The sequence below is a fragment of the Mobula birostris genome, chromosome 32 (genome assembly GCF_030028105.1).
Source record: "Mobula birostris isolate sMobBir1 chromosome 32, sMobBir1.hap1, whole genome shotgun sequence".
Lineage (NCBI taxonomy): Eukaryota > Metazoa > Chordata > Chondrichthyes > Myliobatiformes > Myliobatidae > Mobula > Mobula birostris.
The window spans coordinates 26,421,268-26,692,549 of record NC_092401.1 but is presented as its reverse complement, the minus strand read 5'-3'; the positions used below and the strand labels follow the sequence as shown (position 1 = coordinate 26,692,549).

The 271,282-nt window shown below is 43.3% G+C and overlaps 2 protein-coding genes across 5 annotated transcripts; both read left to right on the top strand.

Annotated features, from left to right (window-relative positions):
* The first annotated feature begins 25,180 nt into the window (after positions 1–25,180).
* Positions 25,181–43,811, top strand: c32h19orf53 (chromosome 32 C19orf53 homolog). Its single transcript, XM_072248321.1, has 3 exons — positions 25,181–25,352; positions 39,499–39,554; positions 43,570–43,811. The coding sequence occupies exons 1-3, from the start codon at positions 25,268–25,270 to the stop codon at positions 43,690–43,692; spliced, it is 264 nt and encodes an 87-aa protein (XP_072104422.1). The 5' UTR covers positions 25,181–25,267; the 3' UTR covers positions 43,693–43,811.
* Positions 43,812–51,470: 7,659 nt separating this feature from the next.
* Positions 51,471–223,221, top strand: LOC140191055 (zinc finger SWIM domain-containing protein 5-like). 4 transcript variants are annotated; one of them, XM_072248130.1, is made up of 16 exons: positions 51,471–51,489; positions 74,707–74,856; positions 124,500–124,701; positions 177,938–178,294; positions 182,617–182,765; positions 184,213–184,363; positions 192,808–192,996; positions 196,193–196,354; positions 197,779–197,925; positions 198,624–198,761; positions 200,955–201,215; positions 206,080–206,215; positions 211,241–211,398; positions 216,894–217,057; positions 217,705–217,786; positions 220,861–223,221. In XM_072248130.1, the coding sequence occupies exons 3-16, from the start codon at positions 124,587–124,589 to the stop codon at positions 221,721–221,723; spliced, it is 3,072 nt and encodes a 1,023-aa protein (XP_072104231.1). In that variant the 5' UTR covers positions 51,471–51,489; positions 74,707–74,856; positions 124,500–124,586; the 3' UTR covers positions 221,724–223,221. The 4 variants fall into 4 exon arrangements, with proteins under 4 accessions (XP_072104231.1, XP_072104228.1, XP_072104227.1 ...); XM_072248127.1 differs by lacking the exons at positions 51,471–51,489; positions 74,707–74,856 and adding an exon at positions 119,652–119,842 and having other exon boundaries at positions 192,808–192,921; XM_072248126.1 differs by lacking the exons at positions 51,471–51,489; positions 74,707–74,856 and adding an exon at positions 119,652–119,842.
* Positions 223,222–271,282: the final 48,061 nt, after the last annotated feature.

Here is a 271,282-nt window from a genome sequence, read left to right as displayed (position 1 = left end):
TCGAGACGGTTGATGTCCCGTCGGCAGTTAGCGATAAAGAGATCCAGAGCAGGCAGAAGACCAGAGCGGGGTGTCCATGAAGAAGAGGAGGGTTGAAGACGGGAGAAGGGGTCATCGGTGGGGGTGGAAGAGTCCTTGCCGAAGAAGTAGGCTCGGAGACGGCTGAAGAAAAGTTCCGCATCGTGGAGAACACGGAACTCGCTGAGGTGTGGGTGAAGGGGGACAAACGTGAGGCCCTTACTGAGAACAGAGTGTTCTGCCTCTGACAGTTGAAGGTCAGAGGGGATGGTAAAGACCCGGCACGGATGAGAGCTGGGATCAGAGGAGGGAGGGGGGAGGCTGGGGGTGTCAATGGAGAGGGGAGGGTTGGGGGTGAGAGGAAGATGGAGCCTCTGAGGGCCCAGGAGTTGACGGTGGGATCTGAGGGAGACGGAGTTGCAGAGTGGTGGTGGGGGAAGGGGAGACAGGAGTCACAATAGCAGCACATAAAGACCCGGCCTGGAGTTCAAGGCTGGAGTCGCAGTTGGTGGTTGCGCAATCGCTGTGAAGGTGTCCATGGTCGTTGCTGAAGTCCGGGTTTTGAATCTGCCCTGAGGTGTTGGAGCCGGCGAGATCAATGGCAGAGGCCGCAATCTGAAGTTCATGCCTGCTAGTTTCATGGCCAGCAGGCTCTGGAGTCCGTAGATGTAGGATCTTGCGATCTTTGCCTCACATGACAAAGTCAAAAAAACGGCGACTGCAGGTGTGAATCTGACGGAGGATGAAATAACGGGCAGGACCATTACAGACGGCGAAGAAAGTGTCCCGAAGGTGTGGAAGGGTCTGGGATAGGGACACCAAGTACCTCCTCATGGCGGAGAGAGTCGCCTTCAGAGCTTGACGGGAGAAGCGGCGGGAGGCAGAGTCAATAAAATGTGAGTACCTGGGATCCTCAGAAGGTCCAAATTGAGAGGCTTGGAAACGAATCCTAAAGCCAACTGGAGTAAGTTGGCAACGGAGGCACGTTCCAAGAAAGGATATATGGCTGTGATAGCGAGTCTGAGTCAAAGTGTGGTCGAAAAGTTGAAGAGCCGAAGAAATTACAATGGGCATCCTCGCTTCCCGTCCAAACATCAGATAGTAGGGCGAGTACCCTGTAGCGTCATTGCGAGTACAATTGTAACAGTGAACCAAATGGGCGATGTGCTGACTCCACTTACTCTTCTGTCCAATCTCCAAAGTGCTGAAAGTGTCCAGCAGGGTCCGGTTAAACCTCTCGGGCTGAGGATCACCCTGTGGGTGATAGGGGGAGGTTCTGGATTTCTCAACCCCAAGCATACCCAGTAATTCATGGATAAGCCTGCTCTCGAAGTCCCGTCCCTGAACACTATGGATCCGCCGGGGGAGGCCATAATGAACAAAGTACTTCTCCCATAACACCTTCGCCACTGTAGTCGCTTTTTGGTCCTTAGTAGGAAAAGCCTGCGCATATCTAGTGTAGTAATCTGTGATGACCAAGACATTGGCGATGTTGCTGGTGTTTGGCTCAATAGACAGGAAATCCATACACACCAGGTCCTTGGGTCCCGCACTCTGCAAGTGGGATAACGGAGCCGCCTGCGCAGGCAAGGTCTTCCTCCTGACGCAACGGCTACAGGTCTTACAGTATTCTTCCACCTCCCACTGCATCCGGGGCCAGTAAAACCGGTCCTTGACTAATCCATAGGTCTTCTCTACCCCTAAGTGCCCGGAATCATCATGTAGTGCCTGGAGCACAGTCTTTCGATACTTCTCAGGCATGACCAGCTGCCAGCGCCGGGGGTGGTCCGGAGGCGACGTGACCCGGTACAGGACGTGGTTCTTCAGCTTCAACCGAGGCCACCCCTTCAGTAGTAGGGGAACGGAGGCATGTTTCGCCTTCTCCACCTGCTCCATATCAGCCTGTCTAACTGCGTACCAGATAGTGCCAATGCTCGGGTCATCACGCTGAGCCGCCTCTACTTCCTGGGGGCTCAACTCCGGCAGCTGCCTGTTCCTCAGAGCAGTCAAATTACAGTAAACAGTGGGCAGCATGTCATCGTCAGCCCCCAGTTGATCTACTGCCCGATCCGTTCCCATCTGTGCTCCTACTTCCCAGTCACTCCCAACTTGACACATGGCCTTTACTCCCTGGGCGGGGACACTCTTCCACTCCTCAGCCGTGCCCGACTCGTCATGCGCCCGACGAGACAGGGCATCTGCATCGATGTTCCCACTCCCCGGGCGGTACTTCAGGCTGAACTCATAGGCAGGCAAGGCCGCTAACCACCGGTGCCCAGTAGCGTCCAGCTTTGCCGAGGCCAGGATATAAGTGAGGGGGTTGTTGTCAGTTCTCACCTCAAACTGGGCCCCGTGTAGATAGTCACTCAACTTGTCCACCACCGCCCATTTCAACGCCAAGAACTCCAGCTTGTGAGTGGGATAGTTTCTGTCAGATGGCGACAAGCTCCGGCTGACAAACGCCATCGGCCTCAATCCGTTGCCCTGTTCCTGGTACAGGACAGCCCCCAGACCCTCGTGACTGGCATCAGTGTGTAGAACATACGGCTTCCGGGGATCAGCAAAAGCCAACACCGGGCCTGTGTCAGCGCCCTTTTCAGAGATTGGAACGCCTCCTCACATTGAGCATCCCACCTCAATCCAAAAGACTCCGCCGGGTTCAAGTATCCCCTGTTACGTACCCCGTAACTGGGTTGCCAAACCAGCAGAAATGGATCACTCAGTTGGGGTCTGGATTACTAGAACTAAGAAAGTTTTATTAAAGAAACAAGCAACACAGTACTCTGATCAAAAGGATAATAAATGCAACAGTTCGGCAATGATAAACATACATGTACGCACAATTAAGATAACAGGATCAATCAAGCTCTATCGTTGTCTAGGGGTAAGTGACCAGTTTCAAAGTGACGCAAAGTTCAGTTCAATTTAGTTCAGTTCATTTCGCAGTGATCGCTGCCGTGGCGATGGACAGTGGGGGGAAGGAGAGAGAGAGCAAAATGAATGAATATTCAACACAGCTTCCACACAGACCTTCGCAGCCAGCTTTCAGGCGAGTCCTTTGTGATGTCATCTGAGGTCACCGACCGTGACCCCCTCCATTTTCAGATACGATCTTTTCTCTGCGGTGAACCTGGCACCCAGGCAAGGGTGGACACACACCAGGTTCCCGCCGATCGTGCCCTTCCACCCTGAGCGTCTATGGCTTGATCCCGCGACCAGCCGTCCAAAAGCTTCCCACCGACTTGTGAGAGGTGCACCGCTTCCAGGGTCTCGTTACCTCGGGTGTCGTGTGTGTCTTGCCTTAGCGAACCTGTCCCTTTTTATCACCCTGCTGGGGTATCGCCTGTCCATCACTTCAAACAGTTCAGGGTTCAAAGGGGGAGCCGATCTTGACAGCTCTCTCCTTCTGTTACTCTCTCCCGTCCCTTCATTACACATCTCCAAATGCTGCTCCATTGTTTTCCTTAACTCTCTCTCCTGAAGCCAGATGGCAGACCAACTGCTGATCCCACTGGTGCCAGCACAGGACAGCTACATCTTAATCTATGTGTATTCTTGTCACACCTCCTACCTCCGACCCTCGGTCTCCCTTCCTCTTCCTCCCCACAGGTGGATAACCACACAACAGCTGGTTCAATGGGTGACTCATTTTCGCATATCCTTTCACGAATCGCCGGTAATACCCACAAAACCTCCAAAACGAGCGTAAGGCGCTCACCTTCTGCGGTCTCGGCCAGGTGGTTACTGCGGCTATATTACCCGGATCGGTGGCCACTCCATTTTGCGAGATTATGTGCCCGACATAGCTGGCCGACATCTTACAGAACTGACATTTATCCAGGGAAAGTTTTAACCCTTCCTCCTTCAGCCGACTCAGCACCTTCAGCAGCCGCTCCTCATGTTCTCCAACGTAGATCCAAACACTATCAGGTCGTCCAGGTACACCAATACCTCCAGCAGGTTCATGTCCCCCACTGTCCGCTCCATGAGCCGCTGGAAGGTGGCTGGGGCCCCCGAGATGCCTTGGGGCATCCGTTCGAACTGGAAAAATCCCAGGGGACAGATAAAGGCCGTCTTCTCTTTATCGGTCTCACTCATCGGAATCTGGTAATACCCATTCCGCTAATCCAATACACTAAACCACTGCGCCCCACTTAAACAGGCCAATGCGTCTTCCACCCTCGGGACCGTATACTGGTCGGGAACAGTGCGCCGGTTCAGGGTCCTGTAGTCCACGCACATGCGTACCTTCCCATTTTTCTTCCTTGCCACCACTATGGGGGACGCATAGGGGCTCTGGGGCTCCGCGATAATCCCTGCATCCTTCAACTGCCGCACATCTTCCACATCTGCTGGGGCCAGTCGCCACAACCTTTCTCTAATTGGGGTGTCATTTGTCACCCGGATAGTGTGCCTAGTGCTCTTGGAACATCCCACATCAAACTCGCCCTGAGAAAAGACATCCCCTAACTTCAGCATCTTCTCTACCAGCCTGCTCTTATACTCCGGCGGTACAGGGGACTCTTCAAAATTAAAGGCCTCCTCGGTCCGTCCCCCGTTCTCCAATAGCTTTCCTCCAGTGGGCTTCACGGGAGTGCTGGACATCACCGTCACCGGGAACAAGTGCGCGAGGGGCATCCCGCGCTTAAAGGTGATCTCCCTCTCCGTTATGTTCCGTATCATCACCCCCATCCACCGTGCCTGTACAGCTGAGGGCCTCTGCAATTCAGGTCTCACCAGCGCCCCAGCCGGGAACCGGGACTCCCTTTCCAGGTCGTCGGGGGCGTCTACTAGCAGGGCCTCGCCCGCCGGTACTCCGGGGAATCTGGGGGTCCCCATCACTAATGCCGCCTCCCCTGGCTGTATCGCCTTAGGCCTCGCCTGAGTGCACCACACCGTCCCTCGTTTGCACTCAGGATCCAGCCCCTGGGGGTCACCCACTCCTTCGTACACCGCTCGAAACACGGGGTGTACCGAGAGGGTCTCCAGAAAGTTCTCCCCCGCCTTCTTCTTACAGGCTCCCAAGAGCCGTCGCTCCATAAGGGAGTTAGTCCCCACTAGCAGGGCAGCGCCACCGGTTTCCACCGTGTCCGGACAGACCAACACCAGCGTCTCAAGGGCTTCCGACACTCCCACATCGCCCTCCGAGAATTCCGATCTCACTGACAAGTACCCATCGTACAGGTAATCGCCATCACTTATACCCCAAATCTCCAGTGCATTAAACGGGGTTACTGGCAAATGCTTCAGATATTTGTTGTAGAACGACCGGTACAGTAAGGTAACCTGCGATCCGGTGTCAAGGATGGCTTTCGCAAAGATTCCCTCTATCCGTAGGGACACGCTGGAACGGGGTCCCACCAGTCCATCCGGAATAAGGGCTTGTACTTTCTGGGGTTCCATGGCTGCTTTCTCGGAACGTGTTCCTCCCGAGACTCCAGTCCGTTCCCTCACTGAGCCTCTCCTAAATTTCCCGACACCTCTCCCTTCTTAGTGGCCCGGGGGCCCTCCCCCCTCGGAGCATCTCATCTCTCACGATCCCTCCGCAAGTGACCCGCTCCCCATAGCTGTAGCACACCCCCGGCCACTCACATTCCCGCCGGAAATGCCCCTCCCTCCCACAGTTATAGCACCCGCTACCCGCCGCCTCTCTCCTCCCGGTACGCCCCCCCCCCCCCGGGACCCCTTGGATTTCTCTGATCTCAACCCGGCTACCACCTCCTGAACCGCTGAAGACCGTCCCCGGGGGTCCGAGCCCCCTGGTCGGCCCCCGAAGCACTCTCCTCCGCCCGCACCTCTCTAATCAGCTGCCTGAATGCTGGAGGGGGGCTCCTCTTCTATGACTGCCGGATACTCCAAGCCACCCTGTCATCCTCCTGGGAACCTCTACATATCTGGCTCATCCTCAACTTCGCCACTTCGTCTGCCCTCACTACCCCTCGGCGCCGCAGCCCCGTAATCTTCCCTTCCAGCCGGAAAATGTATTCTGAGAGCTTTTCCCCTCTTCCCTGCCCCATTTGTTGAAACTCCGCTAAATGTTGCCAGGGATCTCCTGGCAGTCCAAACACTTCCTCCAAAGCGTCCAAACACTCCGATAGGGAAGCCGAAGGGCGTTCCGCTCTCAACTCGCGGACCACACGGGCCGCCCCGCCCCTTAAGCGGTCTCTTTTCCTCATCCGAAACTGGCCCCACACGAACAACTGGGACGTATTCTCAATCCATGCCTCACAGTCATCCTCCCCTTCTGGGGTGGGCCTGGCTCCTGAGAAAATTCTCAGCTTCGGGAGGGGCCCCTCAACCCTTCTCGCCAGGAAGGTAATGGCAGCCGCTAACTCGGAGGTCTCACCCCCTAACTGGGGGACGGGGCCTGGCCAAGCCTTCCCTCTCCACGCCTCCACCCCTGGCTACTGGCACCTCCCCTGGGGTCTCCTCTAGCTCCTCCTCCGGCACCTCCTCACTTTCGTCCTCTGGGAGGGTGTGGAGACCTCACGGCCCCGCCTCCCCTGGACGTGGACTGTCGCTGGTAGTTCCAGCGTCATGACGTCAGCACTCGTCCGCACCAACATCCAGCTGGACTCCAGTTCTCCCTCACACCTTCTAGTTACAAGTTCTACCTGCCCGATACCTTTAATCAAACTCAACCCTCGCACCAGTACCTCTGCCGGAATGCGATAATCAACCCCACTTAACACACACGCATGATTCACCGGTACCTCCTCCAATTCACACCAACTTACAATCCTATCTCGATCCATCTTCGCACCACTTAATGCGACGACTATTCAGCTTTACTGAAAACCCAAATCCGGGACGGTAGCCCCCACTTGTAACATTCCGTTATATTGGCTTGTGTATGTCTAGGGGAAATCCCGCCCAGCACCTGCCTCAACACTCCCCACAGGGTCGGTCGCAGCCCGAATCAATCCCAAACATCAATCATCAGCCAGCACACCCAGTACGTTTTACCAAGTACACTTTATAGATATTACTAATTCTGTGACATTAATATAAATTCGATACAGAAAAGGAAGTAATGAAAAAAAGGCGCCAAGACTTATCAAAGTCCAAGTTCTTCGCGCGCTACCGTTGGAGCTCAATCGATTCCTGACGACCACCCGGATCCTGTCGACTCACGGCTCGGGACCACCTGGAGTGATCAACCGGAGCCTCTCCGCACGTCCACCGTCCTCCCCGTCTCTCCTCCGACTCCTCGTCTCTCCTCCGACTCCCTGTCTCTCCACCGTCCTCCCCGTCTCTCCTCCGACTCCCCGTCTCTCCACCGTCCTCCCCGTCTCTCCTCCGAATCCCCGTCTCTCCTCCGAATCCCCGTCTCTCCTCCGACTCCCCGTCTCTCCTCTGTCTCCCCTTCTCTCCTCTGACTCCCTGTCTCTCCCCCATCCTCCCCGTCTATCCTCCGACTCCCCGCCAAAAACCCCCGCACGTCCACCGTCCTCCCCGTCTCTCCTCCGACTCCCCGCCAAAAACCCCCGCACGTCCACCAACCTCCTCGTCTCTCCTCCGACTCCCCGTCTCTCCTCCGTCCTCTCCGTCTCTCCTCCGACTCCCCGTCTCTCTTCCATTCTCCCTGTCTCTCCTCCGACTCCCCGTCTCTCCACCGTCCTCCCCGTCTCTCCTCCGACTCCCCGTCACTCCTCTGACTCCCTGTCTCTCCTCCGACTCCCCCCCCAAAAACCCCGTCGCTCCTCTGACTCCCCGTCTCTCCTCTGACTCCCCGTCTCTCCTCCGTCCTCCCCATCTCTCCTCCATCCTCCCCGTCTCTCCTCCGACTCCCCGTCTCTCCTCCGTCCTTCCCGTCTCTCCTCCGACTCCCCGTCTCTCCACCGTCCTCCCCGTCTCTCCTCCGACTCCCCGTCTCTCCTCCGACTCCCTGTCTCTCCTCTGACTCCCCATCTCTCCCCGGACTCGCCGTCTCTCCTCCAACTCCCCGTCCCTCCACCGACTCCCCGTCTCTCCCCTGACTCGCCGTGTCTCCTTCGACTCCCCGTCCCTCCACCAACTCCCCGTCTCTCCTCCGACTCCCCGTCTCTCCACCGTCCTCCCCGTCTCTCCTCCGACTCCCCATCTCTCCTCTGACTCCCCCCCAAAAACCCCGTCTCTCCTCTGACTCCCCGTCTCTTCTCCGACTCCCCGTCTCTCCTCCGTCCTCCCCGTCTCTCCTCCGTCCACCCCGTCTCTCCTCCGACTCCCCGTCTCTCCACCGTCCTCCCCGTCTCTCCTCCGACTCCCCGTCTCTCCTCCGACTCCCCGTCTCTCCACCGTCCTCCCCGTCTCTCCTCCGACTCCCCGTCTCTCCTCCGACTCCCCGTCTCTCCACCGTCCTCCCCGTCTCTCCTCCGACTCCCCGTCTCTCCTCTGACTCCCCCCCAAAAACCCCGTCTCTCCTCTGACTCCCCATCTCTTCTCCGACTCCCCGTCTCTCCTCCGTCCTCCCCGTCTCTCCTCCGACTCCCCGTCTCTCCTCCGTCCTCCCCGTCTCTCCTCCGACTCCCCGTCTCTCCGCCGTCCTCCCCATCTCTCCTCCGACTCCCCGTCTCTCCTCCGACTCCCTGTCTCTCCTCCGTCCTCCCCGTCTCTCCACCCTTCCCGTCTCTCCTCCGACTCCCCGTCCCTCCTCCGACTCCCCGCCTCTCCCCTGACTCGCCGTCTCTCCACCGTCCTCCCCGTCTCTCCTCTGTCTCCCCGTCTCTCCTCCGACCCCCCCCGTCTCTCCACCATCCTCCCCGTCTCTCCTCCGACTCCCCGTCTCTCCACCGTCCTCCCAGTCTCTCCTGCGACTTCCCGTCTCTCCTCCATCTCCCCATCTCTCCTCCGACTCCCCGCCAAAAACCCCGTCCCCATCATATGATACAGCTTTATCATCCGAAAACAAAACGATACATGACCACCCACTGGCTAATAGCATCCTGCTATCTGTATTAACACAAGCAACTGTCTAGCTACAGACTCTCTCAGCATTTAACATAACAAAGAAGCATTCCCAAGTATAACATAACAAAGAAGCCATTTTAAATTTGACACAAAAAAAAGAAAGACCCCATACAGAATAAAGACCCAACTTGTTCAACCTTCCTCTGTAACTCAGGTGATGAAACCCAGGTAACATTCTAGTAAACCTTCTCTGTACTCTCTCAATTTTGTTGACATCTTTCCTATAATTTGGTGACCAGAACTATACACAATACTCCAAATTTGGCCTCACCAATGCCTTGTACAATTTCAACATTACATCCCAACTCCTATACTCAATGCTCTGATTTATAAAGGCCAGCATACCAAAAGCTCTCTTCACCACCCTATCCACATGAGATTCCACCTTCAGGGAACTATGCACCATTATTCCTAGATCCCTCTGTTCTACTGCATTCTTCAATGCCCTACCATTTACCATGTATGTCCTATTTTGATTAGTCCTACCAAAATGTTGCACCTCACATTTATCAGCATTAAACTCCAGCATCTTCTGCACTCCTTCTGGTTTAAGAACATCTGTGTGATTATTTGAGTCAACTCTGACATTCTAAGGGGTTGTCTATGGTAAATTTCTTAATGGAGAATGCCTGTGTGTGCCTTTGTTTAATGTGGGGAGACTGATGCATGGGCAGCCACCTCACAGTCCTTGACAGATCGGGGTCAGAGTCCAATGGATGAATGCTGCAGCCTTCCTCCGCCTTCATTGCCGTAGTGATGTGTTGTCATCTTCTGCCAGCTCCACCACTGGGGTCTTAGTTGTGTTGCTCTTTGACTGGAACTCCCCCTTGATCTTACCGCCATGGGTGACCGTACCAGGAGCTAATCTCCAGACGACATCACTCTTGGGTTCTCAGAAACTTACAAGCCTCATCACCTTGACAAAGTGATGATCCTTAGAGAAGAGCATTTGTCCTTTAACAGAACTGTACACAACAATCCAAGGGCAGCCTCAGCAACATTGCCGATAACTATAATATTGTCATGGTCCGGATTGGGTTCCCTTTAAATTTACCTTGTTTATGTTACGATCTGGACCGTTGATTCCCTGTTTTCCCGTGTCCCTCGACTTTGGTGATTAGAGGCAATTAACGCTCGGCTGAACCGGTAGTTTATAGTCTCTGGCTTTCAGCCGTTCGGCGTGGAGCGTCTGCAAAGTCATGGCGTGCCAATGTCATCTGGCCGGAGCAAGCCTTGTCTCCGCCCAAAGCGAGTGTCGGTAATTTGCCTTTCCTCACCGGAGCAACACTGTCCAGTTAGCTTGCTGAAGTGAGCCTGCAAAGTTTCCTCATCAAGGTGGGTCCTTCAGTTAACCCACCGGAGAGAAACAAGAGTCGCTGTCTACTGTTCCCGGGCCGAGTCGAGAGCTCGGCAGTACCCGGAGGTTCCAAGTTCCACGTCCTGGCTCTGGCGGCGTCCAAGTACCATGTCAAGTCCTGGCCCTGGCAGTGTTCAAGTACCATGCCAAGTCCTGGTCCTGGTGGCTTCCCAGTTCTGAGTCATGTCCTGGCCCTGGCGGTCTGTGATTCCTGTCCTACCTCCTTGTCTGAAACCCTCCTCTGCCCCTCTTGCCTCTAGCCCTCGTCTGCAGCCCCCGCCTGCACTTCGGTCTAGTTCCATCACCAGAGCTAGATAGGTACTGTCTGGTGTCCATTTGTGTTGATCTTGTCTTGTCCTTGCCTCTGTGGGGTAAGTCAGGCTGTCTTGCTATTGCCCCACGGGGGGGAGGTCATGTCTTGTCCTGTCCTCGCCTCTGTGGGGTAAGTCAGGCCGTCTTGCTGTTGCCCCGCAGAGGGTCATGAGTCCCGGCCCTATGTCCTGTACCCAAGGAGGGGTCCCGGCTCTCTGTTCTGTGTGTGAGTCCTGGCCCTATGTCCTGTACCCAAGGAGGGGTCCCAACTCTGTGTTCTGTGTATGTGTCCATGGTTCCATGTACCTGCTCCCCGAGACCGAAGCTCTGTTTTCCATGTTCCTCCTCTCCCTAGCCCATGTCATGTCCATGCCTGGTTCTGGGGTCCGAGCCCGAGGCAAGACCCAGGTACTGGGTCCTTCCCAGTCTCGGACTCGGAGTCCATACCCTAGCCTCTTCACATTTCCTCTAGTTCTGGGAGCCGATTCCAAGTCCTAGCCCAGGCCCTTGGTCCCAGCCTGGTCGTAGTCCTCAGTCCTTGTCCAGTTCGCTACTCCTGCTCCTGCCTAGCTCTCCTGATATCGAACAATAAACTAAATCTAAGTAACCTCACAAGATGTGTCTTGCATTTGGGTCCACCCTTGCTCCCAATGCCCCACCATTGTGACAAATATAACTTCCCAACAGATGAAAGAAAGCTCTTTTTTTAAAAAAAAAGGTGATGGAGTGTGGTTATAGGCAATTCTGGTCCAATGAGCCTGCATCACCTGATTACACCAAATTAACCTACTAACTCTTAAGTCTTTGAAACGTGGAAGGAAACTGGAACACCCAGAGGAAATCCACATGGTTATGGGACGAATGTACAACTTCTTTATAGATGTCTTTGGAAATTGAACCTGGGTTGCCGGCACTGTAAAGCGTACTGCTGACTGCTATGCCCACTGTGCCACCAATGGCTTTTTTATCAATTCCTCAACTTTATTGATGTCAGCACTTTCTCAATGACTGAACACCCACTCATTCTGAGGTAAAGAATGCCCAGGGCTCACAGCGCTGTGTGAAGAAATATCTCAGCAAGCAGCCAGCCTATTATTCTGAGGCTGCGTCACCCATTGGTTCAGCTCTCTTCAATGACAGGCACATCACTCGCAGGTCATGTTTGTCCCAATGAAATGACCGCATGTTCTTCTAAGCTTACTTCTGTATTCTCCCTTTAGGAGAACTGTTCTGTCCAGTAGTCTGGTGAATCTATACTGCACCAGGGCTTACAGAAGAGCCATCGTAAGTACAAAAGATTCTGCAGAACCTGGAAGTCCAGAGCACCATGTCAAAATGCTGGAGGAACTCAGCAGGTCAGGCAGCATCTATGGAGGAGAATAAATAGTCAGCGTCTTAGGCCAAGACTCTTCATCAGGACTAGGAAGGAAGCAGGCAAGAGGCAGAATAAGAAGGTGGAGGGAGGGGGAGAAAGAGTACATATTGGCAGGTGATAGGTGAGGGCGAAAGTGGATGGGTGGTGGTAGAGGGGGATGCAGTAGAAGCTGGGAGAAGAGAAGTAAAGAACTGAAGAAGGGATCTGATAGGAGAAAACCGTGGAAGAAAGAGAGAACCAGAGAGACAAGAAGATAGAGAAATTTACTGTTCATGCCATCAGGTTGGAGACTGCTCAGATGGAATCTAAGGTGTTGTTCCTCCAATCTGAGTATGGCTCATTGAGGAGGCCTAGGATCGATATATTGGAATGGAAATGGAAAACTGAATTAAGATAGGTAGCCACTGGGAGATCCCACATATTTTGGTGGATGCAATGAAAGTGAAGCAGTCTCCCAATCTGTGTGGGGTCTCAACACATTAAACAAGCACTCGATGTATTGGATGCTGCCATCAGCCTACCTCCAACACCTTTCAAACCATTTGAAAGAGACTTCAGTCAGGCTTGTTTGAAGAAATCTGCTCCCAGTTATCATCAACATATCGCTTGCAGCACCAGGGGGTCCCAATACACTTGACCATAGTTATACTACAATGACAAATGCCTACCATTCCATGCGTAGACCACCTTTCCGGGAATCTGATCATTTGGCTCTCCCTCTCCTACCTGCGTACAGGCGGAGGCTAAAGAACAAACTCCAGCGGTAAGGACGATAAAGAGGTGGTCACGGGAGGCGGAGGAGCAGCTACAGGATTGCTTTGAGTTGGTGGACCAGGCCGTGTTCAAGGGTTCATCAGAAGATCTGGACCAATACAGCATAGTTGTCATGAACTTATAAAGACATTTGTAGATGAGTGTCCCCCATAATATCATTCACAGTCTTCCCAAACCAAAAGCCCTGGATGAACCATGAGATCCACAGTCTGCTGAGGGCCAGGTGTAAAATAAATCCAGCAACTAAGTAAAATACAAGAGGTCCAGGTATGATCTCCAGAAAGTCATCTCACATGAATCACTGAAGGACGCTCAAAACTGTGTCAAGGCTTGAATGCTATCACCTCTTACAAAGTGAAACCAAGCGACATAGGTGACAAGGCTTTGCTCCCAGATGAACTCAATGCCTTTTGTGATCGCTTTCAGCATCAAGACATGGAAGCTCCTTCAAAAATGTCCTCAGTCCGCGACAACCCTGTGATTTCAGTCTCTAAGCCTGACGTGAGAGCATAGTTCATGAGGGTTAACACACAGAAAGCATCTGGCCCCGACGGGGTACCCGGCCAAGTACTAAAGACCTGTGCTGATCAACTGGCTGGAGTGTTAACTGGTACCTTCAACCTCTTGCTTCAGCAGTCTGAGGTACCCACCTGCTTCAGGCAGGCTTCAATTGTACCGGTGCCTAAGAAGAAGGTGATAGCCTGCCTCAATGACTAATGTCCAGTAGTGATTACATCGACTGTGATGAAGTACTTTGGGAGGTTGCTGATGAAACATATCAACTGCCTGAGAAGAATTTTGGATCCACTCCAGTTCGTCTACAGTCACAATGGGTAAACAATAGATGCCATTTCATTGGATCTTCGCTCAACCCTGGAACATCTGGACAGTGAATATGCATACATCGGGACGTTCTTTATTGACTAAAGCTTGGCATTCAATACTATCATTCCCTCAATAAGCTTCAAGACCTTGGCCTCAATCGCTCCTTTTGCAATTGGATCCTCAATTTCCTCACTTGCAGACCCCAGTTATTTGGGTTTGGCAGCAGCATCTCCTCCACAATCTCCCATCAGCAGAGGTCCAATGCCATATTTTAAGTTTGCTCATCACTGTTGTTGGCTGAATCAAAGCTGGTGACAAATTAACACATAGGAGGGAGATTGAAAATCTGGCCGAGTGGCGCCACAACAACAACCTCTCACTCAATGCCAGCAAGACTGAAGAGCTGATTATTGATTTCAGGAGGAGGAACTCAGAGGCCCATGAGCCAGTTCGCTTTGGGAGATCAGAGGTGGACAGGGTCAGCAACTTTAAATTCCTCAGAGTTATAATTTCAGAGGATCTGTCCTGGGTCCAACACATAAGTGCCATTATGAAGAAAGCACAGAAGCACCTTTACCTCCTTAGAAGTTTGCGAAGATTTAGCATGACATCTGAAGCTTCGACAAATTTATATTATGTGTGTGGAGTGAATATTGACTGGTTGTATCATGGCCTGCTATGGAAACACCAAAGTCCTTGAACAGAAAATTCTACAAAAAGTAGTTGATATAGCCCACTCTATCACGGGTAAAGCCCTCCTCGCCATTCAGCACATCTACACAGAGTGCTGTGGCAGGAAAGCAGCATCCGTCATCAAGGACCCCCACCATCCAGGCCATGATCTTTATTCACTGTTGCCATCAGGAAGGAGATACAGGAGCCTCAGAACTCACATTCACCGGTTTCAAGAACAGTTATTACCCCTCAACCATCAGGCTCTTGAACCAAAGGGGATAACTTCACTTGCCCCATCATTGAAATTTTTCCACAATCTATGGACTTGCTTTCAGGGACTCTTCATCTCATGTTCTCGATATTTATTGATTATTTATGTATTATTATTCTTTCTTTTGTCTTTTTGTATTTGCATTTTGCCATTTGCACATTTGTTGTTTGCCAGTTCTGTTGTGTGTGGATTTTCACTGATTTATTGTGTTTCTTGTAATTACTGTGAACTCCTGCAACAAAATGTCTCAGGGTCATCCATGGTGACATTTATGTACTTTGGTAATAAATTTACTCAGAACTTTGAACATAACATTCCTTAGTCATAATACTGCAGGTGTTGGAAATTAGGATTTAGAATAGGAAATACTTGGCAGGTCGTGGAGAAGCAGAAAGGTGATGCACTTGAAGTGTTAACTGTTTCTCCCACCACGTGTCTGACTGGCTGATTGTTTCTTGCATTTTCATTCATGTGGAGATTGGAATCACACGAGAGAAGAATTGGAAAGCTACCAGATGTGGAGAATTTCTTTCTAGAGTTGTGTCTGAAATCTAAGAGCTGCCTAACCTGGACCCTCTGGTTTACTTTGATTTTTATTTATGACATTGTCTAAGAAGTTGATGAGGCCAAATTCAGTTCTGGTTGCCTACCTACAGGAAAGATATCAATAAGATTGAACGAGTACAGAGAACATCTATACAGATGTTGCTGGGACTGGAGTTATTGGCAAATGTTGAATAGATTAGGATATAATTATCTGGAATGTAGAAGATTGAGGGGAGATTTGATAGAGGTATACAAAATTATGAGGGGCATGCATTGGGTAGATGCAAGATGGTATTTTCCATTGAGGTTGGCTGAGACTGGAACTAGAGGTCATAGTTTAAGAGTGAGCAGTGAAATGTTTAAGGCGAACATGAGATTCTTCACTCAGAAGGTAGTGCAAGTGTGGAAGGAGCTGCCAGCAAAAATGGTGACATTGAGTTTGATTGCAACATCTAAGAGAAGTCTGGACAAGTAGATGGATGGGAGGGGTGTGGAGACTAGCCAGGAAAACAGGTTTGGATGGTCTGGATGTGCGAAATGGGCTGGTTCTGTGCTGCAGTGTTCTCTGACTATGACTCAGAAGGTGCTATTTAGCCCTTTGGATCCAAGTTGTCCTCGTTACTGACCTGGAAATAAGATTATTCCCTCTTACACAAAGAACACTGCAGCGCAGTACAGGCCCTTCGGCCCACAGTGTTGTACTGACCTTTTAACCTACTCTAAGATCAATCGAACTCTTCCCTCCTACGTACCACGCCCTCCATTTTTCTTTCATCCATGCGCCTGTCTAAGAGAGGCTTAAATGCCCCTAACATATTTGCCTCTACTGTCACCCATGGTAATGCGTTTCATGCACCCAGCACTCTGTATAAAACAACGTATATCCTCCTTTGATCCTTTTTGCCTTTAACCAATACCAGGGGTAGTTTACAGCAGCCAGTGAACCAATCAGCATGTCTGTGTGTGTGGGAGGAAACCCATGTAGGGTAACGAAATATCTTAACATCGATTCCATGATCTTTCCTGATTCAGCATCAAGAAGTATCCACATCAAGAGATAAATATGAAACATTTTTGAATATTTGGCACCCTTATTTACAAAAGATAGGATGGCATATTTAGTTGGTCCGATGATAAGGATCTTGGTCCCTTGGGGAAAGTAATAAATAAATATACTAAATTTATTTTGAATCCCATGGAGCATGTGGAAACCTTCCAATATCCAGGCAGTTCTTTTTTTTCTTCTTTCCTTCTTTCTTTTCTTTTTAGGTAGAAGTCTATATCGGGGGGGAAGGGTTAAGGGGAGGGGGGAGGGTAGACATTACCTTTTCATGTATTCACTTTGAAAACTCAATAAAAATTATACTAGAAAAAAAATAAGTACCACAAACACAGGAAGCACTGTACACATATTAAAGGTTATAAGAAATCACTTTATTGGAATTATATAACAATTATGGATTAACTACATCATTAAAACATATTGAAGGAAGTAAAATACTTATCTGTTGACAGACGTCAACTCACTCAGAACGCTGCTGCTAGACTTTTATCTAAAACCAGCAAGAGGGAGCACATCACTCCCGTCCTAACTGCTCTGCATTGGCTTCCTCTAACACTTAGAAGTGATTTAAAGTTCTTACTTGTTTTGAAGCTCAGTGATCTGGGACCAGGTGCATCCTTCTCAAGCTCTCAGGTTTTCCTCCACTCGCTTCTTAAAATTTAAACAATCTCACTCAAATTGGCAGGTCAGCTTTTTAAAACTATACTTCTAAACTGTTGAATTCAGTACCTAAAACTATCCCGGGATGCAGACTCCGTTGACACTTTTAAATGCCACCTCAAAACCTATTTATTTGATCTTGCTTTTAACAGTATTTTGTATTTTCACATTTGTACTTTATCCCCTTGTAAAGCACTTGGAACTACACTGCTTGTATGAAAAGACCACCATAAGTAGTAAGTTAATAATGTTATCAACAAATCAACACACAAAATACTGGAGAAACTCAGCAGGTCAGGCAGCATCTATGGAGATGAATAAACAGTCGACGTTTCAGGCCGAGACCTTTCTTCAGGACAGAGAAAACTCCAGGATGGAAAGATGGGGGAAAGAGAAGGGAGGTAGCTAGAAGGTGACACGGTAGGTGAAGCCATGTGGGTAGGAATGGTAATGTGCTGGAGAGGAAGGAATCTGATAGGAAAGGAGAGTGGACCATAGGAGAAAAGTTGAGAGGACCTGGGGGAGGTGATAGGCAGGTGAGGAGAGGTCAGAGGCCAGAGTGAGGCCAGCTTGTTCAAGGCTGGAAAGGAAGGGGGAGGATACTGAATAAAAAGGTGGGGGAGAGGAAGGAGGCTAGCTTGAAGGTGATAGGTGAAGCCAGGTGACACAGTGCCGGAAAGAACCCCAGGAACCTGCAGACTTTCTTCGGCTTTGAGTCTTTTGGTCCTTTAGCAGTGGTTGCAACTGCAATTCCATGCCTGCCACTTGTAGAATGGAGTAACCTTATTTTTACATCTCTGAATATCTATCCTCAGCGCAACATCTTGATGCAATTATGACAAAGATACACTGCTGGCTATATTTCATTAGGAGTTTGAGGTGATCTGGTCTGTCGACAAGGGCTTTAGCAAGTATCTACAGATGTACCGTGCATCACCATCTATGAAGGCTCCAATTCAAAGATCAGGAAAAAGCTGCAGTGGGTTGTAAAGTCAACCAGAATCAAGAAGGTGCATCCAGCATTAAGGACTGTCACCATCTGGGACAGGCCCTCTTCTCATTCTTGCCGTCAGGGAGGAGGTACAGGAGCCTGAAGACCCACACTCAACAACTTAGGAGCAGCTTCTTCCCCTCCGCCGTCAGATTTATGAATGGTCCCTAAACACTACCTCATTATTCCTCTTTTGCACTATTTATCTATTTATTTTAACTTACAGTAATTTTTTTGTCTTGCACTGCTGCCATAAAACAACAAATTTTACAACACACATCAGTGATGTTAAACCTGATTCTGATTTTGATTCAGCTGTTTAGAGGGGATCAACTTTCCCATCTGTGGCCTTACAACTGTTTAAACGTTCGCGCTGTGTGTCAGATTTCTGAACGGTCCATGAACCAATGAACATTCCCCCACTGTTTTGTAATTTACAGTGATGTTATGCCTTTTCACCACTGCAAAACAATAAATTTTTACATCATATAAGTCCATGATAATATTTCTGAGTCAGATTTTATACTACAATGACTTTAAAACTAACTCTGCAACAATATAATTTAATAACTACAACTTTATGAAATACAACCACAGTTTTATAACAATAAGGACAAAAGATATCGGAGCAGGAGTAGGCCATCCGGCCCATCCAGCCTGCTCTGCCACTCAATAAGATCATGGCTGATCTGGCTATGGACTCATCTCCACCTACCTGCCTTTTCCCAATAACCCTTAATTCCCCAACTGTGCCAAAATCTATCCAACCTTGCCTTAAATATATTTACTGAGCTAGCCTCCACTGCTTCATTGGGCAGAGAATTCCACAGATTCACCACTCTCTGGGAAAAGCAGTTCCTCCTCATCTCCATCCAAAATCTACTTCCCCTGAATCTTGAGGCTATGTCCCCTAATTCTAGCCTCACCTACCAGCAGAAACAACTTTCCTGCCTCTATCTTATCTATCCATTTCATAATTTTATATGTTTCTATAAGATCTCCTCTCATCCTTCTGAATTCCAGCAAGTACAGTCCCAGACGACTTAATCCCTCCTCGTAGTTTTAACTCCCTTATCTCTGGAATTAACCTGGTGAACCTCCTCCTCACTGCCTCCAAAGCCAGTATATCCTTCCTCAGGTAAGGAGACCAGAGCTGCACACAGTACTCCAGATGCAGCCTCACCAGTACCCTGTACAGTTGCAGCATAACCCCCCTTCTCTTAAATTCAATCCCTCTAGCAATGAAGGCCAACATTCCATTTACCTTCTTGATAGCCTGCTGCACCTGCAAACCAACCTTTTGTGATTCATGCAGAAGCACTCCCAAGTCCCTCTGCACAGCAGCATGCTGTAATTTTTTACCATTTAAATATTAATCTGCTCTTTCATTTTTCCTTACAAATGACCTCGTATTTACCAACATTGTACTCCATCTGCCCACTCACTTATCTCTCTGCAGACTCTCTGTATCCTTTGCACAATTTGCTTTTTCACTCAATTTAGTATCATCAGCAAACTTAGATACACTTCATTCAGTCCCCTCTTCCAGACCACTGATTGCCAACCAGAGTAACACCTATGTATCCCAACTCTCTGTTTTCTATTAGTTAACCAATCCTCTATTCAGGCTAATACATCACCCCCAACTCTATGCATCCTAAACTTATGGATGTCTTTTATGTGGCACCTTATCGAAAGCCTTCTGGAAATCCAAGTAAATAGTGTCCATCTGTTCCCTCTGTCCACTGCGCTCATTTTATCCTCAAAGAACTCCAGTAATTTTGTCAAACAGGACCTGCCTTTGCTGAATCCATGCTGCGTCTGCCTGATGGATCCATTTCTTTCCAGACGCTTTGCTATTTCTTCTTAAATGATAGCGTCAAGCATTTTCCCAACTACAGATGTTAAACTAACCTGCCTTTTGTCTACTTCCTTTTTTTCAACAGTGGCGTGACACTCACTGTTTTCCTATATGTCGGACCCGTCCAGAGTCCAGAGAATTTTGGTAAATTATCACCAAAGCCTCTATTATAACTTCTGCCATTTCTTTCTGTACCCTGGGATGCTTTCCGTCAGGACCAGGGGACTTACCTATCTTCAGGCCCACAAGTTTACTCAGCACTGCCTCTTCAGTGATATCTATTGTATCAAGGTCCTCACTTCCCATCGCATCTATAACATCTCTCTTTGGCATGCTGGACGTGAAGACTGACACAAAATAGTCATTCAAAGCCTCTGCCATTTCCTCATTACCCAATATTGACTCCCCCTTCCCGTCCTCCAAGGGACCTACATTCACTTTAGCCACCCCTTTCCACTTTACAGAATTATAAAGACTTTTACTATCTGTTTTTATATTTTGTGCTAGTTTATTTTCATAATCTAGTTTCCCTTTCTTTATTGCCCACTTTGTGGTTCTTGGTTGATTTTTGAAGTTTTCCCATTCTTACAGTTTCCCACTATTCTTGGCGAGCTCTTAGATGATGTCTTCTTTTGTTTCCCTAGTTATCCAAGGCTGCCTCTCCCCAACTTTACTGTCCTTGCTCTTAACTGGAATATATCTTTGTTGAGCACCATGAAAAATCTCTTTGAAAGTGTTCCGTATTGTTGCAGGACAAGATATCAAGTTGAAGACATCAGATTTACATATTTTGGCCTTTAGCTCTCTTATAGCTGAGAGGGAGCTTTTGTTTAAATGGAAAGATGTTTTTCCTCCTACTCATGCTCAATGGTTATGCGATATTATGTCATGCTTAGATTTAGAGAAGATTTGTTGTTCAATTTCTGAATCTAGTCAAGACTTTCAAACATTGTGGGGACCCTTTCTGAATTATTTTCAAAACTTTCAAAACCCTCAATTCGTTGTTTAAATTTAGATGTTGGCTATTATTAATTTTTATTATATGAGAAGGTATTTTACCTTTTTTTCTCCTTAATAAACAGCTTTGGCCTTGGTAGGGGTTAGACTCTTCTTTTTTGTAATAAATTAGTATATTTGAATATAACTTTGACTAACCTACATGAATACGGGGTAATGAGATTGTTATTACGAGTAGATATAATGTAATTGGTAGTTGTTTTCTCAACCTTTATATATACTTTCTTGTACTCTGTATTCTTCTATGTAGAAACTAATAAAAATATTGAAAGAGAAAGTGTTCCACTGTTCCTCAACCGTCCCAGAATCAGAATCAGGTTTATTATCACTGGAATGTTTTGTGAAATTTGTTACCTTAGCAGCAGCAGTTCAATGCAATACATAATCTAGAAGAGGAATAAAATAAAATAAATAAGTAAATCAATTACAGTATACATATATTGAAGAGATTAAAATTGTGCAAAAAACAGAAATAATATATATTAAATTATATACAGAATATATATAATATACCTCCTACCTGATGGTAACAGTGAGAAAAGGGCATGCCCTGGGTGTTGGAGGAACTTAATAATGGACGCTGCCTTTCTGAGACACCGCTCCTTGAAGATGTCCTGGGTACTTTGTAGGCTAGTACCCAAGATGGAGCTGACTAAATTTACAACCCTCTGCAGCTTCTTTTCGTCCTGTGCAGTAGTTCCCCCCCACCCCCAATACCAGTCAGAATACTCTCCACGGTACATCTATAGAAGTTTTTGAGTGTATTTGTTAACATGATAAATTTCTTCAAACTCCTAATGAACTATACTGTAGTCGCTGTCTTGCCTTCTTTATAACTGCATCGATATGTTGGAACCAGGTTAGATCCTCAGAGATCTTGACGCCCAAGAACATGAAACTGCTCACTCTCTCCACTTCTGATCCCTCTATGAGGATTGATATGTGTTCCTTTGTCTTACCCTTCCTGAAGTCCACAATCAGCTCTTTTGTCTTACTGACATTGAGTGCCAGGTTGTTGCTGCAGCACTACTCCACTATACTTTATACTTTATAGTCGCCAAACAATTGGTAGTAGAATGTACAATCATCGCAGCAATATTTGATTCTGCGCTTCGCACTCCCTGGATTACAAATATTAAATATTAAAAAGTTTAAATTAGTAAATACTAAAAATTTAAATTATAGATCATAAATAGAAAATAGAAAAATGTGAAGTAAGGTAGTGCAAAAAAACCGAGAGGCGTATAGTTGGCGTATCTCACTGCTGTATGCCCTCTCTTCTCCATCTGTGATTCCACTGACAATGGTTGTATCATCAGTAAATTTATAGATGATATTTGAGCTAAGCCTAGCTATGCAGTCATGGGTATAGAGAGAGTACATGGATAGGGGTGACCATAACCCAGTAGTATGTCATGTAAAATTAAAACTTAAAAAACTAAAGAAGCAAATACCTGAACAATCCATTGACTGCTTGCAATTAATTAAAGAAGAAAACTTCAGACAAAAATTTACAATTGAAGTAAGGAATAGATTTCAAAGTCTAGAAATAGAATCTGTTGAAGATGATAGCAATCATGTAGAAATGAAATTTAACTCTCTAAAGGATGCCTTGGGAGAATCAGCAAAATCAGTGATTCCTAAAAAAAAGAAAAAAGCACAAAGAATAAATGGATGGCAGATCAAATCAAAAATCTAATGGAAGAAAGGAGACGGAAGAAAGCAAATCCTATAGAATACAAGTCCTTAGATAAAAAAGTTAAAAGCTTATGACAAAAAGCCAAAGCAGAATGGTTAAACCAGGAATGTGAGCAAATAGAAAGAATCTCTATTACTGATCCAAAAAGGTTACATCAACAAATCAAGAATATCACTGGTAAAAAGCTCCTCTGTTCTTCAGGTGGATGTTTGAAAGCAAAGGACGGTACCATTATCATGAAAAAAGATGAGATTATGAACAGATGGACTGAGTATATTCAGGAATTGTTTGAAGACGATCGAGGTGAAAAACCAGAAATTAAGAAAAACATTGAAGGTCCAAGTATTTTAAAATTTGAAGTTCGTAATGCAATAAATTAGATGAAAAAAGGAAAGGCAGCAAGTCCTGATGAATTAGTGATAGAACAAATTGCCGCTGTAAGAATAGACGGAGAAGTGAGTCAGTTTACGAAAATCAAGAGTGTCGTTAGAGTGTGTTTTCTCCCCTGATTTATTTAATGTGTACAGTGTGTTATGGCATCAGCAACAATTAATATAGAATTGAGTCGAGTTTTATAAACAAACATTAACACTTATTAAACTCTGCTCAACAATAGCGAAAAGCATTCAAACGACTAACTTAACTGGAAGTTAACTGCTACACGGCAACTCTGGAACAGTTCTTAAAAGGGTAAATTCGAAAACAATTTTTAAAGTGGTAAATTCGAACACAGTCTTAAAGTGGTAAATTTGAAAGTCCAAGTGATTTACAGAGTCAATAAGGAGAGACTTCTCTGGAAACAGATTTATTTGAAGACGTGACGTTACTGCTGATTCTCGAAAGGATTCACGACGAAGGATTAAAGGAACTGACCTTTTTCTGACGAGTGAACACTGCACTAACTTCCCTGCTCTTGCAAGAGTTATCTCAGATACAGGTCACCATTTCAGAATGAATATTCAATAAGGTCAATCCTTTATTAAACCGCCGAACGACTCCAACTTTATTCGATCCTTCAGGTTCTCGTATTTTAGTAAGGTCTTCACTCTCCAATACTACTGTAAAGGAAAAATCCTAGGTGCAATGCCCAAAACTGGCAGCGATTGGCAAAACTGCCAGCACCAATCTTTGCACCTTAAAATAGAAAGTAAAACTCCATTTTAAAACTAAACTGCGCCATGAGACGAATACGCAGCATAACGGAGTAACTGATGAACTAAACTAAAACTAAACTGAAACTAGCTGCGTCACAACAGGGTTTCCCTTTGTACCTGTTGGGAACATGTCATCACATGCTTCACACTGGCGGGAGAATTACATCACCCCGCCATCACAAGACCATTACTTCATGCTCACAAGATACTCAATTACATCATGGTCATAAGACAGTCACAAGATACTCACAAGGTATGTAACAAGTGAAGCAATATTACAAAAAATACGAGACATCTTGGGAGTCAAAGTTGGTGAAAACATCAATAATTTCAGATATGTGGAAGACACTATGTTAATTGCAAGTACGGAGGAAGAACCACAAAACTTAATTGATATAATTGTTGAAGGAAGTGCAAAAATGAGTTTATCTATCAATTGCAAAAAGACAAAATGTATGGTGATATCCAAAAAGCAGAATCCTATCTGCAGGCTGAGAATAAATGGGGAAGACATAAAACAAGTAAAGAACTTTTGCTACTTAGGAAGCTGGGTGACATCAGATGGCAGGTGCGACTTGGACATCAAAAGAAGAATAGGGAGAAGACACCTTTATGAGAATGAAGAGTATACTGACCAATACTAAAAAGGCATGACAACCCGCCTCAGAGTACTGAAATGTTATGTTTATCCAGTTATGTTATATGGCACAGAATGTTGGACAATATCTACTAACATGAGGAAACGAATTGTAGCAGCAGAGATGTGGTTTTTGAGGAGGATGCAAAGAATATCATGGATGAAAGGAATATCTAATGAGGATGTCATGAACAGAGCAAACACAAAAAGAGAAATAATGTATGAGATCATGAAAAGGCAACGTAACGTCATTGGACATGTGATTAGGAAAGAGGAGTTAGAATGCACGGTAATTACGGGAAAGATTGAAGGGAAGAAAGCAAGAGGATGACAAAGACAAATGATGATGGAGACAGCAGCCAGAGAATTGGAAATGAATACCAATGAATTGATCCACTTGACCCAAAACAGGAGTGTGTGGGCCATGGCAGTCAAAGCTCAAACTGGGCACGGCACCTGATGATGATAACATGGATAAGGAGAGAGAGTATAGAAAGCCTGTGTTGTCTACGCTAGCCAAATCCTCCCTCATCCCATTGAAGTCTCCATTGTTCAGGCATAATATACTGATTTTAGATCAACTATTGCACTCTATTTGTATGAGATGTAAATGTTATACAACTTCACAATAAAACAACATTATACCAATGCAGCGCTCTATAACAATACAAGAACTCTTTAACAATACAGTCAGTCTATAACATTACAACAAACGATAACTTTATAGATCTGTAAACTTCGCGTGACCAGTCGTTGGTGTGTAGGATTTCAGTGGCCTCTGGAGGGCGCCCTCATCTCATCCAGCTCTTCGCCTGTCCCGGAATTCATTCCGTGACCTACATAATCCCAAAAGGCATTGCTCGGCGACCTTCTTTCTCCCATAATCCTCCCGTTCACAGTCGACATTGCCGAACCTCACAATAGCTTTATTTGGTCACTCATCCCAACGAACTTTCCGCCGCATTCCGCATCCACACGTTTCCATTTCACGATCAGTACCATTTACACCTGAATCCGCCTCGCCCCGCCCCGCCCCGCGGTCTTCCAGTATCCCGCCGTGCCCCGCTCCCAAGGTGCTTTGCCATGGCGCAGGGTCGCTTCAAACTGGCGGCGCGGAAACCGGCCACGGGAAAGACTCGGAGCGGAGCCCGGGGCCCGAGGAAGGGAGGTGAGGGGAATAGGGACCGGGGAGAGGGAGATGACGGGGGTGGGTAACCGGGGAGAGGGAGGTGACGACGGGGTGGGTAACGGGGAGAGGGAGGTGACGGGGGTGGGTAGCGGGGGAGAGGGAGGTGACGGGGGTGGGTAACGGGGAGAGGGAGGTGACGGGGTGGGTAACGGGGAGAGGGAGGTGACGGGGTGGGTAACGGGGGAGAGGGAGGTGACGGGGGTGGGTAACGGGGGAGAGGGAGGTGACGGGGTGGGTAACGGGGAGAGGGAGGTGACGGGGGTGGGTAACCGGGGAGAGGGAGGTGACGACGGGGTGGGTAACGGGGAGAGGGAGGTGACGGGGGTGGGTAGCGGGGGAGAGGGAGGTGACGGGGTGGGTAACGGGGAGAGGGAGGTGACGGGGGTGGGTAACGGGGGAGAGGGAGGTGACGGGGGTGGGTAACCGGGGGAGAGGGAGGTGACTGGGGTGGGTAACGGGGGAGAGGGAGGTGACGGGGGTGGGTAACGGGGAGAGGGAGGTGACGGGGTGGGTAACGGGGAGAGGGAGGTGACGGGGTGGGTAACGGGGGAGAGGGAGGTGACGGGGTGGGTAACGGGGAGAGGGAGATGACGGGGGAGAGAGAGGTGACGGGGGTGGGTAACGGGGGAGAAGGAGGTGACGGGGGTGGGTAACGGGGGAGAAGGAGGTGACGGGGGTGGGTAACGGGGGTGGGTAACGGGGAGAGGGAGGTGACGGGGTGGGTAACGGGGAGAGGGAGGTGACGGGGGTGGGTAACGGGGGAGAGGGAGGTGACGGGGGAGAGAGAGGTGACGGGGGTGGGTAACGGGGGAGAGGGAGGTGACGGGGGAGAGAGAGGTGACGGGGGTGGGTAACGGGGAGAGGGAGGTGACGGGGTGGGTAACGGGGGAGAGGGAGGTGACGGGGGTGGGTAACGGGGGAGAGGGAGGTGACGGGGGTGGGTAACGGGGGAGAGGGAGGTGACGGGGGTGGGTAACGGGGGAGAGGGAGGTGACGGGGGTGGGTAACGGGGAGAGGGAGGTGACGGGGGTGGGTAACCGGGGAGAGGGAGGTGACGGGGGTGGGTAACCGGGGGAGAGGGAGGTGACGGGGTGGGTAACGGGGAGAGGGAGGTGACGGGGGTGGGTAACGGGGAGAGGGAGGTGACGGGGGTGGGTAACGGGGAGAGGGAGGTGACGGGGGTGGGTAACGGGGAGAGGGAGGTGACGGGGTGGGTAACGGGGAGAGGGAGGTGACGACGGGGTGGGTAACGGGGAGAGGGAGGTGACGGGGGTGGGTAACGGGGAGAGGGAGGTGACGGGGTGGGTAACGGGGAGAGGGAGGTGACGGGGGTGGGTAACGGGGGAGAGGGAGATGACGGGGGTGGGTAACCAGGGAGAGGGAGGTGACGGGGGTGGGTAACGGGTAGAGGGAGGTGACGGGGGTGGGTAACGGGGAGAGGGAGGTGACGGGGTGGGTAACGGGGAGAGGGAGGTGACGGGGTGGGTAACGGGGCAGAGGGAGGTGACGGGGGTGGGTAACGGGGAGAGGGAGGTGACGGGGGTGGGTAACCGGGGAGAGGGAGGTGACGGGGGTGGGTAACCGGGGAGAGGGAGGTGACGGGGGTGGGTAACGGGGAGAGGGAGGTGACGGGGGTGGGTAACCGGGGAGAGGGAGGTGACGGGGGTGGGTAACGGGGGAGAGGGAGGTGACGGGGTGGGTAACGGGGAGAGGGAGGTGACGGGGGTGGGTAACGGGGGAGAGGGAGGTGACGGGGTGGGTAACGGGGGAGAGGGAGGTGACGACGGGGTGGGTAACGGGGGAGAGGGAGGTGACGACGGGGTGGGTAACGGGGGAGAGGGAGGTGACGACGGGGTGGGTAACGGGGGAGAGGGAGGTGACGACGGGGTGGGTAACGGGGGAGAGGGAGGTGACGACGGGGTGGGTAACGGGGGAGAGGGAGGTGACGGGGGTGGGTAACCGGGGAGAGGGAGGTGACGGGGGAGAGAGAGGTGACGGGGGTGGGTAACGGGGAGAGGGAGGTGACGGGGGTGGGTAACGGGGAGAGGGAGGTGACGGGGGTGGGTAACGGGGAGAGGGAGGTGACGGGGGAGAGAGAGGTGACGGGGGTGGGTAACGGGGGAGAGGGAGGTGACGGGGTGGGTAACGGGGAGAGGGAGGTGACGGGGGTGGGTAACGGGGGAGAGGGAGGTGACGGGGTGGGTAACGGGGGAGAGGGAGGTGACGGGGGTGGGTAACGGGGGAGAGGGAGGTGACGACGGGGTGGGTAACGGGGGAGAGGGAGGTGACGACGGGGTGGGTAACGGGGGAGAGGGAGGTGACGACGGGGTGGGTAACGGGGGAGAGGGAGGTGACGGGGGTGGGTAACGGGGAGAGGGAGGTGACGGGGTGGGTAACGGGGAGAGGGAGGTGACGGGGTGGGTAACGGGGAGAGGGAGGTGACGGGGGTGGGTAACGGGGAGAGGGAGGTGACGGGGTGGGTAACGGGGAGAGGGAGGTGACGGGGGTGGGTAACCGGGGAGAGGGAGGTGACGGGGGTGGGTAACCGGGGGAGAGGGAGGTGACGGGGTGGGTAACGGGGAGAGGGAGGTGACGGGGGTGGGTAACGGGGAGAGGGAGGTGACGGGGGTGGGTAACGGGGAGAGGGAGGTGACGGGGGAGAGAGAGGTGACGGGGGTGGGTAACGGGGAGAGGGAGGTGACGACGGGGTGGGTAACCGGGGAGAGGGAGGTGACGGGGTGGGTAACCGGGGAGAGGGAGGTGACGGGGGTGGGTAACGGGGAGAGGGAGGTGACGGGGGTGGGTAACGGGGTAGAGGGAGGTGACGGGGGTGGGTAACCGGGGGAGAGGGAGGTGACGGGGTGGGTAACGGGGGAGAGGGAGGTGACGGGGGTGGGTAACGGGGAGAGGGAGGTGACGGGGGTGGGTAACGGGGAGAGGGAGGTGCCGGGGTGGGTAACGGGGAGAGGGAGGTGACGACGGGGTGGGTAACCGGGGGTAGAGGGAGGTGACGGGGGTGGGTAACGGGGAGAGGGAGGTGACGGGGGTGGGTAACGGGGAGAGGGAGGTGACGGGGTGGGTAACGGGGAGAGGGAGGTGACGACGGGGTGGGTAACGGGGAGAGGGAGGTGACGACGGGGTGGGTAACCGGGGGTAGAGGGAGGTGACGGGGGTGGGTAACGGGGAGAGGGAGGTGACGGGGGTGGGGAACGGGGAGAGGGAGGTGACGGGGGAGAGAGAGGTGACGGGGGTGGGTAACGGGGAGAGGGAGGTGACGGGGGTGGGTAACGGGGGAGAGAGAGGTGACGGGGTGGGAAACGGGGAGAGGGAGGTGACGGGGTGGGTAACGGGGCAGAGGGAGGTGACGAGGGTGGGTAACGGGGTAGAGGGAGGTGACGGGGGTGGGTAACGGGGAGAGGGAGGTGACGGGGGTGGGTAACGGGGGAGAGGGAGGTGACGGGGGTGGGTAACCGGGGGAGAGGGAGGTGACTGGGGTGGGTAACCGGGGAGAGGGAGGTGACGGGGGTGGGTAACGGGGAGAGGGAGGTGACGGGGGTGGGTAACGGGGGGAGGGAGGTGACGGGGGTGGGTAACGGGGAGAGGGAGGTGACGGGGGTGGGTAACGGGGAGAGGGAGGTGACGGGGTGGGTAACGGGGAGAGGGAGGTGACGACGGGGTGGGTAACCGGGGGGAGAGGGAGGTGAAGGGGTGGGTAACGGGGGAGAGGGAGGTGACGGGGGTGGGTAACGGGGAGAGGGAGGTGACGGTGTGGGTAACGGGGAGAGGGAGGTGACGACGGGGTGGGTAACGGGGGAGAGGGAGGTGACGGGGGTGGGTAACGGGGGAGAGAGAGGTGACGGGGGAGAGAGAGGTGACGGGGGTGGGTAACGGGGAGAGGGAGGTGACGGGGGTGGGTAACGGGGAGAGGGAGGTGACGGGGGTGGGTAACCGGGGAGAGGGAGGTGACGGGGGTGGGTAACCGGGGTAGAGGGAGGTGACGGGGGTGGGTAGCGGGGGAGAGGGAGGTGACGGGGGTGGGTAACCGGGGAGAGGGAGGTGACGGGGGTGGGTAACCGGGGAGAGGGAGGTGACGGGGGTGGGTAACGGGGAGAGGGAGGTGACGGGGGAGAGGGAGGTGACGGGGGTGGGTAACGGGGAGAGGGAGGTGACGGGGGTGGGTAACGGGGGAGAGGGAGGTGACGACGGGGTGGGTAACGGGGGAGAGGGAGGTGACGACGGGGTGGGTAACGGGGGAGAGGGAGGTGACGGGGTGGGTAACGGGGAGAGGGAGGTGACGGGGTGGGTAACCGGGGAGAGGGAGGTGACGGGGGTGGGTAGCGGGGGAGAGGGAGGTGACGGGAGTGGGTAACGGGGGAGAGGGAGGTGACGGGGGTGGGTAACGGGGGAGAGGGAGGTGACGGGGGTGGGTAACCGGGGAGAGGGAGGTGACGGGGTGGGTAACGGGGGAGAGGGAGGTGACGGCGGGGTGGGTAACGGGGAGAGGGTGGTGACGGGGGTGGGTAGCGGGGTAGAGGGAGGTGACGGGGGTGGGTAACGGGGAGAGGGAGGTGACGGGGGAGAGAGAGGTGACGGGGGTGGGTAACGGGGGAGAGGGAGGTGACAGGGGTGGGTAACGGGGAGAGGGAGGTGACGGGGGTGGGTAACGGGGAGAGGGAGGTGACGGGGGTGGGTAACCGGGGAGAGGGAGGTGACGGGGGTGGGTAACGGGGGAGAAGGAGGTGACGGGGGAGAGAGAGGTGACGGGGTGGGTAACCGGGGAGAGGGAGGTGACGGGGTGGGTAACGGGGAGAGGGAGGTGACGGGGGTGGGTAACGGGGAGAGGGAGGTGACGGGGGTGGGTAACCGGGGGAGAGGGAGGTGACGGGGGTGGGTAACCGGGGAGAGGGAGGTGACGGGGGTAGGTAACCGGGGAGAGGGAGGTGACGGGGTGGGTAACGGGGGAGAGGGAGGTGACGGGGGTGGGTAACGGGGGAGAGGGAGGTGACGGGGGAGAGAGAGGTGACGGGGGTGGGTAACGGGGAGAGGGAGGTGACGGGGGTGGGTAACGGGGAGAGGGAGGTGACGGGGGTGGGTAACCGGGGAGAGGGAGGTGACGGGGGTGGGTAACGGGGGAGAGGGAGGTGACGGGGGAGAGAGAGGTGACGGGGTGGGTAACCGGGGAGAGGGAGGTGACGGGGTGGGTAACGGGGAGAGGGAGGTGACGGCGGGGTGGGTAACGGGGAGAGGGAGGTGACGGGGGTGGGTAGCGGGGTAGAGGGAGGTGACGGGGGTGGGTAGCGTGGTAGAGGGAGGTGACAGGGTGGGTAGCGGGGTAGAGGGACGTGACGGGGGAGAGGGAGGTGACGGGGTGGGTAGCGGGGGAGAGGGAGGTGACGGGGGTGGGTAAAGGGGTAGAGGGATGTGATGGGGGAGAGGGAGGTGATGGGGGTGGGTAAAGGGGGAGAGGGAGGTGACGGGGGTGGGTAATGGGGGAGAGGGAGGTGACAGGGTGGGTAACCGGGGAGTGGGAGGTGACGGGGGTGGGTAATGGGGTGGGTAACGGGGTAGAGGGAGGTGAAGGGGGTGGGTAACGGGGTAGAGGGACGTGACGGGGGAGAGGGAGGTGACGGGGTGGGTAGCGGGGGAGAGGGAGCTGATGGGAGTGCGTAACCTGGGAGAGGGAGGTGACGGGGTGGGTAACGGGGTAGAGGGAGGTGACGGGGGTGGGTAACCGGGGAGAGGGAGGTGACGGGGGTGGGTAACCGGGGAGAGGGAGGTGACGGGAGTGGGTAATGGGGGAGACAGAGGTGACGGCGGGGTGGGTAACGGGGGAGACGGAGGTGACGGGGGGGTGGGTAACCGGGTAGAGGGAGGTGACGGGGTGGGTAACGGGGGAGAGGGAGGTGACGGGGTGGGAAAAGGGCAGGGAGCTGACGGGGTGGGTAACCAGGAGAGGGAGGTGACGGGGGTGAGAGAGGAGATCAGTGAGAGTGGGGGACTATGGTGAAGGATGTGGGAGGGGTGTGAGAGTCGCGTGGGGGGAACCCCGAAAAGTTGAAACTGAGGAGGTAACGGTTCAGGACAGATGAGAAGAGATGGTCACGCAGAGATGGTGAATCTTTGCAAGTATTTTCCTTAAATAATACTGGAATATCGAATGATACCTAACGTTCTGTTCAAGAAAGGCTCAAGAATAAGCTGGGAAGTTATAGGCTGGTGAGCCTGACATCAGTAGAGCGGGAGTTATTGGAAGGTATTCTAAGGGACTGGATATAGAGTGGATTCTGCTTAATTGGGACACATTGGAAGCACATCAGACCAGTACATTTTGGCTTAATTAAGCAGCTGCCCCAGGTCACCAAAGTTTAATGAAAATAATTAAAAAGCTATTAAAAAAGAGAAACTACTTTATAATTGAGTAATCATTTATGTATTTAAATGAAATTCAGAACAAATTATAACACTACTGATACCTCTGCAGTACTATAAAACTATATTAGTTCCTAATAATTATCAGCAGAGTAATTTATTTGTGTTCTTTAAATTGTAAATTAATAAAATCAATGCAGGCAACTACTGCAATAATGCACTGCCTTCATACAAAGCTTGTGACTATTGCATTCTCCAAATCCCCATTTGTATTTTAACATACAAGATGATTGTCAATACCTTCATATTCTTTGTAATTCCTAACTTGTTGAAGTAGTGAAATCGTTTCATTTTCATTCCCGGCCATTTCTAGCATCTCCGAGCCTGAATGCTTGTAACACTGGTGAGCAAAACAGATCAAATTTGTCTTGCTGCTTAATTCTCGCAAACTATCAGTGACAAAAATCACTACTTCTTGAACATGCTATTTAAAATCTGTTTGCTCTGAGCATGGTGTAGTGTTAACCGACTGATACTAATTTGAAGCTTTGCCAGCAGTCTCCTGTCCCGATTAAGTGGCAGTGTCCCAAATGAACAAAAGGAAAGAATCCCGACTGTTTTCTTGGAATTAGTTTTTTATTTTTTAAGAGTTGTCCCAAATAAGTGGCTGTCATGATTAATTGATGGCCCAACTAACCGGAATCCACATATAAGAATTTGGGTAGACAGGGACTATCAACATAGCTTTAGTGGATATTGTCAAAATGGACTTTGACAAGGCCCTGGATGGGGGTCCTTGTCGAAGAGTTTCACTCACTTGCCATTTGGGATGAGGTAGTCGATTAGATTAGACATTGGCTTTGTGGGAGAAGCCACAGAGTGGTAGTAAATGGATGCCTCCCTGACTGGAGACCTGTGACTAGTGGAATTGGTGCTGGGGCTGTTTGTCATCTATATCAATGATCTGGATGGTGATGTGGTTAACCGTACCAGCAGATTTGTATATGATGGCAAGATTGTGAACAGTGAGAAAGGCTAGGAAAGCTTGCAGCAGTATCTGGACCAGTTTGAAAAATGAATTGGAAAACGGCAGGTGGAATTTAATGCAGACAAGTGTGAGATGTTGCACCTTGGGAGGACCAAACAGGATAGAAGTTGCACAATGAGCTGTAGAACACTGAGAAGTGCGGAAGAACGGAGGCATTTGGGAACACGGATCCATAAAGATCCACGTTGAAAATGGCATCACAAATAGATAGGGTTGTACAGGGTGCTTTTCGCATATTGGTCTTTATACTTTAAAGAATTGAGTACAGGAGTTGTGATGTTATGTTGAAATTATATAAGATGTTGGTGAGGCCTAATTTGGAGTATTGTGTACAGTTCTGGTCACTTGTGTTCCTACAGGAAAGATATCAACAACATTGAAAGAGTACAGAGAAAATTTTCCAGGATGGGGCTGGGACTTGAGTACCTGAGAGGTTGAATAGGCTACGACTTTTATTCCCTGGAACATAGGAGAATGAGGGGAGAATTCATAGAGGTATACAAAATTATGAAGAATATAGATAGGCTTTTCTCACTGAGATCGAGACTAGAACTAGAGGCCATGGGTTCAGGGTGAAAGGTGAAGTGCTTAAGGAGGATGTAGGGGAAGTTTTCACTCAGGATGGTGAGAGTGAAAATTGCCAGCATAAGTGGTGGTTGCTGATTTGATTTCCACATTTCAAAGAAGTTTGGATAAATACATTCGTGGGTCAAGTATTGAAGGCTGTGGTCCTGGTGTGGGTCGATGGAACTAGACAGAATAGTAATTGAGTTTGAATCTTCAGACCGTTGTGGATATTGGATATGGTCCAGTCCATCACAGGTATAGCCCTCCCCATCATTGAGCACATTTACAAGGAGTGCTGCCACAAGAAAGCAACATCCATCATCTTGGACCCCCACCATCCAGGCCGTGCTCTCATGCGACTGCCAGGAAGCAGAGGGAAGCCTTCCGTCCCAGAGCATCAATTTCAGGAACAGTTATTACTCTATGATCGTTAGGCTCTTGCTCTATGTGGATAGCTTCACTGACTGGACTGATTCTATGACCTATGGGCTCAGTTTCAAGGACTCTTTACAACTCATATTCTCAGTATTCATTTTTTATTTGCACATTTGCTTTTTCTGTCTTTTTCATATACATTTCTTCATAAATTCGATTGTATTTCTTTATTTTCCTGTGAATGCCAGCAAGAAAATGAATCAAAGTAGAATATAGTAACATATACAGATACTATTTTGATAACAAATTTACTTTAAAATTTGAATTTTGAAGTAGTTCATAAATGAATTCTCTGTTAATCCTGATGGGCAATTAGAAAGTGATCTTTGGGCATTTTTCAAAGCTATTGGAAATCTTTGCAGTTGGACACCTGTACAAAATGTCACCAGGTATCCCACCATGAGCCTTTCATGAACTTTGTTGGCACACATTGGAATTTGGCTGAGCAAACGATCAATTTTAAAATCTTCATCTTGCTTTCAAGTATTCTCATGGACTTCCTTATTTCTCTAACCTCAGGTTTTATCATTGTCAAAGATGCTGATTTCTCTAACAAAAGACTATTGTCCATATCTGAATGTTATCATTCCAGTCTTGGTAAGATGTGTTTAGCCTCCAAGGCCCTCTGGAATTTCACCATCAACCTCCCCCAAAACCCCTCAATTACGCTCCCAAAGTTGGTTTTAACACACTCCATGTAGCCTCACACCCTTATGGCTAATCCACAATTAGCCAATTGGTTTTAATTTGTAAATTAATTTGGAAGTTTGTTTGAAGCATTAAAGATGCAACATTATTGAAACTACTGTCAGTTCAAAAATGGTTATTGCTCTTCAGCCATCAGGCTCCAGAACCAGTGTGAATAACTTCACTCGCCTCAGCACTGAACTGATCCACAACCTACAGGATCACTTTCAAGGGCTGTCTAACTCTTGTTCTCAGTACATTTCTGTTTTATTTGTAGACTTTGCCTTCTTTTGCACTTCGGTTGCGTATAGTTTTTCATAAATTCTATTGAGCGTAGATCACTACAGCACAGTGTAGGCTCTCCAGCCCACAATTTTATGCTGAGTTTATAACTTACTCTGAGGTCAATCTATTCCTTCCCTCTTACATTGCCCTCCATTTTTTTTATCACCCATGTGCCTGTCTGAGTGTTTTAACTGTCCTTAATATATCTGCCTCTACCATCACCCGACCATACACTTAACTCTGATAGCCTTCCCCCCCCCCCGCCCCCATACTTTCCTCCAGTCGCCTTAAAATCATATCCTCTCCTATTAGCCATTTCTGCCCTAGGAAAAAACTGCTGGCTAACTTCTCAATCTGTTTATTTTTCTGTAAATGCTGCAAGAAAATGAATTTCAATGTAGTATATAATAAATATTAGCCGGCTGATGGCGTAGTGACTTCGGAGCGAAGGCTCCCGAGTTCAAATCCAGCCGGCTCCCTTGCACGCTTTCCATCCGTGCTGGGTTGAGCGTCGAACTAGCAACTCAGCCTCGTAAAAATAAGAAAGTCTGCTAAAAAAAAAAAAACGCCATCATGACGGCGTACCGATGACTCTACTCTGAGTTAAGGGCTTTCTTCTTCTTCATATGATAAATATAAGCACTTTGATAATAAATTTGCTTTGACTTTAAAATTTCTGGTATAGTTTTTGCTCAGTTGATTGTTCTTGTGCCACTGTTGTTCATTTGTACTCAACTCTGTTGTGGGGAGGGCAGTTTTTCAAATTTTCTAAACAAACAAATAGAAGATGCTAGAAATACTCAGGTTAGACTGCATCAGTGGGATGAGAAACAGCACTAACATTTCAGTTTGATGACCTTTCAACTTTGTTATGTACAGAGCAAAAACAACAACAGAGCCACAGGTTTAAATGTTTTAGACCATAAGATATAGGAGCAGGATTAGACCATTTGGCCCATCGAGTCTGCTCCAATTTTCCTCTAGGTCCTAATCTGCCTTCTCCCTATATCCCTTCATGTCCTGACTAATTAAGAATCTATTAACCTCTACCTTAAATACATACATACATACATACATACACACACACACACACACACACACACACACACACACACACACACACACACACACACACACACACACACACACACACCCATCCACCCTAGCAGCCTGTGGCAACGAATTCCACTGATTCACCACTCTGCCGAAAGAAATCCCTCCTCATCTTCGTTCTAAAATGTTACCCCTGTATTGTGAGGCTGTATCCTCTGGTGTTAGACTGGCCCACCAGAGGAAACATCCTCTCCACATCTTCCTTGCTGATGGTCAACACTGGTGCACCACAGGGTGTGTGTGCTCTACTCTCTCTATTCCCATGACTGTGTGGCTAGGCATAGCTGAAATACCATCTATAAATTTGCTGATTGTTGGTAGAGTCTCAGATGTAGATGAGAAGGTGTACAGGAGTGAGATGTACCAACTAGTGGAGTGGTGTCGTAGCAACAACCTTGCACTCAACGTCAGTAAGACCAACAAGCTGATTGTGGACTTCAGGAAGGGTAAAACGAAGGAACACATACTAATCCTCATAGAGGGATCAGCAGTAGAGAAAGTGAACGGTTTCAAGTTCCTGGGTGTCAAGATCTCTGAGGACCTAACCTGGTCCCAACATATCGATGCAGCTATAAAGAAGGCAAGACAGCAACTATACTTCATTAGGAGTTTGAAGTGATTTAGTATGTCAACAAAAACACTCAAACTTCTATAGATGTACTGTGGCGAGCATTCTGACAGGCTGCATCACTGTCTGATATGGGGTTGGGGGGAAGCTACTGCACAGGATCGAAAGAAGCTGCAGAGGGTCGTAAATTTAGTCAGCTCCATCTTGGCACTAGCCTAAAAAGTACCCAGGACAGCTAGGGAGCGGTGTCTCAGAAAGGCAGCATGCATTATTAAGGACTCTCAGCACCGAGGGCATGCCCTTTTCTCATTGTTACCATCAGGTCGGAGATACAGAAACCTGAAGGCTCACACTCAGCGATTCAGGAATAGCTTCTTCTCAACTGCCATCCAATTCCTAAATAAATGAACATTGAAATTATGAACACTACCTCACTTCTTAAATATATACTATTTCTGTTTTTGCACTATTTTATCTATTCAATATACATATATGGTATATGATCTACTTGCTTATTTTTATTTTTTCTTCTATATTATTGCATTGAACTGTTACTGTTAAGTTAACAAATTTCACAACACGTCAGTGATAATAAAGCTGATTCTGATTCTCTATCAGGGCCTTTCACCTTTTGATAGGTTTCAATGACGTCACCACACATTCTTCTCAATTATAGTGAATACAAACCCCGAGTCATCAAATGCTCTTCATTTGACAAGCCGTTCAATTCTGGAACCATTTTTGTGAATCTTTTTTGAACCATCTTCTGTTTCAGCACATCTTTTCTAAGATAAGGGGCCCAAACCTGTTCACAATACTTCAAGTGAGACCTCACCAATGCTTTATAAAGCTTCAACATTACATCCTTGTGTTTATTTTCTAGTCCTCTTGAAATGAATGCTAACATTGCATTTGCCTTCCTCACCACAGACTCGACCTGTAAATTAGTCTTCAGGGAATCCTGCACAAGGACTCCCATACACTTCACAACACTATATTCCATCTCCCATTTCTTTGCCCTTTCTCCTAATCTAAGTCCTTCTGTAGCCTCTCTACTTCCTCAGAACTACTTCTCCTCCTCTGCAAATGTTTCAATAAAGTCATCAACTCTATCATCCAGATCATTGACATATAATGTAAAAAAGAATCTGTCCCAACACAGACCCCTGTGGAACACCACTGGTCACCAGCGGCCAGCCTGAAAAGGCTCCCTTTATTCCCGCTCTGCCTCCTGTCAATCAGCTACTGCTTTATCCATGCTAGAATCTTTCCTGTAATACCATGGGCTCATAGCTTGTGAAGCAGCTTCGTGTGGCACCTTGTCAAAGACTTGAAAATCCGACCACACAACATCAATCAATCTCCTTTGTCTATCCTGTTTGTTATTTTTTCAAAGATTTCTAACAGATTTGTCAGGCAAGATTTTCCCTGAGGAAACCATATTGACTATAACCTATTTTATCATGTGTCTTCAAGTATCCTGAGACTTCATCCTTAGTAATCAACTCCAACACTTTTCCAACAACTGTCAGACTAACTGGCCTATAGTTTCCTTTCTTCTGCCTCTCTCCTTTCTTGAAGAGCGGAGTGACATTTGCCCTCTTCCGGGACCATTCCAAAATCTAGTGATTTTTGAAAGATCATTACTACTGCCTCCACAATCTCTTCAGTTCCATCCTTCAGAACTCTGGGTGTATATCATCTGGTCCTGGTGACTTACTGTATCTACCTTCAGACCTTTAAGATTCTTCTCTAGTTACGGTAACTTCACATGCTTCATGCTTCCTGATAACCTGGAACTTCCACCATATTGCAAGTGTCTTCAACAGTGAATGCATTTTTCTCGCTTGAGTCATGTTAGCCACGGTACACACTGGGAAACTTGTGGGAGTACCGAGACCAAAACATACACACTCGAAAGTCCATGTAAAGCGAAAGGGCCTTCTATGCATAGGATGCCCAGTCGAATGACTGCGTGATCAATCGGCTATATGTGCACTAGCCACATTCTGATGCAGATCAATCTGAACTTGCGATGGGACAGATCTTCGATCTGAGCCACTAAATCTGTTTCTTTTCCCCACAGTCACTGCCTCTCTCTGCCTTCCATCTGTTCCAAATCGGTATGGGAACATAGATACTGTAGATATGTTCTGCATTTGTGCATATCAGGAATGTATATATGAAATTGTTTATGGATGGCATGGGACTTTTATTTTTAAAAATGAAAACAACAGTGTTTCCATTTATCATGTCCTGTCCTCAGGCATTTCACACCTCATAAAGTTCTGTGTATGATCCCCTCACTTTTCACATGAGATAAATGTGTAGCCAATTTATAGACCGGTCATGCGGAAAGCAATGATGTCAGTAAGCGCTGTTTTAATATTGATGAATGAAAGTCCAGTGTAAACCATGTGGGAATTTTAGTGTTAGCCAGAGGAGGAAGATACGGCCATAGTTTAACAATATCTGAATGACTGCACTTCCAACAATTGAGTGCCCCTTCAACTGAAATATCAGCTTTGATTAATTTATTTTACTGAACTGGTCTCAGATCCATGACCTTATGACTCTTCCAGCCAAACATGCTTCTACTGAACTTTGGTTGATACCTACATGGCAACGGTTTGCATTCTGGTGAGGGAATGGCTGTGTTTGATACACGAGTAGAGTTTGTGATAAACCTATAAAGCTATAAGGTTAAGAGACTTCCTTTATCGAAACGTACTGTGTAATGTATTGTTTGTGTTGACAGCCAACACATTCCAAGGATGTGCTGAAGGCAACCTGCAAGTGCCACTGTGCTTCTGGTGCCAACGTAGCATGTCCGTAACTTACTAACTGTAACCTGTATAGCTCTGGAATGTGGGAGGACATCCACACTCCTTTGCAGACAGCAGCAGGAGTTGAACCCTTTTTGCTAGTACTGTTAAGCGATGTGCTCAAGTGTGGCTTAATAAACTTTTTTCAGTTCAATAAAATGGGTTGCACAAATCATCTATATAGTTGATATTTCCCTTGTGTGACAATGTTGTTTTTAACCCCATTAGGTCGAATAATTGCTCCCAAAAAGAAGCAAGTGATTCAGCAACAGAAACTAAAGAAGGTATTTAATTTGGGAATTATTAATTTTTTTTTATCACAGAAGGGTGTTGTCTAGAAATCCCAGTGATCAGTGGGAAACATTGCCAAGCAGGGTAACATCTGTCACAGAATAAACAGCATTATCAACACAAACTCTTTGTGCTTTGAAACAAGAGAGCCAGCCTGTCATTTCCTAATGTGGCTAAGTTTTGCATTTAATAGTGAACTTCTATTTTCTTCTTTTCTCTGATGATGCTTCTGAGCAGAGCTGTATAACCTGCTCTGTGGCCTAACCAGTCTTTTGTAAACTTTGAGCCTGACCCGCTACTCTTTTTTTCCATTCCTCATTCTGGCTCCCCTCTTACCTCTTCACTTCACTTGCCCATCACCTCCCTCTGGTGCCCCTCCTTCCCTTTGTCCCATAATCCACTCTCTCTCAGAATCCTCCTTCAGCCCTTTAACTTTTTCACCAGTCACCTCCCAGCTTCTCACTTCACCCCCTTCCCCCATCCATCCATCCACCTTCCACCTCCTTGGTCTCACCTTACACTTGCCAGCTTGTACTCCTTCCTCTTTATCTTCTTATAATGGCTTTTCTCCCTTCCTTTCCAGTCCTGATGAAGAGTCTTGGCCTGAAATGTCGATTGTTTATTTCCCTTCAAAGATGCTGCCTGACCCGCTGAGTTCCTCCAGCATTTTGTGTGTTACAGTGCATTTTCTGCATCTGTAGAATCTTGTTTCTAAGATCATTCCATTCCATATTGTAGAGATAGAATATGATGCTCAAAGGTGGGACACCTCTCCAACTCACTGTTGCTGTAAGACTCAGTGCATGTTCCTGTTGAATGGGCAAGTTAAGGCTGAATCATAAGCATTTGGGTGAGACTGATGGGTGGATACTGATGGCTTCCTTTCTCGCTGGAGGAGGATAGAGTCAGTCATTTACACATTTTGTTGAGTAAGTGAGGTAAGAAGCAGGTCCTTTGGTACAGACAGTGCATGCTCTACTCAAGTTCACCGATCTTTGGAGACAAGACTGCAGATGCTGGAATCCGGAGCAACAAAAATCTGCTGGATGAATTCTCAGGAGGAATGACCAATATTTCCAGTCAAATCCCTGCATCAGGATAGTATATGTTTGTGTTCTGTGTTGTTCTGCCAAGCATTCTAAGCAAGCTATATTGGTGTTGGAATATGTGACGACACTTGCAGGCTGCCCCCAGTACATCCTTAGATTGTGTTGTTAATGCAAACATAGCATTTTCTCTTGACCTTTGCATGTTTGTGTAGCCTTCCCTTGTATGTATGTATTAAAGATTTGCTTTATTTGTCACATGTACATCAAAACATACAGCGGAATGTGTCGATTGTGTCAACAACCAACACAGTCCAAGAGTGTGCTGAGCACAGCCTGCAGCTGTTGCCATGTTTCTGGCAGCAACATGAAATGCCCAAACTCACCAAGCCTAACCTGCAAGTCTGTAACTGAAGTACTTTACTCTGCATTCTGTTCCTGATTTTTCTTGTTCTGCCTTGTGGATAACTTCACTCACCGCAACTCTGAACTCCTTATTTTAGCTATTTCTGCCCTGGAAAAGGTCTCTGGTTGTCCACTCTATCTACCTGTATGCCTCTTGTACATCCCTATCAAGTCACCACTCATTCTCATTCACTCCAAAGGGAAAAAAACCACTAGCTTGCTCATCCTCTCCTCATAAGACATGCTCTCTAATTCAGGCAACATCCTTGTAAATCTCCTTTGCACCCAGTCTAAAGCTTTAACAGTTTTCCTATAATGCTCTGTTCAATGACACTCATCCAAGTTTAGGACGGGATGTGTACAGCTGCAGTGCTCTGCTCTGCCAGTAGGGGCTGCAAGTGAGCAACAAATGGCAGGAAGTGGAGTATGAGCAGTGTTTTGAAACTTGGACAGTTTAAGTACCCCTTACCAGAAATGCTTGGGGCCAGAAGTGCTTCAGAGGTTTTCCAGATTTTGAAATGTATAATATAACTTGGGATTGCAGTCATTTCCGATGCTGAACTTATGTGCTACCAGTAAGCAGTCTGTCTAATATTTGTTCATCACACATGTATTGATGTAGCTGTTCAGTGTGTTAGATTTTCATCAGCAATGATCTTGGCAAACTTGCCAATGAATTTCTCTACTGCTTTGTGATCAGCAGAAGCCGTATCACCACAAATCTTTAAAAATTTATTACTGTGCCTTAAGTTTCAGTAAAGTACATGCTGAATATTCACAATCACCTTCAATTTTCAGTTCATCATGATAGATCTTCTGCTTGTTTCATGATCAGTATACTATTAAACAACATAATCACTCTTACCCTGACGAATGTACTCTTTCAATACATAATTGAGATCTTCATTTTTCACTTTATTCCATTTTTCATTAACTTCTGTTCATTGCACACGTGAGATTACTTTTCAGAACTGTCTGTGGTGTGTACAGACTTGCACATTGTATGGGAACCTTCCCAGCACCTTGTGTAATTTTCCATTGTGACATCATGTTAGCACTCAAAATTTTGTATTTTGGAGGTTTTCGGATCTTGGAATTTCGGATAAGGGGTACTGAACCTGTACTGGATTTTGCCCCATGACGTGGAGCAACTTCCAGCCACTATTCATCCATCATTGACTTTTCTCCATGTGCATGAATTCTAGGCTCCTGCCAGGTGCAGCCTGTGGTTGACTCTAGGAGGAGGTGGGAAAGAGTTGCTCCAGTATGCAAATTCACATTCTTTGCCAGGGACTTAGTAAATTCATGTAACAGGAGCTGTACTGATGGGGAGTTTCCAAATGTAGACCATCTCCTGTGCATCCGTGAATAGATCAGATGTCAATTATAAGATTGTACCAGTAACCTTAGAATCCAATTTTTACCCCTAATTTAGATCCCTGATAAGCTTTTATCAGCCCCATCACTGGGGTGTGGGGTCCTGAGGTAAGGAGACTGGGGGCATTTTTGAGCAAAACCCTCCTACCCCTTCTCCCCATCTTGTTGCCGTAGTCACAGAGCACCACAGCAGAGAAATAGGGACTTCAGCCCATCTAATTTGTGCTGATCTATTACTCTGCCTAGCCAGTTGATGGTGTGGTAGCATCCACGCTGGACTCCGAGGCACGCTGCTGGCACACTTTCCATTGTGTTGGATTGAGTGTCGAGCTAGCAACTCTGCCTAGTAAAAAACAGACAAATGCTAAAGAAACAGCAGGGTTGCTGCCTGATGTGCCAAAAGGCACAGAGAAGAACAACAAAACAACAATACTCTGCCAAGTCCCATCTGGACCATTGCTCTCCAAACCCTTGCAATCCATGTCCTTCTCCAAACTTGTTTTAAATGTTGAAATCAAATCCACTTCTACCACTTCCTTTGGCAGCCTGTTCCAAATTGCAACACCCTCCCCCTAAACCCTTGACCTCTAGTTCTTGTCTCACCCAGCTTCAATGGAAAAAGCCTGCATGCATTCATACCATCTATACCTTCATAAGAAATTATCCTTCTTGTGCTTAGAAATTGCCCTCCTCTCTTGCATTCTTACCCACTCCCATAAGTACTCACTGTGATCCCTGATCCCCTCGACCTGAATCCATCATAGTTTGCCGCCTTCCACATAAATTTCCTTAAACTAAGTTATGAATCAGGTTTATTATCACTGACTTATGACATGAAATTCATTTTGTGGAGGCAGTACAGTGCAAAGGCATAAAAGTGACTATAAATTGCAAATTAAATAAAGAAAAGGTAGTGTTCATGGACTGTACAGAAATCTGATGGAGGAGGAGAATATGCTGTTTCTGAATCTTTGAGTATGGGTCTTCAGCTCCTGTACATTCTCCCCATTGGTAGTACAGTAAAGAGAAGAGGACATGTCTGGGTGGTGAGAGTGCTTAATGGTGCAGAATAAAGTTTACAGTTCATGGACTGTTCAGCAATGTGATGACAGGGGAAGATGCTGTTCGTGGGTGAACTCTGACAGCTGGTTGACTCCTGGCTTTTAACCTTGTTCTGCAGAACCTGGAAGTAGCTATAAGGAACAAAATCGAACATGATGTCACCATGAAAGCCAGCTCCAACATGCCTAAGAAACTCAACATTGTGAAAGCACCGCAGAAAAAACGTACGGTAGACAAATAGGAATGCAACTGGGAAAAGCTTGGAGAATTCGGAAAAACAGAAGGGATCCTGGCAGCAGTTGCTAAATGAGACCTTTTTAATAGCCCTGACAATTTGAATATTAAAAATAGTTGGTTTAATATTGTTCAATGTTGTCATTTCAGAATCAGATTTATTATCATTCATATGACACGAAATTTGTTTTGCAGCAGCAGTACAGTGCAAAGATGTAAATCTACTGTAAATTAAAAAAGTGGAAAAACAAGGAATAATGAGGGAATATTCATGAACCATTCATTATTCTGATGGCGGAGGGAAAAAAGCTTTTCCTGAATCATTGAGTGTGGGTCTTTAGGCTCCTGTACCACTAGTCCAACAGTGGAAACAAGAAGAGGGTATGTCCTGGACAGTGAAGGTCCATAGTGATGGATGCTGTCTTTTTTGTGGTTCCGCTTCTTGAAGATGTCCTCAATGGTGGGGAGAGTTGTGTCCATGATGGAGCTGGCTGAATCTACAACCTTTCTGCAGCCTCTTGCAATCCTGTGCATTGGAGCCTCCATTACGACCTGTGATGCAACCAGTCAGAATGCTGTGCACCCTAGGTACAGAGAAATTTGCAGGTCTTTGGTGACGTACTAAATCTCAAACTTGGCATTTGATATCAATATTCTCATGTTGATACCAAATGCCAAAGTAGAATCACTCAGCAATCACTGTATTCTGGTTATGGGAAGCTTTTGAATTCTTTTCCTGCTATTGCTAAAATCTTCATTCACCCTTTGTGTGAACTTTAGCCCTGTGGAATTCCAGCCAGTACTGTCCACATTCATTCACCACCTAACATTCGAGATTCTAATTATTTGTTATCATTCTTCAGTGCACCTGTAAAGGAGAATGAAATGATTGTTACTCTCGAGCCAATGCAACATGAAACACAGTATGCATAAAGAACACAAAAAACATAAATATGAAAGCAATCCTGTAAAACAATGTATAAATAACTATTCTATACATAGACTGTTTGTATGCACATGAGGTGACACTAGGTGATGTATATGTAGTGGTGCGGGTGGATGGTGGTGGTGATCAGCCAGGCAGCTTGGAGGAAGTAACAGTTTCTGAGTCTCATGGTACCAGCATGGTTGCTACATAGCCTCATCCCTGATGGGAGTGGGTCAAGCAGTCCATAAGCAGGGTAGTTGGGATCCTGTGCAAGCTCCAGTTTTACCCGCAGTATGTAGTCCATTTCCCTGCTATTGCTGTCAATGGTGAGGGCCCTTGGCTGTCTAACTTCATTAAACATCCCCATGGTTTTGTTCCTTTGTGCACTCTCTAACCTTCATCTGTATCTTCCTGGCTCTGCCTTCCTTGCTGAAATCAGGAACTGTAAGCTGTCTGCTGCAGGAACTTCGCAGCTCGAGCAGCACCTGTGGGAATTACTGGTGTTTCAGGTCAAAACCCTGATGTGTCCTTTTGCAGAGTTTCAAACCAAATCATTGACAATTCCTTTCCCCCAGATTCTGCTCGACTCATTGAGTTCCTCCAGCAAGATTTTGTTTGCTTGATTAACTTTGTGTGAGATGTACATTGAAGCATACAAAAGTCTAAACAAAAGTCTTGGGCATATGTAAAAAAAAATTCTGTTGATGCTTTCAAAAATAATGGTGAAGTTACTAAATATTAAAAAAACTATAAAAAGCAGTAAACTGAAAAAAATCAATATTTGGTGTGAGCACGCTTTGTCTTTAAAACTACATCTATTCCTTTAGCACCACATACAAATGCTAGAGGAGCTCAGCAGGCCAGGCAGCATCTACGGAAAAGAATAAACACTCAACGTTTCAGGGCCAAAACCCTCCCAGTTCTGATGAAGGCTCTTGGCCTGAAAAGTTGAGTATTTTTCTCCTTTTCATGGATTCTGCCTGGCCTGTTGAGTTCCTCCAGCATTGTGTGAGTGTTGCTTTGCATTTGCAACTCCTACAGATTTTCTCGTGTTTGTGATCCTATTCCCTTAGGTACACTGCCATCTAGTTTTATAAGAAAATCGGCTCAAAAGTTGTTCCAAGCATCTTGGGGAACTTGCCACAATTTTTTTGCAGATATTGACTGCCTTGCTTGCTTCTGTCTCTCCATGTAATCCCAGACACCCTTAACGATGTTGAGATCAGGGCTCTGTGGAAGCCATACCATCTGAAACTATATATAAAAATATTTTTAAAAATCCAGGGTGCCTGAAGTCTTTTGCACAGTACTGTTCAAGAAATGCAACAGTTAAGTCAAATCAAATCAGTGGAGACAGTGCTGGCAGCCTACAAGTGTCTCTTTGCTTCTGGCACCAACATAGCATGCTCATAACTCACTAACCCTAGCTGTATAAGACCATAAAGTACAGGAGCAGAAGTAGGCCATTTGGCCCATCGAGTCTGCTCCACCATTCAATCATGGGCTGATCCAGTTCTTCCAGTCATCCCCACTCCCCTGCCTTCTCCCCATACCCTTTGATGCCCTGGCTGATCAAGAACCTAAATGCACCCTATGACTTGGCTTCCACAGGTGCTTGTGGCAACAAATTCCACAGATTTACCACCCTCTGGCTAAAGTAATTTCTCCGCATCTCAGTTCTAAAAGGACGTCCTTCAATCCTGAAGTCGTGCCCTCTTGTCCTAGAATCCTCTACCATGGGAAACGACTTTGCCATATCTAATCTGTTCAGGCCTTTTAACGTTCAGAATGTTTCTTTGAGATTCCCCCTCATTCTCCTGAACTCCAGGGAATACAGCCCAAGAGCTGCCAGATGTTCCTCATACGGTAACCCTTTCATTCGTGGAATCATTCTCATGAATCTTCTTTGAACCCTCTCCTATGTCAGTATATCCTTTCTAAAATAAGGAGCCCAAAGCTGCATACAATACTCCAAGTGTGGTCTCACTAGTGCCTTATAGAGCCTCAACATCACATCCCTGCTCTTACATTCTATACCTCTGGAAATGAATGCCAAAATTGCATTCGCCTTCAACACCGACTCAACCTGGAGGTTAACTTTTAAGGTATTCTGCATAAAGACTCCGAAGTCCCTTAGCACCTCTGCATTTTGAATTCTCTCCCCATCTAAATAATAGTCTGCCCATTTATTTCTTCCACCAAGTGCATGACCATACACTTTCCAACTTTGTATTTCATTTGCCACTTATTTGCCCATTCCCCTAAACTATCTAGGTCTCTCTGCAGGCTCTCTGTTTCCTCAACACTACGCACTCCTCCATCTATCTTTGTATTATCGGTAAATTTAGCGAGAATCCATTAATCCCATAGTCCAAATCATTGGCATACATTGTAACGAGTAACGGTCACAACACTGAACCCTGTGGAACTCCACTGGTAACTGGCAGGCAGCCAGAATAGGATCCCTTTATTCCCACTCTCTGTTTTCTGTCGATCAGCCAATGCTCCAGCCATGCTAGTAACTCCCCTGTAATTCCCTGGGCTCTTATCTTGCTAAGCAGCCTCATGTGCTGCATCTTGACAAAGGTCTTCTGAAAATCCAAGTACATCACATCTACTGCATCTCCTTTGTCTACCCTGCTTGTGATTTCCTCAAAAAATTACAGTAGATTAGTCAGGCAGGATTTTCCTTTCAGGAAACCACGCTGGCCTTGGCATATCTTGTCATGTGCCTCCAGGTACACCATAATCTCATCCCTAACAATCGATTCCAACAACTTCCCAACCACTGATGTCAGTCTATAGTTTCCTTTCTGCTGCCTCCCAGCCTTCTTAAATAGCAGAGTAACATTTGCAATTTTTCAGTCATCCGGTACAATGCCAGAATCTATCAATTCGTGAAAGATCATTGTTAATGCCTCCACAATCTCTCCATCTACTTCCTTCAGAACCCGAGGGTGCATTCCATCAGGTCCAGGAGAGTTATCCACCCTCAGACCATTAAGCTCCTGAGCACCTTCTCAGTCTTAATTTTCACTGCACATACATCACTTCCCTGATACTCTTGAATGTCCGGTATACTGCAGATGTCTTCCACTGTGAAGACTGATACAAAATACACATTCGGTTTCTCTGCCATCTCGGCGTCTCTCATTACAATATCTCTAGCGTCATCTTCTTTGATATTAGTCGCCAGCTTCCTTTCATAATTCATCTTTTCCTTCCTAGTGACCTTCTTAGTTTCCTTCTGCAAGTTTTTAAAAGCTTCCCACTAGCTTTGGATTCCTTGTATTCCCTCTCTTGCTTTTACTTTGGCTCTGACTTCACTTGTTAGCCACGGTAGTGTCCTTCTTGCATTCGAAAATTTCTTCTTATTTGGAATATATCTGTCTTGCACATCGCTCATTTTTTGCAGAAAATCCAGCCACTTCTGCTCTACTGTCTTTCCTGTTAGTATCTCTTTCCAGTCAACCTTGGCCAGTTCCCCTCATGCCATTGTAATTTCCTTTATTCCACTGAAATACTGACACATTGGAATTTTGTTTCTCCTTCTCAAATTTCAAAGTGAACTCGATCATATTGTGGTCACTGTTCTCTCTTATCACCTCCGGATCATTGCACAGCACCCAATCCAGCACAGCTGGTCCCCTAGTGGGCTCAACAACAAGCTGTTCTAAAAAGCCATCCCTTAGACATTCTACAAATTCTCTCTCTTGAGCTCCAGTACTGGCCTGGTTTTCCCAATCCACTTTCATGTTAAAATCCCCAACGATTATCACAACGGTGCCCTTCTGACACACCTTTTCTATCTCTTGTTGTAATTTGTAATCCACATTCCGGCTGCTGTTTGGAGGCCTGTAGACAACTGCCATTAGGGTCCTTTTACCCTTGCCATTTCTTAACTCAGCTCATAGAGACCCTACACCTTCTGATCCTATGTCATCCCTTTCTAATGATTTAATATTATTTCTTATACATAGGGCCACACCACCCCCTCTGCCTACTAACCTATCTTTCCGATACACTGTATATCCTTGGACGTTCAACTCCCAATGGCAGCCATCCTTTAGCCAAGTTTCAGAGATGGCCGCAACGTCATACTTGCCAATCTGTAGCTGAAGTTCAAGATCGTCCATTTTATTCCTTATGCTGCATGCATTCAAATATAACACTTTCAGTCCAGTATCTGTTGCTTTCTGTTTTAACTGCACCACGCCTTTATTACCCTGTAACTCATCCCACTGGCTGTGATTGTGCCTCATGTCCTGCCTTTCTTTTCTATAATCTTTGTTACATGCTATCATTGATTTATTTCTGTTTTACCCTTCCTCAGCTCTATCGCTCTGGTTCCTATCCCCCTGCCAAATTAGTTTAACACTCCCTAACAGCTCTATTAAACCCACCTGCTAGGATATTGGGTTCAGGTGTAACCCATCCTTTTTGTACAGGTCGTACTTCCTATATGTCTTTGGGAAGAGAAGGAAACCCGTGTGGTCACAACGTACAAACTCCTTACGGGAAGTGGCAAGGATCAAACCCCGATCTTGCAGCTGGTGCTGTAAAGTGATGTGCTAAGTGCTACACCACCATGCCCCCTCCCCCCATTGTAAGGTTTTGATTGCTCTGAGGCACCTCCATATCTAAGAAAGGATGTGCTGGCAATGGAGAGGGTTCAACAGAATGATTCTGCAAATGATTAACATATGAGGAGGGTTTGGTGGCTCTTGCTGGAGTTTAGGTTTCAATGAGATCCCTCATTTTTCTATCAAATATTGAAAGACCAAGAGAGAGTGGATGTGGAGAGGATGTTTGCTGTTGTGGGGAGTCTAGGATCAGAGGGCACAGCCTCAGAATACAAGGCATTCTTTTGGCAGAGCGTGGTGAATCTGTGGAATTACTTGCCATAGATGGCTGTGGAGGTCAAGTTATTGGGTATATTTCAAGCAGAGGCTGACGTGTTCTTGATTAGTTGATTAGTTTAAAGGTTGAGGGGGAAAATAGGTCAGCTATGATTGAATGACAGAGCAGACTCAATGGGCTGAATGGCCTAATTCTGCTCCCACTGTATGTCTTCTGGTCTAACCTGCTTTGCGTATTTCCCTTATTTCGACTGGTTTTGTTGATGCCTTGTCTCATTCCATATGATGGAGTTTCAGATTAAGATAAGATTAGCTTTATTTGTCACATGTACATTAAAACATACAGTGAAATTTTCACGAAATCAGATGTGCTGGGGGCAGTCCACAAATGTGGCCACACTTCCCTGGGAGATCAATTAGGGAATTGTTAATAATTTTGAATGGGGGTGGGTTTTGCGGATAGCATACCCACAACCTACTAACCTTAACCCTAACTGTACATCTTTGGAATGTGGAAGGAAACTAGAGCACTTGGAGGAAATCCACATGGTCATGGGGTGAATGTGCAAACTCCTTACAGTCACTGACCAGAATCAAACCCAACCGATGATCACTGGCACTGTAAAGTGACTATGCTAACTGCCGCACTATCGTGCCTCTAGGAACAGTGACGTTTGGAATATTTATTTGAATTTGAACTTGTGTAATTACAGCTAATTTTTTTTTTTCAGCTGCCTATTGCTAGGCTTTATCCAACGATTATTCCAAATACCTGGTTCAAAATTACCTTCCAGTTTAGGATACGGTCAATAACTTGTGGGTTACATAGTAAGTGATAGACCATAATGGGGCCTTCAAAATGGAGTAATTAATCACACCCAGGATATAACCTATGTGTATTGTTTCTATATAATTAGAAAGTATTTTATTTTGAATACAGAATTAGTAGCCACTCTATTAGGTACACCTGTATACCTGCTTGTTAATGCAAATATTTAATCAGCCAATCATGTGGCAGCAACTCAATGCATAAAAGCATGCAGACATGGTGAAAAGGTTCATTTGTTGTTCAGACCAAACATCAGAATGCAGGAAAAAATGTGCTGTAAATGATTTCATCCATGATTGTTGGTGCCAGACTGGGTAGTTTGAGTATCTCAGTAACAGCTGACCTGGGATTTTCACACATTAACTATAGTCTCCAGAGATTAGAGAATGGTGTCAAGAACAAAAACCATCCAGTGAGCAGCAGTTCTGTAGGCAAAAGTACCTTGTTAATGAGCGAGGTCAAAGGAGAATGACCAGACTGGTGCAAACTGACTGGAATGTGACAGTAACTCAAATAACTACCTGTTACAACAGTGATCTGCACAAGATCCATGAAGGGGATGAGCTCCAGCAGCGGAAGACCACAAACATACACTCAGTGGCATCTTCATTAGGCACAGAAGGTACCCAAAAAAGTTGCCACTAAGTCCATAAGTGAGTTTTAAGGGCAGATAATTTGTTAGGAGGGATAACAACTACTATTTATTTTACAGAACACACTTTTCTCAAAGTCACCAAGGCCTTGCTTGGCTGGTGGGGAAGGGGTCTTCCCATTGAGATGTTTCCTGTATGCCCAGTCCATCACTCAAGCAGTACACTACTGAGGGAAAACCGTAATGGGGATAGGCATTTTCTTACCACTTTGCGTAGTGTGAGTTTGTGAAGAGGCAACTTTCACCATTTGTTTTAATGACTATAATAAAACTCAACTTCACACATTGACTGTGAATATAAGAATGAAAAGGCATTGCTCAATTTTTCTTGTACAATTTTATTATGAGTATTTATTTTGATATAAAAATACACACTTTTCTCAGATATTTCTATTCCAGTGGAAGGGCTGCCTTCCTCTACTGATGTAATATTTTGGTCTCCATCTCTTCCAGCGTATGGAGCTTGTTTAATATCCCACCCAATTTCCCGCAGTGCATCACTCCCTCAGAACTGCACTGAAATGTTGATACAGATGGTACGTCCAAGACTTTCCTGGATGCCAGGACCTCTGTCTTCAAGGCTAAAATACCAACTGGATCAAGCACATTGTATGAGTAATTGTCAAAGGAGCATCTTAGAAATCTAGAAACTTATAAAGGTGTCTTAGAGTCATATAAAATCATGAACAATAGAGATTGGGTAAATGCACACAGTCTTTTAAGTTTTTTTTTACACAGAGAATGGTGGGTACACGGAATGCACTGCTGGAGATGGTGTTAAAGACAGTACATTAGGGACATTAAGAAATTTCCCTCTTCCTTCAGTACATCCTTCCCTCAGAACTACACTGAAGTGTTCATACAGATGGGGATCACTTTTTTCTCTCACTCCCAACATCTGATTGACTGCGGTTCAAATGCCCAAGTGACTCACAGAAGTCGGCGAGTGCATTAAAAAGCAGCGATTTGCAGTAGTTTCGGTGTTTGAACAGCAGCCAATCAGAAATTGGGATTCATTAGCAAGGGCAAATAAATATAAGAAGGGGCAAGCGGAGTGGCTTTTGTTGGAGTGGGCGGTGATAGAGTGGGGATCTTGAGGCTTTAGCTCCTCAAGGCTTCAAAGAGGAGAGGCTTGAGTGAGAAAAGGTGAAAAACTGCCAGTAGATTTTTGTTTATTGTTTCCTTCTTTCTAATTGCACAGTTAGAGCAGTAGGGATGCCAAGCAAGATAGTTAAATGTTTTTCTTGTGGGATGTGGGAAGGCAGGGAGACTCCAGTTTACCTGATGACTTCACCTGCAAGAAGTGCATTCAACTGCAGCTTCCAACAGACTAAGTTAAGGAGTTGGAGCTGGAACTGGATGAACTCTGGATTATTCAGAAGACTGAGGGGATGGTAGTCAAGACATAGAGGTGTTATGTCATCAGCAACAATGAATATAGAATTGAGTCAGGTTTTATAAACAAACATAAACATTTATTAAACTCTGCTCAACAATAGTGAAAAGTATTCAAACGACTAACTTAACCGGAAGTTAAGTGCCTTACGGCAACTCTGGAACAGTTCTTAAAGTGGTAAATTCGAACACAGTCTTAAAGTGGTAAATTTGAAAGTCCAAGTGATTTATACAGTCAGTAAGGAGGGACTTCTCTGGAAATGGATTTCTTCAAAGACGTGATGTTACTGCTGATCCCGTCCAAAGGATTCACGACAAAGGAAATAAAACGGCTTAAAGGAACTGACCTTTTTCCTGGATGGTGGACACTGCACAAACCTTCCTGATCTTGCAGGGGCTATCTCAGATGCAGGCCACTATTCCTGAATGAAGATTCAATAAGGTAGATCCTTTATGAAACTGCCGAACAACACCAACTTTACTCAATCCTCCGGGTTCCCGTACTTTGGTAAGGTCTTCACTTTCCAATACTAGACTGTAAAGGTAAATCAAAGGTGTAACACACAAAAACTGGCAGTGATTGGCGAAACTGCCGGCACAGGGATTTTACCTTACAATAGAAAGTACAACTCCACTTTAAAACGAAACTGCTTGATGAGGCGAATATGCAGCATAGTGACGTAACTGACGAACTAAAACTGCGTAACAACAGGGTTTCCCTTTTATATACCTGTAGGGAACATGTCATCACGTGACCTCACACTGGCGGGAAAATTACATCACCCCACCATCACAAGACCATTACAATATGCTGACAAGATACTCAATTATATCATGGTCATAAGACAGTCACAAGAATCCCATGAGATATGTAACAGAGGTTATGCCCAAGGTGCAGGACACAAGTAAGTGGGTGACAATCAGGAGGGTCAAAGGGGTGCAGTGTAGATACCCCTGTATCCATTCCCCTCAGCAACAGGTATACCACTTTGGATACTGTTTGGGGAGATGACCTAGCAGAGGAAAGTCATAGAGGTCAGGTCTGGCTCTATGGCTCAGAAGGGAAGGCGGGGGTAGCAGGCGGGCTGTGGTGATAGGGGTTCAATAGCTAGTGGAAAAGAAAGGAGATTCTGTGCACAAGAACAAAATTCCTGGATGGTATGTTGCCTCCCGGGTGCCAGGGTCTGGGATTTCTCGGATCGAGTCCTCAGCATTCTTAAGTGGGAGGATGAGCAGCCAGAGGTCATAGTCCTCAATGGCATAAGTAGGAAGAGAGATGAAGTTCTACAAAGTGAGTTCAGGGCATTAGGTGCTAAGTTGAAGAGCAGGACCTCCAGGGTTATGATCTCAGGATTGCTCCCCATGCCACATGCTAGTGAGACCAGAAATAGGAAGATCATACAATTTAACACATGGCTAATGAGTTGGTGTAGAAGGGAGAGCATTTGATTTTTGGATCATTGGGCTCACTTCCAGGAAAGTTGAGGCCTGTACAAAAGAGATTGTTTGCACCTCAAATGGAGGGGGAACTAATATCCTAGCAGGAAGGTTTGCTAGTACTGCGGGTGGCGATGGGGGTGAGGAACCAGAGTGTCAGAACAGATAGAGGAGTGGTTATAGAGACATGTTGTTAAGTCAGGAATCAAAAAGTTGAGCATGGTGGAGCTAACATTCTGAATTGTGTATATTTCAGTGCAAGATGTAGGTAAGGCAAATGAGCTGAGTCCATGGAATTATGATATTGTAGCTACTAGAGAGACTTGGTTGCAGGAGGGACAGGACTGGCAGCTCAATATTCAGCGGTTCTTTTGTTATAGATGTAATAGAGCATGAGGCATTAAAGGGGAGTGGTGGTGTTACTAGTCAGGAAAAAATGTCGCGGCGGTGCTCAGTCAGGACAGACTTGGAGAACTCGTCTAGTGAGGCTTTATGGGAGGAACTGAGGAATAAGAAAGGTATGACCACGTTAATGGGGCTATATTATAGTACACCTAACAGTCCACGTGATTTAGTGGAACAAATTTGTAGAAAGATTGCAGACTGTTGTAAGAAACAGAGGTTGTGATAGTAGGTAATTTTAACTTTCCACTTATTGACTGGGACTCCCATTGTAAAAGGATTAGATGGGATATTTTGTCAAATGTGTTCAGGAAAGTTTCCTTAATCTATACATTGAAGTACCAACGAGAGAGTGTGCAATTTGCCATCTCCTATTACAAAATGAGGGTTAGGGTTACCCTAACCCTAATGCGAGGGCAAATGACAGAAGTTTGTTTGGGGAACCACTTTGCATCTAGTGATCATAATACCATTAGTTTCAAGGTAATTTTGGAAAAGGATATATCTAGTCCTCAGGCATTAAGAAGATTGGTCAAGAACATTTCATTGCTTGGCATTTAAGATTAGGTAGTAAATTGGGTTAGACATTGGCTGTGTGAGAGAAGCCAGAGAATGTTTGTAGATGGTTGCCTCTCTGACTGGAGGCCTGTGATTGGTCGAGTGCCACAAGGAATACAGGTCCATAATTCCTTGAAAGTGGTATCACAGGTAGATAGGGTGATGAGAAAGTTTCTGGCCCATTGGCCTTCATAAATCAAAATATTGAGTACAGGATTTGGGATGTTGTGTTGAAGTTGTAAAAGACGTTCCTTCCTTGCTTCCTTGCGCCCTTAACATCTGGTGGAGTCATCGGGGCGCCGTCATGACAAGCTTTACACCAGTTTTCCATCTGTCGTGGTTGTGTGCCAGAGCCTGGGTTACCCAAAGTGTTTTCCCTGTCCATTCTTTAATGTTGTCTGTCCATCTTTTCCTCTGTCTACCTCTCCTTCTTTTTCCCTCCACAGTTCCTTGTAGAATGGTCTTTGCAAGGCCACTGGATCTTGTTACGTGGCCATACCATCTCAGCTTTCTTTTCTTCACCGTTGTGAGAAGGTTTTCATGGGGGCCAATGTGGTGCTGGATGGTCTTGTGGGCCTGCTCGTTTGTGATGTGGTCCAAGTATGAGATGCCCAATATGTTGCGATAGCATCTCATTTCCAATGCCTGTAGCTCTGCTGCGAGGGTCCATGTCTCACATGCGTACAGGAAGATGGAGAATACCAATGCACGCAGGAGTCTGATCTTGTACTTCATGGTGATGTTGCTGAGGCCTAATATGTAGTATTGTGTGCAGTTTTCCTGTGTACAGGAAAGATGTAAATAAGATTAAAAGAGTACAGGGAAACTTTACTAGGATGTTGCTGGGATTGAAGGACATGAGATTGAATAGATTAGAACTTCGTTCCCTAGAACGTAGAAGATTGAGGGGAGATTTGATAGAGGTATACAAAATTATGAGTGGTGTAGATTGGGTAAATGGAAGCAGGCTTTTTCCACTGAGATTGGGTGGGACTAGAACTAGTGGTCATGGGGTGGAAGGTGAAGTGTTTAGGGGGAACATGAGAGGAAGTTTCTTCACTCAGAGGGTAGTGAGAGTGTAGCATAAGCTGCCAGCGATTTTGATTTAAATTTCAACATTTAAGAGGAGTTTGGGAGGGGCATGGAGGAATTTGGTCTAGGTGCAGGTTGATGGGACCAGGTAGTTTAAATGTTTCAGCATGGATTAGATGGGCCAAAGGGCCTGTTTCTGTGCTGTAGTTTTCTATGACTATTCTTAGATAGGCTCCTATTTGAAAGAAAAATAGAGGGCTATGTGGAAGGGAAGATTTGATCGATCTTAGAGTAGTTTAAAAGGTCAGCACAACTTTGTGGGCCAAAAAGTAAAAAGAAAAACTGAGGAATGTCTGGCTATCCACACAATAAATTAATCCACTGTTTGTATATTTTTTCTGGATGTGAATATTGTTCTAAATGAGAAATTTTAAAGTGATGAAAGCCCACACCACAGCAAATTCCAATTACATGCAAATGTATATGGCAACTAAAGTTGTCCTTGATACCCGTCTATCCCCTGCCTATCTAAATGCATCTTACATGTTGCTATCGTATCCGTTTCCACCATCTCCCCTGTGTTATGCACCTACCACTCTCTGTGTGTGAAAATAAATGACACCTCTTTGTGTTGGTGAAGAAACAGAGCAGGTGTTTTATCATTGGGTTTAGAATGAGTCGGCTTTGAGCTGATGACTAGTCTGCACTGAAAAGCAAGATGTTCAGCAAGATGAACATCTGGAAATACTTATTGCTGATTAAACATTTTTGGAGTATCTGGTCTGCAGATTCTGGGAAAACGTTCCAGCAAATAGATAATGAAAATAAATTGTGTAGGAAGATGGGCAGACATGGCAGAATTTGAACAATGTTGTAGCCACATGCTGGACACAATTGGTTTACTGACTAGGCTCATAATCCAGATGTCTGGGCTGATGCTCCCCACCCTGCCATAGCAATGTGAGAATCTTATTTAAAGTTTTCTTTAAATCTTTGAAAGGAAAAGCTGGCATTCATACAGGTGGCATGGTAGCACAGCAGTTCGTGCAACACCAGTATAGTGTCAGCGACCCTGGTTCAACTCCAACTGCAGTCTGTAAGAAATTTTTACACTCTCCGCGTGACAGCATAGGTTTCCTCTGAGTGCTCTGGTTTCCTCACATATTTCAAAGATGTCTAGGTTAATAGGTTAATTGGTCACATGGGTATAATCAGAATCAGGTTTAATATCACTGGCATATGTTGAGAAATTTGTTGGTTTGCGGCAGCAATTGAGTCCCTCCGTTGGTCAGGGTTGACCATGGATGTTGCAAACCAGCTGTCTACGTGATATGAAAGCCAGTGCGTAAGGCACGGCAGTACAATATGGGGAGCAAGCTGCTGCACGTTAAGCAGGCTCACCCTCTCCACCCAGCAGATTAATCCAAAGGTACTGCAGAAACCGATACAATATAGCACCAACGGTATCGCAGCAATTGCCAATCAATGTTGAACTCAATGTGTGACTGCCTTAGGAACTCCAGTTCTGGGTTTTCCCTTGGGGTTTACTCTTGAAGCCTTCCCCACGATTGGGTATAACCACAAGGCAGTGGAGGTTTGAGAACACAGTTTTCCTTCTCCTAGAGGAGCTGCCAATCACGGCCTCATCTGCCCAAAGCAACTTGTTTAAAGGTGCTAGTAATCCGCTTTTGCCCCTTCGCCTGTCAGTAGAGATAGTTCCACAGGGCTTTGTATGTCCTGGCCACACATGAAGGCCAGGAGCTGCACTTGGTTGTTAGAAGCTCTTTGAGATGCACAATATTGGGAGCATTTAATAGGTAGTGGGAACCTATCCCCACTACCTCCCCTGGCTATAACAACCCACATGGCAATGCATTCTAATATAAAAATTATAAATTACAGTAATAACAATATATGCAAATATTAAATAAGTGCAAAAAGAAAGCAAAGAAATATCTAATGAAGTAGTATATATGGGTTCAGTGTCCATTCAGAAATCTGATAATGGAGAGGAAGAAGCTATTTCTGAAACATTCTATGTGTCTTTATGCTCCTCTGCCTCCTCCCTGTTGGCAGCAATGAGAAGAGGGCATGTCCTGAGTGTTGGAGGTCCTGAAGAGATTTGAGACGTCGCCTTTTGAGGGTGTTCTTGATACTGGGGAGGCTTGTCCCCATGATGAAGCTGGATGAGTTTACAACTTTGCACCTTTCTCTGATCCTGTGTAGTGAGACCCTTCCATACCTGATGGCGATGCAACCAGTTGGAATGCTCTGCATGGTACATCTGTAGAAATTTGTGAGCTTCTTTGGTGATATACTAATTCTGCTCAAACTCCTAATGAAATATCACCGCTGTTGTATATTCTTTGTAACTGCATCAATATGTTGAGTACAGGATAGACTTTCAGAGATGTTGGCTCCCAGGAACTTGAAAATGCTCACCGTTTCCCCTGTTGGTCCCTCAATGCAGACTGGTGTGTGTTCCCTCGATTTCCCTGTCCTGAAGTCCAAAATCAATTCCCTGGTCGATCTGAGACTGAGTTTAAGGTTGATCTATCTCACTCCTGTACACCTCATCATCACCACCATCTGAAATTCTGCCAACAGTTGTGTCCTTGGCAGTTTATAGATGACATTTTAACAGTGCCTAGCCACACAGTCACGGTTGTAGAGAGAGTAGAGCAGTGGACTTAGCATGTATCCTTGAGGTGTGCCAGTGTTCATCGTTATCGAGGAGGAGATGTTATTCCCAATTCCTATTGACTGACTATGATCTCTCAATAAGCAAGGATCCAGTTGCAGAGGGAGCTATAGAAGCCTGGGTTTTGGAGCTTGATGATTAGAACTGGGGTCTGATGAGCTGTAATCAATAAACAGCAGCCAGATGTAGGTATGGCTGTTGTCCAGATAATCCATGGCCAGGTGGAGAGCCAGTGAGATTAAATCTGGTGTAGATCTGTTGTGGTGATAAGCAATCCTCCATACTCCATATCCTCCAGTGCCTGCCTGACGTTGCCCAGAGGAGGATTGGGCACTGCTACAGGATGATAGTGGAGAACACCCGTGGTAAATAAGATGGATAACACTTGACCACTAGATGTTCCAAGTTGGATGACCAGGATTGTGACAGAACTGCCATGCCTGTGCACCACAAAGAGTTAATCACAATACATATGTACTCCACCTCTTTTACCTTTAAAAGACCTAGTTGTCCTGTCTTTTCAGTTGGACAGTGTGGGGTTGTTGGGCTGGTAGGGCCTGTTGCCATTTTTTATATCTAAAATAAATAAAAATAAAATATAACTGACTGGTGATTAAGGATCAACTTTATTCACCATATACATTTACATGTATTAGTAAGGGCCTGACATGCAACAAGGACAACAGCATTCAACAATAATAAAGAATTATATAAAAAGTATAGAGGTTAAAGTATGCATATGGAATAAAAAGTGCATAAATAGCAGTTTAAGTTTGTAAACTTTTTGGTAGGAAAGTTGCCATCTGTGCCTGTCCCAAAAGGCTCACCTCATGTAGGTTACTGGTAGCTTAAACTGCAGCTTCTTCTATGACCTACTTCAGTAAGTCATTAATACATTCCACTAATTTCCATTTTATATGTTCATGATCTGGATGATGGAATTTTTGGCTTTGTGGCCAAGTTTACAGACTATACAAAGATGTATAGAGGGGCAGGTAGTATTGAGGAAGCAAGGAATCTGCAGAAGGGCTTGGACAGATTAGGAGAATGGACAAAGGAGTGGCAGATGGAATGCAGTGTAGGGAAGGTTATGGTCGTGCAAATTGGTAGAAGGAATAAAGATGAAGGCTAGTTTCTAAATGGGGCATAAGTTCAGAAATTGAAGTTACAAATGAATTTGCGAGTCTTAATGCAGGATTCCCTAAAGGTTAACTTGCAGTTTGAGTGGTAGTAAGGAAGGCAAATGCTTTCATTTTGAGAGAACTAAAATGTAAAATCAAGGATACAATGCTGAGCCATTGGTCAGACCAATTTTAGAGTATTGTGCCTGCTCTGGATCTCTTTATCGCTTCTTCTGCCTGCTCTGGATCTCCTTATCGCTAACTGCCGACGGGACACCAACCGTCTCGACTTCACCGCATCTTGTCCCCATTCCAACCTCACTCCTTCGGAACGCTCTGCTCTCCACTCCCTCCGCACTAATCCTAACCTTATTATTAAACCCGCCGATAAGGGGGGGTGCTGTTGTAGTCTGGCGTACTGACCTCTACCTTGCCGAGGCACAGCGACAACTCGCAGATACCTCTTATTTACCCCTCGATCGTGACCCCACTAAGGAGCACCAGGCCATTGTCTCCCACACCATCACCGACTTTATCCGCTCAGGGGATCTCCCATCCACTGCTACCAACCTTATAGTTCACACACCTCGCACTTCCCGTTTCTACCTCCTACCCAAGATCCACAAACCTGCCTGTCCTGGCCGACCTATTGCCTCAGCTTGCTCCTGCCCCACCGAACTCATTTCTGTATACCTCGACACGGTTTTATCCCCCCTTGTTCAATCCCTTCCTATCTATGTTCATGACACTTCTCACGCTCTTGAACTTTTCGAGGATTTTAAGTTCCCTGGCCCCCACCGCTTTATTTTCACCATGGATGTCCAGTCCCTATATACTTCCATCCCCCATCAGGAAGGTCTCAAAGCTGTACGCTTCTTTTTGGATTCCAGACCTAATCAGTTCCCCTCTACCACCACTCTGCTCCGTCTAGCGGAATTAGTCTTTACTCTTAATAATTTCTCCTTTGGCTCCTCCCACTTCCTCCAAACTAAAGGTGTAGCTGTGGGCACCCGTATGGGTCCTAGCTATGCCTGCCTTTTTGTTGGCTTTGTGGAACAATCTATGTTCTGTGCCTATTCTGGTGTCTGTCCCCCACTTTTCCTTCGCTACATCGACGACTGCATTGGCGCTGCTCCCTGCACGCATGCAGAGCTCGTTGACTTTATTAACTTTGCCTCCAACTTTCACCCTGCCCTCAAGTTTACCTAGTCCATTTCCGACACCTCCCTCCCCTTTCCAGATCTTTCTGTCTCTGTCTCTGGAGACAGCTTATCCACTGATGTCTACTATAAACCTACTGACTCTCACAGCTATCTGGACTATTCCTCTTCTCACCCTGTCTCTTGCAAAAACGCCATCCCCTTCTCGCAATTCCTCCGTCTCCGCTGCATCTGCTCTCAGGATGAGGCTTTTCATTCTAGGACGAGGGAGATGTCTTCCTTTTTTAAAGAAAGGGGCTTCCCTTCCTCCACTATCAACTCTGCTCTTAAACGCATCTCCCCCATTTTACGTACATCTGCTCTCACTCCATCCTCCCGCCACCCCACTAGGAATAGGGTTTCCCTGGTCCTCACCTACCACCCCACCAGCCTCCGGGTCCAACATATTATTCTCCGTAACTTCCACCACCTCCAACGGGATCCCACCACTAAGCACATCTTTCCCTCCCTCCCCCCTGCATTCCGCAGGGATCGCTCCCTACGCAACTCCCTTGTCCATTCGTCCCCCCCATCCCTCCTCACTGATCCCTTACACTTCCTCCCTTACCACCATTCAGGGCCCCAAACAGTCCTTCCAGGTGAGGCAACACTTCACCTGTGAGTCGGCTGGGGTGATATACTGCGTCCGGTGCTCCTGATGTGGCCTTTTATATATTGGCGAGACCCGACGCAGACTGGGAGACCGCTTTGCTGAGCACCTACGCTCTGTCTGCCAGAGAAAGCAGGATCTCCCAGTGGCCACACATTTTAATTCCACATCCCATTCCCATTCTGACATGTCTATCCACGGCCTCCTCTACTGTAAAGATGAAGCCACACTCAGGTTGGAGGAACAACACCTCATATTCCATCTGGGTAGCCTCCAACCTGATGGCATGAACATCGACTTCTCTAACATCCGCTAATGCCCCACCTCCCCCTCGTACCCCATCTGTTACTTATTTTTATACACACATTCTTTCTCTCACTCTCCTTTTTCTCCCTCTGTCCCTCTGAATATACCTCTTGCCCATCCTCTGGGTCCCCCCCCCTTGTCTTTCTTCCCAGACCTCCTGTCCCATGATCCTCTCGTATCCCTTTTGCCTATCACCTGTCCAGCTCTTGGCTCCATCCCTCCCCCTCCTGTCTTCTCCTATCATTTTGGATCTCCCCCTCCCCCTCCAACTTTCAAATCCCTTACCCACTCTTCCTTCAGTTAGTCCTGACGAAGGGTCTCGGCCTGAAACGTCGACTGTACCTCTTCCTACAGATGCTGCCTGGCCTGCTGCGTTCACCAGCAACTTTTATGTGTGTTGCTTGAATTTCCGGCATCTGCAGAATTCCTGTTGTTAGAGTATTGTGAGCAGTTTTGAGCCCCATATGTAAGAAAGGACTGGGGAGAGTCCAGAGGAGTTTTATGAGGAGAATGGAAGGGGTAATGTATGAGAATCATTTTAATAGCTCTGGGCCTGTACTTGCTGGAGTTGAAAATTACTGAATATTGAACAGCATAGATAGATTGGATGTGCAGAGAATGTTTTCAGTACTGGGAGAGTCTAGGACCAGAAAGCACAGCTTCAGAACAAAAGATGTCTCTTTATAAAAGAGATGAAGAGGAATTCTTTTAGCTGGAGGGTGGTGAATCTGTGGAATTCATTACCACAAGGGGCTGTAGAGGCCAAGTGAATTTGTATATTTATAGTGGATGTTGATAGGTTCTTGATTAGTAAAGACTTCAAAGGTTATGGGATGAAGGCAGGAAAATGGGGTTGAGAAGAAAAATAAATCAACCATGATCAAATGGTGGAGTAGTTTTGATGGGCTGAATTGCCTAATTCTTTTCCTATACCTTACGTTCTTATCTGTAATGTGATCTTGGTCAACTTCCTTGGTCACAGAAGCAGAAGTGACTGGATAGTTTCCTGCATTACTAAAACATTCCCAATTTGCTGTTTGAAAAGCTTGCTCAAGATACTTGAATACATGTGTACACAGATCAGTCTTCCATTGAGGAGTCTGCTGAGGGTTGCGGACTCACCGAGGTCAATCATGGGTACTAGCCTCCTCATAATTGAGGACCTGCAAAAGGCGGCATCCCTCATTAAGGATCCCCACCACGCAGGACATGCCCTCTTCTTACTGCTACTATCAGGGAGAGAAGTACGAGAGCCTGAAGACACACTCAGCATTTTAGGAACAACTTCTCCCCCTCTGGCATTAGATTTTTGAATGGTCAATGAACCCATGGCCACTACCTCACTATGTTTGCTCTCCTTCTGCACTAGCACTACTTACTTATATTGAGAGATATTATGTTGTACGAGGGATGATTGATAAGTTCATGGCCTAAGGTAGAAGGAGTCAATTTTAGAAAACCTAGCACATTTATTTTTCAACATAGTCCCCTCCTACATTTACACACTTAGTCCAGCAGTCATGGAGCATACGGATCCCTTCTTTGTAGAAGTCGGCGTCTTGGACCTCCAGAAGTGGGCCACAGCAGGGGTGATTTTTAAGTTCGTGGCCTACAGTAGGAGATGAGTTATTAACTTCAACTTTCTGCATAGTCACTCAAAGAGTTGAACTGCACGTGCATGTAATGAGAGCTGTATAACTCATCTCCTTCTACCTTAGGCCATGAACCTATCAATCACCCCTGCTGTGGACCACTTTTGGAAGTCCAAGACGCCGATTTCTACGAAGAAGGGATCCGTATGCTCCATGACTGCTGGACTAAGTGTGTAAATGTAGGAGGGGACTATGTTGAAAAATAAATGTGCTAGGTTTTCTAAAATTGACTCCTTCTACCTTAGGCCACAAACTTATTAATCACCCCTCATAATTTATAGTATATTTAATGTACGTATGGCACTGAACTGCTGCTGCAAAACAATAAATTTCACAACATATGCCAGTGATAATAAACCTGATTCGGATTCTGCAGTTTATCTTGCTTTCCTCTTGTGCTCAGTTCTCTTCAGTCTCAGAGAGACCAACTGCGATGTACAGTATAAGATCACAAAACGTAAGATCATAATTAGCCCGTTCAGTGTCTGCTCCACCATTCCAGCATGACTGATTTATTTTCTTATCAACTCCATTCTCCTACCTTCTCCCTGTAACCTTTGTTGCCCCAAGTAATCAAGAACCTATCAACCTCTGCTTTAAATATACCCAATGATTTGGCCTTCAGACCTATCCCTGGCATTGAATTTCACAGATTCACCACTCTGGTTAAAGAAATTTCTCCTTACGTCCAGTATAACTGTACTAGAAAACCTGTCAGTTTTCTGAGAAAAGGTCAGATGCAATCTATACAAGGATTCTGGAGATGCGTCTGCTGTGTTTGACTTTTCCTACTAGATGTACAATCCAAATGTCATGAACATCAAAAGGTCAAGCCGATTTCAGACTTGACCCCTTTCTACCCCACTGACTTCAGTGCCTTGTCCTGTATTTAATCCCTCCGCCATTGTCAATCATGCCTTCAACTGCCATTTACTCTGTAAATTATTTCCATAACCTCTCCATAGTCTACACAGGCAGAGTGTACCACCTGTGGGGGGGGGGCACATGAGTGTCAACAGCCCTTTTGGTTTTAAGGTAACACGCAAAGTGCTGGAGGAACTCAGAAGGTCTGGCAGCATCTGTGGAAAGGAATAAAGAGTTGATATTATGAGCTGAGATTCTTCATCAGGACTGGAAAGGTAGGGGGAAGGAACCAGAGTAAGGTCATCGGTTTATTTGTTTTAAGGAATGTAATGCAGTTCTACTTAAAATGTTGACAATCAGTGTAAGATTGAAAAGGCATTTCATAGTTTATTCTTGTGAATATCTTTTTTAAATTATGAAGAGTTTATTTTTTACATGGTAAAGAATTTAAGCAGGCAGAACAGACAGCAGAGCCCCATTGAATCACTGTCTGTCAATGCATAATTGAGACAAAAGGCAGGAAACTTCACAGATAAACACAAAGAACAAAAGCCTTACAGGAGTGCCGTAGATGGCAGTCACTTCTTCCCCTGTTTGTCAGTCTTGTTCTTTGGAATAAGTGACTGGTTTTACCCACTGTTGTCCCTTGATAATGTGAATCTATGAAGTTGTATTGAGTTGCACTTGCCAGTACGTGAATTAAACACAACAGATCCCCCCCCAAACACAATTTGAAATCTACAACATAGATACTCAGCATACAAACATTGAATCAGAATCAGCTTTATCGTCACTAATGTATATTGTGAAATTTGTTGTTTGGCCTCCACAGACGTCTGTGGCAATGATTTCTACAGAATCACCATCCTCTAAAGGAAATTCGTCGTCTTCTCTGCTGTAAAGGGATTGCCTTGTATTTTGAAGCTGTGTCGTCTAGTCCTAGACTCCCCACTATAAGAAGCATTGTCTCCGTATCCCCTCTATCTGGGCCTTTCAATATTTGAAAGGTTTCAATGAGATCCACTCTTGTTCTTTCTAAACTCCAGCAACTGCAGACCCAGAGCCATCAAATACTCCTTGTATGTTAACCCTTTCATTCCCATGATCATTCTTGTGTTAGAGTAAAATCATGAGGTAGTGTTCATGGGCCATTCGGAAATATGATGGTGGAGGAGAAGATGCTGTCCTAAAATGTTACTTGTGTGTCTTCAGGCAGCTGTACCTCCTCTCTGATGGTAGTAATTAGAAGGGGGGATGTCCTGGGTGGTGGGCTTCCCTTATGCTGGATGCTGCCGTGAGGCATTTGAAGATGTCCTCAGTGGTGGGCAGGCTAATCCCCATGATGAACTTGGCTGCGTTTCCAACTCTACAGCTTTTTCCTATCGTATGTATTGGCCCCTCTATATCAGTCAGAATGCTCTCTACAGTACATCTCTTCAAACCGCTAATGAAATGTAACCACTAGAATCCCAATGATCAGTCAGTACACACAAGAAACAGCCTCTCTTCCATGGACTTTGTATGTACTTCTCACTGCTTCAGTAAAGACCCCACCCAGCCCTGACATTCTCTCTTCTTCCCTCTCCCATGAGGCAGAAAGTAGAAAAGTCTGAAAGCACTTCCCACCAGACTTAAGGGAAGCTTCTATTCCACCTTCAAAAGGCTCTTGACAGACCTCTTGTCCAATAAGATGGACTCTTGAACTCACAATGTACCTCGTTACCATTTAGCATTTTATCACTTTCACTTTCGAGGACTCACTTTCAAGACACTACAGCACAACTCGTTCTCAATTTTATTTATTTATTTATTGTGGGTTTTTTGTAATTGGACAGCTTGTCTTAAGCAAATTGATTGTTTATATATCTTTACTTGTGTGTGGTATTTCATTGATTGTAGTGTCTCTGTTCTACTGTGAATGCAAGCAAGAAAATTAATCGCAGGTTTGTATATGGTGACAAATACATACTTCGATAATAAATTCACTTAGAACCTTATAATTTACCTGCACTGCACATTCTCTGTTGCTGTTATATTTTGTTATTGTTTTACCTCAATACCCTGTGTAATGACTTTGATCTGTATGAACAGTATGCAAGACAAGGTTTTTATTGTATCTTGGACAATGTGACAATAGTAAACCAATTTCAATACTTTCAGTATTATTCAATACTTTTTGACTGGATAGTTAACAGAAAGGGTCTCCTCAAAAGCTGCCAATCATTCAGGTGGACGGAAGCCAGAGAATCAACCTATGCTTCATAATTCTTAAAGAAACTATTGAATACTGTGATCTCATAATTGAAGGGAGCCGCAAACCGATCTCTCAGCTTTCGTTTATTTTGAGAATTGAACCAAATTGTGGGCCTCCACAGATTTTATGTTTTAATTGCTGTTTCATGTTCCTGCTAACCTGCAATTACCCCATTAAATGCACTTAAACGTTATCTACAAATTTAATTCCATACATGTTTTATTGCCACAAAGCCAAAAGAATTGAAAGCAGAGTGAAATTAAAGGATTATTCTGTGCGTGGACGTGCACAAAAAGAAAAGGCCTTGAGAGATGTATTTAGATTAGGAAACCAACACTGGTGTATGGTGCCATAAAATGTGCAGGGAAAGAATTTAAGACACTTCAGGCCAACAACAAATATCAGAGAACCACAACTGAGAGCTCATTATTCTGACAGTACAGTAATGACATTGCGGGCTATACCGAGCACAGTAGAACATAAAACTTAGAACATTACATCATAGTACAGACCGTTCGACCCACAATGTCGTGCCAATCTTTTAATATACTCCAAAATCAATCCAAGTCTTCCCTCCCACTTAACCCTTCATTTTTCTATCATCCATGTGCCTATCTAAGAGTATCTTAAATGCCCCTAATGTATTTGTCTCTACTGTCACCCTGGCAGCACATCCCATGCACCAACAACTCTTTCTTTTAAAAAATACTTAGCTCTATAATTTCCTCCAATTACCTTAAAATTCAGCCTCATAACAGCCATTTTCATCCTGGGAAAAAGTGTGGCAGTCCACTCGATCTATACCTCTTATCATCTTTTATTTCTTATTGAGTCACCTCTCGACCTCCTTTGCTCCAAAGAGAAAAGTCCTAACTTGCTTAACCTATCCTGATAAGGTGTGCTCTCCAATCCAGTTAGTAACTTGGTAAATTTCCTCTGCACCCCTCTCTAAAGCTTTCTATAATGAGGAGATCAGAAGTGAACACAATATTCTGTGTGGTCTAATCAGATTTATAGAGCTGCAACATTACCTCAATTCTCTTGAATTCAATCTGCCAGCAGGTAAAACAAACCATACGCCTCCTTAACAACCCTATCAATTTCTGCAGCAACTTTGACCCCAGGATCCCTCTGTTCCTCCACACTGCTAAGAATCCTGCCATTATCCCTGTACTTTGCCTTCAAATTTGACTGTCCAATGTGAATCGTTTCACACTTGGCTCTTTTGTACCTGTGATCGGCTCATAATTTTTATCCCTTCTTTCATAGCTATAATGCTTCAATTCAGTATAAAATCAATACTGAGAGAGTGCTGCTGTGTCAGAAATTTTGTCTTTTCAGATCAGATGCTTTTTGTCTAATTGTTCTGTAACTGCAACACTCTGTTTTCTTATTACAATGTATGGGGGGGGGGGGCGGGTAAAGATAAGTATTCCTGCTCCTATGTCTTATGTTGATATAGTAGAATGGGGTTGAGGGAGATAATAAATCTTGCCATGATGGAATGGCCTTATTCTGCTCCTGTAGCTTATGGATGTCAGAGGTAGTTTTTTTCACACAGACAGTGGTGGGTTCATGGAATGCAGCGACATTTAAGAGACTCTTAGATCTCCTCGAGATGCAGCACAGAACGTGATAGGAAGTCATTCCTGCCTGTGGCCATCAAACTTTACACCTCCTCCCCTGGAGGGTCAGACACCTTGAGCCAATAGGCTGGTCCTGGACCTATTTCATAATTTGCATATTACTATTTAACTATTTATTACTATTTTCTACTACTATTCTATTACTATTTATTATTTCTATGACTATTACTATTTACTATTTACTAATAGTAATATTACTATTACTATTTCTATTACTTCTTATTATTTATGGTGCAACTGTAACGAAAACCAATTTCTCCCGGGATCAATAAAGTATGACGATGACATGGATGATAGACAAATGGAGGGCTATGTGGGAGGGAAGGGTTAGATAGATCCTGGTGTAGATTAGAGGGACGGCATAACATTGTGGGCCGAAGAGCCTGTGTTCTCCTGTTCTATGTTCTATGTACCTCTGTATAATAATGTATGGAGTGAAGTGTCTGGATGACACATAAAACAAAAGCTCTTCACTCTATCTTGGTACATCTGATAATAATAAAACTAATCAATGATAACTCAAAGCCCTGTCTGACACTCAAGCAAAAAGTATTTTTGAGGATATTATCTACATGATATGTTTTTCAGCATCAATCCCTAAAATAACATCACCAAAACACTGTGTTTGGATAACCAATTTTTATTAATGCAGCACAGAAATCACCCTTTCCTATCCAGATGCATCCCGATCTGGCAACTGTTCTGCCTGAGATAACAAGAAACTGCAGAAAGTTGTGGACACATCACAGAACTAACTTCCCTTGTATGGACTCTATCCACACCTCTTAAAGATAAGATTAGCTTTATTTGTCACATGTACATCATAACATCAAGGTATAATACGTCATTTGCGTAAATGACCAACTTCGATAGCTTGAGGATGTGCTGGGGGCAGGCCACAAGTGTAGCCATGATTCTGATGCCAACATAGCATGCCCACAATATACTAACCCTTATTAATCCATTGTGTTTCGGATGTGGGAGGAAACCAGAGTATCCGGAGGAAGCTCACATGGTCATGGGGGGAATGTACAAACTTCTTACAGAAAGCGTTGGGTTTGTACAGGGGTCACTGCAGTGTAAAGCACTATGCTACCGTGTCGCATTTAGTGCTGCCTCTAATGCAACCAGCATAATCAAAGACCCTATCTACCCCAGACGTTCTCTCTTCTCCCCTCTCCCATCAGCCTGAAAGCACATATGCCATACTCAAACATAACTACTATCCTGCTGTTAGAAGACTATTGAGCAGTCCCCTTCAATAAGAAGATGGACTCTCGACCTCAGCCCACCTCTTCATGGCCTTGTACATTGTCTGCCTGCACTGCGCTTTCTCTATAGCTGTTACATTTTATTCTGTGTTCTGTTACTGTATTCTCTCGTACTACCTCAATGCCCTGATGTGATGAAATGATCTGCATGCAACACAAAGATTTTCGATGTTTGTTGTGACATGTGACATGATCAAACAATTTCAAAGTCAAAGTTCAAAGTAAATTTATTATCAAAGTATATGTATGTCACCATACATTACCTTGAGGTTCATTTTCTTGTGGACATTCACAGTAGATACAGAAAAAATACAATGGAATCAATGGAAAAAATACATACAGAAAGACTGGCAAGCAACCAATGTACAAAAGAAGACAAACTACAAATACAAACAATAAGCAAATAATAATAATAAATAAATAAATACTATTGAGAACATGAGTTGTACAGTTCTTGAAAGTGAGTCCATAGATTGTGAAATTTGCCTTCACGTTTGTGAAAACTTATTCTGTGAAAACGATCTGCTGTGTTGCCTCCATAAGTGCATCTTATTGTCTGCAGTGTATCCTGAGATTGTGACGGGCACCATGCAATGTATGTCATTCTCTTGTTCATTTGCCAGTGTTAAATTATAGGTTCATAGTGAGTTTGGTACACTCCCATCAGAGAGGAGTTTATATAGCATCCACACCAGGGCCACCAGACTCAAAAACGGTTACTTTCCCTATGCAGTGAGGATGATCACCTCCACTCACTAACCCACTTTATCATTGCCTGTCAGAATCATCTATGTACAGACACTCCTGTGCCTACTGTCACTTTATGGACAGCAATCAATTTATGAATATAAACTGTCTTATGTATTTATATTTATTGTGTTCTTTATTTTCTTGTATTTTTAAGCTGCATCAGATCCGGGCTAACAATTATTTCACTCCACTTCACACTTGTGTAGTGTAAATGACATTAAACAATCTTGAATCTTGAGAGATGCATGCGGCTCTGCCCTGAAGTACATTGCACAGAATGGTTACTAATCAGAGGAAATTTCATGGCAGTCAATATCAGTCTTTTATTATAGCCCATGTGTAATTATTATCCATCATTAGTTAATGCACAGTAGTAATTAATGACACAGTTTACACTGTTTGTTTGGATGCAAGCTACTGCCTCAAATGTCTAATTATTCAGTGGCAATCTTCTAACAGGCCAGATTTCTACTGGGAAAGGAGAGGGAGGGGGTACGAGCTCGTTGCAGATGGCGCTAGAATTGAGGAGTTTATACGTTCTCTCTGTGATCATGTGGATTTCAGTATTCTCCTACATTCCGAAGATGGTTAGGAGGTTAATTGGTCATTATAAATTGTCCTGTGATTAGGTTAGCATTAAGTAGGTGGGTTGCTGGGGTGGGGGCATGGCTCATTGAGCCGGTGGGGCCTGTTCCACACAGTACCTCTCAATAAAAATAAACTTCATTGAGAGCGTCTCACTGACGATAGCACCCTGCACTTACATAACTTCTTGAACATCGCTGATGGGAATTCAAAAGATTAGGACCCGCTTTGATGAAAGAATTACCAGTTGTAGGGAGAATATTTATAGAACTGCTTGTTTTATTATAACAGTGCCAGCAACATTATATTATCTTACATAAACATGCACCTCGCACTTTATGCCAACCAGTCAATGTTCAGACCATGCCACTCAGAGATTTGTACTAATATTGTTTTGTGACCATATGTGCTGGATTGTAACTATAAGTGCTATGTGTGATTATTTGTACTGTGTTTTGCACCTTGGCCCTAGAACAGTGGTTCCCAAAATGGTTGATATCACCCCCACCTGCCCCGCCTGGGCAGGTGAGAGTTTCTAAGTAGGCAATAAAAATAAAGGTGGTGGTGGACAGCTGAGGAATTACAGACTAATTTAAGAAAAGAATTACTTATTGTAAGTATTGATTCTCAGTGCCTCATAGTTGATTACAATGATCTCGTAATCACCTCATCTCTTGCTAACCCACCATTCTGTTAGTCTTTCCTTAAAGCACCTTCTAGACGTTGAAAAGTAATGTGACATTTCTATATTTGGCATATCATGAGAAATGTAGACTGAAGAAATCGTAAACACAACAAATTCTTCAGATGTTCGACATCCAAAGAAACATGCGCAACCTGCTGGAGGAACTTTGCAGGTCAGGCAACATCTATGGAAGTGAACAAACAACTGACATTTTGAGCCAAGACTCTTCTTTTGGCCTAGAAAGGAAAGGGAAGATGCCAGAATAAAAAGTGGGGGGAGGGTAAGAAAGATAGCTAGAAGGTAATAGGTGAAGCCAGATAAATAAAATCAAATCCCAAGCTCTCAATTCTTGACTATTTTGAGAACTTTGTATTGAGAATGGTGAACAGTTTGAGCACTTGCTGTTGCACACAGAAGACAGATGGCTCTCAAAAGGAAACTGACGAGATGCTTTTATGCACTTTTTGAAACGGATAAAATTCTTTCAAGATGCAAATTCTTCATTCAGTATTCAATAGAAGAATATTAGGCATGACATTGCTTATTTGTCAGAGTTATTCACAAAGTTTAATGAAATCAATCTTCAATTGCAAGGAAATGATGTGAATGTTACCAAAGTCAAATCAGTCATCTCCACATTTCTGTCCAAGTTAACCCTATTTACTGTCAGTGCAACATTGGCTGTCTCGAGCTTTTCCCATTTCCAAGCCTCCCTGAGTTGGAAGAGAAAGAAAGAATACGAGGTGATGATCTTCAAGTCTACTGTGCGCGCCTGGGTGTGCTGCATAAGGACATTTCAAAGAGAATTCAAGCTCTTCTCTGGATGCAAATTCCGGATTGGATAATAAATCCTTTCCTGAACACTTGTAGTGAGGAATTAACAGGAAGGATGGAGGAGGAACTGAATTTGCTACAAAATGACTTCGAACCAAAGCCAATGTTCCAAAAAATTCATATCAAGACTTTTGGTTGCAGAAAGAAATCTCTGAATGCTATTGTGCACTGTGGAAAAAGGTCAAGATGCTCTTTACTGCCTTTCTAACATCCTATTAATTGGAGCATGGTTTCAGTGCAGTCACTCAATTTCTTTCAAAGTGATGAAAATAGACTGCAAATTACATAACGTGGGAATCTGAGACTCCTGAGTGACATTCAGCCTGATGTTGAGAAGCTGATATCACTGCACCAAGCCCATCCATCTCATTGAAAGTTGAAAAAGCAATGAAGTAGTGAATAGTTGGACTACTAATTTCTGCTCTAAAATTGTTGTTGAAAATTGTTTTCATTTGTAATTAAATAAAGAAACTATTTTATTTATAGCTTTAAGTAGATTTGGATATTTTTGCAATTATTTGTCACTGCTTTGAATTTGCAGTTTCTATTTTCTTTCACTATGCATCATAAATCAAAATCTTTTTACAGTTTTTATATAATGGCAGGAAAAGGACAGGGGTGAGCTAGGGATGTGGTCTGTGAGCCAAGGGGGCAGTTTCCCAAAAAAAGTTTGGGGATCACTGTCCTAGAGGAACACTATTTCATTTAGCTGTATACACACGTATGTTTGAATGACAATAAACTTGAACTTGAAGTGGACATGAATAGTAATATCTGAATTAGAAGCATGTGAAGAGGGTTATAGAATATTTGACAGCTCTAGGCCCATACTTGCTGGAGTTCAGAGAATGCAGGTGGATCTTATTAAAACCTGTTGAATATTGAAAGGTCTAGATAAGGTTGATGTGGAGAAGATGTGTCCAATAGTAGCATTGGGTGAAGGATTTGTCAACAAAGCCATGCAACCAGAATTGAAACCCTGCTCAACCCATTGAACTGTCATGAATCCATGAACACTGCCTCATTATTTTGATTTTTTTTTACATACTTATTTATTTTGAACTTTAATGTAACTTTGTCTTTGTGCAGTACTGCTTTTGCAAATCAACAACTTTCACATCATTTGGAGTATTCTAGAATTCTGGCCACCTAGCTACAGGAAAGCTTGAAAGAGTACAGAAACAAATTACAAGGATATTGTCTGGACTTGAGAACCTGAGTTACAGGAATAGGTTGAATAGGTTAGAACTTTATTCATTGAGACAAATTTTTATAGAGGGTATAGATAGGGTCAATGCTTGTAGGTTTTTTTCCCCTCAAGTTGGTGAGACTAGAGCTAGAGGTCATAGGTTTAGGGTGAAAGATGAAATAGTTGAAGGGAACTTGAGGGAAATCTTTTTCACTCAGAGGGTAAACACAAGTGGGTTCTACAGATGCTAGAAATCCACAGCAACGCAGACAAAATGCTGGCGAAGTCAGCAGGTCAGACATGTCATCACTCAGCATGTCAACTAAGAAGAGGAATATGTAGTCAACTGTTTATTTCTCTCCATAGATGCTGCCTGAGCTGTTCCACCAGCATTTTATGTGTCACTTATACAAGGTGCAAGCGTGGAACAAATTGTCAGCAGACGTGGTAGATGGGGAGCAATTGTAACATTTAAGAGAAGTTTTGATAGATACATGGATGAGAGGGGTATGGAAGGCTATGGTTCTATTGCATGTAGATGGGACTAGGCAAAAGATCAAACAGCATGGACTAGGTGGGTAGAAGGGCCTGTAGCTGTACTATCATACTCTATAACTATATAGATAATAGTGCTCCAAATAGTTATTGTTACACTACAGTTATAGAGAATTCTATAACTTTAACTACTAAAGCAATCTATTAAGAAACTTCAACTCATTCAGAATGCTGCTGTTAGACTTTTAACTAAATCCAGGATGAGGGAGCACATCATTCCCATCCTACCACTCTACATTGTTGACTTTGATCTTTTAGAATTGATTTTCAAGTTATTTCACTTGTTTTTAAAGCTCTCAATGATCTGCGACCAGAGTACATCACAGAGTCGCTTTAGATTTGTAATCCTACTGGAGCTCTCCCATCTCTTCTGCCAGACTCTTAAATTTAAACAATATCGCTCAAAAGATAATTGGCAGATCAGCTTTATTTTAACTACATTTCTAAACTGTGGAACTCAATGCCTAAAACAATAAGGGATGCAGACTTTTAAATGCCAGCTCAAAACCTGTTTATTTAATCTTGCTTTTAACTAAAATCTTTTTGTTTTTTCCATTTTTTAATTTAACTACACTTTGAACTACATCGTTTGTATAAAAAGTGCTCCATAAATACTGTAAGGTATTATTATGTAGGTCTATATAGGACCGTGATAATGAACTTGATTCTGAGCTCCTCTGGCATACTGTTTGTTGTTTCCTTTCTAGAGCCCTGAAGTAGTCAATACAGAATAAATAATCACCTAGGGTCCAATAGCAGTTGCCATAGAGTGGCCAAGTGCTGTGTGACAGGACCTGACTTAGCTCTGAGGACCTCTGCTTCAAGGAGCCTGGTGGTTCTCAATATCGGATTCCAATGTGAGTAATGATCATTCTAAGAGAATTGGTAGAGCACTTAGATTGTATTGATGTGCAGAATTGTTGTTCCCTTTGTATTTTTCTTGTAGTTTGAATTTACAATGCTTTCTTGAATGCTTACATAATCACCTATTTAGTGTGAAGTTAGGCATCTGGATGATATGACCTATCCATTGGCATTGCTATTGCTGTGATGATGCTGTTCATGTTGGCCTCCTCCAGTACGCTGGTGTTAGTGCATCTTTCCTCTATCTGATCCTCAAACTATTTTGTGAGGAAATTTGCTGGTATTGTTCCAGGGCCTTCAGGTGCAGACTGTAGGTGATCCGTGAGTTACCTCCTTCCATTAATAACTGTACCACTATCTTGCACCAATTATTATTTCCTTGATCGATATTGAAAGGGAAACTTTACTCAGTGGGATTAGGTTCTTCTTTGGCTCAGCAGTCTCCCCAGAGTTGGGAGGGCTCATCCACAGTGTGAATAGTTTACACAGACTGATTCACTGTAAACATGGGTGTGGGAACCAATAATAGGCAAATAATGGTTAGCCCTTTACTGTCTCGTTAGGTCTGTGGCAGTCAGAGATGGCAATAAACGCCAATGTAGGACATAGAACATGGAAGAGTACAGCATGGTACAGGCCCTCTGGCCCACAATGTTGTACTGACCTTTTAACGTACTCCAAGATCAATTTAACTCTTCCCTCCCGCAAGGCCTTTCATTTTTCTTTCATCCATACAGCACATACTGGCATGACCAGTGACATCCCACCCTATGAATTAATTTTTAAAATGTGCAGTTCAGATCATTAATAACAAAGAAAGTGGGGAATCCTAGAGGATTTATTTGTCACTTGTGTACCAAAACATCAAAACACACAGTGAAATGCATTGTTTGTGTCAAATCAAATCAGTGCCGATTGTGCTGGGGCAGCCCACAAGTGTCACCACACTTTGGCACCAAATAGCATGCCACTCACTCACTGTTTTTGGACTGTGGGAGAAAGCCAGAGGAAGCCCATGCTGTAACAGGGAGAAAGCAAAAACTCCTTACAGATGGTGGTGGGAATTGAACCCAGATCGGTAACCACCGGCACTGCAAAACAATGTGCTAACCACCATTTGGCCATATCGCCCCTTCCTATGTCATTTATTACAACCTCGTTATCTCATTTGAGGAAAATTGGTGCCTCTACAGCTTTCATTTTTTCCTAATTTGTTTTGTAGTATATGCCAAATATTTTCTAAAAGATCAGAGCAGGCAGAAATTAGCCTGCAGTTGAAATTCGTATGGGCTATGCTTAAGACCAGTGGAACACTTCCTTTTAATTTCCAAAGCTGAGTTATCGCCAGACTGTAAGGAAAAAGTAGTTCACATATTGAGCAAGAAAGGTATCCAGGCAGGGGTTGGTGTCCGGTAGTTGGGTCTTTGTACTCTAGCCAAGTACGCACTTTATACTCTCCTCATCCATCCTCCAAATCCCTGCCCCGACAATCAGTCCCCTCCCCCCTTCCAAAGATCATTCTATTCTAATTATCTTTTATGAAGGATTTGAAGGGCTTTGATTTTAAATGGGCTTTTTCCTGTCACTTGCGCTTGTTTAGAAAGATTAAAGTCTTGTGTCAAAGATCACTGCTGTGGTCAAGCTAAGTGGAGGCACAAAGCAAAGGTAATGAATAGAGCAAAACGAGAGACATTCAGGATCAAAGGCTGGATCCTGTGAAGTGTGACAGGATCGGATTAGGGATTTGAAAATCACAGCTTTGCAAAATGGGGAGGGCATGATTCTGACTCCCTCCCAGCCCCCCGCAGAAGAAAAAGGAAACGCCATGAGATAATTATTTTGAACTCCCCACCTGTCACTGGATTAACAGGCAAGCACATGTGGGAGCCCAACAGAGAGCAAGAGGCAGAAGGGTTGACTGGAAGCTCGAATCTGCCAGCAATCTTTACTGCTGATGTGGCAAAGATCTTGCCACACTTCCATAAGCCTGAGTATGACACAAACGCAAATCTGATTGCCACTCGCTGCCATTTCTTTCTCAACACCTGCCAAGTGCAGGATGTTCTATCTCTGTAACTAATTTATTTAATAGAACTTGGATAAGGGAATCTAGACCATGGAGAATTGTTTCAAAATAAGGAGTTAACACAAAAAAGAATCCTGGAGGAACTTAGCAGGTCGGACAGTAACTTTGGAGGGAAATAAACTGTCCACTTTTCTTTATACTTTATATTTTATTGTCGCCAAACAATTGATACTAGAACGTACAATCATCACAGCGATATTTGATTCTGCGCTTCCCACTCCCTGAATTACAAGTCGATAGTAAATATTAAAAATTTAAATTATAAATCATAAATAGAAAATAGAACGTGGAAAGTAAGGTAGTGCAAAAAACCGAGAGGCAGGTCCGGACATTTGGAGGGTACGGCCCAGATCCGGGTCAGGATCCGTTCAGCAGCCTTATCACAGTTGGAAAGAAGCTGTTCCCAAATCTGGCTGTACGAATCTTCAAGCTCCTGAGCCTTCTCCCAGAGGGAAGAGGGTCAAAAAGTGTGTTGGCTGGGTGGGTCACATCCTTGATTATCCTGGCAGCACTGCTCCGACAGCGTGCAGTGTAAAGTGAGTCCAAGGACGGAAGATTGGTTTGTGTGATGTGCTGCGCTGTGTTCACGATCTACTGCAGCTTCTTCTGGTCTTGGACAGGACAACTTCCATACCAGGTTGCGATGCACCCTAGAAGAATGCTTTCTACGGTGCATCTATAAAAATTAGTGAGGGTTTTAGGGGACAGGCCAAATTTCTTTAGCTTTCTCAGGAAGTAAAGGCGCTGGTGGGCCTTCTTGGCAGTGGACTCTGCTTGGTTAGACCAAGTCAGGTCATTTGTGATATTGACCCCAAGGAACTTAAAGCTTTTGACCTGTTCCACTTGCGCACCACCAATGTAAATGGGGTTGTGCGGTCCGCTACTCCTTCTGAAGTCAACAATCAATTCCTTCGTCTTGCTGACATTGAAGGATAGGTTTTTCAGTCCTGATCATAAGACGTAAGAGCAGAATTGCCACAATAACTGGTCGTCTATGGCATTGTATTCCACAGATTCACCACCCTGTAACTAAAGAAATTTCTCCTCATCTCTGTTCTAAAGGGATGTCCTTGTATTCTGAGGCTGTGCCCTCTGGGTCTGGGCTCTCCTACTTTAGGAAACATCCTCTGCATGTCCACTTTATCTAGACCTCCCTGATGAACTGTCTCAGCCCAAAAAAGAGAGCTTTGCAGGCATTTGTCCATTGTACAGGGTCTATCAGCAGCATCAACAGAACTCTATGAAGAGGTGCTCCTCACAGGTCAGCAACGATGATTTAAAAAGAGAGCTTCGCAGGCGTTTGTCCATTGTGCGAGGCCTATCAGCAATGTGCACAGAGCTCTGTGAACTAGATAAAAGCACAGGGAGGCTAAGCGGAGTGGCCAGTGGCGAGAGTAGAAGTGACATGCTTTGGCTCAAAAGAGGTGTCGGCTCTGTTTAAAGCATCTGTTTCCTTTTTGTTTTTTCTCTCTCTTACTATATTATTTAAATGGCTCTGCTGTGTTCTTCGTGCTGGATGTTGGAAAACTGGGAGACCCATAGTCTCCTGGGGAACTACATCTCTGTGAAGTGCATCTGGCTGCGGCTCCTTGAAGACCGTGTCAGGTATCTGGAGCAGAATCTGGATGATCTTCGGCTTGTACGGGAGAGTGAGGAGGTACTTGATCAAAGTTACAGGGAGGTAGTCACCCTGAAGTTGCAGGAGGTGAGTAGCTGGGTGACTGTCAGGAGAAATGGAAATAGGCAGTTAGAGCAGAGCACCCCTGTGGCCATTCCCCTCAAAAACAAGTATACTGCTTTGGAAACTTTGTGGAGGATGACATCCGAAGAGAATGCCACAGTGAGTGTGTTACAGGTACTGAGCAAAGGTCTGTGGTGCAGAAGGGAAAGAGAGAGAAGAAGGGAGCATAGTGATAGGGGACTCAATAGTGAGGGGAATCTACAGGAGATTCTTTAGATGTGAATGGGACAACCGGCTGTTATGTTGCCTCCCAGGTGCCAGGGTTAGGGATGTCTCAGATCACGTCCACAATATTTTGGAGAGGGAGGAGGAGCAGCCAGATGTCTTGGTACATATTGGTACCAATGACATAGGAAGGGAAAGCAAAGAGGTCCTGAAAAGAGAATTTAGAGAGCTAGGTAGAAAGCTGAGAAGCAGGACCTTCCGGGTAGTAATTTCTGGATTGCAGCCTGTGCTACGCGCCAGTGAGGGTAGAAACAAGATGATCTGGCAGATAAATGTGTGGCTGAGAAGTCGGTGCAGGGGGCAGGGCTTCAGGTTCTTGGATTATTGGGATCTGTTCTGGGGGTGGTATGACCTGTTCAAAAGTGACAGGTTGCACCTGAACCTGAGGGGGACTAATATTCTCGCGGGCAGGTTTGTTAGAGTTGTTGGAGAGGGTTTAAACTAATTTGGCAGGGGGGTGGGAACCAGAGTCAAGGGACTCAGGACAGGACGGATGGTAAAAAAGTAAAGATAGCATGCAGTCAGACTGTCAGGAAAGGTAGGCAGGTGATGGGACTTAGTTCCAGCCAACATGCTGAGTATCAAAACATTAGGGGTGCAGACTCAGAAAGAATAGCAATTGCGGTACTCAAGGTGTTGTATCTAAATGTGCATAGTATAAGAAATAAGGAGGATGATCTTGTATTATTACAGGTTGCCAGGTATGATGTTGTAGCCATCACTGAATCATGGCTGAAGGATGGTTGTACTTGGGAGCTGAAATCCAAGGTTACACGTTACATCGGAGGGATAGGCAGAGGGGATGGTGTGGCTGTACTGGTAAAGAATAGCATCAAATCAGTAGAAAGACGTGATTAAGGATCGGAAGATGTTGAATCCATGTGGGTTGAGTTAAGAAACTGCAATAGTAAAAGGATGTTTTACTATTAATAAACTATTAAAATGACGTTGCTGGCATTTATATACAGGCCTCCCAACAGTGGCTGGGAGGTGGACCACAGATTACAACAGGTAATAGAAAAGGCATGTCAAAAGGGCAATGTTATGGTAGTCATGGGAAATTTTAACATGCAGGTCAATGGGAAAATCAGGTTGGTAATGGATCTCAAGGGAGTGAGTTTGTTGAATGCCTAAGAAATAGCTTTTCGGAGCAGTTTGTCATTGAGCCTACTAGGGGGCTAGCTATACTGGATTGTGTGTTATGTAGTGAACCGGTGAACCTTAGGAACCAGTGATCAAAATATGATTGAGTTCAACTTGAAATTTGATAGGGAGAAAGTAAAGTCTGATGTAGCAGTATTTTAGTGGAGTAAGGGAAATGACAGTGGTATGAGAGAAGTGTTGGCCAAAGTAAATTGGAAGGAGCTGCTGGCAGGGATGTCAACAGAGCAGCAATGGCATGTGTTTCTAGGAACAATGAGGAAGGTGCAGTACATATGTATTCCAAGAGTGAAGAAATACTCAAATGGTAAAATAGCATAACCTTGGCTGACAAGGGAAGCCAAAGCTATTGTAAAAGCAAAAGAAAGAGCATATAACAAATCAAAAATTAGTGGGAAGATGGAGGATTGGGAAGTTTTTAAAAACCTACAGAGAGCAACTAAAAAATTCATTAGCAGGGAAAAGATAAAATATGAAAGGAAGCTAGCAAATAATATCAAAGTGGATAGTAAAAGTTAAAAATAAAAGAAAAAAGAGAGTGGATATAGAACCTCTAGATAATGAGTCAGAAATAATAACGGGGGACAAGGAAATGGCTGATGAACTAAATGAGTATTTTGCTTCAATCTTCACTGTGGAAGACACTAGCAGTATGCCTGATGTTGTATTCTCTTCCTTATGAAGAGAATACTCACCTTGAGTATTGTGAACAGTTTTGGGCCCCTCATCTAAGAAAAGATGTGCTGACATTGGAGAGGGTCCAGAAGAGGTTCACAAGGATAATTTCAGGAACGAAAGGGTTATCATACAAGGAACATTTGCTGGCTCTGGGTCTGTACTTGCTGGAATTCAGAAGGATAGTGGGGTGGTGGGGGGGGGAATCTCATTGAAACCTTTCGAATGTTGAAAGGCCTAGGCAGAGTAGATGTGGAAAGGATGTTTCCCATGGTGGGAGAGTCTAGGACAAGAGGGCACAGCCTCAGGATAGAGGGGCGCTCTTTCAAACAGATGTGGAGAAATTTCTTTAGCCAAAAGGTGGTGAATTTGTGGAATTTGTTGCCATATGCAGCTGTGGAGGCCCGGTCGTTGGATGTATTTAAGGCAGCAATGGATAGGTTCTTCATTGGACATGGCACCAAAGGTTACGGAGGGAGAAGGCCAGGAACTGGGGTTGAGGAGGAGAAGAAAAGAGGATCAACCATGATTGCATGGGCCAGATGGCCTAATTCTGCTCCCAAGTCTTATGGTCTTATGGTCTAAAACATTGACTGTTTATTCCCCTCCATAGATGCTGCCTGACCTGCTGATTTCCTCCAATTATCAGCATCTGCAGAATCCTTTATGTTTAGAATAAGTGGTTCCTCATTTCAGAAATAGATAAGGAGGAATTTATTTTTTGGAGGGTTGTGAATCTCTACCCTAGAATGCTGTAGAGGTGAAGTAATTGAATGTCGTGCCTTGAAAAATACTCAGTTCTGACACTATTTTCACATTTCACTGTCTCATTTTCTAAATTTAAAATTTATTGAAGGTGGATTTTTGAGCTTATCTACAAAACATTGTGCATCATGTCAAATCAAAATAAACATTCCGAATCAATAATTTACTAAAAATTAAAATAAAATTGAGAGGCTGAAAATGTTTACAGCCCCTTTATAATCACTATGCTAACTTTCCTCAGGTGCAGTATACTGTACCTTATCAATTCATTGATGTAGAAAATTGGAGGACCACCTGAATAAATACCCTCTTTCTCTGTAAGATCCAACAGTATGGTAGATTTTCAACAGATCAAAGCAAAATGAAGACAAAAGAGCAGGAAAATGATATTACAAAAGCACAAATCTGGGGAAGGGCTCAAGAGCATTACAAAGGCACTTAACAGTACAGTCCATCATGAAAAAAAATGAAACTACAAGCATACTGCCTAGATCAGGCCGTCCCTCTAAACTTAGTCGCTGGAGAAGAGCGGCACTTGTACGAGAGGCTACTGTGATACCAACAGTCACTCTAAGTGAACTACAGAAGTCAGTAGCTGCAACTGGAGATGAAGTTCATGGCTCCACAATCTCTAAGGCCTTGCACAAAAAGGCTATTTATGGAAGAATGGTGAGGAAGAAGCTCTGGCAAAAATAAAGCATATCCTTGCCCATAAAAGCTTTTGCAAAGCATTGCTCAGAAGATACTGTAAAGCTGTGGAGGAAGGTCTTGTGATAGGATGAGAATAAAGTGGAGACCTTTGGCATCAACACTAAGTGGTTTGTATGGTGTGAATCGACGACTGTACATCAGCCAGGTAAAATATGTTGGAGATAGCATGCTATGGGGATGCTTTTCAGCAGCAGGGACTGGAAATCTGGTCAGAACTGATGTGAAGATGAATGGTTCAAGCAGCCCCTGTGGAAGGAAAATGGGCAGTCGATGGTGCATGTCAAGACTATTCTTCTGGGCTCGATATTTGAAATTTCAGGTCCAGACCCTTCATCTGAGTCAAGATGAAGGGTCTCAACCCAAACTGCTGACTGCCTGCCTCCCTCCATAGTTGTTGTTCCTCCAGCATCTCATGTTGCTTTATGGGAAACAGGTATTAAATGGACCAGAGATCAAGGTCAAATTGTCCATGATCTTATTTGACTAGGATTCTTAATGGGATGTGAGATTTGTCTCCTTGTTGGGCTATTTAGCTCCTGTCCTAGTACTGCCTAGTCCTCAGTGTGCTTAATTAAAATGGTAAGTTGTATTTTTTTATTACTACATGTAACAAGGGATAGTGTTTGAAGTGGTCATAATTTGCTAAGTGATAAAGGTTCAAGTTGTACCGATTCTTTCGGACGTACATCCTGCACGATGGTGGTTGTGAAAAAATAGCATGGTCTAGATGGTGGGGATCTCTGGTGATAGACCGTGCCTCCTCTAGACACTCCGAATCAGAATCAGGATTAATATAAGACCATAAGACCACAAGACATAGATGCAGAATAAGGGCATTTGGCCCATTGAGTCTCCTCCAACATTCCATCATGACAGATTTAGTATCCTTCTCCACTCCATTCTCCTGCCTTCTTCCTGAAACTTTAGACTCCTTTACAACTCAAGAACGTGATGGGAGGAAGATTTTCTTATTCCTCCTTGCAAAATTGCTCAAACTGGATAAATGTGAGGTTATCCACTTTGGTGCAAAAACAGAAAAACAGATTATTATCTGAATGGTGGCCGATTAGGAAAAGGGGAGGTGCAAAGAGACCTAGGTGTCATTATACACCAGTCTTTGAAAGTGGGCATGCAGGTACAGCAGGCGGTGAAAAAGGCGAATGGTATGCTGGCATTCATAGCAAGAGGATTCGAGTACAGGAGCAGGGAGATACTACTGCAGTTGTAGAAGGCCTTGGTGAGACCACACCTGGAGTATTGTGTGCAGTTTTGGTCCCCTAATCTGAGGAAAGACATTCTTGCCATAGAGGGAGTACAAAGAAGGTTCACCAGATTGATTCCTGGGATGGCAGGACTTTCATATGATGAAAGACTAGATCGACTAGGCTTATACTCGTTGGAATTTAGAAGATTGAGGGGGGATCTTATTGAAACGTATAAAATCCTAAAGGGATTGGACAGGCTAGATGCTGGAAGATTGTTCCCGATGTTGGGGAAGTCCAGAACGAGGGGTCACAGTTTGAGGATAAAGGGGAAGCCTTTTAGGACCGAGATTAGGAAAAACTTCTTCACACAGAGAGTGGTGAATCTGTGGAATTCTCTGCCACAGGAAACAGTTGAGGCCAGTTCATTGGCTATATTTAAGAGGGAGTTAGATTTGACCCTTGTGGCTAAAGGGATCGGGGGTATGGAGGGAAGGCTGGTACATGGTTCTGAGTTGGATGATCAGCCATGATCATACTAAATGGCGGTGCAGGCTCGAAGGGCCAAATGGCCTACTCCTGCACCTATTTTCTATGTTCCTATGTTTCCAAACTGTGCTAGGTTAGTCGAACGCAATGGACAGCAATCTGAGGTCAGCAGGTGAAGGTCAGGACTCTGACTGGGCCACTCAAGAACATCATTTTTTTCATTTGACATCCTCAATGTTCATTTCATCCCTCAATGAAGACCGGTGTTTGTTCCCTCAAATTCTTTGGTCTTACTGATGTTGGGTGCAAGGTTGTTGTTGCAACGCCACTCAACTATCTCGGTCCTTTGTGCCATCTTGTCATCATCTGAGATTCAGCCAACAACAGTTGTATCATCAACAAATTTATAAATGGCATTTGAGCTGTGCCGAGTCACGCTGTCATGGGTGTAGAGAGAATAAGGCAAGGATTCTTTGGGTGCGCCGGTATTGATTATCCGCGATGGCGTACTCTGATGACCTATCCTATCTATGCCTCTCATGATTTTATAAATCTCATAATCTGGCAATCTGTCACTTCAGTCATTCTCAAGATATTTTAACCGATTAACATGCAAACAATGCATACAATATATCCATGAAAGAAGCCAAGAGTTCACAAAACCAGTCTATCAACTGGCAGTTTCCTGGTGTTCAGTGAAGTGTTGTTATACATTTCTGTGTGATCTGTAAGATTTGAAGCTACAAGTCACCATGCCTAATTTTAGAACAGACATTGTTTTGTTCCCTTATGGTAATATCAGCTTTCGAGCTGTGCTAAATAATATGGCATCTTATTCTATTTCAAACATGCAAGAGCTGGACATGGGTTTTGGTGGATTGGTCTGAGGGCATTGTGCTTATTGTTAACAGGGCAGGAATGGAGACTGACATTCCTGGAGAAAAAAAGTAAATAGTTTGACATTGCTCTGTGATTACTATAGTAGTATTAACCCAGATAATTTGATGTGTAATATAACTACATGAGTTAATGTTATCTATAGTAATGTCATACACTGTAGTTACAAACTTGTGGTTCAGCATCCACTGAGCCCATGGAACGTTGGCCTTTATCTTAAAGAGGCTTCAAAGCTTAAGTTGAAAAAGCTGCAGATAAGTTTGTAAAATACAGGAGAAGACTTAGGCCATTTGGCCCATTGAGTCTGCTGCGCCATTGAATCATGGTTAATTTTTTTCATCTCCATTTTCCTGTCGTCTTCCCAGAACCCTTACCCCTATTACCAATCAAAAACTATCATCTTCTCTCTTCAATACATCTAGTGGGCCGTAGGGCCTGACTGTGCTGTAATGCTGTATGTTGTATGTTCTATAAAGCAGCTGTGATCGAACGGTGGAGCCTACTTGATGGGCCAAATGGCCTACTTCTGCTCCTATAGTCTTATGATCTAAAACATGCTTGATGTAGGATCAAAAGGTTAATCCTCTTCCTGTTTGTTACTTTAACCTGAGATTTCCATGTACATTCTGGAAATAAGTTCATCTTATTGTGTAATTGTGTGACAGGGAATAGTATAGCACATGAAAAGGCCCTTCAAGCTCACTATGTCTGTGCCAAATGCAATGTTGTATTAAACTAAATCCTTTTCCCTGCACACAATCCATTTCCTGTATATTCATGCATCGATCCAAAAGCCTCTTAAACACCACTGTTGTATCTGCTTCCACCGCCACCGTGGCAGCCCATCTCAGGTACCCACCACACTCTGTGTAAAAACTTGACCTGCACATCTCTCTTCAACTTTCCTTTCTCACCTTAACTTTGTGTTCTCTAATGTTCAACATTTCTACTTTGGGGGGAAAATGAAGCAAGTAGATGCTTATTTCCATTGCACCCTTCTGGCATGGAGGGGCACACAACCGAAAAAAAGCTACAGTGAGATGTAAACACAGCCATCTCCATCATGGACACTAGCCTCCCCACTATCAAGAACATCCTTAAAAGGCAAAGCCTCAAAAATGCAGTGTCCATCATTAAGGACCCCCCAGCACCCAGATATGCTCTCTTTTCATTACTACCATCAGGGAGAAAGTACAGGAGCCTGAAGACAATAACTCAACATTTTCTTCCCCTCTGCCATCGGATTTCTGAATGGTCCATGATCCCTTTGATGCTGCCTCACGACTTTTGCTCTCATTTTGCAATTTTTAAAAATGTACATTTATAACATTACTTATTGTAATTTATAGTAATTTTTATATCACATAACAGCCAATTTCATGACATATCGGTAATAATAAACCTGATTCTTATTCTGATTTTGATTCCAAGCCTCTCAGGTTGCTCTAGATAACAAATGGAGCAGTGCTGCATGGGATGTGAGACATATTTTCTCGTTAACTGTGTGGGCTTCTGCTCCGCTTTCCTCTCACATTCTGTAGATATATGGATTTGGGTTGCTGAGTTCTGGGTACACTGTCTGGGTACCTGAAACATGGTGACACTTGCAGTTGCCCAACACAATCCTCAGACAGTGTTAGTCATTGATGCAAGATGATACATTTCACTGTATGTTTGGATATACATGTGACAAATAAAGCTAATCTTTCTCCTTTCTTTTTATTTTTCTTTTCATCTGTCAGGAGAGGCAGTCAAATTTAACATCATGTCGAAACATCAGCACCTGAGACAATGAGACGCTGTATTATTATGGTATTGAAATATCAGGAAGATTTTGGTGAATTATTGTGCCTTTGTTCTCTTGTCTATCCTTGCAATTTAAAGTATTTTTCTGGATTAACCTGTTCATTTGTCTCCTTTTATATCACAATCGGATCTCAAATCCCTCTGTTGCTGCTGGAGAGATCAGGTTCCCCCAGTCTTTCCTTATAACTCACATCAATGTCATGAAGTCCTCTCCAGTTCCAGAGTCATGCAGCATGGAAACAAGCCCTTCTAACACACCCTCCCCCCACCCCCAGTGTGTCTGTATCAACCATCCACTGACACTCAATTCTGCAGAGCAACACTCACAAAATGTTGGAGGAACTCAGCAGGTCAGGCAGCATCTGTGGAGGGGAATAAACAGTCGCTGTCTTGGGCCAAGACCTACGTAGCACATCACTGGTGCCAGCCCTGGATTATTATGCTCGTCTCCAGTTGGGATTATTTAGCACAACCTACAGATTCATAAAAAGAAAGGACAATCAACTAAAGCACAGAGGGAATTTAAGAAAGATTCAAATTATTCTTGGATTCATTTAGATAATTGTCGAGAAACTATTTGGGAAAGCAAATTCAGAGCAAATTTGAACCAACTTTCAATGACTTTATGTATGTACTTGTTTATTTGTTTTTCGTACATTTTGTCCTTTTGCACATTGAATGGCAGTCTTTGTGTGTTGTTTTTCATTGATTCAATTGTATTTCTTTGTTCTACTGTGATTGCCCACAAGAAAATGAACCTCAGGGCAGTATGTCATGACATATATATACATATATATATATATTGATAATAAACTTACTTTGAACTTTGAAATTTGAGTTATGTCACTTAGGAATGAAATTCAGAAGCCTTATCACAAAGCTGTAATATTCTTTTCCAAATCATATGGTGGGGTTTGATTTCCGTTTTTAAAGCTCAGAGATAGATGGTTTAGTTGAGATTGGTATCAAAGGACACTGAGCAAAGGAGTATAAATTGAACCAGGATGCTCAAGTCTTTGATGGTATTATATCAATGATCTGTCCTGGGATTGGCATGTAATTACCATCACAAAGTAGGCACACCAGCACCTCTACCTTCTAAAAAATTTGTGTAGATTCAGCATGTCACCTAAAACTTTGACAAACTACTATAGATACACAGTGAAGAGTATCCTGACTGGTTGCATCACGACAAGTATGGAAATACCAGTGGCTGTGAACTGAAAAGCCTACAAAAAGAGGTGGATACATCCCAGTTCATCACAAGAAAAGCCTTCCCCACCATTGAGCTTATCTACAAGGAACTCTGCCACAAGAAAGCAGCATCCATCATCAAAGACCCCCACCATCTAGACAATGCTCTCTCCTTACTACTACCAACATTGAACAGTTGATACAGGAGCTTTAGATCTCACACCACCAAATTCAAAAACAGTTTTACCCTACAACCATCAGGCTCCTGAACCAGCATAGATAACTTCACTCACCACAACTCTGAACTGATTCCACAACTTACAGACTCACCTTTATTGACTCTAAAACTTTTGTTCTCAATATTTTTTTGATTTGCTCAGTTTGTCTTCTTTAGCACATTGATTATTTGTCAGACTTTGTGTATAGTTCATCAAAACTTTTATTGCTTTTCCTTACTTTCCTGTAAATGCCTGAAAGAAAATGAATTTCAGGATAGTATATGGTAACATCTACGTAATTTGGTAATAAATTTACTTAGGCATTGACTTTGATCCAACAGTTGAAGGAAGAGTGATGAATGGTTCCCTTTCTGTGACTAAGACAGTACCTAAAACATTTTCCACCTAACAGAGACTGAAATGAAAACAATCCAAATGAGCCATTTGTGCAGTGCAAGTGACCTTGGATAAATGGAATATAACAAGTAGGTACCAGTCAGTCCTTTCAGATAACTTTCGGACTGCATGGGATCTGAAGAATCTGGCTGGTTGTACCAGAGAAGTCCTGCCAGAAACGTTGACTATCATTTTTCCATAGATGCTGCCTGGTCTGCTGAGCTCCTCCAGCATTTTGTGTGTGTTGCTTGGTTGTACCTAAATATTGGATTACATATAATTCAAGTTGAGGTGAATTATACAACACTGGATCTGTCTTGACTGATTGAAATTAATCCATGTGGATTTTGGCCAAATTCGGATCAATTTGGGGTTGACAGGAGCAGTAATTCGGAAGATTGAGTTCAAGAGCCAAGGGGTAATGTTACAGCTCTATAATACCCAAGTTAGACCACACTTGGAATATTGTGCTCAGTTTAAATAAGATATTCCCCCCCCCCCCCCCCATTCTTCTAAACTCCGGCTAGTACAGGCCCAGAGCCATCAAACACGCCTCATACAATAACCTTTTCATTCCTGGGATGACTTTTATAAATCTCCTCTGGACCCTCTCCAGTGCCAGCGCATCTTTTCTTAGATATGGGGCCCAAATTTGCTCACAATACTCCAAGAGAGTGTCTGTTTTGTTTGTCTTTCTACTCCAATGTCGAACAGGGAACATAGAACAGAAAGCATTACAGCACAGGAGCATATTAAACTGAATTTCTTCTGCCTGTACATGATTCATATCCCTCTAGCTGACAGCCTACCATTCAGATACCTCAGATACACCACTTTGAGACTGAGAAGCACTGTTTATTTATTTACTTATTTTTGAGATACAGCACGGAATAGGCCCTTCTGGCCCTTTGAGCTGTGCCGTCCAGCAATCCCCCAATTTAATTCTGGCCTAATTACATGTCAATTTACAATGTCCACTCAACCTACCAACCTGTAAAAAGCTTTAAGTTCCTCGGGGTCAATATCACAAATGATCTGACTTGGTCCTACCAAGCAGAGTCCACTGCCAAGAAGGCCCACCAGCGCCTTTACTTCCTGAGGAAGCTAAGGAAATTTGGCCTGTCCCCTAAAACCCTCACTAATTTTTATAGATGCACCGTAGAAAGCATTCTTCTGGGGCGCATCACAACCTGGTATGGAAGTTGTCCTGTCCAAGACCGGAAGAAGCTGCAAAAGATCATGAACACAGCCCAGCACATCACACAAACCAATCTTCCATCCTTCGACTCACTTTACACCGCACGCTGTCGGAGCAGTGCTGCCAAGATAATCAAGGACACGACCCACCCAGCCAACACACTTTTTGTCCCTCTTCCCTCCGGGAGAAGGCTCAGGAGCTTGGAGACTCATACAGCCAGATTTGGGAACAACTTCTTTCCAACTGTGATAAGACTTTGAACGGATCCTGACCCGGATCTGGGCCGTACCCTCCAAATATCCGGACCTGCCTCTCGGTTTTTTTCGCACTACCTTACTTTCCATTTTCTATTTTCTATTTGTGATTTATAATTTAAATTTAAATTTTTAATATTTACTATCTATTTGTACTCCAGGGAGCATGAAGAGCAGAATCAAATATCCCTGTGATGATTGTACGCTCTAGTATCAATTGTTTGGTGTCAATAAGGTATGAAGTATGTCTTTGGACTATGGGAGGAAACCAGAGCACCTGGAGAAAACCCACATGGTCACGGGGAGAACATATAAACTACCTACAGGCAGTGGTGGGAACTGAACCTGGGTTGTTGATACTGTAACGTGTTGTGCTAGCCTCTACGCTATTGTGCCACCCTCTAAATGCAAAGTCTTTCCCTCTAACCATGGAGGAGTAAGACTCTGATCCCTTTATTTGAACCCTGGTGTTATTCGGAGAGTTCCACACTGTACCCTCTCCAAGCCACGTTGAGATGTGGTGCCCAGAAGTGAATGCAGTGTTCCAGATGGGGCCCAATCAACTTCCTCCGCTTTGTAATCCAGCCTCTATGAGATAAAAGCCAACATTCCTTTCGGCTTTTTGATTACCGCTGCTGAAGTCAATAGATTGTATGGGTTTTTAGATGTATGAATTGTTAAATCTGTGGGTACTTCCTTGCCATCTGTTGTCAATTGCAGACTATTTTTGATCATTTGTGCAGTCTCCGCTTCAATTCTGTTGTATGTTTATTTTTTATCATCGCATCACATATGAAATTATTTGGTCCATGTGACGTGCCTGCCTGTCTAAGGGTAAAGTATAGAACAAAAAATTATTATCTGAAACACTGGGTTTTCTCTTTTGAGGCACAATATTTATTATTATTGTTTTTTGACATTATATGAAGCAAATGTTTGCATTGTTAGATGCTGTTTGGTGGTTATTTGGAACTCCCCAGAGCCCTTGTAAAGTGAAGTAGAGCTTTTAATGTTTTGGAAATGTTTCCTCACCAAAAATATTTGAAATGGTGTATCGAGGACAAAGGTTTATGCATGCAGAGGAGCATGTGTGTAACGTGCTGGGTTCCTTGCCTCTTGCTGCCTACAATTCACACCAATCAACTGTTATGATCATATTTTTAAAGGCACTCTCGGTCAAGAACAACCCACATCTGAAATCTGCTGAGAGCCAGATGAGAGGCATTCATCTGGTGACCAAGAAAATTACAAGAGATCCACGTACAATCTCTGGAAAGCCGTTTCACAAGCGAAGTGGCAATTCCGGACCATACTTGAATCAACGAAGGATGCTTGACAGTTATGGCAGGGCTTGAATACTGTCACTTCTTAGAAAGTTAAATCAAGCAACACAGGCAGCAGCTTACTTCCAGATGAGCTCAATGCCTTCTTTGCTCGGTTTGATCATCAAAACAGGGAGGAACCATCACAACCTCCCATGTTCCCGGATGATCAAATCTTTTCAGTCAACATGTGAGCAGTCTTCAGGAGGGTGAAACCATGGCAAGCATCCAGCCCAAATGGAGTACCTGGCCAAGTACTAAAGATCTGTGCTGATCAACTGGCCGGAGTGTTCATGGAGATTTTCAACCTCTCACTTCAGCATTGTGTGGTATCTTTCTGCCTCAAGCAGGCTTCAATTGTACTTGTGTCCAAGAAGAGGGTGGTGACCTGCCTCAGTGACTTGCATCCACAGTGATGAAGCGTTTTGAGAGATTGATGATGAAACATATCAACTACTGCCTGAGAAGCAACTTAGATCCACTCCATTTTACGTACTGGTGCAACAGGTCCCCAGCAGATGCCATATCTTTGGCTCTTCACTGAACTCTGGAACATCTGGACAGCAAAGATGCATACTTCAAAATGCTCTTTATCGACTACAGTTCAGCAGTCAATATCACCATCCCCTCAAAAGTAATCAGTAAACTCCAAGACCTTAGTCTCAATACACCCTTGTGCAATTGGATCCTGGATTTCTTCACTTGCGGACCACATTTGTTCAGATTAGCAACAACATCTCCTCCACAATCTCCATCAGGTTGTGTGTGTGGTCCTCTGCTCTACTCACTTTACTCTTGTGCCTGTGCGGCTAAGCACAGCTCCAATGCCAGTTTGCGGATGACACCACTGTCATAGACCAAATCAAAGGTGGTGATGAATCAGCATATAGGTGGGAGATTACAAACCTGGCTGAGTGGTGTCATAACAACAACCTTTTGCCCAATGTCAGCAGGACCAAAGATCTGATTATAGGTTTCAGGAGAAGAAAACCAGAGGTCCATGATCCAGTCCTCATCAGAGGATCCAAGGTGGAGAGGGTTAGCAAGTTTAAATTCCTTGGTATTTAGAAGGACCTGTCCTGGGCCCAGTATGTAAGTGCAATTAGGAAGAAAGCACAGCAGCACCTCTACTTCCTTAGAAGTTTGCAGAGATTCGGCATAACATCTAAAGCTTTCATAAACTTCATAAGGTGTGCAGTAGAGTATATATTGACTGGCTGCATCACAGCCTGGTATGGAATCATCAATTTCTTTGAACGGAAAATCCTACATGAAATGATGGATATGGTCCAGTCCATTGGGGGTAAAGCCCTCCCCACCTCTTAGTACAGCTACATGAAACACTGTGGCAAGAAAGCAGTATCTATCATCAGGGACCCCCACCACCCAGGACATGCTCTCTTCCCACTGCTGCCAATAGGAAGAAAGTACAGGTGGCTCAGGACTCACACCACCAGTTTTAGGAACAATTATCAGGCTCTTGAACCAAAGGAGATAATTTCATTTAACTGCACTTGCCCCACTTTTGAAATGCTCCCACAACCAATGGACTCACTTTCAAGGACTCTTCACCTCACGTTCTCGATATTCATTGCTTATTTATTTATTATATTTATTTCTTCTTTTTGTATTTGCACAGTGGGTTATTCTTTGGCGTTCTGGTTGAACACCGTAGTTGGATGGTCTTTCATTGATTTTGTTATGGTTATTATTATTCATATATATCAAGTATGCCTGCAAGAAAATTAATCTCAGGATCATACATGGTGACATATATGTACTTTGATAATAAAATTTACTTTGAACTTTGAACAACTGCTTAGGGCTGATCGTTTAATGTTGGCCAGTCCCCAGTCACCCAATATCTGTAACCTTCCTCTCATGGTCATCCTAAACTGCTACTGCTACACAACAGCTACACTGTCATCCTAAATCACCCAGCCATGGCTCTTGTGTTTGCTGACTTGCATTAGAACATAGAAAAATACAGATCCTTCAGCCCACGATTTCGTGCCAACTGTTCAACGTATACCAAGTAAGGGTCTTACTCAATCCATCACAGGCAAAGCCCTCCTCACCATTGAGCACACTTAATTGGAGCACTGCCACAAAAAAGCAGCATCCATCATCGAGGACTCCCAAGCCATGCTCTCTTCACTCTATGGTCATCTGACAGGAGGTACAGAAGTCTTAGCCCCACACCATCGGGTTCAGGAGTAGTTATTATCCTACAACCAGCAGGCTGTTGAATAATAGTGGATAACTTCACTGACCTCAACACTGAACTGATTCCACAACTTATAGAACCACCTTGATGTTGGTGATATCAGCTTTTTATTTGCACTATTTGTGTTCTTTTGCACATTTGTCAGTCTTTGTTTATGAATACTTTTTCATAGATTCTATACTATTTCTTTATTTTTTCCTGTAAATGCCTGCAAGAAAATGAATCTCAGGGTAGCATGTGGTACTTTGGTAATAAACTTCGTTTGAGCTTTAAGGGATGGAGCTCCCCGTTCCCATTTCTGTCTCATTTCATTGTTTTTTTGATGGGAATTAACTGACCTTTTACCAATGGAGAGGGTCATAGTTGAGCGAAATGTATTGTCCAAGTGACAGGGAGACAGTCAGTGTTGGGAACACTGGTTAACTCTGTTTCCATCTTAGAAATCTAGAGCAACACTCAAAATGCTGGAGGAATTCAGCAGGTCAGACAGCAGCTTGGAGAGGAGGCTCCTCCTCCCTCCCTTTTCCCCATGATCCACTGTCCTCTCCTTCTTCAGTCTTTTACCTCTTCCACCTTCCAGCTTCTCACTTCATCCTCCCCTCTCCTACCTGCCCACCTTCCTCCCTCACCTGCTTTCACCTATCACCTGCCAACTTGTACACTCCCTCCCCCACATTCTTATTCTGGCTTCTGCCCTCTTTCTTTCCGGTCCACTGAAGGATCTTGGCCTGAAGCACTGACTGTTTATTCCCCTCCATAGTTGCTGCCTAACTTGTTGGGTCATTTTGTGTGTATTTCTCTGGATTTCCAGCATATGTAATATGTTTTGAGTTTAAGATCTGCTCCTCCTGATGAAGGGTCTCAGCCCAAAATAATGACTGTTTTTTCCCTCCATAGATGCTGCCTGACCTGCTGAGTCCTTCCAACATTTTGTGTCTGTTGCTCTGTTTCCCTCTCTGCAGGCTTTACTTGACCAGCTGTATTTTCTTCCAGCAATTCTGTTGTTCTTTTATTTTCAGTTCTGCACTCTATATAATGTAGTATTTTCATTGCATTTCTCCTCCTTCACCATTTGAGCTCAAATTTTTTGCTGAACCAATAAGATGAGCCAAAACAGTAACGGATTAAATTCTTAATGTACAATGCTCTACGTGGGACTTGCTCTGTGATGTAAGGTCATAGTAGCCCACATATAATGTACGTATCACTGCTTCATTCACAATGTGGTATTGACCATTGCGCAATCATCAACGAACATCTTCACTTATGATCCTACGATGGAAAACCCCGAAAAAAAAAGATACTGGCTGTCTACTCTATCTATACCACTCATAATCTTATCAGTTTCTCTTGGGTCTCCCCTGGGCTTCCACCATTCCACAGAAAACAACCAAAGTTTGTCCATTCCATACATAGGTGCTTCAAAGAGGTAAATACGAAACTGAATGCGGAATATCGTGTCACAAGTACAGAGGTATAGGTAGATAAGTAAAGTGCAGGACTGACAGATCAAGAGTTCATCTGTGGTGTGCAAGACAACAGCTGAATAGAAACTGTCTTTGAGTCAGGTGGTACATGTTCTCAAGCTTTTCTATCTTCAGCCTAATGGGAGGGGGTAGAAAATGTCCAGGGTGGGAGGGCTGCTTTGATTATGTTGACTGCATGATGGGTGTGCTATGTTTGGCGCCAGAATGTGTGGTGACACTTGCAGGTTTCCCCCAGCACATACTTGCGTTTTGTTGGCTGTTAACACAAATGACGTATTTCACTGTATATTTCGATATACATGTGATATATAAATTCAAATAAATGAGTAATGCAAAATGAGTGCAAAATACTGAGATAGCGTTCATGGTTTATGGACCGTTCAGAAACTTGATGGCGGAAGAGCAGAATCTGTTCCTCAGATGTTGAGTTTGGATCTTCAGGCTCCTGTACTTCCCCCCTAATGGTGGTAATGAGAAGAGGGCATGTCCTGGATGGTGAAGGTCCTTAGTGATGGATGCTTTTATATTCTATTCCCTTTAAAATGAATGCCAACATTGCATTTTCCTTCTTTACCACAAACTCAACCAGTAAATTAATATTCTGGGAGTCTTGCATGAGGACGTGCGTAGTCCTTTGCACCTTTGAAGTTTGAATTTTCTCTCCATTTAGATAATAGTCTGCACCTTTGTTCCTTTTACCAAAATGTATTATCATATATTTCCCACTTTTTTGCCCATTCTTCCAATTTTTGTAAATCCTTCTGCAATCGTGTTGCTTCCTCGGCACTACCTACCCCTCCACTTATCTTCGTATCATCCGCAAGCTTTGCAACAGAGCCATCAAATCCATTATCCAAATCACTGACAAACAATGTGAGAAGTAGTGGTTCTAATACTGACCACTAGTCACTAACAGCCAAATAGAAAAGGCCCCTTTTATTCCCACTCGCTGCCTCCTGCCTGTTGGCATTCCTCTATCCATGCCAGTTTCTTTCCTGTAATGCCATGGGATTTTATCTTGTTAAGCAGCCTCTTATGTGGCACCTTATGAAATGTCTTCTGAAAATCCAAGTAAGTGACATCCACTGTCTCTCCTTTGTCCACGCCGCCTGTTACTTCCACAAAAAACTCCCAACAGTTTGTCAGGCAAGATTTCCCTTTACAGAAGCCATGCTGACTTTGACTTATTTTATCATTGGTCTCCAAGTACCCCGAAACCTCATTCTTAATAATGGACTCCAACACTTTCCCAACCACTGGAAGTTAGGCTAACTGGCCTATAATTTCCTTTCTTTACCTTCCCCCCTTCTGTAAGAGTGAAGTGACTTTTGCAGTTTTCCAGTCCTATTATTTAGCAGCCTATATATGATTACCATCATTTTTTTTTACCCTTGCAGTTTCTTAATCCCACCCACAAAGATTCAACATTCTCTGACCCTATGTCATTTCTTTCAAAAGATGTAATTCCATCTTTTACCAACAGAGCCATGGTGGAGAAGGCAGAAGAGCTATGACCTTGGAAGACAATGGTTGCTTTGCAAGCAGTTGATCTACCAAGAAGAGAGGTGGTGATCTCTTTAAACTCACCTGGCAGAAGGCAAAGGCAAACCATTGCTGTAACCTGCCAAGTACATGATTTCCCAATATGTCAATAAAGGATCAAAACAACGACGTTAACGACAAGTGTCGGGACAGAGCGGCATGGAGGGAAATTGTCCGCCAACTGGAAATTCCAGATGCGACCTAACGATGACCAACAGAGCCACACCACCACCTTTGCCTTTCTACCTGTCCTTTTGATACAAAGTATATCCTTCGATATTAAGATATAGTTACAGTGTGTTGTGAAATTTTGAGGAAGGACAGGCAGATGATAGGGAAAATTACAGTCAGTTAGGTAAGTTGAAGTGTAACAGGGGGCCAAAATCAAAAAGGGTGATGAATACAGGACTGAAGGTGTTATATTTGAATGCACACAGTATACGTAATAATATGGATGATTTTGTAGTGCAGTTAGATATTGGCGGGTATGATGTCGTAGCTGAAAGAAGATCATAGTTGGGAGCTTAACATCTAAGGATATACATTCTATCGAAAGTACAGGCAGGTAGGCAAAGAGTGTGGTGTGACTGTTTTGGTAAAAAATGAAATCAAATCCTTAGGAAGAAGTGACTTAGGTTCAGAAGATGGAGAATCTTTGTGGGTAGAGTTAAGAAACTGCAATGGTAAAATGGTAAAAAAGACCCTGATGGACACAGCAATCAGGATGTGGGCTATAAATTACTATGGGAGATAGAAAAAGCATGTAAAAAGGGCATTGTTGTGATAATATGGGGAATCTCAATATGCAGCTAAATTGGCAATATCTGGTTGTTTCTAGATCCTAAGAGAGGGAACTTGTAAAATGTCTACGAGATAGCTTTGTAGAGCAGCTTGTGGTTGAGTCCACAAGGGGAACGGCAATTCTGGATTGGGTGTAATGTAATGACCAAGATTTGATTAGGAAGGTAAAGGACCCCTTAGGAGGCAGTGATCATAATATGAAAGAATTCACCCTGCAGTTTGAGGAGGAGCCACTAAAATTGCCTGTGTCCGTATTCTAGAGGCATGAGAGAGAAGTTTTAGATTAGATTAGATTCAACTTTATTGTCATTGTACCGAGTACAGATACAAAGCCAATGAAATGCATTTAGCATCTGACCAGAAATGCAAAGAATAACTGCGAATAAAAAAAGTGCTACAGCACACAAATACAAAAGTACTGAGACAGTACAATATGGATGCAATACTACTTAGCACTGTGATGTGAGGTTCAGCAGTGTCACAGCCTCAGGGAAGAAACTCTTCCTGTGCCTGCTGGTGCAGGAGCGGAGGCTCCTGTAGTGCCTACCAGATGGGAGGAGAGTAAAAAGCCCATGGTTAGGGTGAGATGCATCCCTGATAATGCTTTTCGCCCTGCCTAGGCAGCGTTTATGGTAGATATTCTCAATGGTGCGCAATTGGGTGCTGATAATCCGCTGGGCAGTTGTTTGGAAAGGGACGCTAGCAGGAATGACAACAGAACAGCAATGGCTTATATTTCATGAAGAAATTCGGAGAGGGAAGAAAGATACATCCCAAAGATAAAGTATTCTAAAGGGTAGATGAGGCAACCGTGCCTGACAAGGGAAGTCAAAGACAGCACAAAAGTAAAGGGAGTGCATAATATTATTGCAAAATTCGTGGGAAGGTAGAGGATTAGGAAGCTTTTAAAACCAACAGAAGGGAACTAAAAAAGCTGTAAAGACAGAAAAGGTGAAATATGAAGGTAAGCAAGCCAATAATATAAAAGTGGATATAGAAAGATTTTTACAGATATATAATGAGTAAAGGAGAGATGGGAGTGGATATCGGACCACTGGAAAATGACGCTGGAGAGATAGTAATGGAGGGCAAAGGAATGGCTGAGGAATGTATTAAGTGTTTTGCCTAAGTTTTCGTAGTGGAAGACAGAGCAGAATGACAGAAGTGTGAGAATATCAGAGGGCAGAAATCAGTGTCATTGCTATCACTAAGGGGAAGGTGCTTGGGAAACTGAAAAGTCTGAACGTAGGTAAGTCACTTGGACCAGATGGACTGCACCCAGGGTTCTGAAAGAAGTAACTGAAGAGGTTGTGGAAGCAAGCAGTAATGATCTTTCAAGAATCACCAAAATCTAGAATGGCTTGGAGGACTGGAAAATTGCAAATGTCACTCTGCTCTTTAAGAAGGGAGGGAGACAGAAGAAAGAAAAATATAGACCAGTTAGCCCAATTCAGTGGTTGGAAAGATGTTGGAGTCTATTATTAAGGATGTGGTTTTGGGGTACTTGGATAAAATACGCCAGAATCAGCATGGTTTTCTAAAGGGGAGATCTTGCCTGACAGATCATTTGGAATTCTTTGAGGAAATAACAGACAGGATAGAAAGGGAGAGTCAGTGGATGTTGTTTATTTAGATTTTCAGAAGGCCTTAGACGAAGTGTCACACATGAGACTGCTTAATGAAATAAGAGCCCATGGTATTACGGGAAAGGTACTAGAAGGGATAGAAGATTGGCTGACTGGCAGGATGCAAAGAGTGGGAATAAAGGGGGCCTTTTCTGGTTGACTGCCGGTGACTCGTGGTGTACTGCCAGGGTTGGTATTGGAACCACTTCTTCTCACGTTGTTTGTCAATAATTTAGATGAAGGAATTGATGGCTTTATGGCCAAGTTTGTGGACAGTACAAAGATAAGTGGAAGCAGGGTAAGGAATATGGTGTAGGGAAGTGTATGGCCATGCACTTCGGCAGAAGGACATGGGGGAAAATTTTCAAAAATCAGAAGTGCAGAGGAACTTGGAGGTCCTTGTGCAGGATTCCATAAAGGTAAACCTGCAGATTGAGTCAGTGGTAAGGAAGTAAGTTTTTAGTATTCATTTTGAGAGGACTAGAATACAAAAGTAAAGATTTAATGCTGAAGCTTTATAAGGCATTGGTCAGATTGCACTTGGAGTATTGGAGCAATTTTGGGCCCCTTATCTAAGAAGGGATGTACTGATGTTGGAGAGGGTCCAGAGGAGGTTCACGAGAATGTTCCCAGGAATGAAAAAAACATTTGATGTTTCTGGGCCTGTACTCACTGGAGTTCTCATTGAAAACTGTAGAATATTGAAAGGTCTGGATAGAGTCTGAAGAGGATGTTTCCGATAGTGGGTGAGTCTTGGACCAGTGGACCACAGCCTCAGAATTGAGGGATGTCCATTTAGACCAGAGAAGCAGAGGGTGGTGAATCTGTGGAATTCCTTGCCATAGATGGCTGTGCGCTCCAAGTCATTGGGTATATTTAAGACGGACATTGATAAAGGTTATGGGGGAAAGCAGGAGAATGGAGTTGAGAGGGATAATAAATCAGCCATGATGGAATGATGGAACAGAGATGATGGGCCAAATGGCCTAATTCTGTTCCTAGATGGTATTGTCTTATATTAACCAGGTTGCAGAGAAATTCCTTGTTCGCCTGAAGTTCACAGAATAAACAGTATACATGGTAAAGACAAAGTCAAAGTGTGTATATGCCACCAGATGCCACCCTGAGATTCAATTTCTTGCAGGCATTTAGAGCAAAGTAAAGAAATATAATAGAATTTATGAAAAACCATACATAAACTCAGACTAACAAACAACCAACGTGCAAAAGAAGACAAATAGAACAAATAAAAGTAAATAATACTGAGAACATGACTCATAAAGAGTTCTTAAAAGTGAATCTGTAGGTTGTGGAATCAATTCAGAGATGTGGAGAGTGAAGTTATCCACACTGGTTCAGGAGCCTGATGGTTGAAGGGTAATAACTGTTCCTGAACCTGGTTGTGTGGGACCTAAGGCTTTTTCTGTATCTCCTGCCTGATGATAGTAGTGAGAAGAGAACATGGCCTGGATGGTGGGGTCCTTGATAAAGGGTCATGCTTTCTTGTTGCTGCCATCCTTGTAGATGTGCTCAATGGTGAGGAGAGCTTTGTCTATCATCGACTGGGGTGCATCCTCCACTCTCTGTAGACTTTTCCATTCCTGGCTATTTTGGTGTTTCCATACCAGGCTGTGATGTGTCCAATCAGGATGCTCTCCACTGTGCATTTATAGAAATTGTCAAAATTTTAATAAATATAGCAACAAATACAGTAACGAGAACAAAAACAGCAGTGGAAAGGATTTCAGTGCAAACTGAAGTAGTGCAAAAAAAGTGCTAAAGTGAAATTAACAGAAGAGGTAGCATTAAGCATCAGAGAACATGGTAGCACCACCTGGAAGAGGATGTGAAAGAGGTGATGGGTTCAGGAGTCTGACAGCAGTGGGGAAGAAGCTGTGCTTCTGGTCTGGTCATCCATGTTTTCAAGCTCTGGTATCGACTCCCAGAAGGTAGAAGAGAGAAAATGGAATGGCCGGGGTGGCAGACACACTTGATGATACTGTTAGCCTTCCTGAAGCAACACACCAGGAAAACGGACTGGATGGAAGAAAGTGATGAACCTATGACGGACAGGGCACTGTTTACATTCTCTGCAGCCCTTGTCAGTCCAGAGCAGAGCAGAGCAGATCCCATCACTCTCTGAGATGCAACCTGTCACAATGCTGTAGTCCATCTGTAAAAGTTCAAAGTAAATTTATTATCAAAGTACATATATGTCACCATGTACTACTCAGACATTCATTTTCATGCAGGCATTCTCAGATGTAAAGAATTGCAATAGAATCAATAAAAAACATTAGACACAAACAAAAACGTACAACAAATGTACAAAGAAGTCTTGTGTATTCATGAATATGTAGCCCCCCTGCCCACCCTCAGGGTTGCTCGGCTCGCTGTTGTCTAGGGAAATAGTCCTCAGCCCCGCCAAACTGGGCAATCAGTTTGTGTGGATGCTGTGTGATGTACCCCACCCCGCCCAAATAACAGACAATACACCAGATACGATTAAATGATTTACAGTTTATAGATATTACTGGAACTATATAATTAATAGAGAATAAGATATGAAAGGAAAATAAAAGGCGCACACTTATCAAAGTTAAATCTCTTCATGCAGAAACAGTTGGAGCTCAGGACCCTTCTTCTTCACCCTGTGACCCCTCGGACCACTTCGACCAGCCACCTGGGACCAACAATGGTGGTTGACCAGACGCTCCACACGAGTCCGTCTCCGTCTCCTCTCCTCGCCGAACGCTCTGCTCGGGGTCCAACCCCATTAGCGGACATCACAGCACCTGGTCCATCCTCTGTCTCTCCCGCTTTCTCCCCCAAAACCCCGCGCATACAATCTCTTACAGACACCCACAGACATAACAACTAACCCAATTGGTTCATTTGTCCTCTTATCAGTAGATAATCCAAAACAAACTGCCAGCACAAGAACTTTCTCAGCGTTTAACATAACAAAGAAGCATTCCCAAGTATAACATAACAAAGAAGCCATTTTAATTAGCCTACGCAGTAACATAAAAGATGAAACCCCTTACATATATTTTTAACCTTACAGGTTGCTAATCAGACTTCCCTATATGTTACATACTGAGCGTAATGTGAGGAGGCATTCTGAGCAGATGACTTACAAGCCAAAAAAACCACTGCACATTTGTTCCTCATCTCTCTGTCTCTTCAGTGCGCTAGTCATGGCTACCTGTCTTCCCAGTACCACAAACATAATATCTGGTGATGAAGTGACAAATCTTTATGTGATATTTATTGTTCTGTTCCCTTTGGCAAGAAAAATCCACATGAAACGCTGGTGGTGTACTGCTGTGTAATGTGGATGAGTAAGAAGAAGGTGCAGCATGCCATGAGGAAATGGCTGCAGGAAAGGTGATGAGTGAAGAATCCGAGGGGAGAATAGGGAAATTAAATAAAACAAGTAAGAGCGGGAAAGAGAGAAATGGGTAAGATTAGTTAACTTTTCTGGAACGTGATTGTGTTTGAGAATGACAACAATGTTCGGAAGTATGGGGCTGTATGACAAAACAGCAAAGCAACAGAGTTCATATACTGAAAGATTTGAATTTTTTGCATTGGTAAATCAAATTTCAGATGATTTTTTGACTGTGATGGGTGTAAAAACTTTTACTTTATTATGCAGTCTGCTGCAACCTGTAAGCTTTATGAGGACATAGTTAAAGTCTTAAAGGACACTAACCTTTGATTACTGCTGAGAGCTTTAGATTTCATAAAAGGAATCAAGAGGAAGGTAAGCTATTTCACAGTTTGTAGCAGTGCTGAAGCAATTGTCTGAACACTGTAATTTTGGGCAGTCACTGAATAACACATTGCTTGATAGACTTGTATGTGGTCTGCGTACTGAGGCAATTCAGAAGCGTTTGCTTGCTGAAGACAGACTAACATTACAGAAGGCAATTGAGATTAGTACATCTCTGGAGATGGCAGCTAAAGAAGCACAGCTATTTAAGCACATCTTCCCAAGTTCATAAAGTTTCTACTGACTTTACAAATAAGACACCTATTGGCAACCAATGTTACCATTTTAGCAAGACTGTGAATTCAGCAAAAGAATGCTGGTGTAAGAACTTAGATTGCCAAATCTATGGCAAAAGGGGACATATTGAACGCTCCTGTGAAATAAAAAGAAAGATGTGAACAAGATGGAGCATACTGAGAACAGACTGAGTGACTCTCACTCTATGGTTGAAGAAGCTTTGCGTGTTTTATCTGTTTCGGGACACAAAGATGGCTGTTGGGTGACCCAGCGGTTGGACGGAATCACTGTGAGGATGCAGGTGGACATAAGTGTTGCAATATCGCTGGTGTCAGAGATAGTTCACAAGGAGAAATTGCAGCAACTCACCCCAGAAGGAGCAAGGTTGACTTTAAAGACTTACAATTGTGAGGTTGTTCCATTGAGGGGAGTAGTACATGTTGTAGTGGGGATTAATGAACAGAGAAAGAAACTTCCACTGAACATTGTTAAAGGTTGTTATCCAGTGCTTCTGGGCTGCTCGTGGTTGGAGAGGATCAAAGTCAACTAGCACCAAGTGCACGATTGCTGGGAGCAGAGGTCTACAAGAGGTATTGAAGAAACATACAGAAGTATTCAAAGGAAAACTGGACAGTATGAAAGGAATCAGTGTTAGGCTGGATGTTAAACCTGACAAAACACTCAAATGCCTGAAGGCAAGACCTATTCCATATGCCCTCAAGCCAAAGGTAGAGGCTGAAGTGGAAGACCGGTCCAGAGGAACCAGCGTGTGAAAGTAAATGGGCAACTCCAGTGGCTCCTGTCCTAAAAATGGATGTGTCTTTAAGACATTGTGGAGACTTTAAGATAACCATCAACACGGTTCTTACGTTGAATACCCTCTTCCCCTCATTGATGATCTTTTTGCCGGATTGGCTGGAGGACAGACATTTAGCAAGATTGACTGTGTCAAGCATGTGGATCCAGAGTCACAGGAACTTTTGATCATAGTAAGTCACAAAGGAATATTCAGGTACCGAAAGCTTATGTCTGGCATCACGTTGGCTCCCGTCCCGCACTTTTACACCAAGCAATGAACCAGATCCTGAACGGGTTGACTGGGGGGCAGTGCTATTTGGATGACTTACTCATTACTGGGGAAAATGAGCATAAGCACCAACAAAACTTGGATGCTGCACTACAAAAACTCAAGTTATATGGACTAAGGGCCCGGGAGGACAAGTGTGAGTTATTTCGACTGTCAATTCAATATTTGGGTAATGTGATCGACAACTCAGACCTTTACAGGCCACCATCAAAGGTGAAGGCAATCCACTGCAGTGTGTAAGTCAATTAAGATCTTTCGTAGGACTACTAGCATACTACACAAGATTTGTTCCTAACCTAGCTCACATGCTGAAGCCACTTCATGAGCTTTAAATAATCAACACACTGGCAATGGACAGATCACTGTAAAGAGGTTTTTAAAAAGGTCAAATCTGCTTTGTCACAATCTGAAGCACTCACACACTTCAACGCATCATTGCCCATGCAGTTGGCTTACAACACTGTGTTGTGGGGATAATTATCTCACACGTCTTGCCTTTGGTGAAGACTATTCAAATGCTTTTGCATCAAGACATTAAGCAAGGCAGAAAGCTACTATCCCCAGATCAAGCAAGAAGCACTTTCAATTGTCTTTGGAGTTAAGAAACTCCATTAATTTCACTTTGGTCGATGATTTACACTACTGACAGATTATCACCCCTTGACATTGCTTCCTTGGTTGCTAGTCAAATGCAACTTAAACACTGTTACTATCGTCACATCAGTACAATATAAATATAGGAGGTCCAAGCACCATTTGAACGCTGATAGGCTATCCAGACTTTCCTTAGATGTTACTGCTCCAGAGTCAACCGGAAAAGAGATCTTTTCCTTCAAGGAAGTACCTACAGCTCTGATCACTGTGGCACAAGTCTGGAAGCACACATGTACTGACCATGTTCTTTCTGAAGTATTGGCATAGTAATTCATGAATGGATAGGAGAGCCAACCATAGAATTGAAACCTTACCAGGTCTGAAGGAAGGAGCTCACAGTACAAGCAAGCAAGAAAGAAAGTGCTTCACAAGCTACATGCAGGACACTGTGGAGTTGTGCATGTGAAAGAAATCGCACACAACTACTCCTGGTGGTCAGGACTGGATGTAACCATTGAAGAGAAGGCCAAAGCATGCCCATATTGTCAGTGAGTGAGAAAAGTTCCTCAACTTTCTACTTTGCATCCATGGGAATGGCCTGAAGAAACATGGCAGAGGATTCACATAGATTTTGCAGGAACTGTGGAAGGCCACATGTTCTTGGTCGTAGTGGACGCATACAATAAATGGCCTGACATTGCCATCAAAAAGAGCAGTACATCTGAAAAACACATTGAGGAGCTACGTTCCATCTTTAGCTATTCTGGGCTTCCTCAGCAGCCTGTAAGTGATGATAGCCTACAACGCCTGTCTGAAGAGCTCAAGGCATTTATGGAAGCAAATGGTATTCAGCACATCAAGTCAGCAACATGTCATCCAGCCACTAATGGCCTTGCTGAATGATTTGTACAAACAATGAAACAAGCCCTGGAGACTTCAGTGGGAAATGAATCCCTCAACCAGCATCTTAGCACTTTTTTGCTGATATACCACAACACGCCTCACGCCACCACCAAAATGGCTCCAGCAACTGCGTCAATGAAGAGGCAGCTTCGCAACCGGCTTGACCTGCTCAGACCCCCCCCCCACCCCACAACAGAAAACAGATTGTGCTAAATGAACAGAAAATCCAAGTAGAGAGATGTGCCAAGTGAAGTACAGAAATTTAACAGCAGGAGAGAGAGTACTTGTTTGGACATACATCTCTGGAACAAAGTGGATAACTGTGACAGTGGTGGCATAAACTGGTCCTGTGTCATATGCAGTGGAGGCTGGTAGTAACCACAGGATCTGGAGAAGGCATTTTGCTCACTTCCGAGGCTACTGAAAACCAACACAAATTGGCCGATCAAGATGTAAAAATTGGACGGGATTCTGAGACTGCTGCAGAACCTCCGTTAAGACCAAATGACACGGCCAGTACTCACCCATTTTTCTGATGTGCCCTCTGAATGACAGTACAGTACCCAAGCTAAAAACTATACATACACTACCAAGAAATAAAATGACTTTTGGGAAATGAGGGTCGTCTGTACCCTCATAGGAACCAGTGGTCTCTAGACAGATTGACTCTCTAGTGACTAACACCCAGCACATGAGGCAGAATAATCTCCGGAGTTATGTCTGGAAATAGAGGAAGTATACCCTCCTTCCCTAGTTTAGAAAAAATATTTTTTCTTGTTGGTTGAATTTGTTGATTACTGTATTGAATGTTAATACTTCAGCCGCTGAATGGGAAGGGGGAGAAACCTTTAAAATGGGAAGGTAGGGACAAGTTATGCATTCATGTATATTTTTACCCTTACAAGTTGTTGTCAAGTTTCCCTCCGCATTGCACACTGAATGTAACGGGAGAAGGCATTCTGGGTAAATGACTGAGAAGTAAAACAAATAGCTGCATGCTTGTTCCTCACCTCTCCATCTCTCTCGTGTGTTATTCACGGCCACTCGGCTTCCCAGTACCACAAACGTGACAAGGACGAACTGTGCAATTGCAAGAAAACCCTAATAATTAAAAAAAATATTGAGAACATACATTGTAGAGTCCTTGAGAGTGAGTCCATAAGTTGTGGAATCAGTTAATTGTGTTGAGGTGGGTGAAGTTATCCATCAGGAGTTTGATGGTGGAAGGGTATTGACTGTTCCTGAATCTGGTGGTGTGGGACCTAAGGCTTCTATACTGCCCTCCCAATGGCAGAAGCAAGAAGAGAGCATGGGCTAGATGGTGGGGTCATTGATGATGGATGCTGCTTTCTTACGGCAGGGCTCTTTGTAGATGTGTTCAATGGTAGGGAGGGCTTTTCCTGTGCTAGATGCGCTGTATTTATTACTTTTTGTAGGCTTTTCAATTCATGCACATTGATGTTCAAGAGAATCATTATGGATAAATCGGATCTTCTCAGGTGGCTGAGAAAATTTGACCTGGTTTCAATGCTGAAGGTTTCAGTGGCTGAGCCGGACTAGGTACATAGGATCAGGCTTAACAAGGTCTAGTAGTATTCCTATTCCTTAAGCTCGATCTCTCAACTATGCAAGGAGGAAATGAGAAACATAGGTTTAGTCTTTCAATGGAAAGGAAGGCTGCGTTGGCAGTTGAGACATAACAGTGTTGTTAATTGGCTATCGTTATTGAAAAAAACCTTCGCTAATTGTCCCTGTTGAAACAAATTCAAACTTGGTTGGGTCAAAATGCCTCAAGGATGAAAATTAGCCCATTTTTATGCTTGTGGTGGTAGCTTGCTCCTTTGTACAATCAATAAATCCTTACATCTGTTTGGCATTTCATCAATAAAGAACACGTGTCACAGATGGAGCTTAGCATAGAAAATATTTTAACAATTCTGACAGATAGTAGACACAAAGAAAATACCAGCAATCATACCCCATCATTTCGAGCACAGTGCTGTATATCAATTAGTTCCCGTACCCTTTTACTGAGGGTCCATTTTTCACCTGTCTGCCATGTCATGGTCCATGCACCAGGACAAATGAAAGACAGCAGGTTGGGTTTGGCTCTATTGCTCATGGGGAAATTGCCTTACAGCTTGATACTGGCCACTGTGGAAACAAGTAGGTATTGATTATGATAGGGGCAAGGTCAAGATATGTGCTGATTGGTATCCTAAAGGCCAAAGTAAGAGCCACAGGCAGCCACATGGCAGTTATTTGAGTTGCAGCCTCATGGATCCAAACACCTGGGTTCAATCCCCATCTCCAAGACTGAACGTATGGACGTCACATGTTCTCCCTGTGACCGCAGCTCCAGTTGCCTGGGTTCAGTCCTGATCTCTAATACTGAATGTCTGGAGTTTACATGTTCTTCCTGTTACACGGCTTCCTCCAGGTGCTCCACTTTCTTCCCACATTTCCAAAGACGTAGCCACACACACAGAATGCTGAAGAACGCACCAGATTAGGCAGCACCTATAGGAAAGAGTAAACAGCCGACGTTTCAGGCCGAGACCCTGCTTCCGGACTTAAAGACTAAAAGACGTGGAGGTTTGTAGCTCAATTGGCTACCTTCAATTGTCCATAGAACAGAATAGCAGAAGAACAGGCCCATTGTCTGTGCTGAACATGATGCCAGTTTACTTTAATCCTTTCTCCCTACACATCATCCATATTCCTCTATGCATTTCATGTTCATGTGTTTGTCTAAAAGTCTTTTGAATGCCACTATGATATTCTCCGTGGATTGTCACCTTGTCGCGGTGGAGAAGCTTGTGTGGTCCTGTGATCTCGAGAGCAATGCTGTCTGGAGCTATGCTCCTGGTAGGGTCACCCATGGCGGTAGGTCGAGGGTGAGGTCCCTGACAAAGAACAATCCAACCAAGACCTCAACGGTGGAACAGGCGGACGAAGTTACTTCGAACTCAACGGCTGTGAAGGCGGATGAAGGCTGCAACAAATCCACCAGCTCCAATAGTCGTGGTTTCCATGCCATTGGAATCAGTTGATGGATTTGTGAAGTATCGTGTGCTTCTTGGAGTGCAACATCAAGTACACGTTAAACAAATACACGGACAGGTGTCTTCACTCTGTGGGCCACTTCTTTAGAATGAAGACCATCATCCTCGACCTCGAGGGATAGCCACGTTGACGACGAATATTTATAAAGATTAGCTTTATTTGTCACATGTATATCGAAACATCCAGTGAAATGTGTCACTTGCATCAACAACCAACACAGTCCAAGGATGTGCTGGGGGCAGTCCGCATGTTTTGCCATGCTTCCAGCACTAACGTAGCATGCCCACAACTTAGCAACCCTAACCTGTTCATCTTTAGAATATGGGAGAAAACCCACATGATCATGGGGGGAACGTACAAACTCCTTATAAACAGCAGCAGGAATTGAACCCAGATCAGCGATTGCAGGTGCTGTAATAATGTTACGCTAACTGGAATCAAAAACAAGATTATTATCTAAATGGAGAGAGACCGTAAATGAGTGAATTCAGAGGTATCTATGTGTTCCAGTGAATAAAACAAAAAAAAAATTAGGAGACAGGTCCAACAAATAGTTGAAGTGACAAATAGCATGTTGGTTTTATTATGAAGAGATTGGAGTTTAAAGATTAGTTTTGAAGGTTAGCTTTATTTGTCACAGGAACATCAAAACATTGAAACATACAGTGAAATGCGTCATTTGCATCACTGAGCAACACAGTCAGAGAATTGTGCTGGGGCAGCCTGCAAGTGTCACCATTTTACCAGTGCTAGCATGGTATGCCTACAACTAACTAGCCGTAACCCATATACTGTATTGTTGGAATGTGTGAGGAGACTGGACCACCCAAAGGAAACCACACAGTCACAGGGAAAAAGTACAAACTCCGTACAGACGTGGGAGGAATTGAACCCAAATCACTTGTGCTGTAAAGTATTACGCTATTGTGCTGTCCTGTTGTAAACAGATTGGAGTTTAAGAATAAGGAAATTTGTTACAGCTACCCAAGGTATTCCAATGTGAATTGGAATACCGTGTACTGTTTTGCTCCCATTATATAAAAGAGAATACAGTAGTATTAGTGGCAGTTCTTGGGATAAGAGGTTTGTCCTAACAAAAGAGGTTGGGTAGTTTGGATAAGTATGCCCTGGAATGATCTGATCCAAACAGATAAGGTCCTAAGGAGTCTTGACAGCTTGATATTTTCTCAACTGGAAGTGTTATGAGCACGAGAACAAAACTACAAAACAACTAGCCCGTCATTTAAAACTGAAGTAGTTAGAAATGCCTTCTCTCGGGAGTGGTCAATCTTTGGAATTCTCTACCCCTGAGGATGGTGAAGTATTTGAAAGATTGAGGAATTCAGCATTATGGAGAATTGATGCAGAAAGAGGAGTTGAGACCCACACACAAAATGTTGGAGGAACTCAACAGGTCAGGCAGCAGCTATGGCAGGGAATAAACAGTTAATGTTTCAGACTGAGACCCGTCATGAGGACTGGAAAAGAAGGGGTCAGAAGCTAGAATAAGAAAGTGGTGGGAAGTTACAGGAGTGCAAGCTGGCATGTGATTGGTGAGATCAGGTGAGGAACGGTGGCTTTGTGGGGGATGAGTGCCTGGGGATGAAGTGACAAGCAGGGAGGTGGTAGGTGCAGAATGAAAGGACTGTGGACCATGGAAGAGAGGAAAGGAGGAGGAGCCTCAGAGGGAGGTAATAGACAGGTGAGGAGAAGAGAAGGGGTGAGCAGAGAGCCAAAATGGAAAAAGTGAGAACGGGGAAGGAGAGAAATTACTGGATGTTAGGGAAATTGATTTTCATGTTGGAGGCTACCCAGACAGTCTATGAGGTGTTGCCTCTGCAGCTTGAGTGTGACCTCATCATGATCATAGAGGAAGCCATGGACCAGCATGTTGGAATAAGAATAGGAAATGGGCCAGCGTGGATTGGCCGTGATCCTGTTGATTAGTGCGCGGCCCTAAGGGGCTGAGTGGCCTACCCCTGCTCATTTGTACTTGTAACCTGAGTACTTGGAACCAAGCTTTGAAGGCCAAAGACAGCCAGTAATGTTCACCTTTCCACCTCTGTGCCACAACCGTCATTCATACAGCAAGCCTGAAGCCCAGGGATAGGGAGGAGAAACTGGAAGGAATATAGAACAACTAATCAGAAGTATATTATCTTGTATGTCTAACTCTTTCTTTGAAGATTTTAAGTTATTAGTCGTCAAAGTAAATTTATTATCAAAATACCTACCCAGTTCGCCTACCAGCCCCGACTAGGAGTTGAGGATGCCATCGTCTACCTGCTGAACCGTGTCTATGCCCACCTGGACAAGCCAGCGAGCACTGTGGGGGTCATGTTTTTTGACTTCTCCAGTGCATTCAACACTATCCGCCCTGCCCTGCTGGGGGAGAAGCTGACAGCAATGCAGGTGGATGCTTTCCTGGTGTCATGGATTCTTGATCACCTGACTGGCAGACCACAGTACGTGTGCTTGCAACACTGTGTGTCGGATAGAGTGATCAGCAGCACTGGGGCTCCACAGCGTACTGTCTTGTCTCCCTTTCTCTTCACCATTTACACCTCGGACTTCAACTACTGCACAGAGTCTTGTCATCTTCAGAAGTTTTCTGATGACTCTGCCATAGTTGGATGCATCAGCAAGGGAGATGAGGCTGAGTACAGGGCTACGGTAGGAAACTTTGTCACATGGTGTGAGCAGAATTATCTGCAGCTTAACGTGAAAAAGACCAAGGAGCTGGTGGTAGACCTGAGGAGAGCTAAGGTACCGGTGACCCCTGTTTCCATCCAGGGGGTCAGTGTGGACATGGTGGAGGATTACAAATACCTGGGGATACAAATTGACAATAAACTGGACTGGTCAAAGAACACTGAAGCTGTCTACAAGAAGGGTCAGAGCCGTCTGTATTTCCTGAGGAGACTGAGGTCCTTTAACACCTGCCGGACGCTGCTGAGAATGTTCCATGGGTCTGTGGTGGCCAGTGCGATCATGTTTGCTGTTGTGTGCTGGGGCAGCAGGCTGAGGGTAGCAGACACCAACAGAATCAACAAACTCATTTGTAAGGCCAACGATGTTGTGGGGATGGAACTGGACTCTCTGACGGTAGCGTCTGAAAAGAGGATGCTGTCCAAGTTGCATGCCATCTTGGACAATGTCTCCCATCCACTACATAATGTACTGGTTGGGCACAGGAGTACATTCAGCCAGAGACTCATTCCACCGAGATGCAACACAGAGCGTCATAGGAAGTCATTCCTGCCTGTGGCCATCAAACTTTAGAACTCCTCCCTTGGAGGGTCAGACACCCTGAGCCAATAGGCTGGTCCTGGACTTATTTCCTGGCATAATGTACATATTACTATTTAACTATTTATGGTTTTATTACTGTTTAATTATTTATGGTGCAACTGTAATGAAAACCAATTTCGCCCGGGATCAATAAAGTATGACTATGACTATGTGTCAGTATATAGTACCTTGAGATTCATTTACTTGCAGGCATTTAAGGGAAAATAAATACAATAAAATATATGAAAAACTGTATATAGACAAAGACTGACAAATTGTGCAAAATAAAATAAAACAATACTGAGAACATGAGTTGTAGATTCCTTGACTGCGAACCAGTAGGTTGTGGAATCAGTTCAGAGTTGCAATGAGTGAAGTTATGCAAACTGGTTCAGGAGCCTGATGGTTGTAGGGTAATAATTGTTCTTGAACCTGGTGGTCTGGGACCTAGGGCTGCTGTACCTCCTGCCTGATGTTGTTAGTGAAACAAGAGCTTGGTCTGGATGGTGGGGATGTTCTATGATGGGTCTACTTTCTTGTGGCAACGTTCCTTGGAAATGTGCCCAGTGGTGGGGAGGGCTTTGTCTGTAACACAAAAGATTCTGCAGGTGCTGAAAATCCAGAGTAAGGCACAAAATGCTGGAGGAATTCAGCATCTATAGAGGGAATGAAGAGTGGATATTTTGGCTGAGACCTTTTATTAGGTTGTCTAGGCTGTATCCACCACTTCTCTGTTCCTGGGCTTTGTTGTTTCCATACCAGGCCATGATGAAGCCAGTTTGGACACCCTCCAACCTGCATTTATAGAAGATTGTCAAAGTTTTAAAAATAAAGTCTTTGCCTGAATGTTTAACTGCTCTGGTTTTTATAGTTGTCTCTCATTATTTTCCTGTTTATTTTCGTAACTCTCTCACTTTCCTTTGCGCGTCATTATCACCCTCAGTAAAAGCAAATGCTCCAAGACTAGTCTCCAGGCCTCTTTTGGTTTACTTTTCATTTCACAGGCTTGCTCAGGGATATTCAGGGACTAGCGTATTGCATTTATCCAGCTGGGTACGCTGATTCTCTCTAAGAAGGAAGGAGAACAAACAGCTTCTTCGATATCAGCTTCCTGATTGCAGTTTGCACATTGTGCTGGAAGGTGTGAGAGGTATGCCTTTTGTGTACTGTACTTTTTATCAGCCGCTCTGCCCTCGTCTCATCTTTACCAGTTATTCACACCTCGTTCCCGGGTTCCTCAAGTGCATCAATGTTCCTGTGACGAACCACAGCCAGGTGTGTTACAGAACACAGGAAATCAGCAGATCCCCGTCGTCGACATTTTGGGCCAAGACCCTTTATCAGGACTGGAAAAGAGGGGGGAAGAAACCAGAATAAGAAGGGGGGGGGAGGGGAAGCACTACAAGCTGGCAGGTGCTAGGTGAGGCAGAAGGTGGGTGGGTGGGGGGGATGAAGTAAAGAGCTGGGAGGGGATAGGTGGAAGGGGCTGAAGAAGAAGGAATGCAGCAGGAAAGGAGAGTGGACCATGGGAAAAGGGGACCGGAGAGAGACACCAGAGGGAGGTGATGAGCTGCTGAGGATAAGAGAAGGGTAAAGAGGAGAGTCAGAATGGGGAGTGGGAAAAGAGAGAAGGGGGAGGGTGCAGAAGCCACCAGAAGTAGGAGAAATTGATGTTTATGTCATCAGGCAATGCTTTTGCGTCGTCATCTTTTTGTACGATAAGGGAATGGAGATTATTGGGAGAGCTCATCAAGTCTCAGAAGTTAGAGTAGGGCCCAGTGTAACCACAGCAATGAGGCTCTGACTGCAACAGAAGAACTGCACTGTCTTCACTGTCAGGAAGCATGACGTCAGGAGGACAGCTGTAGGAATGCTTGACCCTGTGGGTTTCTGTGGAACAAAAGCACCGGTTTGCTCTCTTCAGTTACAGTTTGGGGACACCACTTTAATCAAAGAGTGAAACAAAAAGGTAAATGTTCCTGAAGAAAAGACCCATTTCCCTTTGACGGTCAGTGACCGTGGAGCTTAGATTTAAGCTCATTTTTAGAAAGATTTAGAAGAGAGTTTAGGAAATTCTTTAAATGAGAGGGTATTGCTTGAATGGGTGGAGAGTGCAGTTACTGAATCAGTTCTCAAAGTGCTGTAACCCACAGGGCTGGAAGCCAGAAACTGGCAAGTAAGATTAATATAAAGGGACAGCACAGTAGCATTGAGGTTAGTGTAACGCTGTCACAGAGCCAGCAACCTGGATTCAATTCCACTACCGACGGTAAGGAGTTTGTACGTTCTCCTCCTGAGCACGTGTGTGTTTCCTCCCACATTCTAAAGATGTGTGGGTTAGTAGGTTAATTGGTCACATGGGGTATAATTGAGGTGTCACAAACCCATTGAGCCGGAAGTGCCTGTTACCGTGCTGTATAAAATAATTATAAAAATAAGTTCATTTGAGGGTATTCAGTCCTAAACCTATGTAAGTTCAATCTAACCCTTCCCTCCTACATAGCCCTCCATTTTTCTATCATCCATATGTCTACCTATTTACTTTATTTGGAGACGCAACATGGTAACAGGCCGTTCAAACTTAACAAGCCTGTGCCACCCAGTTACACCCTGTGACCAATTAACTTACTAACCTGCATGTCTTTGGAATGTGGGAGGAAACCCGAGCACCCGGGGGAAACCCACACAATCACAGCGAGAACATACAAACTCCTTTCAGGTAGCAGTGGAAATTGAACCCATGTTGCTGGTGCTGTAATAGTATTACAGTAACTGTTATGCTATCGTGCTGCCCCTTTAGACTAATCTCGCTTGCCACTTTCAGACTTCCGGCCTGCGTGTCACAGCTCTTTGGGTACTGATTCAGTAACTTTTAAATGTGCCTGTATTCCCCCACCTTCTTCAGGCAGCATACTCCAATTCCGTCTCACTTCAGAATCAGAATCAGGTTTAATATCACCGACCATATGTGCAATGCAATACGTAACAAGACTATAAATTTACAATCAGAAAGATATTAAATTAAATAAGTAGTTTAAAAAGATAGAGAAAAAAGTAGTGAAGTAGTGTACACGGGTTGATTGTCCTTTCAGAAATCTGATGGCAGAGGGGAAGAAGCTCGTCCTAAAACATTGAATGTGTGCCTTCTCTTTGGGTGTAAAGAAATTCTTGAACTCTCTAAATCTTTCTGAAGTTTACCTTGAATCTACACACTGTATGTCCCATGGTTAGCAACTGTCGAAGAGAAGTGGGTCTTTTCTTTGGGAACATTTTATCTTTTCGTTTTACTTCTTGGTGAAATCTGTCTTCAATCTCCACTATTCCAAATAAATAAAAAAAAATCTACATGTCCATTCATCAGAGGAAATTAGATCTGTGGATGATGGGCTTAAAAGTGACAACACTGTGGTCACAATTTGCATCTGAGGTCTTTGTAGAGCTGTCTGCCCTTCAGGTGCTGATGCTGTTGCTTGGAAATGGAAATAGCAACAAGGCAGCTCCCGAGTGTGAGACGACCTCATGGCTGGAGATCTTCAGCTTATTGGGCAAAGGAATGGGAAATGGAATTGGTAAATTGTTCATTATTGTCACATTGGCGAGGTTCAGTGCAAACCTCATATTGCTTACTTTTCATACAGATGGATTCATTACAACAGTGCATTGAGGCAGTACAAGGTAAAACAATAACAGAATGCAGATTAGAGTGTAACAGCTACAGAGAAAGTACAGTACAGGTGAACAAAGTGTAAGATCATAGCGAGGTAGATTGTGAGGTCAGAAGTCCATCTTATCGTCCTAGAGAACCATTCAGTGGTCTGATGACACTGAGGTAGAAGCTGTCCTTGAGCCTGATGGTACATGCTTTCAGGCTTTTGCATCTATTCAGACGGAAGAGGGGAGAAGAGAATGTACAGGGTGGATGGGAGTCGTTCATTTTGTTAGCCAACTTCCAGCACTTTGTGTGTGTTACAGGGAATATCATGGTGTCATAGAGTTTTACAGCACAAAAACAGGCCCTTTGGCCCATTATGTGCCTGCTGAGCATCAAGTAACCATTTGTCCTAATTCATATTCAGATTCAGATTTATTTATTGCATCTGCGTCAGAACCTACAGTGAAAGGTGTCCTGCATTAACAACCAACACACCTCGTGATGTGTTGGGGGCAGCCTGCAAGTGTCATCACACAGTGACCTTCGGCCTCAGATCTTGATGGAGCCTGCAGCTTAGTGCCATCTTAACTAAATCTAATCCCATTTACCAGTACTTGGTCTAAAGCCTTCTGCACATTGGGTTTCAAGTAGCTAACTAAATGTTTAAATATTGTGACAGACAGTTTCAGACAGTTTGTTCCAGGTTCCAACCATCCTCTGGATGAAAAGACTCAGATGCCTTCTAAGTCCTAAATTAAATCTATGTGCCCATCAGGTTCCCCCTAGAGCCTCCTCCCTTCTGACAAAGTAATCTCAGTCTCTCCTCCTAAATGAAGCACTCTATCTTAGGAAACATGGAACATAGACTATAGAACAGTCTAGCTCAGTGCAATATACGGACCCTTCAGCCCATGATATTATGCCGACCTTTTAACCTACTTTGAGATTAATCTAACCCTTTTCTCCAGCATAGCCATAGATTTTTCAATCATCCATGTGCCTATCTTAAACATGCCTAATGTTTCAGCCTCTACTACTATTCCAGGAGCACATTTCATGTCCTCACTACTCTCTGTGTTTAAAAAAGCCTACCTCTGACAGCCCTGCCCCTATACTTTGCTTCATTTGGCCTAAAATTATGCCTACTAGTATTAGCTATTTCCACCCTGGGAAAAAGTCTCTGGCTATCCACTCTGTCTATGCTCTTTATCATCTTGTACATCTCGATCAAGTTGCCTCTCATTCTCCTTCGCTCCCAAGAAAAAAGCCCTAGCTCACTCAACCTATCCTCATAAGACATGCTTTCTGATCCAGGCAGCATTCTGATAAATCTCCTCTGCACCTTCTTCTCTAAAGTTTCCTGATCCTTCCTTTAATGAGGCAACTGGAACTGAAAACAATACTACAAGTGTGGTCTAACGTCCAGTTCACATCCTGGAGAACTTCCTATGCACCTTCTCCAATGCATCACGTCCTTTCTATAGTGTGGTGACCAGAACTGCATGCAGTACTCCAGTGGTTTCTTATTGTTTGGATTTGGATGTCCATGTGCATCTCATTAAATAATATAAATGGCAATCAGGAACACTCATGAAATCCTGCCCTGTCTAAGCGCCATTTCAATACAGAAATTACAACATAATGCTTTAGTGTGTAGGGCCTTGGTTAAGCTTCAATAACCCAAGTGATAGAAATCCATCTCAAATATCTTCATTTTTGGGCAGGAAGGATATTAACCTTGGGAAGGCTATCAAGGCTTAAAAGGATTAAAAAAAAACCTGATTTATGTTCCCTTTAGGAGACCAAGGGGTGATCTCATCAAAGTGGTTCAGTGATTAAGAGATTCAGTAGAATAGAGAGAAGCTATTTCCTGTCATGAGGAAATCCAGGAGAAAGGTGCATGATCTCCATTTCTGAGCTGGGTTACTAAGGCATGAAATTAGGAAATATCTTTTCACATGTATGGTTATGAAAACCTGACACTTTTGTCCGGAAAAGTTTGTGGAAGCTAAGGTTTTCACCTTTTCAACTGAAAGTGTAAGATCATCAGTAGGTAAAAGTATCTAAGAGAGGTGGGAACAGTGCAACTGGAAAGCCATGATCTAACTGAACGTCAGAAAGGCTTCAGGGCCTTAATGAACTCATCCTATCCCCGTGTTTCTATTTTGATGGTTTACAGACAAAAGCTGTTACTTTGGAATGTGTGTTCCCCACAAAACAGTATGATTTGAATTACAGTGGAATGAGATATGCAATAATGATCTTTCTCTTAATCTGCAACCTCTGTAGAGTATTTTATGTATCACATGCATTAGGTTTGAACTTTCTATCACGGTCAGGCTGTGACCTTGGTTGTGTGAGGTTGCATCACATCTATGGTATACCTGCAAAGTTTCTGTAAGAAATTTGCAAGAGTCATTGGTGACATACCAAATCTCATTTGGCACATATTATAAGAAATTGCAAGGGAAAATGGAAAGAATCGAGTATATCAGCTGGTAAAAGATCTGTAAATTGTCTAAATAAATTGAAATTTATGTTATCAACATGCTGTCAAAATTCTAGATTTTTAAATATCATATTAAAAGCAGGTTATAGCATAAATGATAAGATAAAATCAGTGACCCAAACTTTGAGCTCTCTTTTGATGATTCTAAGATTGTTCTGGGCACAAACTTGGGTTAATTTTGCTCGTTAGTTTTCTCTCTTCCACTTGTCAAAGGCTGACTTATTGCTTGGGTAAGTTGGCTCAACTTCTTTTCTCATAGGAGCAGTCTGATCCGCTGAATATTCCCAACATTTTATATTCTTATATTAGATTTACAGTTTCTGAAGTTAGTTTTTTTTTTGTTTCTTTGTTTCTTGACTGCCTACTTTGCACCTGTGTGAGCAAAGGGACTGTCAATGTTTCAATGTACCAAACTTCGACGGTTAATGTATGAGGAGTGTTTGACACCCATTGGAGTTTAGAAAAATGAAGGTAGATTTTATTGAAACCTAGTAAATAATGAAAGACCTGGATACAGTGGATGTGGCGAGGATGATTCCATTACTGGGGGAGTCTAGGACCAGAGGGCACAACCTCAGAATAGAAGAACATCCCTGAGAAGGCAGGAGAATGGGTTGGAGAAGGATAATAAATCAGCCTTGATGAAATGGCAGAACAAATTTGATGGGCTGAATAGCCTAATTCGGCTCCTATGTCTTATGGCATTTGATATTTGACTGCTGATATTGGTAAGCACCTTTGAACACCACAGTCGTGTTGCAGGGTGTAAACAAAAATGGTGAACATCCCCTTTGCATCTGCTGAGCTGCTGAGTTCCTCTAGCAATTTATCTAATGCTTCAGCCTTTTACTTCTGAGAGTGGATGTGGAGAGGATGTTCCCATTAGTAGGAGACTAGGATCTGAGGGCACAGCATCAATATAAACGGATTCTCCTTTATATCTGAGATGAGGAGGAATTTCTTCAGTCAGAAGATGGCGAATCTGTGAAATTTGTTGCTACAGAGGGCGGTGGATGCCAAATCATTGGGTTATTTAAGGCAGAGATTGATAGGTTTTTGATTGGTAAGAGATTTAAGAATCACAGGGAGAAGCTGGAAGAATGGGAATGTAAAAAAAATGACTCACAATTGAATGGAGTAGTGGGCTTGATGGACCGGGTGGTCTAATTGTGCTGTTGTATCTTATGGTCTTATCCTCACTATCCCCAATGTCTAAAGCCCACTTTATTTTAGGTCTTAAATTAAATTTGGCAACTGTTATTTAGTTCAGATAACTTTTCAGAGGGATTATTCCAAGATTCAGATCCTGTCTGTTAATCATTTAAAATGCCCAAGCCTAGACTGTCCCAGACAAGCATGTTTGAGTCAGTCTGCAATAATAGACATTATTAATTTTCCTGGCTCTGGAAGGGTGGGAATCTCCATGTGATTGAAACTTGGACATCCAATAGTTGAAGTAGAGGGCGGGCCAAGGGGCGATTGACATGTTCATGACGCGGAGGCGGGGTGCTCCTCATTGACCGACGAGGGCCGGGGGCAATGAAGAACGAGGAGGCGGCGGCGCTGGGCCAATGGCAGCGGGCGGGAGGCGGGAGCGGCGGCGGCTATATAAAAGGGAGCGCTGGGAGCCGGCGTGCGGTCAGTTGCGAGAGAGGAGTTGTCGGCGATGGCGGACGTACGGGGGGAGCCGCCGGCGAAGCGGCCGTGCCTCGGGAACTGTGGGGCGACAGGGACGATGAGAGCGGCCCAGACAAAGCCGGGCCACGGCAGATCCCAGCGGCCCGACACCCTGCTGGACATTAGTGCCAAGAAAGTGGCGGAGAAATGGCCCTTCGAGCAGGTGAGCAGTGTGGACGCTGCAAATAAGGGAATTAAAAATAAATCACCTCAGTAAACAAGGGGGATGGCGTGGAGAGGGGCTGAAAACAATAGGCAATAAACCCTGAGCTGTCACTCTGCAGCTCCAGCCCAACAGACGCCCCCCCTTCCCAACTTTCGCACCAAATAGAAAGCTTCAATCAATTTTATTTTCACTCCTCAAATTTCTTTCCTCTCTTTGTTTTGGAAGATTTATATCCTGTGATGTTAATTGCTTTTATTTTTTTTATTATGTATTTGCTCCTTAGACTTGGGAATTGTTCGTTGCTTTCATAAACCTGGCTGCTTTTAGTTACTTTATTCTGCCCGGACTAGCCTCCTTTTTTTTATATCATTATTTTGAAATGTATGTATTTTGGTGGTTACGCTGCACTGTGATTTAAAATCTTTTATTTTAATTCCCCCAACTTTCAATTAATGTTTATCTGGTGTGAGAAGGGAATGGGAAATCGGAGCGGTGACTGGGGAGATGAGGAAATTGAAGAGGAGGTAAGAAATTGAGTGTGAATTGCTTGGGGTGTTATGGTGAAAGATACTACATACTGAGTTTAAAGGGAACGCAGACAGATTTGTCAAACACTTTTTTTTAAACCCACACCATCGTTTTTTAAATAATTGTAACTGAGCAGTTCCTTCAGTTTTTCTATTCTTTCTAGCTCCCACCCTCCCCTTTATGGTTTTTGCGTATTCTTCGGCTTAATATAAAGACTGGCACCCACAATTGATACCGGCTACAGTAATTGTGGCACTGACTGGTATCTGTAGCTAATTTCGTTGTTCAGAGTTGGTAAACGGCTTTGGTATTTTGTAATCTTTGTTTTGTGGTTCAACAGAGAACAAAAACCAGCCGGTATAGTTATTTCGCTGTAAATTACTGCAAACCAGTTTAGCAAAGTACTTTTAATTGACCGTTTTGGTTTTTTTGTATTGACATCATTTGCACAGTGCCCTTTCCAAACAATGAAGATCGTAGTTTGAGGAAAGGAAGGGCTTTCTTCTGTACGTGATTGTAAAGAAGCGACTAAAATATAATTAACTGACTAATAGAATTGTTTGTGATACCAGTCTTGTGCAAGTTTGTTTATACGAAATATGACTGTAACTTGGAGAAAAGGCTCTTTTTGTTTTCAGGAAGCCACTGATGGAAAATTAGTTGATTTTAATTCGTGTTCTGAAATGTGTTTGACTCTACTAAGTCTGGTACGTGTGTAGTTGTTGATGGAATATGAGTTTCTTGTCTGCCTGCAAGGCGGTACAGGTTTGTCTGTGAAGACTAGTATTGTTTCCACAGGAACTATATTCAAGAGGTGTGTGTGTCAGCAAGGGTGGGAGTGATTTTTTTTTGTTTCCATCTGACTATTTTTACCCACCCCCTCTTTTTCCCATTTAATCTCCCCCAGGGTGTGGGTGTGAATATTTGCCCCATAGAGGGTCTGAAAGTAGCTCAGGATAGTCATGATTCAGACTATGATTAAAACAAGGACTATTGCCTGAAGTTTGTGTTAGATATTTAAACATTAATTTATGGTGTAAAAGAGATGGAGACCACATAAATTCTGCCTTCGGCTGAAATACTGATCTGGACCTTTTTGCTGTTTGTCAGTTCCCGTAGTGGATCTTTTAAACTGATCAGATAAAGGGCTCAGATTTTTGGTGGGAATATCCTCCTCTTTAGTCAAACTAATAAATTTGTGTTAAACCACACTGGTAATAAATTTATGACACATCAGTCCAACTATGTTTTAGTTCTGTATGCACTGTAATTTCAATCTGTCAAAAGTACTAAGCCAGAAGTAATCTGAAGCATGATAGTTAGCGTAATGCGACTTGGGTTCAGTTCCTGCTGCTGTTTATAAGGGGTTTGTATGTTCTCCCTGTGACTGCATGGGTTCCTCCGGGTGCTCCGGTTTCCTCCCCACATTCCAGAAACTGTGGGTCACAAGAGTCTCATTGGGTCAGAAGGACCTGTTACCATGCTATAACTTAAAAATGATCTGTTTCATAATAGTCAATGACTTGTTTGTCCTGTGTTTTGGGGGAAGGGAAAAAGACGTGTGCTTTGAGGGTCGTGTCTGTTATTGTTTGTTGGGACAGTGTGGAGTAGGGATGGATGTTTTCGGTCACTGTGTGATGTAGACTCTGTTTTGTATATTTAAGTATCTAAAAACAATCACTGCTGCAGAAAGTGGGTTAACTGTGCAATTGAGTGGGCGTGAAAATAAAAATACAATCAGCTGTCCCACTCCTTCAGCCACCTCCTTCCCTGGATGTACCAATCCCACAACTGGGCACTCTCTTCGAAGGCTATTGAAGCTGCAGTGACTAAGAACAATAACAAAGCTTTTCCACTTCAAAGCAGAAATTTCCAAGAAAAACAACATGGTTTATGGTTTCTTGTCGTGTTGCTGACTGTGTGCTGTATGTGGGACGGGACTGGCAGACACAGGTTGGTTAGCATGCTTGTCTCATTCATCAAATCCAATGCGGTATGTGGCAGGGTGGAAAATGCAGCAGTCAGTTTGCACGCAGTAAACTCCTTTTGGCTCTTACCAAAACATCTCTGTGACATTAACTTGGGGTACAGATATTGGCTACTAAGACATTCTCTCAGAGAGGTGTCCTTATGTTAACAACTCATCTGCTTGTAGAGTCCTTGCCCTGTTTTACACTGAAGTGTGGACATTGCTTTGGTGCTCAAACCTTCTGAGTTGGCCTTGAACCCCACCCTCTAAATTTTGTGACTGGGTGAGAGTACTAAAGTGGAGGTTGGTAGCTTGATTGGTAAGGGGTTAAAAGGTTGTGTGGAGAAGAATGGGGTTGAGAGGAAAAATAAATCAGCCATGATCGAAAGGTGGAATAGACTTGATGGGTGGAATGGCTGAATTCTGTCTATGGTTTTATGACAAACTGAGCCATAGCTGATGCTTAAGAGTAATGGGAGACATCAAGGAGATTAAGGGTTGTGCCCATCATAGGGTTGCCAGAAATTCACAAGCAGGTGATTGTTGTTTTAATCCACCTTGTATTCCCTTTCACTGCAGGTTATTTTAGTGTAATGTTTAAGTTGTCTTGCTAGAGCATTTGCTACTTGAAATTTTAACAAGCTGTAAATTGCACTTTTTTGACAGTAACAAGGTATAATTTCCTTTCATTTAAAATCTTGCTGTTTTGGAACATTGGTGGGGAATCATGGCGGGTACTTCAGCTGTGGTGAGAACAAATCAATGCAGTTAATGTTCATGTTTGCAAATGCAGAGAATGTTAAGCACCAGTGATACCATTGGTCAGAATGGGGAGCTTATTCGAGGTGACGCATTGAGAATATTGCATGACTGTATAAATTGAAATGTAATGTTTCATGGTCTGTTTGGTAACAGTCCACTACTTAGACTGTTGTTAATGTTGTATGATTTCCCAACATAGTTGTATCAAATTCCTTCACTGAAGATCTAAGTTGTTTCGCCTAAGAGGGTTAAGACTGTAGCTTGTGGTCAAGAGAGATTTGAACTATTGTAGTCAGTGCTCACAGATAATACTTCAACTTACCTTCAGGTATAAACACTAACGTTGGCATGATCTGATTTTCTAATGCCAGATTTAGTTCTAGTGGAAGTTTTTTTTTGCTGGTTTGCACTTTTGACAACTATTTTTGAGGTACTAGTGGAATCTTAAGATCATTGGATGAAAGTAAACAGTTGATTTTTTTTACTGGAGTGGTGGTGCGTGGAACACTGCAGCAAAGTTTGTGGTAGAGACAGATGCATTGCGGATATTTAAGAGATTTTTAGGTAGACACATTGAAAGAAAAACGGTGGGCTATGTAGGAGGGAATGGTTAGATCGATCTTATTGTTTAGAGATACAGCACAAAATAGGTCCTTTGCCCCCAATTCAATCTTAGTCTAATTTTACGGCTTAAAAGGTCAGCACAGCATTGTACTATGCTGTAATATTCTATGTCTTAGAACTCAGTTTTAAGACCTAGAATAATACCCAATTTAGGCAAGGTAGTGCTCAGTTTAGAAAGCGTGCAGTTAAAGAAACTTGTCCAGACTCTGGTGGTGATTGTGCTAAAAGGCTTGGGTATGAAATGCCAGCGAATGAAGAGAAAATCTCTGCCATTTCTATTCATGGTTCAGGTGGAGTCCACAACAGGTTAAATTATACATAATGGGTGCAAAGAATGGCCAAATGATGGTCTTCGTGTTTCCCAAATTACTTTGAATTAGTTATTCTCTGGTGAGATGGGATGGTTGTTTGTACAAGCAAGCTGCTTAAAATTAACTACTATGGTTTCTGACAGGCGAGCGTAGCTAGTATTTACAACTGGAGTTTTTATGATATTGCTGGGATCCTTTGAGTGAGCAGTAGAGCTGATAAAATTAATAGTTGCCAGTAATTATTGTGCTGAGTTTCCCTGCATGTTGTGGTTTCTTCACCTTTGGAAAGCAGGGAATTGGAATTTTATTTCACATTGATTGCTTAGAAGATTGGAACACGTTTTGGAAATGTTTTCTTACCACCTTATTTTTTAAGTTTGGTTCTTGAACTAGTCATTGTTCTGGTTTCTAATGATAGGGTGCAGATGGTTAATTTTTTTTTGCGTGCATTTATTTTTAGGTAGAGGAGCGATTTTCTCGAATCCCAGAGCCAGTTCAGAGGAGGATTATTTTCTGGTCCTTTCCCAGAAACGAACGCGAAATCTGCATGTACTCATCACTCAGCTATCAGTGTCAGGAAGGAGAGAAGGACGGTGAAGTTCCTTTCAACAAAGGGCTGAGGTTATTGGAAACGGGAGCCATAGAACGTGTACTGCAAGTAGGTGAGTATGTTATCAAAACGCCCGGTGATGAGTTTGCTAAATGTGGATCAGAGTGTGATCACTTGAGTCGAGTATGATGTTTACCTGGGGGTTGTCTGTTCATGGACCTGAGGTGGCTGTAAAGGAAATTGAAGGCAAATTTATGCAGTTTGGATCTCTGCACGTGGTATGATACGGTGGTGCTACTGAATGCCACTGGTCAGTTTAAGAACTTTGCACAGTTTGATAGAGGCACTGCTTTTGTGAAGCACAGGAAAATGGAAATACCGTTCAGGATGTTTGGAGAAGGGCTTGCTTCCTGAAGCAGCATGCATGAGGAATGACTTGGATCCAGTGAGACTCGTAATTGTGAAAATGCATTTGCTGGTTTGTAACTGGTGTGGGTTTGAAATCTTTACTTGAAATTACTGTGGTTTGATACTTTTGTTGAGTTGCCACTAAAATGCTACTGGGCTAGTTTGAATAGTAGATATAATTTAAGGAGCCATTAACAAGCTCTGTATAGGTAACTTGGCATTAAATAGCTTTTAGCAGCATGTATTAAGTAATGGACTTCCTTTTGTGATGCTCATCTGGTCCCTAGCCAGTGGCACTTGAGCATTTTCCCACAATAAAGTAACTTCAGATAGCTTGGGGCACAATCTTCAGTTCAAAATAAAATAGAATGGGCTTCTGTATTCCTAGTTGCACTAACCACTGAGTGTTTTTGTAGAAGGATTTAAGATCCGGGTTACACTTGCACTCCCATATTAGATTCTTTCCCGCTTTTTCCTTGCTAGCCCCAGTTCTGATTCATTAGCCAGGACTATCATTTGATGATGATTGTCTAAAGTGGGAGTCATAGTTCAATTGCTGGCATTCTTGTCTTTGTTTAAAATTAGAGATAACGAGATTAGGTTTATTTGTCACATGTATGTCAAAACGTACAATGCATTAATGGGCACACTCTAACAGTATGCTGGGTATATAGCATAAGGATAGGTTATACATTTTGTAATCTGAAACCGTATGTGGTTGGAATGTGGGAGGAAATAGGGGTTCAATTCCCTCTGCTATCTGTAAGGAGTGTGTAGAATCTCCTTGAAGGAAACCTACGGGAAGATCACACAAGCTCCTTACAGGCAGTGGTGGGAATTGAACCCTGAACTCGGGCACTGTTAAGTATTATGCTAACCTGTGAAGTCCTACTGAAGGCTAAGCGTACAGAAATTTAGGCTGATGAGGACTGTACTGCTTCTCAATGAGTTAAAACTAAACATGGTCTGGCCTGAAGTTGTTGTAATGATCGTCTGGTTCAGTGGGAGGATATTTGAGTAATATTTGCCTTTCAATCAGCACAGTTTTCCTTAAGAGAACAGATAAATGGGCCATCACATTACTTTTAGTGTGAGCTTGTTGCATACACGTATATAGGCTGTCTTATTTACTACGTTACTGTCAGAATAGTGTATTTACTGAGGTAATGTGTTTTGGGCATCTTGCTGTATGAACAGTATCAGCGAGCAAGTTCTGGTTTGCTGATGTTGCTTCAGGAGTTCCAATGGCACAGCTCAGCCAGGACTATTGCTGGATCTTCTGGTATGTGTTCAGCCAGTTTACAATGGGCAATTTGATCTTTGGAGATGGGAAATATTCCCAGTTAGTACTCTATCAGAGGTTAATACTCATGTGATTGAGTGTAACGATTTTTAAAGTGTACTTAAATGCAAGCAGGCTTTTCTACTGAGGTTGGGTGAGACTAGAACCAGCGGTCATAGATTAAGGTGAAAGGTGAAATATTTAATGGGAATCTGAGGGGGATCTTCACTCAGATGGTGAGAGTGGAATGAGCTGCCAGCAGAAGTGGTGGATGCGGGGTTGATTTCAGAAGTTTGGAGAAGAACATAGATGGGAGGGGTATGGACCGCAGGTTGATAGCACCCTGTAGAATAATGATTTGGCACTGACTGGATAGTCTGAAGGGCCTGTTTCTGTGTTGTAGTTCTCTGACTCTATCTCTAAAGTGAGAGAAAATTGTACATTGTATGTGTTCTATTTCTTCCTTGTATTTGCCAAGTTCGCCTGACTGTAATTCTTGTGTCTAAGCAACCTCGAGGCATTCATGTAACTTTTATTGAGCTCCTCATCAGTCTTGCACAAAAGTTACCCTTTTATGGTGGTTGCATAACAGGTGAACTTGTGCACGGTTCCAAAAGCTGATTTAGATGATGAGTCAGTAATCCAGTTTCCTTTGCATGGTAACAGTGCGACAATGTCTGAGTTGTTGGCCTCCAGGCTTCCTTAAACTGATTTGTTTGGGGTGTAATTATGTACAATTCATACAAGAGGTCCCTGAGGTCCACTGGCAGGTGTTTGTTTAACAATCTTATTTTTGCAAATGCAATGTCATTTTACTGGGCCTATCCAGTGATGCAAAAAAAAATGACAAATATATAAGTTACATTTGCAAGGACGTGTGAACTGTACGCAAGGGTTTCCAAAAGATGACATATATTGTGAAAGTGGAATATGAACAGTTTATAAAGCCTTCAGAGCGCAATGATTTTTTTCAACTTTGTAAGTCAGCTGTTTTAATTTTGCAGTGTTTATGTAGTTACAACTTTGACTGATTTAACAGCTCTTCACTTAGAGTTCATTTAAATTCCCTTAGATGCTGTTTTGATGTCTCCTTTTCTCTCTCTCCAGTGAATTTGTTCTCAGTTTGAGCCCTTGGAAGAAATATACAGTACCCTCCTTTGCACTACCCTCTAGAGTTTGACTCATTATAGTACCCTTAGAGCGGTAAATCATTTACCCACATAGTTTAATGGGGGGGGGGGGGAGAGACAAAAGTTAAGCACAAGTGATTCTGCGGATGCTGGAAATCCAGAACAACTCTCTCAAAATGTTGGAGGAACTCAGCAGGTCAGACAATGTCTATGAAGGGGAAAAAGCAGTCAACGTTTTGGGTGGAGGGCCCTCATCAAGACTGGAAAGAAAGGGGACAGAAGCCAGCTTGCTGAAGGTATTGGTGTTGTATGCATTTGCTGTGTTAGAGTGCATTGCATCATTGGCACACAGCCAATGAAATTGTGGTATGTAATGACCCTGTTTAGAGCTGGTTCAATTAGCATTCTAGTTTATGGGAATGCTTTGTCACTACTAAGTGAAGTATCAGTGTATTATGCAGTTAAGTTCTAAAGGTTGGCTTTTGGGGAGAGGAAAGGAAACAGTTTTGGCATGGACAGGGTTGATTCAATATCAGTCAGTCTGGAATTCTTACACAAGGGGGAAAAAAATCATCCATTGATACAAATTGGAAATATTGCTTGGGATTTAGAGGACGAACAATCGCATTCCCAAGCAAAGTGTGTGCATCTCTCATCATTCCAGACCTTCAGTTCTATTTGGAGAAGCAGAGGACTTTGGAGTCCAAGTTATTGGGTATATAAAAGGTGAGGTTGATAGGTTCTTGATTAGTAAGGGTATTGGGAGAAGGCAAGAATGGTCATAAAACAGCCTTGATGGAATGGCAGAGCAGACCTATGGGCCTAAAAGCCTAATTCTGCACCTGTGTCTTGTGGACTGTAAGTGCTAGAATCTAGAGCAATTTGACTTGCTGAGTTCTTCCAGCACGTGTGTTGCTTCAGTTCCAGTTTGTCTCCTTCCATGGTGGAAAGCTAACATTGGGGACCACCAAAACGGGTTGTTCCTTTCCACTCATTGAACAATATTTATTATTTGAGTTTGGGATTCATTATTCACCATGCTGTGATCTGGGATACTGGAGACAGGAGTAAATTTCATGTGCCTCTTGTCATTAGACAAAGCATGCAATTAATGTACATGTTGCAGTCTGATTCTGAATCATTTTCCTTGGATCTTGGGTTTCTTGTTTTGGCTTCTATTTTTATTTGGCCTTTATTTCTCTAGTACTATTGAAGTTAAAAAAAATTAAGGTGAGGGTAACGGATGAGAAGGGTTCCTTGCTGTGGATGGGACCGTGGTTAATGTTCTGTGCAGATTGATATTACGCTCTGTTCTGGACACCACACTTCAAGAAATAGGTCCAAGATTTCGGAGAAGTTGCAGTTGTTACTAAAATGATTGGAGGTGTGCGGAACCCTGTAGATAGACTGCAGAAGGCAAGAGTCCCCTTGGAATATAAGATTGCTTGTCCAAGGTATTTAAAAACAATAGTGAAACTGTTCCCATAGATGATGAGGTCAAGAACTAGAGGTGACACAAGGGTCTTTTAAATAGTAGTTGAATCCAGGTAAGTGTGCCAGGTGAAATTGGAAGCAGATTAAATTGTATTCAAAAGGGAGCTGGGTAAGGAGATTAAAATAAAATTTTGTGCACTATCAGGACCACCTAAATTGCTTTTGTGTGCAGCCAGACTGACTGAACTAAGTGTTGCCTTCTTGCCCAGTAATCACTCAGAGGATGAGTGAGGATTTACAATCTCTTTCACAGCACCCCAATGGTTGTGCTGAGAGCCATTGACCCTCAGTTTACTGAACATCTGACTTTGATGCTGTGTTTACCCCTTCTGCCCCTGAGAATCCAGCATCAAATCAGACTACCTGCATTTGTTGTAAAACATCTGTTTGGCCATGGAGGTGCTTTTTGAAGAATTGTTCTGGAAAAAATTCTAGTGCCTTAATTGTAGATTGGTACACATGCAAAAGTATAAATGAATATATAGATTTAAACTTAATTCTGCACATATAAAGGTGAACATTTAGACCTGATTTTAAACATTCATTCTGTTAATGATTTTTTTTTTTGCTTTTGAATAACCAGTTAGTTGCTGCCACTGAATAACTGAAATCTAACATTATAGATGTGTTTAGTCATTGTGGACAATATCTTCAGGTGTATATTTATTATTATATAATTTAGCAATACAGTGCAGGGTAGGCCTTTCCAGCCCTCCGAGTGACACTGCCCCATAACCCTGATTTAACCCTAACCTAAACATGGGACAATTTACCTGAAGAAGGGTCCCAACCCAAAATGTTGACCGTTCACTGTTTTCCATAGATGCTGCCTGGCCTGCTGAGTTCCTCCAGCATTTTGTGTGTTGCTTTGGATTTCTAGCATCTGCAGATTTTTCTCATGTTTGACAATGACCAATTAACCTACTTTGGTACATCTTGGGACTGTGGGAGGAAGCCAGAGCACTTGGGGAAAATCCACATATAGCACAGTGACTTTTACTGAACAGCGCCCGAATTGAACTCCAAGCTCAATGCCCGGAGCTGTAATCGCGTCTTGCTAACTGCTACGCGGCAATGCAGTTCCTGAAATGATTATGACATGGCATTTTATAACACTAGGGAGAAAGATGATTCTTGACCATCCCTCTCCCCAATTATTGCATTATTCAGCAAAGACCATTCGTCCTTATCTGCTAGGTCCTACCCCATGACTTGCAATTTTCTTTTCAAATTTGTTTATGCTTTTTAAAAAAAAATTTTTAAAGGATTCTATTCGCACAGCTGTTTCTGGTAAGGCATTCTACTAACTCTCCGGAGCCCAGTGTTAAATCTTAAATGTCTGTTTCTGTACTGTCTCATCAACAGAGGATAACTAAATTTAGAAAGACCGCTATACACAGTGATGGGTGCATGGAATGTCTCATCGGGGGTGGAGGTAGAGGTAGAAGTAGAAACATTAGTAAATTTTAAGGGCTGTTTAGTCAGGCAAATGAATGAGAGGAAAAGAAAGCGATATGGTCATTGTGTAGGTAGAAGAAATTAGTTTAGTTAGCCATTTGATTACTAATTTAATTGGTTTGGCACAACATTGTGGGCTGAAAGGCCTGTCTCTATTGTACTGTTTTATGCTGTTTCAAGCAAGGGGAAACCCTGGGTAAGTCCATTGGTTGGTCATCACTTGAGAGAGAATGTGACAGGCTTCTTGTTTAATCATGGAATTTTAAAACAAATTGTGTATCAGTTTGGATCTTACTTTCATAAAATTTTAAGATTGCTTCAGGTAGTCTGTAAATTCGACAGCTTCCCAACAAACTGATCTAATACAAGCTCTGAGATTTCTCACTGCCTGAAGCAGGCTTCTCGCTTGCTAACTCTGATCTGCTGGCATGTGCAGGTTGACTGGTTTAATAAGCCATCTGCATGGTCCAACGGGATTGTTTGCCAATGGAATAAACAGCTTTTGATGGGCAGGAAGAAACTCCAAGGAAAGGGTGACTGAAAAGAAAATACCCAGTAGGCCTGATTTTATTCTATAGTCGGGCGTCTTGTTCTTTTGCAAGGAAGGGAAGAAATATCTGCCAGTGTTTTCGGAGAAACATTTCGTCGTGTTGTATCTAGCGTTATTAATGTCATAACATCATAATAACATTAGGCTATTTATGATTGAGTATCCAATTCAATTGTACCTTCATGTTAGCAAAAGTAAAATGGCTCTCTTTCCAGCCCATCCTTGATGTCTACATTCACTGGCTATTTTAATGCATGGTTGGGTGATGAGAGGCCACTTTGAATTGCTTAATATGTGAAACATATGTTAACTAATAAGCATTCATAGAGACCAATGGCAAGTAATGCTTTGAGCAAAACTAGTGGAGTGAGCCTTAATTCTGCTAAAGAGGGTAGGTGTGCTGAACAAATACAGTACAGAAAACCTCTAATATTAAGATTGTTTGATGTCATTTTCTGTACACAAGTGCAAGAATGAAATAATTGCTATTTCAGATCTGATGCATCACAAAAAAAAACACAAGATGAGAACACTATTTAAAAAACAATAAATATAAATGCAAAAAATAGCTTGTATACATTAATTGTATGTGCATAAAGTGAAACTAGGCTGTACATAAGGTAACTGTTAGGAAATAATAAAGTAGTGGGGGTGTTGATCAGTCTTAATGCTGGAAGGAAGGTAACTGTTTTTGAGGCTAGAGGTCCTGGCATGGATGCTACATAGCCTTCTCTCTGATGGGAGTGGCTCAAACAGTCCTTGAGCAGGGTATGTGGGATCCTACATGATATTACTGGTCCTCTTCTGGCTCCTTTCTTTGTATGTCCTTGATGGTGGGTAGGCTGGTGCTGGTGATGCATTGGGCAGTTTTCACTACACATTGAGTCTTCCTGTCCTCTGCAGTGCAGTTTCCGTACCAAGCAATGATACGGCTTCTTAAGATACTATTTACTGCACATCTGTAGAATGACATGAATATAGATGTGCAAACATCTGTCCTTTGTGGGTGGTGCTCTGACTTTAGAAGTTACTGATACTCTGCTTCAATTGTTTCAACGTCACTGGATTAAGCAAAGGTCTTGTTTGAGTTTGGGTCATAAGGCTTGTTTTGCTTTGCTTGTTTCATGAAGTTCTGTTGAACATTGTGGGCATGCTGTATTGTCTCCAGAATGTGTAGTGATGCTTGCAGGGTGCCCCCAGTGTTTCCTGAGGTTTTTTTGATTGTTAATACAAATGTAGTAGATCTGAATCACATAGATTGGCTGTCACTTGCAGTATCCATGCAACTATCTTGACAATGATCCTATAACTGGTACATCAATCTTTAAAGTAAATTTATTATAAAAGTGTGTGTATGTATATATAACTATATACCACCTTTGCAGGTGCCAGTGTGAAAGTACGTCTCTAACAAAGGAGATGTAAGGTGCTGCCTGCAGGTCACCCTTGGGCAAGGTGTAGCACTGGCTTAGCCCCCCCAATGGGAGCAGTTGGTGGATGGTTGTATAAGCAGCCAGTGCATATTACAAGTCCTGGTTATGTGACCACTGATCCCAGGTAGTCTATCTCTGAAGAGTATTGATAATGGCTGGGATTACCCATCTTGCAAAGACACTGCCGAGAAGAAGACAATGGCAAACCATTCTGTGTATAAAGAAAAATTTGGCAAGAACCGACATGGTCATGATGATCTCCAGTGTCTTACGACATGACAATGTCGATGCCACCTTCATTCACTTTCTTCTGTCATTTACAGGGGAAAAAAGAAATGGTATAGAATTTTACACAAAGTGCAAATAATCAATGTGCAAAATAAGACGCTGTGCAAATAAAAATAATACTGAGAACATGAGCTGGAAAGAGTACTAGAGCCTGTAGCTTATAAACTCAGTTCACAGTTATGGTGAGTGAAGTTATCCGTGCCAGTTCAGATGTTTTCTCTGTGAAAACAAAACATCTGAAGACGAAACATGCTGGTGCCAGGACAGATACTCTATTACTGCTGAGGAATTTAAAGCTACTGACCATCTCCATCTTTATTACCCTAAAGAAGATTGGCTTATGACCTCTGGCTTCTTTCTCCTGTCATCAATAATCAGCTGTTTGGTTTTGCTGACTCTGTTGTTGCTCCATTTTTTTTCAAACTCCCGCCTATACAGTACGTCGATTCATCACCTTTGGTTCAGCCCACAACTGTGGTGTTATCGTTATTGGAACTGCACTTGGCCACACAATCATAATTATTAAGCCAGTAGAGCAGGGGGCTAGGCACACAGCGCTATGGTGCACCCTTGCTGATGGTGATTGTGGAGGAAATGTTGTCGCCTATCCCTGCGAACTGGAGTCTGCCAGTGAGGAAATGGAGGCTGCTATAAAGCTAGCTGAACACGAGATATTCTGCTGGAAATCCAGAGTAACTCGCACAAAATGCTGGAGGGTCTCAGCAGGTCATGCAGCATCTATGGAAAAGAACAGTATAAATGTTTTTGGCTGAGACCCTTCATCAGGACTAGAAGGGAAAGGAAGGGATAAGATGACAAAAAGCTAACTGAAGTTTGGTTGTTTGTGACCTGCTGTTTTAACATGGCTATATATGGTTCCTACATCAGGTCTTTTGGGCTTTGTGTTAGTCAGTTACATTAGTGCCATTAGATGTTGGTTCACTGGGATTGGGAAAACGACAATAATTCTGAAACTATCCCCATGTTATGGGGACAGGGTGTGTGGGGAGGGGTCTTGTAGTGTAGGGCAACAGGAAGATTGTACTTATGGTGTGCTGTGATGGTAGATGGAGCAAGGAGAAAAACATCTTGTACCAAAGCATTGAGATAAGCAGCAAGATTAAGATTATGGATTTTGTGACTGACCATCAGGATCCTGAACCAACATAAATAACTTCACTCATCTCAACACTGAACTGATTCCATGACCTACGGACTCTCCTTTCAAGGACTCTACAACTCGTGTGTTCACTATTATTTATCTGTTTGTTTTGTAGTTGCAGTTTGCCTTTTGCATATAGTTTTTCATTGATTCTATTGTATTTTGTTCCACTCTGAAAGCCTGCAAGAAAATTAACCTTGGGGTGATATATACATACTTTGATAATAAGTTTACCTTGAACTTTGAATTAGAGGCCACTGAACATTTTGGGAAGGCAAATTGAATGAGTGTTTAAAGACAATAGTGCAGTGTTTATAGAAACAAGAATATATGTATGAGGAATTTTCCGGTAAAGGGCTGGGAGCAGATCATCTGGATGTACAGCTTGGTGCCCACTGGCCAATGAACACATTGTAGTAACATTGTAACACAACATTAACACATTGTAACACAATATTACAAAATGGATGCACTGTCTTGTACCATTGCTGGATTATTGACACTCCCCTCCTGACAGTAAAACTGTAGCCCATACAAACTTTGATCTGCTGTCCTCGTATAGCAGTGTACATCCCAAATAAAGGTTGCTGGTCTTTCAGAAACTAAATTTAAACTGGGGAAAAAGTGAAAGTCAGCGGGCATATGCCATTCTCTTTATTAACCTGTGATCCTTTCATTTTGATTTGTGCATCTGCATCTTCTCCAGCTTTCCCTGTCCTGAGAGATGCTATAGTTGAGAAAGGGAAGAAGTTTGATATGGGGAGAGATTTCTGTCCAGGAAACAGCATAATTAGTCATGGCTCTCTCAGTTCCTGTTTGCTAAAAATGAATGTCCAAATGGCAAGTTGCACAGGAAAAACTCAATCACGCTAGAAATGCTTTTATTTTTAAATATGGTATATTGGGAACACAGTAATTTTCAGGCAAGTAACCTCGAAGATAAGAAATTCTGCAGATGCTGGAAATCCAGTGTAACACACATGAAATGCTGGAGGAACTCGGCAGCTCAGGCAGAGTCTGTGGAAAGAAATAGTCAATGTTTTGGTGTGAGACCCTTCGTCAGGACTGGAATAGAAGGGGGAAGAGTAACCCAGAGTGCTGTGGAAACAAATTCAAATTCTCCTGTGGAATTTAAATTTAATGTGATTTTTTTTTTTTAAAAACAGCAATCAATCTTGGTATCGATTACCACAAACCAGTGAATTTGCCAATGTATATTGAACATGGATTCTGCCATTCTTGCCCAGACTGGCATATCACCTAAAATACTAAAATTTCTGCAGATGTACAGTGGAGAGCATTCTGAATGGCTGCATCATTGTCTGGTATGGGGTTGAGGGGGCCTACTGCACAGGATCGAAGTAAGCTGCAGAGTTGTAAAATCAGTCAGCTCCATCATGGGTACAAGCCTCCATAGTATTCAAGGAGTAGTGCCTCAAAAAGACAGCATCTATCATTAAGGACCCCCACCACCCAGAACAAGTCTTTCCATTGTTACCATCAGGAAGGAGGTGCAGAAGCCTGAAGGCACACACTCAGCGATTTGGGAACAGCTTCTTCCCCTCTGCCATTTGATTTCTAAATGTTCATTGAACCCATGAACACATATATATAGGTGCAGAGGTGATTTACAAGCATATTGCTTGGATTGGGAAGCATGCCTTATGAGAATAGGTTGAGTGAACTCGGCCTTTTCTCCCTGGAGCAACAGAGGACGAGAGGTGACCTGATAGAGGTGTATAAGATGATGAGAGGCATTGATCTTGTGGATAGTCAGAGGCCTTTTCCCAGGGCTGAAATGGTTGCCACAAGAAGACACAGGTTTAAGGTGCTGGGGAGTAGGTACAGAAGAGATGTCGGGGTAATTTTTTTTATTCAGTGATGAGTGCATTGAATGGGCTGCCGGCAACGGTGGTAGAGGTGGATACAATAAGCATAGGTACATGGAGCTTAGAAAAATAGAGGGCTATAGGTAAGCCTAGTAATTGCTGAGGTAGGGACATGTTCGGCACAACTCTGTGGGCCAAAAGGCCTGTATTGTGCTGTAGGTTTTCAGTTTCTGTGTCATGTATTGCATTGTGCTGCTGCAAAGTTATTCCATGACATGTGCCGGTAATATTAAACGTGTCTGATACTCAGTAAGATGGACATTTCTTGAATCTCTTAAGATGACTTAGCAAGGAACCCAATTCTGGAGCAGTTGTAAGAGAATGCATTGAATTGGTGGTACATTGAATGTAGAGATTGAATGTAGCCTGGCTTGACACCAACCTACTATACCCTCTACTGTGCCTACTATCCTGTTTATTATTTATTGTAGTGCCTGCACTGTTTTGTGCACTTTATGCAGTCCTGGATAGGTCTGTAGTTCAGTGTAGTTTTTGTATTGTTTCATATAGCACCATGGTCCTGGAAAACGTCTCATTTTTACTATGTTCTGTACCAGCAGTTATGGTTGAAATGACAATAAAAAGTGACTTGAGATATTATGAACAAAGTATATTTTTGAGGATGAGTATGATTGGTTACTAAATGCTGACCGTGTTAATCTAAGATCAGTAGGGTGGTGGAGTAATGAATAACAAGAGTAAACAAAAGGTGGGCTATAGTTTGCTAAGATCCCTTGGTTCAAAGTGTTTTAAGTGCCTTCGTTGTTGAGGATTGCATATTGGCTAAATAATGGGCTGAGTCCTTTGATTGCATACAAGCTCTTCTGTGCAGTGTTTGGCTCTATCTGTTTTCCACTACAATTTCAAGGCTATTTGTGCTGGCTTATTTAATAGATCTGAAAGAAGGGACCATTGGGCTTTGGAACAGCACAGATGGAGATTTTAACACAGCTTTGAACTAAAGAAGTGTTTGAATAGAAGTGTTTGTGTCTTGCCATGATCCCTGGCTGTTACAGATCACTTTTCGAGATTGATCATTCTGCATGCCTGTAGATCACTGCATGTGCAAGCCACCATGGTTCTTGAAGTTTAGGTAGTGGTCTTCTGTGAGTTTTAGTAAATGGATTTGTTTGGTTTCTGGCAGTAGCTGAACTATTAGGGTTAGAAGTCAAGTAACAATAAAAAAAAATGTGATCTTCATGAGGCCCTCTGGTGGGGTCAGCCATGGATATTGTATCCTCACTGTCAATGTGCTGCACAAACCAGGCAGTAACTTATGGAGAGCAAGTTGTTGCCCATGCAGCAGACGCTGTCTCTCTGTCTCTCTGTCTCTCTGTCTCTCTGTCTCTCTGTCTCTCTGTCTCTCTGTCTCTCTGTCTCTCTGTCTCTCTGTCTCTCTGTCTCTCTGTCTCTCTGTCTCTCTGTCTCTCTGTCTCTCTGTCTCTCTGTCTCTCTGTCTCTCTACGCAGCTGATAAATCCAAAGGAAGGGCAGATACAGTTGGCATCAGTGGTGTTGAAGACAGCATTAAACTCAATGTAGAACTGCAGCTCTGGAGTTTTCCTTGAGGTTTACTCCTGAAACCTTCCCCATGAGTGTGTAAAGCTGCAAGGCAGTGGAGGTTTTGAAATTAGGGCTTCACTTCTCCACAGCTGATGATCCCCATCCACCTGAAGCAACTGGTTTTAAGGTGCCAATAATAACCCACGTTTGCCTCTTCTGTCAGTAGAAATTGTTCTGTCGGGTTTAGTAATTAAGTCACATATGAAGGCCAGGATCTGGACTTGGTTGTCACAGGCCACTTGAGAGACACTGTCATTGGGAGCATTTAATAGACAGTAGGAACTTACCCCCACTACTTCCTCCAGCTAAGACAACTTTGAGGGTCCAAATGATTGGAATTAGTTTTCATTTAATAAACAATCATAACTTGTTGCCTAGTTTGTTTTGTTGTTTACTCTTGAATAGCATGCCTTTAGGGTGCTGGATTTTCATAGCTCTGGAGGTAGGTGTACCGGAGGTCGATGCCGGTCTCTGGTGCTTTGTGGGAGACGAAAGATCGAAAGCAGCGAGCTGGCTGCTAGCTGTGTGCCCAGAGACCTGAGATCTTTGGGCATAGAGCTTTTTTAAAAAAAAAAGCAAGCGACACAACAGACTTTTAACACCATAAATCAGTGAGTTATTTTGTTATGTTTCCCCTCTTGCTGTGAAACGGGGGCACCTCTTTTTCCTTATTAGGGAGAGACAGAGCCTGTGGTATGTCGAATTACCAGGTGAACGAATAATCTTTGGGGTACTGCAAGTCTGTGTCTTTATTGATGCTTTGTTGCACGCTTGAGTGCTCAGTGGAAGGTGCAGATGCTTTTTTTGCTGGTGGGGGAGGAGAGATCGTTGCTTTGCTGCTGATTATGCATGGGAGGGGGGAGCTGGGTCTTTGGGGTTCTAACATTTAACTCATTCATTCTTTGGGGCACTCCTGTGTTTTTGTGGTTGGTTGCAAAGAAAAAGAATTTCAGGATGTATATTGTATACATTTCTCTGACATTAAATGTACTTATTGAAACCTACTAAAGATTATTATTTGCTGAGTTTTGTGTAACTTCCAGGGAGTACATGCATGTAAAGGTGGGGACTATTGCTGGATGTAGTTCCTCTCTTGAACACTGTCACTGTGTGTTAAGTGTTCTGCTGGGGGTACAGGAGTTGGCTAGGGAATTATGCATTGTATTTCAGGAAAATGTAAAGTAAGTGGCTGCTTTTACCTATTTCTTTGATACCTATTTCTGTTCTACTTTGAATATGCTTTTGGGAACAGACTGCTTTTAGAACTGACTAATAGCCATGTTGTGTAACTTGCAAAAGGTTGTAAATGATTTTTAAAAAATGGTTAGCATTTGTATTAAGTACCACGTTTTTGTTGCACTGAGCATTGGTTCTTTTGAGATCTGAAGGGAGGTGATGTAGTAAAGGAAAAACCCAAGCTAGGTGTATGTAGTGGAAAATGTAACTGGTTTGGAGTTGAGGGAGGTTTCCTCCTGGTATTTATTCCAAGAAAGGGGCTCTGTGTCAAAGGGTCAACGTACTCTGTTTTATGTATGTTGTGTTAGTAAGAGGCTTAAATTTTGGATGTTCAGCCCCTAGACTTCAGAGCTGTTAACTCAATCTGTGAGACTAAAAGATCTTGCTGAGCTGCATGTTTTAATTCTGGATGAATGCCTGAAGAGAGCCTATATCTTGTGGGGAGCCTGCACCTGCCCTGTTATCAAGCAAGATGACTAAGTTAGTATTAGTTTTCACTAAGGATATTCCATATATTGACAAGTTCTGTCTTGCTTCCTGTTGAATTGCAGGGGATGCAGCAGAGGGAAAACAGATAAACTCAAACTGTTTGAGGTGGAGTGAGTGAGCTTTAGATGTTTAGACACTTACAAACTGGAGTGCAAAGCTCCCAACTGCTTGTGTACTGCCAGGGAACACTTCTTTGTGTTCTTGTTCCTCTTACTACTTTGAGATTTGGGTCTTTGCCCTTTCCTCTTCTACTTGCCTTGCACGGCTGGGTTTGTTGAAGAAAGCTGGATTACATTATTCTCTCACTAATTTCTATTTAGTGTTGTTAAATTTGTGTTGTGAAATTGCCTGTACATGTTCATGTTCCTTTGTTGCATCACTGTTACGGTCGTCACTTTTTGAAATTAATCACAAGTTAGACAAACCATTTGCTTTTTCTTTAACTTGGCGCCCCACCCCACTCCCAATCTTAATGAAACTCCGCATTCCAGTTATCTTTGAGCATTGTACTTGCTGACTATTTAGATTTTGTATGTGAATGGTGCTGTGACGTGAAGTTTGTTACTGGACTGTTACTCAACCTCTGCTATTGGCATGGTGATAACAGCTCAATCCTAGTTTGGCAGCGGGAGAATTTAAATTTCAGTTTTTTTTTAAATATTGTCAATGGCTTGTTTGAGGCACTTGCAAGAAACACAACTAGAATCTGAATTGGCTTTAATTTCAGTGTCTGAAATTTTTGATTTGCAGCAGCAGTCCATTGTAATTTATAGTGTTATGTATTGCAATAAGAAATAGAAAAAATTAGTGAGGTAGTGTTGATGGGTTCATTGTTCAGAAATCTGGCAGAGGGGAAGAAGCTGTTCCAAAAACGTTTGAGTATGTGTCATCAAGCTTCTGTACCTCCTCCCTGATTGTAGCAATGATACAGAAAGCGGGTCTTTGGTGATGGGGGTCCTTAATGATGGATGCCAGCTTTTTTGAGGAATTGCCTTTTGTTTTGTAATTATGAGGATGTAGCCTGAATGTGACTCTAGCCCCATAATTTTTTTGAATTTTGTTTTTGAGGGAATTGAAAAATGAAGTGGTTCAAAAAAAATCCTAGCCTTGCCACTGACATCCACAAGCATTCCTCCTCACAGTCTCACCTATCACCTGTCAGCTTGCACTCCTTCCATGGATGTTGTCCGAGTTCCCCCAGCATTTTGTGTTTTTTCTGTTGCCCAAGATTTCCAGTATCTGCTGAATCTCTGTATTAATGAGGGAGGAGAAGATGGTGGCGCAACGCAGCGCTCGCGGCCGTTCCGAATGAATATCGTATGTGTAACCAGGGGCCATGCACAATCCTGATTTGATGGAGACAGCCGTGAGAAGCACAGAGGAACACCTGGAGAAACTTCTGAATTGCCCGCTTCGCTGCCGCTGCTACTGTGCGATCGAGAATCTCTGGAGGGGAAGGCCCCAAATCCTCGGCTTTGCCTACTGCTGGCGGCTGGGGCCGGGGTCGAAGCACTTGGCAGAGATGGTGCTCGGTGTCGGAGAGCTGATCAGAGGCTTGGAGTTTTTGGACAGACTCTGAGTCGGACTGTGGTTGGATGCTTGCAGGATGCTGTATCAGCAAGTTTGCGGTGCTGGAGGTTCACCGTCTGCGTGAGATGATGGGACTTTCGAGAGACTTTGAGATTTTTTTACCGTGCCCATGGTCTGTTCTCTATCAAATTACGGTATTGCTTTGCACTGTTGTAACTGTATGTTATAATTATGTGGTTTTTGTCAGTTTTTCAGTCGGTTTGTCATGTGTTCCTGTGATATCAGTCTGGAGAAACATTATATCATTTTTTAATGCATGCATTATTAAATGACAATAAAAGAGGACTGCGTATCCTCATAATCTAATCTAATGCTTTGAAACATTGTTAGGAAAACATTCGGATCCAAAGTGCACGGAGATCCTGCACAATTTTGGTTGTTCCTTCAAATGGGAAGGCTTGCAGCAGATAGATGGGAACACAAAGTTTATATTACTTTCATACACCCAAAACACCCAAAACAGGTTTGTAGGATACAAATCATTTGTTTATTGTGCCCCATTCTCGGGCCCTGCTGTGCTTCCTGCAAATATAATTTACAAATTCAAAGTGAAGTTATTTTCAAAGTATGTATACTATACAAAGCTGTGAAATTCATCTTGAAGGTATTTACAGAAAAATAATGAAATACAATAGAATTTATGAAAAGAAAACATTCTTAAGACTGACAAACACCCAATGTACAAAAGAGGACAAATTGTGCAAATACTGGTAAGGTTAATAAATAATACGGACTGTATGGGTTGTCATTGAAGTGCATCTTTTGTGGAGTCTGTTCAGCTTTGAGGAAAGTGATGTTATCCATATTGGTTCAGGAGCCTGATGGTTATAGGATAATGTTCCTGAACCTGATCAACAAGATAGGATTTCCAGTATTTGTTGTATGAAATTAAATCATATTTAATATGTAAAATAAATAATTGAACCTTTACTGTTGGGGTAGGATGGGGATAACAGCTCTCATCCTATCAGTTGAAAAATAAAGCTCTTATCCTCCCACTTGCTGCTTCTGCGCAATCAATTGTGCTAGACCCATCTCTACACTGCTGTGTTTTGTAATCTCTTGTAGGTGTTTGTTGAAAAATGAAATTCATAGGTGTTTGAACAATTCTGTTGACTTCAGGGCAGTAAAGGCTAATCAGGTGGAGAGGGGCATATGTGATATCTTAAGTTTTTCATCAATTAGTACGAGCACTTGATAACACTCAAATGTTACAGTAACTTCCCCTGAATTTGTCAAACTGTACTAGGGTGTCTGTGTGTGGGGTGGGGGAGAAGAAGTGAACAGAAAGAACAAATGTTTGATATACACACACAAACACACCCCACCCCCCGGGGTAACTCAGTAGATCGGGTAGCATCTAAGATCGGGTAGCATCTAAGGAAAAGAACAGTCAGCTTTTTAGACCACAGTCCATCATTGTGACTCCTGATGAAGGGTCTCACCCCAAGACATTGACTGTTTATTTTCCCTCTCAATGCTACCTGATCAACTGGGTTCCTCTAGCATTTTGTGTGTTGCTCAAGATCTCCAGCATCTTCAGAATTTCTTGTATCTCTGATGACCCATGAATTATTGAAGAGATTGGCACTCCTGGAAGATGGGCCAAATTGTAATTGTGAATCTGCATTTTAAAGTGAGTTGAAGAAAAGATTTATTTAATTTTTACTGCAAGCAAATTCTGTCTCAAATTTTAAGTAGTGATTTGTGAATTCTACAAGAAATTTCCTGGATGGCTGTCATATGGGGTTGATCCATGTAATTCTTTTTGTGCAATTGTATCTTTTATGCAGTTGTTCATTTTCCCATTATCCCAGCAATTTTTATGATTTGTTTAGAGGTTGGGAAGTAGATCCCTGCTCCATTACTATTAGTAAACACTTCTGATCAAGCTTGGTTTAGGGCAGGAATCTGCCTTTGTGGTTTAGTACTATGCACCAGGGTGTAGAACTGTCTCTGGAAGGAAAAACCTGTTGCTTCTCAATTTTCAAAAGCTTTTTGTGCTTTGTGTTACTTGCACCAAAACTAGTAAAATTTTATTTCAAAATATTTGTCATAATATTCTAAGAATGTTCGGAAAACACCAAGCACTTTCCAGTCTTTGATTCTGCAAGTTAGAAGCAGTTACGTTGACTGACTTGAGTACATCTTGACCCAGAAGTGTATTCTGAGACAACTTTAATAATGGTAGTTTTATTTCATTCAATTTACCTCAGGGGAATACTTAGCAGCTGATGGATAAATAGTTCAGGAAGTTTCAGTCTTTTTGCAAGTTTCTGTGACCCACCCCTCTGACTCATTCTTCCACTAGTGAGTTGTTGGTGAACTGTGTGACCAGGGAAACAGCAGTGAGTTATATTAGCCTCTTATTGTTCCACCAGCTTTAAACTAAGTAAGTTGCACAGTGCAAATTCTCTGAATAAATTAACTATGTAACTTTACAAGTTTATATTTTTTAAAAATATTTCCAAGAGTTGATGGCTTGTCTTCCAGCGCAAATGTCTGCAGATCACTCCTAGTCTCATTAAGTTCTTTCATACTGTACTTTAATACAGAATCAAATAGAAGAAGTCTTGTATTGAGAGCACTTGACTCAAGTGAAGTTGAGATTGAAGTGGGGCAAAACATTTGATGAGATGCTCATGGTCTCAAAGTGGGCAATGGGAGTTTCTAACGGGGAGATGCTCAGTAGTGAGGGATTACAGGCTTAATTTAAGAAATGAATTATTTATTATAAACCATTAATCCTGTGCTTCACAATTGTGCCATATATATATAATACCTATATGCTTCATACAGCATTTCATTGCCCACTGTTGAATCTGGAAAGCCTCATACAATTGGTGAAAAACTAATTCTGCCGGCAGTAAGCAAAGTTTTGAGTACCATTTTGCATGAGTCACCAGACCAAATGTGATTCTGCTCAGCAACAACTCTGTTTAAAGACAAATAGATTATATGTCTGAGAATTTGGAAGACACATTGACCAACATACCCAGGACTGTTGTCCCACTGACCAACCTTGATGAACAAACTCTTCCTCACAGACTAAATACACCACTGTGCAGCTGAAGGGTTGAATTTCTTATTGAGCAGACCTCAGTCAGGATATGCAACTGCTCTCTCTTCCCCAACATCCCCAACGCAAGTGTCCCCAGGGTTGTGTGATGAGCCCACTGCTGTGTACTCTGTATATCCTGTTCACATGCGACTGCAAAGCTAAACATCTGAATAATGACTTTACGTTCATTGATGACTCAGTGGGGCTCATGAAGACCGATGATGAGATGGCCTACAGAGAAGTGGTGGAAGAACTTGAGGCCTGGTGCCAGGCAAATAACCTCTTCCTCAATGTCAAAAAGACAAAAGAAATGCTTAACGACTTCAGGAAAACTTGCAGTACTCACGCTTCCCTTCATATTGGCGGTACATCAGTGGAAACTTTATACTTTATATTTGCCAAACAATTTCAAGCAAGCAGTTTGACTCCTGGAAATGCACATCTCACATAACCTTTCATGATCTCAGAATGTGTTTTACAATCAGGAATGCTCACCAAAGCTGCTATTTTGAGGAGGCTGAAGAGACTTGAACTTTGCACATCTGTACTCATTTCATTCTACAGATGGGCAAAGGAGAGCATTCTAACAATCTGCATCACTACGTGATATGGAAACTGCACTGTGGCAGACAGGAGGACTCTATAGTGGGTAGTCAAAATTGCCAAATGCATTATCAGCACCAGCCTACTCGCCATCAAGGACATGTGTACCAAAAGGTGTTGGAAAAGGGCCAATAACATCATGAAGGATGCCACCTATCCTGCACATGGACTGTTTGTTTCTGTCCCAGCAGGAAGGAGGTTACATAGGTCTACCAGACTGACAAGTTACTCTTCCCAAGTAGTAAAATTGATCAACCCTATCCACACTCCAACCACCACTACTTTCTGAACTGTTGGGGGTGTGGGGGAAAAGTGATGCCTTTCCAAAATCATATTTAGTGGCTTACAACTTCTTTCAAAACAACAAAACGGACTGCAAACTACTGGACATGGGGATCTGAGATGCTTTGAGTGACGTACAGCCTTGTGCTGCGAAGCTGATATCACTGCGCCAAGCCCATCCATCTCACTGAAATGTGAAAAAGCAATGAAGTAGTGAATAGTTGGACTACTACTCTAGAATTGATGAATATTGTTTTTACTGTAATTAAACTACTTGTAGCTTTAAATAAATTTGAATAACTTTTGTGATTGTTTATCACTGCTTTGAATTTGCAGTTCCCTATTTTCTTTCATTGCATCGTAATTTAAAAATCATTGTACTTGTATAAAAGCTGGAAAAGAAGGGTGTACTAAGGATGTGGTCTGGGAGCCAAGGGGGCAGTGACACAAGTTTGAGAACCACTGGTGTCAACCCAGTTTCTGAATAAAGGAGACCACATTACAATGCTGTCTGTTGTTCGTCCATCATTGACGTCGATGAGGACCTCGACACCATTATGATGGTGTCGAGACTAGCGCGTGATTTGGATTTAAGTGAGGGAGAGTTGCGCAGCGTCAGCCTCACTCTCTCTTCCCAATTCCCATCTGGATCCAGTGGCAAGACAGAGTCTAGACGGCTGGAGATGGGACTAGGCGCAGTGGATGACCAGGATGTCTTCTGTGTCTTGTCCTGCTCTACACGTTCCACGACGCTTGCAGAGACCGCCTTCTTGACCGTTGGACCTTCCATTGGTCTCGTCCGCTCAATCCGCCGGAGTCTGTCTTCACATGCTGGCATAGACAACTCCCTATCTCACCGAGGGTTTGAGACCCGTCAGCTACCCTCACCTGGTTTAGCCGGCTTGTCAAAGCTGTTGCCCGGGGTGTGGCCACTGTCGCATGCAAACAGCTACGGGGAGCCACAGGTGAGAGCTGAATGCCAGGTGGGGACCAAAGGTGGACTAACCGCCCTAAAAAGGACGCGATATGTTCCCCCACCAGAGGTGCTACCCCTCCCTGACACCCCATACACCCCATGTATGCTGTCTGTATGTTAAAAATGTTTACAATCTCTCGGTTCTCATGTACTTCTGATGTTAAACTTGCCTCTGTAGTTGGTAATGTTTTACAAAATTCTGAAACTGTGTAACAGCAGCACAACCATTGTAATTTTCGTACATGTTGCATTTGGAAGTTTTGAAGCGTGGACTGTAGTCATGTACAGGCTGAACATGAGTGATCTTTGTTACGGTTACAGATTCTGTAACCCGGTTGGGCCTTAGGGGTGCTGCACAGAGGAGTGCTGCACCAGTTGCTTCCATCTCCCACGGTTGTGGGCGCGTGCCTGGGTTGCGGCAAAACTGTCTCTGGTCCACCCTACAATGTTGTCTGCCCCCTTTTTTCCCCCTGCACCGTTCCCTGAAAGTGGTCTTTGAGAGTCCCCTTGATCTTGTTATGTGGCCATACCATTTCAGTTTCCTCGTCTTTACTGTGGACTGTAGATCTTCGTTGTGTCGTGTGATAGTTCGTTGTACTTCATCGTTTGAGAGGTGGTCTGTATAGGAGATGCTGAGGAGCCTTCTGGAGCATCTCATATCCTCTGCCTGGATCTTCTTTTGCTGTTCTGCTGTCAAAGTCCATGATTCGCATGCTTACAAGAAGATGGAGAGCACAAGAGCATGCAGGAGTTTCAATCTTGGATTTGAGAGCAATGCTATTGTCTCTGCAGATTGGTTTTAGCTTAGCCTGTGTCACTGTTGTCTGGGCCGTCCTTGCAAGGACTTCAGGCTTTGATCCTCCTTGGTTGACGATGACGCCGAGATACTTGAACCATTTGACAGTCTACAATTTTTCTTCACTAACTGTGATTTTTGTCGTGATTGGCTCCTCAATGTTTTTCATCAGCTTGGTTTTCTCTGTGCTGGTTTCCGTGCCACATAGATGTATCATCCGGACAGTTTACAAGGCTAGCTAATTCACTTTCACTTCCTGCCAGCCTATCAATGTCATTGGTGAACCTGAGGTTGGTTATGGTCTTCCAAGACATCCTTCATTATTTGCTCCAGGAAAATGTTGAACAGCATGGGTGAAAGGAGGCAGCCTGGCTGGATTCCAACGGATGTGTGGAACCACTCTCCAACTAATCGCTGCAGAGCAGGCTGGATTCAAAGTGGAAGTAGTACAACAGAACAGATATTCAACCTCTGAGTACTGTGCAAGAAATACTTGCAACGTCAACAAGACGTCTTAATATACTTCAAGAATGCATTTGGTAGGTATGAACTCTGGGCCACAGTGAGGAGATAAAACATGAGCTAGAAGCTGATCCAAACCGTCAAGCTAGCAGTGCAGTACTTGTTCAAGGCAGAGTTTGAGAATAGTTCCGTGGTCTTTATACAGACGTCAAATTTCCCCTTTGGCTTCAGATTTGCTTATTCAGTGACAGAGCCGCAAAACATGGGTTTTTCAGTGTACTGGTTTATAAATGCCATGGTCAAGTGATATTCTATGAAATCAAGGATTAACTATATTTACCATATACTGTACATTTACCATGTATATGTGTTAGCAATTTGTGTGTTGGTCAGGGTGCAGTGTGCAACAAAACAACATTCAATACTTGTAAAGAATGTTGTAAATAAGAGGTTAAAGGACAAATATGGAATAAAACGCGCATGAATACATGCTGATATTCGTGTATTTACAATGTAAGTAGAGGGGAGAGGACTCATTAGAACACTTGATCAGATTAACTACCTGGGAGAAGAAACTGTGATGATGGCGTGAAGTTTTTATTTTAATAGTGCTTTCCAGAAGGGAGCATTTAATAAAGGCAATTTGTGGGTGGGTAGTGTCCACAATGATCCTTGTTCTGGACACAAGCCCTGCAGCGATGGTAGATTGCAGCCAGTAACTTTTACTGCCTAGCTGACAGTTCACTGTAGTTTTTGTATGTTGTGAGAGGATGCTCACAATAAGATAGCTGTCCAAGTGGTCAATTGTACTGGGTGTCTGTTTTACCAAAGACGGAAGGCTCCAGTTTCACTGTGGAATATAACGAGCTCTGTATGGGGTAGGTCTGAGGCGTACAATTCAAGCATAATAGAGCTAAGTCCCTAGCTAATTAGAAGCCAACCCAAGTTTGAGGACTTGTAACCTACTTATTACCCAACCTGGACCTCACGCAGGAATGGTTAGTTCCCATTGGGTCCAGGTTGGGTAGTCAGGTTACACTCCTGGGTGACACTTTGGACTCGAGTTAGTCTGACTCAATCAGGAAGTGGAAAATGAAAGAACTACAAATGCTATAACTATGAAATTGTGTTAGAAGTACTCGATAGGTTGGATGGCATCTATAACAGGAAAACAGTTAACATTTCAGGTGGAAGACTGTCAGAACTGGGAAAGAGAAAAGCAAGTTTCAAGTTGCATAGCAGATGGGGGAGGGTGCATAATGGAAATGGACCGTGATGGGCCAAGGCCAGGTCAAATGAATGCAGATGGAGGGTGATGATACGTTTGTTATTCATTGCTAAAAGCAGTGTTGTGGGAATGGCTAGCAGTTGGGCTGCTTTCATGGGGGTTGGTGGGGGGGCGTGGTAGGGGAAGAGCGAGACTGAAATAGACCCCATCTCAGATCAATAATGCAGTAGAAATTGCCAGTTCAGTTGCAATTAAAGCGAATTGTCTAACATTGGAAAATTTGATATTGAGTCAAAGGTTGCAATGTGTTCAGATGGTAGGTAAAATGCTCTTGAGCTGTATTGGTCTTTGCAACAATCCAGTAAGTCATAGTGAAAGCTGGGTAATGGGATGCTCTGAGTCCAGTCCATATTGGGATTGGACTGAATTAAATGGGTTCCCTCTGATCTGGGAAAAAATGGGACTAAACGAGATATTCAGTGTGAGAGCAGATTCAGCCATGTGATTAAAAATAGACTGCTGGGGAAACACAATGCATCAGGCAGCATCTGAGGAGGTCTCTGGTCAAGACCTTTCATCTGAATAGCCATCTGAGGGCTGTGTTGGTGAAGGGGAGCTGAAGGTTATTGGATCCTTTCCACATTGAAGTTCTGAAGCCACTCTTCTAGCATTACTTGACTTTGTGGCAGGTATTGTAAGGTCATTAAAGTGGCCAACTTGAGTTGGAATTGTGAACACAATGCACTGAACTATGAATCTCCCATGGCTGAACTCTTTAATAAACAAGTCCATAAAAGGCCCAGTGCTTTTCTTATACTTGCACACTCGTTTGACTAGTTTTATTTTTAAGAACTTGGACTTATAAAGAACTGTTTTAGTAACTAGAGCAAAACAAGACTGTCGTGCAGCAGGAGAGGTTGCATTCTTTGACTTCGATTCTGAAGCAAACAAATGAATGCATTTGATAGAATAACAGAGCTCTGAAACTGCCTTCTCATTTGACATAGCAATAAATGATCTCTCCAAATTAGCATTCACAAAATACTCTGAGATTCAAATGGTAAACCGCTCCAGATGTTTCCAGCTCAAGGCTGTCTACTTTGTCCCATCATTGGCTTCAGTTTTCTAGTCCCAGATTCATCTCTCCACCTTAACACAGCTCCTTTGACAAAACTTCTAGTTATTGGCAAAGCTTCTTGCTTTCTTTCCTAATTTGTTTCTCAAAATCAGATGCTCAATTCAGATTCGTAATACGAGTTGAAACTCTTTAATCTGACTTTCTAAGTACCTGCCTAATGCTGTACCACAGAAAATGTCAGGTTACAGAAACTAATACAGAAAGGTACAGGGCACTTCACAGGTTACATGAGAATCAGTTCCTGAGAGCTATTATTAAACCCTCCCCATCTGCTATGCAACTTGAAACTTTTCTCTTTCCCAGTTCTGACGGTTTTCCACCTGAAATGTTAACTGTTTTCCTGTTATAGATGCCATCCAACCTATTTTGATTTAGTGTACTTCAAACTTTTGAACTGGATTGTGAAATTTGCACTGGTAGATTGAATTAGGTACAGATAATAACAGATATTAATTGTACATCTTGATCTTTAATTGGTACAGATCTGTTCTGCAGATCCAAAATATGCCAGAGTGCAGAAGTTGCTGGACCACAGTTAGATCCATACAGCTTTGGTAAATGTGACAAAAATATTAATAGTTAACAGTAACAATTTGCTAAAGCTAAGAATTGACAGTTCTATCTCCTGTCACCCAGTGTGGGACTTCGATTTTTAAATCTGTAGTATGTAGTATATTTCAAATAACTAAGTTGTAAGATCCCTTTTAAAATACTTCTTAGAAACAAAGCTATGATATTAATCCTTCCACTTCCCAAACCATGTGGAGAACATGAGCAGACTGCTTGGAGGATAGTTTAGCTCTGTATTTGTAATTAATCTCGTATTGCTTTTTCTCCTCCCTGTGTGTGCCCCCTGCCCCCCGCCCCCCCCCCCCCCCCAGTTTGGGTAGCTAGGGGTTTTATTCATGTGGAATTCCTGGAGCAGGAGCAGGGTTAATAAAAAGTGAAACATTCTGAACATTTCCTATGTAAAATAGTTTATCAATTAACTAGTGCAATGACCTTGAATCTACCTTTTGATCCCTAATGGTAGCCCTTAATTATATTACTGTTCATGGTAATAGGAGAATTGAGCAGAATTCTGCAGTAGGCAAATTTCCATTCTATATTTGTACAAATGTGTATTAAAAATAGCAACATTTTAGATTTTCAGCTTTTAATGTAAATCTGCTCAGGAGATATAGATCTGAGAACTGGTGGCTCCAAATACTTGCTGTCTGCCATTGAAAGGATGGAAAGTAGTGCATAAAACCCTGCTTCCAGTTGATGTCCCCTTTCCTCCAACTTGACCGTGATCTACTGTGAGAGGCATTAAAGGTTCAGGAAGTTGAAAAGATTAACTATTGCCTGTTACTCTTGCCCTGCATGGAACATCTGATAACTAAAATTTCTGGAAATGACCTTCATTAACTAACCAACACACATAAAAATTGCTGGTGAACGCAGCAGGCCAGGCAGCATCTATAGGAAGAGATACAATTGATGTTTCGGGCCAAGACCCTTTGTCAGGACTAACTGAAAGAAGAGAACTATTTCTTCTTTCAGTTAGTCCTGACGAAGGGTCTCTCACCAGCAATTTTTGTGTGTTGCTTGAAATTCCAGCATCAGCAGATTTCCTAGTGTTTGCGTCCATTAACTAACGAATTGCTTAATACGTTCAAGTACAGAAATGGAAATCTATAGCTAATTTCATTTTAAAGGAACGATTATAACAATCAGATCTCAATACAGACATCAAAGTTCCAGTATTGCCACACCAAAAGCAACTTAGAATTGTTGGTCCTGATGAAGATCTCTACCTCAATTGTCAACAGTTTATTCCACTCCATAGATACTACATAACTTGCTGTGTTCCTCCACCATTTTGTGCATGGTGCTGAAGGTTGTTTCAGTTCTTCTTGAGTTATATTGACTAAGAATGTACTGTGATTATCTGGTTCAAGTTTACTTTGTTCTGAGAACTGTCAAATTTCAGTGAGATTAGGCACTTTGGTGGAATTGTTCACCCCACTAGATTTAACTGGACCCCTTTTCTTGTCACTGTGCACTTTAACTGACTTACATTACCAAAGCAACCTACCAATCAGGATTACATGTGGTTACTGTTTCTTTCATGAGTCAAATCTTAAATTCATATATTGAAGGGCTGAATTGTTTAATAATATATTGGGAGCCCAAGTGGAGTGGTGCAATGCATTAATCTTGTATCCGCAAGGCCCCACAAAGTTTTCTTGCTGTGAATTGGAGAATGCTGTCAAGATTGTGTAACCAGAGTAGGGATAACTTGGCACCCACATTGTCAATGGAGCAATGGGATTTGAGTGTTTATTTAGCTGGGATCTTAGGATCAAGTTTTTTGAATTGTTTATGGAGAGCTCTGTGGGTCTGATGGTCCTGTTTGCTGTTTTGCAATTGCATACATGCTGTAACAACAGCATGTGCTTAGAAATGGCATGGTTTGGCTTTAGTTCTTGTGAAACTGTCAGTCAAGCCTTTTGCAAGTTGCAGTTTCTGGGTCATTTTGTAAGTGCAATTAATTTTGAGAATTGCCTCATTTCTGTGCTCTTTTTAAATAGAGGTGCAAGTTGGTGGTTGATGCCAGTGAGGTAATGGTCATGTGTGAGGTGGTCCAAAACTGGTTAGGAGCAATGGCAGTTCAAGGAAAGCATAAAATCCAATGTGTGATATCATCAAGTCTGTTCTCCAAATATTGGCTGAGGGGGGAGGTGTGAAGCATGCTGGTGTGCATTTTAATCCAGTTTTCTGGTGTTGTTTTAGTGTGGTGGGTTGGGGAGTGTTGGTGTTTGTTTTCCCCTAGACAAATGAAGGAAGAGAAGCAATGGCACCTCCAAGGAGGGTACCTACTGGTGATTCCTTTCGTGGTGCAGACAGTCCTAGAGTTAAAATTTTAAATGAATGCAGCTGAAGATTTTTGTCCTTTTTGTAATGCATGAATAGCTATCACACAGAACAGGCGCAATCCTTTAAATTTCTGTGTTCACTGTAATGGAATGTTTAAAAATCTCATGCCTTTTCAGGTCTTATGAACACTGCTTAATTTTCCAAATATTTCTTTACTTTTACCCTTCAAAGCAGCAGTTTTGTGGCTTTAAACATTCATCCCCTGAAAAGCAAAACAAATGTTGCAAACTGCTTTTGTAGAGTGGATGCATGGCAGTGTCACTTCTTTTGAAGGTGCAATTATTTGATTTTTTTTTCGTATTGACGGATTGTATAGCTTAAGTTTTTAATGTCCTGATGTCTGATGCAGGGAAGAATATTTTTCTGGTATCTTTTCTAAAAATATCTCCATATAAATATCAATTTTTTCCGGTGGATTGCAATATCTTGCACAAGTAATTTATTAAAGTTTCTTTTCTAGCCTTGATTTATGAAGGAATTAATTTTTGAAATACAAATAGGCTTGAGGATTTAACTTTTCAGCTTGTCCAAGCAATTACCCTTTGTGTAGTCATTGGAATTCAAAGCATTCTGATAGGTCATTGAACTGTAACAGTTCTTAATCTATTAATCTACTGATACAAACTAATTCAAATATAGCAACTTTTTTTCTTTTCAGAGTACAACATTTTTGTTTCTGCTTTTCTTTTAGGACTTGCAATTTTATTTTACAACATAAATTTAGAGGGCCAAGCACTTGCATCAACTCTTTTTGGTCTTTAATACTTGATGGTTAGAATTTTAAAAAAATATGCTCTATTCAGTGCTGTTCACTGCATAACAGCATGTGTTTGATGTTAGAAAGTTCTTTGGCTCAGCTTATGTGTTGTCAGTTGATGAATTCCAAGTCTGTTTAGCAGTCGTATAACAAATCAAGGTTTGTAAGCAAACCTATATTCCACTTAGTGTACTATTTCATTCTTTTATGATGCCTTGCAAACTAATGAATTATTGAAGTACAGCACTGAGGTAAAATAAACACTGTAATGATTGTTGTTAACTTTCAGTAACATTGGTTGGAGGGTAATGGAAGAATTATTGTTATCACATCTGAAGTGTAGACTGGTTGCTGCCAGGGCTGATTATTTACAGCATTTTCTGTTTTGTTTCAGTGGGGGAATTGTTTTCTTCAATTGGTGGCAAGGAATGTTTGTCCACCAAATCTGCCATTTTTCTTAAAATTTGAAACAGTAATTCAACTAAATTTATAAGTAAATAATCTGATGGTGCTGAAAATCTGAAGTAAGAATAAATTCTGGAAATCCAGCAGCTTAAGCAGCATCTGTAGGGTGAAATGCCATCTTGGATCCTTGCCCTGTCCTGCCCCTTTAAACACAGTACTGTATCCCTGTACTGTACACATGCTAGATTGCCACTTTTTGCTCTGCCTTATTCCTGTTATTTTAACTCTTTTGCATCTTTCATTTTCAGATTTGGTCTTTTTGATGTATTTCACTGTTTAGATGTACTTTTGTCGAAACTCAACTTTAATCTTTATCCTTCTAGGACAGGGATTCCCAACCCTTTTTAAGTGATGATCAAAGACCATTAAGCAAGGTGTCCGTGGACGCCACATGGGAAACCCTTGTTCTAGGGTCTTCAAACAAAATTCTCCTGTATTGTACAAAACCTTAAGCATTACTTGGCCTACACTTTTTCTGCTTAAGTTAAGGGCTCTGATTTAAGTTTCTCGATCTGTGCATGAGGATCCATTTTCTACTTAACCCTACAGTCAAGTTGCTTGTCAGAGATGTGGAGGTATACAGAAGGAAAATGGGTCTTTCAGCCCACTGAGTTGGTGTTGAGTAATGTTATGCCCAACTCTGCTCATCCCACACTAATTGCAATCAACCCCTTAATTCTATCACACAAATTCACTGGGACAATTTAAACCTACCAACCCACGCACACGTCTGTGGAATGTGGGAGGAAACCCATGCAGTCACAGGGAAATGCGCACAAAATGGACTGATGGAGGGTCTCAGCCCAGAATGTCAACAGTTTCTCTCCATAGATACTGCCTGACCTAAGTTCCTCCAGCATTTTGTATTTACTTTGGATTTCCGGCATCTGCAGAATCTTTTGTTTATGATCGGTCACGGGGAATGTATCCCATGTTGCTGGAGCAGTCTGTAGCTCTACCAGCTGAACCACTGCGCTGCCATTTGTCTTGTGACAGTGCTGTGCACAAGGTCAATTTCTACCACATACCTTAAATGCATTCAGGTATGGAAATAGATTTTTTGGGAACATTTCTTTTTGGGGTTTGGGGTCATATTGAAAAATGCAAGAGTGGCACTGAGCTTTGAACTGCATAGATAACAGCTCCAAGTTTTTCTTCTCCTCCCCCCCCCCCCCCCCCCCCCACCATAATCAATAATTAAGGACCTGGCCTGTTTCAGTATGGTATATTGGACTTTTAAAAATAGGAAATCATTGTCAATCTAGCTCCCCATTGTGAAATCATACTCGTCGTTAGAGTTAAGATAATTGAATTTGCCGTGATAATGATTCAATTTTACAACTTAAACAATACCCCTTTGTACTAAGCACAAGAGATTCTGCAGTTGCTTGAAATCCTTGCTGAGGGGTTTCTGCCCAAAACATCAACTCTTTATTCCTAACGTAAGAACATAAGAAATAGGAGGAGTAGGCCATCCGGCCCATCGAGCCTGCCCTGCCATTCAATAAGATCATGGCTGATCTGTCTGTAAACTCTGCTCTATCTACCTGCTTTTTCCCCATAACCCTTAATTTCCTTACTATGTAAAAAATCTATCTAACTTTCTTAAATATATTTAGTGAAGAAGCCTCAACTGCTTCCATGGGCAAAGATGTCCACAGGTTCACCACCCTCTGGAAAAAATAGTTTCTCCTCATCTCCATCCTAAATCTTCTCCCCTGAATCTTGAGACAATGTCCCCTAGTTCTAGTCTCACCTACCAATGGAAACAACTTTCCTAACCTGCAGAGTCCCTTCAGCATTCTGATGTAGTAGTGTCTTAACTAAGTTTTCATGAAATGCGGTACTCAAATTGGATTTGATGGTGTTTTCACAGTTTAAAAAAAATTACTAACCAGTCTGTCAACAAAAGTGTCATCGGTTTTAACATTCCAGTTTGCTGTATCAACGTCATAAAGCTCATCCCACTCTTGCAGTGTATCACTGGGTAAATGTGATGAATTATAATGCTTAATTCCATTGAAAATTGAAGCTATGTTGTCTCAACTAGCAGATTCAAAAGAATAATATTGAAAACAAACCAAGACTCTGTCCTGAGCACACCTCTGTCCTCACTGACCTCTTGTACTGCTGATATTGGAACCAGCTTTGTTCAAAAACAGCTGCATGATGAGTCTGCATCAACATACACAAGTTACTGTGGCCCAATGGCTGTATGTGCAGCACATCTCCTTGGCACTGTCACAGTCCTTGGCACTGAATGCTAGTAGAATACTGGTTTTACTTGAGCAGTTTTTGAGGTAAACGTTTTAAAATTTTTGGTTATATAAGACATTGACATTTCAACAACTACCTACCGTAAAATGACCCCTGTTAACAGGCTGGTTATCTCTGTTTGCATATTCCACATACCCATGCCACGAATGACTTGTTAATTTTCTTTCCACATGGACATCAGGAATTGTAATTCATAATTTGGTGTGGATGACCTTTTATTAGTTGATTTGAATTTGTTCAACAAAGCTGAATAGTAAAATCAAATGCTGTTTTCTCAATCAGTAGGTGCAGAAGATTCTGTGTATAGGCATTGGAATATATCACCCTATAAAAACAAACAGTGGAAATCTGAAATGAAAATAAAAATGCTGGAAACTCCCCAGCAGGTTGGGTAGCATCTGTGGAAGAAGCATTTAATGTTTCAGACCTTCCATCAGAGCTGTGAAAACATTAATTGGACTTTGGGTTTGAGACAATCTCTTGGAATTCCAGCAATTCCTGCTGAGCATTGATGTGGCACTTCTCATAAAATTATCATATCTGATGGTCTTCTCAAACAAAGCAATATTTTTGAAGAGACTTGAGACCAAAGTACCAGTTAATCTTTACCAGTTTTATGAGCATTGTTCTTAATGTTCTGATTCTTGAATTGAGTTACTGAGACAGTTAGCTCTGAGATCCTGATTTAGGAAGTAAGCTGTTGTGCAGTAGCATATCCAGATGTTCACGTATTTATCCATTATGTCAGTGTTTTTGAGTCTCTGTACCAGTGAAATTTTTTTTGCTCAAAGTTTTGTACACTTTCTCTCATCGCAGCTGTTGTAAGCAGCTTTTCTTGTACGTGTACCTCATTGTGCGTGTACATGGCAATAAGTTCAACCGATTGACTGTTATGCATAGGGTTGCTAACTGTCCTGTATATTGGGCTAAATTTGTTTGTCCCATACAGGACTGCCCTTGTCCTGTATTTCCCGCGCGAAGGTACAGCGTTCCTATGAAACCGTTCGTAAGCCGAAATGGCGTAAAGCGAAGAAGCAATTACCATTAATTTATATGGGAAAAATTTTTGAGCGTTCTCAGACCCAAAAAATCTACAAGTCATACCAAATAACACATAAAACCCAAAATGACACTGACATATAGTAAAAGCAGGAATGATATAAAGACACTGCCTATATAAAGTAGAAATAATGTATGTACAGTGTAGTTTCACTTAACAGAATTGGGAAGATTAAGCCAAAACTGATTTGTAGAGAAAAATCGGTACGTGTACACATGCGCCCACAGGTGCCCGCGCAAGGCTTCCTGATCATGGTAGTCTTTATTGGGGTAAACACAAGTGTCCCGTATTCGACTGCTACTTTTGTCTCTTATTTGGGAGTGAGAAAGTTGGCAATCCCAGTTATGCACATCAGTTTAGTTTTCCTTATTTATAAAATGTTGTTAACTTTTTTACTTTCCACACCATTTTATCTCAGTTATACTTCATACTTAAATTTGCATGGGATTTTCTTAAGATCTTAAACATTAGGGTAACTTTGTTATTTTAAAATTCAGTGTTGCCCATTACTTCATCTTGGGGCTTTCAGCTCTAGTATGGCAGCTATGTGTAAATGGTGCAGTTACTCCTTCAGAATTATTTTGGGCTTTGGAGTGTTATTACTGCAGAGACTATTTGGCAGTAGTTGTACTTTTAACTATTGCACACCAAGAGCATTTTGTCCAAAAGAATGGAATTGTCAGTCACTGCAATGGGCAACATACATGGGTCTCTAAAGATAGAGCTATCAAAAAAGCATGATAACAATTCAAGCTGATTTGTAGGGCGCCTGGAGTTTTTGCTTGCCTTTGCCTACACATACCAAGCTTTGGATGTTTTCATGGCAGTGGGACTGTGGCAGACAATAGAAGCATGAAAAAGTCGCATGCTTGTGAGAGGGATAATGTTTCGCAGCATGTGTTCCTTTTTAGCTGGGGTTCAGATGGAGATGTGTACGGATGAGGTTTCAGTTAGAGGCCCCTGTGTTCTTATCACTGTTGTAATAACTGTATTAATGCATAGCCATATGGAGACAGAATTAGCATTTTGGAAGGTCGTCAGCTGATACCTTGGTTTCCTGTTCTAACAGGCAGCAGGCAAGCTGTTGTAGCCAGTTGAAAAGGAGGAAATTAAAGCCAGCCAGATGGAGAGATGGGAGTTTTTGAACACACCCTACCTCATCCCTCTCTCTCTTTTCCCCCCACCCTCATTTAAACACATGCAACACACACTTGTGTAATTTTTCATTGATTTTACTGTATTTCTACTGTGAATCCACACACTTGTGTAGTTTTTCTTTGATTCCATTGTCATTCCCGTATGAATGCCAGTTAAAAAAAATGAATCTGGGGTCATATATGGTGACGTATATCTACTTTGGTAAATTTTGAACTTTGAACTTGCAAAACAAAACTTGGGCTGCACTTGGTTGGGAGATGGGTGAATGTTCCAGTTTTGCTAGCAGTTCATTTTTGCAATTTTTGTTTGAGACAGTTTAATTGATCTCTGAGCATAATTAAAACATCACAGCTAGAATGGCTAAACAGTTTGCATTGGCTGTTTGTTTCCATACAAGTTTTTTTTAAACACTGGAGTTCTCAGGAACCATTGTTTTGCTGGAGGCAAGGGCATTCTGAATTAGTTTTGAAGGTTATGGTTATGCTTAGCCATCCCAAACTGCCTTGATTGAACTACAGAAATTACTTATGAAATAAGAAATCAGGAAGGAATGAAAGTCTGGCATGGGATTAGCAGAATTATAAGCAAACTATAGTCCATTTTTATGAAATAATAGTAAGGTGCTTGGTGAAACAGGGACACATTTTTTGTAATATTGGGTCCAAGAGACTTGGGTCCATTAAGTCCAGTTTACCAGGCAAATAGATATTGTGGTTAAGATGACCTATGGTGTGATGGCCTTAGGGGATTGAGTTCAAGAATTGCGACATAACGAGTACAACTCTATAAAACCCTGTTTAGACCACATATGGAATATTGTGTTCAGTTCTGCTTGCCTCATTATCGGAAGGATGTGGAAGCTTTAGAGAGGATGCAGAAGTTTGCCATGATGTTGGGTGGATTGGTGAGCATGACTTATGAGGATAGGTTGAGTGAGCTAGAGATTTTCTCTGTGGAGTGAAGGATTGGAGGAGTGCAGCATAAAAGAATAGAGTGGACAGACAGACACAGACCTTTTGCCAGGACAGAAATGGCTAATATGAGGGTGCATAATTTTAAGATGATTGGAGGAAGGTATGGGGGGGTGGATGTCAGTGGCAAGTGTTTTTTTTTGCACTGGTGGGTGTGTGGAATGCATTGCCAGGGGTGTTGGTAGAGTGGAATACATTAAGGACATTTAAGTGATTCTTGGGTAAACACTATACTTTACACTTTTATAGTCGCCAAACAATTGGTACTAGAACGTACAATCATCACAGATTCTGCACTTCCCACTCCCTGGATTACAAATATTAAGTATTAAAAATAGTTAACATTAGTAAATATTAAAAATTTAAATCATAAATAGAAAAATGGAAATTAAGGTAGTGTAAAAAAAGACCGAGAGGCAGGTCCAGATATTTGGAGGGTATGGCCCAGATCTGGGTCAGGATCCGTTCAGCAGTCTTATCACAGTTGGAACGAAGCTATTCCCAAATCTGGCAGTACGAGTCTTCAAGCTCCTGAGCCTTCTCCCAGAGGGAAAATTTCTTTAGTTTTTTCAGGAAGTAAAGGCGCTGGTGGGCCGCCTTGGCAGTGAACTCTGCTTGGTTGGACCAAGTCAGGTCATTTGTGATATTGACCCTGAGGAACTTAAAGCTTTTGACCGGTTCCACTTGCGCACCACCGATGTAAATTGGGTTGTGCGGTCCACTAATCCTTCTGAAGTCAACAACCAATTCCCTCGTCTTGCTGACATTGAGGGATAGGTTATTGTCTTCGCACCATGCCAGTAGGTTCTTAATTTCCTCTCTGTACTCAAACTCATCATTACCCAAGTGTTGTGTCATCAACAAACTTGTATATTGAGTTTGATGGAAACTTGACTACACAATCATGGGTGTACAGTGAGTACAGCAGGGGGCTGAGTACACAGCCTTGTGGATGAAAAATAACGGCCTATGTGGGAGGGAAGTGTCAGATTGATCTTAGAGCAGGTTAAAGATTGGCATAATGTCTTGCGTCAAAGGGCTTGTACTATGCTGAACCATTCTTGTTCTACCAGTGACACAGCACAAACAAATTTTCCAGCCCGCTAACCATTAAATTCCAATTTACTTTCATCCCTTTATTCTCTCCATATTCTCAGCAGCACCCTGGTACTAAATTATTTTGCTTGACTATAGTTTAGTGATCAACTAAACACCAACTCACAAGTCATTGGTTTGTGGAAGGTTGGAAGGAAGCTGGAAGATCGGGAACCAATCATGATCTCAAGAAGAACATGTAAACTTCATCCAACAGTTCTAGGAGTTGTGGTTGAACCTGATTGCTGAGGCCACTGTGATGCCTTGATTGGGTTGGGAGTGTCAGTTAACTGAATTAGCTGTTGAAGAGCAGTTGGGTGCTGTACTGTACCAGGCTATTTTAAGATGCCAATTTGGTGCCTCTACTCCCATCCTTACTGCTTATTATTCTAATTACTAAAAATCTGACATCCTATCCTAATAGAGCAGAATGGCAATGGCCCTTTTAACCTGTCTAACTCAGCAGATAGTGTGCTCAAGTAGCTACAAGAACATTAACTAATGTGATTTGAGGGAATGTTATTCCTCATGTGGTCAGACTGTAGGAGTGGAGCAAGAGTGCAAATTCTTGAGATATATTCTCTTTTGAAGCCCATTCCAAGCACTTGAGTATTGAGCAGGAAAGTGAGCAGCAAGCAGATAGCTTTAAAGTGCCCTAAAGTTGGTGATCTCCTTCACTGGTTCCCTTTTTGACTTGGTTGAAAAAGTTTCTTTTGCATTGATCATCTTGAGCTGTTTTTCTCTTGGTATTTTGGTTTATCATTGTCACATGTACCAAAGTACAGTGGAAAAACTTGCATGCTGTCATTCAGTTTATCAGTGGGAGTACAAAGGAAAACAAAAGGCAGAGTAGTGTTACAGTTAGAGTGCATTGCAGGCCGGCAATAAGGTGTAAGGTCATAATGAGGTAATTATGTGATCAAGAGTCCATCTTATTGTATTGGGGGCCATTTAGTAGTCTTACAACAGCGGGGATAAAATGTTTTTGACCCTAATGGTTTCAGGCTTTAATCTTCTGCATGACTAGGAAGGGGTGGAAAGAACAATTGGGGTGGGTCGATCTTTGATTAAGATGGCTGCTTTGTCAACCGGCGATGTTTGGACAGTCCATTTTGCCTTTTTTGTGTGAAAATTGGCAGAGGAGTTGCCATACCAAAAGTGTGATGCATTTGAGAACTGAACAATAGAAATTTAATAGAAGCTATTACAGTTGGCCCTCCTTATCCACGAGGGATTGGTTGTGGGACCCCTCACGGATACCAAAAAATGCGGATGCTCAAGTCCCTTATTCAACCTGTCTCAATGTGGTGGACTTTGGGACCCAGCGGAACCCTAGACCTTATTTAACTTGTATCAGTGCGGTGGACATCAGGACCCGGCGGCGGAGCTCTGAATCCGCAGTGTTTCTGTTCACGAAAATAATCACAATCACAATTGAAAATAAAGTGGAAATAATAAAGCGATCGGAAAGAGGTGAAACCCCATCGGTCATTGGAAAAGCGTTAAGCTACAGTCGGTCAACGATCAGAACAATTTTAAAGGATCCTTCACATCAACCCAGTATGGATGGAGAGCGCACTCAGGAGTGGTCTGTCACTGGATTGAACTCAGGAACTTCCGTTCCCAAGCCCGGCGCTGAAACATATGTTTCTTAAGTGTTTTATATGCATAGAAAGATAAAATATATACTATATATAATATATATAAAATATATTCAATATAGTAAGACAAACGTTTGACTGATGCTAAATAATACCAGATGTACTTGTTCCAACTTAGTAAGAGAACTTCTGTTTTTTTTCGATCCTGATCCACAATAACCTGCATACATCCTCCCGTATACTTTAAATCATCTCTAGATTACTTATAATACCTAATACAATGTAAATGCTATGTAAAATAGTTGTTATATTGCATTGTTTAGGGAATAATGACAAGGAAAAAGAAGTCTGTAATGCTCGAACAACAAGTGCTGGAACAGCACTTCCGGGTTTTCTCGATTCGCGGTTGGTTGAACTCGCGCATGCGGAACTTGTGGATAAGGAGGGCTGACTGTAATTTAATCTTGGAAGTGTAACAAACTGCCTGAGAGGTGAGGGAAAACAAGTTAATTTTACAGGTCAGGATCTTTTCCATGTTATAGCTCATGGTTTCCAAAATATAAGATAATGGTGAGAAAATATTTTTGGATTCTCCACTACCCTGGCGGTGTTCCAGATCCGGATTGTGGAGGCATTGATGATCTCTTAAGGATCTCTAGATTCTGGAATGGTTTCAGAGGAGTATAAAATTGCAAATGTCACTCCTCTGTTAGAAGAGAAGGAGGCAGAAGAAAGGAAGTTGTAGGCCAATTATCCTCACTTAAGTGATAGAGAAGATGTTGAAGTCTATTATTAAGGATGAGGTTCTGGGGTACTTGGAGGAGCATGGTAAAGTAGGCCAAAATCAGCATGATTTCCTTGAGAAGAAATCTTGCCTGACAAATCTTTTGGAATTCTGAGGAAATAACAGGCAGAATAGACAAAGAGTCAGTGGATATTGTTTGCTTGAATTTTTAGAAGGTATTTGACAAGGTGCCGCATACGAGGCTGCTTTACAAGTTCAGAGCCCATAGTATTACAGGAAGGATATGAGCATGGATTGAAGACTGGTTGACTTGCAGGAGGGAGTGTGTGGAAATAAAGGGGGCCTCTTTGTTTGCTGTCGGTGACTAGTGGTGCTCCACAGAGTCTGTGTTAGGACTGCTTCTTTTCACGTTATGTGTCAGTGATTTGGATGATGGAATTGATGGTTTTGTGGCTAAGTTTGCAGGCAATATGAGATGGGTGGAGGGCAGATAGTGTTGAGGAAGCAGGGATTCTGCAGAAGGACTTGGACAAATTGAGAGAATGGGTAAAGAAGTGGCAGATGACATATAGTGTAGGGAAGTACATGCATGTACACTTTGGTAGAAGGAGTAAAGACCTAGATTATTTTCTAAATGGGGAGAAAATTCAAAACTCAGAGGTGCAAAGGGACTTGGGAGTCTTTGTGTAGCATTCCCTAAAGATTAAGTTACAAATTGAGGTGGTGGGAAGGAAGGTAAGTGCAATGTTAACATTCATTTTGAGAGGACTAGAAGACTAGAATATAAAAGTAAGGATGTAATGCTGAGGCCGTTTGATTCAAAAGGTTACCATGAGATTCCCCCTTCATTCTTCTAAATTCACTACAGTTTAGAAGAATAGTTGGGGGTGGGGGCGATTTCATTGTGATTTATTGAATGGAACATCCTAGATAATGGATGTAGAGAGGATGTTTCTTATAATGGTAGAATCTAGGACTAGAGGGCACAGCTTCAGAATAGAAGAGCATCCTTTTAGAACAGAGATGAAGAGGAATTTCTTTAGGCCGAGGGTGATGAATCTGTGGAATTCATTGCTATAGATGGGTCTGGATGCCAAGTCATTGGGTATATTTAAAGCAGAGGTTGATAGTTTCTTGATTAGTCAGGGTGTCAAAGGTTGCAGGATGAAAGCAGGGGAATGGGGTTCAGAGGGATGATAAGTCAGCCATGATGGAATGGCAGAGCAGACTGGATGGGTCAAATAGCCTAATTTTGCTTCTATGTATTGTGGTCTTAACCCATTTACTTATCACTGCCCTCCTGCCAGTCATCTTCATCCCCTTCCTTAGATCTTGACAACTTTACCAATGAGAACAGTTTCCTCAATGTTTTGTTTTTGCATTTTATGGTTTTGAATACCACCTCTAATCTCCTCCCAATCTTTTGGGTTCTAAGGACAAAATCAGCTTCTCATATCTACATACATAAAAGTGAAATTGTTTCTGCAATAAGATGAACCTTTGGACTCAATCTACCTCGTTATGCACTGAATTAAAATAACTGCTATGGGATAGCATGCAAGGTGTTTTACACCACTTTATTAGGTTGGACAGCATTAATGGAGAGGAATAAGCAGTCAACATTTCTGCATGAGACCCTTCACCCAGAACATCAAGTGTTTATTCCCCTCCATAGATGCTGCCTGAATTCCTCTGCAGTTTGTATACAAGGGAAAATAACAACAGGATGCAGAATGGTATTACAATTACAAAGAAAGGGTAGGCAGGCAGTCACCTTCAAGGTCATAATGAGGTAGATTGAGGTCAAGAGTTCATCTTATTGTAATAGGTACCATTCAATGGGATAGAAGCAGTCCTTGAGCTTGGTGGTATGTGCTTTTAGGCTTTTCCTGAAATCAATTTACTAATTTCTTCTCTACCTCAAAGCTTTCACATATTTTATGGTGTGTCTAATAAAGGCCTAACCAGTCTCATTAAAGCTCTAGGGTTCACTGTCCTTTTATTAATCTTTCTCAGCCTCCCTTGCCAGACATATTTATTCCCAGATCTGTTTCTGTACCACATTTAGAATTATGCCCTTCAGATTATACATATCAAAAATTTTAAAAACTGCACATTTCTCAGCTTTAAATTTCATCTGCCATAATTCTGCCCACTGTTATCTATCAACACACATCAAAGTTGCTGGTGAACGCAGCAGGCCAAACAGCATCTGTAGGAAGAGGTGCAGTCGACGTTTCAGGCCGAGATCCTTCGTCAGGATTGTGTTGCTTGAATTTCCAGCATCTGCAGAATTCCTGTTGTTCACTGTTATCTATCAGTTCTGTTGAAGTCTATTACCATCCTCTGTCCTCTGTACTTCTGTTTTGAATTGATGTAAATTTTGGAATTGTGCCGAGTGCACTCCAGTCCAAACCATAGGTGTATTAATAAAGTCAGTGGTCCAGTATTCCTGTACTTACTATATGCATCTTCCTTTGGTTGCATTAAACATTCACTGCTGCGGTGTTTACTTTGGCAATTTTCTAGCTGTGCTGCCACAGCCCTTTATTCCTTGGCCTTCAATTATTCTGGCAGTTTATTTAAGAGTCTTTTGAAAGGTCATATTTTATAACACCAACTGTTTCTTTTAACAACTGGTCCTGCTCTTTCATCAAACGTACCTCTTAATTGTGACTTGTTTATTTCAAGCCCACGGTTGAGGACAGCATTGATAGCACAGTGGTTAGCGCAATTACTTCAAGGCCAGTGACCAGGGTTTTGATTCCTGCTGCTGTCTGTCAAAAGTTTGTACTTTCTCCACCCTGACCTGTTGGCTATTCCCGTTTTCCTCCCACAGGCAAAAGGTTACTGAGTTGCGAGCATGGTACATCCTGTAACTGGGTTGGTCATTGGAATAAAGCAATACATTTCACTGTATGGTTCAACATACATGTGACAAAAAACTGATCACTAGCTTTCTAAGTCCTGATGAAGAGTCTTGGCCCAAAGTGTTAACTGTTTTATCCTCTCCAGAAATGCTGCCTGACCCACTGACTTCCTACAGCATTTTGTGTGTTACTCTGGATTTCCAGCATCTGCAGAATCTCTGGTGTTTATCACTAGCTTTCTTTCCTCATTCCTCATGGTGAACTCTGTTTCTGATCACTGTCTAGAACTTGCACTGTCACAGGAATTAAATTCATTGGTCCATATTTGGTGAAGTTATCTGTATGCTTTTTTTTAGAAATTGCACTTTTGTAGACCTCTGGTCCTGGCCCTGAATCTGTAGGTTTTTGGAAGGGACTGACCAGTGAGTCTCCGTACTAAGTGCAACAGAGAAAGAATTTTGCTTATCAGTTTATAAATCATCTAAAATTCTTAAGTGCATCTTCCTTTCCTTGCCCTTCAACAGCTTGGTCTGTGAATATTGATGCAAAGTGCCTGTTTTGTTTGCTGCTTCCCATTTCCCTTCTGATTTTTGTTATATAATAGGCCTGATTCTCACTTGTGGTGCCCTGACATCTGCTTTTCTTTTGCTCCTTTATTTAAACTTCTTTCTCTGAACAATGCGACTATAGTAAGATCAGAATTAGGCCATTCACCCTCTCGAGCTGCTCTACCATTTGACCTTGCCTAATTTGTTATTCACTTTCAACCCCATTCTCCTGCCTTCTTCCCATATTCTTAACTCCCTTATGAATCAAAACTTGTCAATCTCTACTTTAAATACACCCAGGCTTGGTCTCCATAGCTATCTGGCAATCACTTCTACAGATTCACCATCCTCTGGCTAAAGGAATTTCTCCTCGTTCCTGTTTTAAAGGGACAACCTTTTATTCTGAGGCTGTACCCTCTGGCCCTAGACTCCCCCACTGTCCGAAATATCTGCTCCACGATCACTCTATCTAGTCCTTTCCAATATTCGACAGTTTTCAATGAGATCCTTCCTCTCCTCTCCCCCCCCCCCCCAATCCTTGTACACTCCAGCGAGTACAAGCCCAGAGCCATCAAACACATATTAACACTTTCATCCCTGGGACCATTCTCCCCAAAATAACTCCTGGACCCTCTCAAACCTTCTCTCCACAGGCACATCCTTCTGTAGGTATGGGGCCCGAAACTGCTTGCAATTATGGAGCTGTCTTAATTTCTCTATCCATTTACTCATTTTTGAACTGTCTAATACTCTATTTGAACTCCTCAGATTTAGAGATAATTTATAAACAAACCTGTGAAGACTTTGCCTGGCATCACTGCCATCCTTGCTTTCTTATCTCTGAGGCACCTTGACTGAGACTGACTGCTCAACAGAGCAATGTTGTATCTGTGACCCCCCGTGATCCCTTGTGCACTTCTTTTAGCCGACCAGGTTCTTGAGCCGTGAGTAGGAATGCACGTTGATGATCTTGGCAATGTATGCTAGTTAAAGAATGACCTGTTATTGGAAATTGAAGAAAACACTAAAGCAATCAAGAGTTTAATTGAAATGTGATGCTCCAGTTGCTTGCACCCATTAAATGACTGGTAGAAGAGATGAAATGAGTTCATGCCTCACCTGAGCAACCACCTCAGCAGAATAATTTGATTTGTTTCCCCTATCCCCAACCTTGAAAAGAAATACAACTTCTCACTTTGTATGGAGCTGTGAAGGTTTAAATGAATATGGAGCTTGGTTATCTTTGGTGTTTGTGCTTCATGATATTCCCCAAACCCCTATGCTCCAATATCCCGAAGCATGAGCAGACTGGTATAAAGGCTTGTATTAAGATGGTGGTCTTCAGGCCTTTCAGTTACTTGACATGGTAAACATCTTATGTAATGGTGTTTAGAGCAATCAAATCTATTTAAAACCATCAGTGGAATGCAGATAACCTTTAAGCTTATGTAACTTTTTTAGAAATGTGCTATTTGTAATTTGAGTAAATGTGTAGCAAATATTACTACCATTTTAATAGTTCTGAGATACTGAAAATCCTGCCTCAGTCTCAAGTTCAATATCTCTTATACAGGAATCTGGTTGAGTACAATAATGTTGAGCCCTGTTACTGTACTTTGTTTTAATTTCTTTTCGATAGGTACATTTAATGTCAGAAATGTATACAATATACATCCTACCTCTTTAACAATCATATCCTTGTTTCTTAGAAATGATCCAATATTTTTTAGAAAAGATCTTAATGGCTGATCTGTTCAAGATTTTCCTCCCTAGTAGGAAATGTATTTGTTTTAATTTTGATCCTTTTCTTTTTAATGTCTGCACTTATTAAATGTGATGCTCAGTTTGTGTTTATTATCATGATTTGGCACTTAATTTTGAGATGCACTGTTCCTGGTCCTTTTCCCCAGATAAGGTTGGGGTGTGTGTGTGTCAGTGCCATTCCTCCCTTCTGTCAGTGTTATAAAGTTTCTCAGTAATTTTATTGATTAAGCTACCAGTACACAGTGAGGCGTTGAGCTCTACTAAATCCTGACAAAGAAATCCCAACCCTGGTAGAAAACCGCTTTTCTCTGGAGAGAAAAGGATGTCATTTCATATGGCTCGCAACAGTGACATGCCTTTTTGTTCTAAAGGCTGTTACGGCTCCTGGGGGAGCAATTTGGATTTTTGGGCTCCTTGGAGAATGTGTCTGCATGCAAGGACATGCATTGGGGATGGTCTAACTAATCCATTTCCACAATGCTGCAGTATTTGTAACTGATAAATGGTTGGCATTGTGCTGTTCACTTGGCATCATGAGCTCCATTGGCCAGTGGCAGTCCTGCTGAAGGGTCCAGGCCTAAAATATCGACTGTTTACTCATTTCCATGGATGCTGTCTGACCTGCTGAGTTCCTCCAGAATTTTATGTGTATTGCTTAGATTTCCAGTATCCACAGATTTTCTCTTTGTGATTGGGAAGGATGCTGGATAGATTTGGGTGACCTCAGCCAACCTGGTGTTGGGTGTGCTACAGCAAGTCTGGACCAGGTGAGGAGAGCAATTGATTTTCAGGATCACTGGGATGTCGTTGCACTGACAAACACGGTCTAATTTAAACCAGGCATCTTCAAGTAGATGTGACGTATAATAACACACAGAATAACACCGTGTATTCCTGTTGGTACTGTGCTTTGTACTTCGTCCCTGGAATAATGCTGTTTTGTTTGCTGTATTCATGAATATTCATGTCTGGTTAACAATTAAACTGAACTTAAATTAAAAATCACAGAAGAACTTGGCATGGCAGGTTATAGAGTCGATGATTCAGGCCAAGACCCTTCATCAGGACAGCATTTTCCCCTTCTTCCCCCTTCCTTTCCAGTCCAGATGAAAGGTCTCAACACCAGACATCTTTCCTCTCGTAGATGCTGCCTGACCTGCTGAGGTCCTCCAGCATTTTGTATGTGTTACTCTGAATTTCCAGCATCTCCGGAATCACTTGCTTGTGATTTTATATATAATTGAATTGTGAACTTGATAGATTATCAGCTTAACTAAATGTCCATGAGTTGTGCCTTTCCCCCTTCTAAAGAAGTATGGAATGGAGTGTTAAATTGATCATTTGATCTTGTCCTTCCTAAAAACAAGTTATCTCCTAAAATTAAGCTTTGGATGTTTTTTTAATTTAGGTTTCACTTTTGATATGAAAGCTTTTTCTCCCCCCCCAGTTGGTGTTATCTATCTTACTGAATTGAGTGGTTACAAAAGAGCATCTGCACCCCTAAGTATCTAAGCTCCTGAGTACTGTGTGATTGCACGGTAGTGCAGCCATTAGCGTAGCGCTTTACAATGCCAGCAAATGGGGTTCATTTGTGCCGCTGTCTGTAAGGAGTGTAACTCCTCCCTGTCGCTGTGGGTTTCTTCCTGGTGCTCTAGTTTCCTTCATGTTACTAAGACATATGGGTTAGAGTTAGTAAGTTGTGGTTGTGTAACGCACATAAAAAAAAATGCTGGTGAATGCAGCAGGCCAGGCAGCATCTCTCGGAAGAGGTACCGAGGGATTGAGCTAAGTGCTGGAAAGTTGATTGGCCAACGGAGAAAGAAAGGAGAGGGGAGCCCAGAGGATGGGCAAGGAGTTATAGTGAGAGGAACAGAGGGAGAAAAAAGAGGGAGAAAAATAATAAAGGATGGGGTACGAAGGGGGGGTGGGGCAAAAACGGAAGTTAGAGAAGTTAGTGTTCATGCCATCAGGTTGGAGACTACCCAGACAGAATATAAGGTGTTGTTCCTCCAACCTGAGTGTGGCTTCATCTTGACAGTAGAGGAGGCCATGGATAGACGTATCAGAATGGGACGTGGAATTAAAATGTGTGGCCACTGGGAGATCTTGCTTTCTCTGGCGGACAGAGCGTAGGCGTTCAGCAAAACGGTCTCCCAGCCTGCGTCAGGTCTCGCCGATATATAGAAGGCCACATCGGGAGCACCGGATGCAGTACATCGCCCCAACCGACTCACAGGTGAAGTGTCGCCTCACCTGGAAGGACTGTCTGGGGCTCTGAATGGTGGTAAGGGAGGAAGTGTAAGGGCATGTGTAGCACTTGTTCCACTTACAAGGATAAGTGCCGGGAGGGAGTTCGGTGGGAAGGGATGAGGGATATGAATGGGCAATGGGAGTTGCGTAGGGAGCGATCCCTGCAGAAGGGGGGGGGGGGAGAGAGAGATGTGGTGGGATCCCGTTGGAGGTGGCAGAAGTTACGGAGAATTGTATGTTGGACCCAGAGGCTGGTGGGGTGGTAGGTGAGGACAAGGGGAACCCTATTCCTAGTGGGGTGTTGGAGGATGAGGTGAGAGCAGATGTGCGTGAAATGGGAGAGATGCATTTGAGTGCAGAGTTGATGGTGGAGGAAGGGAAGCCCCTTTCTTTAAAAAGGAGGACATCTCATTCATCCTGGAATGAAAAGCCTTATCCTGAGAGCAGATGCGGCGGAGACGGAGGAATTGCAAGAAGGGGGTGGCATTTTTGCAAGAGACAGGGTGGGAAGAGGAATAGTCCGGGTCGCTGTAAGAGTCTGTAGGCTTATAGTAGACATTAGTAGATAAGCTCTCTCCAGAGATAGAGACAGAAAGATCAAGAAAGGGGATGGAGGTGTCAGAAATGGACCAGGTAAACTTGAGGACAGGGTGAAAGTTGGGGGGCAAAGTCAATGAAGTCAATGAGCTCAGCATGCATGCAGGAAGCAGCGCCAATGCAGTCGTCGATGTAGCGAAGGAAAAGTGGGGGACAGATACCAGTATAGGCTTGGAACATGGATTGTTCCCCAAAGCCAACAAAAAGACAGGCACAGCTGGGACCCATAGGGGTGCCCATGGCTACACCTTTAGTTTGGAGGAAATGGGAGGAGCCAAAGGAGAAATTGTTAAGAGTAAGGACTAATTCCGCTAGATGGAGGAGAGTGGTGGTAGAAGGGAACTGGTTAGGTCTGGAATCCAAAAAGAAGCGGAGAGCTTTGAGACCTTCCTGGTGGGGGATGGAGGTGTATAGGGACTGGACATCCATGGTGAAAATAAAGCGGTGGGGGCCAGGGAACTTAAAATCATTGAAAAAATTCGGAGCGTGAGAAGTGTCACGAACATAGGTGGGAAGGGATTGAACAAGGGGGGGATTAAACAGTGTCGAGGTATGCAGAAATGAGTTTGGTGGGGCAGGAGGAAGCTGAAACAATGGGTCTACCTGGACAGGCAGGTTTGTGGATCTTGGGTAGGAGGTAGAAATAGGAAGTGTGGGGTGTGGGAGTTGTGGATATGCTGTGTTGGTGCTGGAAGTATGACAATGCTTGTGGGCTGCCCCAACACAATCCCTGCTGATTAATTTGACACACATGATTTCTTATTTCATTATTTTTGATGTACATGTAACAAGTAAAGGTAATCTTCATAAAGATCTTTATATATCTAGACCCTCTTTTTTCATAGTACTGATTATTAAACGAAGGGAAATAACTACATTTGTTGAAAAGGTATATTTAAGTTCCTTTGAAGGCCTAGATTGTCAAGGTGGGTCTGTTTAGGAAGGTAATTGGAACAAGAGCTGCCACTAATGAATTGGTGAGACAGAGGAATGAACAAAGTCAACACTGGATGTTTCACTTTGCAATTGGCTCCTGCTGCCCTGACAACACTAGGCGAGTTGTCCAAGAATAAAAGCTTTTGGACTAGGGATGCATGTAAGCCCACTTGTCAAAATTTTCTTCACTCCTTATTGAGTTGTACTCTTGACAAGTGTTTACATGTTTATAAGCTCGGATGTTACTTTAGCTCATTACTGCCCTCGGTTCTAATTTGACATGGGAGCAAGCGTGGACTCAACAGGTGTCTGCCTGAAGCCCTCAGTGCCTTTGAGGCTTCATACTATATAATGCCCCATAAGTTTCTTGTATATGTGTATGCCCTTTGTGTCCATTTATCTTGTATTGATTTGTCTGTTTGATTTTGGAAATACAATGTCAGTAAGCAGCTTACTGTTTACACTTAAGCCTGAATCGTTCAGAGTTGTGCCTTAGACGTAGCCCTGGATCAATGTTGCAAATTAGCAAGTTAACTGAGATGGTGGGCTGCAGAGGCAGCTTGTGAACTTGCCGGAAATTGGTTGAATGATAATGGTTTCAGGAGGTAGCTATTTATCCATCCCTGCTCAGTGACTATTTCCTAAAAAAAAATTATTCCCAGGCATTAGGTTTTTTTTGTTGGATACAGGATAACGACAGTACACATCTAATTTGAAAGCTTTTGTCTGTTCATACCTGCTGTATTTCCACATGATGCCACTGTTCCACCAGGCCTCCTGGTGTGCACATGCTGACAGCGTAAATGTACCTTGCCTGTCACACTTGCTGGAGCAGAAAACCAAATACAGTACATTTAATTTTTTTCTCCCCCTGAAAATACTGAACTTGTCTTAAAGTGACTTGATTCAGCAGTAGATGTATTTTAAATGTACTTACTGCTCTTTTTTAAATTTGCAAGCTTTGTTCCTGATCTGTTTGATCCCCATTTAGCCCCCCCATCTCCACCCCCAGCCAGCTTTCGCTTCATCCAGCTGTGAACAGTCACCGTGCTCTCAATAAATGAACTGAGTTTCTGTTGTACTGTTCAGCACTTATTACAATGCTGTTTATTTTGTAAATACATGCAGGCATTGTATATATACACATTTTAATCAATGTCCATTCTTTTACCTCCAACTTAATTTTTTGTTCTTTAATTGTTGAAGGATTTTGTTGTATGTCACGCCTTGACCAACACACCACAGCAAAATCCTTGTACGTGTCCCTATACTACACCGATTCTAAAAAAGCTGTGTTTGAGGAGTTAAGTCTTTGAAGAAGAAATGCATGTTAGAAAAGGCCAAAGCCATTGTGTAGCAATTTTAAACTCATAAACTCAAGAACCAAAAAATAGTTGACATTTAACTCTTAATTGCAAAAAAATATATAGCTGAAGTTCAAATTTAATCTTTGTTCTTCAGCAGAGCAAATTTGTGCAAGTTCAAATACTTAGAATGTTGACTGGAAATGTTAACGCTAAAGTGCTATCGTTTCATCACCTCATTCCTCATCACTTTTACAACTTGGTGTTGATTTCTGAATTCTGCCCTTGGCTGAGTATTAGTTCTTTAACCTCCTTGAGTTGGAAGGTCATGGGTTTAAGCCCCACTCCAGAGTCTTTCTTGAGCACAGAATCCAGACTGGTTCTCGGCATCAAGGATGAACTACACAATTGGATGGAAGAATTATTAAACAGAGTTGGCTTCTTTTAAGTTTGAGTAAACAAGATATTCTGGAGATGCTGGAAATTCAGAAAGCGCACAAAATGCTGGAGGAACTCAAGTCAGGCAGCATCTTTGGAGAGGAATAAATAGTCAATCTTTTGGGCTGAGACCCTTCATCAGACAGATCCTTCATAAGTTTGAGTGATTTCCCAGAACAGGAGTTCTCCCAGTATTTTTTTGAACCAACTCGTTACTGTTATTCTCATTGTGCAAGCAAACTTCTTCCCTACCCTTGCCCACATTGAGCTTCATTTCAGTCGTTAAATTTCATTGAGCTTGTTATAACGTAAGCCAAGGGAACAGTCTGCAGGTAATACTTTTCCGGCTGCCTTTTGGAGGGTGGTGGAAGTTGCCTGAGGGAGAAACAGTATTTATTTTTTAAAAATCTAATTGTTTAAATTAATTCTTGTTAAAATAATTGCAAGTAAACTGAGGCATTGTAATACTGTTTACAATTGGCGAGGTAAAAGTACATTTGGCTAAATTTAATTCTTATGAAGGTCAGTAACTCATTCAGATGGCTATTTACACTAGCTGAAACTGTGCCACAGGGTAAACACCCAATTTACACTACCTCACTATTTCTGCACTACTGATTTAACATACATTTCTTTCTTGCACTGTATTACTGTCGCGAAGCAACACATTTCACAACATATGTCAGTGATATTAAACCAGATTTTGATATGAAGGTTAGATGGTGACAAGGGCTCAAGTCCAGTGACAGATGGTTGGAGGCAGCCGCGCATGAGCGGCAGTGTGTCACAGACTTACACTGCAAAGAAAAGATGAACTGTAGTTCCCTCTGGGATGAATGCCCCCAGCACAGCCCAATCCTTTGCTGTGTTGTCAGCACTGGATGCAAGTTCAGCATAACCTATTTGAATGGGTAAAGTGGAACTACATGTTCTTAGTTTGGTGTAAACTTCCACCAAAGTTTTTTGTGGGCACTCTGAGGAAGGGAAAGCTGAACTGAAAGGTTAGATAACGGGGCATCCAGGTCAGATTGAAGACCTGTGACCAGTGGTATGCTGCAAGGATCAGCAGTGGGCCAACTGTGTTCCTATTTATTGTATTTGGAGGCATAACACAGTAACAGGCCCTTCAGGCCTGATGAGGACTTGCCACCTAATAACACCCATCTGACCAATTAGCCTCCTAACCCATATGTCTTTGGAAAACTGATCACCTAGAGGAAACACATGATCACAGGGAGAACATACAAGCTCCTTACAGACTGTGGCGGAATTGAACTTGGGTTGCTGGGGCGATATAATAGTGTTATACTAAGCTCTATGCTTCTGTGCCATTACAGTTGTGATGAGAATGGTTAGTTGCATGGTTAGTAAGCTTGTGGATGGCACCAAAGTCAGTGGAGTGGACTACCACAGAATCTAGATCAAGTAGGAAAATAGGCCATGAAATGACAAATGGATTTAAGGTGCACAAGTGCAGAGTGTTGCTTTTTGAAACTTAACCAGACAGGACATTAAAAAAAAATGAGTAAGAGCCCTGGGGAGTGTTGTAGAAGAGATGTGTACAAGTACATAATTTCCTTAAAGTGTAAGACTACTAGACAGGGTAGTGAGGCCTTTTGGCATGCTTGCCTTCAACAGTTGGCCAATGAATACAAGAGTTGGGACTTTGCCTGTATCTGTACAAGATGTTGGTGAGACAACACTAGGAGCATTCTGTGCCTAGCCATAGGAAGAATGTTCCTGAGCTGAAAAAGGTGCAAAGGAATGTGGCTGGGATGAGAGGATTTGAATTAGGAGAGACTGGAAAGCTGGGACTTTACTTTTTACAATCTGGAATGTGGATGCTGACGGGTGACTCTGTAGAAGTAGATAAAATTAGAGGGGCATAGATAAGGTGGATGTCAGTCTTTTTCCCCATGATAGGGGAGTCTAAATCTGTAGGGCCCTGAGGTTTAAGGAGAGAGGGGCAAGATTTAAAGGGGTTGTGAAGGGGCAAGTTTTCATGTAGGCTGGTAGGTATGTGGAATGAGCTGCTACAAGAGCTAGTTGCATTTAACACTTAAAAGGCATTGGATGATACTGGAGTAGGAAACGTTTAGACGGGACAAACACTGATAACTGGGAGTAGCTGGGTAGTAAACTTCTAGGCATTTTGAGTGATAGGTCCAGTTTCCATGTTGTATGACTGACTGAGCAGGAGTGAATTTCATTCTGTCAGTGCAATGTGTGAGAGATGAGATGGTGGCGTGTGTACTCTGTGCTTATAGTAACTGCTGTATACTAATGTATCTTGGGAATATAAAGTTTAGTGTTGGTTTAAAATTGAATGCAGAGTGCAGAATTCACTTGGTAAGAAATCCCTTGAACAATGAGTTGCTGATTGAAGGTGAACAATTGGTCAGGTGTTGACCAGTGGTACAGTACAATGCATTAATTTGAATTTCCATAGTAATCCATTGTTGCAGACAACTGAACAAAGTAACAGGAGTTTTGACCTCCTTTATGAATTTGATTGGAACAGCTGAGACCAAGGAACATGCCATACTTTTTTTAAAAGCTGAAGGCTTGTTTCTCTATTGCAGTCAAAGACAAAAACCACAATTGATAGCTTTGTTTATTTATCAAATATATGTAAAGTTAGTGTTGTGTTGAAATGTAATAGCTCAATTTGTATGTAGGCAGAGTTGCACATGTTTATCTATAATTCAGTATGCTGGCAACTGCGGAGGGGATAGAATATTGCAGTGTACCTTTTTGCCTTTGGACAGACTGAGACAGCTGATTGATTGCTCCCCAAGGGTAGTGTAACTCCTGCCTCTCTCTCCTCTCCACCACAGTCTGTGCAACTCAATAGACGTCCAGTAAACTAAAGACCAGTGTCATCTGTCTGCCATCTATTCATTTATTAAAACTAATTAAGGAAAAATGAGCTTCCAGCAGAGCCTGGGGATGGGTCTGTTCCTCCTGGGGAATTAGGCTGATGGAGGTGCGATATGGTACTGAGCTCGGCAGCTGACATCATCAATTACCACCTCAACAAGGAAGGCATTTGTGAATGTGACTTTTTACTCTTTCTTTCCTTGCTCTCTCTTGCTCTTGGAACAAGCTACTATTGTGATTTACAGGGATAGCAGCTTCATCACTAACATTCTTATTTTTAAGGCTGTTCTGACACTTGGTAACTGGACTGCATTTGGCCATCAGTTGTAATGCCACCTAGTTTATTTACCAAGACAATGGTGAATGTTAGGATTGATGTTGACAAATGTTTCTAGAAAAAAATCTTCATTTGAGTTATTGTTTTGTCACGACTACTACTATGTCAACTCAGGCCTAGGGGGCTGGCGTCGGGCACGATGACGGACTCTCCACTTCTCCCTCTCCCTCATCAGTATGTTCAGTTCATCTACATTAGCCATGCTGCTGTGTTCTAGGGGCGTGTTGACCATATTCTTGGGAGGGCGCTCTGGGTTCATCCACCCGTGCTTGGGCTCCCATATGATGACTAGGCTGGCAGGTAGCTCGGGGTGGCGTAGACAGTGCCCCACTAGTTGCAGTCTTCTCGCCTCAATGTTAGTGGTGAGCATCAGTTGGTTGTTATAGAGCTCGACGTTCGTCATGTGCTGTTGCCAACTCACATCAAGAGCCATCCGGAGCATGGCTTCCTCTGGGGGGAAAAGAATTAAAAATTGCTAAGATTCTATTAATTATGAGATTTTATTAGGCTTGAAGTCAGTCTAGTGGTATTTCACTTGAATGTATATGCCTGATTCTGGGATTGGGTTGAGTATTGCTTGTGGTTGTGTTTTTTTCAACTGTGTATCTGGGAGTCAGTTCAAACTAAGCTGAAGCAAACCAACCCATTTTGAAATTTCTATTTTTAATTCTTGTTGGTTACTGAACCAAGCTTTATTTACACTCTGGATTTCTAAATCCTAGTGGATTCCAGCTCAGTAATTTACTTGTAACTTGCTGCTGTATGGTTTTAACATTTAGTCCACTTTGCTGGCCTGTGTAATTGAGTTATTTGATGCAACACAATGGGTACCCAAACAAAAAAAAAATCATTCATGGCTTTATCTACTGTGAGTAAATTAACATTCCAGGAAGATGGATCTGAACTGAAACCCCTGCAAAATAATATTTACTTTTTTTAACCATTCTGGTGTACATTGAGATTTTGGGTTGTTAGCTTTTGAGGATTTTGAGGTCTGGTTCAGCCCAGCCAGAAAACCTTCAGTTTTGTGTCTGTGCTGTTCTTTAATTCATTGCATTGGCTGCTTTTAAATTCTGATTCTGGGAAACCAGTGTCTGAGACTCCCTGAATTTATGATACCAGTCTTGTCCTCCTGGCATGGCTTCAGGGTTTTTTCAAACTCTACTTTGTGCCCAAATCTTTTGGAACCAGGGAACACCATGCATTGTGACCCTGCTCTTGAATGCTGGTCACCCAGAATCTAAATTAAAATGGAACTATTATAAAAGTGACAAAATGCCCAAATTGTGGACACTTTTTTTTCATGCTATGTTCTCATGAGATTACTCCAGAATCTTTTCTCCAAGTTGTGAAAGAAGGGGGACTTTCTCATTGGACTTGCCTGGATCCAAGCCCAAACCTCACTTCATCTGTGTGCTTGGCAGACTGTTTGACTACAAGCGGCCAGGGAGACATGAGAATTTAGCCAAGATTCTTGTATCCTATTTGCATGTGTATTTACTGAAGTTGTTGTTGGATAATAATCAGGATTTTTGCTTCCTGTGTACCCCAGTTGCTAACCTCAGAGTTTCAGATCTTGAGACACTCTACATGTGGAAAGAAGTTGGTGCAGTATAACAGTTAATATGTCAGTAGTGTTATACTGTTCACTTTTCAATTGTGATGTAATCACACCTTATTATGAAGTAATATTACCACAAATAAGTTGTTTTGTGTGCGAGTTATATGTACTAAGTTGTGCACCTTGGACAAGAGGAATGTTGTTTCATTTGGTATGCATGTATACTATTGAATGACAATAACTTTGAATTTCAACTTGATTTGAAGTCTATATCAAATGTCTGGTTTTCTTGCAGGGTTTCATTTGAGTGGAACTGTGACGGAACTGGCCAGTCAGGGTGAGCCTGAGAAAATATACAAAGTTGCCATCAGCTTTGACCGTTGCAAAATTACTTCTGTGACATGTGGGTGCGGTAACAAGGACATCTTCTACTGTGGCCACGTAGTGGCACTCTCCCTCTACCGTATCCGGAAAGCTCAGCAAGTGGAATTGCGCCTCCCCATTTCTGAAACTTTATCGCAAATGAATCGGGATCAACTACAGAAATTTGTGCAGTATCTTATCACAGCCCACCACACGGAGGTTCTTCCCACCGCCCAGAAACTGGCCGACGAAATTCTATCTTCATGTTCTGAAATTAATCAAGTTCATGGTAAGGATCTTAGTATTTTGTGGATGTTTGTTTTATCATTTAATCCTATACTAGTTCCATATTTACATTTCAGAACTTGTATAATTCTGTTCTGTCTTTTTTTTAAAAAAAAAGCTCTGCGATTTGATTGCCCTTGGCTGTTAAACCTCTTGCTTGTGTTTCACAGTAGCTCCTTGTCATTTTGTGTAGCTTCCTGTTTTTTGTTCTTTCCAGATGTTTCTAAGTGGGTCTCCACTCTTCCAGATGATGACTTCGATTTTAGAGTGGGGAAGACTGGTTTTATTTCTCTTGTTTCATGTCCATAATTGAGTGAGATTGGGTATACTCAATGGCCACTTTATTAGATACACCTGTACATCTCGTTAAAACAAACGTCTAACCAGCCAATCATGTGGCAGCAACTTAATGCATAAAAACATTCAGACATGGTCAAGAGGTTCAGTTGTTGGTCAGAAAAAACTTCAAAATGGGGAAGAAACGTGATCCAAGTGACTTTGACCCTGGAATTAATGTTGGTGCCAGACAGGGTGGCTTGAGTATCTCAGAAACTGCTGACCTCCTGGGATATTCACACACAACATTTACTAGAGTTTATAGAGAATGGTGTGAACAGCAAAAACAAATCCATTGAGCTCCAATTTTGTTTGTGAAAATGCCTTTTTAATGAGGGGTCAAATGAGAATGGGCAGACTGGTTCAAGCTGACAAGGAGACAGTAACTCAAATAGCCACACGTTATAACAGTGGTGTGCAGAAGAGTACCTCTTGAATGCACAGCACATCAAACCTTCAAGTGGATGGGCTACAGTCACAGAAAACCACAAACATGCATCAGTGGTCACTTTAGATACAGGAGGTACCTGGGAAAAATTGTTTGTGTGTTCCCTTCAGACTTTAACACCCACCTTTTAAGTCATCAGGACCAGTTTAATGTCTTCCTGGTGACTTGGCTTTGTTTGTGTGGAATATGTCCTTTTTTATGTTCGGTTAACTCAGCAAAGCTGTCTACTGCGTGCAAACTATTTCTTAATAAAGGAAGAGCATTACATAGCAAACTACTTTCAATGCGGTCCTCCTCTGACCATGATCTGCTAGCTAAATCTTCAGTTTGTCGCATAAGTTGACAGAGTTCATAGAGAAAATGATATTGAAAATTTTTCAATTTTTATGTTGGTGACCAGTTACAAATAATGAGATGTGCAGACTGCTGATCACCGAATTGAAAATGGTCCACTCCATTTTATTGGCAATATCTTGTCATAACACCGTAAGACAGAGCAGAATTAGACCATTCGGCTGATCGAGATTGCTTTTCCATTCCATGGCTGATTATTAACTCTATCAACCTCATTCTCTGACTTTCTCCCCATGACCTTTGACACCCTTGAGAAGTTATCAACCCACACTTTAAATATACCCAATGACTTGACCTTCACTTCCATCAGTAGCAATGAATTCCACAGACTGCTGACCAGAAAGTACTGTTTAAAATGCTTTGGTTGCCTTTAAGGCAGCTTCTGAGCAAAACATGGTTCACTCCAAAGTTTTTGTGCTGAAGCTTGCTGAATGGAGTGAGACCTAGTCTATTCAGTTGGCCTTTCTAGTACAGAGGTACAAGACCAGTTATAGTTCAGTGGAATCTTCTGCCAAAGGACACTCTTTGTAGCTATTTTGTTGCTCGTTTTAAATGAGTGATTCCTGAAATTGTAAAGGCCAATGATAATCATCTGAGTAAAAACGTTCAGACCCTTTGCCATTTCATGTTGGTGTAGCTTTGACCCTTTGGTTAGTGAAATTCCTAACTTCATAGTTCAAAGTAAGCTTACTATCAAAGTATGTAAATGTCACTATATACTTCCCTGAGATTCACTTTCTTGCAGGCATTTACAGTAGAACAAAAGAATACCATAGAATGATACAATGGAGCAGAAAGACTGAGGAAGCAATGTGCAAAAGACGACAAATTATGCGGCCAAAACGTTCTATTTTAACTCCATCAGTCCACAGGACTTGTTTCCAAACTGCATCAGGCTTGTTTAGATGTTCCTTTGAACCTTTTGAATAGAACTATTTGGCCGCAATAAACAGAGGTATGTTTGGAGAAAGAAGGGTGCAGAATTTCATGAAAAGAACCCCTCTCCAACTGTTAAGCAGGGGGGTGGATCGATCATGCTTTGCACTTGTGTTGCAGCCAGTGGCATGGGGAACATTTACTGGTAGAGGGAAGAGTGAATTCAATTAAGTACCAGCAAGTCTGGAAGCAAACATCATACCGTCTGTTTTAAAAAAAAAAGCCGAAGATGAAAAGAGGATGGCTTCTATGACAGGATAATGAACCTAAACACACCTCAAAATCCACAATAGACTACCTCAGAGGCGCAAGCTGAAGGTTTTGCCATGGCCCTCACTGTCCCCTGACCTAAACATCATCGAGAATCTGTGGGTAGACCTCTAAAGAGAAGTGCATGCAAGTCAGCCCAAGAATCTCACAGAATTAGAAGCCTTTTGCAAGGAAGAGTGGGCAGAAATCCCCCAAACAGGAATTGAAACACTCTTAGCTGGCTACAAAAAGCGTTTACAAGCTGTGATACTTGCCAAAGGGGGTGTTACTAAGTACTGCCATGCAGGGTGCCCAAAGTTTTGCTTTGGGCACTTTTCCTTTTTTGTTATTTTGAAGCTGTAAAAGCTGGAAGTAAGAAAGTTTTCTTGCTTAAAATATTAAAGAAATGTGCCATCTTTAACTTTATGCCTTTTGGAAATAAGTTCGCCTATTACTTGCTTAGCTATTCACAGTAACAGAAATTTTGTCCGGGGTGCCCAAACTTTTGCATACCATGGTATGTTACTGACTAAAGTGAGTGAAACAAGTGATTCTGATGCAGGGTAGATGCAATAATTTTATTTCTAAAGAGGGCAGGTGGTTGCAGTGGTTGGTAATGACTCCATTATACATATCGTCAAACTATTTTCTAGGGTCACTTTGCTTTTTCAATTAAAAAAAAAATGGCTATTTTAATTTATCTACATGTTGCTTGGCCAATCCAAGCCTTGGATTGTACTGATGTTCCTTTTTTTGGCTGTTTTGTACTGGGTCAATTTCAAATAACCATTTTGTTTCTTGTAGTGTAGACACATGGAGCAGAGGTGTATTCCATTGTAGAAGACATCTTTAGTAGTTTTGGTTGTTAACCATATTCTGCTATGCATACTCTAACGAAGTGCTGAATAATTATTGGGAGTGACAATTATGGTCTCGGTTTTCTCTTTGGGTTAAAAGTGCAGCGATTTATTACATTGCCACAACTTGCCATTTCAACTTATTTCAAATTCAGATTTACCATGTGCATGGAAACATAAAATGAAATGCGCCGTTTGTGTTAACAACCAACACACCTAAGATTTTTGCAAATGTTGCAACACATTCTGGCACTAACTTAATGTGCCCATAATGGTTGGCAGAACAACACAGAACACAAGCAACAAAACAGCAGTAAAGCCACACACGCGCACACATACGGGCGGCTCTCCAGATCCAAGACTTATCGCTCTGTACTTGACACTAGTCAAATGACTTTGATTATTGGAAGAATATAGGGAAGCATAAATACTACTTGCAACATTTTTACTCTTCAATTGGGCTATAGGTGGGTTTCAAAATTTCTCTTGAACCTTAAACTATTTGATCTTCTATTTGTTAGAAGATGCAAAAGTTGTCTTGCAGGTAAGACTTGTAAGAACTTTGGGAGCACTCCATAGAAGCTTGAGGTAGAAACAGCATTTGTTACGCAGATGTACAAAATAATCTTTAAACAAATTTGCTTCATTATAAAAATTCCCCAAGTCCTAATTAATCTTGTATTTTGCATTCATTAGCAATGAATATGAATCCCATGTTAATTATTTTTGCAAAACTGGCACTGAGTTGCGTTATCAGTTTTCATTTTGGCCTGCAGCCCTTGGAAAAGGAGCTCAAAGCCATAATTCTAGCCTCAGTCTTACAATTCATTATGGGTGCTGGGTCAATCAATGTAATAGTTCTCATTAGTAGCAGGTTTCCTCTGCAGCACCTTGGATTATAGTGCAATAAATTCTGTGCACTCATGGTAGATAAATTTGCATGGCTTAACTTTGCTGTGAAGAGAAGTGGGGTTCACTGCCAGCTTGAATTGGTGTAAATAATTAATACAAGTCTTATTATCCCTGTATGGTATTCTTGCTGCCCCATGAATTCCACCTGTGTTTGGTATCTTCTCGCCCTTCCTCCCCACCCCCCCAAATAAAAACCCAAATAAAATATCTAAAAGTTTGTTCTTTGAATTTCAGGTGCTCCTGATCCCACAGCAGGTGCAAGCATAGACGATGAAAACTGCTGGCATCTTGATGAAGAGCAGGTACAGGAGCAGGTGAAAGTGTTGTTATCCATCAGTGGTTACTATGGAGCTAGCAAGCAACTCCATTCCATGTTTGCTAAGGTAAGAACTTTTACCAAGTGCTTGTCCTTCAGTTGTGGAAGAACAGAACCTAATGAATATTTTGACTTCAACAGCTCTTGACTGTATCTGTAGGAGATATAATTAGTTTTGTTTAACAGTATAATTTCCACGCTCCCCCGCCTCCCCATGTCCTGGCTCCACAATGCTTCCAAGCCACTTGTTGTGTCCAGGTCCATGGTATCACTTCCATTTCAGTATTGATAAGTCTCATTGTATGTACAGCTTTGTTCCTGGCTTTGCCCTAACCATTTCTCAGAAATGGGAATAGTTTGGAATGTTTTGAAGATAGTTCTGGTGGTGCTTTTGTAGTGTTGGCTGGAATATAAAAGGCTATATTTTGATTTTCTAATTTGCAATAATATTCCACTAGCTTATTTTGTTTTATTTATTTTGCAATGTATTCATTTGTTTATGAAGGCATCATACTCTTTATAGTCCCTCGTGCATTGACAAGCCTCCAGGGCTTTCATTGTGATCATTTAGCATTTTTGATAATAGGCAATGAATGACAAGCCCTCAGACTAATCTAGCCAGTGCAGATTACCAATGTCGTGTCTTCAATAGGAATTTCATTAGGGTTCTTCTCTCTGAAACTCTTCCTAACATTTGTTTCTGAGGCTAATTATCAAGGACCGACTCTATAGATCAGCTTATTCAACCAAAAGGGCTCTTAATTGGATTTGTCAGTCTCCACATTAGGTTTGTAAGGATGCTGCATATATCTTTTAATTTATCACTGTGCGATCTGTTGATTTAATAGCAAATGGTTAATTGCTCACTAGGGAGCATCAAGGAAGAAGAACAGACAGAAAGGGGAAAGAAGCCCAAATAAGTTAGTGTCAAGAGGGGAAGGAGTACAAGATGGCCAGTGTAGGTGAGAACTTCCCGTTCCCATTCTGGTATATCTGTCTGTGGCCTTCTCTACTACCACAAGGAGTCCACACTCGGGTTGGAGGAGCAACCTCATATTCCATCTGGGTTGTCTCCAACTTAATGGCATGAACGTCAATTACTCCAATTTCTCCTCTACCTTTTTTTCCATTCTCCATTTGGCTCACCTCCCTCTGATACCCCTCCTTCCCTATCTTTCATAGTCCACTCTCCTCTCCTAATAGAAGAAAAGGTAAGGGCTGAAGGAATCTATCTTCTCCCAGCTTCTCACTTCAAACTCCGCCCCCCCCCCCCCCCATTCACCCACATTCTCCCTCATCTTGTTTCACCTCTCACTTGAAGTGCCTCAGCCCAAAATGGGGACTGTTTATTCCTCTTCAGAGATGCTGCCTAACCTGAGTTACTCCAGTGTTTTCAGTGTTCATTTGGATTTACCAGTAACTGCAGACTCTCTTGTGGTTAATTGTTTATGCCTACTGTTTCTGAAGCTGTTTAGATTTACATGGTTTCAAGAATTTCATTTATTGCATGACAGGTGCGGGAGATGCTCAGAATGCGGGATTCCAATGGGGCTCGGATGTTGACACTAATGACAGAGCAGTTCATGGAAGACCCACGCCTCTCGCTGTGGCGACAACAGGGGACAGGGATGACTGACAAATGCAGAGAGCTGTGGGATGAGTTAGGTAATAGCTGCTGCTTCGAGCATGCCATTACTAATAGGCATGTAGTTTCTTTCAACAGCTCATTTTTGGTATCTGTTTGATTTTGGAGATTTTGCACAATCACTTCTGCATATGTTCTTCAAGATTGTTTAATGTAATTTCCAGTACATCACTATGAAAGCTACTCCAGATATGCAGCAGCATAAAAACACAAAGATTAAAAACACAATAAAAAGCACAAATATAAATACATAAGATAGCTTAGAGACACCAAGTACAGGAGTGTCTCTGCATATGGTACTCTGGTCATGGCATGGTTGCTACATAGCCTCCTCCCTGATGGGAGAGACTTGTGTTTTGAGGATGGATCTGTCTAAGAAGGATTGCTTTTATTGGATTAACTGGAGCTGGCTGGAGATTATTTTAGGCACTGGATGTTCACATTGCTTTAAAATTGGCCAGTCAGTTAGCAAAGATTTTGTTTTTCCAATTAATCCTTTAACTTGGCCTGCTCTCTGCATTGGCTGAATAAGCACCAAGTCTGTATGAAAATATTCACAGGTCTAGCAGCATTAATAGAAGAAAAAGATTCATCGTTTAGATGGCCTTTAAGGTGACGTGTCTTACGGCCAGGAGTTTTGAATTGTTAGTAGGGTCGGGGATGGAAGTGGAAAACATTTTAGTTGGAAAACTTTATAGGTCAGTGGGAAATGTTTTCTTAATGACATAAATCCTACATGTGTAAAAGTCATCTATCATAGTGAAGTATTTTAGCATGCTAGTGAATGATTATTGATGTGGTGATTTGTCATAAGACACCCTGTTTCTCAAATTCCATAGGGATTTTTAGGTTTACCTTGATCAACAATTTTAAGTTTGTAGTTTTAGTCATAGAGGACATCTGAAAATACAGGAAGTGTGTGCTTGGGTCATGCATTAGGGTTGCACTGGGTCTTGAAGGAGTTTGAATCTGTTTGTGTGTGAATGTAGGATTCACCCTGGTTACATGGGGTTCGATTTCCCACTGCTGTCTGTAAGGAATCTGTATATACTCTGTGGCTGCGTGCCTTTCCTTCAGTTGCCTCCAATATTCCAAAGATATCTGGTTAGGGTTAGTGAGTTGTGAGCATTCTGTTGGTGTCAGAGACATGGCAACCCTTGCACCATCCCCTTTTTAAAAAAAAAAAATGCAAAATGACACCTTTCACTGTTTTGGCATGCACGTGACAAATAAGACTAATATTTAAAAATCTTTATGCAATTGCATTAACTATAACAGTGTAAATATGGTGAATTTGTTCATCAACATTGAATCTGAGTTTATTAATATTTCGGTTAAATATATGTTTCCAATGGGAAAGCATCAGTATTAAAACTGCGGCACCTTCAGTACCATAGAGTACGATGGTTCCAGTGTTCGTTCACAAGTAAAGTCGGGAAATTTTGGAAATCTTGGCAGGTTGGGAAGCAGTTACTTCAGGTTGAAGGGCTTCCATCAGAATGATTTTAAATTATTTTTGAACCTGTAATTAGATATTTTAGAAAGACAAGAATTTAAAATGCATATTAATGATAAATTTTAATGCAAGTTGCTTGATAAAAGCTAAAAGAATTGCAGGTTTAAAAAAAAATGCAACCTGAGTGGTCTTGTATATTGCAGTCCAGTGCCAACTTCAGTGCCCATGCTCAGCTCCCTCTGCATTGCTGCCCAGTGTGACTTTAATATTAACAATGAGGGCATTTGCTGTCTCAGTATGTGATTTGCTATTTCAACACTTGTACCTTGGGCTGATCTGATGCCAGGACATGATGTTTTCTGCTGCCATCCATGTTTCACAAAGTCCACTGTTAAACTGCGTGGTTCTCATTCTCGAAGAGGGCAGAGTTTATTATCAAAACATCAGTTATAATCTATATCTGTACCTGGCTGGAAGCCCAAGAAGTTTATTTGTCATGTACATCAGGAAAGCACTAGATCCTTTTTCAAGATAATGCTATTCAAGGACATTAGTGGTGATGGATAATTTCTTTATCCATCAAATCTCATTTTCATAAGCTCTGCTTGCACTTATTTTTATTTATTTAAAGATAAAGCACAGAATAGCCCATTCCAGCCCTTTGAACCGCAGTGACCCTCAACCCCTGACAACCCTGACTTAACCCTAACCTAATCACTGAACAATTTGCAATGACCAATTAACTTGCCCTGTATGATGCGCCTTTGGACTGTGGGAGAGAACAGAAGGATACACGGTTAGGATGTATCTATTCCGTAAGAGGATGCCAGAATTGAACTCTAAACTCCATCCCGAAACTTAATCATGTGTGAATCACGGTTCTGCCACTGACAAGGAACTGTCCTCTGCTCTGTACATTCCTTGAATCTGTCCTGTTCTGGTTGCTGAAGTGACAAAAGTTCAAACTGCACTCATCAAAGTATGTTTTGCAGTATGTAACCTTTAGATTCGTGTCCTTACAAGCAGCCAGAAAACAAAATCCCAAAAGAATCAGTTTTAAAAAAAAAACTAACAAGCGGTCAAACACTCAATGTGCTGGGTGGGTGGGGGGAGAGAAAAAAATTAGAAGAGATGTTCTGTGCAGCAGGGCACATGAATCACAAAGACTATGCCTCCCTCCCCCCCACATTCCCAGGATGCTGCTCTACCTGCTGAATTCTTCCAGTAGTTTTTCTTTCGTGTGGATTCGGAAAGTTTAGATCCCTTGATGCCAGGGTTAAGGATGACATTCTTTAGCTTGAGGGAAACTTGGAGCGAGGCAGATTGGCACAGGTTTGGTGAGATTTGAGATGAATGCCAAGATAACAGTGAGAAATGGATATCAATTCATGGGGTATAGGCATCACTGACAGAAGCTGCTACTCTGGGATGGACCACCTTCATTGGGTTGGGGCCAGTGCCTTTGTGAACTGAAGAACTGGTGGTACAGAAGGAGAGGAAACCATGTTCTGAAGAGGGGAATTTTATAGATTTAAATAGAAAAAATAAGGCAGTGTTAACTGGGTAATGATAAGCAGAGTATATTGGACTGGCAATATAAACTAAGCTATATGTCAACTAGGATCATAGAAGAAAATATGATTTTTTAAAAAATGTAATATTAAAATCCCTTTAACTAAATGAGTACAACATTCATAATTAATGATTTAGTAGCCTTTATGAAGTTTATAGTTGCTTGTGGGAGTTATTCCAGCATACTTTTACAAGTGAGCAATATGAAAAGAAGATGGCATACCTCTGACTCGAGTATTTGAAGTGAGCTTACTCCCTTTACCCTGCTTTAGTGGCAGCGATCAATGTTGTCTGAAGGAAGGTGAGTGGGGTTTGACCCAGGCGTGATGAGAAATGTCTAGTGTCTTCTGCTGTGCTCTCAACTCTCTTCCCTTCTTCACACCCCATGTGGGAATGCCATGCCTCTGATTTCCAGTTCTTCCTGCCAGCACAGGAGATTAGGAAACCAGATTTATTTTTGTTAGCCTGCTGTCAAGTTATTATGTTAGCTGCTCGTTTGGAGAGTGCACAGCCTTAATTTCAAAGCATTTATTTCAAGCCTTGGTCCATTAGAAATTCATTTCTAATCTTGTGCATTTTGCTTTGTGTGCATGTCCAGTGAATGCACTGGCCTTATTCAAGAGATGGTGTTAATGGGAAGTCTGGGGGTCAGTTTAAAAACAAAAAAGTGGTGAGAGGACTCCTAATGATTTCCTTTCAAATCTTCCATGAAGTGTAAAGGCAAGAAAAATTCCAGCATTCCAAAGAGATTTGAACTGGTACTGTATATACATGGACAGGAAATGTTTAGTGGATTATGGGCCCAATACAACCAGGGCAGTTGGGCAATTTAGTCTGCATGGATAAGTTGGGCTGAGGTTGGTTCGATGCTAAATGGCTCTGGCTCAATCATGGATTACTGTCAAATGTATTAAGGGTTATGGATAACGCAGGTGCATTAAGTCTCATAGAATGCAAGAACAGGCTTATTGTACCTTAGCAACACAAATGCTGGAGGAACTCAGCAGGCCATGCAGCACCTATGGAAAAGAGCAAACAGTTGATATTTTGGGTCTAGAACCACCTTAAGGATTGGGACTGGAAAGCAGAGGGAGAAGTCAGAGTAAGAAGGTGGAGGGAGGGGAGGAAGAAGTACAAGTGGCAGGTGATAGGTAGAACTGGGGGAGGGGATGAAGTAAAGAGCTGGGAAGTTGATTGGTAAAGGAGAGAAGGCAGGAGGAGGAAATCTGAAAGGAAAGGGGGAAATGGAAGAAAGGGAAGAAGGAGCACTGAAGGGAGGTGATGGGCAGTTAAGGAGGTAGGATGAGAGGGGGGAAATAGTAATGGGGATAATAAAAGGGCAATTACCGGAAGTCTGAGAAATCTGTGTTCATGCCATCGGGTTGGAGGCTACCCAGACAGAACATCAAGTGTTTCTTCTCCAAGTTCCTTTTATCTCTTTTACCAATCAACTTTTCAGCTCTTCACTTCACCCTACCCCTCCCCCTGGTTTCACCTATCACTTGCCATCTTGTACTATTTCCTCCCTTCCTTCCTTACTCTGACTTCTCCCCTTTCTTTCCAGTCCTGAAGAAAGGCCTCAGCCCGAAATGTCGACTATTTATTATTTCTTTCCATAGCCTGACCTGCTGAGTTCCTCCAGCATCTGCAAATTTTCTCATGGCTATGGTACCTTAGGATGTAGGTCTTCATTTAGCTTACTTCCCATGTTCCTACAATGTGCCCTGGTCTCCAGCTTTGCACCTTTAAAGTGGAGGCAGCTAAGAAAATGCTACAGCCCATTGATGAATTATTTTAACAATGAGCTGAAGCTTTACTTAGTATTATCTGCATTCTTTCTCCATTGAGAATAAAATATAACAATGGAATTCATGTTAAGTTGATTTAATTGGCAAAGAAAATTGATTATTACAATTAACACACATCAAAGTTGCTGGTGAACGCAGCAAGCCAGGCAGCATCTCTAGGAAGAGGCACAGTCGACGTTTCAGGCCGATACCCTTCATCAGGACTAACTGACTTCCTTCAGTTAGTCCTGACGAAGGGTCTCGGCCTGAAACGTCGACTATACCTCTTCCTAGAGATGCTGCCTGGCCTGCTGCGTTCACCAGCAACTTTGATGTGTGTTGCTTGAATTTTCAGCATCTGCAGAATTCCTGTTTCATTATTACAATTTCTAAGTTCAGTCAAAGTGGTGATGTAGATGGGAAGGCAGTGAAAATTACATTCAACAATTTGGTAGGATTAAAATGTAAAATGAGCTACCCGTCATTATTGAAGTAAGTGGCAAATATAGTTGCGTCACACTCTTTAACAAGAACCAGTATTTGTTGAAGAACAGGGCTTGTGTTAGAAGCCCACCACACTGGGCTCTTAATAGGGCATTTGTTTTTGAAGTGACTGACAGACACAATTTGAAGGTGATTGGAGAAAACTATTGGGAGATGTCAGAGGTAAGCTCTTTGTATTGAGTGGTGGGTGCATGGAATGCCCTAAGGGTGATGGTAGAGGTAGATACATTGGGGGCATTTAAGAGACTCTTAGGTAGATGGGTGATAGAAAAATAAAGGGCAATGTGGGAGGGAAAGGTTAGATATTGATCTTGCGTCAGCACAACGTAGTGTACCGGAAGGCCTGTACTGTGCTGTAATGTTTTGAGTGTATAATGCATTTGCTTGGTTTAAGGTCATTGTTCATGTATTCTTGCTCTTCTATGAATATTGTTCATCCTACACAAAGTACTTCTCAGAAAATACAAGATTGTACTTACTGTACACAAGTATAAGAAGGACAGAATAATTCTTGCTACGGATCCAATACAGCACAAAGATGAGATAATGCAATAATTAAAATGCTATAAATTATAAAGTGGCACAAAGCTGTACATAAGGAGACTGATAAGAAGTAATAAAGTAGTGTGGAGTCAGTGAATGGAGGTGTTGATCAGTCTTGATGCTTGGGGAAAGTAATTGGTTTTTCAGTTCGGTGGTCCTGGCGTGGATGCTATGTAGCCTCCTCCCTGATGGGTTGGGACAAACAGTCCATGAGCAGGGTGGTTGGGATCCTTGAAGTTACTGGCCCTTTTCTGCTATCTTTTTGTAAATGTCCTTGAGGGTGGTGGATGTAGGTTGGTGCCAGTGATGTTTTGGGCAGTTTTGATTACCCCTTGTAGAACCTTCCTGATCAGCACAGTGCATTTTCCGGACCAGGCAGTGATGCTCTCTACTGCACACTTAGAATGACGTGAGTATAGATTGGCAGGGTTCGGCTCCCTTTAGCCTCCTCAGAAAACAGACGTGCTGCTGAGCTTTCTTGACTGTAGAATGTGTTCTAGGACGATGAGAGGTTGTGTGCGATGTGCACTCCCAGGAGTTTGAAACTGCTTGCAGTTTCCACTGCCGTGCCACCAATGTAAAGGCAGGTGTGAGTGATGCAAGTTCTTAAGTCAATAACCATATTCTTTGTCTTGATGACATCAAGGAAGAGGGTATTTGCCTGCACCAGACCTTGAGCTCGTATCATTGTTGGTGATGAACCCCACCACTGTCACATCATCAGTTAACTTGACAATGTGATTGCTGAGGTGTTTAGCTATGCAGTTGTGTGTGAGCAGAATGTACAGCAACGGGCTCAGCACACAGCCCTGCGGGGGCACCCGTGTTGATGGAGGGAGGAGCTGTTGGGCATTTTGGCCACTGTCTGTTGGTTCAGAAGTCTAACACCCAGTTGCACAGTGTTGTATTTAGATCAAGAATTGTGAGTTTATAACAAAGGTCTGTGGGACAACTGTGCTGAATGCTGAAATGAAATCCAGAAACAGTATTCTGACATAAGTGCCCTTGTTTTCTAGGTGTGGCAGGGCTAGGTGAGTGACAAGATTCTGTGGCATCTGTTGTAGAGCAGTAATCTGTTGCTGCATTTGGGCTAATTGTGTTTGAGCTGATGTAAGGTTGAATCAGCCTGTGTGGCTGAGATTGAACAGTGTAATAATGGAGCCCTGCATTCTGGTGCTTTGCATATTTCAGTGTCTAACATCAAGGAATGAGCTTGTGTTGAGTGTGAACTGAGGGCTGAGCCTGGAAATTCCCCTGTTACATGGTCATCAACCATATAAGAAGCAAGTGAGTGAAGCTTAAGCAACTAAACATAGAACTATTGATGTTTTGAGTCAGTGGCCTTTTGTCTGTGTAAAGATGATAACTAGCTTTGTTTTGAATTAACAATCTGGAGTTGATCTACAAAGCCAGCTTGAAATTGGTACTGCTTAAGATCTCTGGCTATGCTAACTATAGTCAAACCACAGCTTTCTCAACCAATTCAATCTCTAACACCAGAAGGAGTGCTATTGAAGTTTTTCTTTGTTACTGTAATGAGCATGATCAAAGTATTCTTGAATTGCTGCAGTCCAGAATTCTGTTAAATGTGTTACTGAACATTAAGCGGGAGAAAGATGTGAAGATGTTCCATCTCACAACACTTTTCCAGATTTGTTTTGTGCTGTTAGAATAGCAAATCTCTCCATTACTCTTTCAAAAAGTGTGTCATAGGAAAATGTGCACATAAGTGATTTGCCAGTTTAGTCACTATAGCTTGTTTGATGTCAATAAACAGCTGAGAAAACCAGGTCAAGTTCAAGTTTATTGTCATTCAACCATGTACATGTATGCTGCCAAACAAATCAATGTTCCTCTGGACCAATGTGCTCAAGACAGTACATATTGCCCTGTGTATGTACAGTACGTAGAGTCTATATGTACACCATACATATGCAGAGAATTAAACTAGATTTGAGATAACTCACACATGCCAGACATTAATATTACCACAAAAAATTAACGAATAATGAAATATATTCTAAAGGTTGACATTTAGCACAAGGTGAATTTACGATGATAAGTTTAAAAAATATAACTGGTGTTTCATAAGTGATGAGGCTTAGGTGGCAGGGAGTCAGTAGTCTCACAGCCTGGGGGCGGTGGTGGGGGTGGGGGGGAGCTGTTTCCCATCCTAACAGTCCTTGTTGTAATGCTACAGTACCTCCTGCCTGATGGTAGGGGTCAAAGAGATTCTGGAGTGAATGGAATGGATACTTGACAATGCCAAGGGCTCTGCATACGCAGTGCTTCTGATAAATATCTTAGATGGGTGGAAGAGAGACTCCTGATGATCCTCTCAGCAATCCTTGCAATTCCTGTACCAGACAGTGTCCTGACCAGACGGTGATGCACCTGATTAGGGCACTCTTAATGGTGATCCTGTAAAATTTGGTTAGAATGGTTTGAAGAGTCTTACTCACCAGTTAAGTTCCAGGGCACCACAGATTTCCCCCAAGGTAACATGCTGAACTTGCCCTATTGTTTACAGCGCAACATTAAAGTGGTTTGAGGTTTATTTTGGTGAGTTTATTTAGTTACTCATCTCTCCCTCTTCCCTTAGGTGCTCTCTGGGTATGTGTAGTACTGAATCCTCATTGTAAGCAGGAGGAGAAAGCTGGCTGGGTTGAGCTTCTCAAGAAGTGGAACAACATGGATGTCTGCCCACAAGAAGATGGTAACTATGGCAATCATATCAACGAAATACCTAGTATCACAGCTGGCATACAGCACAACTCAAATCGAAACCAAGGTATTTAACATGTTGTATTGGAAATTTCCAAAAAAAAATCACAAACATGTTTATTGCAATTTTCTATTCATCTTTTGAATTATAGCAATAATTGGAAAAAAGTGGCTTTTGCCATTTTCCCCTCTTTGAAATCTTGTTTTGTTCACACAAAGAACATGCGTCATAAGATGTTCCTTCTTGAGTCATTTAGTTAGGTCTTGCTTCACTTTTAAGGCTATCAAATATTCCTCAGTACTGACTGCAGTTACAGGGTCTATGTATGTGTGACAGAGGAGTTGTAGGAACAGCTGTGCTCAATAGCCATGCTTTCCAAGATTTAGTTAGGATTAAGAACCAGAGTCTCCTTTACCACCTCAAAGTCCTTTGTTTTACATTTTTAGTTTACGTAGGCATCTATCAAATGGATAGAGGAGATGCTTTGTCACATTTAATCATTGACCTGGGTTGTGTAGGTTTCCTTGTGACAGCTTACCTCCAATTATTTGTTTTAAATTATTGATTCTGCTTTCTAGTGCTTGAACTTTAGAGTAAGGCTGTCTTCATTGATTCAAGGTTTAAGACAGCATTGGGACTCAACTGGCTTCAAAGTTCAAAGTAAATTTATTATCAAACTGTGTGTTAGCATACACTACCCTGAGATTCATTTTCTCGCAGGCATTTACAGAAAAAAATGAAATACTATAGAATATTTTTGAAAAGTTGTATATAAACCAAGGCTGCCAAACAACCAATGTGCAAAAGAAAACAAACCGTACTCATAAATAATACTGAGAACATGAGTTGTAGAGTCCTTGAAAGTGAGTCTGTAGGTTGTGGAATCAGTTCAGAATTGAACTGAGTTAGTTAACCATGCTGGTACCGGAGCCTGATGCTTATAGGGTAATAACTGTACCTGAACCTAATGGTGTGGGACCCATGGCTCCCCTACCTCCTATCCAGTGGCATTAGTGATCTATGCTGAGGCAGTTAATTGTTTTTTAAATTTGCTAATATAAATCACATGAACAATAAATGTATGGTGTACAGTTTTTCAAACGTAAAGATGGGTTTCAGTGTATATCATGGGTAGATATGGTACATTAAACAGTCAGGGAGCAGTTAAGCTTTTAAAAAAACATGGTTTGTTAATTTAGATTCGAGGGCTACTAACTTCAGTGGTAGTAGGAGAAATAACTATCTACCTGGTATAGGATCAGAGGTTAGGCATGCACTGGGGACATGGCCACAGAATTAGGCCATTAGGCCAAAAATTCTGCTCCACTATTCCATGCCTCTCAACCTCATCCTCCTGCCTTCCTCTGTAACCCTTGACACCCTTACTAATCAAGAACCTGTCAGTCTCTGTTTTAAATATGACTAGGCCTCCACACCTGTTGGTGGCAATGAATTACATTGATTCAAATTCTTCCTCATCTCTATTCTAAGGGAATGTCCTTCTATTCTGAGGCTGTACCCTCTTGTTCTTGTATTACCCCTCTATTAGAAACATCCTTTCCACGTCCACTCTGTCTAGGCTTTTTAATATTTGATAGGCTTCAATATCATCTCCCAGTATTCTTCTAAAATGCAGTGAGTACAGGTAAGGAGTCATCAAATGCTTCTTGTATGTTAACCTTTTCATTGCTGCGATCATTCTCATGAACTTCCTCTCAACCCTCTCCAATGCCAACATATCCTTTGGCACATGGTGAGAAATGATTCATGGGGCAATATGCCTTTTTCTATTGAGTTTCATTCCTGTACAGCCATTCAGGTATTGAGTTTACTTTGTATTGGAAATCCAGTGACATTCACATCTTTTGAAACTTATTTGTGTCAAGAAATGTTGGAATGGGGGCTGTCTTAGTTGAATCTGTCAATGAAAACTTCATAGTACAAAGAAAAGGCACTTTAAGAATCCAAACTGCAGCAATAAGCTCTTCATTTAAAGATAATCTCTGCTCAAAGTTGTTTGAACTTTGCTACCACTTTCTCTTAATGATAGCTTAAAGTTCAAAGTAACTTGATTCAGTGGCTGTGGATGGTTGTGATTGCTAAACACAATAAAAATGCAGTTATTCTGCTGTGTCGAAACCTGCTTGATTGATATTGTGGAACGATATCCAGTTAAGGTGGTTTTGTGAAACTGTTTGTTTCCCTCCCACCTTGGCTATGTTAGGCTCGGTGTGCTGGAAATACTACCTGCTATTTGCAGGTTTGTACAGGCTGTGTGTGGGAACTGTACTGCCTCCACACGTTGTCGGCATGCAAGAACAGTTATCTTGTCATACTCGGCAGCCTGAAGTCTCTCGTCCAACCAGCAGTTTGACTTGCCTGCAAGGTTAGGCGAAGATGCTATCCAACAAAGTGACTCTTCAATACAGGACCCGACTGAACAAGTTTGTGTTTACGTATTTATGAATCACTTACAGGAGTGGCAGGCCGCAGGCTGGCATCTACTAAATATTTCAATGTCTTCCCAGGTTACAAATTCAATTTGGGAACATCAGGTTCTCAGTTAGAAACTGGAACTCCTCCCGGAAACCAATTTCTAAGCAGGATGTAAATCTAACCCTTTACCTATGTTAATAGGTGGCTTTAAAGAAGCTTTTTTTAAATTTTGGGTTTGCTTATCCATCATTCTAAAAGTTAAAAAGGTACCAATTTGCCCCACAATCTCCTGCTTTGCCCAAGTAATTGTCAACTAAGGTGGCTTCTGCAAGGTTATTTCAGTTCCGAGTGAAATAACAGTAATAAACTGCTACATTTGCTGTGCTGTTAGCCATTTGGTATTGGAATGGCAGAGAGAAATAGAACATAAGCCCATCATCAACAATTGCACTGAGTTCTTGGTTGTTAACTGAGAAAATCCTGGGCTGCACTCTGCTATTTTGCCCTTGTGGTACATGAACCACTGGAACGACCAGTCTTTGCCCCATAGAACTCAGTTAACAAAGCAGAATTTGGATTAAAGCTGCAATTTTAAGGTAAACTTGATTTCATAATGGAGAAGGGAAAAGGCATGAAATAATGTAGATTTTTACCTGTGTATTTAAGAAATAAAGTCGTCAATTCAATCAGGTTTAATATCAGTATACACTGCAGTAGGATGTAAATCCTGTTTCTGTTCACCTTTTGGAACTGAGAATTTTTAGTTGAGTGTTGTATCCATTTGGGAGGCTGAAATTCCACACTGAACTGCATGCTTCTCTCATAGTTGGATCGCGGAGAACTGTTTTTGTGCGTGCAATAGAAGCTTGTGGCCTGGACTGGAAAGACTGTCACTTGCGCAAAATTATCAGCAGTGACAATTATACCAACCAGTGGCACGATGGAGACCGATCGCTATTTGATTCTCAGGGACGGCCTCTTTGGCTGGGTATGTATGGCATCTTTGTAAACTAAAAAAATTGTGTACCAGTTGCTCTTTGGACTTATCCAATAACAGTTGCACTGAAAGGGCAGTTAATCAACTAAAGATGTTCAATACCAAGATCAGGTAAATAAAGACAGTTAACTTAAGTGCCTTATTGTTCCAAAAGGAATTAACTTTTCAAAGAAATCTTGGCTAACCCTTTAAGAGAATGTGATATGCTGTAGCTATGGATCATTTATATAACAGTCATTTCAACAAATTAAAAAATAAATATTGAACAGGACTTGTAGACTCAACATGAACACTCAGCTACTGTTTTAACATTGGCTGAGGTGAATGTTTGAAGCATATGCATGTATATTAAATTTACTGTAAAATTTTATTGCTATGTCTTTTACTCTTCCTCCTGAATCTCTCAGTCAATCTGTTGTATCTAATGCTGTTGTTGCAGTCTGTTAAAGTCCATACTACCCCCTTGTGACTTGGTTCCATCAGATATAGGAGCAGAATTGAGCCGTTTGGCCCATCAAGTCTGCTCTGCCATTCCATCACAGCTGATTTATTATCCCTCTTTAACCCCGTTCTCCTCACAACCTTTGATGCCCTGTCTAATCAAGAACTTATCAACCCCTGCTGTAAATATACCCAATGACTTGGCCTTCATTGCCAGCTGTGGTATTTCAGGGACACCACCTTCTAGCTAAAGAAATTCCTCCTCACCCCTGTTCAAAAGGGATGTCCTTCTATCCTGTGCCCTCTGGTCCTAGACTCCGCCACTGTAGGAAACATCCTTTTCATATCTGCTGTGTCTAGGCCTTGTAATATTTGATTAGTTTCAATGGCATCCCCTTATTCTTACAAATTCCAGCGAGAAAATGCCCAGAGCTATCAAATGCTGCTGTTAACCCTTTCATTCCTAGGGTAATTCTTGTGAACTTCCTCTGGACCCTCCTAAAATGCCAGCACATCTTTTAGATAAGGGCCCAAAACTGCTCTCAGTACTCCAAATGAGGTCTGCATTAAATCCTTAAATATTACTGTCCTGGCCAACCAGGGTTCCTAATACTGATTGTAGTAATTAAGTGGAATGCTGATTTCACATTGCCTTCCATTTTCTAGTTGTAAGGTCTTTCAACTTGGGTCAGTCGTTCATCTTTTGAGATTATAGCTCTTTTTGTGCCTGCATGATGAATGGTAATTTTATCTCCATGAGAGATATTGCAAATCACAGCTGAGTTTTGTTTCAGAAGCAAGTAGTGTTGGGAAGCTTCCATTGCTTGGCAGAAATTGTTTTATTTCATCTTGCATACTTTGTGTTGCAACATCTTTTTTCATTCCTTTCCTGATGTTTATGTAATTTTTGACTTTGTATTATAAATAATTTTGAAATGTTTTAAATTCCATTGCTGAAAACTTTAATTCTGCAGAGCACGTACCAACTGCTTGTGCCAGAGTTGATGCATTGAGGTCGCATGGATATCCCAGAGAATCTCTTCGCCTGGCTGTTGCAATTGTCAATACTGTCCGATTACAGAAAAAACGCCAGTTAGAAACATACAAGCACCAGAAGAAAGGTAAAGGGATCATAAGATGGTTCAGAGAAATGGTTGTGAGCTAACAAATGAGTACCAAGAGAACTTTAAGTGGCTGCAAAATTATTACTTTTGAATTTTAAATCAAGGTGAAGATTGAGGGCATCACAACCCTACATATTGAAAAAGCATTTGTTTCTGAATTGACACTTCACCAAATTGTGTTGTTACTGAAAGAAAATGAGTAATCTTGTGTGCACGCGCATACATACCATCTAATTGGGAAGTAGTAATGTGCTTTATAAACTTCTTTAGAAGCTGCCGTTAATGGCTGGTTTGATATGTAGTCTACTTTCAGCAAGTATCATAAACTTTGCTGCACACAAAATGCTCTGCAGGTTAGGCAGCTTCTATGGAGAGGAGGCCCCTCTTTTCTCTTTTCCTTTGGTTCACTCTTCTCTCCCGTAAGATTTCTCCAGTCCTGCCAGCTTGTATTCCTACCCTTCCATCCCACCTTCTTATTCTGTCTTTTACCTTCCCTTCCAGTCCTGATGAAGGGTCCCTGCCTGAAATGCCGACTTTATTTACCCTCCATAGGTAGCTCCTGACCACCTGAATTCCTCCACCATTTAGTGCATGTTCCTCTGGATTTCTAGCATTTGCAGAATATCTTGTGTTTATGGAAATATGCAAGGCTGCATGCAAAAGAATATTTTAACATTTCTTTTATTCTTATTCAGAGCTATTACAGAAAGGTGTAACCACCATTGCAAATCAGGAAGGTTGGGTCGGGCATCCTCTCGATCCGATTGGGTGTCTATGCAGAACATTGCTCGAGGCTTGCAAGATGGATGATGAGAGCTCAGTGTTATTCACAGGTAAATACTCCAGTCTTTTGAGAGTTGAAGTGTGAGCTTTGTTCATAACCACAAGATCATAAGTTATAAGTACAGGATTAGGCCATTTGGCCCATTGAGGCTGTTCTATCATTCCTTTGTGGCTAATTATTGTCTCTCACAACCCATTTCTCCTGTCTTCTCACCGTAACTTCTGATGCCCTTGCTAATCAGGAACCCCTCAACCTCCGTCTTACGTACGTATAGCAATAACTTGGCCTCCGCAGTTGTCCGTAGCAATGAATTACACAGATTCGCCACCCTCTGGCTAAAGAAATGCCTCCTTGTCTCTGTTCTAAATGGATGTCCTTGTATTCTGAGGATGTACCCTCTGGTCCTAGACTTCCCCAACTGTAGGAAATGTCCTCTCCATATCCACTCTATCTAAGCCTTTCAATATTTGATAGGTTTCTATGAGATCTCCGCTCATCCTTCTGAACTCCGGTGAGTACCATCCCAGAGCTATCAAACACTCCAAAGCTGTTAACCCTTTCATTCCTGGGATTATTTGCATGAACCTCCTCTGGACCACCTTCAGTGTCAGCACATCCTTAGATAAGGGGCCCAAAACTGATCTCAAAAACCTGTACGGTTATCTGCTTGAAGCAAGGCAATAAATGGGATGCCACAAGTGGCCTAGTTGGAGGATGTGTTTCGATGCTGGTGAGCAAATATATATCCTGTTTTGTGCTGTATCCATGCTGTGAAATGGACTTGATTGAAGGATAGGACCAATTGTCATATGAGGGGCACCTACAGGTGTGTGTTCTTGTCAAATGATTCCCAAAAGGAGAAGAAAAGGTTGGGTGTTGCTTTTCCAACCAACTGACGAGACTGCACAAGACCTAGGGAATGGAAAATTGGCAGTCAGTTATATTTCAAGTAATTTAAGACTGATCAAGTAGTCCCTCCATGTTGCAGCTACATCTTTCTTTCCATCTTTTAGTTATTAGCAGTCATGTAAATTTCTTTGCAGCTTATTAATGGAACAGACTCAGGTTTAATATCAGTGACAATATGTAGTGAAATTTGTTTTATGGCAACAGTGCAGTGCAAATAGTTGATTGGATGATCTGGAGTTCATCTTTTTAGTGAATGAAAGGTCTATTGAAGACTGGGATATGAGCTGTGCTTGAGATTGGTTTGCGTTCTTAGGCTTTTGCACCTTCCGCCCGAGGAGCGGAGAGAGTGTGACCAGGATGGGAGGAGTCCTTGTTTGTATTGGCTGTGATACAGAGACAGAGGGATGTGTACACTGAACCTGTGGGAAATCACTTGTGATTTGGGTGATGAGGTTAACAGAGTTCACAACTGTCTGCAATGCCTTGTGTCTTGGGCAGAGTAGTTGCCATACTGACCTGTAGTAGATTATAGAAGCTTTGAGGAATCAGGAATATAAGGATCAAACCAGAAAATGGTGCTTGAGAGAAAGAAGTCTGATCTATTCATTTTTTTAAAGCATCTTGGAAGACAATGCAGTGGTTGTGAGCAAATGTATTGATCCTCAAGTGGAGCTTCTCTGTTCTGACATATTTCCTACTGGAAATGATTCATGTAAGTCATTTGGATGTGAAAATTTTTAGCAGGAAAAGCCCAAGCCAGTTTGTTAAATACAAAATGTTTAGAAATCTGCACGGACCTCGATTTTGTTGGCTTTTAGGAAGTATGTATACCCACCCTTGCTCTTGTGTCATGGGTCTCTGCTCACATCCTTAGTTAAGTACTTGGATGTTGCTGTATGTTTGGTTGGAGATATTTCACTGTCCACTCCATGCACACAGTTTTATTTTTCTCACCTACGCATCGAAAGTCAGTGAAATGTGTCATTTGTTGGATTGTGTTGAGGACAGCCTGTTGCCACTGTTGCAGCACCAAGAGTAGCGTGCCAGCAACGCATTAGCCCAAACCCTTATGTCTCTGGAGTATGGGAAGAAACTAAAACGCCCAGAGGATATTCACAAGGTCATAAGGAGACGTACAAGCTCCTTACAGACGCTGCGGAATTGAACCCCAGTATTCCAGCTGTTGCTGCACTAATTATTGTGCTGCTCCTAACATTTTTCATTGTATTTATGTGAATGCCTTCTCCCTCTACTTCCATACAAGTGCACAAGTGATTGTTAAATTTTCTAACAGTGACTAAACTGGCCAAGTATGATGTTCTGTTGTTCCCAGATTCGATAAATGATATTCGCAAGCCAATCTATCAGCACTTTCCAGTTCCAGGCAGCAGCAACACCGGGGAGTCTTATTATGCACTTGCACTTGAAGTGGCACTAATAGGATTAGGGCAGCAGCGGCTAATGCCAGAAGGTCTGTATGCTCAGGACAAAGTGTGTCGGAATGAAGAACAGCTTGTATCGATGCTGTCACAAATGGAATTTGACGAACGGCTCGTTCAAGTATTGCGAAAGCAAGCTGTTTTATTACTGGAAGGTAAAAAAGATTTTAAGATATTTATTACTGCTTTATCAACATCTGCTCTTACCCCATCCTCTCGCCACCCTAAAGGGGATAGGTTCCTCTTGTCCTCACCTACCACCCCACCAGCCTCTGCGTCCAGCGCATAATTCTAGAAACTTCTGCCACCTCCAATGAGATCCTACCACCAAGCACATCCTTCCTTCCCCCACCCCCCACTTTCTACTTCCCCTGGGGATCGATCCCTATGCAACTCCCTTGCTCATTCATCCCTCCCCACAGATCTCCCCTCCTGGCACTTATCTTTTCAAGCGGAACAAGTGCTACACCTCCTCCCTCACTACCATTCAGGGCCCTAAACAGTCCTTCCAGTTGAGGTGACATTTCATCTGTAAGTCTGTTGGGGCCACTTACTGTGTCCGGTGCTCCCGGTGTAAGACTCAACGTAGATTGGGAGACTGCTTCGCCGAGCACCTACGCTCTGTCTGCCAGAACAAGCAGAATTTCTCGGTGGCTACCCATTTTATTCCACTTCCCACTTCCATTCTGATATGGCCATTCTTGAAGAGGCCACACTTAAGTTGGAGGAACAACACCTTGTATTCTGTTTGGGTAGTTTCCAACCTGATAGCATGAACATCGATTTCTCAAACTACTGGTAATACTCCCTACCCACCCTCTTCTTCCTTCACCATTTCTCATCCCTTTTTCCCTCCCACACCTTATCTCCCTGCCTGACCATCGCCCTCCTCCCCCCACCTTTCTTTCTTCCGTGGCCTTCTGTCTCTTTCACCAATCAACTTCCCAGCTCTTTACTTCATCCCTCCCCCTCCAGGTTTCACTTATCACTTGGTGTTTTTCTCTCCCCTCCCCTACCTTTTAAATCTGCACCTCAGCTTTTTTTTCCTCTAGTCTGGCCGAAGGGTTTTGGCCCAAAACATTGTCTGTATTCTTTTCCATAGATGCTGCCTGGCCTGCTGAGTTCCTCCAGAACTTTGTGTGTGTTGCTTGGATTTCCAGCATCTGCACATTTTCTCTTGTTTGTCATTCAATTCACCTCAGATCAGTTTAATTTTATTTACTTCCTGTTCTTAAAAAAAACAACTTTGAACATAACTAATTGCATGAATAATCTTGGAGAGGGGCATGTTGTTCCAGAATGTGGTTATAGGTGGCTTGTGTTTTTTGTGCAATTTGAGTCCCTGTGATATGTTGTCTTTACACTCTGTGTAAAGTGGAGATTTGGACCCTTCACTGCTTTCTGTCCGAAATTGGAGTTGGTGGATATGGGTCAAATTGTAGGAGATCCTGTTATACAGATTGGCTCAGAGTTTCCATTGCATAGAAAAAGCTCACTGAAGAGTTAACCTTTTAAAAACCGCACTTTCTGCTCTCTACAAAGGTCAATGTGGTTGCTTGGTGCAGTAGAACTTGCATGCACTTACATATGCTCTCCTGCATTTTTCATCATGTGATTCAATTTGTATGCATTATTTGGCCTTAATTTTGTTTTGCTAGATGTTAGATCAAATCTTCATCTGACCTCTACCCTGTGTGTATCGAAGTGTTGAGTGTGCAGTTTTGTAAAGCGCTCTTTGCTAGCGATATAGTTACTGCAGTTGAACAAAGAGAAAACACTCTCTGTACTGGAGGATACTTGTCTATGACCTTTCTGGCCACTTGATTTGGTTCTAGAGCTACACAAAAAATGTCAAACAAATCTGAAATCCAAATTGTCAGCAACAGGAACATACAGTGCTTTAAAGTGTTTACCTCCAACTATTTTCACATTTCTGTCTCAGTTTCTAAGTTGAAAATGTATTGAAGTAGGATGTTTTTGAGGCAATCTACAAAACAGTGTACATCATGTCAAATCAAAATAAAAATTCTAAAATCTGTCAACAAGTTACAAAAAATTAAAAAAAAAAGATTGAGGCGGGAAGTTCATGCCTTTGTAACTAGACTAACTTTCCTCAGGTGCAATACTGTATATTACCTTACCAACTCACCCAACTTGACGTAGAAAATTGGAGGATCACCTGAATAGATACCCCTCACTGTAAGGTCCAATAGTATGGTAGATTATCAACAGACCAAATCAAAATGAAGGCAAGAGTGCTTTCAAGGCAAGTCAGGGAAATGATACTAGTGCAGCACAAATCTGGGGAAAGGTACAAGACCATCTTGAAGGTACTGAACATATTTCAGAGCTCAGTGCAGTCTATTGTGAATAAGTGGAGAAAAAAATATGAATCCACAGCAGTGTGCCTAGGTCAGGCTGCCCCTCTAAACTTAGTTGCTGGAGAAGAATGGCACTTATAAGAGAGGCTACTGAGATGCCAACAGTCACTCTGTGTGAGCTGCAGAAGTCAGTGGCTACAACTGGAGATGAAGTACGTGGCTCCATAATCTCCAAGGCCTTGAATAAAAAGGGTATATTTGGAAAAGTGGCAAGGAAGAAGCTCTTAATAAAAAAGCAACCACAAACAAATAAACAAAAAACATATCCTTGCAAAAGACTTTGCAAACAGTCACTGTAAAGTTACTGTAAAGATGTTGGAAGAAGGTCTTGTGGCCAGATGAAACTAAATGGAATTTTTTGGCCTTGACACTAAGTGGTATGTGTGCGTCAGCCAGGTAACACCATCCCTACTGTAAAGTGTGATGGAAGCAGCATCCTGCTATGTGAATGCTTTTCAGCAGCAGAGACCAGAAACCCTGGTCAGGATTGATGGGTAGATGAACGCTACTAAATACAGAGAGATCCTGGATAAAAACCTGCTAACCTCTGCCAAAAACCTTAAACAGGGGAGGAAATTATTCTTTCAGCAGGACAATGGCTCAAAGCACACTGCCAAAGCAACCATGGAGTGGCTTCAAATGAAGAAAATTGATGTCCTTAACTGGTCCAGTCAAAGTCCTGACCTTGACTCAATCGAACATCTCTAGCCAGACCTCAAGAATGCTGTCCACTGCCATTCCCCAACTAACCAGGCGCACCTTGAGCAATTTTGCAAGGGGGAATGGACAAATCTTGCTCCATTATATTGTGCAAAGCTAGTAGAGACTTGTCCGGCAAGTCTGCTGGCTGTAATGGCTACAAGAGGTGTTTTAACCAAGTACTGAGTAAAGTACTTTTGAGCTGCTGACAATTGAGTTTGAGTTTTTAGTTTTTCATGCTTTACAATTTTCCCTGTTTTTTGGTCTTTACTGTGGAAAATGGAGCATGTGATTCACAAATAAAAATTCTCAGTTAAACTGATCAAAATCCCTAGTTGTAATATTCATTTATGTGAACAAAGGGTTAGGGCTGAATACTTTTACATATGTAATAGGTGTAGGCCATCTGGCCCATTGAGCCTGCTGTGGCGTTCTTAAGATCATCACTGTTCTGGCCGTAGACTCACATGTACCAACCTGCCTTTTTTCCGCCAATAACCTTTAATTCCCTTGCTATGAATTGAATTGACTTTATTTCTTACATCCTTCACATACATGAGTAAAAATCTTTACATTATGTCTCTATCTAAATGTGCAATCAAAGTAATTTATAATAAATAGAACAGTCAATGTACACTTAAATCAGTGAGAGTTCATCAGTCTGATGTCCTGGTGGAAGAAGCTGTCCCAGAGCCTGTTGGTACTGTTGCTGCGGTACTGTTTCCCAGATGGTAGCAGCTGGGGCAGATTGTGGTTGGGGTGACTCGGGTCCCCAATGATCCTTTTTTACACACCTGTCCTTGTAAATGTCCTGAATCATGGGAAGTTCACAACTACAGATGTGCTGGGCTGTCTGCACTAATCTCTGCAGAGTCCTGCGATTACGGGAGGTACAGTTCCCATACCAGGCTGTGATGCAGCCAGTCAAGATGCTCTCAATTGTGCCCCTGTAGAAAGTTCTTAGGATTTGGGGGCGCATACCAAACTTCCTCAACCGTCTGAGGTGAAAGAGGTGCTGTTGTGCTTTTTTCACCGTATAGTTAGTGTGTACAGACCACGTGAGGTCCTCAGTGATGTGGATGCTAAGGAACTTGAAGTTGTTTACCCTCTCAACCCCAGATCCATTGATGTCAATAGGGGTTAGCCTGTCTCCATTCCTCCAGTAATCCACAACCAGCCCCTTGTTTTTGTGACATTGAGGGAGAGCTTTTTCTTGACACCGCTGTGTCAGAGAGATGATTTCTTCCCTATAGGCCACCTCATTATTGTTTGAGATAAGGCCAATCAAGGTAATGTCATCAGCAAATTTAATTAGCAGATTACAGTTGTGGGTGGCAATACAGTCGTGCAAGAATCTGTCTTAAATATATCTGTCTTAGGTAAGCCTATAAATCTGTTTTTTAAACTCCTGGGCTATCATTCTTCAATATATTGCCTGCGGAAGTGGTGGATGTGGGTTCAATTGCAACATTTAAGAGAAGTTTGGATAAGTATGTGGATGGGAGGGGTGTGGATGACTATAATCGAGGTCTGGGTCAGTGGGACTAGGGATAATAAGTTTGGTATGGGCAGTGGGCAGAAGGACCTGTTTCTATGCTGTAGTGCTCAATGGTTCTGTATTTTAGGGAAGTTATCAGACGAGTCCCCTTTTGCTATTGATGTGTATTTTCTGTCCAGGATCATTAGATAGGAGTAGGAATAGAAATGCTTCCCTCCTAGCTCCAGACCAAGATTGCTGAAATCAAATGTGTCCGATTAATGCCATAGAAACATAGAAACATAGAAAACATAGTTCAAATGTGATACCCAAAGCTTAAATCATTCAGTGTCATGTAGCAAACTATTTGGAATGTACATAGGAGTTGTGTTTTTTGTTAATATTGGACAATTGTCAACATATTTCAGAGATAATGGCACTGAAATTTGTCCTTTTTTTCAGGAGGTCCGTTTAGTGGCCTGGGAGAAGTTGTCCACAGGGAGAGTGTACCCATGCACACTTTTGCAAGATACCTGTTCAAAGCGCTCCTGCTTCATGACCCTGATTTGGCATACAAGGTGTCTTTAAGAGCAATGAGGTGGGTGAAACACTTGAACCTTACAACTTTTTGAACATTTATAGTTGTATCCCCCCAAGTCGTATTTGATTTCAGGAGACCAAACTGAAAATTTGAAACAGAACGAAACTCTGCAACAAATCTTGTGATATAGCACTTGTATAGAAATGTAATAAGTACAGAAATGTGGGTTTTTACACAAGGGCAGTTACTACATTTAAATTACAGAATTGGAGCAAGTTTTAGTTTGTTCTGCTGCCACAAAGTTAACAAACTTGGATGTCCAGTCCCTATGTACTTCTATCCCCCATCAGGAAGGTCTCAAAGCACTCCGCTTCTTTTTGGATTCCAGACCTAACCAGTTCCCTTCTACCACCACTCTGCTCTGTCTAGCGGAATTAGTCCTTATTCTTAATAATTTCTCCTTTGGCTCCTCCCACTTCCTCCAAACTAAAGGTGTAGCTATGGGCACCCGTATGGGTCCTGGCTATGCCTGCCTTTTTGTTGGCTTTGTGGAACAATCTATGTTCCAAACCTATTCTGGTATCTGTCCCCCACTTTTCCTTCCCTACATCGACGACTGCATTGGCGCTGCTTCCTGCATGCATGCTGAGCTTGTTGACTTTATTAACTTTGCCTCCAACTTTCACCCTGCCCTCAAGTTTACCTGGTCCATTTCCGACACCTCCCTCCCCTTTCTAGATCTTTCTGTCTGGAGACAGCTTATCTACTGATGTCTACTATAAACCTACTGATTCTCACAGCTACCTGGACTATTCCTCTTCTCACCCTGTCTCTTGCAAAAATGCCATCCCCTTCTCGCAATTCCTCCGTCTCTGCGGCATCTGCTCTCAGGATGAGGCTTTTCATTCCAGGACAAGGGAGATGTCTTCCTTTTTTGAAGAAAGGGGCTTCCCTTCCTCCACCATCAACTCTGCTCTCAAACTCATCTCCCCCATTTCACACACATCTGCTCTCACTCCATCCTCCCGCCACCCCACTAGGAATAGGGTTCCCCTTGTCCTCACCTACCACCCCACCAGCCTCCGGGTCCAACATATAATTCTCCGTAACTTCCACCACCTCCAACGGGATCCCACCACTAAGCATATCTTTCCCTCCCTGACTCTCTCTGCTTTCGGCAGGGATCGCTCCCTACACGACTCCCTTGTCCATTCGTCCCCCCTCTCCCCCCCCCCACCCCCCCAAATCTCTCCCCACCGATCTCCCTCCTGGCACTTATCCTTGTAAGCGGAACAAGTGCTACACATGCCCTTACACTTCCTCCCTCACCACCATTCAGGGCCCCAGACAGTCCTTCCAGGTGAGGCGACACTTCACCTGTGAGTCGGCTGGGGTGATATACTGCGTCTGGTGCTCCCGATGTGGCCTTCTATATATTGGCGAGACCCGAAGCAGACTAGGAGATCGTTTCGCTGAACACCTACACTCTGTCCGCTAGAGAAAGCAGGATCTCCCAATGGCCGCGCATTTTACTTCCACGTCCCATTCCCATTCTGATATGTCTATCCACGGCTTCCTCTACTGTAAAGATGAAACCACACTCAGGTTGGAGGAACAACACCTTATATTCCGTCTGGGTAGCCTCCAACCTGATGGCATGAGCATTCTCTAACTTCTGCTAATGCCCCACCTCCCCCTCGTACCCCATTCGTTATTTATTTATATACACAAATTCTTTTTCTCTCTCTCCTTTTTCTCCCTCTGTCCCTCTGACTATACCCCTTGCCCATCCTCTGGGCTTTTTCCCCTCCTTCCCCCTTTTCTTTCTCCCTGGGCCTCCTGTCCCATGATCCTCTCATATCCCTTTTGCCAATCACCTGTCCAGCTCTTGGCTCCATCCCTCCCCCTCCTGTCTTCTCCTATCATTTTGGATCTCCCCCTCCCCCTCCCACTTTCAAATCTCTTACTAGCTCTTCTTTCAGTTAGTCCTGACGAAGGGTCTCGGCCCAAAACTTCGACTATACCTCTTCCTATAGATGCTGCCTGGCCTGCTGTGTTCACCAGCAACTTTTATGTGTGTTGCTTGAAACTTCACAACATGCTGGTGATATTGATCCTGATTTTGATTGTGTGGCTGGCTCACCTAGCCCACTTTGTGAGATCCACTACACTTACATGGAGAGGACATAGCTTCAAGTGATTGGAGGAATGATCAGAAGACATGGGAGCAGCATTAGGCCATTCAGCCCATTGTGTCTGCTCCACCAGTCCATCATGGCTGATTTATTATCCCTTTCATCCCCATTCTTCTGCCTTCTCCCTTAAACATTGGCCCTGCTAATCAAAACTCTGTCAACCTCTGCTTTAAATATACCCATGACTTTGCCTCCACAGCACTCTTTGGCAATGAATTCCACAGATTCACCACACTCTAGCTAAAGAATTTCCTCCATCTGTTTTAAAGGGATGTCCTTGCATGCTGAGGCTGTGCCCTTTGGTCCTAGACTGCCCCACTACAGGAAACATCCTCTCCATGTACACTCTATCTGCTCCTTTCAGTATTCGATCAGTTTCAATGAGATCCTCCATTCATATAAATTCTAGCGAGTACAGACCCAGAGCTATCCAATACTCTTCATAAGATAACCCCTCCATTTTCTCATCCTCCAACCTCCTTTGGACCCTCTCCTAAGTCACCGTATTGCTTAGATAAGGGGCCCAAAACTGTTGTCAGTATGCCAAGTGTGGTCTGACTTTATAAAGCCTCAAAATATCAGAGGATGCTCAAGGTAGGGTTTTATTACACAGTGGTAGGTACATGGACAGCCCTACTAGGGATGGTGGTTGGCAGATACTTTGGGGACATTTATGAAACCCTTAGCGAAGCACAGGGTAGAAAAATGGAGGGCTAAGAGGAAATGAAGGGTTAGGTTGTGCGTGGAGTAGGTTAAAAGGTTAGCACAGCAGTGAGGGCTAAAGAGACTGTGCTGTAATGTTCTATGAAGAAAACGGGTTTCCGTGCATTAGTTACCTCTGTGCTATTCTGCACTATTTTTAAGTGAACACCTTTTACAGTGAGTCATTGCTAGGGCAGGCTGCAGTGCTCCACTCTCCACTTCCCACTTGTCACCTGCGGTTTGTGACACCTTCTACACTGCCTAATGACGTGATTAAAGAGACTCTTCATGACCCATTTTGACATCCATTGTGGTAAGCCCAAGCCCTCGCATCAATAGGCTGTGGGCTGATGAGATGAGGGGTAACTTCTCTCACAATGCTGCTTATCTTTACGTCAGTTCCCTTGCTTGGCTGCCTGAGCAAGAGAAGTTCTGTAACCACAGACCCAGTTAAATAATCCAAGAGGCTTCCCTCTGTAAACCACTTGTCTTCCAGAGCCGTCTTAAAAATGTTTTCCTTTTATTGATCAGTATTCTGGTTGGTTGAATGTTCTTAGGAAAGCCTTACTTGATCTATGACTACACTTTCCTACACTTTTATAGTATTGCAAAAATTATACAACATGAACAATCCCATTCAGCCCTCCTTTTTTGCAGGCTTTTAACCCTTAAAAAGCCAAATTTTAATCCTTCATGCAAGTGCATCTGAATGTGATGTTTGTTTCAAATGTTTAAAAACATGTATTTAAAAAGTGGGCTGGAAAATTTAAAGGTATGCAGAACAAGTATTTTTATGTGGTAGCATAATGAGCATCTGGGCAGTGGCGGGAGCAGATACGATAGTGGTGTTTATGAACTGAGGTATATTGATGTGTCTGTTATGCTGCCATGGTAAGTTTTTCATTACACCTGTTCATACACTCAGTGGCCACCTTTCTGGGTACCTCCTGTACCGATTAAAGTTGCCTCTGAGTGTACACTTGCTCATATGGCAAGGCTTTTGACATTTAATTTAACCTTGCAATGTGTTCAGTGCAATCATGGGCTGAAGAGACTTTTCCTGTGCTGTTCCATCTTCTGCAAATTCCTTTTCATTTTGCTTTAAGTTTGCCATAAATTTTTTTTTCCTAGTTTTCTCCTCATTCAAATAAAATGTATCTACTGCAGCAAAACTTCTGGTATTTTAAGAAATTTGATTAGATCACACTGTAGGCTCCTCTCCAAGAAGAGCCCACTCTTGTTTTCCCTTTCCTGAAGGGAAAAAGTGTTCCCTGGGGCTTTAAATGTGCTATCCCAAATACATGTTTGTAATTTTCAGTACTCTAAAATCCCTCTATTTAACCAGTCTTGACAAAGAGGGTATTAATCTAGCACTCTTGAAAGTCAGGTGGTAAATGCAAGAGAATAACCTGTATTTAAATACAAGAAGCACTTTGAGCAAGCCATTTGCAATGTTGTATCTATGACTCCCTGTATCTACAATTGTAGTGCTTCCACAGAGCTATGTGTCAATTGAGATGCAAAATCAATTGTAATATTAATTTCTAAATGGAGCAAAATTCAGAAATCAGAAGGCTTTTGACAAGGTGTCACACATAGGCTGCTTAACAAGATAAAAGCCCATGATATTACAGGAAAGATAATAGCATGGATAGAAGATTGGCTGACTGGCATGAGCAAAGAGTGAGAATAAAGATTCTGATTGGCTGTAGGTAGTGTTCCACAAGGGTCAGTATTGTGACCGCTACTTTTCCCGTTATATGTCAATGATTTGGATGACTGAATTGATGGCTTTGTGGCCAAGTTTACAGATGATATGAAGATGGGTGGAGGGGCAGGTAATGTTGAGGAAGAAGGGAATCTTCAGAAATATTTGGACAGATTGGGTGGACCTCTAATTAGGTTTCATTTTATCATTAATTCCATTGTTAATAATTCGACTGCTCTGTATTTGTTAATAATGCAAATATTATGTGTATATAACTAGTTATGGAAAAACTTTATTGGAATGAATTCCTGAGCGTTTTAAGTATTTAACCATGATGCATACAAGAACAAACGCATTCCCCAGTTTTGCTGCAAAGTGGATTGTCATTGGAGTTTGCTTACAAACCAATTGTTGAATGTCGAATTTTGTTTATAAGGAAATGCAGCCTTTTTCCTAACTTTCTTTTCCTTCCTGCAGATTGCCAGTGCTGGAATCGATGGCCCCAGCCGGCGATGGTTCTCACCCACATCTGGTCGCGTTGGTAGATCCTAGTCGTTACCCACGTTGGTTCATCCTCGGGCACCTTGAAACACAGCAGTGTGAGCTGGCATCCACTATGCTAACAGCTGCAAAAGGTACAGATTGGCTTTTGTTTCAAGCTGCTTGAGTTGCTACTGTGATTGTAATTGCTGGAAGGAAAACGTCTGTATAACCTGTTCCCATAACAGCAACTTATTTGGGAACAAATGGGGAGTGCTTGTAAAAGAACTGCACAGGCCCTTTGGCCCATAATGCTGACCCTTCCACCTACTTCCAAGATCAATCTAACCATTACCACATACAGAGTCCTCCATTTTTCTATCATCTACGTGTCTTAAGTTTCCTGAATGTCCCTAATGTATCTGCCTCCAACACGACCCCTGGCAGGGTGTTTCACACACCAACCATTCTGTGCCCTTTAAAATAAATAAATACATCTGCCCCTGACATCCCCCATATATTTTCCCCCCAATCACCTTAAAATATTGGCCCTATCCCCCTCGGGAAAAATCCTCTGGATGAATCTGTTGCTCTAAATTTCTTCAGACTAAGTAAGGGAGAAATTGGGATTACCATGCTGTGCCAACCTTTTAACCTACTCTAAAATCAATATCTATCCTTTTCCTCCCACCACAGCCCTCCACTTTTCTATCATCTATGTGCTTATGTAACAGTTTCTCAAACGTCCCTGATGTATCTGCCCCTACCACCACCCCTGGCAGGGTGTTCCATACACCTACTGCTCTGTTTTTTAAAAAAAACACAATTCTCCATACTTTTCTCCAATCACCTTAAAATTAAAGCACCAAACTTGAGGGAAAATAAAGTAATTTGCAATTTTGAATTGGAAGGTCTTGTGTTGAACCATTCTGATGTATGGGCCTTTTTGAGATGTTGGCGTGTAATCAAATGTTGACTGGTTTAAGCATGGCTTTGCTTTGGAAGATGGTGTTGTATTTAAATCTTAACAAGAAAATTTATATAAAATTTGGTTAATACACAAGGGATTCTGCAGATGCTGAACATCCAGAGCATCACACGCAAAATGTGGGAGAAACTCAACAGGTCAGACAGCATCTATGAAAGTGAATAAACAGTTGATGACTGGTTCCTTACCCCTTCCTTTCCGGTCCTGATGAAAAGTCACCGTTTCAGACCCAGTTTATTCACTTCCATAGATGCTGCGTGACCTGTCGAGTTCCTTCAGCATTCTGTGTGTTGTATAAAGTTTAGCTTTATTTGTCACTTACAATGAAACATACAAAATACATTATTCTGTGTCAATGATCAACGCAGTCTGAGATGGTTCCAACATTGCATGCCCAAAATTTAATAACCCTAACCCATACATTTTTAGATGGGTGGGAGGAAACCCACGCGGTCATGCGGGTGGGAATCAATCCCTGACACTGGGACCGTGAGGTGTTACACTAACTGATATGCCTACAGTACCATTTTATACATACATTGGTAACAACATTCTAAGCCAACTTGGCTCAATGTAGGAATAAACTTCTTACTACTGAGCTCCTCTGGTCAACAAGGTCTTCATGGAACTTGACCATTAGTTTTAGCAGTATGAAAATCCTACAATCGTAGGAAATTTACAGAAGGAAAGTTCTTGGCCAATGTCAGTTGAGAAAGAGCTCTTCAGCTCAATACCACGTTTCGTCACTAGTTTTGTTCTTTGCTAGTTGCAGTTGGCTGTTTAAAAGTCACTGAAGTTTCTATCTCTCACACTATTTCCTCTAAAGTTGGAGCCCTACCATCTTCTGGTAAAAACGTTGTCCCTCATCTTCAGTCATCCTATCACTTAACTGTTAGCAGATGGGTTGAAAACCGGGGGCACAGGGAAATAAGTTTGTATATTTAGCATTATTTGCATCAAAATTTTTAAAGTATTCCAAATCTGAAGGAAAATAAACGTATCCAATCTTTCAATCCTTGAAATGTCGTCAAGTCTGTCTACTTCATCTCCAGCAGAAGTGCATTTACCTGTAGTGTGGTAAGCAGGCTGTCACCATGTTACAGGAGAGCTTGAGCTGTTGGCTGTTTAGTGTGTCCTGTAACTTGTGCAGAACTTCCCTATTCAGTTTGGGTCTTGTTCAGTGGAGAAGGACCACAGTACTGGGTTCTTGTGCTACTAGAGAGGGAGGAGCCAGGTTGGGTGAGGAAACCCCTCAGTTATTGTAGTAGTGTACCACCCCAGAGGGCCACATGAGTGGCCACAGGCCTATTGGTTCTAGGGCATGTAATAGAACACTACTGAAAGCATTGACTGTGAATGTAAGAATGGAAAGGTATTGCAAACACGAGGAATTCTGCAGATGCTGGAAATTCAAGCAACACACATAAAAGTTGCTGGTGAACGCAGCAGGCCAGGCAGCATCTCTAGGAGGAGGTACAGTCGACGTTTCGGGCCGCGACCCTTCATCCTGATCATGGTCTCGGCCCGAAACGTGGACTGTATCTCCTCCTAGAGATGCTGCCTGGCCTGCTGCGTTCACCAGCAACTTTGATGGAAAGGTATTGTATGGTTTATTTTTGTAAATTTTTATGAAGTTTATTTTGATGTTAAAGAAAAGTTGGTCATGCTGCCAGCATTGTTTCACTTAGTGCAAGCTCTTGCCTTCTATTTATTGTGACTCTAAACTTCTGGATGGTTCTCAATTGCTTTTTATTCTATTCATAGACTGCTCAGGTAATAGTGCTGTCAGCTGAACCTAGGATTTCAACTAATTTTTAGTGTTTTTGACAAGTCGTCATTTTTATAAATCTGGAGTGCCTTGATGATGTTTCTGTTCCTTAAGAAATTTAACCAATTTTTGCTGATTCTGCATTTTAAAAGCAGAAGCTTAAAGTCACACTAATTATTGCACCGCTTCTGTTCAGCCAGTAGTTTTTCACTCATGGTTCCACTAACTTTCACAAACAGGAGACAAAGACTTGTTCAAAAAGCATAAAAATCAAGCTTGTTAATTTAACATAACTGTAATTTACAATTGCCATCGATAAACTAGCTTGGTAGATATCAGAATCAGGTTTAATATCACTGTCATGTCATGAAATTTGTTTTGTGGCAGAATTACAGCTCAATATATAAAATATGCTATAAATTAGTCGTGCAAAAATAGTGAGGTAGTGTTTATGGGTTGTTCATTGTCTATTCAGAAATCTGATGGAGAGAGAGAAGCTGTTCCTAAATATGGAAATATTTATAAGCATTTATTTCACAAGGTTGTACGCATTTCAAAGATGTACAGATTACTAAGTTACCAGGTCACATTTGTATGACTGGGTGACTGTTGGTCCAGAAGGACCCATTAACATTCTGTATCTCTAAATAACAATAGCATTCATTTCTAGTGTATCCCACTAAAATGCATTTAGCCCAGGACTCCTCCTTTACAGAACTTGCTTTCATAACAATTACTGAAATTCATGGGGTTTCCTGCAAAAACAAGCCTGTGAAAACGTCAGTGTGATGTTCCACTTCCACTTTATTTTTTTTTTGCTACTTTCATATTCCTTTTTTCCCCCCCCCCCCCGGATGCCAACATGTAAAGCAGAAAAGGAGATTTCCTTAAGTACATTTATGTCAACAAATAACATGATTTAGGGGTTGAACATTTGGTTTTGATTCCAAGGTGCACTGAGGTGGACTTGGGTTATATATGGTATTTGTAGAAATTTGAATCTGTGTATATTTCACCTTGCACTATTTTGCATTTGCCCAAATGCTATGCTAGCCTTTCTGCCAGTGGTCCTCCAGATAGAGGATGCAATATAGCACCTTTGTCAGAAGGGGTAGTGTCTTTGTAGATCAAAAGGGTGTGGCTACCAGACAGTATTTCCATGTTGTGTTCCACACTCAGTGGCCATGAATAAAGTAGCCATTGAGTGCATCTTCATGGTTTGCTGCCATCCACTTCAAAGTTTGTGTTGTGCATTTAGTGATGCTCTTCTGCACACCACTGTTGTAACTCATGGTTATTTTAGTTACTGTTGCCTTTTTTTGTCAGTCTGGCCATTCTCTGACCACCTCACTTTTAGAGCCCACAGACTGCTGTTCACTGGATGTTTTCCACGCTGTTCTCTATAAACTCGAGACTTGTGTGTGAAAATTTCAGGTGATCAGTTTCTGAGATAATCAATCCAGCCCACTTGGCACCAATCATTCCACAGTTAAAATCACTTGGATCATATTTCTTCCTTCTGTTGATTGGTCTGAACAACAACTGAACCTTTGACCATTTCGGTATGGTTTTTATGCATTGAGTTGCTGCCACATGATTGGGTAAATAGATATTTACATTAACGAGCAGGTGTAACCAATAAAATAGTCACTGTGTGTGTGTGCGCTGTGCTTCTAATATCCTGCAGTATATGGAGAATATTTAGCTCACCAGATCTGTCATTTCAGTGGGAATCATTCCCAATCTATTAATTTTAATCAAATATTCATCCAGTGTTGTCACCATTCGCTTTTTGGTGGTGAATTCATACATTTAACATCTGATTTTTGGCAGGATCTTCTGAATTGAAAGCCCGAATAGCAAAGTGGTTAATAAACAGAAGGACTGCACTTGTGATCTAGATACTCAAATATCTAATGCCATATTTGGAAGTTTTATTTTAAAAATGTTAGTAAAAGTGACTGAAATTACTGCTTTAAATTTCCCTTCCTTCTGGAAAGAAAATGTGGCTCTTTTGATAGTTTATGATCAGATCTCCAATACCACTGACTCTGTACTGCCCATGAAGTCGCCCAACAAACCACCTCAGAGGGTATTTTAAGAATAGTGATAATTTCCTGCTTGACAGCAACAACCACACCTGCCAGTCATTTAAACTGAATAAAAAATACAATTCCTCTTACAGAAAACTGGTACCTCCACTGACGTAAGGTCTTCAGATTTTACAGTAATTGCTGTATGTTTGAATCTTTATCTTCTAGTCTTCAGTTTAATGAAAAAGATCACAGTAGGAGATGACAAAGGCAGGCACAATGACTATATTTAAAGAACATTTGGATTGGTGCATGGATAAGGGGGGTACAAATATGTAGAGGTTAGTGCAATTACATTACAGCACCAGCTATAAGATCATGGTTTGATTCCTGCCGCTGTCTGTAAGAAGTTTGTACGTTCTTCCTATGACTGCATGTGTTTCCTCTGTGCTCCAGTTTCCTCCCATATTCCAATGACTTACAAGTTAAGAGTTTGTAAATTGTAGGCATGCTCTGTTGGCATCAGAAGCATGGTGACACTTGTGGGTTGCCCCTAGCACAATCATCACTAATTTGATACAAATGATGCACTTTACTGTGTTTTGATGTACATGTGACAAATAAAACTATTCTAGTCTAAGCAATAGAGGGATATGGGCCAAACAAAGGAAAATGGGATGAACAGCTTCAGTCAGCATGGACCATTTTTCATATTGTATGCCTCTAAATGACTTCCATTGGACCATGTGTTTAAAATATTCCATACTAGAGAACTGGGTGGAAAACTGGGCTCGAGTTTGGGCACCGAGCTATTTTTTTGTTTTAACGGCTTGATCAATCTATTAATATTTCCGATTGCAGGAGACCCAAAGTGGCTGCGAGTGGTGTTGGAATCCATTCAGCAGAACATCCATTCTCCATCGCTCATTTACAAGCTGGCACAGGATGCTTGCAAGACAGCGACACCTCCCAACTGTGCACCTGATATTACACTCCTCAATGTATCTCTGGAGCTGGGGCTGCAGGTGAGACCTCAGTGTGTTTACAATAAACGTGACATTCTGCAGGTGCTGGAAATCCAGAGTGACGCACAATGCCGGAGGAACTCAGCAGGTCAGGCAGCATCTATAGAAAGGAATGCACAGTTCATATTTTGGGCAGAGTTCCTGATGAATTCTTTATAACAGATAATTTTTTTTTTGTCGCATGTATCACCCTGCCCAACACACTACAGCATATTTCTAATACATGTTAATGTATCTGGCAAAGAAAGTTGATCCTTCATGAAGGGTCTCAGCCAGAAGCATTGACTATTCATTCCTCTCCATAGATGCTACCTGACCTGATGAGTTCCTGGAGCATTGTGTGTAGCTCTGGTGTTGCCAGAGTCCAGCCAGCAACCTAAACTGTGTGAACTTGTGGTCTTGGTTTTAAGGAATGTAATAAAATGCCACATAACACATTGACTGTGAATGTAATAATGGAAGGCATTGCACAGTTTATTCTTGAAAATAATTTTTGATTATGAATAAATTTCATATGTAAAAAGAAGCTGTGAAATTGAAAGTCCTACTCAATTGTTTCCAAACCCACTCTATTGGAGCTTGTATTAGTGTAACTATGTAGACATTAAACTGTAGAACGTTTTCACTGGAACGCATTCACCCTGCAGGTTATGAGGATGACTCTGTCGACCATGAATTGGCGTCGTCGTGAGATGGTTCGCTGGCTGGTGAGCTGTGCTACAGAAGTTGGTGAGAGTTAACAATGAAAGCATCTCCCCCCCCCCCCCATCCTTCCCTGAAATGCCATAAAACACTAACCTGCATGTCTTGCACAGAAGCAAAGTTGTGGGATTTGTTTTAATTCAAAGATATTTGTGCATCTTGATATATGTAGGAAATGGAATCAGGTTTATTATTAATGTATGTTATGAAATTTGTTTTGACAACAGTATAGGACAATTTTTAAAAAAGGTGCAAAGAAAGAATAGCAATGTAGTATTAATTGACTGCTCAAAAATCTGATAGTGGAGGGAAAGAAGTTGTTCTACACTGCAATGCATTAGTACTCAGCAGATACCAGTGAAATGCCAGTAATTTCTTTTTAAGGTAGTTTTGGCTGATTAACAGTCAGTACTGATTTGAATTGTAGAGCCCATGTTCTCGTTCCTCACTGCTGTGGTGAATTGTAATTCTTAGTCATGTTTAACCCAATTAACTTTGGATGTCCTTCCTCCTAAAATGGATGTTGCCTCTGAATCTGTTTAGCTATGGATTAGAGGCAGCTGTTTGATTCAGTGCTGGTTTGAGCCAAGTCTATGCCAGCCTGAATACAGTACTGGAGGGCATGCTGAATAGGTAGACATTTGCTTGGGGGTTATTTCAAAACGTAAAAGTTCAAAAAATTCTGTTATCAAAGTACATATATGTTACCATATACTACCTTGAAATTCAGTTTATTTGCAGGCATTCACAGTAGAAAAATAGAACATATAGAATAGTACAGCACAGTACAGGCCCTTCGGCCCACAATGTTGTGCCGACCCTCAAACCCTGCCTCCCATATACGCCTCCACCTTAAATTCCTCCATATACCTGTCTAGTAGTCTCTTAAACTTCACTAGTGTATCTGCCTCCACCACTGACTCAGGCAGTGCATTCCACGCACCAACCACTCTCTGAATAAAAAACCTTCCTCTAATATTCCCCTTGAACTTCCCACCCCTTACCTTAAAGCCATGTCCCCTTGTATTGAGCAGTGGTGCCCTAGGGAAGAGGCGCTGGCTATCCACTCTATCTATTCCTCTTATTATCTTGTACACCTCTATCATGTCTCCTCTCATCCTCCTTCTCTCCAAACAGTAAAGCCCTAGCTCCCTTAATCTCTGATCATAATCCATGCTCCCTAAACCAGGCAGCATCCTGGTAAATCTCCTCTGTACCCTTTCCAATACTTCCACATCCTTCCTGTAGTGAGGCGTACGGAACTGGGCACAGTCTTCCAAGTGTGGCCTAACCAGAGTTTTATAGAACTGCATCATTACATCGCGACTCTTAAACTCTATCCGTCGACTTATGAAAACTAACACCCCTTAAGCTTTCTTAACTACGCTATCTAACTGTGAGGCAACTTTCAGGGATCTGTGGACATGTACCCCCAGATCCCTCTGCTCCTCCACACTACCAAGTATCCTGCCATTTACTTTGTACTCTGCCTTGGAGTTTGTCCTTCCAAAGTGTACCACCTCACACTTCTCTGGGTTGAACTCCATCTGCCACTTCTCAGCCCACTTCTGCATCCTATCACTTCTCAGCCCACTTCTGCATTCTATCAATGTCTCTCTGCAATCTTTGACAATTCTCTACACTGTCTACAACACCACCAACCTTTGTGTCGTCTGCAAACTTGCCAACCCACCCTTCTACCCCCACATCCATGTGGTTAATAAAAATCACAAAAAGTAGAGGTCCCAGAACAGATCCCTGTGGGACACCACTAGTCACAATCCTCCAATCTGAATGTACTCCCTCTACCATGACCCTCTGCCTTCTGCAGGCAAGCCAATTCTGAATCCACCTGGCCAAACTTCCCTGGATCCCATGCCTTCTAACTTCCTGAATAAGCCTACCGTGTGGAACTACAATAGAATCAATTAAAAAACTACACACAAAGAAAGACTGGCAAACAACCAATGTGCAAAAGATAACAAACTGTAAATAAATAAATAAATAAATAAATAATACTGAGAACGTGAGTTATAGAGCCCTTGAAAGTGAGTCTGTAGGTTGTGGAATTAGTTCAGAGTTGAGGTGAATGAAGTTGTCCATGCCAGTTCAAAAGCCTCATGGTTGAAGAGTAATAACTACTACTGAACCTGGTGATATGGGACTAAAGGCTTCTGTACTTCCTGCCAATGGTAGTGAGGATGGCCTGGATGGTGGGGGTCATTGGTGATAGATGCTGCTTTCTTGCGGCAGTGCTCTTTGTAGATGTACTCAATGATGGAGAGGGCTTTGACTGCGATGGATTGGGCTGAATCGAGCACTTTTTGTAGGCTTTTCCATTCTTGGGCTTTTGGTGTTTCCATATCAAGCTGCAATGCCACCAGTCAGAATATTCTCCACATAGAAGTTTGTCAAAGTTTTGAACCTAATTAAGTCCCCCCTCCTGCCCTTTTTACTTGAATGCATGTCAAAGATCAAATGTATATGTGAAAGGCAGGGGGTTCCTTGCTGGTATTACAGCCAACAAATCCCTCGTCCAACACTTGCAGTGTTTTGTGAGAGATCTTGTTGGTGTTTGGGGGGCAGGTGGTGGGTGGTGAAATAGCTGCTGTCTTCCGAAGTAACAGAGTATGCAAATTTCTGCTGCCAATTAACAGTGGGGCTTATGAACTGTATAATCTTTATGAGCCTGCGTCTGTTCTGACAAATGATGAAATTGCCCAAGGCAGTATCCATGGAGGGGAATAAATAGTTGACGTTTAGGGTTGAAACTCTTCAGGAATAAGGTGGGGTAGGGGAAGGAGTACAAGCTGGCAGATAAAACCAAACGAGGAGGTAGGGTAGGTGGGTTGAATTGAGAAGGTGGGAGGTGATAGGTAGAAGAGGTAGGTAAAAGACGAATTTGATAAGAGAGCGGACCATGGGAGAAAATGAAGGAAGTGGGGAACCAGAGGGAGGTGATGTGATGGGCAGGTGAGGAGATGAGAGGGGTGCCAGAATGGGGAATGGAAGAGGAGTGCAGGTGAAGGAAGGAGTGAAATTACTGTAGTTGGAGAAATGAAATTGCCTGCAATGTTTGAGTCCAACTCTTGTCTTTACAGGTGTTTGTGCCTTGATGAACATAATGCAGAACTGGTATTCTCTCTTCACTCCAACCGAGGCTACCACAATCGTAGCTGCCACAGTGACCTCCCACGCCACTGTCTTGCGCCTGAACCTGGACTATACCCAGCGCGAGGAGCTGGATAGTTGTGCCCGGACGGTTGCCCTCCAGTGTACAATGAAAGACCCTCAGAACTGCGCCCTGTCTGCCCTTACTCTGTGTGAGAAGAACCACGTGGCCTTTGAAACAGCATACCAGATCGTTCTTGACTCTGCCTCCACGGGTATGAGCTACTCGCACTTATTCACCATCGCTCGGTACATGGAGCACAGGGGCTTCCCCATCCGCGCCTACAAAATGGCCAGCCTGGCTCTGTCCCACCTCAGTGTAACTTACAACCAGGACACCCACCCAGCCATCACTGACGTGCTGTGGGCCTGTTCCCTGAGCCACTCACTGGGCAAGAATGAGCTGGCTGCCATAGTACCGTTGGTCATTAAGAGCGTGCAGTGTGCCCCCGTGTTGTCGGACATTCTGCGGAGGTGCACCATGTCTGCCCCTGGCCTGCCTGGTGTTCCTGGCCGGCGGAATTCAGGCAAGCTCATGTCGACGGAAAAGGCCCCCCTTTGCCAGTTGCTCAACGCGACTATCGACGCCTACATTAGCACCACCCACTCGCGTCTGACTCACATCAGCCCCCGCCACTACGGCGAGTTTATAGAGTTCCTCAGCAAGGCTCGGGAGACATTCCTGATGGCTCAGGATGGACACATACAATTCACGCAGTTCATAGACAACCTCAAACAGACTTACAAAGGCAAGAAGAAGCTCATGATGCTGGTTCGAGAGCGTTTTGGCTGAAATTCAGGATTGTTCTTTTCCTTCGTCTTCCTTTGTTCTGGTGAACTCCTTTCTATTAATAGAGCCAAAATAACAAAGTCATTCCATGTGCACGCTATTGGTGCAGCCATAAATAGGAACTGGTTCTACCCCGGTCCGAGTCTCAGCAGGGCCTGAGTTTGGAACACTGCCTCTGCACCCTGCCAGGCAGGGCTAGCAGGTGCTGGAGTTAGGAATCTGGATGTTGTCTTCAGTGGGGATCAGACTGGAATAGGAGTACCAAACTGGCAAGGCGTGAGTTATCCCAGCTAAGTGTCCCCAATCATTTCACAGACCCAAGGTTTCTTTGTGATAATGTTCTGTGGGCAGTCCCTGTTTAGCAATGGTTGTACCTTGTTATTTTAGTGGGCAAGGGTAAAGTCATGAACTCTAAGGGTGGTTAAATGATGTACAACAGGATTGTACCCCTCCTTTGAGGGTATGATGTGATGGACTCTTTGAGTGTTATGTGATTCTTTACTTTCCTGTATGACACAAGTTTGGTCAGACCTGTTTGAAACTCCCACTTACTGCCCTAGCCCCACTCTCCACTCCTCCAACACAAACCTTGGTGGGCTATAGCTACTAAGCTGCCTGTGTGTTAATGCTGTTGCTGCTTTGACAGCTCCCAATCTTGAAACCACCCAGCAAAGACCAGCGCTGGAGATGAGGCTGATCTTACACAAGTTCAGTTAAAAAAGAGCTCTTCAGAAATTATAGTTCAGAGTTAGAGGGAGGAGTGGAGTTTTGGATCTGTCTCTCACTCCCGTGTGATCTATCTCAATAGGTGATGCTGACATTTGGTGCCAAAAAATGGGAGTGTTCTATTCCCAAGCAACACCCTTTCCCATGGTTTCACTCATCAGTATTTTTAAATGTTCCTCAAGATTCAACCCTCTTTGCATTTCGCTTGAATTTGTTTTTAACAACTGGAATGTCTTTAAGTTGCATCCTATCGTAATGCTTCCTGTTCAAGCTGCGTGAGGGCCAGCAAATCCTTTTCCCAGCCTAACCACCATTTCCCTCAAGAAGACATGTTTCCTTTTTTTTAAAAAAGGTGTTCATTGTATAACTTCCAAGTGTGATCAGTAAGTGAAACGGGCCAGTAACATATAACTGAACCAGCAAATACTGTTCACAAACAGGATAGTGTCATGCTGAGAAGTCGTAACTATTTTTGTTCTTACCCAACTCACTGGTTAAAGGTTTTTTTTCCTCATGTTCTGCCCTCTCCTGAAAAATGTTTGGAGCAATCTTAATATTTTTAAGCAAAATGATGCTGTAAATTTAACTTGCTCTGCTGGAATACTCTGTCAGAAAAACACTGTGGTAGTTAAAATGTTTGTGGAGAAAACACCCTTGGTATTCTTTTCTGTACACTTGGTACAGGGGACCTCTTCCCTTTGTGGTAATTTTTTTTTACAAGTTGATATCGACCAAAAAAAAAACTTGGAGACCCCAGTGAATTACCACATGTAACCTACTATACCAAATCTTCTGATGTATACCTCCTTCCAATGCTTTCTCTCTTGTCTCTATTTCTTGCCAACAATCTCCTGCCAAACTTGAATTTTGAAAAGGAAGAAGATAACTTAAGCCATTCTGATCAGGCGAGTGTTTTTTTTTGTAAACCTGTGTGTGCTGTGACTGAGCCCATTCTCAGGGAAGAAGAAAATACTTTGTAAATAGTATTTTATTTGTCAAATTAATATGAAAAAAGTTAAAACCTTTAATTTATGGAATATGTGTAATATAGTACTTGAATTCCTTTTGTGGGCAAGCAGATTGTCATCTTTAAATTTTTTGATGTATTGCACAGCTGTAGGGTTAAGCTTAAAACAGCTGCTGGTCAGTTTAATTGCTCTTGATTTTTGTACAGTGTATCCTCAATTTTTTGTTAAATATTTATTAAAGTTTGTAAATGGTTTCACTGTTAAGAAATAACCTATTAAGATGAATTTCTGTGTGTGTGTTTGTTCATTCTTTCTGTCACTGCACTGAAGTGTGTGCAGTGAATCAGCTGTTCATTTCTTTTAGTCGAGTAACACACACAAAATGCCAGAGGAACTCAGCAGGTCAGGCAGCATCTATTGAGGGGCATAAACAGTTTCAGGCCTGAGTCCACATGGTGCACAAGAGCTCCAACATACCTGTCCACTTTGACTTTGTAATCCAAAAGGAAAATGTGGCAGATACTGGAAATCTGAAGTAAAATAAAATGCTACAAACTGAGTCCTAGACCAATACAGCACACGTCCAGGACTTGTGGTCCATCCAGTCCATGCCGACCACAGTGCCTGTTACTCTGAACTTCTGTTGAAAGGCGACTGAGCTGAAATACCTAACTCCGTTTTTCCCATCGGTACATCTGACCTGACTAAGTTTAGCTTTTTGTGTTGTTTTGACTTTTTGTCCTCCCCTTTGTTTACACTCTCATCCACCTCGAGCATTATTCTGCCAATCAGTCCTAGAGGGATACAGTGCAACTAGGCAGAATGATGCCAATTAGTCATTGATAACAATGAGCTTTAGTTGTCGCATGTACATTGAAACATGCAGTGAGATGTTCATTTGTGCCAGCAGTTAACAGTCTGTGGATATGCTGGGGGCAGCACACAAGGGTCCTCATGCTAACATAGCATGCCCACGACTAACCCCAACCTGTACATCGGAGTGCTTGGAGGAAACCCACGCAGTCACAGGGGAGACATAAAAACTCCTTACAGACTGGTAGGAATTGAACCACAATCATTGATCAATTTCGCTGTCGCTGTAAAGCATTGCTTTAACTACTGCACTACTGTGCTATCCTTTCAATCAATGCTGACCCACTTGCCCATTATTCAGCTTTATTCTCTCCACATTCCCAATTGACAGCAGCTACTTAGGGCAGCGTGGTAGAGTGGTTAACACAACGCTTTACAGTGTCAGCTGTAATATTGGGCCTTAATTCTGGCTGCCGTCTGTAAGGTGTTTGTATGTTCTCACTGTGACTGCGTGGGTTTCCTCTGACTGCTCCAATTTCCTCTCACATTCCAAAGGTGTACAGGTTAGGGATAGTAGATCGTGTGCATCACTGTGTGTTGGCTCTACCCTGACCCTAATGCTGCTCCCAGTGTATCATTAATGATTTGATTTGATTTGACACAAATGATGCATTTCACTGTGATGTACAAGTTACAAACAAAGCTTATCTTTACCAGCCAGTAAGTCTTGGGAAGATGGGAGGAAACCCAGATGGTCATAAGAAAGACATGAAGACTCCACACAGACAGCACCAGAAGTCAGAGTTAAACTGGATCACTGGTGCTGTTTGGCCTTGGCTCTCCCAACCTTGCCACTGTGTTGCCTAATTGTGTTTAGAGTGTAACTGTATCCTGCCTTGGCTTGATAACATTAAACTTGCTTCCACTGTGGCGATATGAAGTCCAGCCACGTGTTTCTCTCTGAACCATTTTTCGCTGCTTGGTCTCCTGACTTCTGTACAAATGGAGCAATGTGGGTCAAGGTCAGAAGGCTTGTGTCAAAACTCAATGAAGACAAAGTGAGGGTGGTGGAGCTGGAGTGATGATAACTAACGCTGAGCAGTGAGTGGGCAGTGTGGATGAGTTTCAGGTTGACTGGCTCAGCATGAAAAGCTTCATTCCCTGCAGTCACCTATTTAGACTGAGGTACGTTGCACACAGCGTGTCAACTAGGAGCAAGGTGAGCATGAGATTCTGCAGGTGCTGGAAATCGAGAGTAACATACACAATCAGCAGGGCAGGCATCACCTATTTTTTTTCTTTTGGAATAAGCAGTTGCTGTTTTGGGCTGAGACCCTCTATCAGGACTGTAAAGGAAGGGGGACAGAAGTCGGAATAAGATGGAGGGAAGGGAAAGGAGTACAAGCTGTGTGGGACCAGGTAAGTGTAACGGTGGGTGGAGAGTCTGGGTATGATGTGAGAAGCTGGCAGGCGATATGTGGAAGAGGTAAAGGGGTGAAGTAGGAGCAATCTGATAGAGGACAGTGGATCACGGAATAAAGGGAAGGAGTGGGGAACCAGAGGGAGGTGTTGAACATGAAATAGGTTTTATTTTGGTCAGCTTACCTTCCAGTGCTGCAAGGTGTTACCTGCTGGATTTTGGAAAGTGTCCAACTCGCCTTGACCTTTACTGAAAGTGTGGGTTTCATCATGTGATAGAGAGAAGTTGGGATGTGATAGGCAGAAGAGGTAAAGGGCTGAAAGAGGAATCTGATAGGACAGGACAGTGGACTGTAGGAAAGGAGGTGCGGAACTAAAGGGAAGTGATGGGCAGGTTCTGAGCTGGGAATGAAGGAAAACAGGGAAGTGTTTACTGGAAGTTAGAAAAATCCCTCCCCTCAGATGCTGCCTGGCCTGCTGAGTTCCTTCATTTTGTGTGTTATACAGCTGGGAAAGTTTGCTCAGAATCAATGTAGAGAGGTCAATCTGCTCTATCCATGCTAACTCTTAGTTGAACAATCCAGCCAGACCCCTTTCCCCACAGTCTGGATACTGCAAACCATCTCACAAGTCCATCCAATTCCCTTCTGAAGCCATGAGTGATTCTTTTTAGAGATGCAGCACAGTAACAGATCCTTCTGCTTCAGGGGGCCTGCACTGCCCAATTAACCTACCACCCCATACATCTATGGAATGTGGGAGGAAACTGGAGCACGTGAAGAGAACCCACCCAGTCATGGGGAGAATGTACAAATTCCTTACAGGCAGTAGCAGGAGTTGAACCCTGATCGGTGATCTCTGGCACAGGAAAGTGATGCCCTGACCACTGCTACTTTGATATGTTTCCTCCTCTGTTCTGGGTCATCTCCCCTGACTTGTTTCAGTCATACAGCAAAGAAACAGGCACTTTGGCCCACATTATCCATGCTGACCAAGTTGCCTGTCTATGCTAATATTGTAGAATATTTAGGCAACTTGCTTGCATTTAGCCTCTGTCTCTAAAACTTTCCTATCTATACCTCTCCAAATGTCTTTAAACCTTCTAATAACCCACCTTTACCACTTCCTTGGCAGCCCATGTGGAGGAAAAACATGTCCATCAAATTCCCTTTAAATCTGTTCCCCTTTCATTTTAAACCCCTGCCTTCTGTTTAGACTCCCAACTCTGGTGAGAGGGTGGGGAGAAGGCCACTATCCATCTCTGCCCCTTGTGCAAAATGCCGGAGGAACTCAGCAGGTCAGGCAGCGTCTATGGAGAGGAATAAACAGCTGATATTTCAGGCTGAGCCCATTGAGTTCTTTCAGCATTTGAGTGTGTTGATCTGGATTTCTAACATCTGCAGAATCTTTAGTGTTCATTATCTCTGAATGTCACAATTTTATAACTGGATTTGGACTTGTTTTGTCCCTTCCCTGATATGCTTGGTTCTGCCTGGATGCTAACTTTGACATTGGCACTACTAGCATCCATCCTGTTAATTTGGCTCCCTCTATTTCAACAGCAGGCCATTGACTCGGTTTGTTTTGATTCTAACATTCCTTCCTGGAAGAAGGAATAAGCTTCTTGGAATCGAAATCAAAATATACAAGTGACTCAAATCGAAGGGGTTCAGTATGAGTGTTATAACCGGAATTTGGTGCTGACTGGGCAGTTCTACTTAATAATTATCTGAAACAGGAGGCTTGGTCTTGGTGATGAAAAATAGTCAAACGATTCACCAAACCAGGGAAAAGCTTAAAACTTGCAGGCTCCCTTTGATGGAGACACAAGGGACTGTAGATGCTGAGAAACTGGAGGAACTGCAAGTCAACCTAAAGGCTAACTTGCAGGTTGAGTCAGTAGTCAGGAAGCCAAATACAATGTTAGTATTCATTTCGAAAGGGCTAGAATATAAACACAAAGGATGTAATGCTGAGCCTTTTAAGGTATTCATCAGACTGCACTTGGAGTACTGTGGGTAGTTTTGGGCTTAATCTTTTTTTCTTTTAAAAAGAGGATCTGATGGCATTGGTGTGGGTCCAGGTAAAGTTTGAGTGATCCCAGCGATGAAAGGGTTAAAATATGAGGAGTGTTGGATGGCACTGGGCCTGTATCACTGGAGTTTAGAAGAATGGAATGGGGAGGGAAGATCTCATTCAAATCTTTTGTATATTGAAAGGCCTGGACAGAGTGGTCATGGAGAGCATGTTTCCTGTAGTGGGGTAAGCTAGAATCGGAGGGCACAGCCTCAGAATAGAAGGCTGTCCCTTTAGAGCAGAGATAAAGAGGGATTTTTTTTTAACCTGGGGGTTGAATTCATGTTGAATATCTTGAATTCATTGCCAGGATGCCTCTGGAGGCCGAGTCATTGGGTATAATTAAAGTGAAGGTTGATGGGTGCTTGATCAAGGAGGTAGGAGAATGGGATTGAGAGGGATAATAAATCAGCCATGATGGAATGTGGTGCAGACATGATGGAATGTGGTGCAGACTCGATGGGCCGAATGCCCCTGATTCTTCTTTGTCTTATGAATTCAGTGGGTCAGGCAGCCTCTATGAAGGAAAATAGACAGTCAACGTTTCAGGTCAGTGTCAACATACTGCCATTACAGTGCCAGGGTTTAATTCTGCTGCTCTCTGTAACGAGTTTCTGTCTTCTCCCCATGACTGCATGAAATCATGGGATTCCTCCCACTTTCCAAAGCCATACAGCTGAAAGGATTAATTGGTCAAGTGTGTAATTGGGTCTGTTGAGCCAGAAGGACCTGTTACCATTGGTGTATCTCTAAACAGGGGAAGGGAGGGGCTAGATGGCTTTTACTGATGCGCAACATGGAATAACCTCAGTGAACCTCTGTCCTCCCACTTGTTCTAATGTTTGAATTCAATTCATTGTCACTGGTTTGATTGGCACCACCCGGTTTGACCACTGGCTCGACTAGGGAGATGCAGCAATAGCTGCCCCCCTGTGGTGATCTCTGGAGCAGTAAGTAGGTCCTGAACATCTTGCCACAGTGGTTATCTAAGCTGTGATAAAGCACAGTCTGGAGCTGGCAGGGAGCAGCTCCCTGGTCTCTTGAGTGTTTTGCTCCTTCCATGTTCAAAATCCAGACTGGAGCTCCCTGCCAGAGATGTTTCTCTCCCCCACCCCTTGGGATTTGGATCTACACCACTTAATGTGAATGGGGATGGAGCAGGGCAGTGAACAGAAGCCACGCCATTGGCCTTAACATGAGCAGCACACACAATAGTCTAGAAAAACCCAGCAGGTCAGGCAGTGTGCATGGAGGGGGATAGGTAATGGCTGTTTGAGCCGAGACCCTTCCTCAGGACTGGAAAGGAAAACAGCAGAAGCCAGAATGGGGATGGGGGGTGTACAGTACAAGCTGACAGGTGAGACCAGGTGAGGGGAATGAAGTGAGAAACTTGGGGGTGGAAGAGACAAGAGGCTGAAGAAGGAAGCTGATAGAGGAGAAAGGGAAGGAGGAGTGGCACCAGAGGGAGGTGAGGAGAGAAAGGGTGGAAGGGGAACCTCAATGGCAAGAAGGAGCAGGGCAAGTAGTGAGGCGAAATTACATGAAGTTAGAGAAATTGCTGTTCATGCCATCAGGTTGGAGGTGACCCAGATAGAGTATGAGGTGTACATGAACTTTTGTTTAAGCTCAGCTGCAGCCTTCATGGAGGGCAGATCAAGCCCATGAAATTTGTGGTCCACTTGTGTTTGTTTCCTGTGGTCGTGCTTTGGAGTAAACCTTGGGCTTGGTGTGAATTTAACAGCATGTATTCACCCTGGTGTTCTTGCCAACACTTACTGATACCAACACTGGCAGAGTTCCCACGTAAATGCTGGTACCTCACAGTACATAGTGCAGTTCATCTGTGTCTGGGTGGAGCCTGTCACATTTGTGTAATATCTCTGTAAAAACAGGCACTGGGGAAGGGGATTGATGAATTGGTAAATCCTGATCACTAAACACAGTACAGAGGGGTGGCCCTGTGTACTCCACTGCTGCCCCCTTGTGGAACTGAACAGGGCTTTATATTTTCTAAACATGAGATTCTGCAGATTGGTGAAAATCCAGAGCAGCAACTCCAAATGCTGAAGGAACTCAGCAAGTCAGGGGCAGCATCTGTGGATACTTAAAAACAATCGATATTTCAGGTTGAGACCCTTTATCAGGACTTTCTTTCTCTGATTTTCAAAGCTCAAAGTAATTTATGTTACCATATACTACCTTGAGATTCGTTTTATTGCATGCATTTACAGGAATTGTATTTCATAAGGTCTAGAATACAGGAGCAGCGATGTGATGCTGAGGCTTTAAAAGGCACTGAGGTCTGACCTTCAGTATTGTGAACAGTTTTAGGCTCATCTAAGAAAAGATGTACTGGCATTGGAGAGGGTTTAGAGGAGGTTCACAAGGATAACTCTGGGAATGAAAGGATTATCATAGGAGGAATGTTTGAAAGCTCTGGATCTGTACTTGCTGGAATTCAGAAGGATAGTGGGGGGGGGGATCTCATTGAAACCTTTCGAATGTTGAAAGGCTTAGAGTAGATGTGGAAAGGATGTTTCCCATGGTAGGGAAGTCTAGTACAAGTGGTCACAGCCTCAAGATAGAGGGGTGTTCAATTAAAATGGATGCAGAGGAATTTTGTTAGCCAGAAGATGGTGAATTTGTGGAACTTATTACTACAGGCAGTTGTGGAGGCCAGGTCATTGGGTGTAATTAAGGCAGAGCTTGAAAGGTTCTTGATTGATGCTGTGTCCAAAGGTTATGGGGAGAAGGATGGGGAGTGGGACTGAGGAGGGGAAAGAAAGGATTAGCCATGCTTGAATTGCAGAGCAAATGGCCTAATTCTGCTCCTATGTCTTATAGATATATTTGCCCAAAGCCGGCCCCCTAGGCCTGAGTCGACGTAGTAGTCTTATGGAAAATAAAGAAATACAATAGAATTTATCGAAAAAAAATTATATATAAAGACTGACAACTAATGCACAAAATGAGGACAAACTGTGCAATCAAAAATAAATAGGAGTCATGAGTTGTAGAAAAACAAAACAGAAAATGAGATCCAAGTCTTTGAAAGATCTAAGGCTGTAGGTTGTGGACTTAGTTGAGGTGAGTGAGGTTACCTATGTCAATTCAGGAGCAAGACTGGTGTAGGGTGATAACTGTTCCTGAACCAGGTAAAATGGAACCGAAGGTACCTATGCCTCCTACCTGATGGTAATATCGAGAAGAGGACATGGACTGCATAGATGGGGGTGGGGGGGGGGGTCCTCAATAATGGATGCCACTTTCTCGGGCAATGCTCCATGCAAAACAGTGTGGAGAGCTTTGCCTGTGATAGACTATGAAGTATCTACCACTTTCTGTTGAAAGTGTCTTCAGCCCTGCGGACTATTTCAGTCGATACAGCAGGTATGGACTAAATACTGATTATACAGCTTCTTAAAGGAAAGCTGTAAAATTAAGCCATTCAGCCCATTAAGTCAGTTCTGTCATTCAATTAGGGCTGAGTTTTCTTTCAACTCCATTCTCCCAATGTCTCCCTGTAACTCTTAACCCTTATCAATCACGAACCTATCAATCACTGCCTTAAATACACCCAATGACAGCCTCCACTACCCTCTATGACAATGAATTTCACAGAGTCACCACTCCCTGATTGAGGAAATTCCACTTCATCTCCATTATAAAGAGACATAGGCATATTCAAAGTTAATTTATTGTTGAAGTACCCTATACGTTATCATATCCTATCTTGAGATCTATTTCTTGTAGGCATTTACAAGAGAAAAAGACCTGTAAAAGTTTAGGAGTAGGCAAACTGATGAACAACCAATGTGCTAAGAGAAACTGTGCAAATAAAAATTAATACCAAGAATATGAGTTGAAAATAGTCTTTGAAAGTGATTCTGCAGGTTGTGGCATCAGTTCGGAGTTGTGAGTGAATTTATCCACGCTGGTTCAGGAGCATGATGCTTGTAGCATAATAGCTGTTTCTGAACCTGGTGGTGTCAGACATACAGCTTCTGCAGAGGTTGAAAATGTCCTTGAACGTTCTAACCAGGTGGTCAGCACAGGTTTTCAGTGCCCTGCCAGGTACACCGTTTGGGGCCCAATGCCTTGCAAGAGTTCACTTGAAGGATATTCTAACATTGGCCTCTGAGACAGGGTCACTGGACGCTGTGGGGATTCAAGCAGGTGTAGTGTTATTCTCCCTTTCAAAGCATGCATTAAAGCTGTTGAGCACATTGGGAGGTGAAACATCACAACCATTTATGCTGTTGGGTTTCGTCTAATAGGAAGTAATCATGTGCAAACCCTGCCACGGCTGCTGTACATCTAATTGTGTCTCCAATTTCACACAGAATTGCCTCTTTGTTCTGTGATGGTCCTGTAGGTGGTAATTGAACTTCTTGTAGGGTCTAGAATGCTTCCTGAGGAATTCCTTCCCCAAGGACCCACCTATGTCACTTCCTCATCTGCACCTCAACTGCAGCTGGTGCTGAGCAAACTCAGGAGGTCAGGTGATGCCTGTGGGCTGAACAAGGGAGCATATATCCCACTGAATCTCTGACCCTGTTCAGAGCCTCACTTCTGCTGCCTTTATTTCAGATTTCCAAGAGCTGCAGCAGTTTAGTCTCGGGTCACTGAAAACCACATCCAACGTGCCAGCTATTGCAACCCTTCTGCCAAGGTGTGTGAGCAATTCAGGAAATGGGGGATATTTACTCAATTACAGTGTTTGTCTCTGTGTCCCTCTATCTCTCCCTTGAGCTCAAAGACCCCTCACTGGAGGTAATTTACAAATGAATTTTCCTGTGTATCTTGTGGATGTGGGAGGAAATCCACACACTCATAGTCATAAGTCATACTTTATTGATCCCGGGGGAAACTGGTTTTTGTTACAGTTGCACCATAAATAATAGTAATAGAACCATAAATAGTTATATGTAAATTATGCCAGTAAATTATGAAATAAGTCCAGGACCAGCCTATTGGCTCAGGGTGTCTGACCCTCCAAGGGAGGAGTTGTAAAGTTTGATGGCCACAGGCAAGAATGACTTCCTATGATGCTCTGTGCTGCATCTCTGGCTGAATGTACTCCTGTGCCCAACCAGTACATTATGTAGTGGATGGGAGACATTGACCAAGATGGCATGCAACTTAGACAGCATCCTCTTTTCAGACACCACTGTGAGAAAGTCCAGTTCCATCCCCACAACATCACTGGCCTTACGAATGAGTTTGTTGATTCTGTTGGTGTCTGCTACCCTCAGCCTGCTGCCCCAGCACACAACAGCAAACAGCAAACAAAGCACTGGCCACCACAGACTCGTGGAACATCCTCAGCATCATCTGGCAGATGTTAAAGGACCTCAATCTCCTCAGGAAATAGAGACGGCTCTGACCCTTCTTGTAGACAGCCTCAGTGTTCTTTGACCAGTCCAGTTTATTGTCAATTCGTATCCGCAGGTATTTGTAATCCTCCACCATGTCCATACTGACCCCTGGATGGAAACAGGGGTCACCGGTACCTTAGCTCTCCTCAGGTCTACCACCAGCTCCTTAGTCTTTTTCACATTAAGTTGCAGATAATTCTGCCCACACCATGTGACAAAGTTTCCTACCGTAGCCCTGTACTCAGCCTCATCTCCCTTGCTGATGCATCCATCTATGGCAAAGTCATCAGAAAACTTCTGAAGATGACAAGACTCTTGTGCAGTAGTTGAAGTCCAAGGTGTAAATGGTGAAGAGAAAGGGAGACAAGACAGTCCCCTGTGGAGCCCCAGTGCTGCTGATCACTCTGTCGGACACGCAGTGTTGCAAGCACAGGTACTGTGGTCTGCCAGTCAGGTAACTCACGGGAAGCACGTACAAACTCCACACAGACTGTACCAGAGGTGAGGATTGAACCAAGGTCACTGGAGCTTACAGGATGCACTTAAACTGCCAATTCAGAGACAAGAATGGGCTTAGTGATGAGAGGAGGTCACTGGGGCCAAATGTTTCTGGAGGCCACAGAAAATGCTGGAGAACTCAGCAGATCAGGCAGCATCTATAGAGGGGAATAAATAGTCAAAGGGGGGCAAAGTGGGGCCCATCAATGAGGAAAGTTTATCTGGCTTCTGCTCCCTTTCCTTCCAGTCCTGATGAAGGGACTTGGCACAAAAATTTAACTGTTTAATAAAACCTGCTGAGTTACTGCAGTATTTTGTATGTTGCTCAAGATTTCCAGCATCCAACAGAATCTCTTGTATTTCCTGAGGATTCTTGTCAATAAACTATACTTACTGTAGGATGCCACTAGATGGCATTCGCATCAAGGAGTTCACAGGTTATAGATTCCCGCAACCAACTGGAGGAACTCAGCAGGTCAGGCAGCAGCTGTAGAAGCAGAAGGGTGTTGGGGTGTTTCAGGTCAATAACAGTAACTACTTTCTTGGATGTCGTGCCAAATCTATGGAAACGTCTAAGTTTGACAAACTTTTATAAACAAGAGGTTCGGCAGATGCTAGAAATCCATAGCAACTTACACAAAATACCCTAGAGGAACTCAGAAGGTCAGGCAGCGTCTATGGAGGGGAAAAGAAGGGCGTAAAATCTAGAAAGGCAAATGCCTGTAGATGCACAGTAGAGAGTATCCTAACTGGTTGCGTCATGTCCTGGAACGGAAACACCAATGCCTAGAAACAGAGAAGGTACAGCCCAGTCCATTATAGGCAAAGCCCTTCCTGCCATTGAGCACATTTACAAGGAGCAGTGGCACAACAGAGGTATCCAGGCCGTGCCCTCTTCTCAGGCAGAAGGTTCAGAAGCATCAAGTCTCACACCATCAGGTTCAGTAACCCTTACAACCATCAGGCTCCTGCACCAGAGCGGATAGCTTCACTCACCACAACTCTGAACTGATTCCACAATTTACAGATTCACTCTCAAGGACTCTTTACAGCTCATGTTCTCAGCATTAATTTTTATTTGAATTATTTGCCTTTGTGTATTCTTTGTTAGTCAGTCTTTGGCTGTTTATGAATAATTTTTTTTACATAACATTCTGTTTTTTCCCCCCATAAATGCCTGCAAGAAAATGAATCTCAAGGTAGTATATGATAACATACAGAATATGTACTTTGATAAATTCCCTTTGAACTTTTTGAACTTTTTTGGAATGGGGTGTTGGAGTCTGTCACTGTTAATTATGCAGTCAAACTGGATCAAGATGGCAAATTTCAAAACATCAGTGAACCAGATGTCTTTCAACATTTTGATAATTATTTAAACAAATAAAAACTACCATTTCTAATTTTAGTTTAATTCCAGATTTTTATTTAATTACTTGTATTTAAATCCCCAATTGCTTGGGCTGCATTTGAACTCTTGTCTCTGTGATACAAATCTCTGGTTGCTAGTTCAAAGCTACTGCTTTCATAATCAATGCACCACTGAACTTCTACTGTAAGAGGAGGGTGGAATATACGTTGATGGAGAGAGTTCTTGATTTGATCAATCTTATTTGCTGTATACATTTACATGTATTAGGAATTTGCTGTGGTGTATTAGTCAGGGCATGACATGCACCAAAAAACATTCAACAATTATAAAGAATTATACTATATAAAGAATAGAGTTAGTTTAAAGTATAGATAATTGATAGATTCTTGATTGGTAGGCATGTCGAGTGTTGCGGGGAGAGAGGGGGAGAACGGGGTTGAGAGAGATGTTGGATCGGCCATGATGGAATGGTGGAGCAGACTTGATGGGTCGAGGGGCGTAATTCCACTTCTATATCGTATGGTCCTACGTTTATCAAACTTGCAGTGGGGTCTGGACCAGCTGGAAAAACGGGCTGAAAAATAGCAGATGGAATTTAATGCAGACAAGTGTGAGATGTTGCGCTTTGGGAGGACAAACTAGAGTAGGATTTACACAGTAAGGCACTGAGGAGTGCAGTAGAACAGAAGGATCAGAGACCACACAGACATAATTCCTTGAAACTGACATCACAGATAGATAGGGTTGTAAAGAAAGCTTTTGGCCCATTGGCCTTCACAAATCAAAGCATTGAGTACAGGGCTTGGGACGTTATGTTGAAGTTTATAAGACATTGGTGAGACTAAATTTGGAGTATTGTATGAAGTTCTGTTCACGTACCTACAGAGAAGATATCAAGAATATTGAAAGAGTACAGAGAATTTACAGGCATGTTTTCAGAACTTGAGGGCCTGAATTATAGTGAAAGATTGAATGGATTAACACTTTATTCCCTGTAGTTCAGGAGAATGAGGAGAGGCTTGGTAAAGGCACACAACAATATGAGAGTATTAGTGAGAGTAAGAGTTCGGCACAGACTAGAAGGGCCAAGATGGCCTGTTTCCGTGCTGTAATTGTTATATGGTTGTATGGAATCAGATGTGCATAAATAAATGCCAGCATGTATTTACAATGTAAACAGCATTATAAGAAGTGGTTCAGTGTTTGCAGTGCAGTGATTGAGGTAATAGATAAAGTGGGGGCTAACTAGAATGGTTGATTACATTACTGCCTGGGGGAAGCCGGCATGAAGTTTTGTTCGAGTCGCCCTATAGTGCTTTCCAGAAGGGAGTTTTTGGAAGTGGCAGTCTGCAGGGTGGGCTGCAATGATTTTTTTTCTACCCTTTTCTTTGTCCCAGACACACACAAGTCTCGCAGTGACGGTAGACTACAGCTTATGATCTTTTTAGCCAATCTGACCATTTGCTGTAGTTTTTGTACGTAGTGAGAGGATGCTGCACCAAACCAGCCAGCAACAGCCAATCTGGGATGCTCATTATGATGGCAGTTTACAATTACACAAATACATTCTGCAGATGACGGAAATTTACCAACTGATGCACGAAGTACTACTTCTGCCAAGCCTTTTGCTAATGAAGGAGATCTGGTTCTCCCACACATGGTCCTGTGAAATAAAGATGTCCAGGAACCTGAATGTTCAAACACTGCTAACTGTAGATAATGAGTGGGAGGAGAGGCTTAACCAGGAGAAGAAACGCTTCCCTTAATGATGTTCCCTTGGTTGAAAGCCCTTCAGATGACCACGGACATGCATTCACACCCGTGGATCAGCTGGGATCTGCATCACACCCAATCCCCGATGACAACTGGTTGAAAATATTGTGGAGGAATTGTTGGCCATTTGGCCCCTCAAATTGTTCCTCCATTCAATGAGATCAAGGCTAATCAGATCTTGGCTCCACACTCCTGTTTGTTCCCTATAGTACTTCAGAACTGGCTTTATTATCAGTAACAGAGGTCATGAAATGAGTTGTTTTATAACTGGAGTACAATGCAAAATGTTTAAAATTACTTTTAGGTTGGAACAAAAAAATGGGTAACTAGTGCAAAAGAGGTGGTGTTCATCCAGAAATCTGTTGAGGGAGGGTCTGTGCGCCGTTGTTTTAATAGCCCAAGAGTGCCTTCCAGAAGGACATTTTGGAAAATGCAGTTTTCCTGCCCACTTGTGTGTCCTAGACACACACAGGCCCTGCAGTGGTGGTAGACTGCAACCAATGACCTTTTCTGCTGACCTGACAGCTCACTGTAGTTTTTGTATATTGTGAGAGGATGTTACATCTAACCATGCAGTATTACCCGATGTGTGGTACTCTCTACGATGGCAATGTAGAATTGCACCAGTATGTTCTTGGGGAAAATGGAATTATCTTCTGAAAGAAAGTCCCGGACATTCTGTACTAACAATGGTAATCCAGCTTGCTTTCCATGCATAATTTTTGTGGCCCTATCTACCGAACACCATGGTTTTTTAGGAAAAATGGTCCTGCTTTTATTGGGAGAAGTCTCTGTTGTGCTCTGTTTCTTCTTGTAGCATCTGTTGACTGATCTTGTTGTTCTGTCTTGACTGTTAATTGACATATTCCATCTTTCAGCAAACTTTTCCTCATGACCCAATCCTCCCACCTACTGTTTCACTCATCTGTTTCCCAGTGAAGCCTTTCAATGGGTTTACGATCCAATAGTAGACCACTCAAAAGTAACAGGGACATCAAGGAGCAGACAGGGAGATAGATTCTGGAAAGGAGTAATAATATCAGGGTTGTTGTGGTGGGAGATTTTAATTTCCCAAATTGGCATCTCCCTAGAGTGAGGGGTTTAGATGGGGTGGAGTTTGTTAGGTGTGTTCAGAAAGGTTTCTTGACACAATATGTAGATAAGCCTACAAGAGGAGAGGCTGTACTTCATCTGGTATTGGGAAATGAACCTGGTCAGGTGTAAGATCTTGCAGTGGAAGAGCATTTTGGAGATGGTAATCACAATTTTATCTCCTTTACCATAGGAGGGAGATGGGAACAGACAAGTTAGGGGAATGTTTAATTGGAGTAAGGGGAAATATGAGGCTATCAGGCAGGATCTTGGAAGAATAAACTGGGAACAGATTTTCTCAAGGAAATGTACGGCAGAAATGCGGCAAATGTTCAGGGGATATTTGTGTGGGGTTCTGAGTAGGCATGTTCCAATGAGACATGGAAGGGATGGTAGGGTACAAGATCTGTGGTGTACAAAGGCTGTTGTAAGTCTAGTCAAGAAGAAAGGAAGAGCTTATGAAAGGTTCAAAAAACTAGGTAATGATATGAATCTAGGAGATTATAAGGCTAGCAGGAAGGAGCTTAAGAATGAAATTATGAGAGCCAGAAGGGGCCATGAGAAGGCCTTGGTGGACAGGATTAAGGAAAACCCCAAGGCATTCTACAAGTATGTGAAGAGCAAGAGGATAAGGCATGATAGAATAGGACTAATCAAGTGTGACAGTGGAGAAGTGTGTATGGAACCAGAGGAAATAATGGAGGTACTTAATGAATACTTTGCTTCAGTATTCGCAACAGAAAAGGATCTTGGTGATTATAGTGATGACTTGCAGTGGACTGAAAGGCTTGAGCATGTAGATATTAAGGAAGAAGATGTGCTGGAGCATTTGGAAAGCATCAAGTTGGATAAGTCACTGGGACTGGACGGGAGGTACCCCAGGCTACTGTGGGAAATGAGGGAGGAGATTGCTGAGCCTCTGGCAATGATCTTTGCATCATCAGGACAGGAGGGGTTCCAGAGGATTGGAGGGTTGTGGATGTTGTTCCCTTATTCAAGAAAGGGAGAAGGGAAAGCCCAGGAAATTATAGGCCAGTGAGTCTTACTTCAGTGGCTGGTAAGTTGATGGAGAAGATCCTGAGAGGCAGGGTTTATGAACACTTGGAGAGGCATAACATGATTAGTAACAGTCAGCATGGTTTTCTCAAAGGCAGGTTGTGCCTTACGAGCCTGATTGAATTTTTTGAGGATGTGACTAAACACATTGATGAAGGTAGAGCCGTAGATGTAGTGTATATGGATTTTAGCAAGGATTTGATAAGGTACCCCATGAAAGGCTTATTGAGAAAGTAAGGAGGCATGGGATCCAAGGGGACATTGCTTTGTGGATCCAGAACTGGCTTGCCCACAGAAGGCAAAGAGTGGTTGTAGATGGGTTATATCCTGCATGGAGGCCGATGACCAGTGGTGTGCCTCAGGGATCTGTTCTGGGACCCCTACTCTTTGTGATTTTTATAAATGACCTGGATGAGGAAGTGGAGGGATGGATTAGTAAATTTGCTGATGACACAAAGGTTGGGGGTGTTGTGGGTAGTGTGGAAGGCTGTCAGAGGTTACAACGGGACATTGATAGGATGCAAAACTGAGCTGAGAAGTAGCAGATGGAGTTTAACCTAGATAAGAATGAGGTGGTTCATTTTGGTAGGTCAAATATGATGGCAGAATATAGCATTAATGGTAAGATTCTTATCAGTGTGGGGGATCAGAGGGATCTTGGGGTCTGTGTCCATAGGACATTCAAAAGCTGCTGCGCAGGTTGACTCTGGTTAAGAAAGCATACAGTGCATTGGCCTTCATCAATCATGGGATTGAGTTGAAGAACCGAGAGGAAATGTTGCAGCTTTTTGGACCCTGGTCAGACCCCACTTGGATTACTCTGCTCAATTCTGGTTGCCTCACTACAGGACAGACATGGAAACCATAGACAGGGTGCAGAGGAGATTTATAAGGACGTTGCCTGGATTGGGGAGCATGCCTTATGAGAATAGGTTGAGTGAACTCAGCCTTTTCTCCTTGGAGCGATGGAGGATGAGGGGTGACCTGATAGAGGTGTTCAAGATAGTGAGAGTCATTGATTGTGTGGATAGTCAGAGGCTTTTTCTCAGGGCTGAAGAGAGGGCATCGTTTTAAGGTGCTTGGAAGTAGGTACAGAGGAGATGTCAGGGGTAAGTTTTTTATGCAGAGAGTAGTGAGTGTGTGGAATGGGCTGCCGGTGACAGTGGCGGAGGTGGAAATGATAGGGTCTTTTAAGAGACTCCTGGATGGCTACATGGGGCTAGAACAATAGAGGGCTATGGGTAAAGCCTAGGTAGTTCTAAGGTAGGGACATGTTTGGCACAGCTTTGTGGGCAGAAAGGCCTGTATTGTGTTGTAGATTTTCTATGTTTCTATTCCACAAGAAAGAATGGAGGAAATGTAACAGACACAGAATGTGGATCATAAACACAAGATTTTGTAGATGCTGGAAAACTGGAGGAGCACCAGCTTATTTGGCTTCTTGCTCCTTCCATTCCGGTCCTGAGGAATGCTTTTGTAATAAAAAAAAGTCAAAATGTAAATCAGGATCGGGTTTAATATCTCTGGATTATGTCACAAACCATGCTGTTTTGTTACAGAAGTACATTGCAATACATGACAGACAGCTACACATTACAATAAGAAATATATGTACAGTATATAAAAAGTAAGTACAAAATGAGAACAAAATAGAGAGGTTGTGTTCATGGGTTCATTGTCCATTCAAAACTCTGACGGTACTGGGGAAGAAGCTGTTCCTAAGCCATTCAGTGTCAGTCTTCAGGGACCTGTGCCACCTCCTTGATGGTAGCAATGAGAAGAGGGCATGTCCTGGGTGATGAGGGTCCTTAAAGCCAGATGCTGCCTTTTTGAGGCAATGCTACCTCAAACTCAACGAAACATACGAGAGGTGATTGATACGTTTGTGGCCTAGGGTAGAAGGAGATGAGTTATACAACTCTCATTACATGCACATGCAGTTCAACTCTTTGGGCGATTATGCAGAAAGTTTGAAATTAATAACTCATCGCCTACCTTAGGCCACGAATTTATCAATCACCCCTGATAAGTTATTTGCTGATGAGTTATTAACTTGAAACTTTCTGCATAATCACTCAAAGAGTTGAACTGCATGTGCATGTAACGAGAGCTGTACAACTCATCTCCTTCTACCGTAGGCCACGAACTTATCAATCACCCCTGCTCCAGACACTTTCTGGAGGTCCAAGATCCGTATGCTCCATGACTGCTGGACTAAGTGTGTAAATGTAGGAGGGGACAATGTTGAAAAATAAATGTGCTAGGTTTTCTAAAAGTGACTCCTTCTACCTTAAGCCACGAACTTATCAATCACCCCTTGTAGCTGCTGTTGGGCCTTCTTTATAATTGCATCAGATGTTGACACCCTGGAACTTGAAATTGCTCACCGTTTCCACTGCTGATCTCCCAATGTGGACTGGTGTATATTCCCTCAACTTCCCCTTCTGAAAGTCCACAATCAATTCTGAAGTCTTACTGATGCTGAGTACAACGTTATTGTTTTGACACCACCCAACCAGCCGACTTATCTCGCTCCTGCACGCCGCCTCATCACCCTCTGAAATTCTGCCAACAATAGTTGTGTCATCAGCGTATTCATAGCTGGCATTTGAGCTGTGCCCAGCCAGATAGACATGGGTGTAGAGAGAAGACTAGTGGGCTACGCACACATCCTTGAGGCGTGCTTGTGTTGACGGTCAGCGAGAAGAAAATTTTATTTCATTCCATACTGACTGTTGTCTCCCAACGAGGAAGTCAAGGTCAACGTTAACTGTTTATTCCCCTCCATGAAAGCTGCCTGAGTTCCTCCAGCATCTTGTGTGCACTCTGTAGATGTACCACATCTTGGTAAAACAATTGCCTTATCTAGCACCACAGGAAATTGTGGAGTTGTGGACACAACTCAGCACGTTTTGGAAACCAGCCTCCCTTCAATGGGCTCTGCTCTTCTTGCTACCTCGGTAAAACAATCAAAAAGACCCATCTCACCGCAGGTATTCTCTCTTCAGTCATCTTCCATCAGGTGGAAGATGCAAAAGCTTTAAAAATATGCACCATCAGGCCCAAGGACAGCTTCTGTCCTACAGATAATCGGACTTGTACAGATCTTTTGTATATTAAAGATGAATTCTTGATCTCACAATCTACCTCATTATGGCAAACCCAATTACATTCTATTATTTTTATACACAGAATGATGGGATTTTGACTCGGTCCTGATAAAAGGTCTAGGCCCAAAACCTTGCCTATTTATTCCTCCACAGACGTTGCTTGACCTGCTGAGTTCCTCTATTATTTGTGTGTGTTGTTCAGAACCTGGATGTTGACTGCTGTTTGGTTTTAGAATTTGTCACAGTGCCGTGTCCCTCAACAACAGATATGATTATTCCTCTGCTGCCAAAGAAACCTTTAGTAATTTCCTGAAGTTGTAGATGCACTGCCAAATCCCTCTCTGGACAGAAATCTACGGATAATCACACTTAAGTGTCCTGCACATTATTTGCCAATGAACACTCAGTGGCCACTTTATTAGGTACACCTTGGAACCCATTGTGGTCTTCTGCTGTTGTAGATTTTTTATAAATTCTCTGTACACTGCTCTCTGTAAACTCTGGAGAATGTTGTGTGTGAAAATCCCAGGACATCAGCAGTTTTTGAGATACTCAAACCATCCTGTTTGACTCCAACAATTATTCCACAGTCAAAGTCACTTTAAGTCACATTTCTTCCCCATTCTGATGTTTGGTCTGAACAACTAAACCTCTTGACCATGTCTCCATTTCTTAATGCATTGAGTTGCTGCCATGGGATTGACTAATTAGATATTTGCATTAATGAGCAGGTGTTGTGGTGTACCTAATAAAGTGCCCATCGAATGTAGCTCAATATCAGCCGGCACTTTACAGCTGGTTAGTGTATTCCTGGTTGAATGACTATGTTTTCTTTGGCTACTGGAGCCCTATATTAGAGGCATGTTGGTACAGGTTCCCCCGCCATCCGAAGGTACAGTGTTCCTATGAAAAGGTTTGTAAGCCGGAATGTCGTAAAGCAAAGAAACAATACTGTACCATTTAACTATATGGGAAAAATTTGTGAGCGTTGGCAGACCCTAAAATAACCTACCAAATCATGCCAAATAACACATAAAACCTAAAACAACAGTAGCATATAGTAAAAGCAGGAATGATGTGATAAATACACAGCCTATATAAATTAGAAATACTTCTGTACAACGATTGCCTGCACTGTTCTCCGTAGCGAAAATCTCACGCAAGCACTCTTTGCAGAAACACTCTCTCCAGTAACCTTTAAGCTATGAAGCTGCCGAATCATACCAAATAACACATAAAAATATACAGCCTATATAAAGTAGAAATAATGTATGTACAGTGTAGTATCACTTACCGGAATTGGGAAAACAGCACTGAGCACACTGATGGTGGTGTGTTAGGCTGAGTCATCGGAGGCTGGGGTGGTGCAGTGGCCCCCAACTTCTGGGCAGCGAACCGATACCGATCCACGAAGAATGCAGGGGTTCAGGGGTTCAGCGGTAGGCGGGACGCATCCAGCACATCTTTAAGAAAAAAGCCGAAATAAACAAGCTAATTAATTAGGTGCCACCTGGCACATAATTGTCAGCCCAGATCAGAGGCGATTGCCAATTGCATCGCCTCTGATCTGGGCTGACAATTACGTGCCAGGCGACACCTAATTAATTAGCATGTTTATTTTGGCTTTTTTCTTAAAGATGATCTGGGTGCCTCCCGGCTACCGCTGCATTCTTCGCGAATCAGTATCTGTCTGCGGCCCGGAGGTTAGGACCACTGGGATGGTGGGACACGGGGGCGTCATTTCATCGTCGATCAGGGCAGGCAGGTCATCTTCTTCTGTGTCTGCCTGCCTCGATGTCGAAGGTCGAGGTTCGTTGTCTGCTGTGGCTGATGTGGAAGGCTTGAAAAATGACAGTATGCTTGACTGCTTAGCCTCGTGCATTTTTCTATCATACAGTTCTTTGTAAACCATCTCGCAAATATGCCCTAAACCGATGTACCCTTTCAAAATTAAAGTCGTACTTTATCGTTGCAGAGAAAATCTCACGCAATTGTCTCACGTTCAGTTCCTGGATGACTTCACTTTCAGTCCATTCGCTACTGCATTTGGTTTCGATTGTTATCCTTTCCTCTTCAAATTGCATCAGCTCTTCATCTATCAGTTCTTAGTCATGGGATGCCAAAACCTCTTCAGCATCATCTTCGTCAACTTCCACAAGCCAAACTCACTTTGTCCTTACTTCATTCACCATGATTGAAACGCTTAATTATGTCTAGTTTTACACTAAGTGTAACATCCTTACGAGCTCTTTTAGACTTTTCCAAAACCTTAGAACTCATCTTGCAAACGGCTGCTCACAGGCATGTGTTCAAGCAATGCTGGTGAGAATGCCGTTCCCGGGGAGAGCAGCTGCTTGGGGCGCGCGCTGCTTTTTTTGTAACAGTGAAAACACCTTCTGTTAGCGAAAACAGGGAACTCATGTAGGTCTTTCGTAACAGCCAGGTTTCGTAAAGCGAACGTTCAAAAAACGTGGGACACCTGTATGTGGCCATGTGGTTGAGGATATGGTGTACTAAGCTGTGATGTCCCTGTTGGTGGCACTGAACTGAGCTCGTTTCTCAGTCACACTTTCTTTACTTGTGTACAAGGAGAACAGCCTGGCCCCTGTCACCAAACTGCTCTGAAATCGGAACAAAAAAATGCCATTTTCATACAGAAATCGACTAGTTGGAAACCGATATTGACGGATTGGTAATTGTGTGGATGTTCAGATTCCTTATTTGCATAATCAATCACCAATCACAGTACAGTTATCCAGGTATTAATAGCCAACAGCATCACCTCATTAAAGGCTGATAATAATTCATAATTGGTAAAATAGCTGACCAATAATAAGCGTAAACCTAGAATCCAAACAACAGGAATTCTGCAGATGCTGGAAATTCGAGCAACACACATCGAAGTTGCTGGTGAACGCAGCAGGCCAGGCAGCATCTCTAGGAAGAGGTACAGTCGACATTTCAGGCCGAGACCCTTCGTCAGGACTAACTGAAGGAAGAGCTAGTAAGAGATTTGAAAGTGGGAGGGGGAGGGGAGATCCAAAATGATAGGAGAAGACAGGAGGGGGAGGGATGGAGCCAGGAGCTGGACAGTTGATTGGCAAAAGGGATATGAGAGGATCATGGGACAGGAGGCCCAGGGAGAAGGAAAAGGGGGAGGGGGGGGGAAACCCAGAGGATGGGCAAGGGATATAGTGAGAGGGACAGAGGGAGAAAAAGGAGAGAGAGAGAAAGAATGTGTGTATATAAATAAATAACGGATGGGGTACAAGGAGGAGGTGGGGCATTAGCGGAAGTTAGAGAAGTCGATGTTCATGCCATCAGGTTGGAGGCTACCCAGACGGAATATAAGGTGTTGTTCCTCCAACCTGAGTGTGGCTTCATCTTTACAGTAGAGGAGGCCGTGGATAGACATGTCAGAATGAGAATGGGATGTGGAGTTAAAATGTGTGGCCACTGGGAGATCCTGCTTTCTCTGGCGGACAGAGCGTAGCTGCTCCGTCTAGCGGAATTAGTCCTTACTCTTAATAATTTCTCCTTTAGCTCCTCCCACTTCCTCCAAACTAAAGGTGTAGCTATGGGCACCCATATGGGTCCTAGCTATGCCTGCCTTTTTGTTGGCTTTGTGGAACAATCTATGTTCCAAACCTATTCTGGTATCTGTCCCCCACTTTTCCTTCGCTACATTGACGACTGCATTGGCGCTGCTTCCTGCACGCATGCTGAGCTTGTTGACTTCACTAACTTTGCCTCCAACTTTCACCCTGCCCTCAAGTTTACCTGGTCCATTTCCGACACCTCCCTCCCCTTTCTAGATCTTTCTGTCTCTGTCTCTGGAGACAGCTTATCTACTGATGTCTACTATAAGCCTACTGACTCTCACAGCTATCTGGACTATTCCTCTTCTCACCCTGTCTCTTGCAAAAATGCTATCCCCTTCTCGCAATTCCTCCGTCTCTCTCTGCTTTCTGCAGGGATCGCTCCCTACACGACTTCCTTGTCCATTTGTCCCCCCCATCCCTCCCCACCGATCTCCCTCCTGGCACTTATCCTTGTAAGCGGAACAAGTGCTACACATGCCCTTACACTTCCTCCCTTACCACCATTCAGGGCCCCAGACAGTCCTTCCAGGTGAGGCGACACTTCACCTGTGAGTCGGCTGGGGTGATATACTGCGTCCGGTGCTCCCGATGTGGCCTTCTATATATTGGCAAGACCCGACGCAGACTGGGAGACCGCTTTGCTGAACACCTACGCTCTGTCCGCCAGAGAAAGCAGGATCTCCCAGTGGCCACACATTTTAATTCCACATCCCATTCCCATTCTGACATGTCTATCCATGGCCTCCTCTACTGTAAAGATGAAGCCACACTCAGGTTGGAGGAACAACACCTTATATTCCATCTAGGTAGCCTCCAACCTGATGGCATGAACGTTGACTTCTCTAACTTCCGCTAATGCCCCACCTCCCCCTTGTACCCCATCCGTTATTTGTTTTTATGCACACATTCTTTCTCTCACTCTCCTTTTTCTCCCTCTGTCCCTCTGACTATACCCCTTGCCCATCCTCTGGGTCCCCCCACCCCTTGTCTTTCTCCCTGGACCTCCTGTCCCATGATCCTCTCATATCCCCTTTTGCCTATCACCTGTCCAGCTCTTGGCTCCATCCCTCCCCCTCCTGTCTTCTCCTATCATTTTGAATCTCCCCCTCCCCCTCCCACTTTCAAATCCCTTACTCACTCTTCCTTCAGCTAGTCCTGACGAAGGGTCTCGGCCCAAGACGTCGACTGTACCTCTTCTTAGAGATGCTGCCTGGCCTGCTGTGTTCACCAGCAACTTTGATGTGTGTTGCGTAAACCTAGAATCATTTGTTCGCATCCTCGCCTAGCCTCAGTTTGCCAAGTCGCCCTGGCCCCCCTGCTGGGCAAGGGGCTATCCTCTTCAATGGCCTCTCTTCCAAAGCCTCACCTGCCCAGGTTGACTGCTCGTTATCGTTAAACTATCCTTCAACAAGAGAGAATCTGCAGATGCTGGAAATACAAGCAACACGCTCAAAATGCCAAAATGCTGGTGGAACTCAGCAGGCCAGGCAGCATCTATGGAAAAGAGTACAGTCAACGTTTGGGGCTGAAACCCTTCATCAGGAACGGGAGAGAAAAGGGGGGGGAAGGGTAGGAAGAAACACTAGGAGGCATAGATCTGAAAGGGATCTGAGGGGCAATGGCTTCCATACAGAGGATGGTACGAGGAATGAGCTGCAAGATGAAGTGGTTGAGGCATTTGGATAGGTACATGGAGGGGAGGGGCTTAGAGATAGAGACCAAACTCTGCAATTTGAGATAGGTGGGTGGATACCATGGTCAGTATAGCCTAGCTGGGCTGAATGACCTGTAGCCATCTTGTATTATTCTGTATTTCTCCAGGACTCAAGCTGAGTATGGTGTTCTTCCAAGAAGTTATTCCTTTAGCGGAGGATGCCTGTGTGTGACTTTGTTTAAGGTGGGGAGGCTGATGCACGGCCAGTTGCCACGTGATCCTTGACAGTTTGGGGTCAGGCTCCAGTGGCAAGTCGACTGGGGACCCTTCATTGCCATTGTGATGTGTCTTCATCTTCTGCCAGCTCCTCCACTGAGGTCTTGGTTGGATTGCTTTTTGTCTGGAATATCCCCTTTGACCTTACCGCTATGAGTGACCCTACCAGGAGCTGAGTGCCAGATGGCTAAATCCGAGATGGCATCACTCCCAGAATCGTAGGAACTCACAAACCTCCCCACCACGACAAGGTGGTGATCCTCGGAAAAGATAACCCTATAACAGCATTTGAGAGATGGCTGGACGGGAGGGATATGGTCCAAACGTGGAAGAAATAAACTAGCTTAGATGGGGCATCTTTATCAGCATAGACAGTTGGGTTGAAGGGCTTTTTTCCTTTCAGATAGCCACCTTGTACAACAATAGGCCCCTGCAGGAAAAATAATGTCATCGATTTAATCAGTAGTTCCAATTGGCTTCCTCTCCCTGTGATTAGGCACTGTCTTGAATGAAGCCATTATAAAATAGCAGCCAGGGCCTCTTTCTGATCCCAGCTGACTCGTTTCTTCGTCTTTTGAACCTATCTCTTGCCTTGCATTTGACTCCACATCTTTTTTTTGTGTGGGTGGGGGAGTTCCAGGATCAGCGTTAAGGACCAAGTTACAATTCTGTTCACCTTCTCAAATGATAAACAAGCCAGTGACTGCTTGAAACCAATTTCCATGGTCTCTCTGAGATGGCACTGCAGCTGGGTATGAGATGTCTCAAAGCAAGCTGCTATGTTAGCATTAGACAGTGCCAGACATAGCTATCTGAGTCACCTCCCTGTCTTTGTGTCTGTCTCTCTTTGTCTGTCTGTCTGTCTTTCTCTCTGTCTACAGTATCTCTCGCTCTCTCTCTCTTGTTGTTGGTATGTAGCAACAGGGAGGTATCACTCACTTCTGGATGGCCTATGGGTCTTGACAAGTTCTCTTGATGCAGCTGGCCTCAAGGTCACAGAACGACAGGCTCAGTTGTCTCCCCCTGTGCTGTAAACCTCTGACCTTCTCCTGGTACCCAGACAGTAGCTTCAACTATTGGCTGGGATTAAGTTAGGCTCTCTCACAACCTCCTTCCTTTGACCACTTTGCACCACAATGTACTTTGTTTTGTTAGTGTTCTTGTGTCTAATTTCTGTTTTTCTTGCTTATCTGTTGCTGTGTGCCTGTGATGGATCAGAATCAGGTTTAACACAGGTGTATCAGTGACACATTGCAATGCAGAATAATAGAAGAAACTACAAATCACAATAAAAAATGTGTAGATATAAACATGAATTAAATAAGTCGTGCAAAAACAGAGCAAGCAAGGAAAAAATAGTGAGCAATACACAAAATGTTGGAAGAATAGCAGGTCAGACAGCATCTACGGAAGAGTACTGTCGATGTTTCAGGCTGAGATGTGAAAGGAGGCCTGAAACACAGACTGTACTCTTTTCCATAGATGCTGCCTGGCCTGCTGAGTTCCACCAACATTTTGTATGTGTTGCTCTGGATTTCCAGAATCTGCAGATTTTCTCTTGTTTCTGGAAAAAAATCAGTGAGGTAATCTTACAGATGTTGAGTCCAAGGTTGTTGTTTCGACACCACTCAACCAGCTGATTTATCTCGCCTCCTCGTCACCATCCGAAATTCGGCCACCGATAGTTGTGTCATTGGCACATTTATTGATGGGATTTGAGTTGTGCTGAGCCACGCAGTTATGGCTGAAGAGAGAGCAAATCGGTGGGTTCAGCACACATCCTAGAGGTGCGCCAGTGTTGATTGTCAACAAGGAGGAGATGTTATTTCTGATCTGCATAGATGGCGGCCTCCTGTTGATGTCAAGGATCCAGTGGCTGAGGGAGGTACAGAGGCCTAGATTTGGCAGCTTGTTGTTTAATACTATGGTTGTGTTGAACGCTGAGCTGTAATCAATAAACAGCAGCCTGATGCAGTTATTGCTATTGTCCAGGTGATCCAAGGTTGGGTGGAGAGCCAGTGAGATTGTATCTACTGTAGACCTATTGTGGCGATAGGCAATTTAGTCCAGGTCCACGTTCTCACTTATGCAAGAGTTGATTCTGGCCACGACCAACCTCTCAGAGCACATTATCATAGCTGATGTGACAGCAACTGGATAATAGTCACTGAGGCAGTTCATCCTGCTCTTCTTGGGCACTGGTACGATTGTAGCCCTTTTGAAGCAGATGGAAATCTCTGACTGCATCAGTGAAAGACTGAAGATGTCCTTGAAAGCTCCCACCAATTGGTTGGCGTAGGTTTTCAGCACCCTATCAGGTAGACCATTGGGGTCTGACACCTTGCATAGGTCCACCGTTTTGAAAGATGTTTTGATGTCAGCCTCTGAGACAGAGATCACAGGGTCACCAGATGCTGCAGGGCTTCACACAAGGGCAGTTTTAAACTCCCTTTCAGTCGGTGCATAAAAGGTGTTGAGCTCATCTGGGAGTGAGGCATCACAGCTATTCTTGCCTTGTAGAAAATAATGGCCCGCAAATCCTGCCAGAGCTGATGCGCATTCTAACTTATATCAGAATTGCTTTTTTTGCTCTTAAAACAGCATTCCTTGGGCCATGCCTGGACTTCTTGTATAGTTCTGGATCACTGGTCTTGAATGCCACAGATCTACCCTCAGCTGACTACAAACCTCCTGGGTCATTCACGGTTTTTAGTTTGGGTATATTCACGAAAGGCACACACTCGTCCACACAGATCTTATGAAGCTGGTGACAACTGTGGCACTCAGATTCAGAGATGAATCCCTGAATATTGCCCAGACAAAGCTGTTCTGAAGGGCACCCCTCTGCCTCCCTTGACTCTGCCTTCTTGGTCCTCACAACTGGTGCTGGGGTTCTTAGTATGACAGGAGTAGAAGTCCTTCCAGGTAACTGGACTTTTCAAAGTATGGGCATGAGATGGCATGATGAGCATTTTTTGCGGTGGTTTAACAGTGGTCAAGTGTGTTGGCTTCTCTGGTTCCACCACTGATATGTTGGAGGTAGTTATTCAGAGACGTCTTCAAGCTGGCCTACTTGAACGATAGGGAAGGCATCAGGGTGCACTCTTTTGGTGCCTGCTGATTACAATGCTCAGTTCCTCCAGTGCCTGCCCAGCGTTGGAATGTACACTGCTATTACAGTGATGGTGGATACTCAATTGGCAGATAAAATGGACAACACTTGACACTGGATGTTGCAGGTCAGGTGAGCAGGACTGAGACAGAACTGCCTATGCACCACAATGAGTTAATCATGAAGAATAGTCCACTTTCTCTACCCTTAAAGGATTTTGCAGTGGATGGTGAAGCCCTGGGGCTGCAGCGTTGTGTTCAAAATGGCGGGAGTGAGCCACATTTCCGTAAAGCCAAGTACACAGAAATTCCTGATGTCCCTCTGGTACTGCAGTCTCTCTCTGAGGTATTTTCCAGAGACTGTATATTCACCAGCAGGATAGCCAGCAGCGGGTGGGGTGGGGGAAGGTTTGTAAAGCCTCAGCAGTTAAAACTTTTCTTAAAGGGAAACTGCACACATGACCCAACTGCACTCACAGTCTTCAATCTGCTGATTTTGAGAATCAATAGATTTTTTTAAACATCTTAAAACTTATGGCGGTAACTATGGATTTCAGCTGAAATAGTCCTAAATGGGAATATTTGATGAATCCCTTTGGAGCTGTTTGCAAAGAGTCACCACTTATCAGTGTCATCTTGAAAGATGCTGCTGAAAGTCAGTTTTTCATTGCCTCCATTCATGTAGATGGGTTGAAAGTCAGAGGGTGAGAATCACACAGCATGGAAATGGCCCCCTTGGCCCCAACTGCCCCATTCCAATCAAAATGCCCATCCAAGCTCGTCCACCCTTGCCATAACCGCCAATCCACGTACTTGTCCAAGGTTCTTTTAGAAGTTATTATTGTACCTGGCTCAACCACTTCCTCTGGCAGCTCATTTCACAAGCATACCATCCTCTGTGTAAAAGGAAAATTGCCCCTCCAGTTCCTATTAAATCTCCTCCCTCTCACTTCATACATATGCCCTCTAGTTCTTGGTTTCCCCCACCTAAGGGATCAAGTGAGTGGGTGAGGACTTGGCAAATGGAGTTTAATGTGTGGAAAAGATGAGGGCTAGTGTAGTGGGAAGAGGACTCAAAAGACAGATTATTATCTAATGGAAAGAGATTATAGATGACCAAAGTACTGAGATCATTTGTTGCTCCAGATTCCAGTACTGCAATATTTTGTCCCCACCACTCTTATTAAAGATACACCAAAGTCTCCTGAAGATACACCAGCCAGGACATGCCCTCTTCTCACTACTACCATCGGACAGGAGGTACAGGAGCCTCAGGTCCCACATCAGCAGGTTCAGGAACAGTTATTACCCCCCCAACCATCAGGCTCCTGATCTAGAGTGGATCACTTCAATCACCATTACTCTGAACTAATTCCACAACCTACAGAATTACTTTCAAGGACTCTTATGTTTGCAATATTATTTTTATCTGCACAGTTTGTCTTTTTTTTTGCACACTGATTGTCAGTCTTTGTTTATGTATAGTTTCTCCTAAATTCGGCCGTATTTCTTCATTTTTCTGTAAAATCCAGAAAGAAAATGAATCTCACTATACATTCAGTACTTTGAACTTTGAAGAAGTCTCCCTTCTCTCTGCACTAGCTCTCACTGCTCTACTTCAGTATTAACATACCATCTGTTTGGTTGTAACTTCTGAAATAATCTGAATGATTAATTTTGCATCATTCTTTTTATGTTCCTTCAGAAAATATTAATTAGAACTGCCCATTGTGTTCTAAGTAAAATCCAACCAAGGTTTAATATAACGTCTTTTGCTCTCCATTGCAGCCTCTCTCCGAGTGACCAGCTGGCTTGACCCTCACCTCAGTTCTGTGAGTAGCAGACAGTGATTATTGTTTTGCTCAGTGATGTGATCACTGACTTGTGAAGTAAGTTCATAAACTACCTCATTATGTCAGGAGGCTGTGTGTAAATCATGTGCAGTTGACAAGACTCAAGCTGAGTGAATGTGGGAGGGTGTCTCCCAATCAAGTGTGCTCCTGACCATGTCTTTATTATGCTGTTTACTTCACAGAACTCTACCGTCAGATGAAGGAAGTTATTAACCATTAGAAAAACATCCCAAAGGATCAAACTTTCTGAAGTTGCTTGCTTTCACCTCTACCCAACCGTGACACTCCCAGGTCTGTGGATCACGTTCCCACGACTCGCACTTGACGCCAACCATGTGCGACTATTTCTGTATCACGCCTTAGAGTCATAGGGTCATATAGCATGAAGGCAGGCCTTTCAGCCCAACCAGGCTATGCCGACCGCAAGAAACTGCAGAGTGTTGTGGACACAGCTCAACACATTAAGGAAACCAGTCTCTCCTCCATGGACTTTGCCTACACTTCTCGCTGCCTCTGTCAAAGAGCCAGCATAATCAAAGAGCCCACCCCCCCAGACATTCTCTCTCCACCCTCACCCATAAGCCTGAGCGCATATACCACTAGCTGAAGAATCAGAACCAGAATTAGAATCATGTTTATTATCATGTGGCAGCGTGTTTGTGTCCTTGAGCAAGGCACTTAATCACACATTGCTCTAGTCTGTGCGAGGAGTGGTGCCCCACACAGACTTCCAATCTGCGCCTTGTAAGGCATGAAAATGCCCGACGCTGGCCTCTCATGGTCTGAGTCGACGTTCCCCTCCCTTATTATCACTGACAAACTTCATGAAATGTGTTGTTTTGCAGTAGAAGTAGAATGCAATATATAAAAATTATTATATATTACAAATGTACATTCAATGGCCACCTGCTCATTAATGCAACTAGCTGATCAGCCAAATGTAGGGCAGCTGCTCAATGCATGAAAGCATGCAGACATGGTCAAGAGGTTCAGTTGTTGTTCAGACCAAACATCTGAAGGGGGAAGAAATGTGATCTAAGTGTCCTTACCATGGACTGATTGTTGGTGCCAGAAAGGGTGGTTTGATTATCTCAGTTGCTGCTGATCTCCTGGGATTTTCATGCAAAACGGTCTCTAGGGTTTACAGACAATGGTGCAGAAAAAAATGTCCAGTGAGAGGCAGTTCTGTGGGCGGAAACGCTTTGCTAGTGAGAGAGGTCCGAGGGGAATGTCCAGACTCGTTCAAGCTGACAGGAAGGTGACAGTAACTCAAATAATCTCATGCTACCCCAGTGCTGTGCAGAAAAGCATCACTGAACACACAACATGTCAAATCTTGAACTGCAGGGGCTACAGCAGCAGAAGTCTACACCTGGCTCAACTACTGTACCTACTAAAGTGGCCTCTCAGTGTATATAAAAAGCATATTTATTCAGATTAATCTATACAGACAGTATACACGATAAACTTTTCAGTGGATGTTGGCACACGAATTTATACACTAATTCCAATTTCAAATCCAAGACAGCTCATCAAAATGATTGGCCTATAACCTTTTAAACCTTTAACCTTTGGCCTATAACCTTTCAAACCTTTCCAATCCATGTACTTGTTCAAGTGCCTTGTAAAAGTTGTTATTGTATTTAACTCATCCGTTCCTCTGGTAGCTCATCCTACACAGGTGCCACTCTACGTTTTTAAAAACAGATTGCCCCTCCAGATCTTATTAAATCTACACCCTTTAGTTCTTGATTCCCCAACGCTGAGTGCTTTATCTTGGAGGAACTCGGCAGGTCAGGGCACATCTGTGGAGATGGATAAAGACAGCATTTTTGTTTGTGTTACTCTGGATTTATAGGACCTGCGGAATCTCTTTGTGTTTAAGAGTGCTTTATCCTTGGGATAACTCTTGGCTTATATTTCTCTAATCTTGCGACACAGCATGGAAATTGGCCCCGTCATCCCACTGAGTCTGTTCCGACCCTCAAACATCCATTGACAGTAACCCCATTTCCATGAACCTCCCCTAGATCCTACCTCTTACCTACACTAGTACACATCAAACGCAAACACGTACAGTACAAGACTGAGGTAGATCAGCTGGTTGAGTAGTTTCACAACAACAACACTGCATTCATTGTTAGCTGAGCAAGGAATTGATTGTGGACTTCAGAATGGGGAGCTCAGGAAAACCACACATCAAGGGGGTCAGCAGCTTTAAGTCTGAGTGTCAATATCTCCCAATGTCTACCTTCGTGAATGTGAGGTGAGATGGGGATAATTTCAAGGGAGATGCGAGGGGGCACACAGAGAGTGGTGGGTGCCTGGAATGCTCTGCCTGGGTTGGTGGTAGAGGCAGATACATGGGAACTTTTAAGAGACGTTTAGATAGGAACATAAATGTGAGGACAATGGAAGGATGTAGACATTGTACTGTATAGGCTGAAGACATTAGTTGGCCATTGATTACTAATTTAATTCATTCAGCACAATATTTTGGGTTGAAGGGCCTGGTCGTCTACTGTAACCAGTCTATGTTCTATGTTCTATTCTGGGGCCAGCAATGATTAAGACAGGGAATCATTGTACTTCAGGGATGTCGACAGGGTACAGTATAAGTGAGAATGAGGGAAACAGACTACATTACAGGAAAACATGAGGTCAACCACTTCATATCGAAGACTTAGAAAGGAAGATAATTTTTAAAAAATGTAAATCAGCAATGGATTAAGCGGTGTTCCTGTTCGGGACATTCATTTGTAAATTAGTCTCTCTGCAGAGACACTGAGCAATGAGGAAGGTTGGCTTTATTTATCACATGTGAGTCAAAACATACAGTGAAATGCATTGTTTACGCCAACAACCAACGCAGTCTGAGGTTTGTGCTGGGCAGCCCGCGAGTGTCATCACGCTTCCAGCACCGCCAGCTTACCAAGACTTGCTAACTAGTATGTCTTTGGAATGTTGGAGACCCAGAGGAAACCCACGAGCTCACGTGAACAACATGAAAACTCTTTACAGGCAGCAATGGGAATTGAAGCCCGATCGGTGGTGCTGTAAAGAGCTATGCTAGCCACAGACAGCACCACCGGAGACTGCGGATGCTGGAAACTGGAGCAATAACAGTCTACTACAGGAACTCGGCAGGTTAAGGAGCAACTATGGGGCAGAGGGCGAAGGAAAAGAGCTTGAGGTTTGACGTAGGTTTCAACCTGGAACTTCGACAATTCCTTCCTCATCCCCCAGAGAAACTGCTCGACCTGCTGAGATTTTCCAGTGGGTTGTTTACTGAAACATTAGGCATGCTGAGCTTTATCGCAAGAAGTTCTGAGTATGAGAGTAGAGGGGTCTAACTCCAATTTATTGACCCATATTGTGAGTGGACCTGGAATATTGTTTACAGGCATAGCCTTCCCACTCAATGAAGTGGGAAGTTGCCAGTGAGAGGGAGAGAGCAGCCAGGGTTCAGCAGACTGATGGCGGGGAATGGCAGGTTTGTCATACGAGCAGAGATTAAACAGACTAGATCTGTAATGTTTTCAAAACTTTGAGAGATGATCTCATTGAAATATATTAAATTCTTCAGGGTCTGGACAGGCTGATGCTTTCACTGGCCCAGGTGCCTAGAACTAGAGCTCACCATCTCAAAGTGAACATTGTCCATAGAGGATGGAGATCTGAAGAAATTTTTCCCATGGTACAAGAATCAGATATTAGAGGGCATGCATTCAAGGTGAAAGGGAAAATCTGAAGGAGATGTGCGGGGCAAGTTTTTTATGTTACCCAGGGAGTGATAGATGCCTGGAATACACTGGCAGGGGTGGGTGGTGGAGGCATAGACAATACAGGTCTTAGACACATGAATTTGCAGGAAATGGAGTGTAATGGACTATATGCTGGCAGAAGGGATTAGATTAATTTGTCATTGTGCTTGGCACAGGTATGATAGGCCGAAGGGTCTTTCCCTCATCTGTACTGTTCTCCGAGGATCGTCATCTTGTTATGGTGGAGAAGTTGAAATCCCAAAGTGTTAACACCCGATGTTTAGCCAACTGGCTCTTGGATCTTGGTAGGGTTATCCATGGCAGTAAGATCAACGGGGAGATTCCAGACAAGATGGATCCAACCAAGACCTCAGCAGCGGAGCTGGCAGAAGATGGTGACACACTGCAAGGGCAGTGAACGTGGAGGAAAGCTGCAGCAGAGAAGGGGCCCCAGTTGACTTGCATTCCATCCACTGGACCCTGACCCCGATCTGTCAAGGATTGTGTGGTGGTTGCCTGTGTTTAACAAAATCGCACACAGGCATTCCTCATTAAAGGAATCCACCCTAACATCCCGGGTTAACCACTTCAGAGAACATCCCAATTAACTTGAGTGACCGGACTACTTTGTTCTAAGTTCTATGTTTAAAATGTCTTCATCATGATATGGAGAATTCTTGGTCAAAGGAGATGTCAAGAATTGGAGGAGGTTAAAAGGTCGGCACAACATCATGGGCTGAAAGGCCTGTACTCTGCTATAACGTTCTAAGATCTGTGTTTTAACTCTCCCCAGACTCTACCTGCTCCCTGAGAGCAGGTAGTTTCCAATTAACCTTCTGATCTGTATGTAACTGGAAAGTGGGAGGAAGTCGGACCAGACAGAGCTTTTGAGTTTAACACTCTGCTCCCTTTCCCCGCATCTCCCTTAAGTGGGGCTGCACTGGTCACCGTGTCCCCACCCTGCCGGTTAGAAACCCACATTCTCACGGCTCCTCTGGGCAACGACGTTTTCTTCTGAATCCCCTGTTGGATTCCAGATACCGTAAACAGATTAGGAGAAGTCTGGAAGCTTCTTACGGAAGCCAGCAGCATCTAATCATTGCCATGGTGAGTCAAGGCTCTGGAATGTTGAGTTCACTGGGTATACTGTAATTAAATTTGACAAGTACGTCAGCTAGAATATATTCAATAAACTGTTCACCCAAGGATAGGTAATGTAAGGATCAAGTATCTGGTTTATTTTCTTGGTGTGCCCATTGCTTGCAAGATTGTGATAAAACACCAAACTTTCAGCATTGGCGTTATCAAATTTCCTGTCAGAGTATTAATAGCTGACATTTCTTTATACAGATGACTGAGGGAGAGGCATTTCCTGCCCAGCGTATGGTTGGTTTGTCGTACATGCTTTCTCACCGCCAGTCGTTCTACCAGAGTCAGGGAGTTGCGTGGCACAGAAACACCTCCTCCAGAGAAAAAGTAAACGGGACGCAACATTGGCTCTGTGAGAGAAGCCACCCTCTGGGCTGAGGGTGAAGGGTGAAGGGTGAAATACTTGGGCAGAACCTGAGGGGAGCTTCTTCACTCGGAGGGCGGTGCGGGTGTGGAACGAGCTGCCAGCGGAAGTGGTGGATGTGGGTTTGATTGCAACGTCTAAAAGAAGTTTGGACAAGGACATGGAAGGGAGGGGTTTGGGGGGCTATGATCCAGGTGTGGGTCGATCTGAAGGCAGAATAATGGACACGGTGGGCTGAAGGGCTGTAGTTCTCTATGACTCTAACTATGCCTGTGCAACATTTAAGAGGCATTTGGAGGGGAAAGACTTGGAGTGTTATGGGCTGAAATGCTGAATGTGGGCAACTTGGGACCAATAGGGGGGATGTTGTGGTTGGCATGGAACTGTTGGGCCAAAGGGCCTTGCCATGTTAGTCTACGGCTGTATGAATGATAGATGGAGGCAGATAAAACCTTGGCTCACTTGTTGGGAGCACTCAGTGTAAATCGTGGAAGTCTTGATAAGGAGTGTCAGCCTAAAATGTCAACCATTTATTCCCCTCCATAGGTGCTATCTGACCTGCTGAGTTCCTCCAGCATTTTGTGTTTGTTGCTATAAATGGTGGAAGAATTACAAAACTACCCACCCACACACTGTGCCAACTAGCTTCTATCCTAATGGCAGCAGAACCTGTGGCTCTGACATTGGTCTCGTCAGCCACCTCAGAAACCACAGCAGCATGTCATTCTCGAAAATGCTCAGAAGGTGAAAAAGAAATTCCCTCAACAAGCACTGGCTTGTTGAGGTACATTGACTTCAAGCGAACAAGCAATTTCACTGGTGTATAAGTTATAGAACATCGAACACTACAGTACAGCACAGGCCTTTCGGCCCACTCTATTGCACCGACCTTTAAACCTACTCTAGGATCAATTTAAACCTTCCCTTCCACATAGCCTTAAACACAGGAGATTCTGCAGATACTGGAAATCCAGAGTAACACACAGAATCCGCACTGCATTGCTAAATAAATAAAGGAATACCTTCATAAAATGTGGGAGGAATCCAGCAGATCAGGCAGAATCTAAGGAGAGGAATAAACAGGCAATGCTTTGGGCCAAGACCCTTCACCGGGTCTAGGTAAAAACCTCAGCCAGAAACGTCAACTCTTTACTCCTCTCCATAGATGCTGCCTGAGCTGCTGAGTTCCTCTGGCAGTTTGTGTGTGTAACTCCTACATTGCCCTCTTTTTTTTTCTATCATCCATGTGCCTATCTGAGAGTTTCTTAAACGCTCCTAATGGATCTGCCTCCACTAGCAACCCTGGAAAGGCATGTTACGCACTGACCACTCTCCACAAAATACTGACCTCTGATACTCAGATTTAGATAACTAGCTACCCATAAAAGTTCCTTTTGCCATGAGTTGCTTTGTCACTTTATCATTTCCTGTCAGAATTACCTTATGATCAGGTACTGCTGCATCCAGTATCATTTCACGTACATACAGTCAGTCTGCGATTATAAGCTAGTCTTCTGTATACAGTATACGGTCACTCTCAACAGTTACTTGTACATTTGTTTTGTAGGATTGCTTTATACTTATATTTATTGTGTATCTTTACCGTGTTCTTTATGCTTCTTGTGTTTTTTTTTGTGCTGCTTCAGATCTGGAGTAACAATCATTTCGTTCTCCTTATACTTGTGTACTGAAGAAGAACTAAATCTTGAATTAATAAAGTAATCTAAATCTGAATCCAGTTTCTGAAATCTTATTCTAATCAAGATGGCAGCTGCATGTGCCCTTTTGTGTTGTCTTTCGGGATAAATTCCTTGAATGCGAGCTGCTTTAAAGTGTAATCAGCTCAAATATGTTTGGATTTTGATCTTAAATACAGAGTTCTTAAGCATTAACAGTCACATTTCTTTAGATAAAAAAAAAGACAGTAAATGCAGACATCTGTGGAATAACACTGTACCAAAGATGTAAATTTATTGACGGGGAGTGAAGTAATTTCCTCTGGTTTTTATTTCGGTGATTGTGGTTAGCGTGAGTGCTTGGTTCCAGTAAAGGTCGAAGGTGCTTTCCAGATTATAACAGAATTCTAGGAAACCCGTGGCTTTTGTTATTGTACAGTGTGATTTATTGTTGCCGTTTGGTTCTCTGATTTTATCCTTAGAAGTGCGCAGTCATCTCATACGTTGACTCCAGGCTCCTGTCCCAGCTGGCTGGAGTGTAACAGTGACCCCTCCAAATTTCCGTTGAGGGATGTGGATCTTTATCAGTGATTTACAATAAAGTAAATTCAGTAAAGTTGCACTGTAACTGAAGCCTTCCACAACTGGTGCTAGGGGGCCCAGGAACGGGGCACCACCTTACTCTGAGAAAAAGATTAGTTTGAATGCGTAGAGTGGATTGATGTCCCCTATAGCTGACTCCCCAGCACCCTGTTCCACCTGCTCTCTCTGCAGCCAGTGGAATGACACAGTGGGAGGTAACTGACAGGCATCAGGCAAGTGACTTCATAAGTCACAGATCATATAACATGGAACACACCACTTAAAGGCCACTTTATGAGGTACAGGAGCAGAAACTGCTGTGGCCATCCACTTCAGGGTTCAATGTGTTGTGCATTCAGAGATGCTCTTTCTGCACATCAATGTTTATGCGTGGTTACTTGAATTACTTTACCATCACCTTCCTGTCAGTTTGAACCAGTCTGTCCATTGCCCTTTGACCTCCCTCATTAACAAAGCATTTTCACCCACAGATCTGCTGCTCATTGGATTTTTGTTTTTGTTTTTCGCACCATACTCTGTGAACTCTAGAGATTGTTCTGCATGACAATCCCACATCAGCAGTTTCTGAGACACTCAACTATCCAGTCTGGCACCGACAGTCAACCCATAGTCAAGGTCATTTAGATCACATTTTTTTCTCTTTCTGATGCATGATCTGAACACTGAACCTCTTGGCCATGTCTGAATGCTTTCATGCATTGAGTTTCTGCCACATGATTAGCCGGTTTGATATTTGCATTAACAGGCTGGTGTACACATGTGCCTAATCAAGTGGCCACTGAGTGTAGGGCACAGAACATTGAACATAGAACTGCACAAGAACCGGCTCTTTGGTCTATGATGGATGTATGTACTGAACATGATGCCATATCTGCCCACTCATGGTTTGTATCAGTCCATTTCTTGCGTCACTCAACCAGCTCCATCATGGGCACAACCCTCCCCACATTCAAAGACACGTTTCAGAGTTGATGCCTCAAGAAAGCAGCATCCATCATTAAGGACACTCACCATCTCGGAGAGGAGGTACAGGATTCCTGCGACCCCGCTCAATTCTTCCCCTCCACTATCAGATTTCTGATTCCTCCACAAAACTATGAATACCACCTCAATCTTGCTTCTTTTTTTTTTGCACTATTTGTTTTGGTAATTTTATGATTTTGCACTGTACTGCTGCCACAAAATAACAAACTTCATGTAATCCAAGTCAGCGATAATAAACCTGATTTTGATTCAGCTTCATAAAAGTTTGTTATAAAGGGAAATTTACTTATATTGAAAAGAAAGTAATTACACAAAACCCAGAAGGCATGCATTTTATTTAGTTGTTCTGTTTTCACTGAGGAACACCCAAGAACTGATTGGAATAAAATAAACAAACAGGCACATTTATGTAATCTCACATATCACTATAACTTTTACTGAGGTCATAGACTTCTTTACACACCCTATCCTGAATAAAACATAAATAGGGTATTAATGAGAGAAAATAATTGGTAGTGAGGAGATCATATAATCATTAACTTACTGTGGAACAAAAAGTCAGTTTGCTCAGGAAACATGTTATATTTAAAGCATGGAGAAATTGTAAACTACAGCAATGTCTACCAGTAATAGCAGGATAATTTCTCCAGAAAAATACAGTGACTGAATGATTACATATCAATTCTGCGTGTGAAATCATTCTTAGTTGGTTTCAATTGTGGTCATCAAATGTGATTGAGGGGAAATTCTAAATGTTTCCACTCTGGCCTGACGTAATGTAGTCTTGATGTCTGACAAAACAGAATGTGTCATTGTGTCAACTTGGGATTAGTTGTGAATGTAAAGTAAGCCATGAATGCAGAGATACAATGAATAACTTGTCTTGCATACTGTTCATACAAATTAAGTCACTACACAGAACATTGAGGTAGTCCAAAGTAAACAATAACAGAATGCAGAATAAAGTGCTACAGAGAAAGTGCAGTGCAGGCAGACAATAAGGTGCAAGATGATAATGAGGTAGATTGTGAGCTCAAAAGGCCATCTTAGTGTTCTATTGTACAGTAGGGTTGAAGTTGTCCTTCAGCCTGGTGATATGTGCTTTCAAGCTTTTGTGTCTTCTGCCTAAAGGGAGAGGGAGAAGAGGGGATGTCCAGAGTGGGTGGGTTTTGGTTATTCCAATAACAATAGTTCTCATGGTATATGAAATGAATAAATGAATAAATGCTGCAAATGCTTAGTAGATCACACTGCTTCCACAGAGGGAGCCAAAGTTTGTGTTTTGGATTTATTAGCTTTCATGGCCCTCAAGATGAAATCTCTTCCAAAAGTTGATCTATTTTCAAGGTAGATAACGCATTTCATCAGTTTTATTTCACTTGGTGAACTTTTATCATTGTCAGAGAGCTAAAGTGTATTGTCAGCTACATGTCCGAACAGTCTAAATCATGCCTTTGCTCTAAGCTCTTTTCTGTCCATTGTGAGTCCCAAAATTCCAAGTTTGGAGTAAATTTATTTACTTTGCCAACAATCCAACAAAAACACAAACCAAATACTCTTATTAGTCCCCTCAAACCAGACCCAGGTATAATGCAAATACACAAATTGTCCTAAAGGAGGTATAGGAGCCTTAGGTCCCACATAACCAGGTTCAGGAACAATTACTACCCTTCATCCATCCGTTATGGTACACACTCGATCACGCCAGCTTCTGGACTTTAGACACTCCGGTTCTCCAGACTATCAATAGCTAACACATCCCCTTTAAAGATTCAGGCCCACTGTGCTAATTGGTGGCCATGTTCTGGCACCATAATTTTAATAATTAGGAAGAACCTGATCTCAGGTTCGGTGCTCAATCATCAGCTCAACTTTAGTTCAGTCTGCGGTTATGTTTTTGGATTTTTGCCTTGTTTTGTTCCTCATCTAGCATCTAGTCAAGAACTCTACTCTCATCTCAATCTCAAAATCGTGTCTCCGGTCTAGTTTTGGATAATCCAGCACTTGGGAGCTTATCTTGGCCTCTCATCCCAGTACGACTGTATCAAACATGCACCCAGCGGGTATCAGAAACTCTTGTCAGCCGTGCCCAGAGCCTGGGGATACACGACCTCCAGGTCGCCATGCACCAGCCGTGACAAGGAGGAAGCCAGAGTCGCTTGGGTGAGGCCGTCAGTCGCACTGTGGAGCCAATCCATCGTCTGGCCCCAGAGAGATTCGGTGGTGACCCGGGTTCTTGCCCTGGCTTCCTCACACAGTGCTCATTGGAGTTTGAAACCAGCCATCCTGGTTTCCTACAGAGTACAGAAAGGAGGCCTTCATGACCAGGAGAGCTTTGCCCTGGGCCACCGCACACCGGGAGCGGTGGTCAGAGATTGGCTCTGATTTGGAAAAATTCATGAACGCCATGATGAGGGTGTTCCATCATCTTGCCGGAGATAACTTATCCTCAGTGATGATCTCAGCTTCCTTCAACTTACACAAATCCTGCCGCACGTCTTCCATGTCTGCACGGGCCAGTTGCCACGACCTCTCTCTGAACGGGGTGTCCTCGGTCACCCGGATAGCGTGACGAGTGCTCTTGGAACAACCCACATCAAACTCGCCAATGGAAAAGACACCTTCCAGCTTCAACATCGTCTCTACCAGCCTCCTTTTCCAACCCAGTGGCACCGGGGAGTCCGCAAAGTTCAATGACTCAGCTGTCAACTTTCCCCCCTTTTCCAATAGTTTCTCCCCAGCATGCCTCACAGGGGGCAGTAGACATTACCGTCACCGGGAACAAATGCGCCAGGGGCATCCCCCGCTTGAAGGTGCCCTCCCTCTTCGTAGTGTCCCTGACGATCACTGTACAACCAAGGGCTTCTGCAATTTGGGCCTCACCCTGCCATTTCTGGGGTTTGGATGCTCCGATTCTCCAGAGTAAGGATAGCTGGCACAGCCCCTTTTAATATTTAAAGAGTACCTGACCCTAGGTTTGGTGCCTAGTTGTCAGCTCAACATTAATTCAGCCTGCAATTGCTTTTTTTGGATTTCTGCCTCACTTAGATTCTCGTCTTCCATCTAGTCAAGAACCCTGCTCTTGTCTCAATCTCAAAATTGTCTCTTCAGTCTAGTTTCTGATACCCCAGCACTTGGGTCCTCACCATCCTTCCTGAGGCCTCTCATCACACCATGAGGCTCCTGAACCAGTGTGGATAACTTCACTCACCTCAACTCTGAACTGATTCCACAACCTATGGACTATGGTGGGCAGTATCCACCACTTATTGTAGACTTTTCCATTCCCGGGCATTGGTGTTTCAATACTAGGTCATGATGCAACTAGTTAGGATACTCTCCACTGTGCATCTGTAGAAGCTTGTCAAAGTTTTAGATGAAATGATGAAACAAAATAAACTTCTAAGAAAGTAGTGATGCTTTGCGATGGCACTTGCGTGCTGATCCCAGAACAGATCCTCTGATATGATAACACCAAGGAATTTAAACTTGCAGAAACTCTTTCTACTAGGTAACTACAACCATTCAAGAAGGTAGACCACACTTGGAGAATTGTGTTCAGTTCCAGTTGCCTCGTTATTGGACAGATGTGGAAGCTTTAGAGAAGGTGCAGAGGAAGAGTTATCAGGATGCTTTCTGGACTACAGGACATGCCTTATGTGAATAGATTGAGCTTGTTGGGTTTCTTTTTCTCTTTGGAGGAAAGGATGATGAAAGATAACTTGATAGAGATGTATAAGAGGCATAGCCCAGTCAGAACCTACAACATTCCAGCCAACTCAAAGTCTGCCCTTCAGTCCAGATGGAAGGTCTTGATCTGAAACACTTCCCTCCACAGATGCTGCCTGACCCACTGAGATCCTTCAGCATCTTGTGCGTTTTGTTCTTCAGTTATCGACTGATATTGTGTCGGGCATTGGAAGTAATTCCTCTGCTGACTACCCAACAGAGTTTTTATTTCTCTATAAAGCAATAAGCACAAAATACTAGGGGGGCTCATCAGGTCAGGCAGAATCTATGGAAATAAATAAGCATTTAATGTTTTGGGCCGAGATCCTTCACCAGGATTTCTCTCAAAGCGTTTTTGATTTGACGGGATAGAGGTGTACAAGGTGATAAGAAGCATAGATTGAGAAGATAGTCAGAAACTTTTTGCCCAGGGTGGAAATGGCTAATATCAGGGGCGATAATTTTAAAGTGATTAGAAGAAAGTACAGGGGAGGATGTTAGAAGTAAATTCTTCACACAGAGAGTGGTAAATGTGTGGAACACCATGCCTGGGGTGGTGGTAGAAGCAGTTAAACAACTTTTAGATAGTCACATGTATGGCAGATAACTGGAGAGCAGTGTGGAAGGAAAGGCTTAGATTGATCTTAGAGCAATTCAAAGGCCAGCACAACACTGTGGGCTGAAGGGCCTGTACTGTGCTGTACTGTTTTATGTTCTATAAACTGGCTCAGAGTCTGATGAGTCTGATTCAAAACTGAGCCAGCTATTGACACGTTCTTCCTGAGCCTGAAGCAACTGAGCCGTAAAAATCATAAGTGGAGTGGAATCCTTCGAGCTATTGGAACCCCAGTGATGCTGGGTTGGCCTGCTTTTGAGGGAGTAGAAGGGTAGATTCCAGAGGTACGACATTGCTACTTGAAAGGGTTCATCAGGTGGGATTGGAAAACAGTTGCCCGTAATAATGGGAGAACTAGACTTTGAGAGGAGAGAAGAAAGGTTTATAAAACTAAAAGAGATTCCTGCGGTTAGTTACAGCTTTCTTCTGTGTTTGGTAGTGCACTTCCAGGAAAGGGCATGACTCACATTGTAACAACAGGTATAGTTTTGCAACTCTTTTGTGAGTACAACACTCCTTGGCCCCAAGTCCCACAGCGACATGGTCTATGCATTGGTTCAAAGAAGCCACTTATGTTGTGATTTCCCAATACCACCTCCCCTAGCTTTAGCACTTGGGGACAACCCCAGCTTTAGCAGCTGGTGACACTATGACCAGCAAGTTAAACTTAACCAGCTGGTTAGATGTACTTGGGTTGCTTTCTCTGGAGTGTCAGAGGCTGGGGAGACACCTGATAGAATCAGACTCCGGGTTGTTATCTCTGGTGGTTGTTTTGTGGCAGCGCTACAATACAAGGACATAAAATTACCATAAGTTACACAATAAATCAATCGTGCAAGAAATAATGAATAGTTCAGATTTAATGGACTGTTCTGAAATCTCAAATGATCAGAGACAAAGTTAGAATAGATGATATCTTTATCCCAATGTCAATATGTCTAATACGAGAAATCATGCATTTAAGGTGAGACAGGTAAATTCTAAGGTATGCCGGCCAAGTGATTTTTTACACAGGCAGTGGAATTAGCTGCCGGGGTAGAGTGAGGCAAATGCAACAGACTGTTCTTAGATAGACAAGAGGCTCTTAGATAGACAAATGAAGAATGCAGACTGGAGGAATATGGACCACGTGTGGGCAGAAGGGATTAGTTTGGTTCAGTGCTTACTGGTTTAACATTGTGGGCCAAAGGGCTTTTTCCTATGCCGTACTGCTCAATGTTCTGTGTTCCAGGTTCTATGTTCACCTTAATCAGCCCTAAAACAATAATCCAGAGTAACACATACAAAATGCCGGAGGAACTCAGCAGGCCAGGCAGCATCTATGGAGAGGGATAAACAGTCAATGCTTTGTGCTAAGACCCTTCATTAGGACTGGAAAGGAAGAGGAGAGAAGCCAGAAGAGTCTTGTCATCTTCAGAAGTTTTCTGATGACTCTGCCATAGTTGGATGCATCAGCAAGGGAGATGAGGCTGAGTACAGGGCTACGGTAGGAAACTTTATCACATGGTGTGAGCAGAATTATCTGCAGCTTAATGTGAAAAAGACTAAGGAGCTGGTGGTAGACCTGAGGAGAGCTAAGGCACCAGTGACCCCTGTTTCCACCCAGGGAGTCAGTGTGGACATGGTGGAGGATTACAAATACCTGCAGATATGAATTGACAATAAACTGGACTGGTCAAAGAACACTGAGGCTGTCTACAAGAAGGGTCAGAGCCGTCTCTATTTCCTGAGGAGACTGAGGTCCTTTAACATCTGCCGGACGATGCTGAGGATGTTCTACAAGTCTGTGGTGGCCAGTGTTATCATGTTTGCTGTTGTGTGCTAGAGCAGCAGGCTGAGGGTAGCAGACACCAACAGAATCAACAAACTCATTCGTAAGGCCAGTGGTGTTGTGGGGATGGAACTGGACTCTCTCACAGTGGTGTCTGAAAAGAGGATGCTGTCTAAGTTGCATGCCATCTCGGACAATGTCTCCCATCCACTACATAATGTACTGGGTGGGCACAGGAGTACATTCAGCCAGAGACTCATTCCACCGAGATGCAACACAGAGCGTCATAGGAAGTCATTCCTGCCTGTGGCCATCAAACTTTACAACTCCTCCCTTGGAGGGTCAGACACCCTGAGCCAATAGGCTGGTCCTGGACTTATTTCCTGGAATAATTTACGTATTACTATTTAACTATTTATGGTTTTATTACTATTTAATTATTTATGGTGCAACTGTAACAAAAACCAATTTCCCCTGGGATCAATGAAGTATGACTATGACTATGACTATAATAAGAAGATGGGGGAAGGGGGAGGTGTCCAAGCTGGCAGGTGATAGGTGAAACCAGGTGAGAGGGAAGGCTGAGGGAGGGAGATTGAGGTAAGAAGCTGGGAGGATAGAGGTGGAAGAGGTAAAGGACTGAAGAAGAAGGAATATGCTAGGGGAGGAGAGTGGACCATGGAAGAAAGGGAAGGATGAGGGGAACCAGAGGGAGGTGATGGGCAGATTTGGCGAAGAGAAGGGGTAAGAGGGGAGCCAGGGGAATGGAAAAGGAGCGAGAGGAAGGGGAGAGTAGCGATACGTGAGATCAGGTGAGGGGGAGGGAGATGAAGTGAGAAGCTGGAAGGTGATAGGTGGAAAAGATAAATGGATGAAGAAGGAGGAATTTGATGGGAGAGGAGAGTGGACTATGCGAGAAAGGGAAGGAGGTGAGGCACCAGAGGGAGGTGAAGAGAAGGGGTAAGAGGGAAGCCAGAATGGGGAATCCAAATTTGCCAGTCTCCAACTGACCCAGCTAGACAAATCACCCTCCTTTCCTGTCTGTCACCATCATTATAACATAAATAACACATCAGAACAAATGAGAAAGGAGAAACTTGCCACTTCTTTTAACCCCCATGTGCTTTTTTCCCTGGCTGTCAGTCATGGCACAGCCCTGGTGATTAACTATGCTCAGGAAGTCACCGGAAGAACTTGCACCGCGTAGGGATACTGCTAGAGTTTGTGGCGGGGCTGATAGTGACTCTGGGAGATGTAAGGAATGAGAATAACAAGACTGAGCTTATCTCAGCCACCCAACCCTTGTTAATTATATTTCTTAAATGTTTGAATTTGTTTCTTCAGTTCATGTGATTCTCCCATGACTGGTGATTTCAGGCAGCTTTTTTTTTGATAGTTTCTGATATGCCAGTTTTGTGACCACCAAGTGAAATGTTAAGTATTGGAAAAAGCTTTTCACAAATCTCAAATTTAAAGTAAATTTATTATAAAAGTACATAGATATCACCATATACAACTCTTTTACTTACAGGCATTCACACAAACGCAACAGAGTCATTGAAAAGCCACACATAAGATGGACGAGCAACCAATGTATAGCAAGAAATTCCAAATACATAAAGAAAAATAAAAAAACAAACAAACAAATAATAATGCAACAGACATCAAAGTTGCTGGTGAACACAACAGGCCAGGCAGCATCTCTAGGAAGAGGTGCAGTCGATGTTTCAGGCCGAGACCCTTCGTCAGGACTAACTGAAGGAAGAGTGAGTAAGGGATTTGAAAGTTGGAGGGGGAGGAGGAGATCCAAAATGATAGGAGAAGACAGGAGGGGGAGGGATGGAGCCAAGAGCTGGACAGGTGATTGGCAAAAGGGATGTGAGAGGATCATGGGACAGGAGGCCCAGGGAGAAGGAAAAGGGGGAGGGGGGGGAACCCAGAGGATGGCAAGGGGTATAGTGAGAGGGACAGAGGGAGAAAAAGGAGAGAAAGAGAAAGAATGTGGGTATATAAATAAATAACGGATGGGGTACGAGGGGGAGGTGGGGCAATAGCGGAAGTTTGAGAAGTCAATGTTCATGCCATCAGGTTGGAGGCTATCCAGACGGAATATAAGGTGTTGTTCCTCCAACCTGAGTGTGGTTTCATCTTTACAGTAGAGAAGGCCGTGGATAGACATATCAGAATGGGAATGGGACGTGGAATTAAAATGTGTGGCCACTGGGAGCCAATCAACTATCCAGCTCTTGGCTCCATCCCTCCCCCTCCTGTCTTCTCCTATCATTTTGGATTTCCCCCTCCTCCTCCCACTTTCAAATCTCTTACTAGCTCTTCTTTCAGTTAGTCCTGACGAAGGGTCTCAGCCCGAAACGTCGACTGTACCTCTTCCTAGAGATGCTGCCTGGCCTGCTGCGTTCACCAGCAACTTTGATGTGCGTTGCTTGAATTTCCAGCATCTGCAGAATTCCTTGTGATTGCAAACAAATAATAATAATCAATAAACAAGCAATAAATATCAAGAACATAAGATGAAGAGTCCATGAAAGTGAGCCTATAGGCCAAGGGAACAGTCCAGTGTTGGGCTGAGTAAAATTGAGTGAAGTTATTTCTTCCTCTTGCCCATCACCTCTCCTTCCGTTTCTACTCCTTTTCATGTGGACTTCTCCAGGGTCCAGAAATGGAGGTATGAATGAAGGGACTGCACTCCTGTGGTAGCTACACATCCCTGTCATTGCAACCTTCTCTGTTCCAAGAACAATCCCAGCTTCTCCAGTCCACCATCCCGAGAAACATTCTTACAAATTCCTTCTGCATTGTATCTAGAGCCTTCTCGTCTTCCTTAAAATGTGGCACTCAGATCATAGATCAGATCTCTACTCATTACTACCATCATAGAGAGCCTGAAGACACACACTCAATGTTTTAGAAACAGCTTCTTCCCCTCCACCATCAGTTTCTGAACAGACAGTGAAACCATCAACACTACCTCACTATATTGCTCCCTTTTTGCACTACTTACTGTATTTGATATTTAATATATATTTCTTATTGTCATTTATAGTACATTTTAAGTCTGACACGGCATTCTGAATTCCTTCCTCCAGCAATCTAGAATGGTTCCTTTTCTGACAGTTTAGGATTGTTTGGGAAAATGTGAGTGTCACATGTGAGATCCGAGCTGTTAATATGCCAATTCGTAGGACTGTCATGATGGGAAATAGAAATAGTTTCTTTGTTCAGATTGTGAGACTGCTGAACTTGCTGCCAGCACCCAGGTCTGATCACGTATGAAGTGCTAATAGCATTATACTATTTTGTTTTAACTTGTGTCGTAAATGCAGAAGGAGAGAGAGCAGCGCACCGCGCGTGCACAGCCGTCCAGTGAAAAATGATATCGTATCCGTTAAATAGGGGCCGTGGACAATTCTGATTTGATGGAGACGGACGTGAAAGCACAGAGTGTTCGCTGCTGTCATTACTGCGTGGTCGGGAATCTTTCGGAGGGGAGACCTCAAAATCCCCGGCTTTGCCTGCTGTTGGCGACCGAGATGGAGGTCGGATCATTGGGATAGAGATGGCGCTCAGTACTCGGTGTCGGAGAGCTGATCAGGGCTCAAAGTTTTCGGATGACTCAGAGCCGGACCGTGGTCGGGTATGGCAGGGAGAAATTTTCTTCCTTCTTCCATCTGTGTGAGATGTGGGACATTTGAGAGACTTTGAACTTTTACTGTGCTCATGGACTGTTCTTCATCAAGTTATGGTATTGTTGCACTGTTGTAACTATATGTTATAATTATGTGGTTTTGTTAGTTTTTCAGTCTTGGTCTGTCCTGTGTTTTGTGATATCACACCGGAGGAAATATTGTATCATTTCCTAATACATGCATTACTAAATGACAATAAAAGAGTGTCTTCATAATCTAAAAAATGCACCTTATTATTTGTTAATTTATTTGTGGTTGTATTACTTTAAGTGTTGTGTGAGAGTTATATTACTGTACTGTGCAGCTGGGTCCAGAGGAACATTGCTTCATTAGGTGGTATACACGTACACATTTGCATGACAATAAACTTGAACTTTCTATTGAATTGGATAGAATAGTTCTTATTCCACCAGCTTTTCAAGTAT

Excerpts from the sequence above, each read along its gene's own strand:
- LOC140191055 (XM_072248126.1), top strand. The coding sequence starts at position 119,669 with ATGGCGGACGTACGGGGGGAGCCGCCGGCGAAGCGGCCGTGCCTCGGG. Across the intron at positions 184,364-192,807 it reads AGAGCTGTGGGATGAGTTAG|GTGCTCTCTGGGTATGTGTA; the intron begins GTAATAGCTGCT and ends CTCTTCCCTTAG. Across the intron at positions 192,997-196,192 it reads CAACTCAAATCGAAACCAAG|TTGGATCGCGGAGAACTGTT; the intron begins GTATTTAACATG and ends CTTCTCTCATAG.
- c32h19orf53 (XM_072248321.1), top strand. The coding sequence starts at position 25,268 with ATGGCGCAGGGTCGCTTCAAACTGGCGGCGCGGAAACCGGCCACGGGA. Across the intron at positions 25,353-39,498 it reads CCGGGGCCCGAGGAAGGGAG|GTCGAATAATTGCTCCCAAA; the intron begins GTGAGGGGAATA and ends TAACCCCATTAG. Across the intron at positions 39,555-43,569 it reads AGCAACAGAAACTAAAGAAG|AACCTGGAAGTAGCTATAAG; the intron begins GTATTTAATTTG and ends CTTGTTCTGCAG.